Source organism: Vitis riparia, chromosome 17 (genome assembly GCF_004353265.1).
Source record: "Vitis riparia cultivar Riparia Gloire de Montpellier isolate 1030 chromosome 17, EGFV_Vit.rip_1.0, whole genome shotgun sequence".
Lineage (NCBI taxonomy): Eukaryota > Viridiplantae > Streptophyta > Magnoliopsida > Vitales > Vitaceae > Vitis > Vitis riparia.
In genome coordinates, this window is record NC_048447.1 from 17,607,850 (window position 1) to 17,851,668 (window position 243,819).

The following is a 243,819-nucleotide window of genomic DNA, read 5'->3' on the forward strand; positions in this document are numbered from 1 at the left end:
AAGCTGTTAAGTTTTCCTTTTGGGCTCTCTTGATTCTCAGAGCACATAGCAATAAGAATGATCATATACAACCAAAAAAAATAAAGGTGTTGGGTGGTTAGATTCTTAATATGGCAGAATTTGCTTAATTTTCATAGGAAACTTACAGATTGATTAGTCTAGTTGAAATTGAAATGAAGAGTCACTGTCTGCCAGGAACAAGCGTGGAAGCTAAGCCCTTTGATTTTTTGAGACATTTTCCACTAATTGGACTTCTCTCTTTTTTTCTTTATGTTTTTGTTTTTCATGTTGTTTAATATGTCATTTTTTGGATGAGGGTGGAATTTTGTTAAATCTAAATATTCTCTAACTTTTTTAGGATTTGAATCTCATTGATTGATGTGGATTCATTAGCATGATAGTTTTTGGACATGCTCCATGTGGTGGCTTCATTTTCCTGGTAATCAAGCTTGAATCCCGACTGACCAGAATAATAAGGCTGGCTATTTTCCTAGAAACGTCAATTTTGGCTGACCTACCTTGTTCAAAAGATGAAGTTAGAAAGAAATTAAGTTGCATCCGGAGAAGCTTATGGAAGTAACCAGATAGGAAATGAGACATTTACAAAACACTACGTAGCGCTGTAGTTTATTTTCAGCAGCAAGAGATTTAGTTTGAAATATGTAACAAGGTCTTAATTTATCTTCATTCAAATTATATCATGTTCACAAAGCCAACCTAAAAGAACAAAGGAAAAAATGTGAGACAATTTCCATCAGAACTATATTCTCAAATTCTCATAAGCTTCACAAATTTGAAGGGATGTGACATGATGTAAACAAAACAATTTGATTATCAAAAGTTTCCACGCAAAATAATTTATGTATCAACTTGTTTGATTGATAAAATAATGAGTACATACAATTGTAGGAATATATTATTGTGATAGTGTTGATTTAAAGGATGAACAGTCTTTTGGAAACCTTGGAGGAGAAGATGGGAAAGGCTTTGGTGGGATCTGCAAGGCTTCTATGATTTCTTCCAACATTTCAATCACCTTACTCATGCATGACCTATTCGCTGGATCTGTTTGTATGCACCACAAACCCACTAGTATAATTTTCCTTGTACTTTCATTTTCCCCTTTGTTTTCAATGCCCTCTAGTCCTAGATCTTCTTGTTGCTCGAGATTCTTATAAATCCAATGTGAAAAATATGTGTCGTTGGTGTGATCAATTGTACCATTGGGGTTTTGTCTTCCTCCAACCATTTCTAGAACCATCATTCCATAGCTATAGACGTCTGATTTGTGTGAGACTCGGCCAAAATTTCTAGAGAATACTTCTGGAGCGACATACCCAATAGTTCCTCTAGCTATTGACATTGATACAGTACTCTCTTTTGGTGAGCATAATTTAGCAAACCCAAAATCATAGATTTTGGGGCAAAAGTCTTGGTCTAGAAGGATGTTGTGAGGTTTCACATCAAAATGCAATATCCTTATTCTGCACCCACATTGCAAGTACTCAAGTCCTCTAGCTATCCCAATTGTGATTTGGTACAACTTCTCCCATCCCAAGTTTTTATTGGCTTTCAAAGGACTTTCACTACATAAGAAGTTTTCAAGAGACCCATTGCTCATAAATTCATATATGAGAGCTTTTTTGCCACCCTCAAAACAAAACCCCAAAAGGTTGACAATATTGACATGAGAAGTCCTACTAATGCTTGCAACTTCATTAATGAAATCCTCTCCATTCCCTTTGGATGTGTTGAGGATTTTGACTGCAACAGGTTGGCCATCACTTAACTTTCCTTTGTAAACGCCACCATAGCCTCCTTGGCCTAATTTATCCTTGAATGAATTAGTCATTTTCTTAACATCTGAATAACTGTACCTCTTTGGAGCATGAGATCCATAATTCCTAACAAATTCCTCAATGTTTTGATCAACATCAGATCTCTTTCTCCAAATGAACATTGGTATATGTTTTGATAGTTTTCTTTTGAAGTAGAAGATTATAAGAATGCTAGCAAATAATGTCCCAGCTCCTCCTGCAGCAATGACTGTAATTAAGATGAGAAAAGAGGTCAAACAATTTAGAAAATATAGTAACTAGAATAACTCGCAACACAGAATTTTCTTTGAATTTTTGGTACATAAATAGAGGAATAAACAAGAAAGTACATAGGAAGAAAAGATTACCGATTATGATTTTCTTTAAGATGGTCTCGGATGCTGCAACAAAAATCCATGCATTAGATAAACTTACCTAAGATGAAAAGAAAATATAGTAAAGGATCTTAAAGTGAGAGTAAGTAATATTTCTAGTCTCTTATTCATAAGTTAATAGTTTCTTTCTCTTCATTTAATTTTATGTTTTAATATTCAGATTTTGACAAGTGCAGCCAGGTGTTTAATTATAAAACCAGAACTCACGTGTAGATTAAAAATCTTAATAAAATAATTTGGAAAATGAGAGGAAAGCGGCAAGAGGATAAGAAATTTGTCATAGAAGCAGTTGACTTGACTTGTATATGGATGTCTAGCAGGTCCATCGTCCATAGCTTTACAAGTATTTGGGGAAAGCGGCAAGAGGATAAGAAATTTGCCATAGAAGCAGTTGACTTGACTTGTACATGGACGTTCCATAGCTTTACAAGTAATTGGGTTTTTCTTATTATTGGAGTTTGAAAAACAATACAATATTTTAAAATCTTCCTAAAATTATTGAAATTGAATATTTGACTTGGAAAATCATTGCTGCGTATCCAAATAACTATGAATAATCTCATCGCCGCAAATGTATTGATCTAATAAAAGCAGTGCAGAAAGAACGGAGTTAGAAATATATATTGAGGAGAAAAGGGATACATACTTGACTTAAGCGAATTCAAAGCAGTTGGAAACTTGGAGTTGGTGCAATTGGTGGAAGCGCCTTTAGGGTTGGAATTAGGACAATAACAACTAGGTTGGCCCAAACTCGAATTATATCCACATCTACCTCCAGACTCAGCACAACTTTCACATTGTCCCTCTTCTACTGTCCATTTCACCTCAAACCCTTCATTCAGAACTTGATAAAAAGCTAATGAATGATTCATAAAGCCCTGAGCAGCAGTTGCAAGGACCGGAACGACCACACCAGCCCCGCATACGCTTACGAGTTCAGTGGCCAGAGACGTATTTACCACAAAAAAAGCATGCTCTGGAGCACCGTATTTCAAACAGAAAAAGTCCGAAGTTGCGGGATATTCAAACCCTGAGGGACACTTGTAGAACAAGGTGGCGTTCTGGGTGTTGGAAGTGTATTTGAAGAGGGTGGAATCCATGATTGTATTCGGTTCAGGACAACAAATATCTTTAAAGAAGAATTCATTGACTACTGCAACCATCAGGATTTGAGCCTCATAATTGATGTTAATTGTGGGGTCCTCACTAAAAAGTGCCACGTGGCTCCCTCTCCCTTGACCACTGATTGGAGCCAAAATATGTGCTCTAATGGCACATATTCGATATGATTTGTGCACCAAAGGACATTCAAATCACCCAACTTGACCTAAATCAATGCTAAGGCCTAGCCATGAGTTTAATCTATACTTTGGAGATTTATCTCAGGTTCAAGGGAAGAAAATTGTGCAAATTGAATGACTTTAGATTTTGAAAGATCAAGAAAGGGCTAAATGAGGAAATAAGTGAGTCAAGACTCATTGAACGTAAGGAAAGGCAAAACAAGGATATCATGAGGTTGGAGGATGATAAATGACCATTATGGAGTAAGAAAGAAGGCAAGAAAGCATGGGAAATGAGGCATGAAGCAAGATTCAGCTGCATGGAAATTTAGAACTCAAAAATCTGATGGCATTATATACTCTGACTTTGAGGATAAATTTGGAGCACTTTCTGGAGTCCATTATATACATACTATATATCGTTTCGAAACTCGGGAAGTCAGGAGTCCAACGCTTCAAGCAGTTTTCAAATCGGAGCTGAAATGAAGAAGTTATGGCCATTTGAAGACAATTGCACCAAGCTGGAGGGTCATTTCGAAATGATTTCGAAATTCGACTTATGATTTCGAAATTCAACTTATGAATTCGAAATCCACTTCGAAATGACACCAATTTCGAATTCACCCACTGCCACTTTGATGTTCCGCCTCCTCTACCTCGGGAATTGCATCTAAAGCACTCCATCCACCCTAGGTGGACCCCACACGACTAGAACTCACCATTTTATTATTTTTTAGGAAATTATTTTGTAATAAGTGGCCAATGAGAGTGTGTCACATGTTAGGTAATTGAGGATATTATATAAACTCTTTCAATTCTAGGTTTTAGGAATCTTGGATTTTTTTCTGGAGAGTTTGACATTGAAAGTGGAAGAAGACGAGAACTTTGGTTTGTTTTCTTTTTCTTCTTTATTGAATATATTGTTTTTAGTTTCTTTTGATTCAAATTATGGACTTTTACCCTATTATGGATTTTGAATGTGACATCACCCCCATGAGAGGCTAAGAGCCAACTTGGGGCTTGAAGCATGAAAACCTAAGGGCTAGGAAATCTATAGGGACAATGGGTAAATTACTATAACAATGAGATTAATTATTGGTTGGATGACAATTTATTATTATTTTTATCCTATCCTTGTGAGTTCGTTTAGGGAATAATACAGTAGGTTATTACTCGATACTAGTGATTCTTGGTAATTCTTGATCATTTGTTTTCCTCGTCTTACCAGCCGTTATTTGCCCCTAAACAAAGCTATAAGGAGTAGGAAGGGTTAAAAAGCCAAATCTTAAATTGATAATCAATCTCATTATTTGATGGTTTTAGGAATCTGTTTTAAAAAGGAAAAATTAGGTTTCGGATGCAATTTTGAGTTATAGAACCCAACTTGATCGCGAGTGGCCAAGGATCCCAAAAACCTAAGATCATATTACTTAAAATACCCTTGTTTTCTATAATTTCTATACCCTAGGTTGGATTGTGGAAAACCCCAAACTTGAATCAATTGAATTTAAAATCAATATTCATTTTCTCTTATTAATTGAATTTCTTTACTTGGTTTCACATTATTCACATATTGTTTTTCACTTAAGGATTTAAACAAAAACAATTCATTTATTCTAGTATTGACAATTTTCATAAGCCAGTCCTTGAGAACGATACCCGGAATACTACAAAACCCGTAGTGACTCTTTCTCTAGTTTTTCTTGACCAGAGTTACTACGTAAAAAGGCAAAGTATTTTGGTACAATAGAGAATTTTCGGTCAAGAAATTGGCGCCGCTGCCGGGGACTGGCAATCGTCATAACTAGGATATAGTGAATTACTTTGTTTTAGTTCTTTTATTTTTTATCTTTATACATATTTTTCTTCTATTTTATGCTTGGTTGGGAAAGAGATCTTTCAGGTAGACTTCAAAGAACAACTAAGGAATCTCAACCAAATATGGAGGACACTGAAGAATTCAACAGTAATAACAATAGGCCACAACCACCTGTGCAGGGCCAAAGAACTATGAGAGAGCTTTTAAATCCTCCCAAGTTAAGCACACCATCGTGTTTTATGCTACCTCAAAATCATGATCATGTTACCATTCGGCCTCAAGTGGTGTCTCAACTACCCATTTTTAGGGGGATAGAAAATGAAAATCCGTACTCTCACATCAAGGAATTTGAGGACATCGTTTCAATTTTTCGAGAAGCCAACACTCCTTTGGAGATCTTTCGCATGAAGTTATTCCCCTTGTCATTGAAGGATAAAGCTAAGAATTGGTTAAATAGTCTTAGACCCTATAGTATCAGAAATTGGGGTGATCTACAATCAGTGTTTTTGCAGAAATTCTTTCCAACACATAGAACCTGTGCATTGAAAAAGGAGATCTCGAATTTCAAGGCTATGGAGGATGAGAAATTTTTTGCATGTTGGGAAAGATTCAGGGAGATTGTTGCAGCATGCCCCCATCACGGATTTGACAACTGGATGCTAGTTTCGTATTTCTATGAAGGCATGGCACCACCAATGAAACAACTTCTCGAGACTATGTGTGAAGGAGATTTCATGAATAAAAACCCCAATGAAGCATTTCAATTCCTTGATTATGTTGCTGAGGTATCTAGAAGTTGGGATGAACCAATCGTCAAGGAACCATCTAGAGATAGAACAATGAACAGAGCAAGAGCTAGTGGAGTGTATACCTTACCAGAGGGTTTAGATGTCCAAGCAAAGTTAGCAACCGTTATGAGAAGGTTGGATGATTTGGAATCCAAGGGAGTTCAAGAGGTACAAATAGTCAATGATGGGGTAACTCAACTGTGCTTGATATGTAAGTCTACGGAACATGGTGTGCAATCTTGTCCCACTCTACCTGCAGTGCAAGACATGTTTACGGAGCAAGCCAATGCCTTAGGGACATACAAGCAATATTCTAGCAATTCTCCATATTCCAACACTTATAATCCGGGTTGGAGGAATCATCCAAATCTATCATGGAGGGGAGGTAACAATGGCCAGTTTCAACAGCAAGGAAACCAATTTCAGGGTAATCAGACTAATGGGCAGCAAGGTTTTCAACCACAAGGAATGCCATCTCAGAATTTTCAACAGCAACATCAAACCTCATCATCTAACTCAAGCTTGGAAGACATGATGAGAGAGTTTATACAGAAGCAAGACAAGCATAATGAAGATCAAAATAGGATAAATGCTCAAACATCTCAAGAACTAGTAGATATTCGAACCACTTTGAGCCAACTTGCTGCAAGTTTATCTCAAGAGAAAGGAAAATTCCCAGCTCAACCACAGAAAAATCCGAGAGGAGTAAATGAAATTTCTGAAGTGCAAAAGGAAGATTGCAATGCAGTTATCACACTCAGAAATGGGAAAGAATATGAAGGGCCCAAGTTACCTGTAAGTGAAGATATTCCTGCTAGAGATGAACCAACTGTGGAGAAAAATGTTAGAAATGAGAAAGCGTCTGAAAAATATGAGGAAGTCATTGTGAGCAAAAATAAAATGAGTGTTTCCAATCATTTGCCTTTCCCTTCAGCTATGCAGAGACACAAAGTGGGGGATAAGACTTTAGAGATTTTGGAAGTTTTGAAGCAAGTGAAGATCAACATTCCACTCCTTGATATGATCAAACAAGTTCCTGCTTATGCAAAGTTCCTCAAAGACTTATGCACTGTGAAGAGAAGGATTAAATTAAGCAAGAAAGCATTCCTCACCAAGCAAGTCAGTGCCATCATTGAGAATAAGGCAATGGTGAAGTACAAAAATCCAGGTTGTCCTACCATTTCAGTCCAGATTGGAAATTCATTCGTGGAAAGGGCTTTGTTAGATTTGGGAGCTAGTGTGAATTTGCTTCCATATTCAATCTATAAGCAATTGGGATTGGGAGAGCTTAAGGCTACTACCATTACACTCTCTTTAGCAGACCGTTCGATTAAAGTACCCAGAGGAGTAGTCGAAGATGTTTTGGTGCTAGTTGAAAAGTTCTACTACCCAGTGGACTTTGTGGTGTTAGATACAGAACCATTGAAAAAGGGTATGAATTCTGTTCCAATTATTCTTGGGAGACCTTTCCTTGCTACAGCCAATGCTCTCATTAACTATCGAAATGGATTGATGCAATTATCTTTTGGGAACATGATAGTGGAAATGAATGTCTTCAATTTATGCAAGCAACCAATGGACCATGATGATGTGGAAAATGAGGAAGCATGCCTTATAGAGGCCTTGGTGCAAGAACACACAGAAAAGTTAATGGAAGAAAATATAGATGAATTTTTCTCTACAATCGTTAAGGAAGAATGTGTTCAAGTTGCTACAGAATGGAAAGAAAAATATACGATTCAATCTTTGAACAGTGTTGAGAATGATGAAGAAAGCAAAAAGGAAGAGGTGGAGATCAGCAAACCAGAGTTAAAGCCCCTACCACATGGTTTAAAGTATGCTTATTTAGAGGCAAATGAAGAAAAACCTGTGGTAATTTCAACTACATTAACTGAAGAGCAAGAAATTAAACTTTTGAAGGTGCTTAAGGAGAATAAAGGAGTGATTGGTTGGTCAATTTCAGATTTGAAAGGGATAAATCCCTTGATTTGCACGCATCATATTTATTTGGAAGAGAATGCAAAACCAGTAAGGCAGCCACAAAGAAGGCTAAATCCCCTTATGCAAGATGTAGTCAGAAATGAGGTATTGAAGCTTTTAGATGTAGGTATTATTTATCCTATATCTGACAGTAGTTGGGTGAGCCCCACTCAAGTAGTACCTAAGAAAAGTGGGATAACTGTGATGAAGAATGATGAAGGAGAGCTCATTCCTACAAGGTTGACTACAGGTTGGCGAGTATGCATTGATTTTAGAAAGTTGAATGCAGTCACCAAGAAAGATCATTTTCCATTACCTTTCTTAGATCAGGTTTTGGAGAGGGTAGCTGGTCATGACTATTATTGCTTCTTGGATGGCTATTCAGGCTATTTTCAAATTGCCATTGCATTGGAGGATCAGGAGAAAACCACATTCACATGCCCATTTGGCACTTATTCTTATAGGTGCATGCCTTTTGGTCTTTGTAATGCACCGGCCACATTTCAAAGGTGTATGCTTAGTATTTTCAGTGACATGGTAGAGAGAATCATGGAAGTTTTCATGGATGATCTAACTGTTTATGGGAAGACCTTTGATGATTGTCTCTTAAATTTGAAAAAAGTTTTGAAAAGGTGCATTGAGAAGGATTTGGTCCTTAATTGGGAGAAGTGTCACTTCATGGCAACCTCAGGGGTAGTACTTGGTCATATCATCTCTAAAGAGGGCATTCAGGTAGATCCAGCAAAAATTGAGCTCATCTCAAAGCTACCTTCGCCTACTACTATTAAAGAGGTGAGACAATTTTTGGGACATGCAGGTTTTTATAGAAGGTTCATACAAGACTTCTCAAAAATCGCTCAACCTCTTTGTGCTTTACTACTTAAGGATGCAGAATTCATATGGACTAAAGCATGGCAAGAAGCTTTTAAGAGGCTAAAGTCACTCCTCACTACTGCACCAATTGTGAGATCTCCAAATTGGTCTCTCCCATTTGAGTTGATGTGTGATGCTAGTGACTATGCAGTGGGAGCCGTACTAGGTCAAAGGGAGGATGGAAAACCATATGTGGTGTACTATGCTAGTAAAACCCTCAATGATGCTCAGAAGAACTACACAACTACTGAAAAAGAGCTCCTTGCAGTGGTGTTCACACTTGATAAATTCAGGAACTACCTTTTGGGAACTTCAATAGTAATTTTTACTGATCATTCGGCCTTGAAATATCTACTCAACAAAAAGGATGCCAAAGCAAGACTTATCAGATGGATCCTTCTCCTTCAAGAATTTAACATTCAAATTAAGGATAAGCAAGGGGTAGAGAATGTGGTTGCTGATCATCTTTCCCGAGTTAAAGTAGAGTCACATTTCGAGGAAGAACAAATTAATGATGAGTTTCCTGATGATGCACTTTGTGCAGTGGAGAAGTTGCCTTGGTTCGCAAATATAGTCAATTACTTGGCAACCGGAGAGCTTCCATCAGAATGGAACATGGAAACAAAGAAGTATTTTCTTTCGAGGGCAAAACACTATGCTTGGGATGATCCATATTTGTATAAGTTTTGCCCGGATCAAATTATGTGAAGATGTGTTCCAGAGGATGAACAACAAGACATATTGCGAATGTGCCATGAAGGAGCTTGTGGAGGTCATTTTGCTTCAAGGAAGACTTCAGCAAAAATTCTATAGAGTGGATTCTATTGGCCAACTATGTTCAAGGATTGTAACACTCACTGCAAAAGTTGTCCACAATGTCAACAACTGGGGAAAATCAACACAAGGTATCAAATGCCTCAAAATCATATTTGTGTTGTTGAGGTCTTTGATTGTTGGGGCCTAGACTTTATGGGACCATTCCCTCCTTCTTTTGGTAATCTCTATATTTTGGTGGGAGTGGATTATGTCTCTAAATGGGTAGAAGCAGTGGCATGCAAGAGCAATGATCACAAAGTGGTGCTCAAATTTTTAAAGGAGAATATTTTCTCTAGGTTTGGCATTCCGAGAGCAATCATTAGTGATGGAGGTTTACACTTTTGTAATAAGCCATTTTCCACTCTTTTGCAGAAATATGGAGTGAGGCATAAAGTGTCCACCCCATATCACCCTCAAACGAATGGGCAAGCTAAGCTAGCAAATCAGGAAATTAAGAGAATCCTCACCAAAGTAGTCAATACTACAAGAAAAGATTGGTCTACCAAGTTGAGTGATGCACTTTGGGCATATAGGACAACCTATAAGACTATCATTGGCATGTCACCGTACCGAATTGTTTATGGTAAAGCCTGTTATTTGCCTGTAGAACTCGAACATCGTGCATATTGGGCTGTAAAGAAGATGAACTTTGATTCAGATCAAGCTGGAGCTAAAAGGAAATATGATTTGAATGAACTTGAGGCATATCGAAATGAGAGTTATGAATGCTTACGTAATGCAAGGGAAAAACACAAATTCTACCATGACAAGCTTATTTTACGAAGGGAGTTCAAGCAAGGTGAAAAGGTGTTGTTGTATGACTCCAAGCTTCACATTTTTCCAGGAAAGCTTAGGTCAAGGTGGAATGGCCCTTATATGGTAAAAGAAGTCTTCCCTTATGGCACCGTGACCATTCAAAATCCGAGGACAGGTAATGAATTCAAAGTTAATGGTCAGCGCCTAAAGCATTTCATTGAAAGATTTGAGACACAAGAGGAGAATCTCCATTTTCTTGATGGGGATGTTCAAAAGGGTTGAAGCATTTTCTGAAAATCCAGTAGGTAAAAATTAGATTTAGGTACAACTTTTATTCATTTAATTTCTCTTTTATTTTGTTTTATTTTATTTTTTTATTTATTTTCTTTTATTTAGTTTTGCATTTTCAATTAGTCATTAGCAATATGGTTAGCGTTTTTTATTTTTTTTTATTTTTGTTTTTAACTTACTAATGAGTTTATGAGTTGTAGTAACTTAGCTTGCAAACATCCGAGTGATATAGGTAAATGCGAACTTCAAGGGAGTGAAAAGGTAAGCCTCACATGTGTTCAAGGTGACAAAGCTCCTACAGTTTATATGAAGTCCACATAACAAACTTCTCACTTGATGATCTTGAGGTAACATATTCATTTTTCCTTTCTTTTGACCCATTATCCTACACATTGGGGACAATGTGTAATTTAGGTTGAGGGGGGAAGGCCTATTAGCCTATTAGCCCTAATTTTTTTTCAAAAGTTTGCATGTCATCTTTGGTTAGCTAATGAGATTCTTGATTTGCCTTGGTAACTCATGGTTTATTTGGCATGAGAATGCTTTAAGTAGTATTATTTCTTTAGAATTTGAGAAAAAATGCAGTTAGAGTAAGAGTATTAGTTCACGTACCTTATCTTTATATACCTTTAAGTGCAAAAATAGTTAGGTTGAATCCTTGGAATACCTTCAATTTTTCTTTGATGGTTATTTTCTATTTAAGACTCAAAACACACACAAAGCACGTGTACCCTTATGGTATCTTGATTAAGATAATTTCTTTAACTTAAAAAGAGTTGTTCTTAAGTAATAAAATGAGGAAATGAAAAAAAAAATTGAAAATGACTGATTTAAGCTTGAGCAATTATCTGATGGGGTAATGGCCTTGTGTCTTCAAGCCCTGGTGCCCGAAACCAACTGGTTAGGAGTCATCGGTATCTTGCTCGTTACATAAGCTAAACTCAGTTTTGAAAAAAAAAAAAAAAAAAAGATAAATGAAAAAAAAAATGTTTGGGAAATTCGACCTTGTTCTACCTTGAGCTAGGGTGATACCTGAGGGGTAAGTGGCCTATAAAGGTCCTCAATACCTGGTACCTTGGGTGAAAACTCGAGAGTTTCCGGTGGATCCCTATTAAGCCATATAGAAGGAGATTTCCTAAACTAAGAAAGAAAAATCAAAATAAATTTTCCTCCTCTTTAACTTAAAGAATGATGAAATTTGAGTTTAAGAAAAAGTCTTAAGAAAAATACTATGAGGGGACACCAAAATTAAGAACATGAGGTTTAGGTGGAAAGAACCAATCAAGGGAAAATCAAGAGACACTAAAGGGAATGCTAAACATGGATGCACATTTATGTATATGAAGATAAGGTGAGAAAACTAAGAAATTGCATATCTTGTGTCATCTTGCTCAATTCTAGGAAATTTGTCTACTTGGGTATCTTGTGTGTGAAACATGTTATGTTGAGTTAATATGGTTTCATGAATCTCATTACATGTTTTTCATTCTTTTTTACTCTTTTCATTTGCTAGGGACTAGCAAAGTTTAGGTTGAGGGGGATGATTGGAGCCAAAATATGTGCTATAATGGCACATATTCGATATGATTTGTGCACCAAAGGACATTCAAATCACCCAACTTGACCTAAATCAATGCTAAGGCCTAGCCATGAGTTTAATCTATACTTTGGAGATTTATCTTAGGTTCAAGGGAAGAAAATTGTGCAAATTGAATGACTTTAGATTTTGAAAGATCAAGAAAGGGCTAAATGAGGAAATAAGTGAGTCAAGACTCATTGAACGTAAGGAAAGGCAAAACAAGGATATCATGAGGTTGGAGGATGATAAATGACCATTATGGAGTAAGAAAGAAGGCAAGAAAGCATGGGAAATGAGGCATGAAGCAAGATTCAGCTGCATGGAAATTTAGAACTCAAAAATCTGATGGCATTATATACTCTGACTTTGAGGATAAATTTGGAGCACTTTCTGGAGTCCATTATATACATACTATATATTGTTTCGAAACTCGGGAAGTCAGGAGTCCAACACTTCAAGCAGTTTTCAAATCGGAGCTGAAATGAAGAAGTTATGGCCATTTGAAGACAACTGCACCAAGCTGGAGGGTCATTTCGAAATGATTTCGAAATTCGACTTATGATTTCGAAATTCAACTTATGAATTCGAAATCCACTTCGAAATGACACTAATTTCGAATTCACCCACTGCCACTTTGATGTTCCGCCTCCTCTACCCCGGGAATTGCATCTATTCAACTTATGAATTCGAAATCCACTTCGAAATGACACTAATTTCGAATTCACCCACTGCCACTTTGATGTTCCGCCTCCTCTACCTCGGGAATTGCATCTAAAGCACTCCATCCACCCTAGGTGGACCCCACACGACTAGAACTCACCATTTTATTATTTTTTAATCATTTTTAGGAAATTATTTTGTAATAAGTGGCCAATGAGAGTGTGTCACATGTTAGGTAATTGAGGATATTATATAAACTCTTTCAATTCTAGGTTTTAGGAATCTTGGATTTTTTTCTGGAGAGTTTGACATTGAAGGTGGAAGAAGACAAGAACTTTGGTTTGTTTTCTTTTTCTTCTTTATTGAATATATTGTTTTTAGTTTCTTTTGATTCAAATTATGGACTTTTACCCTATTATGGATTGTGAATGTGACATCACCCCCATGAGAGGCTAAGAGCCAACTTGGGGCTTGAAGCATGAAAACCTAAGGGCTAGGAAATCTATAGGGACAATGGGTAAATTACTATAACAATGAGATTAATTATTGGTTGGATGACAATTTATTATTATTTTTATCCTATCCTTGTGAGTTCGTTTAGGGAATAATACGGTAGGTTATTACTCGATACTAGTGATTCTTGGTAATTCTTGATCATTTGTTTTCCTCGTCTTACCAGCCGTTATTTGCCCCTAAACAAAGCTATAAGGAGTAGGAAGGGTTAAAAAGCCAAATCTTAAATTGATAATCAATCTCATTATTTGATGGTTTTAGGAATCTGTTTTAAAAAGGAAAAATTAGGTTTCGGATGCAATTTTGAGTTATAGAACCCAACTTGATCGCGAGTGGCCAAGGATCCCAAAAACCTAAGATCATATTACTTAAAATACCCTTGTTTTCTATAATTTCTATACCCTAGGTTGGATTGTGGAAAACCCCAAACTTGAATCAATTGAATTTAAAATCAATATTCATTTTCTCTTATTAATTGAATTTCTTTTACTTGGTTTCACATTATTCACATATTGTTTTTCACTTAAGGATTTAAACAAAAACAATTCATTTATTCTAGTATTGACAATTTTCATAAGCCAGTCCTTGAGAACGATACCCGGAATACTACAAAACCCGTAGTGACTCTTTCTTTAGTTTTTCTTGACCAGAGTTACTACGTAAAAAGGCAAAGTATTTTGGTACAATAGAGAATTTTCGGTCAACCACGCGGACGGTTCCCCTTGCGACGCATGGCACAACTCATTCCACTCGGACGGGAATCATCGCTCATTCCACCCGGATGTCTCACAGCCGCCATTATATCCGACCGACATTCCACCTCAGCCGGATATCTCATATCCGGATTCGGTCGACATTCCACCTTCTCCGGATATTTCACATCCAGCGTCTTCCACCGAATGGGAAAGGAGGACGATTCAACTTCCCCGGACAGACATGTCCGGCTACTCTAGTGACAGCATACCTAGGCAGCTTAGCTCGTCGGACATTCGCGATTCGCCGAATCCACCTCCACTCGCAATAAAAAAGATAACTCTGACAACACTGACGACCAAGTCTCCTGAACTGTCACTCATCATTAATGCAAGATACATTCGATAAGACATTCCCAAGTCTTCTCAGGTTTCCTGACACATCCCCGATATTTAAAAGTCATAAATTACGGTGACGTCCACCGCCTAAATACCTTCCTGACAACCGCCACCTGCCACCAGAAATGTCATGATTGCTTTGCCGCCCTATGAGCCGCAATCATGACGATGGGACCCGCTAGCAAAGTGGTGCCATACTTTCTTACACTGTATAAAAGAGGCTTCACACAAAGAGGAAGGTAAGGCTAACGATCCCTAAAAAAATGCCTGATAGCTTGATCTCTTGAGCAATGGCTAACAGAATCATCGGAGGGTGTATCCGGACATCCTGTCCGGATATCTTTTTGCAGGAGGAAGGAGGAATTACTACTACGCGTTGACCGAGATTCCGTTGCTGTTGACGATTACTATAGCAGGGGAATTTTGCCATCAACACTAGCGCCGTCTGTGGGAACGCTTCTTCTCTTCTCAGTAAATCCTATACCTTCCAACTGTAAAGATGACTTCACCCTCAAGGAGTCGTGCTTCAACCAGAGGTGTCGAAAGTCACTCCAAGTGGCGGGACACCATGGAAAGACGATAGCGAGAGAACGAACGGCAGATGCAAATTCTGCTCCAAGAAACAAGGAAACTCAGGGAAGAAAACAATGTCTTGAGGATCCGAAGCTCTCCTCAATCTCAGCATTATCAGCAGAGACAGGACCCTTGTCACAGCCAGAGAGCTCCATTCCCCCTCAAGGCGAGCCCAACCCTCAAGGCGCATGAAGTATGGCCTATCGAAACCCCGGTGCACGCCCACCGTGTCCGATGAGATGAAAGCTCAGGCTCCACTTGAGTCTCATCCAAACTACGACGTGAGAAAATGCCCCAAATATCTAACGCCATGTACGTGCGTTTGGGACCCCAAACATCCTACAAAAACAGGCCTCATGCCACCATATCACTGGGTGCACACTCCGAGCCCTCGAGCTCGCTTACTTTACAGGGACATGTCGCCCGCCCCCCAGTGGAGGGGGTTGGAAAAAATTCCTCGCACATAGCCCCTCCGGGCTCTATCAGCAAGTGTCTAGACGACATGCTCTCCACGCCTTTTAGCTCTCGTATCATTAAATATGAACCCCCGCAGGGTTCATCGTCCCAAAATTCTCCACATATGATGGATCCAGCGATCCCTTTGATCACATAATGCATTATCGGCAGCTCATGACCCTTGACATGGGGAATGATATGCTGTTGTGTAAAGTTTTCCCAGCCAGTCTGTAAGGCCAGGCTTTTTCATGGTTTCACCGACTGCCCGCGAACTCGATTGACAATTTCCGGGATTTGTCCGAGGTCTTTGTGGGGCAATACTTATGCACAGCCAGACATAAGCAAAATATCAGCACCTTGCAGAACCTCAAAATGCAAGAAAATGAAACTTTGAGAGAGTTCGTGAAGCGCTTCGAACAAGCTATCCTACAAGTCGAATCGTACAGCATGGACGCAATCCTCCAAATTTTTAAGCGGAGCATATGCCTAGGGACCCCCTTCTTCGAGTCCCTCGCCAAAAAAACCTCCTACAACCATGAACAAATTATTTCGGCGTGCGAGTAAATACTCCATGCTAGAGGATGACATCCGTGCCGCTGCACAGCAGGTCCTAGTAACTGGCCAAGCTGCTAAAAGTGAAGCCACCAGAAGCTTCAAATCACCTAACCATCCTGGGTCATCCAACATGGGGCAAGATGAGCAGCGCCCGCTACTCATTCAAACACCTCTCACCAAGTCGTACGAAAAACTGCTTCCTATAATCCGCAATCTGTCCGGATTTAGATGGCCAGTACCAATAAGATCGAACCCCTCAGAAAGGGACCGCAACAAAAAATGTGATTACCATAAAGATCATAGGCACACGACTGAAGCGTGCATAAGCCTCCGTTACATGGTGGAGGATCTCCTAAAGGCAGGACACTTGAAGCAGTACGTCCGAACAGTGCCTAAAGGTGAAGAATCTCCCCATAGTCGAGGCCCACGCGCCCTAGCAACTCCTGTTAGGGCAATGATCAACTACATATACGGAGGACCCTTGGATGACAAGTACAGTTCCAAAAGGAAAAGACAGAGACTGCTGCGAGCAGTTACGGTTCGGGAACACGTGAGCTCCATCCGGCCAGGATTAGCCAATAGGAGCATCCATCCCATAGATGGGACCATTGTCTTCCCCACTCTAGATCCATCCCGAGGGCTGCAGCCGCACCGAGATGCTCTCATCCTAACAATAGGAGTGGGAGACTACGACGTAAAAAGAATCTTGATCGACCCAGGTAGTTCCACAGACCTATTGCAGGTGGCGGTCATCAAACGAATGGGTTTCGAACCCTCCAGCCTGGAAAATCCCGGAAGAACCCTATCCGGATTCAATGGTTCTTCCACAACCTCACTTGGGGATGTAATACTGTCGGTTCATGCCGGGCCAGTCATCCTAAACATTTTGTTTTCTGTGGTTGAGGATTTATCCCCTTTCAATGCCATCTTAGGACGCACGTGGTTACACGGAATGAAGGCCATTCCATCCACATATCATCAAAAGGTCAGCTTTATCACCCAAGATGGGCAAATTAATCTTTACGGAAGCCAGCCCGCTGCTCGACAATGTTATCAGATCTCTTGCGAGGCCGAACCCAGTGCCGACCGCGAGCATTCCTCCAAAGAAGCAAATGCTTCTGACCAATAGCAGTTACAGCATCCGAGAGACAAAAATCCCCCGGCAGCAGATCCGCTGAAAGCTGTCCAGATATCAAAGGAAGGTGAACGCTTCACGTACGTTAGTACCCTCCTACCGCCAGCCGAGAGATTCGAGCTTCAAAAAGTGCTCCAACAAAATCGAGATATCTTTACTTGGGCCCACTCGGACATGCCTGGAATACTTCCGAGAGTCGCCTCCCACCGGCTCAACGTATTAGCCACCTCCAAGCCAGTTCGACAAAAAATCCGACGATTCCATCCGGACAGGCAAAAAGTCATTCAGGAAGAAATGGAAAAATTATTGGAGGCCGGATTTATAAGGGAGGTGGAGTATTCGGAATGGTTGGCAAACGTAGTAGTGGTCCCTAAGAAAGGAGGAAAATGGCGGGTGTACGTAGACTACACCAATCTTAATGACGCCTGCCCCAAAGACAGTTTCCCACTACCGCGAATAGATCAGATAGTAGATGCAACCTCCGGGCATGAAATGCTATCCTTTTTGGATGCTTTCTCCGGGTATCACCAAATTCCCATGGCTTTGGATGACGAAGAAAAAACCTCCTTCACAACTCCTCACGGGCTCTACTGTTATAGAGTCATGCCATTCGGACTCAAGAACGCTGGGGCTACGTATTAGAGGTTAATGACCAAGATTTTCAAGCCGCTGATTGGCGACATTATTGAGGTGTACATTGACGATGTGGTAGTCAAAAGCAAAACCCGAGGCGAACACACCCAGCATTTGCAGAAAGTTTTTCATTTATTGAGAAAATATGGCATGAAGCTTAACCCAGCCAAATGCGCATTCGGGGTAAGCTCGGGGAAGTTCCTAGGGTTCATGGTTACCCAAAGAGGAATCGAAATCAATCCAGATCAGGTGAAAGCAGTTGCCAACATGCTTGCACCAACAAACAAGAAGCAGTTGCAATGCCTCACTGGCAAACTCGTCACTCTCAGACGGTTCATAGCTCGATTCACAGACAAGATGAAGCCTTTCTTCCTGGCACTTAGAGATATCAATAAATCTGGATGGACGCAAAACTGCCAAAATGCATTTGAAGAAATCAAACGGTATCTTTCTCAACCCCCCATTCTAAGCAGTCTGCAACCTGGTGAAAGACTATACCTGTATCTAGCAGTTACCGATTGGGCTGTTAGCGTGGTCCTGCTCCGTTCCTTGTTGCCCCAAGAGCAAAGACCCGTATATTTCATCAGCAAAGCGCTTGCCGATGCAGAGACAAGATATTCAAGGATGGAACAGACTGCCCTGGTGTTGCGCACGGCCGTTCAGAAATTGCGTCCCTATTTCCAAGCTCACCCTATAACCGTACTCACCAATCAACCTCTCATAAATGTCCTACATAAACCAGACATAACAGGAATGATGCTACGATGGGCGATAGAGCTGAGCGAATATGGGATAAGTTATCAACCCAGACTGTCCCTGAAGGGACAGGTCATGGCAGACTTTATAGCAAAGTTGCCTGAAGCGTGCACCCCGGACAAAGAATCGACTCCGGATGATTGGTGGTCTCTGCATGTTGATGGAGCCTCCCATTCGTCCGGATCAGGAGTCGGACTCCTCCTCAAAGCACCAACCGAAGAACGACTGGAGCAATCCATCCGTCTAGATTTTCCCACTTCAAACAATGAGGCTGAATATGAGGCCATCCTATCCAGATTGGACCTTGCAACCACTTTCAACGCATCAAAAGTCAAAATCCACAGCGACTCCCAGCTCGTCGTGGGGCAAATACTAAAAGAGTACGAGGCCAAGGACGAGCGTATGGCCAAATACTCATTAAAAGTACAAGAATCACTCAACCGGCTAGAAGAATGGATCATTGAAAAAATCCTAAGGGGAGATAATGTGCAGACCGACGCTTTGGCAGGAATAGCCGCATCATTTCCCGTGAAAGAGTCAACAATGCTACCGGTATACGTTCAAGCCACTCCCGCCATTGCTGAATCACACGTTTGCAATGTGAGCCCAAAGGAAGATGACTAGGCGGTCGACATCAGAGTCTATTTACAAGCGGGGGCATTGCCTGAAAATCCCAAGCATGCCCACAAAGTTCAGGTACAAGCATCCCACTTTACCCTAATCGGAGGTGATCTCTACAGGCGATCCTTCGGAGGTCTATACCTCAGATGCTTGATCCAGTCGGAAATCCAATATGTTCTATCCGAACTTCATGAAGGTGTTTGCGGCAACCACTCAGGGGGCATTCGCAAGGATATTATTAGCCTACAATGAGGTAGGACGTAGAGATCCATGTCAAGAAATGCAACAAATGCCAAAAATACGCACCAATCCCGCATATGCCCGCTGAGGCATTAAACTCAGTAACAAGCCCCTGGCCTTTCGCACAATGGGGGGTGGATATCGTGGAACTCTTTCCCACTGCAGCCGCTCAGAAGAAGTTTCTGCTCATTGCTACCGATTATTTCAGCAAGTGGGTAGAAGCTGAAGCTTATGCAAGCATCAATGACAAGGACGTCAAAATGTTCGTCTGGAAAAATATAGTGTGTCGATTTGGAATCCCTCAGGCGATCATAACCGACAACGGCCCACAGTTTGATAGCTCTGCCTTTAAAGGTTTTTGCGCGGAACTTCACATCAAAAATCTGTATTCCACGCCGCGGTACCCTCAGAGCAACGGTCAAGCGGAAGCAACCAATAAAACCTTACTAAATGCGTTGAAAAAATGGTTCGAAAAAGCCAAAGGAAAGTGGGTAGAAGAGCTACCCGGAGTCCTATGGGCCTACCGTACCACACCCGGAAGGCCAACAGGAAATACCCCGTTTGCCCTTGCGTACGGAACAGATGTCATCATCCCAACTGAAGTGGGTATGCCTACAGCCCAAACTGTTGTCCAAGGTCAAAGAAATGAAGACGACGAGCTTGCAAGACACTTGGATTAGGTGGATGAGGCTAGAGAGGCAGCATCCATCCGGATGGCCGCATATCAACAAAAGGCGACTGCATACTACAACAGGAAGGTTCGACCTCGGATTTTCAAGAAAGGGTCATTGGTGGTTAGAAAAGTCTTTGAAGACACGATTGAGAAAGGAGTCGGAAAATTTCAGGCCAATTGGGAAGATCCTTATATGGTGTCAAAAGCTAACGAAAATGGATCATACCATTTGCAAACCTTAAATGGAACCCCTCTACTCTGCCCTTGGAATGCAGCCAATTTGAAGCAATACTACCAATGAAAGAAAGATGGGAGAACAATGTGAATAAGTATGTTTTATTAATAATTGTGAAATTGTATACAAAAGACATCCGGACTATGGATACAGAGAGAAATAGCGGTAAAAGTTACAAAAAGAAAAGCTTTCATTGTGAAAGCTTGCAGCGCAACTTTTCCTCCTCACCCGGGGGAATCGAAAGGACGTCCCGCTTGATACCATGCTTCTTCATGCAGCAACGGTAGCCGAAGAAGTACATCTCGTCTACCTGCTTCTGGTAAGCCGTCTCAAGTATCCCCTTTTGCGCAGCAAACTCAGCCTCCAACTCTTCTTTTTTGCGCTGATAAACACAACTGTAAGTCCTCTCTCTGTTTTTTTCTCAATTGACACCTCTATCCGGAGTTGTCTCACTTCCCCCATTAGCTGGGCCGCCTCATCCTCCGCCTCGTGCAGGCGGGCGTCCATAGATTCCTCCCGACTCTTCGCCTCTGCTAGCTCTATTCGGAGAGCCTCGTTGTCCTCCTAGGACTTCTTCAAAGCTTCAGCACTCTCTTCAGAGGCTCTCCGGGCAACGGATAAGCTGGCTTCGGCTTGCTCCAATCTCAAGCACAGTTCCTCTTTACCGTTCATGCACTGGGAGACGAAGGCCTTCATATAATCGGCAGTCCGCAGCAAGACTGAAAAAAGATCGCGTTGTTGAACCATGCCGCGAATACCGCTCACCAGCTGCAGAAAAACCCACAACAACAAGTTCAATTTTTAGTCATGTGAAAAACACACCAATATAGCAAGAAAAATCAAGGGGAATAAGCTATACCATTTCCGCCGTTTCAAACATTTTCGCTGAAGGCACAGCAACATCTGAGCCGGGTGGAATCCGTTTCAACATTTCTCCCAACTCCGCATAGCTGAAAGGACTAGTGGAGATGCAAGCAGCATCATCAACGAGACTCCCCTCTAACAAGGCAGTATGGTTTGACTCCTCCTCTGGATCCGGGCCTCCATCATTCACGACCGATTGGGTCTCTGCGGGCGAACCCTCATTTGGAACCGGCACCGGGTCGGTTAGATTCTCTTTTGCCATCACCGTCTCACTGTCCTCCGGATGAACCTCCTGGGCGGATGAGCAGCTGACTTCGATGGTTTCCCGAAGACGATTTTGAAGCCTCTCGCTGATGCCAGACTTCAAATCGCGAGCCGGATGAAACCTTCCCGCGGATGCCTTTTTCATTGGCACAAGGGCAAGGGGACTCGGTTCACAAGGGGACAAACCCTGACTTTCAGGGCCCGTTTCTTCCATTGAAGGCATCGTAGGAGGCAACTTTTCACCATAAGAGGCCGCGGCTGCATCCTCGTCCGGATGGGGAGAGCCGAGCCGACAAACGGAGGTTGCTTCCTCAGCCAGAAGAGCCATCTGTGCAGCCGTTGGAATTGAAGGCTTCAATCCGTTTAGACACGCGATACGTCCGGAGCCGCTTGAAACAGAGGGCAAGTCGGAGGGAGCTGGAGATCTTATTATTACTCCCTTTATGGGAGTTGGAGAATTTATTACAACTTCCTTTGGGGGAGTTGGAAGTTTTATTGTTTTTCCCTTTTTGAGAACCTTCTTCTTCTTTTTCGCTAGGGCGCCAGCAGGAGGAAAGGGCACGGGACTTTTATCACCAGGAGCCTTCCGCAAAGTTCCTTCTTGCTTTCTTTCCTCCTGATCGCTAAGAAGTGCTTGGCGTGCCTGGGCGTCTGCCTCGCGCGCCTCCGCATAGACGGAAAGATCTTTGAGAACAAAATGTTCTTCGGCCACCACTTTTTTGGGCAGCCGCCTCGGTTATGTTGAGAACATACGGCTGAGGCTCTTGGGTAACCGATCGGAGATTCTGCGCGGAGAGAAGCGTTTGACAGCTCCTCTCATCCGCCGCAATCTCAAACAGCCTGTTCAACCGGTCGAACGAGGCTTTCTCCACCCACTTTACCAGCTTCCCCCTTCTATCCTTGCCTGCACCCAAGAGAACAAAGCATGTTAGCCACCTTATGATGCTGATCTAACTCGCAACCGCAGAAGGACAGAGGGCAACTTATTCATACCTAGGATCTTCAATAACTGGTTGGGAGCGAACTGCTTGTCCGGATGCGCCGCCAAGCCCGCCCATGCGCCCTTGACCAGCACGTGTCCTCTGGCTGCCCTCTTTGTCCAGTCAGGAAGGTTGGTCACCAGTTGAAGTGATGGAATACTGGCAACAAAACTGTGGATATCATTCTTCCCCTTCTTGACGGAGTAGACGAATAGGACCTCCAGCAAGAATAGGTCCAGGTTAAACAGCATGTCCAGGACGCCACAACCCATCAGTACCCGGACAATGTTGGGGTGGATCAGAGCCGGTGGAATCTGGGTGTAGTGGAGGAATTGCTTAAAAAGTGAGAAAAGCGGAAGGCGAAGTCTCGTATTGAACTGCTCCTTGGAGAAACAAATGGAGTTGTCCCCCGACTTGGCGATTGACACGGCATCACCCTCCTGCAGACGAATGGACACTCCGTTGGGGATGCCGAAGCAATCTCGGAACTCCTTCTCGTTTAGGAGCTCAGTACGGTTGACTCGCCCGCCCGAACCGCCTTGCTCGGCCGCGCCAGTCGCCACGTTTCCCTTCTTCAAAGACATCATAGATTGCGCAAAACCTGCGTTACAAGAAAGCACCGGTCAAAACGCATGCGAAGCACATCGTATTGTAAAAACCCTAAACCCATGAACCCTAACTCGAAGATTATAGTAACACCACACAGACCCACCAGAAAAACCATTCTCTCAGCAACCTCACATTCAAAGAAACCTATGAAAACCCTCAAAATACATCAGAAACCCCTTATCAGTCCCCAATACATCCTGGCCTCTTCAAGGCTCGAACTCTGACAAAAACTACCTGTATCGTTCACTCCTACCAACCCAATCCGTCTCCTCAAGGGCAAACAAAATACATCGCAAGCAGCAAAGTGAGAGAGAAAGGAAGAGAGAAATGGCAAACCTTGCAAAAATTTCTAGGAAAAGTTGAAAACCAGTCGCCGCGCTTTAGAACTTTTTCTGAAGAGTTTCTAGAAGCACTTGGGAGGTTGGAAGCAGAATGAAAAGTATCAACAAAGGGCCCTGGGCCCCTACTTATAAGAGCAAAGCCCCGAGAAATCCCCAAAAAGACAGGAGACTTAATTGCGCCAAATTCCGAAACGACACACCATCTGGCACAGTTTTCAAAGACGACGCACCTCACTAGCTCCCGCAACGAGAAAGCGCCACGTGCCATTGTTGTCCGAATGAAAGAGAAATTGTGTAAAGGTAACATTTTTTTCCCGCCTTTTCTGACTAAGCCAGACAGGCGATATAAAAGGGGGCAGTGTGGGGTCCTCACTAAAAAGTGCCACGTGGCTCCCTCTCCCTTGACCATGCGGACGGCTCCCCTTGCGACGCATGACACAACTCATTCCACCCGGACGGGAATCATCGCTCATTCCACCCGGATGTTTCACAGCCGCCATTATATTCGACCGACATTCCACCTTAGCCGGATATCTCATATCCGGATTCGATCGACGTTCCACCTTCTTCGGATATTTCACATCCGGCGTCTTCCGCCGGATGGGAAAGAAGGGCGATTCAACTTCCCCGGACAAACATGTCTGACTACTCTAGTGACAGCATACCCGAGTAGCTTAGCTCGTTGGACATTCGTGATTCGTCGGATCCACCTCTGCCCGCAATAAAAAAGATAACTCTGACAATACTGATGACCAAGTCTCCTGAACTGTCACTCATCATTAATGCAAGATACATTCGATAAGACATTCCCAAGTCTTCTCAGGTTTCTTGACACATCCCCGATATTCAAAAGTCATAAATTGCGGCGACGTCCACCGCCTAAATACTTTCTTGACAATCGCCACCTGCCACCAGAAATGTCAATATTGCTTTGCCGCCCTATGAGCCGCAATCATGACGATGGGACCCGCTAGCAAAGCGGTGCCATACTTTCTGACATTGTATAAAAGAGGTTTCACACAAAGAGGAAGGTAAGGCTAATGATCCCTAAAAAAATGCCTGATAGCTTGATCTCTTGAGCAATGGCTAACAGAATCATCGGAGGGTGTATCCGGACATCTTGTCCGGATATCTTTTTGTAGAAGGAAGGAGGAATTACTACTACGCGTTGACCGAGATTCCGTTGCTGTTGACGATTACTGTAGCAGGGGAATTTCGCCATCAACACTAATGACATCATATTTTCGGCACATTATCTCTATAGTGGCCTTAAATCCCATGCAGTCAAGCTTGAACGCCGGATGACCACAGTAATCAGGTCGATACCCATCTACCCAGAAAAGGTACTCAATTTTGCGCACTTCATCATTACATTGGACCTGAAAATTGCATTTCACATATGGAGAATCTTCACACCGGATCGATATTGGGAAGTGATGGGAGAGGAGGAAGATGGGGATTGAGATGAAGTGGGTAGATGAGAAGAACTTGGGATGCATCTTGAGGAGATATAGCTCATGGGAAGTGAATTAATGGAGGGGAAGTGAGCAGAGATATGAGTAGAGTGATGAGAGGGATATATACAGTAAATGGAAAAATGCCTACACAGCATAATGACTGGTCTCATTCAATCCCCACTAGACGTTATGGATTGACTTGGTAAACGCCTCATAAGTCTTTCTGTGTATAATGCAAAATGATTGAGAATGATGTTTATGGATTGACTGAATACTAAAATTAATATTTCCTCTTATTAGAATTTGCAGGGAAAGCTCTTAAATTCATTGTCATAAGTTTTTGTAGTTTTTTCAAAAACAAGGATGAAGAAAAAACAGAAAGATATTGCAGAAGAAAAACAAACTAGAATGGCAACAATTCATTAATCATCAAAAATTTTAAAATAAAAAATAAAAAATAAAAAATAAAAAAAACTTAATCAACAACTACCCACTATAAACGTGGACAAATGATTAAGGCATGAACAAAACATGCAAAAACCCAAAAACAACCAACACCTAAAAACTAGCAACAATAACTTTGAAACATTCAACAGTCTTGAGCACTGTCTTCAACACTTCTTCTTGCTTCTTGAACTACAAACACCAAGTTTTGTCCTTAGAATTTCAAATTTGCTAACTTGCAGTGGCTTGGTGAAAACATCCGCAACCTGATATTCTGTTTTGCAATAGAGAAGAATCACATCTCCATCTTTTTGAACTTCTCTTAAGAAGAATAACTTAATATTAAAATGCTTAGTTTTCCCATGAAACACAGGATTATAGCAATGACAGCTTGGTTGTCAATAAGTATCTTCGTGCTTTCCTTTTGCTCCATGTTAAGATCATTTAAAATCTTCCTTAGCCAAATAGCTTGATTTACCATAGCTGTAACAACAATAAACTCTACTTCAACTATAGATTGAGCTACAATTTATTGTTTTTTCGAGCACTAATAGAAAAAACCAAAACCAAAAGTGAAATAGTAGCCAGAAATACTCCTCATATCATCAATGGAGCCTCCGCAATCACTATATGCAAAACCAACCAGCCCGAACTCTTTGCTTCTCGTAAATTTGATACCAAAATCACAGGTGCCTTTAACATATCTAATCACCCTCTTTGCTCCCTTGAGATGCATTTCACTTGCACAATGTATAAACCAAAACAAAATGCTTACAACATTCAAGATATCAGGCCTTGTTGTAGCGAGATACATCAAGCAACCAATCATGCTTCTGAAGTGTGCCTGGTCAATCCTGTCAGTTCCATCATCTTTACTGAGTTTCTCCTTTTGATTCATAAGAGTTCTTATCTCCTTGCATTCATCTAATTTGAACTTCTTGAGTATCTCTTTGGCGTATTTCTTCTGAAAAATAAAAACTTCATGTTCACTTTGTTTGATTTCCATTCCAAGGAAAACAGTCATCAAACCTAGATCTTTCATCTCAAAAACTTCCATCATCTCTAGCTTAAACTTCTCCACAAGACTTGTGTGGTTCCCAATCACAAGCAGATCATCCACATATAGTGAGATGATAAGAATGCCAACTCCATTGTCCTTGACATACAATGTTGATTCAGATAAGCTTCTAGCAAATCCTAAATTCAACAAATGTTCATATCGATTATGTTGTACCAAGCTCTTTGAGCTTGTTTCAGGCCATAAAGAGCCTTCTTGAGAAGATAAACCTTGTCTTCTTCTCCTTCTTTCACATAACCCTTAGGTTGCTCAACATAGATTTCTTCATGCAAGTAACCGTTTAAGAAGGCTGATTTGATATCGAGTTGAAACACTCTCCAATCATTTTGAGCAGCTACAACAAGCAGCAACCTAATGGTATCTAACCGAGCAACTGGAGCAAACGTATCTGAGTAGTCCACACCAAAAATTTGATTATAACATTTCACAACAAGTCTTGATTTGTTTTTGTTAATAGAACCATCAGCATTAAGCTTAGTTCTATACACCCATTTAACTCTAATCACCTTCTTGTCTCTAGGTCTTTCAACAAGAATCCATGTTTTGTTTTTCTCTATCATTGATAGCTCCACCTTCATTACAATCATCCAATTCTGATTCTTCATTGCTTTTTCATAGTCTACAGGTTCACATACAGCAATATTGCATCTTTGATATGCATCAAAAAGCAATCTCGTGTCTTTGATCGGAACATCATCTACCATGTCATTCTGCCAATCTCCATTATTCTGTTTTGCATCTTCCTAGTTCCATTTTTCATTTTCCACAAAGTGCACATCCCTGCTTATAACAATATTTCCAGTTTGTGGCTGAAAAACTTTATAAGCTTTCATAATCGAGCTGTAGCCAATGAAGATGCCCGGAAGTGCTCTTTTATCCAGTTTATCTCTCTTGATCTATGGAATGTGAGTGAAGCACAAACAACCAAATATTTTAAGAAAGTGCAATAATGGTTTATAGTGATAACACGCCTCAAAGGGTGTTTGATCCTTCACTGCTCTTGTGAGAAGCATGTTTTGCAAGAAAACAACCGTGTACTACTTTTGCCCAAAACTGCTTAGGTAGATTCTTCTCATGTAACATACATCTTGTCATCTCCAAAATGTATCTGTTTCATCTCTCACTTACTCCATTTTGTTGCAAAGTATATGGAGCGGTAAATTGATGTTGAATGTCTGCCTTCTCGTAGAATCAATTGAATGATTCAGATGTGTATTCCTTGTCATTGTTTGATCTAAAAGTTTGAACTCTACAACCACTCTCATTTTCAACTTTGACTTTAAATTTCCAGAAGACTTGTGCTACCTCAGATTTGTGCTTTAAAAAGAAAATCCAACACATCCAAGTAAAATCATCAATAAATACAACATAATAAAGACTACCTTTTAAAGAATGTGTTCTTTGAGGGCCTGCAATGTCTAAATGAATCAATTGCAGCTTTTTTGATACTCTCCATGTCGCATTGGGGAATGGTTTTTTGTTTTGCTTACCAAACAGACATGCTTTGCAATTTGGAATGTGATCATCAAAGTCTGGAAGATTATTCGCCATTATCTTGGATTTCATCTATAATAGTCCCTAATGATGATGGTGCCCAAGCCTTTTGTGCCACACCTCTGTGAAATTTTCTTTGATTGGAAAAACAATTTGTTCCTCCTCCAATGGATTTAGAGCAAAGTTTTTCTCTTTCATTTTTACCCTGAAAATATCTTGGTCAACCGCATCTTTAATCAAGCAAGTTTTGTCTTCAAACACAACTTTATAATCCTTTTCAATTAGTTTTCTAACACCTAACAAATTTTGATCTATTTCAGGGACATACAACACATCAGAAATGAGTTTTGTACTTAAACAGCTTGAAATTGCAATTGTTCACTTTCCTTCCACGGTAATGTACTGCCCATTTCCAATTCGAACATTGGACATGTTTGTGCTTCTTAGTTCCCTGAATAGATCTTTGTTATGTGTCATGTGGTGAGTGCAACCACTATCAATGAGCCAACTCTCACTTGATTCCATGCCAGAGAAACATGTAGCCACGAATAGTTGATCCTCCTCTTGATCAGCAACTTGTGCCTCTTCACCATGTTGCTGATTTTTGTTTTTGCAGATGACAGCTTCATGCCCCATCTGGTTGCATTTGGTGCACTTGGCGTCAAGTCTTCTCCAACATTTGAAATATAGATGAGATTTTCACCACAATGCTGACAGGGAGGATGGGGTTCCTTTTTGTTTCCAGTTTTGCTCTTGTTGTTGTTGGTTGCATATTCTCCATTTGCGCCTTGATGTTTTTTACCCTTCTTGTTCTTGTTATTTCTTGCATTCACATGATGTTTGACTGGTAAAGCACCCTCGATAGCACTGTCCTACCTCATAACTCTTTTTTGCTTCTGTGTTTGCAGTGCATTTAAAACCTCTGTGAGTGTGATCATTGACAAGTCCTTAGTGTTTTCTAAGGCTGTAATGGATGCCTCAAATCTTTTAGGCATCGTCACAAGGATTTTTTTAACTATCCTTGAGTCTGGCAAGGAAGAACCAAGTAATCTAACTCGGTTTGCAATGTTAAGCCGCCTATCAAAATACTTTTTGATGGATTTTGTCTCCTTCATCTTCTGCAACTCAAAGTCCCAAATCATATTCAAAACTTGCATTCCTCTTATTCTTTCATCTACCTCGTATTCCGTCTTGGGATAATCCCAGATCACCTTTGTTGATCTTAATGACATGATGTGAGTGAAGATTATGGAAGAAACGGCAGCATACAAGCAGGCTTTTTCCTTGGACTTCTTTGTTTTTCTTTCCTTGTGATGTTTAATTTGAGCCATCGTCGGATTGTTCAGAAGAGGAATGATTTCATAATCCTCTTCCATAGCTTCCCAAAGGTCCATAGCATCAAGGTACATCTCCATCATAACGGCCCAGAATTGATAATTGTCACCATCGAAGACTGGAGGGGTGATTGAAGAAAATCTTGATTCGACTTCCATGGCGTCTTTGAGAACTTAACCTAAACACCACTAATCCCTTAAGAGTAGGAGCTCCGATACCAATTGTAGTTTTTTCAAAAACAAGGATGAAGAAAAAACAAAAAGATATTGTAGAAGAAAAACAAACTAGAACAACAACAATTCATTAATCATAAGAAATTATAAATAAAAAAAACTTAATCAACAACTACCCACTATAAACGTGGACAAAGGATTACGTCATGAACAAAACATGCAAAAAAACGGAAAAACAACCAACACCTAAAAACTAGCAACAACGACTTTAAAACATTTAGCAGTCCTAAGCACGTCTTCAACAGTTTTTTATAATTCAATTTTATAGAAGTCTTTATGGCAGGTAAACGTTTGAAGTCAGAAGGCAGAAACAGGAACGAATCTTGGATACTAACAAAGAATATCTTCATCCCCTTCCCTCCACTATTCTTAAATGTTATTCCAATACCAATATATTGTTTCAAAATCTTCTAGCTATGGTTCAGTCTTTGACATCTGACCATATCGAGTATGGGGTCCAATTTTATTTGAACATGTTTAAACTATTGATTAGACTCAAATATTATCATAAAGAATTTAAAGAATGTTATTAAAGATAAAAAATGATATCAAATATAAAATTATGATCAAGATAATAGAGTGTGGAAAATGATAGAATATAAAAAACATTTTTTCCTCTCACTAATGCTTATGGAATGGACTGTTGACTCAAATTTAATGACATGAAGATAAGTATAATGGTATAAGGAAAAGCAAGGTTCAAAACCTAAAAGGATTTATGAGCACCGTAAATACCAAACAACCAAATGCAGCATAGTGCCTATTCTCATAGTTGGGTCAACACATCTAATGGGCCAAACCCATGTTGATTTCACCCAATCATTGGGCTCCCAAAACCATATGAAGCAAAAAGGGTCAACCACAAAATAGCCCACCAGACCATGCGATTGAACCAGCCACAAGTCCTCAAAACCAACGGCTACAAAATCACATCGTCATTATCTTTAAATTTTAATTAGTAAAAGGTAAAAGAAGAACATACCTTTACAATTATCCCTATGTGGACCCCGCATTTCGTGCTCATGCGTTTTCCACTCGATGGCGAGCTCGATTTTTATTTGAAAAATTGATTTTATTTGTTGTTTGAAAATGACTTAGAGTCGCCACTTATTTTTGTTTTATTTTTTAAAGGGTAAACAAAATAAGAAAGAAAAACCCTAAGTGTGACTCCTTATTTTGGAAAAGGTGGTCTGTGAAAAACCGGATCGGGTTTGGGGGTCAGGTTACTTATCAGGAAGGTTCGGTAAAGATCGTAGCACCCTTCTAAGTCCCTAAGGTCGGGTCTCTACTAATAAAATGAAGGTGACATGGCAATCAATGAGAAAATCAATGAATACTCGAATCAATCATGCACATATGAGAGTCAGAACATGCATAGACATAGATCAGAGTGAATGAATGCGTACCTGGGCAGCAAACAGCAACGCACTATCATGGAATGGGGTTAGTGAATAAACACAGAATGACTATATGTATATCAAGGAACAGAATAAATTAATCACACATGGCAGACAAGTCAACTAACCAGTCAATCAGTCATGAAATCATATATGTGGGGCCCCCACCAAAGCCCATTTATTTTAGCATGAATTAATTCCGTAAATTCCATCACTCGGAATTACAGAATTTAAATTCATGTTTATTTTAAAACGTTTTAAAATCATGAAAAATTTGAAAGTGGCTCTCCAAAAGGAAAATGGAGGCCAAATTTTATTGAAAATAGGACTTTTGGAACTTAAAAATTCTAAGGACAAAATAAAAATAAAAAGGAAAGTGGAGTTGGAATTACTTAAAAACCTAAATCTGAAAAATTATCTTGAAGAAAAGAGATTTGAAAAGTTATTCAGAGAGAAAGAACATGAGAATTATTTTTCAAAATAAATGGTAATAGAGGGGGGGGATGGCAAATGTCCTAAGATAAAAAATGGTTATGCAAACGAGAAACTTGTAGCGTGGGCCCATGGAAGAATCATGCTGGATGTGGGCTCCATCTCTCAAATTAGATCTTTCCTTTTTTACCCTCTGTATATGTCACCACTACTGTTACCAAACCACAGGCATTCTAGTCACATTTTGACTCCACTGTAGACTGAGATAGAGTTGTATCACTTTCCTCATTCTCTTCAAAATTTTACCGGTTTCCCATTGATTCGCTTCTTTTGAGAGATCATATTCTCTTCTGATAATGCCCTTTATAATTTCTCCTCGAACGGGGTTACATGCCAACTCAAATCTGCCAGCGGCTTCAACTCTGAGGACATCCAGTGTTCCTTATACGTCAGAAACTCTCCCAGTCGACACCAAACCAGCAGCTAGCTTTATCTCTAATGACTCAAACTTGGATTTCTGAAGCTTCTGATAAATGTCAATTCAAGCACCCATGATGCGTCATCACACTCCAACTGCAAATTAAATCAAGTAAAACCTTTCATGGAAGCATCTCTGACAACTAAATGAGACCCTGTCAAACCTTGAATTATCTGGGATTCATCAAATGCTCTTTATTCAAAGCGTCCAACTCAGCCACAGCTTCATCAGGATCAGGCGCCTCAAAAAGCCAACGACCCAATTGAGTCTACTCGTGCTATGGAGGGCACTTGCTCCGTGGTATCAAAAGCATGAACTATATTTTGCCCGCAGTTTCTTCACTCCCTGGGAAAATATTGCTTCTGCCGTGACGATCAAATCTATATAGCATGCCTCGGTTGATATAACAAGAATGACCTCCAGCTTTCTGGAAGTATGATGCACTTTGAGCCCTCGTTTTACTCTTGCTGCTACCAAAGGAGAATGTAGCCTTCATCCCAGTTGAGGTATCAATGCCTTCGCTACCAATGCAATTGGGGATACCAAGGATCGTTAGTTTCCCGACTGAGATAACGTGTAACTCAACGGCAGCTGGCTCCATACCAGAAAAACAGTGATAACAACCCCACGGTCATCGTATTCGGATGCGTCTTGATGAACAGGTCAGTAGCAAACTCCTTCTTAGGCATCGGAAAAGCTACAACCTAGACTCGCTCCGCTTGAGATCACGAAAAACACCATTGTTAACGAGAGGAGCAAAGCCAGTTAGAATTCAGATCCCTTCCCTGTACTTGCGTCTCTGAATTGGGTACATCACCACCATTTCTACTATTATGCCAAACGCAATGGAGTATACACAGAAGTTCCCAATGACAGTCAACACCTTTTGGAAGTGGCTCTGATGGTTGGTGTTGTCAACAAGGTGAGCAGCCTTACCAAAGAAGGTGTGCACTTAATGGCGGAATGGATGAGTGATAGAAGGTAATGAGGGGAGTATCGGCCATGAGCAGTGGGTTTATGGGTATTAACAGAGTAGTGGCATGCATGGGAAGGTTTAGAGAGTGGAATGGGCAGAGAACACGGGTATGGATGGTGTCTAATAGGATATAGGTGGCTACGATCACGTGAATATGGAGAAGTTGGGTAGATGTGAGGATATAGATGATGATAGATTCAAGTGGTTTTGGGTGGGGTTATGGATAGTTTGAAAGATGGGTATGAGTAGGTTTTAGAGTGAGAAAATGGTGAGAGACATGTGAGGAGGGGTAGACTTGGTAGTGGGGACAATGGGAATGGAGTGTAATGGTACAATAGGAACGCAGTACAAGTCAATGACCATATGCATAGGAATGAAGGTAGAGATTATGTAGTGATATATGTACTGGCTGTGGGCATGAGGATAGGAATTATGAAGTGGGTGTGAGGATTTTCATGCACGAGGAAAAATAAGAATTTGGGCAGAGACTAACAAATAGGGTATGAGGGAATGAAGTATGATGTAGGGATGTGATGATGGACGTTGATGATGGGCATGGTGGATAGGGACGGTGGTTTTGGAATTGATGGTATGTATGGATATGAAATAATGAAGGTGGGGTGGTGAGGAAAAGAATGGGTATGAAGACGAGGCATGGTTATGCATGTGGTTGAGATTTTCTTCTCTTCTCCCTTTATCTTTACTGAGCACAATGCAAAGCCAAATTTGTGCAGTTCACGTACATTGGAAGGGAGCTGCAGAGATGATACTAGCCATGTGTTCACACTATTATGACAGAAGAGGGATAGTAAAAGTAATGGATGAGATTCCTCCACATGACATTAGTTATGAGTGGCTTGGATCGACCCACAGGTGGCTTCATCAATAGATCATTAGTGGGTTGCTCAGTGGCCAAGGCTAAAGCTCCAAAGGCATCCTGTATCAGGTTCACCCACAACAGCTGGACAGCAGTAAGAGGAACTTTCCCAGAAGCAACTGCAGCAACAAAATTGATGCCTAGGGCAGCAACATTGATTGTGAGTTGAAACTGGATGAACTTTTGAAGGTTATTATATACACATCTTCCCCATTTCATAACTGTCACCACAGAAGTGAAGTTGTCATCCAGGATGACAATGTCTGAGCTCTCTTTTGCAACTTCTGTGCCTTGAATTCCCATGGAGAGCCCAATGTCTGCTTCTTTTAGAGCAGGGGCATCATTGGTGCCATCACATGTGACTGCTACCACATGGCCTTTCTTCTTCAAGCTCTGCACCATCAAAAGCTTGTCAAATGGGGATGATCTGGCCATTACTCGGATGATATCAATCTTATCCATCCTCTCTCTGTGAGAGTAATTTCTGAATGTTACACCTTCCTCTATGATCAATTTCTGCATCAAAGCCTGAATAAACTCGAGGAAGAACCAAGCAGTAAATTGAGAGTTGCGTCCTTCATGTATCCCACCAAAAAGCATCTTGTTCTTCTACAGTACCAAAAGAAACCTTTGGTAACATGACTGTGCTTACTTCATTTCCTGAAATTCTCTCAAACTCATCACTTGGCACTCTAACTTCTGCACCCTCAATACCCGATATCTCAAAGAACCCGGAAGCTGATTCAAGTGGGAACAAACCTAATCATCCGATGTCAAACGCAACAATACCTCATAACATCATAAAATCTTCTCGAGAAGAAGAGAAGTCCATCACCATTGCCAGCCAGAAGCAGGAGAAAATAAAAGGGAGGGGAAAACAAAGGAAAAAAAAAAACTAAAACAAATTTAATTAAAAAAACTTAGTCCAAGTTTCATCTCATGGACGATCAATGAACTTGAAAGAAAATGAGTGGGTTAGACAAGAGGTATAATTCAGATATGAGTGGGTAACGCGACTGCAAACATCGAGGAAGAACGAAGTCAAGACTAGTTCCCAACAGAACCCAAATGAAGAATGAACACATTAAAGCACTATAAAAGCAACTTAGAGATCACTCAAGAGAAAACATGTGATTCTCTATACTTTCTCACAATCAACATAATGCTGAAAAACAATCAATGACAAACTGAGGAAAACAAAGAATAATGAGGAATCAGAGGATTGCAGAATACGTACCTGGTTTCCTCAAGTGAAGGTAATACCACTTGCTTTCTGCTCACTCTTTTCAGACCTCTGGTTTTCTCGTCCTCCTAGCCACCCACAGTTTGCTGCTCCTCTGCTAAACGAATACTCTCTTTGAAGCTCCAGGACCTCCTCTGTTTTCTCTTCCCTCAAGCTCTCACTCAAAAACCTCCTCTGTTTCTCTTTCCTCAAGCTCTCACTCAAAACCTCCCCGTAACTGCTCTGCTCCCTCTCTAAAAAAAAAATCCAGACCAGAAGCTTCCCCAAAAAAAATATCTCTCAGACCAGCCTCAGTGAGCTCTCTCCAGTCTCCTCTCTCACCTCCCTGTAACTTCTTCCAGCAACCCAACAAAAGCTCCCCCTCACCCCAAAAGCTCTCTCTGTCTGGTAGCCTCCTCTATAACAGAAACCCTGCCTCCACTCTCTCTGCAAACACGTCCAAAAAAGCAACCTCCTTCAACTGCAGGAGACGCTCCCCTCATAACAGACTCTGAATGTCCTCTGCATCTCCTCCTCCAGGTGTCGCCTCCTGATAGCTCTTCAAAAAGCAATATCTGATTCCACAATGACCAACCAGGAGGCAGCATTTGGCTCATAGAGAACTCTCCACTTGTCATCTTAAGAGCCTTACACCTGTCAAAAAGAGTAACCTGCAGAAACACAAAAGAAAAAAAAAAGTCCCAAATGGGGGTCTACACCCTACTTATGGAGCCATCCTTGCAAAAGCACAAGCCCTCCCCTTGAGCATTATTATACCCACACAACCCATCATATGCCTCACACTCTCCACAATCTCTAACACTTCGCCAATCAAGTATAAAGCTCTTCTTCATGGCCCCACCAAACCCACCACTCAAGTTCACAATACTGATTTCCTCCTCCATCACCGTCGCCACTACCTTCTCCTCGCAATTTTCCAACCAATCAAAGTCGTCCGTCTCCTCTTCCACTATAAAAACATAAGACTTCATCGCATAGGATGCTAAGGACTGTATATGTTGTAAAATGGAAGGGGTGGAAGTGCAATTAAAATAAAAAGTAAGGTTCAAATCCAAAGTAGAGTAATACAACGGAAGTGTGGCATCGATAGTAAGGTTGTGAGACTTCCTGGGGCACGGTTGGTCCAAAATGTCAATATCCACCACGGTGAGGGTATATTCTTCATAATTAATATTTTTGACGTAGTATGAATCACTGGGTAGACTCAATATGGGCTCACCGGAGTCGAAGCAAGTGAAACTGAAGTCACGGTACCCACAAAATTCGGTAAAGGTGGTGTTGTCTAGACACCAGAAAGGGTACCTTATCTGTACATCGTTACCACAGCCAGTTGTCAGACAGTATGATGACGATAAGCTTGCGGCGGTGCCGAAGGCGGTGGGGAAGATGGAGAGAACCAGGAAGAAGAGGGGGTGTGCCATGGCAGTGAAGTTCATGAAAGAAATAAATTAATTTGTGGGAGCACTACTGGCTTAATACCATAGATTTGGTTTCCCTTAGCTGTTATGAAGCATGGTTGCTTATATATTAATACTAGGAATCAGTAATGGCCTTGGACCATATGTGCAAAGGAATCTTTTGATACGACTTCTAATTTAACTCATTAACATTGACGCATTGACTGAATAAACGTCTCCTAAGTCTCTGTATCTTCAATGAAAAATCGTGCGGGACGACTAGTCAGAGAACTCAGAGGAACCTGTAGAGAGTATTTGCCATATGAAAACTCAGCATGCTTTGCCATAAAAGTCATTTTTATTAATGTATTTTTCTTACAAAATATATAAACAAAAGCTTATGATTTAATTTAATATACAAAATATTTGAGTTCCTAAACTTTCTTGATTTTTAAAAACTCAAATATTTTAATATAAAATAATTAAATTAAATCATAAGCACAAACAATATAAATTATCATTTTATTTTAATATTTTGTATTAATTATTTTATTTTCAAATTTCATTTAACCAATTATTAACAATATAAAATCATTATCATAATGTTTTTAAAAACTCTTTTTTATATTTTATATACTAATTAAATATAACAAAAATATAAATTTGAAAATAAAATTATAAATATTTTTTAAAAATCATACATATATCATCATTTCTTTTGTATATTTGAATGTCACAAATTATATTATATGTATTATTTTTTTGAAAAAAATAATATATTAGTTTTTGTTTTATTATTTTATTGAAGTTTTTTTACGATATTTTTATGAATTAGCTATATCTACACTTATAAAAATAATTATTGTATGTATGCTTATTTCATATAATTAAAATAAAGATACTAGAACACTAATAATTAGAAGAATAATAGTAATTTAGCATATTTTTAAACATCTTCAAAAAAATTTAAGCTTTCATTTAATATAATTAAGATAAAATATTTGAAAATTAATAAATTTAAAAATAATAACTTAGAATATTTTCAAATATCTCAAAATACTAAAATTTATCATAATTATAAAGGGTTTACAATGTTTAATTACTTATTAGATGGGAAATTGGTAATCCATGATAATTAAGGTGCCACAATAATAAAAGTTAAGAGTGCTTTGGTCCTTTCATTGATTTCAATATTGATAGAATTAGTATGGGATAGATATAAGCATCCTTGATTTGCTTTTATGGAGGCATAAGAATTGCTTAATCAATCTAGTAACAAGAAATATAGAATTACTCTATCATAATCTTCTCTAGATACGAGTTTGATTGACCAAAAACATGGTATGTTTATTCCAGAAATACATTATATATCCATCAGGGCAGAAATGGAAGAATCTGTTGGTGATCTTGAACGGGAAGATAGGAAAGGCTTGAGAGGGATTTGCAGGGCTTCCATGCTTCCTTCCAACATGTCAATTATCTTACTCATGGATGGTCTATGTGATGGGTCTGTCTGTATGCACCACAAACCCACTAGTATCATCTTTCTCCCAATTTCATTTTCTTCTTTGCTCACAATTCCCTGCAATCCTAGATCTTCAGTCAGCCCAAGACGCTTATAAACCCAATGTGGAAAGTATATCTTGCTGGTGTGACTGGCCGCAACATTGATGTTTTTTCTTCCCCCAACCATCTCCAGAATCATCATTCCGTAGCTATAGACATCTGATTTGCTGGAGACTTCTCCAAAATTTCTGTTGAACACTTCTGAAGCCACGTACCCCATCGTCCGTCTAGCATCCCACATCGATACCACACCATCTTTTCTATGGCAAAGTTTAGCAAGGCCAAAATGAGAGATTTTGGGACAAAAATCTTCATCTAGGAGGATGTTGAGTACCAACAACTTTGACAGCAACAAGACCACCATCAACTAGCTCCCCTTTGTACACACTACCATAACCTCCTTGACCTAATTGATCCTTAAATGATTTCGTCATTTTCTTGACATCTGAATAACTAATGCCTTTTGGGGGCCAGGATCCATGATTCTTAACAAACGCCTCGATGCTTTGATCTCCATCGTCAGAATTTTCCCCTAGAGCAGAAGACTATGAGAGAGCAAGTGAACAAAACCCCGGTTCCTGCTGTTGCAATGGCTGTAATCAAGAAGAGAAGGGCAAAAGACAGGGGGTCAGGAACCTTAGAAAATATAGCAACAAGCAGAGTACCACAAGAGCACTTCTCTTTGAATTTTCTGTCCATATATGGAGGAACAAATTAGTACATATGAACAGAGAATTACCAACTGCAAGATTCCTCAAACTGATCTTTGACCCTGCAACAAGAGAAACAATCTTATATATAAGCTGGATTTCTTATTTATAGTTCCAAATATCATAAATGTTCTTTTTTTCTTCATTTTCTGTTATGTTATAATACTCTGTTCTAGCATGTCTTGAGATGGAAAAACATAAAGTCATATATTACAGAAATGTTGTGACTGAAGAGGTGCCTTACCAACATGAAAAAGAGCACGAGAACAGGATTCATCCAGTGACTTTGGGTTCTACCCTTGAATTGAACCTTGTGGTCTTGGATCAGTATGGTGTTTTCTTCTAGATTGACTAAGACCACATATTCAAACCCCATATTCAAAGCTTCCTCCAGTTCCTCTTTACTAATAGTTTCATTCATCCTCCTGTTCCGATTGAGTTCTTCAAACGCTGCTCCAAGAACTCGAAGCGTAACATTGATTATGCATGTCCTTCTGATTGGATTCTCAACTCCTGCAAACGATTCATCCAAGTAGAAAGCAGCACTGCCATTGATACCCTCTATCTGGCATGTAAAAGTGTTGCTAGAAGTCCAGTTATCCGGGAGTTGGAACAGGAACTCGTCAGAGCAACCGTAGAACAAACTCAGGTTCCTATTGGTATCAGCGTAATCGGGCAAACTGTGATTGAGAGTGGAGGAAGTGGTGGTGAAATTTTTAGGACAAGACTCACCCCAGAAATCCATTCTTGCAATCCTCGTCATATGACTGGACGGATTGATATCAAGAATGCGGAATTCCAAAGAGCCAGTATCTATAACAGGGTAAAGATCATCTTCGCACTCAAGCTCGAACCCTTGACGGCCTCAGAACTCGGGTCGATCATGTCCCCAGAAAGGATAGCCAATGTTTTTTATGTCTCCGCACTTGCACTGCAGTCCATGAATTGCTGATCATCGCTGCAACAACATGTGGGGAAGGCAATGGAGAAGAGATGATGGAGAACTGCTGGAAGCTCTTGGCATCCATTTGAGAACGGTTTGTCATCAGAAGAAAATTTGCAGAGGATAGGGGGTCACTTCCCCGTTTTTGGGCAAATCAAAAGAAGATGCATAATTTTCAAAAAATCTTCCCAACGTCAAGCTTTCGTCAGACTGCGTTCCATGTTTCTAAGTGACGCCAGTTTTAAATTAAAAGTCTATTCGTTCAATATCTTTATTCTCGATCATTTTAAGAATACGTAGTCACCATCCTTAAATTAAAATCACTTCAAAGATCGAATTTGACAATTATTTATATATTTTTTGTATAAATCGTGTCACAAAAAATTATTCCTGTATTTCTATTAATATAATTTTGATTTTATCTATTATTTTTTTCTGTTTAATTTTTGTGTATAAGATTTGAGTTCTCAATTATTAGCAAGATTTAAAACATTGATTTTCTGCTATCATAATATTTTATATTTCCAATTTTTCTTAACAAATTTATAAAAGGGAAATTGAGAAATTGAGTTCTCAATTTTTGTTAACATAGATACACCAATCAGTTAAAAAAATTAAACAATTTTCAAAAACAGAAGTGCATATAAAGGACACCAAAAATTTACCCTTTTCTTTGAGAAATTTGAGAAGCTGATTTTGGTAAGGAATAAAAGAGAGAAAGCTGAGGAGAACAGGGAAGAGAAAGAAAATGTTGGGAATGGCCGGTAGGAAGGCGAGCAGAGAGAAATTTTCTGTGCAGCTATGACTGGGCAGTTTAGCAGTTGATGTGATTTGGTGTCTATGAGTGGGCTGGTGATCCTCGTAATGATTAAACAAAGGCAGCTCAATCCAATCATTCCTGTTTGAACTCTTTTCAAGCTTACACCAACTAAGCTCCTCCATCAACCGAGCTTACAAAGCACACATACAGTAGTGATTCAAACCAATCTTTATATCCATCAGTACTCTAAAAATCCCTTTTCAGCATCAGAACAAAACAAACAGCGCTATCACATCTGTTGCAAGAAATATTGAGATTCTCATCCAATACTAGTGGTTGTCCAAATTGCAGATTCAGGACCCATTACCAACTTTTTGGTTGAAGTTTGAAATTTATTACAGATCTTATAAAGTTATAGTTCTGAAATTTCGTTAGGTAGTGAACGGGTCAACATCGTTGTTATTTATTTATTTACTTATTTATATTTATTAAATTTAAAGGTTATATTTTCTGTGTTCATAAATTTTTCAACCTTGAGGCAAGGGAGAATCGAAGTTGATATTTACTTGAAGCGCAAGTTGGGTTCCCCCGGCCAAGCAAGCCTTTTCAAACTCCAATTATAAGCCAAAACAAAACAGGGGTAAAACTTATGACTTAAAAGACAAAGATACAAGAAGTCAAGCCAACTCCATTGAAATTGTCTTCAAATGCTTCCCTCCAACTCCCCACATTTCTTCCTCTTCTCTGTTTTCCTCTGTTCTTTCTCTCTATTCCTCTCCAAATGGATGCCCAAAACATCTTCATATCGAAAAGCACCTTCACTATAATTGTAGTCATTATCATCTTCACCAGCTTTGTTATAGAAACCCTATCTGCTGATCCAAAGTTTGAGGTCTGCAAGCCTCACAACTGTGGGACAGGTCCAAATATAAGCTACCCCTTTTGGATTCCTAAAGAACAAGAATCCTATTGTGGTTTCCCAAATTTCTCAATCACTTGCAATGATGAAAAACCAGGGCTTACTATTTCTGATGATTATTATGTCATTAGAGAGATCTTTTACACCAACCACTCGTTTCTCATGTCTAATTCTGCTGTCTATGATGGTGATTCATGCCCAACTCCTCTGTATAACTTTAGTCTTGATCAGACTCCATTCAATTACAGTCCTTCTCATTATGATCTCTTGGTGTTCTACAACTGCACTTCTGTTCCTGTTGAGACCTTAACAATTCCAATTGATTGCATGAGCAATGCTACTCTTCACTCCTTTGCTAGCTTTCATGAGGAAGCTTTGGAGTACATGAATTTTTCTACAGAGTCATGCCAATCTATGGTTAATGTGCCTGTCGATATTGATGGTGAAGAGGGTTTTGGAAATTTGTTAAACTGGAATTTCACAGAGATTTTGAGGGAGGGGTTTGTTTTGAGTTGGACTGCAAATAATTGTAGCTCTTGTGAGAGAAGTGGTGGGCGTTGTGGATTTGAAAACAATGAATTCTTCTGTTTTTGCCAGGATCGCCCACATCTCAGAACTTGCCATGATGGTAATTCTATCTGATACTATCTGTTTCAATCATCATTTAATTGTTTCATTGTTAGATGATTTGAATTCTGGTCCTAAATTATTTAAAACCCCTAGAAAGCAAGATGTTCTTTGCAGTTTTGTGTTGGTTTTTCTTTGATTTCTTTTAGGCCATTTTGTACAATGATTGCTGAGAGAGCAAGGAAAAGTTGCTGCTTTCTCAACATGTTTAGGTTTTGGTTATATCCAAGGTTTCATTCACATCCTTTCTGCTACCATTAGGAGACAATCCAGTTAATCAAAGGTCATGTTTTTGTTTTTGTGTTTTTTTTCTCCTTTTTTCTTTTTAGTCTGGTCTTGGAGATGACATGATTAGGATCAGCAATAGATAAGCCTATTTGCTTTCACCCAAGTCAAATGTGTGCTTTAGGAGGAACTTCTAAGAGAGTTAATGATTATATAAGCTTGAAAGGAGTTCTGGTAAACCTTAGGCCTTACCATCACAAGAAGAAACATATTTAGTTCTCTGTGGACTCCTTTTCATGGACGATTAGATATTTTTCTGCTGCATTTTTTTCTTTTAAGGGCAAGTTAATTTAATATAAATTTGCATGAATGTTTTCGCCTTGGCACATGTATTGATTCAACAGTCAAGCTATGAGGCAAAATGGAACCACAGATCATGCCAATTGGATGTTGAAAATTGCTACTGTTCCAGCTTTTCTATCCTCTGTAAATGTTTCTAGACTCTAGACACCCCCACTTTCTTCCTCTTAGAGAAACACCCTCAATGCTAATTAACATCTCTTCATGTAAAGTCCTGGATACATCGTGTGGACCAATCACCACAGCATCCTTTCAGGTTTTAGTATGGGCGAGAACCCTAACATGGCTACCCCAAACATCCGTAATCAAAATCATAAATATGATGATTTTATGGCTCTGTTTCATTCTCCTACGATCTTGTCTTCAATCAACATAGCTCAGCCTTTTCCCCCCTTCCTAAACCCTTTAATGGATAAGTGGAATACCAAGAACATGAAAATGTGAAAGTGAAACATATAGAAAATTTGGAACTGCAGGTCCTATCGGTTGTGTATGAGGATACAATGTTCATAAAGCTTGTCATTAATGCGTATATTGGTATGTGATTAGTTATCAATGTTTAAACTAACACTTCTTTTGTATTTCGTTATTGCTATCACAGAGGAACCAAAATATCTCAAGAAGGTTATTATAGGTAATATGCCCCCAAATTGAAAATTTCTTTTGTCAACTTAATTACTTGACCAGATACAGCGAGATTTCTTCCGGGCCCAATCCTCACACTGCTTCTATGCCTCCCTGTTTATTTCCCCGCTCCAGGTGTTTGTGCTGGATTAGGTGCTCTCCTTATTTCAAGCATTTTTTTCCTCATGTATCTACGCCGCTACAAGAAGCGCTATCCTCCACCTTTTCTCCCTCGAATTATCTCTTCTGATCCCTCTTCGAAGACAATTTTTGAGAGCCAGGGCAGCTTACACGGTGTCCATATATTCACTTACGAAGAACTTGAAGAAGCCACTAACAATTTTGATTCCAGCAAAGAACTAGGAGATGGAGGTTTTGGCACCGTATATCATGGTAAGAGGAGTTACTCTCTTGTAGTTGGAATTTGCCTATTTGCACCATTTAATGGAATATTCCTGTGTTCTTGTATGATCTTATCAGGCAAACTCCGTGATGGTCGTGTTGTTGCTGTGAAGCGCTTATATGAAAACAATTACAAGAGGGTTGAGCAGTTCATGAATGAAGTTGAGATCCTCCAACTTTTGCGCCACCGAAACCTAGTCTCCCTATATGGGTGCACCTCTCGCCACAGCAGAGAGCTCCTCCTTGTATATGAATACGTTCCTAACGGTACTGTTGCTGATCATCTTCACGGTGAACAAGCTAAACCTGGATCACTCACATGGCCAACTCGAATGAAAATTGCCATAGAGACTGCAAGTGCATTGAAATATCTCCATGCTTCTGATATCATCCACCGTGATGTCAAAACCAACAATATTCTCCTTGACAACAACTTCTCTGTGAAAGTTGCAGATTTTGGGCTGTCCCGTCTCTTCCCAACAGATGTTACCCATGTTTCAACTGCTCCACAAGGAACTCCTGGATATGTTGATCCCGATTATCACCAATGCTACCAGCTTACAAGCAAGAGTGACGTCTATAGCTTTGGGGTGGTCCTGATTGAGCTTATATCATCAATGCCTGCTGTTGATATCACTAGGCACCGGCATGAGATTAACTTGTCTAACATGGCTATCAACAAGATCCAAAACCATGCATTGCATGAACTTGTTGACTGTTCCCTTGGGTTTGATTCAGACCAGAACATAAGGAGGATGATAATGGCAGTGGCAGAGTTGGCATTTCAGTGTTTGCAAAATGAGAAGGAAATGAGACCTGCTATGGATGAAGTGCTTGAGGTTCTAATGGGCATTGAGAGTGAGGGTTGCAATATAGTAAAGACAGAGGAGGTGGAGATTCCAGCAGACAGTGTTGGGTTGTTGAAGAGTAAGCAACCACCAGCTTCACCGGATTCTGTGACTACAAATTGGACTAGTTGGCCCTCAACTACTAATGGCAGCAGCTGAGTTTTCCTTCTGGGCTCACTGAATTCTCAAAGCACATGGCAATAAGAATGATGATCATATACTAGAAAAAAGAGAAAAAAAGGGTGGTAATGCCATTTTCTTCTCATCTACTCAATTTTGATGTCTTGAATGAGATGTAAATATTAAGTAGGAGTCATCATTGGTAAACCAAAGTTCTTGGTTAGGGTAGTGAAATTTTTTTATTGGTATTTGCCTTCTACTAATTAAGAATGATGTTCAATATTTGTTTTGCATTACTATTTTGATTCTACATTGGCAATGTGTTCCGCTAAGATGCCTTCACCCTTTGTATGCTGTGCATGAAAAGTGTGGTGCAACCCATCATCCTAGGTATATGTATAAAGACAGAAGACCTGTTCCACTGAAGCTTCAGTTTTCTGTAAAGGCAAATGGAATACAAGGATGATGACTGTTTGATCCCAATCTCTATAGCCGCTATATACCCTTTTCCATCTCTAAAAAAAATAAAAATTCCAGACAGTACCATTACACATAAGGATCAAAATCTGGAGCCACCCAAATCTCACCAACTCCCTCAAAACACACTCTGTAAACTCAAATCTTTGCAGAAGTCAAGTTTCAATTAGAATTGGGAAAAACTTGTAAAGGCCAAATGACTTGGTTATTAGTATATAATGTTATCTTTGTGAATGAGGAAGTAATTAGACAAACATAGTTGTCGGCTACTAATTTGGCTGACTTTTGTTCCATCTGGAAAAACAGAGCAATGCCCTTTAATTTGTGGTGTTGGATACCCTAATTTTTTCTTTTGATCTTCATGACCTATTCCCTTCTTCCTCAAAATGCATTCTACCAATTGAGTAGCCTTATTAGTAGCTACTCAATTTCTAAATTTCTGGGTCCTTTATAATTGTATTTAGACATATATTTAGTCAAACATAATACAGATATGTTGGAAAAAGGGAAAAAAAAAGGAAAAAGGAAAAAGTTGTGTATCTACCTTGTCAAGAGTGACATATTTAAGTGGAAGACAAACGGGTGATATCTAAACTCTCTGCAAGTTTAGTATTCTAGTACAACAAATCGCATAATGTTGAAATTTGATTATCATCTAGAAGTCTTCACGTAGAATAATTTTACGTACTAATTTGTCTGATGGATAAAACAATAGAGTACATATAAATGTAGGAACATATTATTGTGATAGTGTTGATTTGAAGGATGAAGAATCTATCAGAAACCTTGGAGGAGAAGATAAGAAAGGCTTTGGTGGGATCTGTAAGGCTTCTATGCTTCCTTCCAACATTTCAATCACCTTACTCATGCATGGCCTGTGTGATGGATTTGTTTGTATGCACCATAAACCCACTACTATCATCTTCCTTGTAATTTCATTTTCCTCTTTGTTCTCAATGCCTTCTAGTCCCAGATCTTCTTGCCGCTCAAGATGCTTATAAATCCAATGCGGAAAATATGTCTCGCTGGTGTGATCCACTGTGCCATTGACGTTTTGTCTTCCTCCAACCATTTCTAGAACCATCATTCCATAGCTATAGACGTCGGATTTGTGTGAGACTTGGCCAAAATTTCTACAAAACACTTCTGGAGCAACATACCCAATAGTTCCTCTAGCCGCTGACATTGATATAATACTCTCTTTTGGTGGGCATAATTTAGCAAGCCCAAAATCAGAGATTTTGGGGGAAAAGTCTTGGTCTAGAAGGATGTTGTGTGGTTTCACATCAAAATGCAATATCTTTGTTCTGCAGCCACAATGCAAGTACTCAAGTCCTCTCGCTATCCCAACTGCAATTTGATACAACTTCTCCCATCCCAAGTGTTTACTGACTTTCAATGGATTTTCACTACCTAAGAAGTTTTCAAGAGACCCATTGCTCATAAATTCATATATAAGAGCTTTTTTGCCACCCTCAAAACAAAAGCCCAAAAGTCTGACAATATTGACATGAGAAGTCCGACTAATGCTTGCAACTTCATTAATGAATTCATCTCCATTTCCTTTGGATGTGTTGAGGACTTTGACTGCGACAAGCTGACCATCACCTAACTTTCCTTTGTAAACACCTCCATAGCCTCCTTGGCCTAGTTTATCCTTGAATGAATTAGTCATTTTCTTAACATTTGAATAACTATACCTCTTAGGAGCTTGAGATCCATAATTCCTAACAAATTCTTCAATGTTTTGATCAGCATCAGATCTCTTTCTCCAAATGAACATTAGTCTATGTTTTGATATTTTTCTTTTGAAGCAAAAGATTATAAGAATGCTGGCGAATAATGTCCCAACTCCTGCTGCAACAACGGCTGTAATTAACAAGAGAGGAGGTCAGACAGTTTAGAAAATATAGCAACTAGAATAACTCGAAACACAAACACTTTGCTTTGAATTTTTGGTACATATATATAGAGGAATAAACAAGCAAGTAGATAGGAAGCAAGAATTACCCATCATGATTGTATTTGAAATGTTTGCAGACTCTGCAACAAAAATCCATGCATTAGAGAAGCTTAACTAAGATGAAAAGAAAATTTCCTAAAATATCTTAATGTGAGCGAAGTAATATATCCATTTAAATTGAGAAATAGACAAAAATATATGTGATTTTTATAATTTATCCCATACAAATATGGGATTTCATGAACAAATGGTTTAACCAATGATGAAAATGTTAAGGAAAGTCAACATATAGTTGGTTGACCGACACAACAAATGCAGTCCCAAACCTGACTCCTTTATGTGCAAGGTTGAGCTTTGTTCGTGGAGCAACTTTTTACTTGTGATAAAAACAAAATACAAAAAAATAAAATAAAATTTAATATATATATATATATATATATATATATATATATATATATATATATATATATATACTTAAATATTTAATATTTTTATGAAAAAAATAAAATTTTAATTAATTAATTAATTTAATTATCTTATTTTCAAATTTCATTTATTTTGTTATTAAAATACAAAAATCATAAGTCAAATTAATTATAAAGTATAAATTTGTAAATAAAATTATAAATATTTTTAAATAGAAAAAATAATCACATAAATTATCTTTCAATACAAAGTAAATCATTTAAATATATTTTCAAATTGTACATAATATTTCAAATATCATGCATTATATATCTTCAACAAAGCAACTGCAATATGTATATTATTTTTCTTTTTATATCATTTTTTTTAATTTTTCTAATATTTTTATGAGTTTTGATTAGTTTTCATCTCATCAATATTTTTGTCAAAATTTCCTTCGATATTTCTTGATACATTTGTATAATTTAAGTACCAAAATAGTCATATATTATTGATATGTGACAATAGAGTCAAGTTGTCTTTGAATGTATTTAACATTATATGAACGATAATTCAATGAAACCTATGTGTGACAATGTTAGGTGATAATTAGTTGAAAAATTAATTAGACGAGATGACTAGTTGAGATATTTATAAACCCAAAAGATCTTTCCTAAGAATGATATATTAAAGTGTTATAATGTGTTAACAATATTTTTACTCACAGTATTTTTAATAGAAGTGTTTATAAGAGAATTATCTCCTAAGTGTTTTTTTAAATATTATAAATAATTTTTTAATACTATAAATAATTTTTCACTATTATAAGTGATTTTTCAATGTTATAAGTGATTTTTTAAAATTTTAAAAATAATTTCTAAATTTTATTAAATATATACTTTTTCTATAAAAATAGTTAAAGATATTTTTAAAAAATACTATTGCTATATCACTAAAAAAATCTCTATATAGGAAATGGCTCCAATTCATGACTGAAGATTGGGACATGCGACCTACCCTCAATGGTGGAAGAATAATAAAAAGATTCCCTATTACAAACAAAGAAGGTTCGTGTTGGTTGTGACTCAAACCTTTATGTTCTCAATAACACAAACACCTGTGTTATCCAGGTGGATCGGACACCTATTTCATCCATTTCATCTATCACATGAACTTTTAATCACTTAAAGAAATGGTAATAAGGAAAAAATGTTAAATAGAACATGTTATTTTCCTCATCACTCACCTCTTTTTGTTTTGCTTTTACTTTTTCTTTTCTTTTCTTTTTAAATTCAGATAAGATGACTAGAAAGCTTTGATCTAGTCTGCATTTCCAACTCTTATAGTTTGGGACATTTACACACTTATCAATAAGCCTGCCTGCCAGCTTCATGGCTAGATTTATTCACTGAATTCACACGAGAGTTGAAGGTTTACTAGCCATAAGTTGACTGATGGCCTTGGCAAGAATTAATCAAAGAAAAGTTGCAGATGGACTTATTGAACAGGAATAGTAGGAGGCATATGGCACGGAATAATCTTCATTCCAATTGTATGGGAAGATTTGGTAAGATAAAATTTGTCTCCAGGCTCCAGCTAGCTAGATGAGATGGGGGATTCCTAGGATGATGTTTGAATTGGAATTTGAATCAGTTTATTACCACTAAAAACTAGAACAAGAAAGAGGGTCTGACCCTCCCAAAACCCACAAGCAAATGGGCTGGCTTTTGATGGACCAAAAGTTATTCTGCCATAAGCCCATGAACCCTAGCAAGCCTCACAGTTTGATGGATGCAGAGCAATCTGATGGGAAACATACCTGATTTTTGACACGAGTATGGATAAGATTTATCACGGCAAAGGCAGCTAAATTGAGACGTGCTGGATGATCCGCATATTCCACCGGACTTATTACAGTGCACACACAACCCTGTGACTACGCTATAATCCACATCAAATCCCATATTCAAAGCCTTTTCCAGTCTCTCTCCGTTACTAACTTCGCCCCCTGTCCTATTGGCATCGAGTTCATCAATAGAGGCTCCTAGAACGGGAAGCGTGACGTTGATTTTGCAAGTCCTTAGGATTGCAAGGTGCTGATCAAGCCCCAGAAACGCTTCATCCGCGTAGAAAGCAGTGGTATCATTTATATCTTCAACTGAGCATGTAAAATTATTACTAATATTCCAGGTAGCCGGGAGTTGGGACAACACCTCATCGGGGCAACCGTAAAATAAGGTGAGGTTTCGATCGGTACCAGCATAATCAAACAACGTGTAATTGAGAGTCGTGGATTGGAATTCTTTAGGACAAGTTTGATCCCAGAAATCCTCTCGGGCTATTCTCATAGCATAAGTGGAATTACTGATACTGAGTACTCGGAATTCCAAAGAACCAATATCTATAAGAGGGTAATCATCATCCTGGCACTTAAGCTCGAACCCTTGTTGCCCACAGAATTTAGGTCGACCATCTCCCCAGAAAGGATACCCTATGCCTTTCATGTCTCCGCACTCGTACAGACGATTTGTGCACTCCTCATATTGTTGGTTATCAACGCAGAAGCACATAGGAATGGCGATGAAGATGAAGAAGAAGGTGGTGATGGGGGAGTGTAGGATGACTGATTGAAAAAGCTTGGAACCCATTTGGCCGAACTCATGGAGAAAAAGCATCGCAATGGATTTAAAGATTGAGCATAGTACTCAAATCAAAGATATAGAAGATGTGTATGCTAGTTCAATGTAGACGGATACTTTGGAATTTTATGACTGGGTCGAGGTAATAAAAAAAAAGGAAAAAAAAAAGGAAGGGAAAAAAAAAGACCATATCTGAAGTCGTGTTCAGGACTGAGTCCACAGTGTTTGGCACCGCAGAAATTGTTGTCTAAGTCCGTAAACCCCATGAGGGGGAGGCAGCCGAGAAACGTGGAGAGGAGAGTTAGCCTAATCATCAATAACAGAAACACAGAAAGCACTGTTTTTTCATCATTGCAAGTGATTGTAAATTCAGGTAGTCACTATAGGATTCTTGTTCTTTAGGAATCCAGAAAGGGGTAACGTATATTTGGACCAGTCCCACTGTTCTGAGGCCCGCAGGCCTTAATTTCTGGGTCTGATAGGATGGAGTTTTATAACCTAAAATGCCCAAGATAATAACAATAATAAATAAAAGCAAAGTGTTTCTGAAAATGAAGATGTTTTGGGCATCCACTCGAAGGAAGTGAAATTCAGAGGAAAAGAATAAGAAATTTGCCATGGGAGCAGTCTAGTTGACTTGGATATGAACGTCTTGAAGGCCAATAGCATTACAAGTATTTGGGCTTTCTTATTATTGGAGTTTGAAAGCACTTGCTAAGACATGTTGTAGTTCAAATGACCATGAAGTAGCAAAATATATTAAACAAAAAATTTTCATCGACACTAATTTGATTGACCAATGTTTTCAGATCAAATTTATCATTAAATCGAAAAAATTACTAATTCACGATTCGTTAATTGGACCAATGGTTAAATCACAATTGAATTGTTGATATAATAAATATGTGATTATATATTATTAAAATTAAAAATAATTATAATTTTTTTGAAAAATATATAAATAAATTAAAAATCAGTAGTATTTAATTTTTATTTTATACATAAATATGAATGTATTAATATTTTAAATTTTATTAAATGAGATATGCATAATATTTAAATGCGAATATATTGAAAATGAAAAAAAAAATTATTTAATTTTAACTAATTTTATAATTTTAAAAAATATTATATTATTTTTATTTAATATTATAATTTTTTAGCAAAAAAATATATTTCTTTTGTTTGCTATACGAAACAAGAAGTTGATTTAGCCGAGTGATGTCTTAATTTTGAGGTCCAGATTTGAAAATTTTTAATGGAAATCGTTTAATTGGGCCTGACCCTTTTAATGATAAAAAGGGAGGGGGCAGTTGGGCTTTAGTGATAAAAAGGAAGGAGGGAGGCGGGCCAGACCACTTTGAATTGAATAAAAGGTGGGGAAAGAAGCGGGCTGGGCCTGTTTGAATTGAACAAAATGGGGCGGCATTGAACAGTTCATCAAGGACCGGCCCGTGACCATATTTTACAATTATGTTAATAGTTAATCCTACTTCTAGTTTTAAATACATTAGATATTTTTATTAATTTCAATAACATAATACTATTCATTTAAAGGGTTCCTTTGTGACTAAAAAAAATGAGAAGGTGGTATTAAAACTATTGATTAAAATGATAAATCAGGGAAACATATAGAAAAGATTCCACATATTTATTTCAATAATGTAACATGCATAATTAGAATTTGAATTTCTCGAACTACACCTAAGAAGTAAAATAAAAAATAAAAAAATAAAAAAACAGACCAAGAGGTGATGTGTTCATGCTTACCTTTACTTTCTTATGCATCAGCTTAGACTAATAAAATACAAAAGAAAAAGAAAAATAATATCCAATTCAAATAAATTATGTGAACCAAAATAATCTTCCAAAAAAAATGGAGGAAAGTTGGTCAATCTTTCAAATGGCACGAAACAAGGGGTTAATAGAAGTTTACTTGTCCAGATAAATCATGTTCCATGTTTAGACAATATTTTTTTCAACAATAAATATATATAATTAAAACTACCATATCTAGTTAATTAAGATAATCAAAATAGAAGGCCCCATCCATTTGATAAAGTCTGAGCAAGTGAGGTGGAAAGTATAAATGACAGACATGAATGGAAGATGGGCCCTTTATAAAGCAAAGTGGTAGAAAAGAAGTATGATGTATTAAGGAGTACTTGAGAAAAGGGTTGCGGAATTGAACTACTATGGCCATCCAAATAATTGAATGGATGATTGAGTAGAAAAAAACATGAATTAGGTGTATTGCTGCAGATGTTTTGATGTAATAGTAGAAGAAGCAACAAAGGAAGCAACTAAGATAGAAATCATCGAAAGAAGAAGGATACATACTTGATGAACGTGAACAGCTTTCTGGATAAGGCTGGTCACGACAAAAACAAGAAGGTGTGTTCGAATTCCGGTCATACCCACACCTACCGCCAGACTCCATGCACCCTTCGCACTGTGTCTCGTTTGCTGTCCATTTGACCTCAAACCCTTTGCTCAAAGCCTTTTCCACATCTAATGAACCATTCATAAGGCCTTCTACAGCACTTCCGAGAACAGGAAGAAGAGCACTATACCCACATCTGCTTCTAAATCTATTTGCCAAAGATGTATTTGCCACAAAGTAACTGTGGATTTGCTTCTTGTTTACTACCACACAAGGATACTCATAAGATGATAAACCTTCGATCCGAGGACAATTGTGCAAGAAAGTGATAAATTCAACATCGGAAGAATAGCTGAAGGAAGTTGACTTTATGCTTGCGTTGAAGACCGGACAAAAAAGTTTCCCCGTCGAGGGCTCATGGATTCTGGCAATCTTCAGGGTTTGAGTCCTATTATCCATGTCGATGACATGAAAAAGTTCAGCCCAGATCCACATGGTGGCCTCGTCTTTGTGACAGGACAGACCGAACGAGGGATGACCACAATACCGAGGTTGGGAGCCGTTTACCCAGAAAGGGTAGTGAATTTTTCCCAGTCTACCACATTCTACTGAAGAATTGCAGGTTGCATAGCGAAAATCGATTCCGCAGACATATTTTGGGAAGGCATGGGAGAGGATGGAGATGAAGAGGGAGATGACAAGGGAAGAAGGGAAGAAATCTTTGAGATGCATGGAAGTGAAGAGGAGGAAAAAATGAGAAAGAGTGATGAGTGGATGGATATATTAGGCCATGGAAGGATAAAACTAAACAAAAACTTCACTCACTCAATGCCCCCTACCATTCATCATTGACTTGGTAAATGGCCCACACTACACGTTTCAGGAAAAATAAATGAGAACACTGGACACAAAATAAATGAGAACAGGACTGCTATGGAGAACAATTCGTTTTAATAAATATATAATTTAACATATCAGGGAGGAAAAACACGGGTTGGGCTTTCAATTGGCTTTTCCCTCCAATAGACATACAAGATGACAATCAAACAACTGTTTTTGAAATGAGGTAAAAAAACCAAAAGAAAAAAAAAACACGAAGTACAAGTTACAATAATCAAATGATAAAATGTCGGGAATTTTAGGTTTGGATTCAAAGTGGCTCTAACCATACAAATACACATTAAGGGCCCATTTTGAAATTAATATTAATTCAAATTGATTTCTTTCTCTAATATGTTTCTTTTACTTTTAAGCTATACGTTGAAATCTTGATTTTAGTATAAATTTAAAAATTATTTTTCAAAATTATAATTTTAGCATGCATTTTGAAACTATATATTAAAATTATAATTTTAATTCTTTAGAAACCATATTTTTAAAATATAATTTTAAACTAATCTAAGAGAGAGACTAAAAGGCTAATCTTACCCAAAATTCTCAAACTTATAATGGAATGGAGGAAGGGTAAATCAAATTTGGTCACATAAGAGTGGTTGTGTAAAGTCCCAAATATAAAGAAATCACTACTCTTAGGGGTTGCTTTGTGACAAAAAAACTATTAGAAGATAGTATTCAAGCTATTGGTTAAGATGATAAATTAGAGAAACTTATAGAAATTTTTCTATAATTTATTTCAATATAGTGCCTTAGAAATACACAAAAGGATACTTGTTCCTTAGGAATCCAAAAAGGATAGCTTATATTTTGACTTGTCCCATAATTTTGAGGTTTGCAAGCCTTAAATTGGATCAACATATCAAGTTTCGACAACAAAGTTAGTAATGATGATAATGTCTACAATTATATGGAATGTGTTTTTCCATGTCAAGATGATTTGGGCATACATTAGAGGAGAAATAGGGAGGAAAAGAGGGGGGAAAGAGGATAAGAAATTTGTCATAGAAGTAGTCTACTTGACTTATAAATGGATTGTCTTGTAGGTCAATGGCTTTACCGGTTTTTGAAATTTTCTTATTATTTGGGTGTGAAAGCACTTGGTAGGACAAGAAGTAGTTTAAGTGACCATAAATAACAAAATATATTAAACAAAAAATTGATGAATACACAAAAGTGAAAAACTAAATTTTGGAAGCATTACTACATTTTCTCCCTTTTTTGTTCTTTTCATATGTTAATAATTTTTTAATATCAATGCTTTTTGTGAAAAAAAATATTTTTTTATAAATATAAATATAATCAATACATGATTTTTTATAGATAGATGAAATTGAATCTAAGAAAATTATGAATGTAGATAAAAAAAATTAAATAAATTTAAAATTATATTTCAAAAAGGGTCTTCCAAGGAAATATGACTAAAATAAAGGGAAAAAAAATATTTTATACAAGTTCTATAAAATTCAGTTTTGGGTGAAAATCATGGGCCTTTTCTTTTTTTTTCCTCTAGAAATTATTGAATAGAAAGTTGCTCCAAGCTAGAATTCTTCTTAATACCATGCTAACTAATAATTCAAAACTAAATGGTGAGGGGAAAAACAGATAGAAAATTGAAAGAAGAAATCATGGTAAAGACTCGTCCCACCAAAACCGTATGGGTCAGCAATTTAATCTCACAGAAGAACCAACATAAAAATGCTGAGAAGAGAAAAGCAGAGGGATACATACTTGAACATTTATTTGGATAAGGTTTGTCGCGACAAAAGCAGCTTGATTGGTTCGACGTCGTGTCGTATCCACACCTTCCTCCAGAGCGAACGCATTCTTTGCATATTGCGTTGTCTGCTGTCCATTGAACCTCAAATCCTTCTCTCAGAACCTCCTCCACATCATTTGATGAACCATTCAGCAGCCCTTCTAACTCCGGCACAAGAACTGGAAATTTAGGAATAATAACACCAGTTTCGCATCTGCTTCGAAGTTCCTTTGCCACAGATAAGTTTGTTGCTAGGTAAGCCTCGTGAAGACGGTTATTCATCGTGCAAGAGAAGCGGTAAGCTCCAGGATGATAACCAATGGAGGTACAACTGTAAGTCAGAGTCACAGCCACCATTTCAACATACGGAGTATAGTTGAAGGGAGTTGAATCCATGAGCCGCGATTGAGGACAAACAATATGCTCTTTGGGCAATACATCCATTGTAACAATCTGTAGGATTTGAGATTCAGGATTGATGTTAAGGACTTCGTATTTTCGGGACTTGATCTCCATGATGGCATGTTCGCCTTCGCAGTAGAGCTTGAACAAAGGATGACCACAATACTCAGCTTGATGACCATACACCCAGAAAGGGTACTCAATTTTGCCCAATTCATACCCGCACTCAAACTCAAACGGAGAAGTGCAGTTTGAATAGTGAAAATCGTCAAGGCATAGAGAGCATGGGAAGTGATGGGAGAGGAGGAAGAGGATGAGGGAGAAGAGAAGGGAAGATTGGGAAAAATTGGGATGCATTGGGAGGAAGTATGAAGTTGAACTGGTGGGAAAATCACACATACCATGAGCAAATCAATGAATGAGAGGGGATATATAGACACAAAGAAAAAAAAAATTGAAAGTGAAATGCGGCCCCATATTCTTCTTTCATTCAAATTTCCGTTACTCTATAGAATATATGCATTGAGTCATTGACTGGGTAAACAAATACCCCGTAAGTCTATACACCTTTAATCCATGATTACACTTCCTTAATGGAAGACTTGACTTAAAGACTTTTCATCTCCAACCCTAATCAGTGTGTTCATTTGGCAGTTTCTCGTATTTGCAAAATGTGAAAGGAAATGAGACCTCCTATGGATGAAGTGCTCAGAGTTAGAATTTCAATATAATAAAAACAGAGGAGATGAACTCCTAGCAGAGAGTGTTGGCTTGATGAAGAGTCACCATCATCTTCACCGGGTTCTGTGACTATAAATTGGATTAGTTGATCCACAACGCCTAATGGAAGCTGTTGAGTTTTCCTTCTGGGCTCACTTGATTCTCATAGCACATAGCAATAAGAATGATCCTATACAACCAAAAAAAATAAAGGTGTTTGGTGGTTAGATTCTTAATATGGCAGAATTTGCTTAATTTTCATAGGAAACTTACAGATTGATTCGTCTAGCTGAAATTGAAATGAAGAGTCACTGTCTGCCAGGAACAAGCGTGGAAACTAAGCCCTTTGATTTTTTGAGACATTTTCCACTAATTGGACTTCTCTCTTCTTTTCTTTCTGTTTTTGTTTTTCATGTTGTTTAGTATGTCATTTTTTGGATGAGGGTGGAATTTGGTTAAATCTAAATATTCTCTAACTTTTTTAGGATTTGAATCTCATTGATTGATGTGGATTCATTAGCATGATAGTTTTTGGACATGCTCCATGTGGTGGCTTCATTTTCCTGGTAATCAAGCTTGAATCCCGACTGACCAGAATAATAAGGCTGGCTATTTTCCCAGAAACGTCAATTTTGGCTGACCTACCTTGTTCAAAAGATGAAGTTAGAAAGAAATTAAGTTGCATCCGGAGAAGCTTATGGAAGTAACCAGATAGGAAATGAGACATTTACAAAACACTACGTAGCGCTGCAGTTTATTTTCAGCAACAAGAGATTTAGTTTGGAATATGTAACAAGGTCTTAATTTATCTTCATTCAAATTATATCATGTTCACAAAGCCAACCTAAAAGAACAAAGGAAAAAATGTGAGACAATTTCCATCAGAACTATATTCTCAAATTCTCATAAGCTTCACAAATTTGAAGGGATGTGACATAATGTAGACAAAACAATTTGATTATCAAAAGTTTCCACGCAAAATAATTTATGTATCGACTTGTTTGATTGATAAAATAATGAGTACATACAATTGTAGGAACGTATTATTGTGATAGTGTTGATTTAAAGGATGAACAGTCTTTTGGAAACCTTGGAGGAGAAGATAGGAAAGGCTTTGGTGGGATCTGCAAGGCTTCTGTGCTTCCTTCCAACATTTCAATCACCTTACTCATGCAAGGCCTGTTCGCTGGATTTGTTTGTATGCACCACAAACCCACTAGTATCATCTTCCTTGTAATTTCATTTTCCTCTTTGTTCTCAATGTCCTCTAATCCTAGATCTTCTTGTCGCTCGAGATTCTTATAAATCCAATGTGGAAAATATGTGTCGCTGGTGTGATCAACTGTACCATTGGGGTTTTGTCTTCCTCCAACCATTTCTAGAACCATCATTCCATAGCTATAGACGTCTGATTTGTGTGAGACTCGGCCAAAATTTCTAGAGAATACTTCTGGAGCGACATACCCAATAGTTCCTCTAGCTACTGACATTGATACAGTACTCTCTTTTGGTGAGCATAATTTAGCAAGCCCAAAATCAGAGATTTTGGGGCAAAAGTCTTGGTCTAGAAGGATGTTGTGAGGTTTCACATCAAAATGCAATATCCTTGTTCTGCATCCACAGTGCAAGTACTCAAGTCCTCTAGCTATCCCAATTGTGATTTGGTACAACTTCTCCCATCCCAAGTTTTTATTGGCTTTCAAAGGACTTTCACTACATAAGAAGTTTTCAAGAGACCCATTGCTCATAAATTCATATATGAGAGCTTTTTTGCCACCCTCAAAACAAAACCCCAAAAGGTTGACAATATTGACATGAGAAGTCCTACTAATGCTTGCAACTTCGTTAATGAAATCCTCTCCATTCCCTTTAGATGTGTTGAGGATTTTGACTGCAACAGGTTGGCCATCACCTAACTTTCCTTTGTAAACGCCACCATAGCCTCCTTGGCCTAATTTATCCTTGAATGAATTAGTCATTTTCTTAACATCTGAATAATTGTACCTCTTTGGAGCATGAGATCCATAATTCCTAACAAATTCCTCAATGTTTTGATCAGCATTAGATCTCTTTCTCCAAATGAACATTAGTATATGTTTTGATAGTTTTCTTTTGAAGTAGAAGATTATCAGAATGCTAGCGAATAATGTCCCAGCTCCTCCTGCAGCAATGACTGTAATTAAGACGAGAAAAGAGGTCAAACAACTTAGAAAATATAGTAACAAGAATAACTCGCAACACAGAATTTTCTTTGAATTTTTGGTACATAAATAGAGGAATAAACAAGAAAGTACATAGGAAGAAAGGATTACCGATTATGATTTTCTTTGAGATGGTCTCAGACGCTGCAACAAAAATCCATCCATTAGATAAACTTACCTAAGATGAAAAGAAAATATCGTAAAGGATCTTAATGTGAGAGTTAGTAATATTTCTAGTTTCTTATTCATAACTTAATAGTTTCTTTCTCTTCATTTAATTTTATGTTTTAATATTCAAATTTTGATAAGTGCTGCCAGGTGTTTAAATAGAAAACCAGAACTCACGTGTAGATTAAAAACTTGGCACTCCTAAAAAAATAAAAAATCTTAATAAAATATTCTTTAAAAAAATTCTTTGTTTAAAAAAACATATTTATTTTTAAAAAACAAAACTCAAATATCATTCTTAATTATATTAAAAAAGCAAGATTTTTAATAATTTAAAAATTAAAACTAAACCTGTTAAACACTTTTTTTTTCAAAAATAAAAATATTGGTGGAAACATACTAGTTGTTATTGCAACGACTCGCTCCCAACCGTGTAGATATTATCCGCTTTGAACCCAAAGAGACCCTCACGGTTTTAAAACGCGTCTACTAGGTTACGAGGAGTCTATACTTATATAGCGCCAAGAACTTTTCCTCATATCCAATGTGGGATGTCAGAAACACCTTCCCATGCAAACACAACGTCCTCATTATGTCTCACGAGATTGTAGGGTCAAACAAACAAACACCCTAATGGGGTTAAACAAACTCCACATCGAGGTCGGGGATCGACTCTGATATCATTTGTAACAACCCGCTTCCAACCATGTAGATATTGTCCACTTTGGACCCAAAGGAGCCCTCACGGCTTTAAAATGTATCTACTTGGTTAAAAGGAGTCTCTACATATATAGCGTCAGGAACTTTCTCCCCTATTCGATGTGAAACATTACAAACACCCCCCATGCAAACACAACGTCCTCGTTGTGTCCCATGGGATTGTGGGGTCAAATAGACAAATACCCTTTATGGGGCCAAACAAACCCTCACACCGGGGTCGGGGATCGACTCTCATACCATTTGTAACGACCCGCTCCCAACCGTGTAGATATTATCCGCTTTGAACCCAAAAGGGCCCTCACTTTTTTAAAACGCGTCTACTGGGTTACAAGGAGTTCGTACTTATATAGCGCTAGAAACTTTCCCTTTCTATCCAATGTGGATGTCACAGTTATTATTATTAAAACTTTTATGTTGTATGAGGTTTCCCTTCCTTACTTTATATTATAATTAGTTAAGATATTACCTTAGTATAGTGGTTATTTATCATGCCTGTCAATTTTGCATATAACAAGAAATAAATTTATCCAAACTTCCATCAAGGTTTCATAAATTTCACTCACCTCAAGTGAGCTTTGGGTTAAATACACTTATCATGTTTGAAAGTATTTCCATAAAACACCAATGTTTTCATAAACATATCGATCATCGAATTGGAAAAATTATTGGTTCACAGTTCACTGGTCGAATCGACGATCGAACTGCGGTCGAACTAGTGATATCATAAATATATATTTTATGTATTATTAAAATTAAAAAAATAATAATAAATAAAAATAATAAATTCTATCTAAATTTTGACAATATTTATTATGTTTGTTGAGTTTTTTTACAAAATTTTTTACTTGTAAATGTCAATCAACCCAATATTTTTAATAATTTCAATAAATTAAAATTTCAATGAGCAATAAATATAAATAAATAAATATTAAACATATCACTATAATTATAATTAATAAAAATTAAGAAATTAAATATAAAACCTCAAAATTAAATTTTAAAAAACAAAAAATTGGAAGGCAAGGCTCTTTGGGAGTCAGGAAGACAGGAAGAGCTTTCTAGTGCGTCACCGAGGGTGGAGGGTGACGGGGCTTTGCAAGCGGGGGGTTGGCGATTAGGATTTGCAATGTTTTGAGAGCCAGGTTGGGAGGTTTCCAATGAGCGACGCAGGGGGATGAGGGGGCTTTCCAGTACGCGGCGAGAGGGAGGCGGGGTTCCCAGTGCCGGAGAGGTGCTGCCAACGAGATGATGGGATTTGCAACATTTTGGGGGTGCGGTTGGAGAGCTTTTCAGCACGTGGCGGGGTTTCTAGGGTCAAGGGGTGTTGTCGACAAGATGACGCTCCAGGTGATAGTGGAGGTACCATTGCTAGCAGGACGACGCTCCAGGCGACAGTGGAGATACCAGCCACACGAGGAAAGGAGAAGGAAAATGAGTTGTTGGGTCCGGAGCGAACCAATCGGTTCGTCCGATTCACTGGTCAAACTGTCGGTTCAAACAATCCAATTCCGATTCGATCGTTTTCTGGTCCAATTGGTCAAACCGGACCAGAACCGTGACCAGTCGACAGTTGGACCGATCGATCTGGTCCAGTTTTAAAAACCATGTGAAACACTTCTAGTATAAAAAACTTTTTTGAAAAAAAATAATGAAATAGTTGACAAAATTTAGAAAACATTTTTAAAATGCTTAAAAATTACTTATAGTATTTCATTGATACTCCAAAAACACTTCTAAAGAAAATATTTCCCCTACAAGCACTTCAAGTAAAATCATTATCAATCACTATAAGTTTGAAATTTCATCAAATACTTCTCTTATTTTGGGTCAATGAGATAATAAATGAAAAAGATCAGAGATGTATAATAAAATTTCAAACTAATGATTGTTAGATGTATTTAATCCAAATATTAGGGGAAGTGACTAAATTTAACCTTTGGTCTAAAAATAATTATTTTATAAAACTCTAATTCAACATGTTGATAGTGGTGTTGGTATATAAATATAAAGAGATCTCTCTTTTATTTAAACTTTTAGGTTTCATTATAAAGGAACAAATAAGTATTTATGAAGGAAAAATTATTGATTACAACTTTTCTTAAAATGCCTTCAAACTTTGCAACATGATCTAAGTATTAGAGAAACAAACCTAAGGTATTGTTTACTTTTTTTTACTTTTTACCTTTTTTTTACTTTTTACTGAAAGCAATTTAATTTCAAATTTTGGATCATTCGTTTTTTTAACTTTTTGTTAACTTATTACTTAATTTTAAAAAAAAATTAAAACATTTGGCTTTTTCTAAATGCTAAAAGTAATCTATTGATTTTTTATTTTATTTTTTGACTTCTTAATACTTAAAAGAAATAAAATGCTAAAAAAAATACTTCTTGATACTTATCACTATTAAACACTATTTAATTTTAAATTCTACTTAGAATTAAATAAAAATAAATAAACAACACCTAAAGTTGAAAATAACATCTTATGTATATACATATACTAACTCAAAGAGACCACAATCATTTTCAATAGCTGGTTTGGGGGTGATTTTGAAAGAATCTATAATGCTTGGAAGTGGTTATTATATTTGACAAACTTTTGAAAATTGTTTTTAAAAATCTAACAAATCATTTACAGTAGCTTTAAAGCTTGTTTGACAATAATTCTAAAAAACTTTTATAAATTTTTTAGCACATGAAAGCAAATAAATTTTGAAATCTTTTTCAAAAATCTAATCACTTATATTCTTTCAAAAAATCACTTTTGAAAAATATTATAAACTAAAAACACTTTAATCAAAATTACTCTCAAATAAGCTGTAAGTTTTCTATAATAAAATTTAACTTTTTAGAGCAAGTGTTTGATAGAGTGGCATTGGTTTGAAAAAGGTTTATAGATAGAATAATTAAGATTATGCTTGTTTTTCAAAAAATACTAATAAAAAGAAGAAAAATATTAAGAAAAATGATTTTTTAAATATTCACTTTACCATACAAAATATGAAATAAAATAAAATATAATTTAAGTTAATTAGAAATTAATATGCTGTTGAGTTATTTAATTTTCATATAGAAAAACAAAAACATATTAAATAAATTTTAAAATTTATATAAAATTAATTTATTAATTTTAAATCTATTTTTTATTTCTTTTTACTTTTTCTTTTATTTTACTTTTTACTTTTTATTTTATTTCCTCATATTTTCGTTCTATTTATTAGAACATTTGGTGGCCTGACGGTAAGTGTATGACAGCTCAACACAAACAAATAACATACCGGCATTTATCATGAGGGGACGGGACCACAAATTCAAGAGCAAGAAATAATAATTTTTCTATATAAAAAATAAGGAGCATGTTTAACGGAGGATTTAAAAACATAAGTCGACGCTTTGCTAAGAGTATATGGTAAAATATAGACTTAAAATCCCGAAAGGCCAAACGTAGAGACACCACAACCATAATTGACCAATTAAATATGTTTGTGTACGGAACAATACTATAGTGGGAAGATGAGAGAGGAAATTCTACTAGAAAAGAAGAAAGGGGAACACAATGAACACTCGTTCCACTAAAATGCATGGTTCAAAATTATTGATGTAAATTAGAGATGAATGATTGTTGATGGATGTGGCATAAAGATGGAAGATGTGTCAGGGTAAAGCAATTGGTAGAAAAGAATCTAATTAAAGTATTGGAGATAAAAGGTTACAAAATTGAAGTGATTTGGACGCCCGTGGGTAGGTGTTCAAATAATTCAGGGCATTCCAACTCTCCTAGCTCAAAAAAGTATAAGGTGATGCAGAAAAAGGAAAAGGAAAAGAAAAAACGAAAATATTCGGAAGATTCATCCTACCAAAGACCCATGAATCAGCTAATAGCCCAATTATGCCTGTCCGTATTTTTGAATCCAACAGAAGAACCAACACAGAGAACAGAGACTTGATATAAAAACGATGGGAATAGAAGAGGAGAAGAGGGATACATACTTGAACATTTATTTGGATAAGGTTTGTCGCGACAAAAGCAGCATGATTTTTTCGACGTAGTGTTGTATCCACACCTTCCCCCAGAGCGAAGGCATTCTTTGCATATTGCGTTGTCTGCTGTCCATTGAACCTCAAATCCTTCTCTCAGAACCTCCTCCACATCATCTGATGAACCATTCAGCAGCCCTTCTAACTCCGGCACAAGAACTGGAAATTGAGGAATAATAACACCAGATTCGCATCTGCTTCGAAGTTCCTTTGCCACAGATAAGTTTGTTGCTAGGTAAGCCTCGTGAAGACGGTTATTCATCGTGCAAGAGAAGTGGTAAGCTCCAGGATGATCACCAATGGAGGAACAACTGTAAGTCAGAGTCACAGCCACCATTTCAACATACGGAGTATAGTTGAAGGGAGTTGAATCCATGAGCCGCGATTGAGGACAAACAATATGCTCTTTGGGCAATACATCCATTGTAACAATCTGTAGGATTTGAGATTCAGGATTGATTTTAAGGACTTTGTATTTTCGGGACTTGATCTCTATGATGGCATGTTCGTCTTCGCAGTAGAGCTTGAACAAAGGATGACCACAATAGTCAGCTTGATGACCATACACCCAGAAAGGGTACTCAATTTTGCCCAATTCATGCCCGCACTCAAACTCAAACGGAGAATTGCAGTTTGAATAGTGAAAATCGTCAAGGCATAGAGAGCATGGAAAGTGATGGGAGAGGAGGAAGAGGATGAGGAAGAAGAGAAGGGAAGATTGGGAAAAATTGGGATGCATTGGGAGGAAGGATGAAGTTGAACTGGTGGGAAAATCACACATACCATGAGCAAATCAATGAATGAGAGGGGATATATAGACACAAAGAGAGGAAAAAAAGATTGAAAGTGAAATGCGGCCCCATATTCTTCTTTCATTCAAATTTCCGTTACTCTATAGAATATATGCAATGAGTCATTGACTGGGTAAACAAATACCCCGAAGTCTATACACGTTTAATCGATGATTACACTTTCCTCATGGAAGACTTGACTTAAACAAAGACTTTTCATTCCCTCTCCAATCACTGTTGCTTATCCAAACTTTCTACCGACCACCTTTCTTAACCTACTCTCTCAAATGGTTCCAGGTTTAGAATTTAAGAATCTCAGCATTCACACTCTTCACTCTGCCGAAAAGTACAAAACACATGAACAGAAAAAAAAAATGCAAAAACGATAGACTTAGAGAGTAATATTGTGAAATATATAAATGTAAAATTCCTAAGGGGCTAAACTTTAGAAATACCACAACCCTAATGAGTCTTATACAATCAGGTAGTCTAACTATTTGGGTGTGTTTTCAGAGTGATGCTACTAGTTTGCAAGGAAGACATGGACTGAACAATTAGGCATTTAAAATTTATAACCTATGATATAATCATATAGTTTGATGGTGACGCTGCGGTATAGCTACGTTATATTAATGGGACAACCAAAACCATTTGTATTATATCAAAATTATTTTAATAGAAAAGAAGGAAATGAATAACAGTCCAAATTCCAAAAAGGATAAGTAGAAAGGAAAAAGGAAAACAACCAAAGATTTGTTTATTTCTTAAAAAAGACCATGAAAAAATAGAGAAAAATAAAATAAAATGGAGGCTTAACTTAATAAAATTTCAACCAAGAGGATAAAATGCATAAAACCAAAACCTGGTCTAAATTTCAAATACTATGAACAAAGGATTCTTTAAGTTTATACCTATAATCAACTCAAATATCTGAACTTGAACCAGTCGTCCCCAAATTCTGACTACCCAATCACATTCCAACGCACCAAGAAGGAAGAAATTGACATAGAAATCATGGGGAGAAGGAGGATACATGCTTGAATCTTGATCTGGACAGCTTGTTGAGTAAGGTTTGTCCCGGCAATAACAAATAGGTATGTTCAAGTTCCAATCCTATCCACATCCACCTCCAGATTCAACGCATTCTCCGCATTCTTCTTCCTCCTCTACTTCCCATTCAACCTCAAACCCTTCTCTTAAAAGTCCATCCACACCTAATGAATGATTCAGAAGGGTTTGAGCAGCAGTTCCCAAAACAGGGATGACAACTCTCTCCCCACATTTGCTTCCAAGCTCATTTGCCAGAGATGTGTTTACAACAAAGTAGGATGGGAGTTGAAGATCATCCATCTCACAAGTGAACCCGTAAGATCCGGGATGATCTTCATACTGCCAACAATCGAATAAGAAGGTGGCGTTCTCAACCTTTGAAGTGTAGCTCATGAGAGATGGGTCAATGGTTGCGTTGGGATGAGGACAAGCCCCTTTCGACCCATTATTGATTGTACCAATCTTTAGGACTTGGGCGTTGTAATCGATGTCGATGACGCGGTACTGATCCCAATGGTGGCCTCGCCATTCCGGCAATGCAGGCTGATCCCCGGACGCCCACCGTGACGGGGCTGGTGGCCATCTAGCCAGAAAAGGGTACTCGATTTTGCCCAGTCCACCGCATTGGAACGAAGGGTTGCAGTTTGAGAATTGAACATCGTCGGTGGACACGGATTTTGGGAAGCGATGGGAGAGGAAGAAGATGAAAACTGAGAAGATGAGATGCATCTGGAGAGGGTGATGGAAGTGGTTTGGTGAGGAAGATGCTAGAATTAAAATTAATGCACCCAAATGAATTAGAAGTGAGTTATCATAGAATCGCCTTTGATGGAAACCATAGGCAGAACAACAACAACAACAAATTGAAACTTCACAATCTGGATTCTAGCATTTAATCAAAACCTTCAATGGTGACACATATATGGAAAATACGAGCTTGGATGAGCTTTTTTTTCTCTAATTTATAGAGTGTGCATCCATGGGCTGATTGTTTCTCGATAAGAAAGGAAAGAGGGAGAAAAAGAAGAGTGATAGAATGTCCAAAGTTGGAAACAGGGTGAAATTTTCATTGTACCTTTGATGCCCAAAAGAACTTCAAATATGACTATTAGCTTTATATTGTAGTATAAGATTTATAGACTTCTATTTGTGTTTATTATGTTAAGAGTTAATTTCTTATTACTAGAAGTAGAAACTCATCTAAATAAAAGCACACTAACTAAAAAGAATAATCAAATTAGATCACCCTAATCATCTAACTAAATCTAAGAAAATGTTACCACGATTGCAACCAATGATGAGCAAATGAGGATGGATTTAGTATTGTAGCATAAGGGTGGAAGATGGTTCCCCGAAGAAATTGAAGTGGTGGGAAATCATAATGGGTGTAATCTACATAAAGTAGTTAGTTGAGATGGGGGTTCTTGAATTTAATTTTAATTGGATAAAATAATGAAATAGATGATTAGGAATACTCCATTTCTCCTAGCTCAAAAGAAAAATAAAAACACCGGAACAAGAATCTTCCCGCCAAAAGCACATGAATCAGGCAACAGTCAAAGAATTATAAAAGTAGAAATCATGAGATGAAGAGGGGCACATACTTGATTCAGCAAAATTTGAAGCAGGTGGAAGCTCCGGTGGATTTGGACAACTGGTAGGGTAAGCTTGGCCACGGAACTCACCACAAAGACAAAAATGCTTCTGTAAAGTCGAGTTATATCTACAAATACCACCAGACTCAACACATGCTATGCATTGTGTTTCGTCTATAATCCACTCAACCTCAAACCCTTGACCCAAAACATCGTTTGTATGTAAAGAATGATCCGCAAGGCCTTGAGCAGCAGCAGTCGCAAGAACTGGAACAACTACACTAAACTCACATCTGCTTGCAAGTTGATTAGCCAGATTTGTATCTGTGACAAAAGAAGCATGCTCCTGCTTTCCATATTTCACACACAAAAGATCACAAGTTTGAGGAGGTTCAGACTCAAGTTCACATTCGTAGAACAAAGTGGCATTTTGATCGTTGGAAGTATATCTGAAGAAATCGGAATCCATTGTTGCATTGGATTCAGGGCAAACAATATTCCCATCGAACAAGTCAAGGAGTCTGGCAATCTTTAGGATTTGAGTCTCATGATGGATGTCGAGGACATGATATTTCTGGGACTTGATCTCTATGGTGGGCTCACCTCTCTCGCAACGGAGTTCGAACTTGGGATGCCCACAGTAATAAGGTCGGCCATTTCCCCAGAAAGGGTACCCGATATCTCGCAATCTGCCGCACTCAAATAAGGATTTGCAGTTTGAATAGGAGAAATCTTCTGCGCATGCAGTTTCTGGGAAGTTAAGAGAGAGGAGGAAGATGATGACGACGACTGAGATGATAAGTGGAGATGGAAAGAAATTGATGAGATACATCCTGAGAAGCTAAGCGCATGGGAGTGGATTGAAGGAGAGTTAGGAGTGGAAATCAGAATGGAAATATAAACAACAGGATGACTTCATTCCTTCATCGGTCACTGGACTTGAGTAATTGATTCATTGACTTGGTAAACGCCTAATTCTGCGGAAAAATCATGAATCACAACAGCGCACAAAACTCACGGCACTTTCATACTACTTGCTGTATGAAAAAACGTGGATGCCTTGGCCCAAACATAACTTCTGTTAAAGTAGCTTTTCATAGAACCACAAAATTGGAAACCTAAAAAAAGGCTTCTTCCTTTTTGGCCCCCCACGAAAAGACACCTTACCCCTCATTTCACAAGCACTACTTTTAAGCCTTACAGCCTGTGTGTGTGAACAGAGAAAAACAACTTGGTGGTTCAGTGCAAGTTATATATAGTCACTCTTGAATTCTTAGAATTAATTGTTTTACCAAACAATCCTTAATTTAAAGTTTATTTAAATCCATTTGTTAGGCGTCACCATCAAATATTAAAACTTACAACATCGTACAGTAGATGATAAAATTCCCATGTCTTATTATGTTTTGAGTCTTGACCAGTTTTGAGCTCCCTATTTTAGCAACTCAAACTTTACCAATAATAAAATATAAATAAAAAAAAAGCATGCAATCATTTTCTTTTTAACTTATATTATTATCTTTTAAAATATAAATCAATATATATAGGTCATAAATTATGGCATTTTTTTAATAAGCCCTGATTATGACTTTATAAATAATAAATAAAATAATTATATTATTGTAATTATAATATTTGGAGTGATCCCAAACACAATCTCTCTTTTAATAATTTGAAGGATGGATAAGCATGGTTAGAAGATTAAAGGATTTGGGAGATATGTAATTGCTAACAACCAAACACGGCCCCATTCATTGTTGATTTCACTGGATCAACCTTACGAGGCAAAAAAGACAACTAAAAAATAGTCTATCATTAAATCATGCACCTGCTACACCTGATCATGAACCGGGACCCTCCAATCAAATATTAGTACTCACAAACAACGGATCGAGACTTGTATTTGGGATGGGAGACAAAGCCCAGTTGGAGGCGGGACCTATTCCCCGCTCCTTTTCTATCCCAATTATATTATTATTATTATTATGGGACAATTGTGTTTTGCACCCAACTGGATCCAAAAATTAAGATTTGATCCATAAAAATTGTATAATTGATGGGAATGATATAAAATATGAATAGACCAATATACCCTTCAAAACTATTTTAAGTATTTTCTACCACAATATTTGACAAATTTTTTTAATCTTAATTTTTTTTTTTTAATAATCATTCTAAAAATTTATAATTTTTAGAAAATTTTTTAAAATATATATATATTATTTTAAAAAATAATTTTAACATATTTTTAGTCATTTTTTACATACATAATTTAAAATACATATATTTTCTAAGATGTTTGATTTTTAAATAATAATAGTAATAATAATTTATTTTTATTTTTTTGGAAAACAGTGTATTTTTTGACAAATTGCTAAATTAAATTAAATTTTATTGAGGTTTACAAAAAAAAAAAATTAATATTTTTTTACTTTTTTTTTCATAGTCAATAAAGGTCATTTTTGGAAAGATAAAAAATTCATATCCTTTTTCTCGATTTTCACACTTCCTCTAGGTCTTAGGCTTAAATAGTGAACTTATATGGACCAAAGCTTAAAGTTTAGGTCCAACTAGGTCTAAAACACAATTCTCCCTATTATTATTATTAATTGAAGTAACGAATGTCACCACATTAATTATAATAAATGTTAATTAAGTATTATTTATGACTTCCATTAATACTTATTAATAAAACCATTAATGTTATTTATGAGTTCTATTAATATTTATTAATGGGGATATTAATGGAAGCCGTTTAGAAAGCCTATAAAAGAGTTTCTTATCTCTGTAATATGCATCCCTAAGCAAGAAAGAAATTTCTTACTTTATCTCATTCTCTCTGTTTTTCATTCTCTCAATTTTCTCAACTTTCTTTTCTGATTTCTTCTTCCCTATTATATATTATTATCAAAATAAGATATATTTCATTTCTACTACTTTGATTTGCATTGTATTTGTCCTCGCTTTACAACACGTTATCAGCACGAATTACTCTAAAAGTAATTCTCGTATCTTAAACTTGAAGTTGTTTAGATAAAATAAAATTTTACATATTTATATTATTATTGATTTTGTTTTGTTATATATTATTAAAAGTTATAAACAAATTATTTGATTTTGTTTATAATCAAAGTTATACTAATGCTATCAATTTATTACAACTGATTCTAATAATATTGTTTTGTCATATATATGAAGTCATTTGACAATGTTGAATCTCATAAAACTCGAATTTGTGGTACTTGACATTTCAGGAAAGAATTATCTATCTTGAATCCTTGATGTTGAAATACATTTTGATGTAATGAATCTTGGAGCTATGATCAAAGAAGGAAATCAAGCATCCCTGCAAGATTGCCCAAAAACACTTATTTTCCTTCGTCATCATCTCCATAAAAGTTTAAAAATAAATAAATAAAAAGAACTTTTGATGAAAAATCACTAGTCTCGTCCAACTAGATTTGAATCATTCTCTGAAGTGAATGCAATATTGTCTCAAACTCGTAGACGTGGACAAGAACGAGAACGTGATCGTGGTCGTGGAAGAAATCTTTGATACCATGATTTTTATGGTAATAACTCATCAAATTCTCAGAAAAGGAAAGTCTCACTATACCACCAGAGGTGGAACAATACTGAGACAAAATAAGAAAATAGGAAGTGTTTACAAGATAAACCTCCTAAGAACCATGAGAATAATTGTTATAGATGTGGTATGAAGGGGCATTGGTCGCGTACCTGTTGTACGTCCAAACATTTGGTCGACCTCTACCAAGCATCAACAAAAGCAAAAGAAAAAGATATAGAGATGAGTTTTACCGATTGTGATGGATTGGATCTAACCTATTATGACATTGATTTCTTTAGAGATCTCAGTGAAAAAATAGACCATTTAATAAATGATGAGAAAATTAACATTGATTAATATTACTTTATATATCAAATAATATAGTATTATGTCTTATATTTACATCTGATTTTCTTTTGTTATTTAAATTATGTCTTGTTTTTTTAATATTATTTATATCTAAAATCCATATGTTATTTGGTCTTAAGATGAATGGGCATGATGTATGTCTTACAGACTGTGCAGCCACGCACACAATTCTTCGAGATAAAAGATATTTCCTCGAATTGACATTAATAAAAGCTAATGTAAGTACCATATCCGGTAATACAAACTTAGTTGAAGGCTCTGGAAGAATAAACATAACGTTACCAAATGGAACTACGTTCCATTTTTAATATAAATGATGTTTTATATTCTAGCAAATCCAAAAGAAATTTGCTCGGTTTTAAAGATATCCGCAAAAATGGATATCATATTGAAACTATGAATGAAGATAATGTAGAATATCTTTGCATTACTTCCATTATATCTGGCCACAAGCTTATAATGGAAAAACTCTCAACTTTCTCCTCTGGGTTGTATCATACAACTATAAAGCCTGTTGAATCATATGTTGTCGTGAACCGAAAGTTCAACGACCCAAAAAATTTTGTCCTTTAGCATGACAGGCTAGGTCACCCGAGGTCTTCAATGATGCGTTGAATAATTGAACACTCACATGGGCATCCACTAAAGAACCAAAAGATTCTTTCTCCCAATGAATACTCATGTGTTGTCTGCTCACAATGGAGAGAAAAGTCGATTCCTGAAAAACAACAAGAAATTAGTTGGAAGACATCTATTATGACCCATCTTAATCCTCGTACAAATCAATGTAAACTAGAAATTCAAAGGATCATTCATTTGAAAAATCTTGCAAATCAATTACCAGATGTATTCATTGATACAAAGAAAATGACAAAGTCATCTATCCCGGTTCCAAATTCTCTAGCATAGATTGATGTCCATATAGGACAATTAACAAATGAATTTAAGATACGCTTGAAACATGGTGGACCTGTTGGCTCGAAGGACATAACTCCTCGGAAGAGAAGAACCCAAAAAAAACTTGGCACTCTAAAAGAGACCATCAAAACGACTTATCAGTTTAAAATTGATAAATTTATAGCCCCAAAAAAGGCACAAGTAATGTAGAAAGCCCTTTGATTACTACTCAAAAAGAGCATATTTTAGACAATAATTCTCATGAGTTTCACGTCTTTTGAGTAGTAATTATGCCTAAAACACTCAATTAACATGTTGTTGCCCTTGCAAGAGTTACTAACAAGTTTTATGAAGTTTTGGAGTCATTTCAAGGTATGTTTTTGATAAATTGGTGACAAAAGAGATGAATCAAATTGAAAAAAATAAATAAATAAAGTTGATGATGATCCAAATGCATAATGAAAGAAGCAATGCAATCGGTTTGGATCGGAATTTGGAGTTGATTTGGAGGTAGTTGAAGTGGAATCAAGAGAAAGAAATAGGAGAAATTGCAAATAGGAGTCAAAAAAACATGTTTTTCGATTTTGCATGACCATGCGAAATTTTTGCATAGTCATGCGAAATGAAACGGAATGGGTGTTGGCTGCAGCATACTAAGGGAAAAGTGAGAAGCAATTTCGCATGACCATGCGAAATTTTCACACAGTCATGCAAAACACTCCAGAAAGACGAAAATGAAGCTGATGGACTTTCCACTTGGCACCATCATGCGAGATTGCTAGGGGCTCGTGCGAAAATGCATTTTCTCCAGATTCCTTGATGAAGAAGCCTCCGGAAGACCTCTTAGATGATGCCAAGTGTCCACTTGACCTTGGCCTATAAATAGAAACGTGATTGACTCATTTGAAGTCTTTTGATACATTTTCTAATTGTAGAACTTTTCAGATTTCTTTTCTCTATATAATTCTCTACTTTCCTTCATTTTTCTCTCATTTTCTCAGTAGCCAAACATGTCTTGTGAGATCAAATCTCCAAGCATGAGTGGCTAAATCTCGTTTTTCTCGGAGGAAGGAAGATCTAGAGGCAAGATCTATGGTGAATTAGATAATTGAACTTGAATTACAAAGGTAATTTGATCCAATTGATTGATTAATTGAAATTTGGGGATTTTTCTCTTCAAATTGTGTTGGATGATTACTTCAATGCACGCTAGGTAGATTCATCAAATTCTTAATGCTAGATTTGATGAGATTAAATAGTTGCATTGTGTGAATCATTGGAAGATAATTTAAGATGAATTGAATATATGATTTGAATTGATCTCTTGGATTAAATTATCTAATTTGAAGAGAAATTAGATCTGGACCTAAAGCTAAATCAAAAATCGGTTTAGATGAAAATTTAGGTTTTCAATATAACTTGATGAAAATTAGATCTCAACATCTATTCACCATGGAAATTGTTTTCTAAAAAATCCTAACTCCGAGAATCTCACATCTTATTAACTTTCTTCTCTTTTACACTTCATTTTCCTCTCAATTTGAATACATTGTTATTTTCGAATTTTATCATGCAATTTCAAGTCAATTTCACTTGATCACAATCAATTCTTATCATCTCATTCAAGCCTTAATTACCGAGAATAATTCATCCTTGTAGACGATACCTAAATATCACTATACTACAATAGTTTGTACTAAAACCACTTTTTGATCGGGTACAAATTGCTATAGAATAGTGAATTAAGTTATAAATTTTGTTTTGATCCAACAAACAACAAAATCCGAGAGATCACCCTTGAAGAGGCACATGTTGAACAAAAAGTCCCTGAAGAGACACATATTGAACGAGAAACCCCTAAAGAGGTACAAGTACCTGAAAATTGTGAGATCTCAGTAAGTTATGTACACATAGGAGAAAAATGGGATGGAAATAATATTGTTATTAACAATATTTTCGCTTTCCAAGTGGCCTCCGATATCATAAGAAATGATGAAGATCTTGAACCACAAAATGTGAAAGAATGTCAACATAAAAATGATTGGCCAAAATGGAAAGAAGTTATACAGGCAGAGTTAAACTCATTAACAAAACGAAAAGTTTTTGGACCTGTAGTCCAAACACCTAAAGATGTAAAGCCTGTTGGGTACAAATGGGTATTTGTACGAAAGCGCAATGAAAATAATGAGATCATAAGATATAAAGCGCAATTAGTAGCACAAGGTTTCTCGTAGAGACCTGGTATTGACTACGAGGAAACATATTCTCCCATCATGGACTCAATCACATTTCGTTTCTTAATTAATTTGGCAGTCTCAGAAGAACTAGATATGCGTCTCATGGATGTTATTACAACATATTTATACAGATCCATGGATAATGATATATACATGAAAATCCCTGAAGGATTTAAATTGCCTGAAGCAAATAGTACAAAGCCTCGTAGCATGTACTCAATCAAGTTACAATAATCCTTGTATGGATTAAAGCAATCTGGACGCATGTGGTACAATCGCCTTAGCGAATACTTGCTAAAAGAAGGGTATATGTGAATAACCCTATATGTCCATGCATCTTCATTAAGAAATCAGAAATCGGATTTGCAATTATTGCAGTGTATGATGATGACTTAAATCTTATTGAAAATCCTGAAGAGCTCACAAGAACAATAAATTACTTGAAAAAAGAATTTGAGATGAAAGATCTTGGAAAAACAAAATTTTGTCTCGGCCTGCAGATCAAGCATTTTCCAAATGGAGTTTTAGTACATCAATCAACATACATTAAGAAAGTTTTGAAGCATTTTTATATGGATAAAGCGCATCATTTAAGTTCTACTATGGTTGTCCGATCACTTGATATGAAAAATGACTCATTTCGTCCTTGTGAAAAAAATGAAGAATTACTTGGTCCTGAAGTACTATATCTTAGTGTTATTTGTGCACTAATGTATCTTGCCAATTGTACACGTCCAGACATTGCTTTTTCTGTCAATTTATTAGCAAGATACAGTTCCGCTCCAACTCGAAGACATTGGAATGGTATCAAACATATATTGCGTTATCTTCATGGAACTACTGATATGGGTTTATTTTACTCAAGGGAATCAAAGCAACAAAAATTTCTTGGATATGCAAATGCAGGATATCTTTCAGATCCACATAAAGGTAGGTCACAAATAAGGTATGTGTTTAATTGCAATGGTACTGCTATTTCATGGAGATCTATCAAACAAACAATGGTGGCCACATCATCAAATCATTTAGAAATACTAGCAATTCTTGAAGCAAGTCGTGAATGTATATGGTTAAGATTTATGATCTAGCATATTCGGGAATCATGTGGACTCTCCTCTATCAAAAGTGACATAATATTATTTGAAGATAATGTTGCATGCATTGCACAGATAACATGGGGTTATATTAAAGGAGATATAACTAAACAAATTTCACCAAAATTCTTTTATACACATGAACTCCAGAAGAGTGGTGAAATTGATATGCAACAAATACGCTCAAGTGATAATATAGCAGATGTATTCACAAAATCATTGTCAACCGCAACATTCAAGAAGTTAATACACAGAATTGGAATACATCAACTCAAGGATATCGACATGAGGGGGAGTATGCATGTAAAAGGGTGTTAGTGTACTGTACTCTTTTTCCCTTCGACCAGGTTTTGTCCTACTGGGTTTTACTGGCAAGGTTTTTAATGAAACAATCCTAACATACTAAAAGCAATTTAATGAATTATAAGAATATTGTACTCTTTTTCCTTCGCTAGATTTTTCCCATAAGGTTTTTTACTAGCAAGGTTTTAATGAGGCATATTTTTCAATGTGGTGGACATCCAAAGGGGAGTGTTATAACTAAAATAATGAATGTCACCACATTAATTATAATAAATGTTAATTAAGTATTATTTATGACTTTCATTAATACTCATTAATGGAAATATTAATGGAAGTCATTTGGAAAGCCTATAAAATGGCTTCCCATCCCCTATAATATGCATCCCTAAGTAAGAAAGAAATTTCTTATTTTCTTTCATTCTCTCTGTTTTTCATTTTCTCAACTTTCTCAACTTTCTTCTCTGATTTCTTCTTTCCTATTATATCTTATTATCAAAGTAAGATATATTTTATCTCTACTACTTTGATTTGCATTGTATTTGTCCTTGTTTTACAATATATTATTATTATTATTATTATTATTATTATTATTATTATTATTATTATTATTATAGATATATAATTTTGCGTTTATCAAATTCTAAAAATAAATATGTATATTAAATATATGCAAAAATTTAAAAGCTAAATATAAAACTATAGAACTTAAAAATCGAGAGAATGCACTTTGATGAGATCCTCACAGACATAAAAAGATTGCAATCATTTTGATAATGATCTAATGACATTGGTTTTATGACCCAAACCAAGGAATCTCTTAGATATCATGTAAAATGGATCATATTCTATTGTTGATCAAAGATTTCAATAGAAAAAAAAAATGAATACGAGTTCAAATTCCACAAGGGTAAGAAAAAGGAAAACAACAAAGATTTGTTTATTCCTTAAAAAAAGACAATGAAAAAATAGAGAATTTTGAGAGAAGAATAAAATAAAATGGAGGCTTAATTTAATAAAATTTCAACAAAAGCAAATTATATGGATAAAAAGAGGATAATTTGCATAGAACCAAAACCTGGTCTAAATTCAAATGCTGTGAACAAAGGATTCTTTAAGTTTATATGGAAAATCAACTCAAATATCTGAACTTAAATCAGCCGTCCCCAAATTCTAACTTACCTAATCACATTCCAACGCACCAAGAAAGAAGAAATTGACATAGAAATCATGGGAAGGAGGATACATACTTGAATCTTGATCTGGACAGCTTGTTGAGTGAGGTTTGTCCCGGCAATAACAAATAGGTATGTTCAAGTTCCAATCCTATCCACATCCACCTCCAGATTCAACACATTCTCCGCATTCTTCTTCCTCCTCTACTTCCCATTCAACCTCAAACCCTTCTCTTCAAAGTCCATCCACATCTAATGAATGATTCAGAAGGGCTTGAGCAGCAGTCCCCAAAACAGGGATGACAACTCTCTCCCCACATTTGCTTCCAAGCTCATTTGACAGAGATATGTTTACAACAAAGTAGGACGGACGCTGAAGGTCATCCATCTCACAGGTGAACTCGTAAGATCCGGATGATCTTCATACAGCTAACAATCGAATAAGAAGGTGGCGTTCTCAACCTTTGAAGTGTAGCTCATGAAAAATGGGTCAATGGTTGCGTTGGGATGAGGACAAGCCCCTTTCGACCCATTATTGATTGTACCAATCTTTAGGACTTCGACGTTGTACTTACGGTGCATGATCCCAATGGTGACCTCGCCATTCTGGCAATGCAGCCTGATCCCCGGAAGCCCACAGTAATGGGGCTGGTGGCCATCTAGCCAGAAAGGGTACTCGATTTTGTCCAGTCCACCGCATTGGAATGAAGGGTTGAAGTTTGAGAATTGAACATGGTCGGCAGACACAGATTTTGGGAAGTGATGGGAGAAGAAGAAGATGAAAACTGAGAAGAGAAGAGGTGGGGGAAAATTCAGATGCATCTGGGGGGGTGATGGAAGTCGTTTGATGAGGAAGATGCTAGAATTAAACTTAATGCACCCAAATGAATTAGAAGTGAGTTATCATAGAATCGAAAAATAGGAGTGTTCAATTGCAATGCAGTAGACTTACCCAATTTTATTATGATATGTTGTAGTTTAAGATTTAGACTTCCATTTGTGTTTATTATGTTAAGAGTTAAGTTCTTAGTACCAGAAGTAGAAACTCATCCAAATAAAAGCACACTAACTAAAAAGAAGAATCAGATTAGACCACCCTATTGGTATCAGCATAATCGGACAAACTGTGATTGAGAGTGGTGGTAGTGGTGGTGAAATTTTTAGGACAAGACTCACCCCAGAAATCCATTCTTGCAATCTTCATCATATGACTGGACGGATTGATATCAAGAATGCGGAATTCCAAAGAGCCAGTATCTATAACAGGGTAAAGATCATCTTGGCACTCAAGCTCGAACCCTTGACGGCCTCAGAACTCTGGTCGATCATGTCCCCAGAAAGGATAGCCAATGTTTTTTATGTGTCCGCACTTGCACTGCAGTCCATGAATTGCTGATCATCGCTGCAACATGTGGGGAAGGCAATGGAGAAGACGATGATTGAGAACTGGAAGCGCTTGGCATCCATTTGAGAACAGTTTGTCATCAGAAGAAAATTTGCAGAGGATGGGGGGTCACTTCCCCATTTTTGGGCAAATCAAAAGAAGACGCATAATTTTCAAAGAATCTTCCCAACGTCAAGCTTTCGTCAGACTGCGTTCCATGTTTCTAAGTGACGCCAGTTTTAAATTAGAAGTCTATTCGTTGAATTTCTTTATTCTCGATCATTTTAAGAACACGTAGTCACCATCCTTAAATTAAAATCACTTCAAAGATCGAATTTGATAATTGTTTATATATTTTTAGTATAAATCGTGTCACAAAAAATTATACCTGTAGGAAGGGGAGCAGAGAGATTTTCTGTGCAGCTATTATGACTGAGCAGTTTAACAGTTGATGTGATTTGGTGTTTGTGAGTGGGCTGGTGATCCTCGTAATGATTAAACAAAGGCAGCTCAATCCAATCATTCCTGTTTGAACTCTTTTCAAGCTTACACCAACTAAGCTCCTCAATTAACTGAGCTTAGAAAGCATACATACATTAGTGATTCAAGCCAATCTTATTACCCATCAGTACTCTAAAAATCCCTTTTCTGCATCAGAACAAAACAAACAGCTCTATCACATCTGTAGCAAGAAATATTGAGATTCTCATCCAATACCACTGTGAAGGAAGATCCTCTGTCAAGAGACAATTGGTGTGACCAACAAATTTAAGAATACGACTAATTAAAACCAATCCCACATTAGAATATGGAATCCAAAAAAAAAGGACACATAATCAACCATAAATGGAAAAATGAAAATGCATATTCTCATGGGAAACCCCATTCAATCATTCTAGCATTATGGTTCAAACAGAGCGCACGGGTTGACCACCCAAAGATTTCACTATCGTGGGCATCTTTAAGACAGTTTAATCCTCTCTTTTTCTAATAAAATAACTTTCTCATAACCCACAGAACAAAAATGACAGGAAATGTAGCCCCAACACTAAATCGAGTCCCCAACAAATCATTTCTTATGCACATTTCCAATAAAAAAGGAAAAAAAAGTTTGTGAGATCAATAACAATTTTGCTTTCCCTTTATAACTCACTTGCTGTCAGTGAAATCTGCATCAATCACATCACCATCCGGTCCCTTTCCTGATGACTCTGATGGCCCAGCCTCACTTCCAGGTGCAGGTCCGGCACCAGGAGCATCTGGCTGGTTATAAAGGGACTGACCCAGCTGCATAACTTCCTGGTTCAGGGCAGCCATGGCATCCTTCATGACCTGGGTAGACCCTCCTGAGATTGCATCCTTCAGCTCCCCAAGTTTTGCCTCAACCTTCTCTTTAACTTGGGCAGGAACCTTATCTCCCAGCTCCTTCAGCTGTTTTTCTGTCTGGTAGACCACAGAATCAGCTTGATTCTTTGTATCTATGGCATCTCTCTTCTCCTTGTCCTCCTTTGCAAACCTCTCTGCTTCGCTAACCATCCTCTCCACCTGCATATTTCCCACAACACATTTTCTGTCAGAGCTGTCCCATTATAGGTGCAAATTAGAAGTTGAGTAAGAACTATGTTGACTCCCCAAGAAACCCTAAGCAAACAAGTAATGGGCTCATAGCTTTTGCTTGATGTTACCAAACAAAAGGGGTTAGGGGGTGGTGGTTGGTGTGTGAAGCAATTCACTCTAAGCCAAAGCATGAGTTGTTCTGGCAGTTGAGTATCTAGGAAAACATACCTCATCAGTGGGCAAGGTGCTAGCACCTGTAATGGTGATGTCTTGTTTCTTCCCTGTGCCTTTGTCAATAGCAGTGACAGAAAGAATGCCGTTGGCATCAATGTCAAATTTGACTTCAATCTGAGGAACTCCCCGCGGTGCAGGAGGGATACCATCCAGTCGGAAGCTGCCTAGAGACTTATTGTCTCTTACAAACTCTCTCTCACCTTGAAGTACATTGATCTCAACACTTGTCTGTCCATCTGCTGCTGTTGAGAACACCTCTGATTTGGAGGTGGGCAATGTTGTGTTTCTTGGGATGATTTTTGTCATTACACCACCCAATGTCTCTAGACCCAGAGACAATGGTGACACATCCAAGAGCACAATGTCACTGACATCTCCAGCCAAAACACCAGCCTGCACAGCATCAACCGGAAAACACATAGACGATTAGTTCACAGTGAGGTTCTGTACATCATACCATTTCTCCAGAAACTACCCAAAAACTACATTTACAACACAGTCATTCAGCATGAACTTCACAAGGACCACCTCAAAAGATGATGCCAATGAAAGTCACAGAGCAACATGCAGACTACAGAGAAATGCTCCCTGCAAAACAACAACCTGCACAGCAGCCCCTAGGGCGACAACTTCATCCGGATTGACTGTGACATTGGGGTCCTTTCCTGTCAGTTTCTTTACAAGCTCCTGGACAGCAGGGATACGTGTTGATCCACCAACAAGGATCACCTCATCAAGATCTTTGAAGGACAGTTTTGCATCCCTCAAAGAATTTTCAACTGGTGTTTTAAGCCTGAAAAAATAATTCTCTGACATGAGACATAAAACTTTAAAACCAACACAGTCACAACAGTGTAAGGACCACAAGGAAAATAACAACTTCAAGTTTTGTGCCTGGAGTAAACAACCACTAATTGTATAGCACCAACCAGTTTAATAACATGAAGCAGCTAGTGAGAAGCATGGTTGGAACAAAATTCTTTACCTATCAAGTAAGTCAGAACATAATTCCTCAAATTTGGCCCTTGTAAGGGTAGTCTCGATGTGTTTGGGTCCATCTGCAGTGGCAGTAATGAACGGCAAGCTGGAAAAACAGACATTTCTATCAGTTAAAATAGGTATGAGAAAGAGTTTTATCATCAATAGGCAGTAGACAGACAATCAACATACCTAATATTTGTCTGTGTCAAGGATGATAGCTCCATTTTTGCCTTCTCAGCTGTCTCTGTTAGACGCTGAAGAGCTTGTTTGTCCTTGAGAAGATCTATACCCTCATCTTTCTTAAAACTTGCAGCCAACCAATCCACAACTCTCTGTTTGAATGGTAAGACAAATGATAAATGATTTGCTCTAACTAATCAAAACCTAATATTAGATGTGGATAGAGAGAAAGAGAGAGAATTAAAGAAGACAAAATGTGACATAACATTGTTCATTGCAGGCTATTCAAATATTCTTAACCTTGTCAAAGTCGTCACCACCCAAATGTGTATCTCCTGAAGTGGAAAGCACCTCGAACACTCCGTCGCCAACCTCGAGAACTAGAGGGGAAAAAAAAGAAAAGAAATAAGATTAAATGCAAAGCTTCAATCATCTTTCACCAGCAAGCATAATGCCATTGGCTTCTGTCATCATAAAGCATTTTCCTACAAATTAAAATGAAAAAGAAGCCAAACATGTCACCACATTCCAACTCTGTTTTCTGCCATTTGCTGATTAAATACATGCTATGTTTAACACCGATCTTAAAAGGAGGAAGATGCATGTGGGAATGCAACATTGTGAACTAATGATGCATGCACATTGCCCATCAATATGTACATGCATTTATGATCGTGTATAATTACAAAAAACAGTATAAAATAGTAAAATGAAGACAACAATATAGTCAGACAACAGTGCCACATATTGCCTAGGGAAGAAGTGCCACAATGCATGATCATCAACTGCAAAAAAATAGCAAAGGGATTCCAAATAGTAAAAGGTTGAGAAATGGAAAGGATTATGAAACATGTCAAACTCATAATGGCAAGTTTAGAATCTAAAATGAGTTCTAAAACAATCTTGGTACCTGAGACATCAAAAGTACCACCCCCAAGGTCAAATACCAGAATGGTTTCATTGTTTTTCTTTTCAAACCCATATGCCAGTGAAGCAGCAGTAGGTTCATTGATGATCCTAAGAACTTCTAATCCAGCAATGCGACCAGCATCCTTTGTTGCTGTCCTCTGGGAGTCATTGAAGTACGCAGGCACTGTGACCACAGCTTTTGTGACTTTATCATTCAGAAACTTTGAGGCATCATCAACAAGCTTTCTTAGTACCTAATACGAAACAGAGACCAATTATTAGCTAACTCAAAATGAAAAACATTGTATAATCAGCCAAACTTTTCAATCACTAAAAATGTGGAGGCACGAAGAGAATCAAGAATCTTACAACACAACAACTAGTTATAGATGTCAAAATTTTCACTCTTTTTTTAGAGGGCGGGGGGAAGGGGGTGGAAGGAATTTGTGCTCCTTGGGATTTGTTGAGCAAAAGAAACTTCAATGTAATTTGAAATTGTCTCGTTCTTTCATCAATTATTGTTTCTCATTAAACGTAACGCAATAAACGCATCAGAAATAAAAACAGTGTCCAATTCAAGATATTGTTGGCAACAGGCAACTAATTGCTGGAATACAGCCATGAACTCAATCTGAATTTCCGTTAATTCTCCCAGGTAATCAATATAGATATAACATTTTGGATTAGCATTCAGTTAAAAACAAATCTTCCCTTTAGTTTCTCGTCCTTTTTTTTATTTCAAAATGCCCCCAAATACCCTCACACACAAATAACATCAAATATGTACCAATTATATTTACATATGTCTGCAACCAAAAGAATTATATAATTCAACTGCAACAAACCAAAGAAACTCATTACCTGGGCCGAAATTTCTTCGGCCGCGAACTGCTTCCCGATCGCTGGGCACTCGAGTTTGACATTCCCATTTTCATCTCTTACCACCCGATACGACACCTGCTTGGATTCTTCATCGACCTCCGACATTTTCCTCCCAATGAATCGCTTCACGGAGAAGAAGGTGTTCTCGGGATTAACCACGGCCTGCCTTTTAGCAATCTGACCAACAAGCCTATCGCCGTTCTTGGTGTAAGCCACCACCGACGGCGTTGTTCGCTGCCCCTCGGCATTCGTCACTATCGTCGGCTTCCCTCCCTCCATAGCCGCCACCGCCGAGTTCGTGGTGCCAAGATCAATTCCCACCACTTTCTCATTTACCACACGAACAGGTCCCGTCGAGTAGTCTCGTCTCGAGTTCCTTTTCAGCTTCAAGAACGCGGTCTTCGGTAGACCAAAAGACGCTGTACTAGGGCTCAATCTCTGCCCAAAGAACACCGTTCTAGATGATGTACGCTTTGGCTTCGCTGACGATGAGGCGAACCCAGTAGTTCCAAGACCGTGAATCTGAGCCGTCGATGAAGCCATTTTCCTAGGGTTTAACGATTCGAATCCGAAGACTGAACACAAAGCCCTGACCCCAACCCTAGAAATTTAGGGTCCCAGAGGTGTGAGAGTTTGAGAGAAAAACCCTAAACCTAGAATTCAGGAACGAAGACCCGCAAGTAAGAGGAGTAGAAGATAAGAGAAGGGTTTAGAAAGAGAGTGAGGGTTAGGTGTTGACACGTGGAGAGTTCTAGAAAGATCTGCAAATCCTTGCCCGTTTGATTACGGGCAGCCTTTCGTGGCCATTTGATCGAGTTCTCGGGCTGCCCATTTGTGAAAATCGAGGAGCTTCTGTGATTTGGCTGCACTGCATTCTGATTAATGGGCTTTGTGGGCTTGCAAATGTAGCAATGATTAATGGGCCGCTGAGGATTGAGTTCGTAACTTCGTATATTACTATATATAGATTGTGATATAAATCATATAATCCTAATTACTAATAACTAATTACTCTCAATTATGATATAAAATTGAAATAATAATTAAATTATATGATTTTAGGAAACCTTATTGTCTCTTCGTTATTGTCATTAGTAATTCAATAACTGTAGAATTTTTTACGGATATCCACTTGAATGCTTAAAAAATTTCAATAATTTTACACAACATTAAATTTTTCTTTTTCTTATGTTTTTTAAAAAAAAATGGTAAAAATAATTTATACTTGTTCTCTAAAACCGATTTTCTTTTATTTTTAAAAACTTTTTCTAGCAAACAACAATCAAATAGTATTATAAAATTTTTAAAATAATTTTTTGTTCTTAAAAACAAAACATCAATTTTTAATCTTACAATCAAACAAAATTTTATTGTTTGGTTTAAAAAATCTAAAAAAATTAAATAAAAATTTGTTTCAAATTATGTGTACAATATTACTGTCTTTTTTTTTTTGTTCTCTTTGTCATTCTCACTATTATTAATATTTAAATGAAAATAAATAATCATTTTAATCTCACATTCCTAGATGCATCCAAATACAAAAACTAGAATCATTAAATTTATTTACAAAATTCAAATATAAAAATTGAAATCACCAAATTCATTCCTCAAAAATAAAAAGCAACAAAAACAAAATATTTTTTTTATCATCTATTCCACTGTCCAAATCATGGCCTCAAGGGAATGTGAAAATAAATGACACATACTCAAATTTAGAATACAAACTATTAACCTTGGTTGCAGCTATTGTGGGACGCTCATCACCACCTATCATAAGCCCCAAGCATCATCAAGCACAAAGCATGTGTAGCACAAGATCCATGTAGCATTATCCGTCTACACCAAGGTATAGACGAACATAAAACGGTCTAATACTATGGATTGTCGATTGTCAAGCATTAACTGCAATGAGCATTCAATACATTGATTAACACAACTGTTATAAAAATGAAACACTAGACTTCAAGGCACAATAGTCGTTATGAGTCGGCAATCATTAGCATTAAAGATGGTAACGTGCAATCAAAGTACAATTAAGGCACCTGAGAAAACATTACATTTGGGTAAGGATAAATAGCCATTATCCATCATAAGGAAAGTATGTTGTCATTTTTTCCTAAAAACCTATCTTACTCAAGTCTTCCATCTTTGACTTAGCTTTGAAGGGGTGTACTAGGAAAACCCATCCAGACATTCCTTTGTGCGGATATAATCACCGTCTACATCACAAGGATGCTAGTCGGGCTTTTTTTGTTGGTCGTGTAATCTAGAGAGACAAGGTGTGAGCCAATAAGTTAAACTACTCCTTGGGGCTCATTTTGATGGTGTAGACAAAGAGGATCTCTAAGAGTGAAAGATCCAATTGGTACAATGTATCCAAGACGTTGCACCCCATGAGGATCTAAATGATGTTTGGATGGATAAAAGTGGGTGGAATTTCAAAAAAATGCAAGAATTGTTTAAGGAGAGATGGAATTGGAAGATGAAGACCAACTAAGAACTGTTCCTTCATGAAATAGATCATATCATAGGGAAGCTTGTCTGTCGACAAAGCCTCTTCGTTTGACAATTGGATATAAATGGAGTCGGGGATATGAAAATGAGCCCGAAACTTATGTTCGAACAACTCATCCACAAGGTTATCCATCCTGGAGCACTCAAATCTAGAAGCTTTTGTCCCACCATGTTGTGACTTTCCACTTATGAAAGCAACCCCTCTTTTGTCCATGACACCTATGCAGCTAAAGCGCAAACTGATCAACACGAGGACACACTAGCCGGACAAATTATTAGGGAGGCATTTCCCCATAATAGAAAATCATATAACTTAGACGGACTACAACCAATAGAGACTTGTTGGGCAAGTTATCTGAAAAACCACCCAAAAGTTCCCTACTAGAAACCTAAGGAAGATTCAGGCATCGAAAATCTAACCTATACATGCTATAATCTCTACACACACAACATTAACCACAATCAAGCATACTAAAAAATGCAGAAATTGAAAGCAAAATGCAACGAACAAAAAGTGAAGCAAAAGGAACAAACCAATAACAGTTGTTTGCTAATATAAAGAGGAACTAACCTGACAAGGAGAAGCAACGACCAGTGAGAATATTGTAGAGAATCGTCGACAACAATGACCAATAGAACCAAGAGTACCACCGACGGTAATGGCGAAGCATCGTAGCGATAATGACGATGAATAGGAACTCAAAAGGAAATGAGAAATGAAACCCAAAAAGTAGTCTCCTATATAAGGTAACGGCACGTACATCAAGGCATCTAAGGGGACACGTCACCTAACAAGTCATCTTAAGTGATGTGACCTCTCGTGACGCGTACAAAGAACACATGTCTTACGGCTCTAAAAATTCAAAATGCATGAGCAATAGAAATTCTTCCACTTGTCCGTCTGAGATCTAGTCGGACCCAACTACAAGAATTAGAGGGTAGTGTGGGACGCTCATCGTCGCCTATCATGAGCCGTAAGCGTCGTGTAACGCAAAACATGTGTAACACCATATCCATGTAGCATTATTCGTCTACCCCAAGGTATAGATGGAAACAAAACAACCGAACACTGTGGATTGCCACTTGCCACACATCAATTGCAGCGAGCATTCAATGCATTGATTAACATAACAACGTTACGAAGATGAAACATCAAACTTCAAAGCACAATAACTGTTATGAGCCAACAATCATTAGCATTAAAGATGGTAACGTGCAATCAAAACACAATTAAGACACTTGAAAAGACGTTACTTTTAGGTAAGGATAAGTAGTCTTTCTCCATCACAAGGAAGGTATGTTGCCATTTTTTCTAAAAACCTATCTTGCTCAAGTTTTCCATCTTTAATTTAAGCTTCAGAAGGGTGTGCTTGAAAAACTCATCCGGACATTCCTTTGTGCAAGTCTAATCATCATTTGCATCACACAGAGGCTAACCGAATCCTTCTTTGTTGGTCGTGTACCAACTGCGACATAAAGCTTAGGGATAACAATGGGATAAGTTTTTTTGGATACCCGCCCTATCCTGCTCCCAATGTAAATAAATGAGTTTAAGACGGATTTGAGATTTTCTTTTATAAGGGTAGATTCAAGTATTATCTTGTCCCAACCCCCCTCTGTTCGGATTATATATAAAATTAATTTTAAAATTTAATTTAATTTAATTTTTTATTTTCTCATTTTTAATATATATATATATATATATATATATATAATAATATACTTTTCATTAAAATAAGTTATAAAAATTATAATTTTTTAATTATTTATAAAATATATTTATTTTAATATAATTAAAAAAATTAAAAAATTTTCCAAAAAAACTAAACGGGCGTTTTGAGGAATTCACATACCATTTACACCTCATTTAATTTTTCTTAACAAGATAGAGATGAGAATTATTTTCAATAAATTGGTTGAGATGGGCAACCTATTCCGAACCGTCCACCGCCATCCCTAGTCAAACTAGAAGAACCGCATATCCCATCTCGGGGATGCTCCAGAGTACCTTCTCTATGCTCTATTTTCCGCGTCAAACCCCATATTCAAAGCCTTCTGCAGTGGAGAAGTATCCCTAGTCAAGTTAGAAGAGCCGCATATCCCACCTGGGGATGTGGATGCTCCACAGTACCTTCCCTATGCTATATTTTCCGCGTCGAACCCCATATTCAAAGCTTTCTGCAGTGTAGATGTCTTAAGTTTGAGTTCTCCAAGAGCAGCTCCAAGAACCTGAAGGATGGTATCGATTCTGCATATCTCTAGGATTGGAAGCAATCCCCTACAAACGATTCATCATTGAGTATGAATGCATGATGGCTACAGAATTTGGGTCGACCATCTCCCCCCAAAGGATATCCTAATTCCTATGCCTTTTATGTTTCTGCATTTCCTGTATTCTTGATCATCTTTGCAGTAACACCTTGATATTGCAGTGAACATGCAGAAGGTGATAAGTAATTCAGGAATCATTTATTTTTCAGTAAAGTTTCTACTGGGAAAAATTATAAGTTGCAAGATATTCAAAGCCACAAGTTCCAGGATAAGAGTACAACTGATGGGAGAGAGTGGAATCAATGATTTTATTAATGATGAAGTATGGTCAAACGATATCCTCCATGAAGATTAGTGTATTCTCAGGAGGCTTTGGTATTTGAGTCCCATTATTGATGTTGATAAGGTGATGTTCAATCCAGACATGATCTTGATCTGCATGGAGACCTTACTTTCCAGGCAATTGAATTTGAATCCCTATTGCCCAATCCACCAATGGAGAATTGCAGTTTGAATAGTGATCAATTCCAGGCAACTGAGTGCCTTGCTAATGAAAAATAAGTCCCACATAAAAAGCCTTGTAATTTTCCCACTTCTTGGTTGGGTTAGGTTGGGTTGGGAAGATGAGTGGCTCTGAACCCAAAGCTCTAACAAACTCTGGCTTTTCATTTATGAAATGGTATTGGCACCCAAATGCATATACCAATTTTAGGTCATGGAACAGAGAAAAAGGGACAAGAGAGCTCAGCGCAGCCCAGCATCTGAGCCCCACAAGATAACATTATCACACAATTGCCTAAAAGCTTTAACCCAAACCCCACCATCATTGTCCTTTTTGGTTCTCCACTGACAGCCCCTCCCTTTTGACCCAAACCCCCACAACCCCCTCTCCAACTTTCCACAGCATGTGTGAAGGAGAATTTTTCATAAAATGGTTTTGGGAATATAATGTTTGGATGGCCATGGATGAAGATGATGTATTATTGATGTTACCCTCTAGAAAAAGGAGTTCTCTGGGTCCAACCAACTCCTTTATCTTTGGCCAACCCACCTGTCTGCATTCCAACTCCATATCTATCCCTTCACCATCAAATCTATTTTCCCTTTTTTTTCTGTCCTAAAATAGTTATAAGCTATGAAAAATGGGTGGCCCACCAAACTCACTGATGTGAAACCCCATTTGATAGATGGCTCATCTCCATGTCCACACCTTATGGACAACTTCCTAATCCTTCTCCTAATCTCACCTTCATTTGTCTTTTTAAAACCATAAAAAATGATATTTCTTTCAACATTTTCTAAAGCAACCCATTTACAAAAAGAAATAAAAATTGTTTCAAAAGTATTTTTTATTTTTTTTCTTAAAATTGTAAATTATTATCAATTTTTCTAAGTTTCTCTGCTTATTGAAATGACCTCATGTTGAGAAGGTGATTTGACTTGTGTGGTAGGTAACTCCATGAATGAATATATGCCCAAAAACAAACCATTTGGTAAGGATATTAGTGGGACTTCTATTGAATAGGACTCCAAACCCTAGGCAATGTATTCATACATGGTTAGATAGTTTAATTGATAGACACTTGATGCATGACATTACTTGGTGTACAGGTTGGTGGAATAGTGTTTGCCTCTTTGGATAAGGTCCAAATTTCAAGGATTTTTAATGATTTAATTAAATAACATTAAAGTGATGTTGGGTGTTTTTTTTTTTTTTTTACAAAAATATTTTTGATTAATATTCATTATGGAGGATTTTCATGCATGAGGGCCTCTGATTTATATTATAACAAAGACAAATTCTAGGATTGGCTATTGGGGAGACTTTCCTAAAAATGTATCTATATAAGACAAACTCAAACTGTCTAATGATAAATATTAAGGCTTTATTTATGTAGACCCCTTTCTGTTTTCATTTTTTTTAAAATAAAAATTGGATTTAAAAATTTATTTGGATATTATTTTATCATTTCTATTTTTTGGAAATTGATTTTTAAAAATGAAAATTATGAATACAAATATTAGAAATATAAAAATATTCATATCAATAAAAAATTATTTTTGAAGTATCATATAAATATTTTGCTTATTTATTGGACAATGAGTTATTACAAGTAGATATAATTTTACAGTAGAAATTAATTCATAGGTTGAATTAGTTATAAGCATATTAGAATATACCATTTTAAAATAAAAATAAGTTTAATAATAATAATAATAATGTCTCATATAATATAATGTAAGATAATAATAAATAAATAAATATATATGAATTTAATACACTTTACCACCTCAATTTATCTTATGTTTTGCACATTGCCTCCTCATGTTTAAAATTGAACACATTGTATTCTATATGTTGTCTACATGACTAACTAATTAAGAATATATTTGTAAATTTTCAAACCCAAAAAGCCCCAAAGAGCTCTCTTCAAGGTGGTCATATGCATAGCATGTGACATTTCTATCCATTAAAACTAAAATCTTCCAATGAAAAGGGCAAAATATTGGTATTGAACAAATTTGAAATGCAATGTGTTTGATTTTAAACTTGATGGGATAATGTGCAAAAAACAAGATAGATTGAGGGAAAAAGTATATTAAACCCTGTTGATTTTCATGCAACAATTTCTAGTGAAAAATTAGAGAAAAACGAAAAGAAAAAACACATAAATTTAACGTGGTTCGATAGATTGTCTACATCCATTGGAACAAGAATAAGACTTTTACTATATTACAAATTAGGGTTACATAAAAAGGTATCTATACTAACTCTCATATAACGAAATTCCAAAAATACCCTTGAACCATACTGCGGGGCACCCCTAACTTATCATTTACTCTCAACAATAAAAATACAAACTTGAATGACAAATGTCAAAACGGAGCAACGACATTTGTTCATTTTTCTCCATATATCTTTCACTTAATTTGAGTTACATACATACTACAATAAACCCAACACATACATACATATATATATAATTTTTTTACCTTTTTTTACAATTTTTAAAACTAAATAAGATTTTGCATTTTTACTTACTAAATCGAAAAAAAAAAATCAAAATTTAATTATTAAATTCATAATAGTCAAGATGAAATGATACTACTAAAGTCATATCTTCTAGAAATTATTCTAAAAAAGGGAAATTAATTACCAATTTATCAATTTCCTATGGATTCATGGAAAGGGATCATGTCATGCATCCCCTCGTGAATATTTTTAATACAAATATGGTAAAACCCACTTTAATTACCAATATATATATGATCAGATGATAAGCATAAAAGGGTGCGGCCTTTAGGTCCACTTGCCTTAAAGTTTATGGGCTGCCAACCAAAGGTTCAGTGCGGTCGGCCGCCATGGTCAAGTCGGTTTAGTTGTACTTAATTAACAACAATTTTTTGTCTTATTTTATTCTATAATTATATTAATTACTTGTTGTAACAACTACTTGGCATTACTAAAAAAGAATAATTTGCAACATATTATATGATCGCCCATCGCAACGCTTCATTGTCAACCAGCCCCAATCAACTTTGACAAGCAATATTTGCCAACTATGGGGTCCATTATTCATTTAGACACATCCTAATTCACACATTAGATGTGGCCAACTAACCCCAAAAAAATTATTCTTATTTTATTCCATCATATAGATCATATGATTAATCCCCATCACCCAATTACTTATCACCATTGTTGTTGTGTTATATTAGTTTCAGACTCAAATTTAAATCGAGTAATTAAAAAGAATTTTGTTAGTTTCTTCTATCAAATTTTCTTGGGGTGAATTCCTTGATAAAATATGATTAATAATATTTTAAATTTGAGAAAACACTTTTAAAAACAATTCTAAAAAACTCTAAGAAATAATTCTCAAATATTTTAAAGAACAAAATTTTGTTTAGAAATAAAATATGAAAAACAGTTTTGACGCTCTCATTCTTGGTAAAGATGCAATATATTTATACATAATGCCAAAAAAAAAAAAATCATATTTTCAATTATAGTTGGAAATGTTCTATAAACAAAAGTTTTGTGAATTATAAAATTGTTTTTTGTTATAAAAAATAAAAAACTCTTTTAAAGAATGGTTTTCGAATGGGCTTAAACACATGGTGATAACAATTTTTAATTAAAAAAATTTGTGATTTTTTTTTTTTTTTTGACCCTAGTGGATTTGGATCATATGGGGCCTAATCTAAGCATAAATATCTTATCAGATTTAGATTTATGAACTTATTAAATTGGGTAGGTTGGGAGGTCAAATCTAGTTTGCTAAAATAAAAGACTATTCGGTGATGAACATAAAGATGTTCAATTAATAAACATTTTGCCTGCAAATATTATAATTATTTTGGTTGGATGGTAATTTGGTCATCACACTATCAAGGTGGGTTCAACCTTACTTTATAGTAACATTATTAATAGTATCATTCCCATTCTCTGACTAAGATGTGGCCCCAAAATGGGCATTATTCAATAGGAAAAAAAAATAAAAATCAATGGTCACAAAATTGAAACCCAAGTGCTAATAATAGCATTTGAGTGGAAATTGGGGTCCAACATGTGTACAATGCTCATAATACACCACTTTTTTTAAAGGTAAACATCATATTCAACCAAACTTTTACTCCATCCCCAATTAATAACTAACCATAGAAATTGTATTGTTTATAGTAATAAATGGTCACAAAAAAAAAAAAAAAAAGATGGGCTATGGCTCAAAAGGTTGGTGGTGGGTGTCCAAGTGAAAGATGCGAAGAAATGTAATTGGATCCAAATTAAGTTCAATCATCTTATTGATCTTCTTTCCACGTAGATAACCATAATCTTGTGTTTGGTTTTATGACCAAATCACCACTTGTAGCTATAGTTTGCACAAAAAGCTACTTGACCAAATTTCAAAGGGGAAATTTTCTATGGTATTCACCTAAAAGCTTGACCAATCTATTTTATTTAATTTTTATCAAGGTGGAAAATAAATAATCTCAATTTTATATATAGTTATATAATGTGTGAGAGATGGTTGAATGAAATATTTTGGGAAGTAGCCTAAACAAAACGCTATTGACTCATAACTCGCAAGTCAAAATTGAATTTTCAATTTTGTATTCACTCATCCATGAAAAACGCACTTATTAAAATGAAATATGATTTGATTATTTTTTTTTTGTATTTTTTTTATTGTATATTTGATAATATTTTTACTTAAAGCGTTTTTAGTGGAAGCATTTTTAAGATGCTGTTATTATTTATGTAGAAAATACTATAATTGTTATTTTTAATATTATAAGTATTTTTTTTAAGTATTTTTTAAATTTTGTCAAACCTTTTTTTTTATTTAAAAAAATATTTTATAAACTAAAAATATTATAGAACAAATTCTTAAAACCCGTTTGACAGTAATTCTAATAAAAGCTTCTAACCCTTTTAATACTTAAATTTTTCTATCATTCAGGTATTAAAAAAATTAAAAATATTTTCTAAAATCAATACTAAACCGACTCTTAATTTATGTGTCAAAGTAAAATTAAATGGATATATTAAAAGTATTTTTTGATACCATAAACTCCTCAAAGGTTTATCATTTTTTTCTTGAGAAAAAAAAAAGATTATGTATAAAACAAATATTAATTAAATTTAATGTCATAGCATCTAAAAAATATTAATTCTATAATAAGACCCTTTAAACTTCACGTCCTAGTAGGCCCAATCCAACTCATGTCTAAAATTTGATTATAATATTCTAAAAAAAAATAATTGTTCAAAAAACTATTGCGAGAAAGAGAATAAAAGATATTAATAAATGGTCTAATGTTTTCCTTCATCTAAAGAAAAGGATATATCAACATTAATGTACAAGATTTAATTTATTTATTAAATAAATGTAATTGCACACATGTCATTATCTCATTCGCCACAATAGTCATTATTCCCTGACAAATAATAAAAAGGAATATTTTAATCACTACATTTTTTTTTTCATAATTTGAAATGTCGTAATTATTACAGCCTTTTATTACACTTTTAACAAATTTGCGACCTTTTATGATACTTTTAGAAAAATTGCGTGATATTATTATTAGTGTAATATTTTCATCCCATGTAGAGAGGATTTTTTATTTCTAAAAAAGGAAAAAAAAAATCTTACATTAATAAAAATAAAATAAAAAAAATAGTGATTTAATTCTTCCTCTTCCATTTATAATACTCTCTGCTTCAAGTTTTCTTCTCCTCTGCTCCACTGCTCTTTTTCTCCTTCCTGCGGTTTAGATCTCTGCATTTCTCGCAAATTACTGTACCTGTTCTTTCTTTGATCTGATCACTGGCTACATATCTTCGATTCTGCTTGCTTGGTCACTGAGAAACCTCCCAGAAAAGAAAAGAAACTCAAAATTTTGAATTTTTTTTAATAGATTTGGAGGACTATGAGAAACTGAAATCTTAGCTCAACCGCGAGTGATAGTGAATAGAGGTATTATTATTATTTTTTAAATTTTGGGAGCCAGAATTTTCTGTTCTTCTCCTCCGTTTCCTGCCGAAAGGGTTTTGTGGCTGTGGAGATGTTGGGGACTAGTTTGCAGCTTCGGCGGGTTCATGGTGAGGATCGGTTCTACATTCCCGGGAAAACGAGGAAGAATCTGATTCAACAAAGGCAACAGCTTCAGAAAGCTAAGAGTGATGTGACTGAGAAAACCGCTTCATCTGCAAAGAGCAAAACTGCGATTTCTGAGAATAGAAACCCTGAGGCATCCTCATGTTCGATTGCTAAGCCTTCTTCCGAGCCGTCCACAGCTCCTTCTAACCTTGATCGGTTCTTGGAATCAACGACTCCTTCGGTGCCGGCGCAGCACTTCTCTAAGGTTTAGATAATCTGGATACTTGTATGCCCTGTTTGGTTACTGGGAAAATGTAGAAAAAATGAAAGAAAATCAAAATTTTAAATGTTAGGTTTTCTATTATCGGGACCTGTTTGGCTTAGTGGGATTTAGGTAGTTTTTTTTTTTTTTTTTTTTTAATAATTTTTTTAATTTTCCTCCTTTATCTTGACAACCAAACGGGCAGGTGATTGGTGATTTTTGCCAGTTTGTTATGTTCTGAAAAAATTGTGATTTTGTTATTTTGCAGACTACATTGAGGACTTGTGACATTGAGTTTCAACATTACTTCACATTGGGTGATTTGTGGGAATCTTTTATGGAATGGAGTGCGTATGGGGCAGGAGTGCCTTTGGTATTGGATGGGAGTGATCCTGTTGTTCAATACTATGTCCCATATTTATCAGGCATACAATTATATGTTGAATCTACAACTTCGAATGCTAAATCAAGGTATTAGTTTACCTGTATGGATTTGTGTTATGGAATGCTGAATCAAGGGATTAATTTTACCTGTGCGGATTTGTATATGGGTGTGTAAGCTTTTAATATCTGTGATTATGTGAGTACAGGTTTTTTGAGTTGAATATCATATGTTTTATTGCATTTTCCTTTCCATATGATCATGGTTCTTTCTTTGTTTGCTTTAAGATTTTAGTTGAAGCAATGTAAGTTGGTTCTGTAATAAGTACCATTCTCTGTTCTTACCCAATTTTCCATTTGATTTTTTTTTTCTTTTCTTTTAGAAGTTTAACTATCCTTTTTGGTTAGTTTTCAGTTTGATTTTTTTTTTGAAGTGTTTAGTTCCTTTATTCATAATCCTGAGCATCTGTAGCTGTTGAATTGATTTATCTGGGTTGAAGGGGATTCATGATAGCTGCTTCTCCGTGGTGGGTATGGGAAATGATTGTCCCCATAAGCTTAATTTGTTTTTTTGGTGGCTAATCAAATTAGAAAATTGCTTCTTTCTTTCATTGTTGGGCATAGTGCATTTGGAACTAGAAACTTGAATGTTCTTTGGTATATCTACTCGAAGAATTAAGGGATTCATGTAGAAACTTTGATGGATCATATTCCGGTTTTCAGTCAGTGATATAACTATGGATTGGACACCAATATGCTGTATCCATTATGGCAAGAGGAGTCTTCTTCTTACACATATTATTCAATATGAATGTTCCTGTGCAAAAGAAATGAGGGTATGTTCATTGATTGTATCCTCTTGATGTGCATGAGAGTCCACCAAGTTTTGGGATTTGATCATGGATCTCATGACTCAATTGTTAAGGTTTTGTGAAGAGCAAGTTTGAACGACAACTGTAAGTGTTTTGTGGATTCATCAATTGCTAAAGAATGGAAATACTTAATTGGGCATTTATGATATACTGGTATACTAAATAATAACAATAATAATATTAATAATCATAATCATAATGTTGTTATCAATAGTGATGCTGAGGATTATGAAATACTGACTAAAATCATCTCAAATATCAAGAAAATTTTCCTTAAAAGTGTGTCTCATCTTTCTTCTGTAAATCTTTCTTTCTTATTTATTTTATTCTTGGTTTCTTGTGTAAGAAAACAACTAGATGATATGGATTGAAGCAAGTTCAGGAATCAAATAAACAAGCCTTATCAGAAAACAACTATTTTATGTTGGTTCTGGGGTTCCTGTGATGTTTCAGGCACAATTTTATAAATCAAACTTCCTCCCTATAAGGATTGAATTTCTGATAATGCAAGAGCTATTACGTTCAAGGAAAAGGGGAGATTATTATTATGTGTCTAACTATTAACACATTGAGGTTGTATATACCCTGTGTGTTGTGCCTAATTTTTGGTAAAGGTTGTCTACACCATATCTTTTCATCTACTTTTTTATCACTTGATAGTGTCATGAAGGATTTGTGTTTTGCTTTTTGAAGGTTTTTTGGTGCCACATTGAGATTAACAGTCATGTTGAGCCTACAGACCTTCTTTGACTTAATATACTGGAGATCTTGGTCTCTGTTGATTTGGCTGCAATCTTTCCTTTTGCTTTTTCACTAATCTGCAGTGTTTTGATTCCATTTTTATGATATTTTAATATCTTAATGATTTTCTTTTGGAAGGTTCACCACCTCTGTGTTCGCATGGTTCTTTATGCAATACCTGTTGGTGTCTGATATAGTTTCACTTTTCATATGGATAGGCAAGCTGGCGAGGACAGTGACAGTGACTATTACAGGGACTCAAGTAGTGATGGAAGTAATGATTACGAATTTGAAAAAGGGATGAAGTTTTCTAGGGAGCAGCAGGCTTGTCACTGTCCAGCAAGTGATGTCCCTATTCAAATGGGCAGGTTGTCTTTAAGGGAAAAACACAATACAGTTCAAGAAGGCTTTTCTAGTGATGATAGTGAGGCTAGCAATTCTCATGGTCACCTGATTTTTGAGTATCTTGAGCACAATCCTCCTTATGGTCGAGAACCGTTCGCCGACAAGGTTAGTAGTTGTTTCTTATAACATGGACTTTAGTAAACTTTCGGTCTTAAATGCTCTGAATCGACTGCCCTATGTCATTTGCTGTATTATTGTTACAGATACTAGATCTCGCACGTGAGTATCCTGAGCTGAAAACACTAAGAAGTTGTGACCTGCTGCCTGTCAGTTGGATGTCTGTGGCATGGTAATGTCAATATGATCTATAAATCAGAATGGTTTGTGTCTGATACACATCAGTGATTCTTTTTCTCTAATGGAATTATTGTAGGTATCCCATATACCGAATACCCATGGGACAGACATTAAGGGATTTGGATGCTTGCTTTCTAACTTACCATTCTCTTTCTACACCCATGAAAGGTAATTATGAATTTTCAGTAGTCTGGATAACTGTATTTTATTACTCTTAACTTAACATTCTCAATCAACAAACTCTTAAGAGAAATTCCTTCTTATTTGTAGTTTGATATATAACTGTTAATTTTTTTTTTTGTCAATTGAATAGTTGTACAAACTCTTCTCGTCATTTATGTCATTTACCTGAATATGGATGATTTATCTTTATATAAAACTTTAAGCAAAGGTACCTAATTGATTATTTCATTAGTAGCTGATGAGTTCCTATATTGCAATTGCATTTAAAAAAATATCAGAGGAAGGAATTTTTGTTTTTCTATAATTCCTTTCTTTTGTGAAAAGCTTAAGCAAATCTAAATATTATATTAGCTTAAATTGATCGGGATTAGAATCATAATTGACCTTGATTTTAGGTTGAGTTCTTTTCCCTCAACCATATTACATGGGTTTGGGTACAGGTGTTAGGTGCGGTTATTTATGTAGGTGTTAGATCCTTTGCATCCCAAAATCTTAGGACATAGGGATTTGGTTGAAAAGGGTCTTAATTATGGGTGTAGGTACTTGGCTATGATATTAAATACCATATGTTTATTTTAATCGAATGTCAGCACATTATATATTTTCTATTTATCTTTAGATTTTTAATATATTAATTTTGATTTTTTATTATATTAATTATTATATTTATCTTAAATTTTTTATTTTAATAGGATGTTTAGGAGAAGTTTTAGGAAATTAAATGAGAACATATTAAATATTTACCATAAATGTTAAGAACTTTTAGGAAAATATATGGTTGATTTTGAGTGAACATCTATTAGTTGAAAACTTCCAAAATTTATATTTTTAATTATTTAATTTGAAGTTAATTTATTTTTAAATTTTATAGGACTTAAGTTTTTTAATTTTAACATTGATATAGCTTAACTATGTCGTATTGGACAAGGATCTCACACCCACACCTGTGTTATATCGTATTAACATGGGTGTTTTAGTTGAAATTAAAGTATTGGTGTATCATAGCCCCTGAGTTAAAACTTCAGTTCATGAATAGATTTAATAACTAAGAAAAAATAATATATTTATAAATTAAAATTATATACCAAGGTACATAGGTTGTATACAAAGGATATCAAAAGGCATAGCTCAAAGGAAGGAAAATACAAAAAACTGCCCCCTCCATCTAGATCCCACCTAATCTACAAAATAGATTAAAGGTATTGATCCTTCTACAATATACATCCTAACCCATGTCCATAAGCATATAACAAAGGAGATCTTTAACAATTGAATTGATAGCTTTGCATTTTCAAATGCTTTTCAATTCGTTTCTTCCCGCAATGTTCAAAAAGTACACAACAGGCAACTCTCCATACCTTCATGTGTTTTCTTCCCACAAAGGAGCCATGTTGACTTAAGAGAGTCTCCCTAACCAAAGAAGGAAGGACCCATCTAACTCCAAATAAAGAGAACAATAGCTGCAACAACACCCTTACTTTAGTATGCTGAAGGAAGATGTGATTAATAGATTCCACTTTACTTTTACAAAGGTAGCATTTTGTTTTCCAATGACCATCCTCTCTAAAGTTGATCTAAGGTCAATACCCTTCTCCAACTAGCTTCCAAAGAAAAAAAAAAGCTCAATTTATTCGGGACCCATGAATTCCAAATAATGTCTTCTTGAAAAAGGATTGTGCACCCTAGCTTTAGAATATAATAAAGAGTTTTGTCTGAAAAGACACCATTCCTTGAGTCCACCCACACCACCTTGTTTTTCTCTTACCTTTCCATAAATTTCCCTTGCAACCTTCGGAAAAAAGTCTTTAGACTGTGTAACTCCCAATTGGTGAAGTGTCTAGCAAAATAAGGATTAGTGTCTAGCAAAATAAGGATTTTTGTCTAGCAAAATAAGGATTCTAGTGTCTTTCCTCCCCTCGTTCTTCCCATACATCTCCAATGAAACATACAAAGAGGGAAAAGACACGCATATTGGTTCCTTCTCACACCATCTATCTTTCCAAAACTTCACCTTTCTCCCATATCCACCTCAAAGGATGCTTTATTGTTGAAAATGTTCTACCTCTTTCTAATAGAGTTCCATAACCCGGCTTTATACCTGTTTTTTACCATGTATGACATGTAACCCCCTTCTTCCTCTCCATACTTACCTTAAATAACTTGTTTCCAAAAAGCTGCTCCTTTAGAGGTTTATCTCCAACCCCCCTTACCAAGAAGTGTCTTATTTAGGGAAGAAAGACATTTAATGCCTAACCCTCCCTTACTCTTTTTTTTGTAGATGATCAATCATTTCGCTAAATGCAACTTTTTTCCAAAGCACTACCTCCCTGTAGGAGATTTCTTTAAATCTTCTCAAGCCTCAGTTTGACCTTTCAAGGAATGCTAAACAAGGACATAAAGTAGATAGATATATTGGATAAGGTACTGTGAATCAAAGTAAGCTTGCCTCTTTTAACAATATATTGCCTTTTCCACATCGATACCTTCCAATGAAACTCTGCCATTCTATCCCACACTATTTTTTCCTTGAATAGAGCTCCTAAAGGGAGACTTAAGTAAGTTGACAAAAGGTCTTCCACCCTATACCCTAACCATTTTTTATTTATTTATTTATTTATTTATTTTTTATAGATAAAAAGGAAGATATATTAGAAAGGGCTGCCAAAAAAGCAGCCCAAGGTATACAAAAAGTATATAGCTACCACCAGCCTCCACCACAAAAAAACCAAGATACACCCTATACCCTAACTTTGAAGCTAAATCCTCTACATTGGCAACCTCACCACTAGTGATTAATTCGCTTTTCTCAAGATTAATTTTCAAACCCAACATGGCTTCAAACTACATAAGGAGCTAACTTAAATGGATCATTTGATCTAGTGAAGCCTCACAAAAGACAAGGGTATCTCGTTCATTAATAGTTAAATTATAGTAAGTGATTTTTTTCTCATTTTCTTCCTTTTTCGCTTTTTTTTATTCTTCCATTTTGATAGTGGGAGGAGGGGTGGTACCAAGAGTATTGAAGTCCTCAATAAAGGCTCTATATTTTGACTACAGAGAAGAGAAGTTGTCATGAGTTGCATATAATGTGTAGGTATTGTTTGCTTTGGGTTCACTGTCTTCACTCCATATGGATGCCATTTCTTCTTCCCAGATGATGTGGGACGTCACAACTTACCTCCCATACAAACTTGATGTCTTCTTCGGCCCATGACTCGTGAGGTGCTTGATTTTGCATAGTATTCACCACTCCTTATGAAATGTGAGGAACTTCTCCTCCCTAAGTGACGTGGGATGTCACAATGGTAGTGGAGAAATATGGGGAATGACAATTGTGGACTTAAGAGAAGGTGACTATCTACCATGAAATTAGTTTTTGGAAATGAATTGAAAAGTATTTTGTCATTATGTATTATTTAATATAAATATGAGAGAAATCTTGGTCATATAAAGGCTTGTAAGGTAACTGATCTACTTCACACTCTTTGGATATTGGTTATATGGTTGGTATGGTAGGCTAATTTGTGCATGCAATTGAGAGAGGTGCCCATGTCAGTTGTGTGAAGAAGTATGAGAAAGTGGAATTCAACTTTGACAAAGGGTTTCTTGTATGGTGAAGAAGCATATCTGAAAAGTAGAGCCATGCACAAAACATTAATGCAGGCTGTGCGGGGCTCTCTCTTGTACAAGGTCTACTCATGACTATTGTCCTGTTGTTGGAGAAAATCTAGAACTAGACAAAGCAATAGGTGGATTGTTGCTTACAATGCATGGTAACAGAGCTTGAAGTAACACGGTGTGTGTGAGATGCTTTAGTCTAGGATTTTGTTGGGCAAACTGGATTGCTTCACTAAAGTGCCTATGAGGTTGCATTATGGTTGTAAAGTTGCCATAAACATTTTGCATGGTCTAGGTAAATGTTGGCTTGTTTTTCACTCCTATGTTTGATCTATGCAGATTAACTTGTGGATATCTTATCTGAAGGGGTACAATCACAAATTTTCATACTATTCTTGGCTAGCTAGGTTCATGGCATATATGCACTGGCTTGAGGAGGAGAGTGGTTGCTATTTATTATCAGTTTTAGTCTTCTTTGTTGTCTGATACGGTATGAAAGCATTTTTATCATTTTTGTTTTTAGTATAAGAGGCGGTGGTGTAACCCTAACCTATTGCAATCTTTTGTTCCCTTTTTCAACTCTCTCTCTCTCTCTCTCTCTCTCACACACACACACACACACACACAACTTACACACAAAACCACAAAAATTAGAAAATTGACTTTAGGGAAGGAAGAGAGGGGGGTGGGGGGGTGTTTGTGAGGGCTTGTGGTGTGTTTAACTTTGGTTAGATGTGTAATGCGAGGCTGAATCACCTTTTCTGGATTTATACTAGGCATGGGTGGGTTTTAAGTTCCATTCAATGTAATGAAAAAGAAAACTACCTATAAAAAAGGTGTGGGTAATGGATTATAGAGGTGGGAAGGGAGAGTTTTTTCTTTTAATCCATTGGTTATTAAAGGTGTTTCAAGATGGGTAGATGGCAATGGTGCATAGATTCTGGGATATGTTGTGTGGTATGAGGATGAAAGGGTGGGTTTGGGTAGGGATTGATTGGAGAAAGACTAGACATGAGTGTTTTTTCATTGAAGTCCTTCAATGATGGTTTAATAAGGGAGGGAGGTCAGAGTTGAAAGGTTTCCTTGAAGAGAGATTTGGTACAGTGGGGTTCTTGCAAGGGTCTCTATGCATGGGTGGATCCTTTAGGCAAAATCTTTACCAATAATCTATTTAGTATTTTAGTTTTGTAGTGGAGTGTTCTTCCAATTTAGTATCATTTGTATAAAATGGTTCAGAAATTGTAGATCACTTTTTGATTCAATCTAAGGTAGCATTGCAACTTAGGTGGGTTGGATGGGTCAGAAGATTAACTTGTGTCAAACCTATGTCAAACTCGCACATCAATATAGATATGCTCCTGAACCTGGCAATGGTTTGGGTGGGATGGGGAGGTCCCTGGTTCTCTTCCATGTAAAACAAAGTTATCCATCAAAAACTGTGTATATATAAATATAGAGACATGAAATTGTTGTTTACAGCCATGTCATCTGTCTTGATTTTGACAAGTCACTTGAAGATATTTAGTATGGTAATTATATATGGTCATGTTCTCATGTCTTGATTTTGAGGGGTTTCTCTGTGCATGTTGATACCCAACATCTGTGTCCTTTTCTGCAAAACGCAGGGTTCTGAATTTCTTACTTCTCATTTTGACCTCAGTTGTGTTAAATGCTTTCAGTTCTATTTCCATTTTTTCTTGTCTTGCTTCTATCTATCTGAACATCATTTTGGTTTTGCTCATTTGGTGCATACTTTGTTTCTTGACTTCTAAGCATTCTTAATTCTTTATCCAGTATGATTGGTACTCCATGAATCATACCACACTTCAAAATCAATTGTGCTTCCTAGATATGTGTAACATTTATTTTCCTTTTACGCTTTCTCAGTTTTAGTGCATTTACCACATCCATGATGGGTGGGGAAAAATAACGTGATACACTGTAAGAGGTGTGACAACTATAGTTAAAGCCACATCATACACTGTTATTAACATGCCAGACGTTATGCAAGTAGTTTTGTCTCATGATATATAGGATGTTTTTCTTTTTTCTTTTTAACCGTTATTATTATTTTTATATCCATTCATCTCTTAGATTTGATGCAATATAATTTCTGCAGATGGTGGAAGCACACAAGCTGCAGTAGAGGTCTATCCCAGTGAGATGGAGGGTGTCCCAAAGATTTCATTACCTGTTTTTGGCATGGCTTCCTATAAGTTCAAGGGTTCCATATGGATGCAAAATGGGACATGTGAGCATCAACTGGTGAATTCTCTCGTGCAGGATGCAGGTAACCGGTTAAGACTGCTGGAGGTCAATCACCCAGATTTCCAGTTCTTTGTTTCACATGGTATGTACCGCAGGTGAATTCGAGAGATTATTCACCCTCCAAATGGTCCTCTTGTCCATGCTGCAAACATGGCCTGAAAGAACGACATTTCTTGCATGTTCAAGCTGAGGTTAAAAATGTCTTTGTTATGGAGATTATAGTGGCATGCTGTGCAAGGGAGCTTTATCTGATTTGGATTTCCTGTTACTTGACAAAGAAAAAGAAAAAAAGAGAAAGAAGGAAAAAGGCAAAAACCACATGATTAAAAAAAGGGAACAAAAGAGAAAAAGATAAAGCTTCCATGGAATAGGACGAAGCAGAATAAGGCCGAAGACGAGTGGCAAAAACAAAAAATAAAGGCAAATACAATATGAACATGGAGATTTATATATATGAGATTAAGCTAAATTGTCCTGATAGATGGTTCTGGGTACTGCTAGCGGGCATAAGTTCCTTTTGGTTGCAAGATTTCTTTTATATATATTTATGTCCTGATAAAGAGAATATTTGGTACTTCTATATGTTTCTGTCGGGATTTTGATTTGAATGATGTATAATAGGGCTTTAAATAGAGCCTCCCCTCTGGGACACTAACTCATGTGTTGTTTGATTAGTAGGAAAAGCAAAAAGAAGTGTTTAAATTATATAACTGTTTCAAATAGTTCTTCAATTGCATCAAGAGACTCTACTGGTAGGCCTGCTTGCATGTTTTGCATTTTTTATTTTATTTTATTTTGTTTTATTTTGTTTTATTTTATGGTTGCTTGAGAGGCATTCTACTTCAAAATGTGAAATATGATGTAAACTTTGATGGGGGAAAAGGCAATATATTGGTTCTGTAAACTGTGTATACATGTTTTAGGCAATAAGCATGACACTATGCCCCAAGATCGTTGTCTGAGTAACCTCGCTAATTAATAGGAAATTTTTTCCAAACCGTTGGTGTGGGAATCCGGCCGGTACAAGGATGAGATTTGATTTGAAATGGTGGACAATTGTTTTCATGGTTGCAAGTTAAAATGGAGACTGGAAAGGAGGGAGATGATGTTATTTGGAATGGCAAATGGGAGTATGAATTGAGCCTTGGAATGGAAATGATGGTAGTAGTAATTGACAGGCTGGAACCTGGGAGCCAATTCTTAATCATTTTCACAGGGGCCCCATTGGCCGGAGCTTGAGGGCCTCTTCTCCCGTCCTAAGTCAACTACTTGTTGAGTTCCTGGCAAGCCCTGCTGGCATGGCTAATACCAATTACTGGTAACGGCTTCAACCCTAATTTCAGATTTAATGCTCCTATTTGGATTATTTCTTTTTTTTTTTTTAATAAAAAATAGAAAATAGTAGTAAGTTCTTCATAAAATAAAATAACTGTTATATAAAGAAATTTAAAATTACTTTTAAATTTTGTAAAATTTAAATTAATAATTTTTTTTAATATCTCAGTTTTTTAAAACATTTTTTTAAATATAAATTTTAATAATTTTTTTTTACATTTTATATAAAAGTTAGTATGCGTTCCTATTTTTAAAAAGTAAATATTTGAACTACACTTAATATTATATTAAAAAATAAAATATAATGTTATTTTATTTTTAAAGTAAAACCTAATATTTATTACTTATTGATTTAAATTAATTTAAAATTAAATTATTCTTTAACTTATTGACTTAAAACTTATTACTTATTTTTTTTTTTTACTTTATGTATTAAAAATGTTTCTTAAATTTAACTTAAAATTTATTTCAAGTTATTAAATATTCATATTTAAGATATCCTGGATATATAAAAAAGTCTTAAAATATTTACTATAAAAAATAACTTATAAATATGAAATTATGGTTGTTAAAATATATTATCATTAAAAAATATTTGAAATAAAAAATAATTTAATTATTTTAATTACTTAAAGTTAAAAAGATAAACATATTTAATCATCTTAATAATTTGAATTAAATTATTAAATATCTTTTAAGTCATTGAGCTGATTTACTAAACACCATCAAAATTTAAAATTTATTCTTAATTTAAATATGTCTTTCTCTTATTTGTAAGATAGATTTTCGGACATATCTGCTCTATCATATTAAATACAGTTATAATAATTTATTTGTTGTCATTTTTAAGGACATAGTTAAATTTATTAAATTAACTAAATTTGATTTTTTAAATTGATTATTCAATTATCAATCTTTCAATGGGGCAATCTGTGTATTTATTCAAGACAATTGGGTAATAAAATAAATTTTCCAGAAAATGAGTGCCACTAATACATTTATCCAAAACTCAAGGGGTACCTAATCAATTTTACCGTTTCCATTTTTGTCATTTTGTCGGGAGAATTTATTATTAAATAATGAATAAATTAATAATAAAATTGTTTTAAACTTGAAATGCGGCACCGCTTTGAAGTATAAGATTGAATGCGAGAAAATGACGATAAATTAGGAAACGAAAAGGTGGCTGAGAAAATAGAACTAGCCGTTGGGGCCAGTGAATTCAAAATGATTGGTCACAGACAGACACACACCATCAACACTCAATAGCCGTTGAGAGCCTCAGAGTTCAAAATCCATTTCTCCCAAACCTAGATTTCCAGAGAAAAGCTCTCTCTCTAAACTCTCCGTCGTCTCTCTACATTCTTCTTCGTCTAAGCTTCTCTTCTTGTGTTCGGATCTGAGTGTCGTTGAGGGCTCGCGCAGTTTCTCAATCGGCTCTGATTTGAAGTTCTGTGAGTATTCCATCTCTCTCTTGGTTTTTTTTTTTTGGAATTGTTTCGTGTTTTTTAGAATTAGATTTTTAACTTTCAGGTGGAATTCTGTTTTTGTTAAGTTTCGGTTCCAGATTTGGTGAATTTTGTCTAATTTTTGTGATTCCTTTTTCTGATCCAACACAGAAGGAAATTGTTTTTTTCATGGTCCGGATTTTTAGGTTTTCTTTAACAAATTATATTGTGATAATTTAAATGGAAGATATTAGAGCTCCTTTTGGTTGTTGAGAAAATGTTGAGAAAGAAAGAGAATAAATTTGAAACTCTATCAAAAGCTTTTTCACTTTTTATTATTTTAATTTTTCAAATTTACATTTTAAGATTCAGGTAGAATTTGTTGTTCAAGATGTCTAGAAAGTCATTGATATTCTATATTTGTTCAGTTTCCATACAAATTTTGATAGAGTTCCTTGGTTTTTCTGGTTTTTTCAGTATTGATAAATTAAAAACAAGCAACCATTTTCATTTCCTTGATTGAGTCTGGAATTTTATGCTTTTTGAAATGTGAAAAATCCTAAAGCCTTTTTTGATGCTCAAAAGAGAGAGAGAGAGAGAGAGAGAGAGAGAGAAAGAGGAAGGAAACAATAAGAAAAGAAATTTAAGATCTTGTTTCAAACATTCTCCAGCATACTGTTCTTTTACTACAATTGAGTAACAAAAAATCATATCAGTTCTTTCAACATTTAATCAGATTATCTATTTTCTTCTGACTTCTTTCAACATAAGAATGGAAACTTTTTATTCTCTTCAATTCAAATGCTGATTTTAGGCCAAAAATAAAAAGAATTGATGAATTGTGTGAAGTAGCACACACATAAGGAGGATTAGGAAATTTTGACATGTTGGGCTGATATCCCTGCAAGACATGAAGAGATAGAAATGCTATTAACTTGGAAATTCCTGACCTGGAAAGATGAAAGATATTAAACCCTTTGGTGTCTTTTCCTTATATCTTGTAAGCTGCAAGCCTGCCGTTAGGGAGATGGGAATGCTTGCAAAGAATATTGTGGAGAAGAAATTATTTTCTGTGACCTGACTTGCAGAGACTTGAGAACCAAAATTTTAATTTATTTTCCTTCATTTCCCTATAACTTGAATGGAAACCGATAACTTAATGCTTTGAGCCCCAAGGTTTCTTTGCTTGGCTTTCACTGTTTCAGGTCTTCATGGATGTATATGCATATATAGTATTTCCATTTGTTAATGTCAAAGTCAATTAAAGTTGTAATTTCAGTTTGTTTTATGCAGATCTGTGACGGTTTTGACAGATATATATCTTTGTATCCTACATCTATTTAAACCGAACATAACCCATCAGCCTCTCGTGGGAGGAGAGGCTCAGACCATACTTTTATTTGGTCGATCTTTTCTTAATTGGTTTATCAAGGACAAAAGTAGATTTAAATATGACTGTTCGGACACCGAGCACACCAGCTTCAAAGACAGACAGAACACCAGTATCAACCCCTGGAGGGTCCAAAGTCAGAGAAGAGAAGATTGTGGTGACAGTACGATTAAGGCCTTTAAGTAAAAAAGAGCAGTCAGCTAAAGACCAAGTCGCATGGGATTGCATTGATGATCACACGATTGTGTTCAAGCCACCACCTCAGGAGCGTTCACCTCAACTAGCCTCATTTACATTTGGTATATTGCTAACATTTTTATCATTTTCTCGTCATTTAATTTTCCTGAAATGCTCATCTTGTATGTTTTTAGATTCTGTAAAAACTAAGTGTGGGGGATTGATGTTACAGATAAAGTCTTTGGTCCTGCTTCTTTGACTGAGACGGTATATGAGGAAGGCGTCAAGAACGTTGCTTTGTCTGCTTTGATGGGCATAAATGGTAGTGAACATCTGTATATTATCTGTCTGTTAATATCTCTTTAATAGTTTATTCAATTATAAGCATATATCCAGGCTAAATCTACTTTTATCCCTTATTTTTACAGCAACTATATTTGCATATGGGCAAACCAGCAGTGGGAAGACTTACACAATGAGAGGAATAACAGAGAAAGCTGTTAATGATATCTATAAGCATATAATGAATGTAAGCTTTATCTGAACCTAGAATTAATTTTGCCAAGTAATTCAGTTGGTTGGCAGTGTTGGATGTAGACTTAGATTGAGAGTCTACACTCAGAAACAACTCTGAGTGAAAAAAAGACCATTGAATTTGTTTAAAATTTTTTGTTGACCAAATTGGATGAATTGCAGATTCTAACATGGATTTTTGTTCTTTTGATACAATCACAGAGTCCTGAGAGAGATTTTACAATAAAGATTTCTGGACTAGAAATTTATAACGAGAATGTCAAGGACCTATTGAATTCTGAATCGGGTCGTAACCTTAAGCTGTTAGATGATCCAGAGGTATATAATTGACTGTTCAAAGTTTGATATTAAAGTTCTGGTGTTGACTGTTTTTGTTTCTGCATATGCCTTTTTCCCTGCACTCATTGAGTTCTTCATATTTCCTTTTCCTGCATGCAGAAAGGAACTGTGGTTGAGAAGCTAGTGGAGGAGACTGCAAATAATGACCAGCATTTAAGACATTTGATCAGCATTTGTGAAGGTAAATAAGTGGAACTGTTGATATGAGTTGACTTCAACTATGTAGGGATTGGTATTGAGCTTTTAATGGATTTTCTTACATATTGTATAGCTCAAAGGCAAGTGGGTGAAACTGCCCTCAATGACAACAGCTCTCGATCACACCAGATAATAAGGCTGGTTAGTTTCATGGCCAATAATTTCACTTGATGCTTGTCAAACCAAATATTGCTATTGCGAGCTCATGGTAACTATTTTTTGGATGACAAATGCAGACAATAGAAAGTACTCTCCGAGAAAATTCAGGTTGCGTCAAGTCTTTTGTTGCTAGCCTGGTAAACCTAAAAGAGAATTTTTTTTATTTTTATTTTTTATCATTTGGTCATTTTCATGAACCATTGCTTTTGTGGGTGTAACTCTTTCAATGTCCTGCAGAACTTTGTAGATCTAGCTGGAAGTGAAAGAGCCTCACAGACACATGCAGATGGTGCAAGGCTCAGGGAAGGCTGTCACATTAACCTTAGCTTGATGACTCTCACAACTGTAATCAGAAAACTCAGGTCAGAAATGTTTCAGTGGCATACTTTTCTATGTTGAGATTAAGAAACTCAATTTTTCAGCAGCACACTTTCTGCTTTTGTTTAATTATTGAGTAGCAGGTGGTTATATTTTCGCTCTACCCTGTTTATCTACTGCACATCCTTTGTATTTATGCAGGGTGCACATTTTGCATGCTATGAAGTAGTTATATTATAAGCAAAAGGTGGAGTGGAAATAGATCCCCTTAATAATATATTAGCATTTATGGTTTAGGATTGAAACTCTTAGTACCAGTTAAACAAAAAGTGGAGTTTAAAGGAACTCCACCTTTGATATTCTATGAAGCTCTTCCTTCCATTTCAGTTTTACATGTCATAAAGGAACTCCAGGATGGGTTCAATATCCATTTTAACATTGCAATGACATACAAAAAACAGGAGAAAGAATCTCACAAAAAAATTTCCGAATTTGTGTTAGAAGTCTTAAGGGGTATGCTATGTGCTGAACTCAGGTATATGTCTACCTGAATGAGACCAGATACATATGCTCATTTCAACAGCATAACCTATGTAGTTGCACTTCTAATTCTAGGTTTTGTGTCCTTTGATTCTATGGAAAATGTGTTCGGCCTGAAATTGTTTCTCCTTAAGAAAAGTTCTTGGGATAATTGTGTCTGACAATTAATTAATTTTCTTCTTGTTCCTTGTTGACTGTTTTTGCTTGCAGTGTCGGGAAAAGAAGCGGTCATATACCCTACCGAGACTCAAAACTCACTCGCATATTGCAGCACTCACTTGGTGGGAATGCTCGTACTGCAATCATCTGCACTTTGAGTCCAGCTTTGACACATGTTGAACAATCTCGGAATACACTCTTCTTTGCCACCCGAGCAAAGGAAGTGACAAATAATGCTCAAGTCAATATGGTGATGACTCTTAAGTTCCTCCCTTGGTCAAGTCAATAGTGCTTGTGCAAAAGCACTTCTATTACTGACAACCACACATGTTGAAGCTTTATTTTTGTTTGAAACATTTAACTAGGTTGTTTCAGACAAGCAGTTGGTGAAACATTTGCAGAAGGAAGTAGCCAGGCTGGAAGCAGAGCTGCGCACCCCAGATCCATCAAAGGAAAAAGATATGAAAATCCAGCAGGTAGTCAACCATATAAGTCTAGCTTTATTCTGGCTCCAGTTAGAAGGGAAATAAATCCCTAATAATTATATTTTATTGTATTTGACTATGCTTAGATGGAGATGGAAATTGAAGAGCTAAGGCGCCAAAGAGATCTTGCACAATCCCAGGTGGACGAGTTACGGAAAAAAATTCAGGACGACCCACAGGTCTGTCTCCTCTCATTCTCTTCATAATGTATAGACATCTATCTTGTCTTTCTTTCTTGTAATTTATTTCCAATTCACCTTTATCTTTGCTTGTTTCCAGCCTCAGAGTTCAAATCCATTTGACTCACCCCGTCCAGTGAAGAAGTGTCTCTCTTTCTCTGGTGGATTATCTCCAAAACTTGATGGCAAGGAACCAGGCCATGGTGATAGAATAAGGAATACAATGGGGAGGCAGACAATGAGGCAATCATCAACTGCTCCTTTCACATTAATGCATGAAATTCGCAAACTTGAACACCTTCAGGAGCAGCTTGGAGAAGAAGCTAATAGAGCTCTGGAAGTACTACAGAAGGAGGTGGCTTGTCATAGACTAGGTAACCAAGATGCAGCTGAGACTATTGCCAAGTTGCAAGCAGAAATAAGGGAAATGCAAGCTGTTCGATCAGTGCCAAAAGAAGTTGAAGTTGGCAGTGTTGTTGCTACTAACAAAAGTGTCAGTGCCAACCTCAAAGAAGAAATAACAAAACTTCATTCACAGGGCAGCACCATTGCAGATCTTGAGGAACAGCTTGAAAATGTTCAGAAGTCCATAGACAAATTGGTATTGTCTCTTCCAAGCAATAATCAGCAGTCTAACAATGAATCAATTGTGAAGACCAAGAGTCAATCGAAAAAGAAAAAGTTGATTCCCCTAGCTTCGAGTAATGGTGCCAACAGGCAAAATTTCATAAGATCTCCCTGTTCACCTCTATCATCTAGGCAAACATTGGAGGCAGATGTTGAAAATAGAGCTCCAGAGAATGATGACATTGTGTACAGTGAGATAGTGCTGGAGTCTGAGAAGGAGACTCCTACAAAGAGTGAAGAAGGTGGAGATGTCTCATCAAAGGAGGGAACTCCTGGCTACCAACGTTCAAGTTCAGTAAACATGAGGAAAATGCAGAAAATGTTTCAGAATGCAGCAGAGGAGAATGTGAGAAACATAAGAGCATATGTGACGGAATTGAAAGAACGTGTGGCCAAGCTACAATACCAAAAGCAGCTACTTGTTTGCCAGGTAGAATAGAGACTTCCTTCCTATCAGATGGTTTATATTTTCTTTGAAGGCATTTCCATTTTAAATGCATCCAACTTCAACTTACAATCTTGGGAACTTTGTTTCTTTTGCACTTGTTATGGCACCAGGTGCTTGAGATGGAAGCAAATGAAGCAGCCGGATATAATTTAGAGGAAGAGAACACAGCTGAGCCAGAGGAGCCCCCAGTTTCTTGGCATGTCACTTTTAGGGAGCAAAGACAGCAAATCATTGAGTTATGGGATTTGTGCTTTGTTTCCATTATTCACAGGACACAGTTCTATTTGTTATTTAAGGGGGACCCAGCTGATCAGATATACATGGAAGTGGAGCTTAGACGGCTGACTTGGTTGCAGCAGCACTTGGCAGAGCTCGGAAATGCAAGTCCAGCTCGAGTAGGAGATGAGCCCACAATTTCTCTATCATCAAGGTTCTGCCTTATCTCTTGTTACACTACTTTGTGAGTGCCTTCTGTTTCTTTGTCATTCAAGACACTGACAATTTGGATTTTAACATACAGCATTAGAGCATTGAAGCGCGAGAAAGAGTTCCTGGCAAAGAGATTAACTACTCGTTTGACCCTTGAAGAGAGAGAGCTGTTGTACCTGAAGTGGGATGTTCCACTAGAAGGGAAGCAGAGGAAGATGCAGTTTGTGAACAAGCTTTGGACGGATCCCCATGATGCCAAGCATGTACAGGAGAGCGCTGAGGTTGTGGCAAAGCTGGTAGGGTTCTGCGAAAGCAGCAATATGTCAAAGGAGATGTTTGAGCTCAATTTTGTGCTTCCAGCAGATAAGAGGCCATGGATTACGGGCTGGAACCAAATATCAAACCTTCTTCATCTGTGAGAAACTTTACATTTCTTTTGTAAGTACTTTACACCATTACATTCTTGTGTAAATGAATTTTGGAGTTTCCCCTCCGAGATGTTTTTAATTATTTCATTATGGTGTGACTGCTTGAGCGCACTATGAATGATGATCAGTTTGAGGCACATCAACTGTTTTTGTAATTCTCATTTCCAATAAAAGAGTTTGATTCATTTGGCTTCCATTTGTGTGTTGATCTTTCAATTTCTCTCACTTTATGAAGTTCTTAGACATTATCACAATGCATTACAAAAAACAAACACATTGTTTTTGGTCACAAATGTAATTGCTGAGTTCTAAACTGACACAAAATACAGATTAGCTTTTACATACAACCATTAGTTGTGCAGCGAACATCCGGGGAGCTGTCAAATATTTTTCTATAACAAGTTTTGTAGAAACTCTGTTCTACAGGTACAAGGTTGGTGAGGTGATGTCTTTGGATGGACATGATTTCCTCTACCAAAAGCATCTCAAGGTTTCGGGCAAAGCAGTTGAGTGTGAGCAACTGAAGGAAACATTCACACAGATATTGTAGCTGAGATGGGGATGAGTTGAGGTGAAATAGTATGAAGGACAATTATAATAGGTATAATGAGTCCAATTGAAATCTTCAGGGACAGAGATGAAGCAAGATGATTAATTGGAGCTTTTGAGATACCATTCTTGGGGTAGAACTTGAAAAATTAAGTTGGTTAGTTTGATCTTGGACCATTTAACTGTCCCTTAGCAGACTTCCTTTTTTTTTTTTTTTTTGGATTTTTAGGTATCTTGCATCTCTGTTTTGAAAATGGGAATGCACTGACCTTTGATCGTACAGAAGAATTGTGAGCAATTGAAACTCTACATTCAATCTCCATGTGCGCTTGTCTGTATACTGGGTGGGTTAGGTAAAGAAATAACGAAAAATTCCACTTAACGTTGAAAAACTAGTGTTAGTACTGATAAGCCCCAAAACAACAGTAGTTGGTGATTGCAAACTGACAAATGGCTAAGGTTGCTCGAAAAGTAGACTACCTTGAATAGAATTGTGAGCAATTGAAACTCTACATTCAATCTCCATGTGCGCTCGTCTGTATACTGGGTTAGTTAGGTAAAGAAATAAGGAAAAAGTCCACTTAACGTTGAAAAACTAGTCTTAGTACTTATAAGCCCCAAAACAACAGTAGTTAGTGATTTGCAAACTGACAAATGGCTAAGGTTGCTGGAAAAGTAGACTACCTTGAATAACAATTACAGAGTCCCCCTTCTCCAGCATTTCCCACTAAATCCTTCTTGCTTGAAGATCCATTATTTCATTACCAAACTAAAGAAAACTATTTACTAATCCAAATTTGAGCATAATCCATGTTTTATGTGCTGAAGTATTGTAGATTCTATAGGGTTCATGTAAAAGATTTCATTTTAGTCCAGACTCCAATATCCATTTCAACCTCAGTAAGCAAAGCTACATTAGGAAAAAGAACAACAGACAGAGAGTGAAAGATTTATTTGATAATTCCATATTCAAACCTTCATTACAACTAGTAACCAAAGGCCATGAGAAAAGAAGAACAAGAGAGACAGAGCAAAAGTAAAATCAGCCAGGGACATGTAGCCATGATCCCAACATTATTTCCACTATAGCTACTAGCCTCCTGCAACAACCAGTATGTGGTAGACCACACCAGATAAATGATACCTTTTTCTCTCCCTAGTCTCTCTACCTATCCATGAAACTATATAGAAAGATGCATGCAGAGGATATTTATATATATATATATATATATATATATATATATATATATATCTAGAAAGAGAGACAGAGAGAAGAAAAAAAGAGTGCCTTAAAATCTAGTTATCTAGCACTTAGGGATGGGAGTCCCACAAGTGCTAGCAACCTTCCTGGCATTGGGGGAGTTGACAAACTTCTTGAGGTTGGGGTTCTTGAGGTACTGGCAAAGGCAAGGCTTCTGTTCCTTGATCTTGCTACAGCATAGTTTAGACGGTGGAGTTGATGATGTGATTGCACCAACGCAAGAGCTCAGTTCCGTGGGGCTGCATGTTACTGCCACTGTGATGTGTGCTTCAGCAAGGAGTAGCACCAGTACGGCACAAACTGTAATATATGATACCTTCATTTTTGCTCTCACAGATATGGTTGAAACAGAGAGAGAGAGAGAGAGAGAGAGAGAGGATGAGTTGATGGTTCATTTGGCTTGGGAAGCTTCTCAATTTATAGAGACTGATGAGACTGATGAGAGAGCCCCACAAGGAACGAGCTAAAACCCCACAAGAAACAGGCTAAGGGGAGAAATTTAATTTCCATCAAGTAAATTCCAAGAACCCAATCGCTGCTCGCTATGTCAATAAATAAAGCAGGCTTGAAGCAATTATTAATGCTTCCCATTGGGGTAGATTTAGTAAGTTCCATCTACCAAAAGTACATGAGGCTCGGTTCAAGGGGTAAACGGTTGAGTTGCAGTAGATCTAGGGGCATGGGTACCTGATGTCCTTGTTGTGGGCCAAAATTTTTTTATATATAAAACATGCTTTTCTACAAACCTCTAGAGAAAGCTTTCTAGCCAAAGTGGGAGGAATTTATATATGATTATTAGGCCTGAACATCTTTGCAGCTAAGAATCAAGATATGAGAGGCCATTAGTCCTCAAATCAGTAAAATGAGACAGATTCACATCAGGTTTGTACTATACATTAAATCAAGATAAGTAGGACTTAGGATACAAGATTGGGAGACTGAAGATATTATCTGTATAATTTGAATGAGATCAAGGAATTAAACAAGGGATTGTGTGGTGTTTTATACTGGGCATTACCAAATAAAAGCACACGTCTTGTATAATGATCCCAAGTTCAGGATATTTTGGTTGAAGAGCCTGGGAGGTAGCATGTTAATGCTAAAGTGAGTTCAACATAAACTAGGATTAGGTATATTTCCAAGAACTTAAGGTAAGTACGATGAATGTTTAATCTGTACTAGAAAAGTAGGGGGTGAAAAACCAGATAAAATCAAGGAACATGAGTTGAGACAACAAGAGATGATACGACAAAGATGTCACTTCAACATAGTTGACGGCGAAGATTCATCCCCAGAAAAGCCTAAGTAATCGGGATTTGGCTTTATGATCTGGTTATTTATCCCCCATCCCAAGTAATGGATCATAAAAGACTATTGAAATGGAAACATGTGAACTCTTTACAGTAAAATCAAACAAAGAGAAACTAAGAAATCAAAGTCCTACATGAGCAATGATGATGGAAATGACAGAGAAATGAATGCTAAACGAGGCTAATAAGCAGGCTTGCTACAACAGTGATCAAATTCAAAGCAGAAACCAACTTTTCATAATGACATCTGTACTTCATCCAAATAGAGCTTTGCCTCAACCTTGATCTAACTTCAACCAAGTTGAGCTTTTTTAATTACCTTTTGTTTTGGGGCGTGATTTTAGAAAAGAAATTAAGCAAATAGTGAAGAATCCAATCTTCTTTTGATTTTGGAAGAGAAAAGAAAATGGAAAAGAAAAAGCACACAACAAAACACTCTCTCAATCAGCTAGTTTTCATCTCAAAAAAGTTGAATTTACCATTTGTCCTTATCTTTTGAGTGCTGCCTTAATTTTGGTTTGAAATGGGACCTCACAGGAAAACATCAGTCTCATCATACTATGTGCTGTCATTAGTCAAAGTACTAATAATCAAGAAAAAAAGAAAAAGAAAAAACATCTGTCCATATCTTCAGCTGATTTCCCTCAAATATCACATTAAATTTCTTATTAATTAATAGCAAATTAATATTTAAAATGAAACAATCAAAACTTTCTCATGATAAAAGCCGGTTTGGTGGCAAAACAAGACCTTATCTAAATTAGCCTTTCAAGGGGCCAAAGACCCTTTAAGAATCATAAAAGCTTTTCACATTTGGCCAATTTGAAAAGAAAAAAGAGCTTTTAACTTGGAAAAATGGCTTAACTTTAACTTCTAAGCTAGCTCAAGACTTTAAACAAAATATAGTCTAGAGACATGCTCTAAACTATCTAGAAATACTTGTGGCAAATGATTTATTTTTGAAAAGAATATATGTGAATATTAGAAGGCAAACATGATTTACATTTTACTTTCAAAGGAACCCATCAATAGAAGAACTCATTGTACATGCCTGCCCAGAGAAAAACAAATTGAAGAGATATAGAGGAAAGAAATTGTAGAAAGCATGGAAAGCAGAGGAAAGGCCACATCTCTATCATACAAGTACGTGAGAAGATGGTTGCAATAGCATGGGGGAAAGGAAAGAAAGAATATACCGACCATTTTACTCACGAGACTTGTAATAATGAAGGGGATTTTGATTACTACCCATGCCTCAAGCGTGGGTGTGTGTGAGAGAGAGAGATAGAGGGGCCACCACAGCTGTGGCTTTCGGTGGCGGTGGTGGTGGTGATGTGAATGAGTCACTCCCTGTATATGGCACACGCACATGCTGTCATCATTCATTTCATCCTCACACCCACCATTTCTTTTTTTTGTGTCATCATTTTTTTTAACCTCACTAATAATCACCCTCATCATTATTATCACTACCCTGCATATCATTCTCATTCCGCCTTTTCTTTCCCACTTTTGCCATGTCTACTGCCACAAGTTTTGACTGATGGAATGTGGCAAGACGAAGGACCAATTTGTCTTAATGTTCTTGACTTAACCCCTTTCTGATTTGGGTAATGGCTTTACATTTCAACAACAAATGGAAGGGATTCATCAATCTATTAAATCCACACCATTTTTTACTGTTTAAGTGACTGGTTGTTGAGCTTTCATTGTTTGAATGTGTAGGTGGAAGACAAAGCAAATCTTTCCAATTTCTAAAGACTAGCTTCAATCTCTCCTTTTGACACACAGTGCCTCCTGGTTTGCCACTTTACTCCACTGTTTGCACCTATACTTTCCAGTTGATGGTCACAATTCACAGCAATTAAATATATTATATAATTAATGAAAAATAAGGAAAACTCTTGCTCCCAAAAGAGAACTCAAATCAATCCCAACCTGTCAACAAAATCTAATGGAGAGAGGCTCAGATCTTCCAACATACTTCTAACAAAGAATGGATCACTCAACTTTTGAACCGACAGCTCTATCTCTTAAAGAAATTAAATCATATGTTTGCTCTAATCCCTTCATGCCTTAATGCTACAGTCTCATTACTTCCAAAAGTGCTCCAAATCAACAGTAGCTTTAGATTAAAGCAGAACAATTTTATACAACAGCTCAAGGGTTGGTTATTTACTCACCGCCTGCTTCTCTACATTCTATCAATGGTTAAATAACAGTTATAGTTGCTGTATATCTAGTGGCTTGACCATGTGGATGATGCTCAAGGAATATTGAAAAGCAGAGCTCACAGATGGAACAAGAATAGATTAAAGACGACCTTCAAGTGAACCAATAATGACCTTGTCACAGTATTCAGCATCACCTCACATTCACATTCAAGTGTGGAATAAATTGTCTATGTTTCAAAAGGAAAAAGATAACAGATCCGCGTGAACAAATCACTATCAGTCTGATTGGCATCAATAGTAGGTCCATTCAAAGTCAAAATCAGAGTGCTTGATAATTGAATTTGCTGTGGTGGGGCCTGACTATTATGGTACATCACCTTTTTAATCTTCCTAGTTGCCTGTATAGTGATGTTCATATTATTGGTAACTCATGAAGGGTTTCTTTTTAATAGTGGCATTGTAATGATTAGTTCACTACCACAAACTCCACTACCATACTTTACTTTCCCACCTACCATTAGCATCTCACACTCACAAACCATCACAAGAAATACAGAAAAACTGAGACACAATATTAGGGAGAGATGTCCTGCATGCTAATACAGGAAACACAAGATTACCCAGATCACCCTGGCTAAGACCAAAAGATTAGGAACCCAGAATGAGCAGTAACTTTCTTAGAGGCCCGAAAAGACAGCACCTCATTGCAGGAAAAATCAAGCTATCATAATTTGTCTATGAAATTCATCGAGGGTTTTTTTTTTTTTCCCTTTCTTCATAGGCTATGTTTGCATTGATGAAAGACAGAACAGGAAATCAAAAAAACCCAACTCAAGACTGATCACCATGTACAGTTTTGTTCTCTTCTTAACTTTCTTCTCTTTCAAGTTTTGGAATACTCAAAACAGTTTAAAATTGTGATGATGAAGCTTAAAATTGTATCATATCAAACAGTCATATTTAATCATATCAGATCGAGCTATCACATTGTTTGCCTTCTATATTCCAGAACCAAAATCAGCAAGCCTTTATGAATTGCTGATTTCTGGATTAAAAAAATGATTTCCACCCTACTGTCTGATATAACACTTTATGAATTGATAAAAGTTTCCTGGTAGGCCTGATCTTTGCTGAGACTATTAGAATGAAAACAATTACACAGATTACAAACAAAGAGTGGCCTTCCAATCAATGTTGACAATAGTTGTATCAGTTACTGGTGCCTCTTTAGCTCTTACGGATCTCTGTCATTTCAAGAGATCCTTAACAAGAAACCCCACCTCTTTTCTAAACCATAAATTTTTTCAGTGGAACTGAGTGTTGTATTATCTTCCTGAGATTCTTAAAGGTGTTTGAATCTCTTATGCTAGGTTCTGGAGGTCAAATTCTTAAATCAAGTTAATTCTCTTGAAAATCTGGTGTGCAGTTAGTACCAAAAATGATAGCTTCTTTCTCTTTGCCATGTCCAAAGCAAATTCAGAGCCATGGCAAGGTCAGGTCAAACAGTGAATACGAATGGTATGCCCCATGTCTGAAGACTCTTCAAAGACTAATATTTAACATTTTATTTTATTTTATTTATATATAATTAAGAGAAGTATTGTATTACGGGAAGGCTCTAAAATAGCGACTCTAAATGTACAGAAAAGAAATGGAAATACTCACCTCCTAATAAGAGAAACTAATATTTAATATTGTGTTATATGCAGAAAGAACAACAGAATAACATATCTTCTTTTTGTTCATTGCTGGATTTCTTACAGTCTTTGGCAGCAATTATTGGGATTGGCAGGTCTTGGTGGCCTTAAGTCCAAATTCAATTGAATTTTGAGATGTATGACTGGGGCCTTGCAGGTTCATGGTAATGATGTCTCTTGCTTGTTTATCTGTAGATTGTAATTTAGCACACAACTCCTAAGCCTGTGGTACACTCATTACTTGTTCTCTATGAAAGAATCCTGACCAACTGACTCTTAAAAGACTGGAATTTTGAAAGCCACCCATATAAATTTTGAAAGACGCTTAACCCTCATCCTTGGATCTAGTAATTGACTAATATCAAAGCAAATTTTCTGGCAAAGAAACTGTCATTTCTTGATCTCTAATGGAGCAACTTGAGCTTGATTTTATTTGTTTTTCTTTCCTTGCCTTGGTCATTGATCCTCTAAGGGGCATCTTCTCAACATTGTATTTTTTCCCATAAAGAAGGGCTTTTGGGAAAGAATCAAGGACTATGATTAAATTGTAAAAAGACATCAGAATTATAACGGTATTTGAAAAGGATAATTGAAAATATATAGTACAGAGAATTAAAATCATTCATAACCATTGATCTAGACACAATGACTGGCTAACAAGGAAGAATTAGAAAAAATTGAGTTCAGACTGCTCCTAATAACATGGTGAAGACAAAGCCTCTAATTGTGTACATGACCCAAGGAAATTCCATCTTATGAATGTCACAATCACTGCTACCGAACATCTCACCTGGAAGCATACTTACCCAAGCAGGCACCACTTCTCTGTTTCTCCATTTGTAAACCCAAGGCCTACCTCAAAGTCTTATTAAAAAAAGGAAGCATAATTGACAACTAAGAGGATCTAATAAGATCTGCTGTTGCTCAGAGTTTTGAAGTTGTGGAAGCAACCAAAGTTTAATTTCTGCAAGTAATTTGACATAGTTAGCATGGAAGAAATTGAAATAACTCAGATTTTAGTAAACTATTTATAAGTAGAATTCAGAATAGAAACAACACATTGATGTAACATAATTTCAGCAATCTTACCTAAGACACGAGCTCAACATTCAACAGCTAAAGTCATCATAAATACTAGTCATTATACAAATAATATTTTATCCATGATTGCTTCTTATCTCTGCTTTCATGCCAGTGTATGATCTAGTGTGATTAGTTTTATATTGCTCCATGGTACTTAATCATTCATTAGTTTTATCTTTACATCTAAAAAGGCTGTGTTTTATGTGTCCAAGCAATGCCAAACATTTCCAAATTTATAAATTGTTTCCACTGTTTCCAAAATGTTTCTGAGACTTTCCTTCTCTGTGCTGCTCAAAATGACACCCCAAATAGAACTTAATCATCCTAAAAGAAAAGCAAAAAAATATTTGAAGTCATTCACACACCATCATATGGATTCCAACCCAACTGCTCATCTCTAAGACCTTGATTTCAACAAATAGGCTGCATGGTGTTAAGAAAATAAATTATGCACATACAAATTTGCATAGAAAATGTGTTCCCCAAATTTTTTAGTGTAAGATACCCCTTTTGGTAAAAAAAATTAGCCCCTTGATGGCATTCCAAAGAGTGCGCCCCAAGCCTATCTACATTGGAGAAGATATATGCAAAATTTCCCTAGTAAAGTAGGAGACACTCCAAGATCCATTATTGCCAAATCATATAATATTCTAGGAGTCAAAACATATATAAAATCTATTATTTCTGCCAGAAGAATGAAAAACTAGAAGCATACAGTAAAATCATCACTCACTAGGCAATATTATCCCAATGAAGGAAACCACCATGGCCTCTGGCATTTGTGAACTTGTAAACAGCACCCGAGACTAACCACAGAAAATGTTTAGTGTCATCTTAAGGTACCAAATTGCCAGAGTATGTACTAATATAATCTTAAGGTACCAAATTGCTATGGAATTCTAAAATGGAAATTAAACATTATTAACTATGATGTCTAAAAGTGATACTCAAGTTACCATCATATCCCTCCTGAACGGGATCTTCTGACAGCAAAAGAGGTGTATCTAGGTCAATGAATCTGGAAAAAGAAGAATTTGCAATTACATTATTAACATAGAATCTATAGAGAAGAAAATGATTATAATGTATGCAAATACACAAAAGGAAAAGATTATGGAGGTTACTTGAAACACCCAAGGCCAGCAGCAAGATGGCCAGCAAAGCCCATCGCTAATCTAGTTTCAACCATGCCACCTATCATTAGATCAAGCCCCGCTGCTCTTGCTGCATCAATAATTTCAAGGGCCCCAAGGACCCCAACTTTTGCTAGTTTAATATTAATGACATTTGCAAGGTTTCCTTCCACTATTTTCTTAACATCAAGTAAACTCCGGCAGCTCTCATCAGCGGCAACAGATACCCCATATTTGTCTCTTGCAACATTACTAACATGACCAAGACCTTCCCAATCATCCCTATGAACAGGTTGTTCAAATAGAACAGGAGTCACTCCCATTTCTGCAACAAAATAATATATTAATGATTTTTCACTAGTCATGAAGCCTAAATAATTAGAGTCAAATGGGAAAGGGCCATACGTTGAGGGAGAGAGACCTTTCATTTTAGATCATGCACAAGAAAATAGTTCTCTGGTCTATGATCAGTTAATTGTCTAAAATGGGTAAGCACAACAAGTGCATTATGTTTGGAAAACATCTTTTTTTTTCCCTTTTGGTACCATCCTTTAAAACAACCTTTACCATGTAGCTTTTCAAGAACTTCAATGGCTTCCTTTGGAGTGTATCCTTCATTAGCATCCAAGATAAATAAGCAATCAGGGTGTGCCACACGAATGGCTTGAAGAACTTCTATGTCTGCATTCAGATTCTTTCCCACCTTAAGCTTCAAGGTCTTGAATCCTTGTTTGCGATACTTTGTAGCCAATTCAGCAGCATCAGCAGGGGAAACAATTGGAATCTGCACATACGAAGATGGCTGAGATTAATTTTCATGTATAAAGTTTTTGTAGTCTTGTTGATTCAGGTTAGTTCTTTATATTTACTATCTATAAACCAGTATTAGTCAATGCCAAGCCCCTTATTTCACTATGTAGGTTAATGAAAGGTAAGAGGAAAAAAAAAAAAACAACAACTAAGAACTTAGAGATATAGTCTTCAGTGAGATATAATCACCAAGGCAGGAACTAAACTGTTATATCAGTAGTTATGGCATTTGACACTCCACCAAATAGTCTCCACAAAGGGATGCCCATGCTATTAGCAACTGCATCAATCAATGCCATCTCAACTCCCGCCCTAACCTTCAATTGCAGATACATTTTTATGAGAGCCACAAAAACATTAGAATTTTATTGATAAGAGGATATGAAGATACCCTAATAAGAAAAATCAATATGCTAAACAAAAAATAAATACGTAAGTTATATCAGCTTCCATGTCTGTGTTTATATTTCTTCGTTACTGCTAATAAGAGGTATAGCTGTAAACACAAAACAAACAGGTATTTATTTCTGTGAACCACAAATGTCCTTCAACAGCAAGGAGTAGGATTTTAGTGGCAAAATAAATAAAAACAGGGATATTAAAATAAAGGAGCCACAAAAGATATGCTCACAGCAAGGCTCAACACAGCAACCAAAATTCCTCAGAGCCCACTCTCACAAGAACTGTCTCAAAAGTCACCCCAAACACTTGGAGAGAGTCTGCTCTCAGAATAGAAATACCAAACCCCTAAGTTCATGGCATATGCTATGAAAGCCTCAGCAGACTTGGGTACCATAAATTTTCAAACACTTGCCTCTTTGCATAGTCCATATCAAGACATTACTTTAGCAACTCATACTTCCACCAGAAACCCAAAGGAAGCTTTCTCAAAACAACTCTATAAAATTATTAGAATCAGAGCAAAATTAATAATTTCCAGGTTAGAAGTCCCCATCCACCCGAGAAGAGATAAATTCAACAATGCAGATCTCATTTCTTTATATACGTATGTTGAACACTGCAATATAGCTACTTCCCCACCTGGGGAGTTTCAAATGATATACTGTAGTACAAGTACCGTGGTACTAAACTGAAAAGTGGGTGTGGAGCGGCTAAATGATTACTGAAAAATGATATTTCCTTACAAAAGCAAAGTGCATATTGGCTACTTAATTGAAGAATTAGCATTCAAATCAGAAAAATTAAGCAGCTAAATGTTCAAATCCAAACATCAAACAGATCAAATAATCAGCCAATACTGCAATTAGTCGATTACAATAAAATACAGAATTAATTATTCTGAATCCTATAAACTAGAAGAAAATCAAGAAAATTAAAAACAGATGAAAATACTCACAGAAGCAAATTCATGACCAGGAACAGCCTCACCAATCTCACCCAACAACATACCCAGAGTCATCGCCGGTCTCCGCCGCAGAACCTCGCAAACCTCCGCCGCCTTAGCCATCGCTGTCGCCTGATTCTCCGCAGTCACAAACGGCAGAATCGGGCCCTCACCCCACCCCACACACCCATTCTTCAACTCAATTCTAATCGCCACGTTCTCCACCCTCTCCAGCCTCGACGATGCAATAGTAAAAGGGGCGATCAAGGGCACATTCAAGGGCCTCCCCTCCGCTCTCTGCACATCCACCGTGAACGTCTCTATCAAATTCTTGAACCCAAAGGTCGTGGGTGTCGCCACCGCCATTTTCACCACGGCGGAGCCCGACGGCGAGCTGGGTCTGATTCTTCTGGGCTTTGAGGTCCTGGGGTTGGAGCAGAGAAATTGTGAGTGAAGTGAGAACCCAATCAAGGCCATATGCTGAGCTGGGTTTCGGAGTATTGGGAAGCTTTGGAATTGGACTTTCTAATTAGGCCGTGATTCGTGAGAATGATGTGAATATGTGACATCGATGGATGGTGAGGTTGTCGATGTTATTGTGCTCTTCCACAGAGAGTGACAATGGTGTACTTATTATATTGAAATACGTATTTTACTATTTTATATAGGGAAAAGGCATGCATATTCCAGTGTGATTCCATAGATTCTGAGCCATGGAGCTGCGGCTTTGTTCATTTGCTGCATGCCCAATTCCCCATGCTTTCCAGGGCCGCATGCTTCTTCCACAGTTCTACTTGTACTCTTTCTCCAGTTTTGGTTCAAGAATCATAGTAGGAAAATAATAAAGACATATTCCATATAAAAACAAATTAGACCATTTTATAAGTATAAATTCCTATTAATTTTATATATATGATTTAAAATTGTTTTTAAGTTCAAAGTGAGAATATCTACACGATTGAAATTAATAAATCTTTTTTCTTCCAAAAAAATTTGGATAATTGTTTTATTATTAAAGAAAACTCTTTATAAAAGAATGTATATAAAAATATAAAAAAAAAAGATATTTTTTTATGTAGAAAAAGTCTACATCATCACTTGCTAATCTTTCATAAAGTTCTTCTGAAAAGCCAATTTAAGATCATAGTTAATTCAAATTTTCTATAAATTAATTACTGAATTTTGACCAACCTGGAATCAAACTCCTCAATGATGGCTAGAAAGATCATATTTTATGTTGAAATTAGCTGTCCCTTTGATATTCCCTAGGGCTGGATCATACTAACCCTTTTGGGTGCTTGGTCCCTTGTGTGCAGGAGGAGTCACATTAACTTGATAATTAAACCAAAATTAAGAGAATAATGATGGTTAGATGCTGTGTCATATACCCTTTTTTGTGGATTACGAGTGTAAAGAAGGTTTATAGTCCATTAATTTAACTCAACTAACACCCACTTTGCAATGAACGCTAGTTGGTCTCCAATTATGATAATGGTACAACTTCAAATAATTTATGAATAAATTTTATTGTTACATATTTTAAACAACTCTTTTGTTAGTGCAACAGACAAACACTGTCCCATATTAAAATTGCAACCTAGGGGTCATAAAAAAAAAAAAAAATGGTATTAGCCCTTTTTATTTTAAGGTGGGAGTAAAATAATGAAAGGACCCTACCAAAACGGGCAAAAATGTAAGTTTTAGCATATGTTAAAGACAACCAATAAAAAAAAAATGCATGTGCACCTTGTGCTTGCACAATTTATTTAATGAAAATGTCGATAGTATTTTCAATAAGTATAAAAATATTATAGTGACTCGCTCTTAATTATTTGTTCTAAACCTAAAGGATTCTTATGGTTTTAAATTTATCTATAAAGTTAAGAAAAGTTCATATATGAATAGCATCAAGAATTTTTTTCTTATATCTAATATGAAATATCATAATTATCTCGTACAGACGTAACATTTTCATTACATTTTACAAGATTATAGAGTCAAACATATAAACATTCTTTATGGAGCCAAACAAATTCTTAAATTAAAGTCAAGAATTCACTCTGATACTATTTATAATCACCTTTTCTAAATTATGTGGATATTGTTCCCATTGAATTCAATAAGTTATCATTACTTTAAAACACGTATACACAATTAAAAAGAGTATATATATTTAACACGATAAACTTTTGATTAGCTTAATTACCATTTGAGATAGGTCTTACGATTAACATGTTGCCAATTATTGATTACTTTTATATCAAACATTTGGGTCTCACATGTGAAATGATGGTAGTATCTTGACCTTCATGTTTGGATAGTTACAAATGATATTAGAATCAATTTTAGACCTAATGTAAGGGTTTGTTTAGTTACGTTTGTTTATTTGGTCTTATGAAATTGACACAACAAACATATTATCTCTACCTGAGAGGTGATTGTGATATATGGTATTAGAAGGTAAGGCATCATTAAATCAGTTATATTGAAAAGTAAGTTAAAGAGAGGAGTAAGAGACACCGTGGTCACAAGTAAAACAAGCCACTCCTCGATTAGATCACAACCTTTATAGAGGGGCTTGAGACATGGCCTCACTTTGCGTTCGGGCTCGAGACATCATCTTTAATGGGTATGTGAATTTAGAGGTAATCATATGATGTTGAGGAAATTGCTTCCATCGAGGACTAACTGATCATTGAGTGGTGGGTTTGCATTTGCTTCCTTTAGTGATTGGTGAGAGTCTGTCGTTTTGGCTGTGGGCTGGGCCCGATAGAGGGAAAAGGAGGAGACCCCACGTTCTCTGAGATCCCCTGGTTGATTTTGGACGGTTCTGAAGTATACCCTCCCTTGTGAGTTTTTAATCAAAGTAATATGTTTGAAAGAAAAAAAAAAAAAATCCACAAAATCAACTTCCTCCCAAATTAATTTTCAACCTAATCCATCCTAACATCCACGTGACCTAAGATTTTGTTTTTTACTTTTTTTTTTCTCATAAAATCATAATACGACTTTGAATTTTTTTTTTAATGATTATGATTTTAAATAAGTTTAAATTTAAAATCATAATTATTAATTATAATTATAACTTATAATACCAAAATTAGATACGTATCACCTAAATACCCTTGAAAGAAAGCAGCTTAACCCGACATTATAATTAGAAGAGTGAAACTCTCCCGGTACCACCTATCAAGAGGTGTCTCTTTACGCTTTATAGTTCTTTGCATCATCACTTGATCATCGATAAAGTCATGTTGATAGAATTGTATTCCTCATTTGGCATTTAGAAAAAAAAAAGCCTATGAAAAACATCTCGCGGTCATCCTAAAATTTATGTATAATATTCTTGTATATAAGACCAACACGCCTATTGTAACAATCCAAGGAAAAAAGTTCAAGAATATTAAAAAAATATTATTTTTAATGATCATTTAAAAAATAAAAATTTAAAATCATAATCACCAATTGAGGTTTTGTGATGTGGATACACACAGTAAAAATTATTTTGATAAAGGTTTATTTTATGGATTATTTTTGGGCAAAACTCCTTTTTTTTTTTTCCTACTAGCATTTGATCTTTTCTAAGACATTAATAGCTGAATTGGGGAATAAAACAATTATTTTGCCCAAAAAAAGACAAAAGTAGGTTTGACTCTAAATAATCCACAATGTAATGCCCTTTCTGCATTTGAATGGCCGTATGGATAAAGTTTAATTTTCAATATTATTATGATAGTCCGTGTCTTTAAAGATGACTCAATGATTGCATCTTATTCTTATCTCATGGCTGAGCTTATGATTATGCTTTTGGAATTATTTCAAACATGGTAATTATGAAGTATGTTCCTATTTTTCAAACGTGAAAAAGGTGGGCTAAATGGAACTTTTTTATTCAACATCATATTGATAGCTTTATAGTGCTTCCTATGTAAATCCTTCCTATATAAACCTCCTTTTTCTTTTTCTTCTTTTTTTTTTTTTTTTAGGCTTTCTCTTTCTCTTTTTTAAACTCATTCTAAAATAATTTTTTGTTCCAATAAAAGCTTTTTTTTTTCTTAAAAATTTATAAATAAAAAAAAAAAACAACTTGTTTCAAAGTTTTAAATTGAGTGTTTTCTTCTATTGACTTAATTTATCCTTTTACTTATTTTCAAGTTAAAAAATGAGAAATTAATATTTATACTCATTGTTAGTGGATTATGTTATTTTTAATTGAGTTAATGTTGGCATCACTTATGATCATAAAAATTATCAAAATTTATAGAAAAATGTAATTAGTTAATGTATTCTTTATTTTTTAATTTTATATATTATAAAAAATTAAAAAAATCATTTATTCAAACAACACATCATTAAGATGTAAAGCTACTTGTATTTGCTTGGTTTGGGAAGAAGAAAAGCCCTCTTGGGTTGATTTTTATAGTGATGAGGAGCCTCAAAGTTGATCAAAACTATTGACAGATCCGGAATAATATTCAAAGATAATCAACCAGAAAACTCAAGAAAAGAATAAGAAGTTGATAGAAACCATCATAGTGAGGAAAAATACAAGAAAAAAAAAAGGAAAAATAGAAAAAAATAGTGAAAAAAATAAAAATTATATTTAAAGTTAATAAATTATTTTAAAAAATTTATTTTACTTATTTTTTTTTCATTATATAAAATTTAAATAATTTAAATTATATTTTATTTTATTTTATATTTTTCAAAGTGAAACAAAATATGAAAATTTTATTTTTCTTCGCATTCTTTATTCTTTTCTTAGTACCATCCAAAAATTAAATATGATATTAGTGTCTTTTTATTTTTTTAAACAAATGTAGAAAACAAGTGAAAACAACTTACACTATTTTCTAAAAACACTTATTTGAGATCACGGAGTAAAGATACATGTTTTTGAATGTTTTATTTTCTATGTTGATCGAAAATACTTTCCAAACAAAACCTTAACCTCTCCCTCAAAGGTATATACCTCTCATTCTTTGGGTTATCTTATGAGTGTTACTACATCCACATCCCTCTTTGATAAGGTTATGAGGCACAACCAGAAAACCCAATACTTTAACTTTAAGGTTGGTCTCTAGTTTCCTTTGTCTGCATTGTTGAGACATTATTTGGTCCATGTCGAGGCCCACTTGAAGGAGATAAGTGCAGAACAAAGCTGAAAATTTTATGAAAATTAGAAAATAATAAATTCAAATTTTAAACATAAATCAAAAGTTTGAGTCCAAAACAATAATCAAGACATAAATGAAAAAAAAAAATCTAAAAAATAAAATAAAAATAAATGGACTAAATGGAACTTGTGATGTAGGTAAACAAGAAGTACGTCCAGTAGAAATTGGTGACATGGAAAGTCCAATGTATTGACGGTGCGTAAAGTAAGCACACGTTCAGAAGATAAGCTGAATATTTATAGTGGCGGCCATGCAAAGCAACCTTTTATTCAAGCCATGCCCCAACAATTGAGAAATCCTTTATTCCTCATTCCACATTTCTTGGTTTCCAAGCTTAGAACCCTACCTTTGTTTACATATACATCTCTGAATGCCAAAACCCACAACACATATTTTGTAAGAGTAGTTCCTGACTTCCTGTTTCCCCTATAATCATGCAAGATCCGACACCGCCGGTAAAGCTCTTTGGTCGTCAAAGGTCCATACATGAAGTTCTAGGAGGAGGAACAGGTACCAGCTAGTTATATACATTTGGTAAATGTCCCATTAAAAAAGAAAAAACATGGGCAGTTTGTATTATTTAATTTGATTACTTTTCTTTTGATTATATAGTGAATGTATGCACCTTCATTTGCATAGCTAATATTAAAATGACAACATTTCATTACACTTTTTTTTTTTTTTAATAGAAAATAAGGTTTCGGGTTATCTTCTAAAATGTTTAAGAATCTTGATTTGGTTGTTTTCATTGACAAACTCTTTAGTGTACAAGAATCTTGACCTTTATTTTCATAAACAAAAAAAAAAGAGAAAAAGCAAAAAAAGAAAACGGTAACACTTTCTATGACACAAAAGCATTTAGGTTTTTTTAGGGAATAGTTATAGTGATTGCTCTTTTTAAAATGATGTTTATCAGAATGTGAGATGAAACCTAGGAAATGTTTTTAAAATAGTTTTGAAAAATAGTCTTTCTTCTAATAGTTTTTAAAAACTATTTTTTGTAGTCTATTTAGGAACTTAAAATATTTTTCACTTTTTTTTCTACTTTTTTAATATGTTTTATAAATATCATGTAGTGTTTTATTTTTAATTATTCTACATGTTTATATATTATTTTTTAAAACAACATTAGTGAAAATAATTGAAAACAACTAAATTTTTTTTTTCTATTTTTAAAAACAAAAACTATTTTCTATTTTCTTATTGATAAGCTTATTTTTCTATTTCTTTGGAGAATAAAAATACTATTAAAAATAATCACCGATGGACTTAATCTCTCTGTGTGGATACCAATTGATTTTTAGATGAAATGATTAAAATCCGAGACAAAAAGTGGCATCAAAGCAGTTGAGTTTGAGTTACCATGGTGGTTGATGTAGAATGCCATAAAAATATTTAACCTCTTCATTGGATATTTGTTAGTTTTCAGAGGTTTTTGACATTAGGAAATTGAATTTGCAGTTGCAGATGTGCTGCTATGGAGGAACAAAATAGCATCGGCTGCACTTCTGATTGGGAGTGAAGTCTTGTGGTTTCTTTTCGAGGTTGTTGAGTACAGTTTTGTGTCCCTTCTTTGTCACATTCTCATCACAGCAATGCTTGTGCTATTCATATGGAGCACTCTTGCTGAACATTTCAAATGGTAGCATCTTCAATCACAGATTATTCTTTACATCTAGTGCCATTAAATTTCCCATCTAAATCAATCAAATGGAGAACATATATACTTTCTATTAACTAACGGTATTGCATTCTTCATGGAACATTTTATTACCCTTTAATTTTGGAAAAGAATGTTAACTTAGAGTTGATCTTCAGGCCTCCTTTTGAGATCCCTGAAATCATTTTAGATGAGTACGCATTCCACTCAGCTGCTTCAATCCTCCATGAAAGATTGAACCAGTTCTTGTCGATCATCGTCGACATCTCATGTGGAAAAGACCTACCACTCTTCTTTTTGGTTTGTAATCAGCCAAGCTTGCTTGATCTCCTTACTGAACTCCAAATCTTCATTCATGACTTCAATTTTATGTTCTTCACTTCTTCTGTATTGATTTCAGACCCTTGTTTCTCTATGGATTCTGTCTGTGATGGGAAACTATTGCAGCTTCTGCAAACTTCTGTTCGTTGGTAAGGACTTGTCACCTTGGACTTCCCCGATCTTTCTGTGATACCAATGTTGAGCTTGTGGCTAAGTTGGTCCTTGTTGATTATGCATGAAGGCGTGCTCTTCTTGGAAACATTGCCATTTCTGTACGAGCGGTATGAGGAAGATGTTGATCACCATGCTATCATAATGCATCAACAGATAAAGAAAATGCTCAGCGAGGTCAATTCAAGTTTGCTCAACAAGGTTCCAAGAGGACCAGCGAAAGAGAAGAAGACCACATAAAACAGAATGGCCCCTGTTGTGGTGGAAGCTCTGCTGCTAATTAATCAGGGATGAATATCTTCAGTGAAGTTACATGTAAAGAACACTGTAAATATGACTGCAAAACTGAAAACAAAAGTCACAGGATTTGAAATCAATCAAAGTATGAAAATAAACTCTGATAAACCTTACACAAATCTGTTTCAAACAATGTTACTGGGGTTTAAAAAGGAGGATGCTTGGACTCACTTGAGAGCCAAATATATCAGTTGGTTTACTGCAGATTGTTCACTTCTTCTCTCCAAGATTAACAGAATATATCTTGGTCTGACTTACAAGAAATTTCAGAGGCTTAGAAGGGTGCAATCAAGGCTCTGAACGAGGTCGATGTTTGGTACAAAATGGTGGTATCCATCCATCTTCAAACCACTCAATCCACTGAAACACGACAGCACTTTAGCTAAAGGATTGGTCTAATCTATCAACGTTGAGATTAAGATTGACTGTCATTAGATTCTTCTTTGGCTAAAGGGGGAGCTTAATTGTAGATATTGTCACCAACTTCTTATACTAAATCTAACTAATTTCTGAATACTAGTTACCCTTCAAGCAAAAAGCAATAAAGAAGTGATAACTTACTTTTCTAAAGAAGTTCGACAAAGTCTTTTCCAGTATTTCCAAAAGGTGTTCAAATGATTCTTATAGAACTTTCAAAAGTTTAATCCAACTTTGAAAGCAGAGTTCTGGAGAAGTGGGGTTTCCCACCAAAAATCAAGTTTTCCGGCGCTTATAATCCCATCCTTTGTGATTCCTTTGTTCTTTGAGTAGATATGTGAAAATTTTTTAAGAATCCTCTAGAGGAGGAAGAAAGAATGGAAGAAAAAAGGAAGTAGAGAATCTTAAACTCATAGACCAGAACTAAATTTTGAATACCGGTTATCAAAATTAACAGTTGAATAGTCCCTTTATCTTTGCTGAAATAATTATTAGAAAATTGTGAAAGAGGAGTTCTTTTCCCAACAAATCCTGTAGTTCTTAAGATCAGTAGAGTATGTATACGGCAACTCCAACCCAAGAAGTCGTTACATAATGGAAAAGATATTCATCGAGAGGCAAACTTTATGTTAGTCAAAAGCATAGATGCCTGCATGTGAGTGTTGTATGCCTTTATAAATTGATTTTGAAAGGGAGAAACATTGACAACTAATAAAGGACTTTGAATGGAGATTTTCTGGGATAATGCTAACAAAGTCAACACTTCATGAATTGAATGCAGTACAGAACAGAGAAGGATTATTGCTTGCTTCTACCCTAAGGGAAAGCCCCCTTTTCTATAGTGAAATCACTGTATCAACGACTTGTTAGTATGGTAGAATGAGAAATGTAAAAATGACATCAATGACATTAGTCACGGTGGAGACATAGGACCCCAGGAGGGGTTCAGGATAGGGTTGAGTTCCCACATGCTTTGGTCCATCCATTGCGAAATTTCATTTAGTTTGAACACTTTCTTTTGATACGTGTCAAGCTCAAATGGAAGCACTGAGATAAGTGAAACAATTATGTAAGAAAATCCAACTGAAATCAGTAAGATCCAACACTCTGGGGCTGTCCCACAATGGCAAAAACCTCATTCCTAATTGCCCCCCACAACCAAACTCATTTGTGGCACCCCTTTATCCAAGTTAAATTAATGTTTTTTCTGCTGAGTAGCCTGGCTTTAAGAGGAATCCACTCAATGCAAAACACTGCATTTTAAACCTTTTATGGGCAATAATACAAAGTGTGACATAGTACCAGTTCTTGCCTCCCCAAGTCAACCTTGAAAAAGATAGTGGTAAGCAATTGTGTTCTGAAGAAAGATCTAAGCCAATTGATGGTTGTATAGTGCTGACCACCAAAAAATTTCAGCATCAGAGCAACTAAACAAACGATCATGATTTGGCTGTATGTCACTAGAATGAATTTTCAACTGTTATGGTAGCTTTGTCCTGCATAAATATCAATTTTTATGACAAGGAAGAGTGGTCTGCACACACACCTTTCACACATATTTTATAGTGCGTTATTGACCCACTCATGTTCTTCATGTCAAAACTCCATAGTATTGCCTGCCAATTCTAATGCAAGAGAGGAGAATCACATAAAGTTCTAAAGTAGAGAGGACTAGACTTAAAGTGAATTTCGACTTTTTGGAGGAAGCCCAGAATAAGAAGCCTCTGTGCCCTGTTGGGGTCGTTCACTTCACAAACAAAGACTACTAATTCTGTAAGAGAGAAAGGGAGTTAGATGGTGAGGCCATGGAAAGGGGTGGTCACTGGAGGTGGGGGTGGCGGCAGTGATGGCCTTGGTGGTGCTTATCTAGTCTTCTGGCTAGCTTTGGTTGCTCTCTCCTTAATCTCTGCTGTAATCTTCTCTTGTGCTGATGGTGCATCCAAAGACAAAGCTTCTGCATCCGACACGGGGGTCTACGGTGCAGGATGTACCGCTGGGTGTGGAGCAGCCTGCGGTGCATGACCTTACACTCATCACTCCTTAACACAAACCCAAAAAGGAGAGTTCCCAATCCAATTCATCCATTCCCAAAGCTAAAAGCCTCATTCTAACCTTGTTCCTTTCCTTTCAGCAGCGACATATGTATGATGCTTAACTAGAAAAGCACCATGAATTCAGAGAAACTCAGGATGTAGTACTGACTATCTGTCATGGAAATATAAGCATTTCTGCTATGACTGTTTGTCTGATTCTTAGGTAGTTTGATCTCATAACTTTGGAAACTACTATTTTCTATAGAAACATGCTCTTGAGGTCCCAGAAAGATAAAGACCCCATTCAATCATGCAGTGAATTTTGTTCTTGTAACAACTCTAATCTCTCGTTTTTCTTCTCCTTGATTTCAAATTTGTCCAAAACTTGAACATGGGTCCTCTGCATCTTGGCCTGTTTTTAGCTAATTTGCAGTAATTAATCACAGCATCCCACCACTCTCAGCTTGAAAATGTGTTGCCAATCTTACATTGAAACAGTCCTAAAGAAAATGGCCAGACACGCCAAGTTTTAATATTAACAATGTTAATTCAAGAATACAAAGATAAAACAATTTATATAAAGTTACGACAAAGTTTCAATGAGGTGCGACCCATTTTATCTACACCCACAAATAAGAGAGAATCATTTAAAATGAATATTTTAGATAAGAGTTCGAACTAATTGGGCCTCGCAAAATTTTATAAAAAGTGCACCCTTTGAAATGATGCGTTTCCCCACTATTCATTCCAATTCCTAACTGAAATCGTATTGATTGAAAGCATAGATTCAAAAGTATCTATAGACCCTAACATTACCAGGGATTTGGCTTCCAGAGAGCTTCCCAAGGCAACCAAACTATCATTAGGATCAGAATGAATGAGAAAAGATTTCCCAGGCAAGAAAAGAAATGGTGGACGGTTGTGGCCATTGGACTGTCACAAGGATTGGAAGTTTGATGTGGGATATTTAGTGGTACACTAAATGACTGAAAAACAAAAAAAAACAAAAAAAGGGGATGTAGACATATGGTAGGTTCACCACCAATAGAATGGAATCAGACCCATTAAATGCAATCCAAAATCGGATTGCAGTTGGAAATATGGTGACTGGGGTTCACAAAAAGGAGGTTCATAGTAGAGGGGTGGCCGTCCCATGAATCCTGTCCACCAATTTGATGCATTTATCCTAGTCCTAATTCGGATTCCAAGGTTGGTACCACTCTTTCATTGCCTAAATTATGATGCAATATCACCATGACGTGTCCTAGTATTATTGAAACCATGTCTGCCTACTTTAAAGGGTTCTCTTATAAGTTGTACTTATCACAATGTAAGACTCATGATGACCCACTACATCATATAATTTAATCTTATTATATTTTTGCATCCAACCTCTCTTCTCTTTCATTGTCTTGTGATTTTATTTATTTATTTATTATTTATATATATAATCATTTTTTGCATTTTAATCTTACAAGAGGTGAAATTATAATTTTAGTAAAAATTGAATTAATATCCTGAAATTTTCTTAATATAGATATTATAAAGTTCTTTCCATATATATATATATTAAAATAGATATGAAAGAAAATAAGTATGAAAAAAAAATTGAAGAAAAGTACATTCAATAAATTTATATATATATATATTTATAAACACTTAATCTTTAAAAAGAAATTTTAATCTTTAAATAAATCTTACTTCGCTACGATAATTATCAAAGTCAAGATGGCCGAGTTGGTCTAAGGCGCCAGTTTCAGGTACTGGTCCGAAAGGGCATGGGTTCGAATCCCATTCTTGACAAAAGAGATTTTACTTTTTCTAAAAATTCCAAAAAAACAAATGAAGGAAACCATGCTTTGTAACATATAGAGCTAAATAAATGTAGTAAGCTACAGGGAGATGATAAACTAAGTTTTTACTTTGAAATCCAGCTTCCCGCCGAGCTACCCCTCTGCTGCGTGCTGTTCCTCGGAGAATCGATGTCTGAAAACGAAGAATATGCTGATAAAATCCTCTTCTCTGATGAGAAACAAGCCCCATGGCTTACGCGCTTTGCAGCCCTCCATGCAATGGTGCATGGCAGCTTGATGCAGCACCACACAATGGATAGCGGACAAGAAACGCACAGTATGCATGCACTGCAGGGCAACTCTAAGGCTTTGTTGCAGCATTTTGAGTTTTGCCCAGGACAAGAGGAGGAGAAGCATGAGGGCATCGCTTCCGTAGTAGTGTTCCGTTTACTACCTTGACTTCTTGCTTTCATTTCAGTGGGCTGTGAGGCAGTTTAGACTACAGTGTTCAAATGGGGTTTCTAGACTTTCTTCAGGGGAAGGATTCTTGAGTACTCTCTTTGAAAACCTTATCACCACAGCGCCCAAGTTGTTTTCTTTCCCTTTCTCCCAATTTCCCTGTGAAGTAGAAGGAATGAGATTCAATAGCCTAAAAGGTAGAACAGAGACAAGACACTTTGGCAAATAGTTTGCCTTACTTTGTTATGGATGGTATGGCAAGAAAGAAATAAAAGGATCTTTGAGGATAAGGGGAGATCGGAAGAGATGTTATGGGACTTGATTCTGTTATTTTCCTCTTTTTGGGTCTCGTGTACTGTAGCTTTTAGAGGAGCTCCTCTAAATGTTTTACAATTCAATTGGATTGCGGTATGCGCTTCAAAAGTTTGAGAGTGTACTGTGTTTTTAGTTTTCTTTAATCGGGTGTTTTCTCTTTTGTTCAATTTTTTGTTTTGTGAGAAGGACCTCTCACCCTTCTTTTATTTTCTTATCTTTCTTCTGTATCTTTTCCTCTATTAATATACTTTTCTTCATTTCTTATCAAAAAAAAAAAAAAGGTAGGAAAGGTAGGATAGAGAAGTCACATTTAGCTTTGGAATGTGACCTTCATACACCATGTGGGCCGTGGATACATAAAGAAAAATATCTGTAGACTTCACTCCGAGGTCTTTGTCAATGCCATAGAACCAAATTCAGGGTGCTTTAGAGTTGAAAACCTAGAGCCAACCAATCCTTTCAAGTTTTAACAGCCCAAAAGTATCATATGAGCATGCCCCAGTTTATTTATGGGCTTCAGTGATGGCCCTTTTGGTGGGCGGGCTTAATTTTGAGGAGACCTCCTGGAAGCAGAAGAATCCCAATCAGCAGAGCAAAGGTTGAAAGCCCCACCAGGGATGATGGTTTTCTAGCTGCAACTAGACAATGGAAAATAACCAAAATTGCTCCTTCTAAGAGCTGCATATAACTTCAAATCAACCAGATTAATCTTCAGAAAAAAAAAAAAAAACAAAAGCTGTCTGGGTCGTTAAACTTGCTGCAAGAAATTAATGTACTAGACCAGCTACTAGTAAGGCATATTCATGTCTGCATAGAATGAGAGACATGTTTTAACCCATTTTTAACCCACTTCTGGGCAGGTGACTGCTTGCAACCCCGGATTTGGGGTCCCGAACATGAATTTTATTTTTGAGCAAACCATATAAAAAACTAATCTCAAGCAGCTGCAGAATTAGATCCCTGCAATCTCATGGTCTTAGCTCGCAACCTCTCCATGAACATAGGATTCGCTCTGAGTCTATCCTTGACATATGAAGCTCGAGCATCCTCTGCCAACTTATTAGCTTTTCCAGCCTCCTCAATGAGTGAAAATAAAGTCCTAAGACAATCCTTTCTGTTCTCCTCACGGTGTTCAAACCTGAAAGAAGAAATGTAAAAAACATATTAATCCTGTTAAAAGAATGTACATAATGCATGCTAGAACATATCATAAAAAGGTGTGACTCCTGTGAGGAGCTACATTATCATATTTTAAACTATCCAAACACCACATCCAAAAACAATCAAGACTAGCAATAATGGAATGAAGACGGTGCAAAGAGCTTATACTAACAACTTGTTAATCATACAAGAGCCATATTCAACTTTAAAATAGTCACATGTATTGTAAAGGAATGGAGGGTTGTCAGCAAGTGAGAGAGCCTAGAGAAGTTATGTGCAAAAGAAGTTTAGTAAATTGGCAGAGAAAATCAATTGGTGATTGAGAACAAGGGCTCTCTAATAAATGGGGATTAAAACAATTTTTTTTTTTTCTGTAGGGTGGCAAATGTGCACCGTAGGAATAATCATATGAGAAGCACAAAGTGGGCAATTCAGTTCTTTTTTGAAGCATTATTTAGATGAAGTCTGGTGGAGAGCCAGATTGGAGACTGGACCTTGAATGCTTAGATTGGGTGCATTTCACAAAAGGAAAGCAACATAATTAAGAACACAAGGGAAAACTATAAAATTGATTTTTTTTTTTTTTTGGATGGCAATTTTAAGTAATTAACCCACTAAGGGTGTCAAAAAGGTTGCCTTGAGGCCTGGCTCAAGTGGTAAAGGGATAGGGAGGGTTTGTGGAGGTTCCAAGTTTAAGTCCCAGTGGGGACAAAAATTTACCTATAAAAAAAGGGGTTATCTTATGAATCAGAAAATAAACAGTAAGTAATTAAATGGACATTACCTCTCACTGGTGATTGTAAGCTCATCTCTCCCTGGATGATACCGTTTTCCAACTAATTCTCTCAACCGACGAAATTGATGTTTCGACAGACCAAGCTCTTTCACAGTAACTGCCATTTTGACCTTTCTGTTTTTGGGATGCCATGCATCACCACCAGGAGCAAAAACTACACGTGTTTGCCACCTAAGGATTGGCCCCTCACCTGGTGGATCGTCTAAACGCAATTTTTTGTCTGGCTCTGGTGTCTCATCAAACTGCGGGGGTCCCTCGGCCTCCATCAACTGTGCACATTCCATGACCATCTTATCCTCAAACTCCTTGAACAGCTCATAAGCCTTTTCAGGTTCAAGCTCCCCTCTTTCACACATATCCCCCAGCTCGTTGAACTTCTGTTCAACCTTTTGCTTTATCTCATCTATAAAAATCATATTAGAGAAAATTCAGCATATGCTTACCTAGGGTGAAATGTTAACCACCAAATTTCACAGATCAGAAAAACATTGGATACAAATTATACTGTAAAAACAACAATGTTGGTAACCATGTATTGGGTGCTACCAAAATTGTAGTTAATTGTGGTAAAGGAATTTCTGGAAAATATGGTGATATTTGTGCTATTGAGCAAAGTGAAAAAAGGTTTGAAAGACAACATCTGGGGAGTTAAAGCAATCAGTAAGAAACAATATTGAAGGTTAGACCTATAAAATATCCTGCATCCTTGTAAAGGACACAGTCTGTATAACTGAGATTAAGCTTGTATATACATAGAATAGCATTACATTTTTTTATTTTTTATTTTTGGTAAGTATAGAATAGCATTACATATAAAAAAGACGGTTTTCTTCAATCTACCAAATCAACATATGAAGTGAACCATGCATCTTAGATCCTACAGAGATTCAGTCAAAAGTCTAAACCCCCAACTTAGTACCAACTCCAATGAACTATGCCAAACTTTTCTATAAATATTAGGCAAATAAAATTCTTCATTTTCAGCAAAATTTCATCTGAAAATTAACATCTTATCCAAATTTTCAGCCAAATTATACAAAACTATTAGAAGGCCCAATTTTGTAAATACCAAATTTAAGTTGTTTCTATTCTGGCCAAAAATTCAAATTTATTCCTGAATTATTTCTATTTCCTCCTAACAAAGTTTGTTGTCCAAATCCAAAATTTTAATTTTATTGCATTGTTGTGAATATTCAGAAAATTTTTAACCAATGCTATATTAAGCTTGGTGTTATCAAAAGGTTCACATGCCAACTTACTTTTCAACTAAGCAAGTGGGCTCAATATTGGCCGAACAATTACAATAACGGGTCCATATAAAGCACAATAATAATTTGAATATTAGTATTACTGTTCTTATAATTAAATACTTAGTATTAAAAAAAAGGAGAAAATATAAAATCAAAACAAAGCTTGTAACACAAGATGAATAGAATCGGTTCTCTTCCAGTTAGTAACCATTTTGTAATATAATATGTTGTCAATCTCACAAATATTTTTTTCCAACACAAGATAACTATGACCAGTTAAGAATAATTTAAGGGATTGAGTTGCACATTCTAGAGTGTAGCTCATGATTGATAATTACACCTAGTTTGTTACACCATAATTAACACTTCAAGGAGTATGTACCAAGGCAATATGGGAAGCAGCAAACACCACCTCAATAGACATAAGAAAAATAATACAAGGTACGAGTTAAAATCTTAATGGATCAAAACCTCAGAGTTCACTCACTTTTAAGCAGGCCCTTTCAGGAACAAGTCCCATTGCAATATTATTCAGAAAAAGCAGGAAATGCATTCACTCTAGGAAAAAGAATTTCATGGAAAATAGGATAACATAATATTGTTTTAAGATTTTCATCAATTTTTTTATGATTTTAGAACTCATGCCCATTTCCCCATCCATATTGTTTGAGTTGGTTACTTAAAGAACTACACTGAAAGGCAACTTACAGTTAACAAAATTTATGATAGTTACATTTTAGGTTATGCTAGACAACTGCTCAAGGACACAGGTTATGGGCAAAACAACTGCCTAGCTGACACATAGACCTTCTTACCGCTTTGACAACTACAGTATGAGACAATCAGTTACACATGCCAGAAGCATCTAATAGCAAAGGCAGCATAACATCCATATAGGAATACATTAGTCCATGGCATCAACTACAACTACAGATAGAAGGATTCTAAAACCACTTTTTATCAAAACCCGGAGACCTCAAAACCACGGTGGAAAGTATTTAGATTGTAAGATGTAAAGCAGCCATAGCTCATACAAACATCAACCAAAGAAGTTGGTCAGCTACAATTCAGTCACCATTTATTTTCATAATGTTCTTGTCAGACTAACCCAATAAGACACACAAATTGGCATACCTGGAAGAAGTTTATCCCAGCTAAGCATATCCTCTAGAATCCGCTCACATTCTCCAGTATCCTTAAGAAACCCTTTCTCAGTTGCCTCTTTAATCATGTCATCCCACTTTCGGTCATCCATGTTGAAGTACTCATCATGCGCCATTCTCTTCATCACAATATCCCTTGCATTGTACAAATCATCAATCTCTTCATCAGTTTCATAGATTTCCTCAAAATCTGATTCAAAATCTTTGTCTTTAACATCATCTAGTGGCTGGAGGCGAAGTTCATCCATCAACTCATCATCCGTGTCCTCGTGCTTCCCAGCCAACTTCCTTGCCATTATTGCTTCAAGAATTGAAGGAAGTGCCTCCTCATCACCTTTGAAGTATTTCTCTATTCGCATTTTCAGCTCTGCAACCAAACAAGTTATGGATTAAATGTAAATAATTCAATTTCAAAAACAAAAGAAATTAAGGCATGTTCCAATAACGTACACCTACTTCAAACCCAGCAATTTTTTCCAAATATTTTCAAATTAAATCAAACTAGTTATGACCTAGAAATCCAAGAAACAAACTAATTTAAAATTTTTTACAACTAGATTAAGTAAGAGTTGCTAATCATACGATATTCAGAGGCCCCAAAACGAACAAATTTAGTATTTTTCAAAAAATAATTAAAGATTAATTCCAAAGCAATTAAACATCAATTCTGAACAATCAGATCCAAAACCCCAGAACCAAACAAATTCATTTTTTTTTTTCTTACTGAAGGTAGTTCCAACGTTCTGCAGCAGAATTAACTGGACAAATTCATGCACAAAAAAAAATAATAATAAAACTCTAGAAACGTGGTTTGGTTAATGAGAAAATATAGGAAAAGATAAATGAATGAAAATTTTAAAATATCGGGATTTTCATCAACAACTGAGCTTAACAGAACAATACAGCATTATTATTTTTTTTTTCACTTCCCAGAAACCAAAACAAGACAGAGTACATCATTCAAATTCTAATTTCTATTTATCTGCTTTTCCCTCATTTCCTCGGGAGCCAAAAAGAGATTAAGCTAGAAAATTTTACCCTTATTGCTGACATCGGGAACATCGATGGAGACTTCCTTCTTCTGGGGTTGGGCCAAGCTGGTTTCTTCAAGGGGTTTGGGATTTTCTGTTGATGAGTCATTTTCGGATGAGAAAAATCGGAACTTGAAAGCAGATGAAGCCGAAGCTGAAGACGAAATGGGAGTTGGAGAAGCGCTTGGCTTGGAGGAGGAAGGAGAGAGAAGAGTCCGAGTGCAGAGGGAGACGTTTCTCAGCAAGGTTCTTCTCATGGCTTCTTCTAGGGTTTTAGATTTGGGCTTCACACAACGATTTCTCTTAGGCCATTTGTGCCCTGTGTGTGTTCCCTATTCCCCCTCTCCTTTTTTTTCCCTTCTAGCCAGTTGTCGCAAAAATTAAATGACCCGGGTGGCAAAAATGTAATTAAAATATGATATTATGTTATAGATTGGTAAAAATTAAGATGGATTTGAATAAAGTAACAGAAGAAATCATTTCGAAACTTAATTATTTTTATATATTATTTTATTTATACTTTTGAAAAATATTTAAAACAAAGTACTGGCTGGATGCACTTGTTGAAAAAAATATTTGATATCTTTAAATTTTAAAATTTTATTATTAAATAAAATGTAAATAAATAAAAAATAAAAAAATAAAAACTAGTTGTTCTATTCATGCTTAAACTTCATTTACATTTGAATAATTTGAGAAAAGAATTAGAAAAATTAATGAAAAATGAAAAAAATTAAATTTGAATTCTTATTGTTAAAAACATAAAAGACTATTATTTTATTTTTATTTCTTTCTATTTTTATAAACAAATTTAAAGAATTTAAAATTAGACAAATTTATTATTTATTTGTCCCTTTCAATCCATATTTAACAATTCATATTTTACCATATACTTCTAATTACGTAAATTCAAATTTTGGCGAGAATCGGATATTTTAATATTTTCTTTTATTTTAAACCATACTAAAATGACTAATCCTTAACCATATAATCTTTTGGACTGATCCATAATTCACTTTGAAATCTATCTAAAAATATATTTGATAATGATTTTAAGAAATATTTCTAATAGTTAAACTTTCAAGTATTAAAAAAACTAAATGCACTTTCAAAAATTACTATCAAATAATTATTGGGAAATAGAAAAGACATACAAAAAACACTAAAAACACTTTCAAAAATTACTATCAAACAGTTATCGGGAAAATAGAAGAGCCATCCACTCAAACACATGGTTAAACAAGCAAATGAAAATGTAGATTTTCATTTGTATGGAATTAGAACTTCTTCAACAAGTCATCTACATCAACAGAAATAATGGAATCAAATACCATTCAGCAGAAAAATGGTCCATGCCAAAACATAAAAGTAAGCTCTGGTTTTCCCTGATACACAATCCCCGGATGAGCAGTGTAAGTAGAGAGGCCAGAAGACTCGTCAATTAGAGCATTCTGTTTATTCACTAGTACCATTCTTTCAAAAAGAAAAGACGGGCCCAAAGGCTCGCCTATCAGAGCATTCTGTTTATTCAGTGGTACCATTCTCCAAATAAGAGTGGTTCTTCTCATAGTCCTGCAAGCAAGTTATGTTTGGGTTCTCATCTGGACTGGTAAGTATCTCTGAGATCATCTTTATCAAAGAGCAGAGCCCACCCAAGAAGTTATGGTCAATCACACCTTCCCCTTCCACAACATGTGCGAAATCGATGAGCTTGATTTCTGCACCAGAACTCATTCCTTTCAATATCGCCTCCTTATCATACATCATAAGAATCGAACAAGAAAAGAAATGGAAAATGGTTTGATCCTCAAACCACGCTTTGAGCTCCAGCAGTTGTGCCAAAATCCCAGTAGAACCACCATACACAGCTGATGCAAATGAACAATCCAGCTCTGAATCTGAATCTGTGGGGGAGTTAGAAGAAACAAACTTCCTAAGAACTACCCTAACGTCATCTGCTGTAAAGCCTAGGACAAGCTTTTTCTCTGGCCTCCAGAATCCAGACTCTTTGCTGTCATATATCTGCAATCCAGATATCCGAAAACCCAATGATAGGGTTGTGGTTTCTCTATCCTTCTTAAGGGATCTTTGGATATAATCCTCAGATGCTTGCAGATACCATGTTCTGGAGCCAATCTTAACGTCTATGATGCATGGGTTGTGGCGACCTGAAACAACATCTTGCAAAACAAGGTGGGGATGCAAGCCTGATCCATCGGATGCCTCTAAAAGCTGAGTGCCATAAAAGATGGGGAAGAATCTATGGATGTGATCTGGAATCCTAGCATTGGAAGAGAATGATGTGTAGAAGGCCACCTCTTTGGAGCCACGTTCATCACCCTGGAGAGGCTTGTAGAAGCGCCCTGAATCATCTATGAGTGGACCAAGCTTTCCATCACGGGCATGATGGCCTGCAACCTGATGATCCGGGACCTTAAGCATGGTATGGAGAATCTGAGGAGCCTCACAATACTTTTTCTTGATCTTTCTCTTTGTCTACATGTATATTTATATACTTTTCAGGTAAGTCTATCAAATTTAACGAAATACCAGAGAATGAAGTCTCACATGCAGATGAAAGCAGAAATCCCCTTCTTATATTAAACTTTCACAACTAGATGTTGGTGAAAACTGCAATATGAAGGAAAATAGTCCATGAAAAGAAATCAGTGGAAAAAATATATATATGAAATCAACAAACAAAGCTTACTAAGATGTTTACAGACAAACAGAGATATCAACAGGATAAGTAAACAAATATTTGCCTTCAGAGAAATAATTAAGAAAGCTTAAAATATTATAAGGGTGTCAAAAGAGAGAGCATACACCCACTCTAGCTCAGACGTGCATATGATATTTTTATTTTTTCATTTTTAAGGAATAGGAATAAAGGAGCTCCATCCACCAGTGGGAATCAATAATCCTTTAAACAATCCAATTTAAAAATTGTTGACATTTTGTGAGGGAGAGAGAGAGAGACTACAGCACCATCTATGAAGAACCTAAATCCAAAGCACAGGATTATTTAATAACAGAGCAATATCCAACACCCTAAATCAAATCGCCTCAAAGCCTAGTCCAACCAATTAACTTTTTGATCTAGCAATCCATACAATATCCGGTCCAAATAACTCCTGCTAATCCATTCATAACTTGATACAATAAATTGGCTCATTATTAATATCACTTTGTAAGAAAAAGAACCCCCAACACCCCACACCTCCGTGCTCCACCCCTCCCCCCAACCTTCCCCTCCTTTCTTGGCTAGGCAAATAATAAGATTTGCCATTAAAAGAAAACCTAAAAACCTAAAACATTAATGCTCCTTAGAACAACAAACCATTGAAGCCTTTGCCATTAAATAAACATTCCCACACACTAACAAAATTTAACCACCAATCCTAAAAATTTCACACATTAAACCATTAAACATAAAAAAAAAAAAATCCATATTGCACTTCTTAGATATGCAGTATCTAGATTAGGCATGCATGGGAACTTACAAACACGTGAAAATTGGTAAGTGTGACTATTGGTAGAGCATCAATAGTGTTTCATAGAACTCTTATAAGAGAACACGTAAATCCTGAACATGAAGTTTTGAATAAACTATACCAAACACCACTCAACCATAGGGCTGCTGAGACTTTGCTCCTAAAACTATATAATAGCAATGAAAGAAAAATCATAACTATTTAGGGGGTAATTGTGTTAACAAAAATATTAAAGTTACACATTTACCATTTTTCTCAATTTTTTTCTATCTCAACACCCATCATCAACACTTTAAGATTGGCACGGATTTTCCTCATTCCCTATTTTTCTCATTCTCTATTAATCACCCACTTTCAAAAGATAATCCTCATTTCAAAGATAATCACCTCTCTCCCCTACAAACTACCCAACTAAAGACCTAACCTCAGTACTAAAGGAGCCAAATTCTCAACTTTTCAAAGAAATCCTTTAGCTACCCTAAGATGTAAATTCTTGAACAAACACTCAAAACATTTGAATCTTGGTAATTGCTAGGGAAATGAAACAAAATTAGCTAGAATCAGAATTTCTCACATGAAGTTCCGATAGAAGATATAACTGAAAATAGAATAAAGTGAAAATTATTCAAAATTCTATACATCTTCATAATTCATCAATTACATAAAAAAAGATCAAATTAGCATGCTAGAAAAGTTTTTGAGCACAAACCCAGTTTTCATTTTCTCAATTTTCCTTTCCCTCCGCTATCCTTTACCTCACACTCCACTGGGTTATATGGTACCTGGACTATTCCATTTCACTAAATGTACTGGTGTTGAAATGACTGATAAGATTGCAGCCTTGTCCTTGCCCAGATCACTGAAGAGATAAAGAACAGAGAGAAGAAGAAGACGAATTGGGTTTTCATAGAAATCTAAACAGCGAGTGGTTTCTAGGGAAACTGGAATCTGCAGGATATTTATCCCATGTCTGGTTCAGGAAAGTATTGATAAAAGATTTTTTTTTTTTTTTTTTTTTAAGTCTGGATAAATCTAATAAAGAAAATTATGTATTTTTATATTTAAAAAGAAAATTTAAATGAGATGAATTCCAAGAATCATGAACTTTAAATCTATCTTTTATTTTCTTTCCTTCTATTTTGTCCAAACATTACATTTAGATTTGATGCCATATGAGCATCCATTTTTTTTCTTTGGAATTTTTTGTGCGTCGAGGGGATAAATGAAACCTTCAAGTCAAGAAAACCTGCAACATGATGATGATTTTTTTTTAAATGATTTAAAAGCATTTACAGACAAATAAATAAAAAGATAAAAGTTGGGCATGAAACCACCTTTCAGGAATTTCTTCAAACACATGGTAAGCGAAGTTTATAAGCCATATGGGCAATACCCAAAACCAATTCATAAGTAAGATATATCCGAAGAAGAAAATCGATGAAGGATGAAGAACTCACGGGATCAAGAATTCACCTGACGTTGCCCTGGAAGCAGGATGGAGATTTTGGATCAATAGGACCGATGCTCCTAGACACTTATATTTGCTAACCAGACTGGTAAGATTCGAGAATATAGCAATTTGCAGTCTTTTCTTAAAAAGGACTGATAGCCAATAAATGAAATTTTGACAAAAATAAATAAATGATAGAAACTGTAAGAAAATTAACGGAAAGCAATATTAAAATTCCAAAAAAAAAAAAAAAAACAACCTGGAAATAAAATATAAGAAATAATAGAAATTCATTATATCCAGAATTCACCTCTGTTTCCGATCCTCTTGGGAAATTGAAGAAGCCGCTAAGCTCTGAAGATCTGGACCCAAGGGTTTGAATCTTGGTTCGAGTTTAGAGAAATTAAAGATCAGATTAGAAAATGGGTTGAAAATTGAGTGAGAACGGAGAAGCGGAGAAGAAGGACAGCCGACGGGAAGGAAAATGGGATACCGGAGCGGTGCGGCTAAATCAGTAAAACCCCAAGTTTGCCATGTGCTCGGCTCGGCTAGGATGAAACCTGGCTCAACGGCCGGATTTTTGTGGTCAACAACTATTTATCCTTTTGGAAGAGGAAAAATCGATTAAAAGAAACAAATTATTCGCATTCTGAAAGCAGAATCCTGGTATCTGTCTTCGATCCTCGTAAATATTCTAGAGCAAAGCAGCTTCATCGAGTGTTTTGACTTTTAAACACAAGATAATCTAATGTATATTAATTTATTTAATAAGAAAATTCAATGTATTGCACTGCAGGACACCTCATCATGTTGAAATCAAAGTGCTGCTTGTGGTGTTTTCTGGAAGTATTCTTCCTCAATCCCAATATAGAAAAACATTTGGCAGATGATATAAAATACTATAATGAGACAGTTTTAAATAATATTTTAAAAACTTGATCCATTGAATAAGAAAAGTTACCATTCAGGATTCAATAATCAAACCAGTGGTTCAAGATTGAGGATGATATCATAAATATATAATTTATATTTTATTAAAATTTAATTTAATTTTTTAAAATTTAAAAATATAATTAATATTTTTAATAATATAATTAATATTTTTAATAATATTTTATATATAATATTTAAATATGAAGGTATATTTAAAATGAAAAAAAAATTGTAATGTTTAAGTTTATATTATATATTTTATTATTTTAAAATTATTAACTTAATTAATTATAAAAATAAACTTGAATGTAAATAATTAAATATATATTTTTACTTAAATGTTTTATAGTATAAAATTACAAAAGGGTAATAATATGTAAATATTATTATGTTATACATCTTACTATGTTATGCATTAATGGAGTGGTATACTATAGTGTAGAGATGACAACGAGACGGGCTCGAATAGGTCCCCTATATCCCACTCTCGTTCCGTTTATTTAAAATAATTCTCATCTCTATCTTATTTAAAAAATTAAACAATGTAGGACGGATATGAAAAATTCTCATACTTGTCCCATCACAACCCGTTTAACTTTTTCTGAATTTTTTAAAAATTACTTTTAAAAATTTTAATTATATTAAAATAAATATATTTTATAAATAATTAAATTATTGTATTTTTTATAACTTATTTTATTAAAAATATTTTATTATTATCTATGTATTAAAAGAAAATTAAATTATTTTAATTTTATATATAATTGGGATTGGACAGTTTCGCTTGGTGGGGCCGAGAATGCCCAACTCTGCATATTTTGACCAATTCAGGTAAGACAGAATAATCATAAACAATATAGAGTGGCACCAGACAATACCTAAAGGCTAAATCCATTCCAAGTTTAAAAAAAAAAAAAAATTGAATTCATTCCAAATCTATTTAATTGAAATTAAAACCCATCCCCGGCGGGACGGCTACCTAAAAAACCCGCCCGGTTCCGGTTCTCTTTTCTCTTTTCGTCAACCGCGAGTCTCCATGGTTCGAATCCATACATCTAATCCCACGGTAGCTGACTGATGGTGATGGGCTTGGGCGTAACTTCTGGCCACATGGTGGGAAAGTGCATCAGTGTTTTGGTCAAATGATAGCTGAGTTGTTCATATGGTTGATTTGATTGATTGATTGGAGCCACCTACATTTTCAAAACATCGATCTTAAGACTCCACCTAAGGGCAGAGGCCTTCAGAATAACATGTAGGAGCTGTTATCACAACTCATTTACCTATTTTATGTTAGTTCGTTAGTAAGGAAACAAAATGAAAGTAAATAGTGTTACTTTGGAACATCAAGAAAGAAAGTATTGGTTCTCACAAAGTCAAAACGTGTGAGCATACATGTATTATGCTTTGAGAACAAAATTGGGGGTCTTACAATGTAATTGCACCTTCTGTTCGAATGATTTTATGGGGACATGATTAACATCCATCAAGATATCCCAGTAGGCTATAACCTAAGAGAAAGACATGAAATTTTTGGTTATGGTCCAAGCAAAATTGAATGCAATCTTTCTCTGCACCTTCTTCCATTATTCTCTGAAAATTCCTACTTTTTCAACCATGAAACAGGAAAACAAACATGAGAAGCCGCCCTACATGCAAGAGGAAAATGGGTTTTCCAAGGCCAAGCCAAGGAGAAACAGAGTCGTTGTTGGTTAAGCAGAAGCCCTGGAGTCAATGAACACCATTAATTATTCCAAGCTCCGTCAGGGGTATGTGGGAACAAGACAAAGAAGAACGTTTCAATGTACCCCAAGAAACATGCATTCCTGGATTCTAGTCTTTGGAAATTTCTGTTAGACCCACCATATTCACACTTCAATTCATCATGTCAAAGCTCCGAGTTACACTCGAAACTGCCTGGAAAAAATTGGTGGAAAGAAGACTGATTTTTGAATGCCTAAAACCAAAAAAAAAACAGTAAAAGACAAACCATTCATGGCGATCATATATACAAATACTTTGAGCTCCTAGTCTGCCATTCTCACCAGATGCCCATGGCTATGACCCCTTTCAGACTGTGTTCACTGGTTCTATTTTTATCATGTGCTTTAGTTGCAGAATCAAAGTTCATGGTCTACAAAACTGGGCAGAGCGTTGTTCCCGGGAAGCTCAATGTTCATTTGGTTCCTCACACGCACAATGATGTGGGATGGAGGAAGACTGTCGATCAGTACTACGTGGGTTCAAACTATACTGCTGATGAAGGGTGTGTTGAGAATATACTGGATTCTTTGATTCCAGCACTTCTGGCTGATAAGAACCGGAGATTCATCTATGTTGAACAGGCACCCATTTCTTTCTCTTTTCTCCTCTTCATCTTTTTCCGTTTTCTTGCAGAAAATTGGATTGAAATTTAAGCTAATTTGTATATATCATTGGTTCATTGCCTAACACTATAAGATTGTACTGATCATACAGGCATTCGAACTGAGGATTTAGTTTTCCCTTTCATTTCAGACTTGGAAATTGACATGTGTTCTACTGATCATACAGGCATTTTTCCAGCGTTGGTGGAGAGACCAGAGCAAGATAGTCCAGAATATAGTCAAGCAGCTTGTCAGCTCGGGTCAACTAGAGTTCATGTAGGAGATAATACAAACTCTTTGTTCTATTTAATTACTGAGAATACTAAAATCAAATATTGGGTATTACAAGGAACTATTCGAGTTGGTGATCTTGAATTTAAGCTTTAAATTTTTGCCATTTTTTCTTTAGTATGGATTGGTTTGTGAAAAGGGAAATTGAGATTTTATATTGTGTTCGTCATTTGGGTTGTGATTTTCAAATTCTGGGGGTGCAGAAATGGGGGTATGTGCATGCATGATGAGGCTGCCACAAATTACATTGACATGATTGATCAGACAACCCTTGGGCATCGGTTTATCAAAGATGAGTTCGGTGTGACTCCCAGAATTGGTTGGCAAATTGATCCCTTTGGCCATTCTGCAGTGCAGGCTTATCTGTTGGGAGCAGAGGTATGGCTTCTCACCTATTTTCACTCCTGAATGAATCCGCATATTCATCCTTTTTTCTTCGTCTGTCAGTGGATGATTAATGAGGAGAATTTGCCTCAAGAGAATCTGAGTACTAATTTTAGACTGCTTTCTTAGGCACATTTGTCCAAAAGTAATGTGAAAACAAGCCTGTTTTCTGGTGTAGGTTGGATTTGATTCTCTTTTCTTTTGGCGAATCGACTACCAAGATGTAGCTAAACGGAAAAAAGAGAAGAGTCTTGAGGTTGTCTGGCAGGGCTCTAAGAGTTTTGGTTCATCAGCACAGGTGATGGATTCAAGTGGTTTGTAATTGTTTAGGATTTTGTAATGGGAAGTAACAATGGATTGTTCTAAAAGAGTTATTTTAGCACCCAATGTCTAGAACATTAAATAATATAACCTTTTTGCAGATCTTTGCTAGTGTGTTCCCAAATAGCTATGCACCTCCAACTGGTTTCAACTTTGAAATTAACTATGGCTCCCCTATTGTCCAGGTAAATCCTTAATCAAATACCAGTAAAAGGCTCTTCCACATTTCCTACTGCCTAAATGGAATTTAATGTTTCTGTTCTTAATCGAAGGATGACATCAACTTATTTGACTACAATGTCCAAGAGCGTGTTAACGACTTTGTATCTGCTGCAATCTCACAAGTAAGTAGAGTGCTATTGTTTTACAGGCTATGTGTATCAGTGTATGATGAAGGTATTTGGTTCTGATTTAAGGGAAGCCAAATAACTACTAAGCTTTTCTTACCTTTATCTAAATCATGAATATCCTAAATGCTGCTCCAAATGTAAATTCAAAATTAAGATCTTGATGAATTTGAAAAAGGGCTGCCTTGTTTGAGTTTTAAGTCTTTTTTTTTATTCTACTCTAGTGTGATTAGCTTGGATTTTATTTGCAAAGAAGAATCTATCTATTGAGGCTTACCGGAAATTTTCTTTATTGTCTGCTTTTCAGGCCAACATAACTCGCACAAATCATATAATGTGGACCATGGGGATGGATTTCATGTATCAATATGCAACCACATGGTTCCGGCAAATGGACAAGCTTATCCATTATGTTAATCAAGTTAGTGCTCTTTTAAGCCAATGTAAATGCTTTCTAGCATGTAGCTAAATCCAATCATTTTAGAGCATCTCCTTTTAATTTCAATTTGGCTATCCATATAAGCATGAATCTGCTTATGATCTTATCTCATTTTATTCAATTTTCTATGCAATTTGTAGTTTTCCCTGTTGATGGAAATGTGAATTTGGAATCCTTGCAGGATGGAAGAGTCAATGCCTTGTACTCAACCCCATCAATTTACACTGATGCAAAATATGCAGCAAATGAGTCCTGGCCGCTCAAAACTGATGATTTCTTTCCGTAAGTTGGAAAACTTTAAAACTGAAAATTGGTATCAGAATCATTCCCCTTTGACCTATGCTTGTGACTTGTTTTATTCATATATCAGATATGCAAATACTCTCAACACTTACTGGACAGGATATTTCACGAGTCGACCAGCCCTCAAAGGCTATATAAGAATGTTAAGTGGATACCATTTGGTATGTCTCATATGAATGCCTTCTGCTTTTATGGATAGCAGAATTTCAAATCTGTTGATGCTCATTACACTAATATATAATCAGGCAGCAAGGCAATTGGAATTTTTCAAGGGGAGGAGTAAAACAGGTCCAAAGACCGACACTCTAGCTGATGCTTTGGCAATTGCTCAGCATCATGATGCGGTTACTGGCACAGAGCAGCAGCATGTGGCTGATGATTACGCAAAACGACTGTCAATAGGCTACAAGGAGGTCTTGATTTGATATGGATGTTCCAATATGTTGTTACTAGTTTCTTTCCTTGTTCCAAAATCAAAATGTTTCCATTGATTTAATATCTGCTGCAGGCTGAAGAGTTAGTTGCAACTTCACTTGCTTGCATGGTAGAGTCTGCATCAAAAACTGGATGCAGGAACCCCGCGACTAAGTTTCAACAGGCAAAAGATAACACAGTTGTTTATACTTTATATTTCAAGTAACCTGCATGCCCATACATCTATCATCCATGAGAAAAGGGTCAATTTTGTCCTGAGTAGTAGAAGTCATGGCCATTGTTCTTGGCATTAGCTAGCTTTTTTTTTCTGATAAAATCTGGAATGCTGATTCTTTATTTGTTTTTAACCCCTTTTTCCTTTTCTTGTCCTGTATTATTTTTCAGTGTCCACTCATGAATATAAGTTACTGTCCCCCATCAGAAATAGATCTGTCTCGAGGGAAAAACCTGGTAGGTACAAAAGAAACTCCTCTTGTTTTTTTCGCATTAATTTAGGAATAGCAGTTTTATTCCACTCAAAATAGATCTCCTTACGCTGTGTTCTCTATGCAGGTTGTTGTTGTGTACAATTCTCTGGGATGGAAAAGAGATGATGTAATTAGAATTCCTGTGAGTACTTCTAATACTTGGTTGCTGTCATCTTTTAGCTAATGCACTATCACTTAAAAAAAAAAGAAAAATCATTGAGATATATGCGCCTTTGAAGCAACTCAATGGTCTCAGATAACCTACAGGAAGCAATATGTGTGCCTTAAAATTAAATCATATATATGTAACCTTGTTTCTTGTGAATTTTCGTACATCATCTGACTTTATCAAACTTGATACAGGTGATCAATGGGAATGTCACTGTTAAGGACCCTAGTGGAAAAGAAATAGAGTCACAGCTTCTACCTATAGCCAATGCTTCTCTTGGCATAAGAAGCTTTTCTACTATGGCTTATCTGGGCAAATCCCCAAGTGTGGCCCCCAAGTATTGGCTTGCATTTTCAGCATCTGTACCACCTCTTGGCTTCAGCACTTACATTGTCTTAGGCGCAAAATCATCAGGTTAATCATATTACTTTTCCATAGCTCGAAAACACTCATGGACAGTAGAAAAACCATCAAGTTTGATCCCTCCTCTGGGGTATTGACACAAAGTTGTATGTTCTTTTTGTGCTCCTTTCTGGCTGCAGCTTCTGCTTCAGTCAGGCAAACATTTTACAGGTCAGAGAGGAGCCAAAATAAAACAATTGAAGTAGGGCCGGGAAATTTGAAACTTAATTACTCTGGAAATGAAGGAAAGCTTACTAATTATGCTAATAGTAGAAACTCGGTATGTTATTTTGTTTGTACTTCATCTATTTCCAATTTATGATGTCTTTATATCTCTTTACAAGTTTCTTCATATCAATCTGCATACTTCTGATAAGTAATTTTCCTGAAAATGTTTAGTCATATTACTTTCTTTTCCATCTATAGGCTCAATATATTATGTGAATCTAACTTGATATAAGTTTGCAATTTAAGATTAAAGCATACTTGGAGCAATCATACAGTTTTTACTCTGCAAATGATGGAACTGAGCCTTTCATTTCTCCCACTGATGGAACTGAAGTTTTTCAGGTAACTAAACCTTTTCTCCAGATGTTTTTTGTTGTATCTGTTTGCTTCATCTCTCAGGCCTGGCTTTCTTTTAGTGCATTCTTTTTACTGATGCAAAAAAACGCATTTTTATATAATGCGGCAGCCCTCTGGAGCATACATCTTCCGTCCTAATGGTACACATCCCATAAAATCTGAAGGGCAGGTACATAGCCTTCTGAGTTACATAACTTACATATAACTTATGCATGATTTGAAACTAATGATATTGGAAATTAAAGAGGTGTTACTAGAAATTTCAGGTTTCTTTTACTGTTCTTCGAGGATCATTATTGGATGAAGTACATCACAGAATCAATTCATGGATATATCAGGTGATTTGCCTTTTTGCATGAACACTGAAATCCTTCATTTATTTTTTACTGTTTATTATAAGAGGACTTTATCATTCAAGCTTAGGCCATATCTCAAAAATAAAGTTAAAACTTATGCCTATTAAGTCCTGAAAATATAAAATCTCTGTTCTGTCATTTACGAATGAACCATGCTTTTGGTTGCCATTGTATTCATGAACAGATCACCAGACTATACAGGGATAAAGAGCATGCTGAAGTTGAGTTTACTGTAAGTTCATTACATCTAGCCCCTTGTGAACATATAGCAGCAAGAATAGTTAGCAGAATATTTAAGAGTTTATTTATCAATAAAATTTCAGGTTGGATCTATTCCTATTGATGATATGATAGGCAAAGAGGTTGTAACTAGGATTACAACAACCATGAAGAGCAACAAAACATTTTATACAGATTCTAATGGACGTGATTTCATTAAAAGGGTATGTTACACGATTTCAATGTATTGCTAGAAACATGTAAAATCAGTTTGTATGCCACATTATAAAGAAATTACTGTATTGACAGATTCGAGATTATAGAAGTGACTGGGACCTTGAAGTGAATCAACCTGTTGCAGGAAATTATTACCCGGTATATTCCCTTCTCAATCACAATTATTGGATGTTGTTCTTTTAAACATTTGATTCTTCTCTTTTTATTTTAAATCTATATTGTTGAAATCAGTCTCTATGGACGTAATATTTCAAAATCTAGTTCATTTTTCTTTCAGATTAATCTGGGAATTTACACGAAAGACAACAGGACAGAGATGTCAGTCTTGGTTGATCGACCTGTGGGAGGATCCAGCATTGCAGATGGGCAGTTGGAGCTAATGCTCCATAGGTTTGTTTCTCCCTCTTCACTGCTTGTCTTTTTTAACTTTATCTGAATTATCATATTCTTTATTTCCTTCATATCAAATGATTTTGGGATAAATAATATGGATTTCCTCTGTTGTATAGGAGGCTGGTTACGGAGGATGACAAAGGAGTTAGAGAGGGACTAGATGAGACAGTGTGTGTTGTTGATAAATGTGAAGGACTAACCGTAAGCATATATCAGATGACTCTTTATTCACCAACTGGGATTTTGATTCTAATTATTGCATAAAAACTGTACTTTTGTGCATCCTTCTCTGTTAGCCCATTTCACATTTGGGATATAACTCTTTTCATTCTTAGTCCCCATGAAGCAAGCATTTTTCAGCACCCACATCTGACTTGCTTAACAACATACTCTTCACAGATTCAGGGAAAGTATTATCTCAGAATTGATCCTTTAGGAGAAGGTGCTAAATGGCGTCGATCATATGGCCAAGAGATATATTCTCCTCTCCTATTAGCCTTCTCTGAGCAGGTGAAGCAGAAACCTTAAAGTATATTTATTACTGGTGAAAGTGAACCCACAACTCAGAGGTGATTGACTGCCTTTTTGCAGGATGGAGATAATTGGGCAAACTCTCATTTACCCTCCTTTTCGGGGATGGATCCCTCCTATATGTTACCAGATAATGTAGCAATGATAACCCTTCAGGTATTTATCTCTCAGCCTTGTTAAAGAAGTGTTTATCTGTTGCATCTTGTATGCCTTCTTTCATTAAAAAGAAAAGGGGATTGAAAATACCAGCTGCCCTTGTGAAGCTAAACTCTTCACTCTCAAATGGAGACTGTTATTGGAAGGATTCTATATGCAGATCTTTACTTCTTTGTAATATTCCAAAGAAGTGCCTAATGAAGATGGAGGGACTTCTGCTTCCTACTTAGATTTTTGTTTTGAAATTTGCAGGAATTGGATGAAGGAAAAGTTCTCCTCAGGTTGGCACACTTATACGAGGTATTTGGTTTGTTTCTTGAATTTTTCCTTGAAAAATTTTGTTGCCCTTCTCGAGTTAACCTGCTTTGAAGTATCGTTCAATCCCTCTCTCAGATAAATGTCTTCCAGTTGCACTACATTTTTTCTGATATGAAATATTTTCAAGCTCTTTTTTGTACATTTTTCTGAAACCCATTTTTCTTAGTAAATTTGCTTTCATGTCAAGGAACTTCTCAACCATCATGGGATCAAATTTTTCTGACTAAATTACTTTCAAAGTCACTGAAACAAGACATTGTCTATATGCTTACTGGATACATGAAAAACACAATTCCAACCATATTTTTCTGAAACTCTTACTTCTGTTTGGTGTTTGAAATACAAGATTGGGGAGGACAAGGATCTCTCAGTCATGGCAAGTGTAGAACTGAAAAAAGTTTTCCCAGAAAAGAAGGTATGTAAAAGCAGTAAGTGCAGAACAATAGTTCAGTCTCTTTACAATAAACCATCCAATTGTTCTTATAGTGTCTGACTTTCATGCATTCAGATAATCAAAATAACAGAGATGTCCTTATCTGCTAACCAAGAAAAGGCAGAAATGGAGAAGAAGAGACTGGTTTGGAAAGTGGAAGGCTCTGCTGAAAAAAAATCCAGAGTGTTGAGGGGAGGACCTGTCCACCCAGAAAAGCTAGTGGTAGAACTTGCTCCAATGGAAATTCGCACCTTCGTTATCAACTTCAGTTACAAACAGGTCCATCATTGAAAGGTAGCAGAGCCACCTAGAGTTCTTTTCTCAATTCCAGAGAGGATTAGCTTGTTGCCATGAACATTATTTTTTGTTGGGTGAGTTTGATGACTCTCGTTTATGTTCAGTATGCTCTGTTTCTGATTCTAGGCATACCTCACTTTTACCTTTTGTTCTCTCGCTTAAGCTCTCACCTATCAAGAAAAATCAATTTGATTTCAACTTAAATATAAAAATCATCTGTCTTAGGTGATGTTTGTTTTTTTGGCTTTTTGCTGAAAACCATTTAGTTTTAGAATTTAGGTTGTTTGCTTTTTACTTTTTCATGACTTGTTATAAACTTTTTACTAAATAGAAAAAGCCAAAAAATGTGGCTTTTTCTAAATAGAAAAAATAATACAATGGTTTTTTCTACTTTTTAATACTTAATAGAAATAAAATACTATAAAAACAAACAACCTAATATTTAATACTATTAAGTATTAAGGTTCTATTTAGAATTAAGTAAAAAAACAAACACCACCTTAGTCCAATCCAATCTGATTTATCCTATTCAGTTTGCAATAAACTTCAAATCAGTTGAACTATTAGACTAATTGAACACAGTAGAAATGGGGTTGGGGTGAATATTTTGGTGTTAGCTCAAGCCAAATTACAAACTAAGGCCCTCTTTTGGTAATCGATTTCGAAATCAGTTCTAAATAACAGATTTTTAGAGCAATTTTTTGAAATCGTTTTGAACAAATGTTTGTTTAGGAACTTAAAATATTTTTAATCTGTTTATTATGTTTTTAAATATATTTAAAAATAACTTTTATATATCATTTTTTATTTTTAGTCATTCTTCATATTTATATAATTATTTTTTAAAATAGTATTAAGAAAATAATTGAAAACAATTAAAAGATATTTTTTTGAAAATATCAAATTTTGTGTTTTTAAGAATAAAAATAGAAAATAATTTTCCAAACTTGTTTTTTTGTTATGGAAAACAAAAAATTGTTTTTGAAAACGGTTAACCTTTAATCTCCAAAGACTTTCTACTAATTAGATTGAGCAGGCTCCAAGCCCAATTTGGAATTATATCAACTTTGGTGCAGATTTTGAATGCTTTACCTGAGCAGAGGATAAACTACACAAAAAAATTAAAATAAAATAAAATTCAACTACTTTATACAACCAGAAAAATTTAGGGACTGTTTGTTAACTATTTTAAAAAATAATTCTGATAAATATTTTTTGAAAATTATTTTATGATTTTTATATAACAAAAGTCTACTTAGAAACCTAAAATATTTTTAACCCGTTTTTAATATTTTTAAATATGTTTTAAAATTAATTTTTATATTTAATGTTTTATTTTTAATTATTTTACATTTTTTATAATTATTTTTTAAAACAACCCTCAAAAAACAAATGAAAATAATATAAAACAATTAAAAGATGTTGTCAAAAAATAAAAAATTGTTTTCAATTGTCAAACATGTTTTTTGTATTTTTTTGTTATAAAGAACCCGAACAAGCCTTATAATTTTGGTGAATTTTCAACCAATTCGTCTAAACAATTAAAACTTTGTAGACATTTATCTAATTTAATTATATACTGGAAAATTACAAAAAAAAATTCCCAAAACTTTTTTCCACTTTTTTTTATAAAAAAAAAAGGAAAAAAAAAGTTCTTTTAACATTTTCTTGTCTTTATTTCTTAAGCTATGTTTGGTTTTTGAAAAAAGGAAAATAGAAAAAATTAAAAAAAAAAATGGAGAAAAATTACAAATATATTTAAACGCAATAAATTATTGTTATACACAGCTTCAAATTCATTTCTTTTATTTTATTTCTTTTATACAAATATTAAATATTTTAAAAATAAATAATTTTATAATTAATTTTAACTGTATTTAGTTTTCTTCATATTTTTGGGCATCAGCCCACTTGCGGCCCAATAGTTCAACAATCAGGCCTTATCACCTTTCTAATAGTAAGCTGATTCTGTACACCCTTGGGGCTTACGTCCAGCGCACAAGAAGCCCCGATCTCCGTCTACCCAAAAGCATTCGATCTCTGAGTTCAAGGTACTGCTCCAGTCTCTCTTCTCAATTCAATCAGTCGACTTCTAGGTTAGATACAATCGTTTGGATGCTGGGACAAAAAAAATTTGAAACAATACATTAAAAAGCGCCCAAAGAAGGGTGCACAAAGAGCACAAGATGCACACGAGCGCTAAGAGGCAAATTTTACCATGGAAACATAAATGGGTATTTGATGAAAGTGATTACTGTTAGGATTAGTTTAAAGTGGCTAAGATGAATATGATGCCCATTGATTCTTTAAGGCCTAGAGTAGGGCCTGATTGAATTACACACCAAATGTTTGAAGATCCGATTCTGAAAATTATTTGTTTTTTGCTTTTCAATCACTCTTCTTGTTTGGTTTTTTTTCCCTGTTCTTTTTTTTCCCATGAAATATGAAAGATGTTTGATTATGTTTTGTCCTGTGTTGATTGTTTAGGGTGACAGAGAAATTTCAATGAGCATGTCTACACCGCCAAAGACTTGCCCTTCTCAATTGGTTGTTTTAAACAAGGCATTCAAATTGGTAAATTCTCACACCAGCACCCCGCCAACCCCCCTTTTTTCTCTTAGAATATTCAAAGTTATGTTTAGCAACAAAGTCTTGGGTTGACTGGAAAATTTGCTGAAATGGGATATTTTCAGGAGACCTGTCAATGGTGTTTCCTATAATATAAAAAAATGAGTCATTTTAACAACTGAAAGTAAGAATCCCCATGTATGAGAGATAAGGGGAAGATTCCTTGAAGTTAGAAGATGCTAAAACCTGATAAGTTACAAGTGAATTTGATTTTTCAATGGACATCTTTTATAATTCTTTATACCTCTATTCTCTGCTAGCATCTACCTTGGGTGCCCCACTAAAACTTGGAAAAGAGAAACCGAACTAGGAGGAAATATCTGAAGGTGTGGATCAATTGGTATTAGCCAATATAAAGAAGTGAGACTGGGTGCGTCTCTAATGACAGGGGAAGACATTGGTTGATTGCACATCATATGAATCAGAAGGATATCACTTTGTGTATGTGCGTTATTTGTGTGTCTATCTATCTCTATGGAGGTGTTGTCTCCATGCTCAAACAATGCAAAGCAACCTGTTAATATCATTATGCAGAAGAGGATTAATCCCTTTGAGAGAGTCCCTCAGCATAAAACTGAGGTTCTGCTTTGCCAACCAATCTCTGCAAGATTGGACCTCCCTGAGCTTGCACTGCTATGAGAATCATAATTCGAACAATTCTTGGATTAAAGGCCTAAAGTATGTTATTACATCTATTTTCTAAGGTTGTTATCCAGCCAATGTGATATAATAGTGGCTTATGTTGATGACTGTGGTAACAATGAAAGGGAGATAGAGGAAGGCCTATCTTAAAATTTTGGTGTTCTAACTGAAATTGCTTTGAGCACTAATTTACTTTGCTCCATTTATGACTGCTTTATGTCTTTCAGACTCTTTCTATCAATTTGTTATGCATTTTGTACTCTCTCTCATACGCATACCCTTGTAGGCATACTCCCACATGTGTGCATGTGTGTATATGTGTGTGTGAGTGTGTGTTTTTTTAAATTAAAATTACTCTAGTTACTCTTTTTTGATAAGCAAGCAATTGTATTGAAAAAGAGGCAATAAACCTCAAAGCATACAGGAAGTATACGAGGCTACAACCCCAAGCAAAAAACAAACAACCCAACCCCTACTTGGAAGCTAACCACTCCAAGAAGCCTATAAGGGAGTTCGACTCCATATCAATATACACTTTAGCCCAACCCCACAAAAAATACACAAACGAAGTTTTTAACTTCTGAAAAGCTAACACTCCCCCCTTAAAAGCAAGCCTATTCCTCTCCTTCCAAACTGTCCAAAAAATAAAAAGCGGGATGGCTTTCCACACTTTTTTCCTTTTTCTCCCCACAAAAGAGCCTTTCCAACTTCTAAGGACCTCCTTTACAGTATAAGGAAAAACCCACTGTACACCGCACAACGCAAGTATGATATCCCACAATCCTTTTGTCACTGTACAATGAATTAATAAATGATTGATTGTTTCCTCTTCACACCCACACAAGAAACACCGGTTAGGGAATTGCCATCCTCTTCTTTGCAACCTATCCAATGTGAGAACCTTCCCCCAAGTAGCTTCCCAAGCAAAAAAAGCAATTTTGGTTGGCACTTTGCCCACCCATACATTGCTATGAGGGAAATCCGCACCATCAGCATTATCCAACACCCTATACGCTTTCTTTACTTTAAACAGCCCGTCCGCTCCTTCCTTCCAAAAAACCACGTCTTCCTCCAAGGTTACTTTATGGTTCCTCAACTCTACTAATAGATTACCCGCCAACCCCAACTCCCAGTCATTGAAGTCTCTTAACAGCCTCAAATTCCACCCTCCTTGACCCAAATTCTGATCCCAATAATCCTCCACAGTGACGTTCCTTTGGGCAGCCATGGAAAATAGGTCCGGGAATCCTTGGGACAGCACACTGTTTCCACACCAAGGATCTAACCAAAACCTAATTTTATTGCCTTTTCCCACCTTGAACACCATGTTCTCCCAACACCAATCGGACTCCTTCAATATTTCCTTCCAAACCCCAACTCCAAAAACCCCATTTGCCTTCTTGGTCCTCCACCCAAACTCCTCTTGCCCGTACTTAGCCTCAAGCACTTTTTTCCAAAACTCCTCCTTTGCCCGCGCGAATCTCCAAATCCATTTGCCTAGAAGTGCTTTGTTCAAACAAACAAGCTTCCTTATCCCCAACCCTCCCTTTTCTTTGTCCGCGCACACCGCCTCCCATTTGAAATTACTCTAGTTACTCTTTAAAGGCATATTAGATGCCTCAATTGTACCAGTATTGACTACCAACTTCTTTTCCCCCTACTTATTAGGTTTAAAGTGTGCTTTGTGCATGATTATATGCTGTGTATGTACAGGCTGAGCAATGGGTTAAGAATATGTCCACACCTTTAGTGGATGAACCAACTGATGTTAAGTTAGAAGCCCGACCTTCTAGGTGAGTTGTCTGCCTTTAGTAAGTGCACATTGGATATTATTTTGGTTCTCTATTATTTTTCAAAAAAATATATTTAACATATTTCTACAGGCTTGGACTGGGTGCTAAAGTTTCACGTCAATCCAAAATTGGGCCTTCAAATGATCCCATTGAAAGAAAATTACATGCTAAGTTGGATGCTGGGAAAAGAAAATCTACCAAAAGTATCAAGGAGTCTACACTATCTGCAAGAAGTGGAAGTGACAATAGTGATGATAGTGATGAGGATTTAGAGAGCAGAACCAAATCATTTAGCAAGAAGCGTGTAGTTCCTCCAACCTCATCTCTACAGAGAAACAAGAAACCAAAGTAACTTGCCACCTTACGAAATAGTATGTACTATTTTTCTCAGCCTTGTTAAAGCAGAGTTTATCTGTTGCATCCTGTATGTCTTCTTTCATTAAGAAGGAAAGGGCAGTGAAAACACCAGCTGCCCTTGTGAAGCTAAACTCTTCACTCTTAAATGGAAACTGTTTTTGGAAGGATTCTATATGTAGATCTTTTCTTGTTTATAATATTCCAAGGAAGTAGCTAAAGATAGAGAGGCGACTTCCACTTCCTAGTTAGATTTTTGTTTTGATATTTGCAGGAAATGGGTGAAGGAAAAGTTCTCCTCAGGTTGGCACACTTATTCGGGGTATTTGATGTATAAGGTATTTGGTTTGTTTCTTGAATTTTTCCTCGAAAAAATTTGTCACCCTTCTTGAGTTTACCTGCTTTAAAGTTTTGTTCAATCCCTCTCTCATGTTATAAAGTTCACTGGTAAAGTAGAACATATGAAATATCTTGCTTTCTGATATGAAATATTTTCAAGCTCTTTTTGGTACATTTGTCTGAAAACTACTTTCCTTTCTTTTTCATTTTTCTTAGTAAATTTGCTTTCATGTGAAGGAACTTCTCAATCATCATGGGATTAAATTTTTCCTACTAAATTGCTTTCAAAGTAACTGAAACAAGACATTATGGTCTACATCCTTTGCTAAAATATTATAGAATCTGGATGCTCCTATGACATTGGATGAAAGGCTGAGGCATCATCACCAACTGGCTTTAAGTTCTCCATTCACACACAATTCTAACCCATCCATATTTTTCTAAAATTCTTATTTTGGTTTGGTGCTTCAAATAAAAGATTGGGGAGGACACGGATCTCGTAGTCATGGTAAGCATAGAGCTGAAATCCCAGATAAGAAGGCATGTAGAAGCAACAGTTCAGTCTCCTTACAATATACTATCCAATTGTTCTTATAGTATCTGCTTTGCCATGCCATTTAGATAATCAAAATAACAGGGATGTCCTTATCTGCTAACCAAGATCGACCAGAGATGGAGAAGAAGAGACTGGTTTGGAAAGTAGAAGGCTCTGCTCAAAAAATAAAATAAAATAAATCCAGTGTGTTGAGGACAGGACCTGTCCATCCAGAAAAGCTGGTGGTGGAACTTGCTCCGATGGAAATTCACACCTTCATTATCAACTTCGGTTACAAACAGGTCCATCCCTGAAAGTTAACAGAACCAATATGTTTTATTGTTTTTGTATTCTTCTTTATTTGTTGTCTTTTTTTTTTCTTTTTCTTTTTTGGGTGGGTTGATTTCATTTGTTTGTATTTGCTATGCTGTGTTCTTGGCTTTAGGCCTACTTCATTTTGACCTTTTTGTTCTTTTGCAAGCTCTTATTTATTAGAAAGAAACTTTTTCCCATCATAGAATTCCATTTTTACTCCTATCCTCCAGGATCAGCTCCTAGGAATGGCTTATGGTAAATCAAGAAAAATCAACCTAAATGTAAAAAACATCTGTCTCAGTCCAATCCAATCTGATTTATCCCATTCAATTTGCAATAAACTTCAAATTAGTTGAGTTATTAGACTAATTGGACATGCTAGCAATGGGGTTGGAGTGAATGTTTTGGTGTCAGCTTAAGCCGAGTTACAAATTAAAATCTCCAAAAGCTTTGTACAAGTAGGATTGAGCCGGCCCAAGATCCAAGCCCAATTTGGAATTATATCCACGTTCTTGCAGATTTTCAATGCTTTACCTGGAGCAGAGGATAAACTACAAAAAAAAAAAAAAAAATCTACTACTCTGAAGCAACATCTGATCCAGAAAAATTCAAATTTAGGTGAATTTTCAACTTGTTCATCTAAACAATTAAATACAGGAAAATTAAAGAAAATTTTTTTTCTAAACTTTTTTCCAATTTTTTAAAAAGAAAATGGAAAAAAAAAATTCTTTTAACATTTTCTTGTCTTTATTTATTAAGTTATATTTGGTTTTTGAAAAATGTAAGAAAAAGAAAATAAAAAAAAAAAATTTAAAAATGGAGAAAATTTGCAAAAATACTTAAAACTTATTAAATTAGTGTTGGACATCATTTTAAACTCATTTCATTTATATAAAAATTAAATAATTTAAAAATATATAAATTTCTAACCAATTTAACTTTTATATATATATATTATCATTTATTTTTTCTTTTTCTAGAATAAAAATTCCCCCACCCCACTCCCTTGTCCCTTTAACATAAAATTCTTTATATTTTTTGTCACATCTTTCTATGAAAAGGACTATTCATCAACCAAAGGCTGACCCAATATTTAATTGGCTGAGGATGTTGTTGATTTGGACCCAAAAATCTGGTGAATGTTATTCCATGGGATTTGGGTTCAGTTATTGTTGAATTAACTGCTGAAGATAGTGCAAAGGTTCTTCCCTCTATTATAATTATGCCTTTGGAATCAACATTTATTTTGGGTTTAGTATATTCCTTTGCCTATTAAAAAAATATTATTATTATTATTAAAGACTTTGGTCCCACTGTTTCCCAATTCCCCATTCTTAAAAAGCTCACAGGAGTGATGGTATATTTTTCTTATATCTTGACTTTACTTTTCTCATAAATGAAGGACATGAATGCTTGAATCCTGTGAAATGTCATACAATAATATATCATTCAATGATCAGAAACATTGATTTTGAAGAAAGAAAATGAAAAACCAAAACATTTTTCAAGCCCATTTGTGAGTCCACGGTATAAAAAGCTCTTTCACTTTTTAAATTTAAAGGGAAAATAAAATGAAAAATAATAAGTCTAACCCGACATACAACTCTCCGTTTTACTGCACTCTCTAACTTGTTCCACCCATCTTTCTTATTAGAAAGGTGGTTTTTGTTGTTTTTGCTCAATTTTAAATAAAAATTTAATGTTTAATATTGTTAAAATTTAGGTTGTTTGTTTTTGTAATATTTTATTTCTATTAAGTATTAAAAAGTAAAAAAAAATTTGATATATTATTTTTTTTATTTAAAAAAAATTAAATATTTTGATTTTTTTTATTTAGTAAAAATTTTATAATAAATCATGAAAAAATAGAAAAATAAACAACTTAAATTATGAAAACAAATTATCTTCAACAAAAAGTCAAAAAAACAACGTCATCTAAGTAAAAAAAAGACCCTTTCTCGACCCAAGTCTAAATACTCTAAGATCCCTTTTCAAATTTGTTGTTGTTTCGATCTCAAGGAAAAAATAAAATAAAACACCTAATAACGCATCTTCTAAAATGAAGAACTACGAGATGCTTCTTTTATTATTTTTCGAGTTGAGTCATACTATACTTGAATTAAATACCTCGCGCATGAAGTAAATCATTGCGTGTTTTTTTAATTCTTTATAAAATAATTAAAATGGTGATTTGCAATAGAAAATAAAAAAAAATAAAAAAGGTTGTCAGACTTATAAACTACTATAAGCAATCTTGATTCTTCTGCATAAACTAGGTTAGAAATATTTAAAATATTAAATACCTTTCTTATGAAAAAGGGTTTAAATTTTTAAGTGTTAACTTAATTCCAAAGCTATGCGCAAAACCCAGAGTGACAGAATAATAATATAAACTGTCTTCGGGAAAAAACAAACAGTTCAAAGGTAGAGAAGGGAGGGGGGATGAGTAAAAGCAAAGAAAAATAAAGTCAAAAGTAGTAATCAGCTTTTTCTTTTTTTTAATAATAATTCACTCATTTCCATAAACCCTGTTTGGTCGTCTTCAACCTTGGAGGCTACTGGGCTACTACTACTCTCTTGGGAAAAGCGCAAAAACTGCTTTGGCGGGTCAAAGAACTGTACTTTTCTCAGAAGACTCCGACTCGCACATTGGTTTCATTTCATACTTTGAATGGAATGCTGCATGGCATAAGAAAATGTTGGCGCTCAAGTTCTTGAATTGGGTTGTATTCAGGTTGAAAGACATGTTGGAGATTAGCACCAACCCTTGATGTAATGAATACTTATTGGTGAGGAATGTGGATAAAGTGGCCTTTCAATATGAAAAATTTGTCAAGGGTTAGAACAGAAGTTTTAACTTTATGAATGTGAATGGAAACAGGCTTGGAAGGAAGTAGAAGAAATTATTCACCTAATATGGTAACAAAGGACATGATGATGAAGTCATTTTCTGCCACCTCCAACCCATGTGATATGCTAGTTGACAGATGCCTAATTTCATTCCTTTGATTTAAGCAAAGTTAAATTCCAAGTCCTTATCTCCTACCTTTTTTTTATTATTATTATTATTATTGTTTTTATTCTTTAAGAAAGTCAACATACCAAAATTACACATGCCTTATGGAGATGTCTTTAAAGACTAATTTTTTCTGCTGCCTTTTAACCAGAAAAAAAAAAAAAAATTACAAAGGGTAGTAGAGAAGGAATTTCCCATGATTTGTAAATTTTTTAATGCCTTTTGGAAATGATTTATATTATTAATAATTTTAAAATTATGTTACTTTATAATTGTTAGATATTTTTTTATTTAAATTAATGGAAATTAGGGGCATTTATTGGGGGAAAAGTAGAACTTTGGCCCATCTCTTATCACCAACACTAAAAGTCCAAAAGATGATGATAATGGGATAACTCAAATCCCATATTTTGATATGAACATATCCATCCAACAGTGGTTGGTTGGTGAATATTATTTTATTCACAAGTCATTCAGTGGTTGGATTTCTCTCCAATCAACCCCTGTTTTTTCACTAAGCCAATGGTCAATGAAATGATAAAAATATCTTTCATGTCAGCAAAAATATAATAATCAGGACCCCACAAATAATGGGTTATGCTTTTCAAATGTACTGTAAATATAATCTTAACGAAAAGCTGTCACCCATTTTTCCTTTTTGTTAAAATAAGAAAATGTAAATATTTAATAAGAAAATTAATAAAAAGGGTTTAATTAAATATATTTAATTTTTATTGATTAAAAATTTTATCATATGTTTCTTTTATTATTTTCTTTTAATATCTTTATGGTATTTAATAGATTTTTTAATCAATGAAAACTAATTGTATTTAGTTTAAACTTTAAGGAAGATAGAGTTAAATTATCCTATTAGAAAAAAATAAAAAGTAATAATTGTTTTTAATGATTTTATACTTTAACATAATTATTCTTATTTTGAATTGACTTGATCCGATTCAATAAAATAATAAATGAATGAAAATCCTTTTTCTACGAGAAAAAATATAATTTATGTTTTTTCACGATTACTCAAAAAGTGCATTTTTATTTTTAGTAAAAATAGTTTACCTTAAACATAAAACTAATGAATGAAATAGTAAAAAATATTTATTTTTGTCTTTTATTTTTTTAAATAAATTAAATCGAAATAATTTTAATCCATTTGACAATTCGAAGTTGAATTTGAATACCTATCTGACTCCTCTTTCGTTTTCTTGCTTGTATTCCATTTTTTTTCGATACTAGGTGGCAAGATTTTCTTGTTCCATGAGCCAAACTCTAAGCACGCGCCTTAGAATGGGGAGAATATCCCTAGGAAAACTGCCATCCCATTGAGACTTTTGATGCTATTCCTTAACAACTCTCAGTGGGAATTGTAGGTGCATTTTTGTGTTGTCTTCACATGATATTGTTTTTTCACCAATACCCCCCCTATTGTTCTTTACAAGATTCAACCCACTGATTGATAGATAGATTGATTGATTGATGCTTTTCAGCACATTTTTCTCTATTTGTAAAAAAAAATTTCCCCCTTCCCTTGGATGATGATTGATCCTATGGCAATGGCATCATCCACACCCGTGAGCCATTTGACCATATTTAGGTTTCATTTACTAGATGTTCATGATTAATAAAAAACATACCATAATCTAAGTCACAAGTATCTTATTTAAAAGGGATTTCATGACCAAGATCTGTTGGGTGTCCCAATGTTGATTGGAACCTCTGCAAAGAGATTATTCATTGTATTGACCAAGGATTGAATGTATTTGGCTCAAATGGACACCTAATAAGTTATGATAATTTAATGTAAATTGAATAAAATTTATATTAAAAATTTTATAATATGTTGTCTTTTGTGAACCAGGAAATGGGATTATGAGTCTGTGACCATAAATAGAACCTAAAATAAAAATGTGAAGCATAGGCCCCACAATTAGGATGTTTTGCACTTAAGACACATTTTAGGTCAAAATTAGACTTCTTCACATGATTACAACTATTTACCAGTAAGGGAAGAGTTGCTAGAAGCTGAGAAGATGATAGTTGTAATCCCAAGACACCCCATTTCTAAATGGGACCATTTGAAATAGTGTCCACCAATACCCACCCATTGCTTTCCATGAAACCAATCCTTTCGCTTTAGCCATGAGCTTGCTTCCAAATACATACAAAAGTTAGAGCAAAGTCCATTGATGGTTTTTGAAATGTATTCATTGGTTTGAAATTATTTTAATTTGGAAACTGTTGAAGGCACTGTAGCAGACTTTGTTGGAAGAGTGGGCATCAATTTAGCATAAAAAGCAAACAGAAAAAAGCAAAAGTTAGTAAATTTGAAGATGCCAGAAGTCTCAGACTGCTGTTTCATGGCTATTCACACAAATCCAACAAGAAGACAAACCTGACCCCACCAAACCCAACACCAAGTAAATAAAAGAAAAAATAAAGGGGGAAAGAAAATAATCAAAGGAAAAGCCCAAACCCCACCAGCAAGCTCTGCCATTAAAGCTAATCAAAATCCGTTCTCTCCACTAGCTTTACAGAATCGCATTCCGTAAATCTCTTTGTTATATTTGATTTCTGTTTCCCTCTGGGTCTCAGCTCTCAAGTCTATTCTTTTTTCGCAGAGAGAAATTGTGTTTTTAGTGTTCAATCATGCCTGTTGTTGCAGAGGGCTCAACAGTGGCAGAGCACATTAGATTGAGAAGACCCAGAAGCCAACCCATCCCAGACACAGATCCAAACCCACAAATTCCTTCTATAATTCAATCTACTCGTTGCAAATCCTCTATTTCTTCTCTGCTTTTGTCAACATTCTCCAACACCAACGCCAACACCAATGAGGGCAGCAATAACACTAGTGGTGGTAGGAAGAAGAACTTCGCATCTGCCAAGTTCAGGGGACTGGGCTGCGCGGCGTCGTCGCAGGTGTCGGTGCCGGCGGTGATACGGACGTCGGCAGATTGGCAGGCGAAGAAGGTGAGGAAGAAGAAGCAGAGGAGTTTGCAGCAGCAGCAGAAGAAGAGCGGCAACAAGGGGGTGAATGCGGTGGCGCCGAACCCACCTGCGGCTTCTGTTGAGTGCGTTGTTCCTGATGTTTGGTGCGCTCCTGGAATTGGGTTCTCTGCGGATGCTGCGTCTGTTGACTGTGTTGTAGCCAGAAGGCCTGCTTCAGGAAGAGGGAAAGTTGATGGAGACAAGATCAACCAGAGGGAGGTCTCTTTCTCTCTCTTTTTCTCTCATACTATATGAATGTGGTGGAGGCCAAGCTCATCTTCATTTCTAGAACATGGGTTTGTTCTTCCATTGATTTTCTTGTGTATCTCTCTGATATTGTTGGTGGATTCTAGAAATATATCTCCTTGTTTGGAATATGGAGTTTGGTTTTCCTTCTAGATTTTCTTGCATATGGGTTAATTTCCTATTCTGGTGGGTGATCTGGATTACCCACATAAATGGTGGCTTTGGTCAGTTGCTTAATTGAAATCAGATGAAGTACTTTGTTGTTATTTTGCTGCTGCTGCTGTTGTTTTAATTTAATTATTTGTTATCTGAACTGTTCTAGCTTTCTTTTGTATTTATTTCTTGGTAAGGACTGATTGGTTATTTGGGGAAATTTTAGGGTTTTGTTAGATTGATGCCATCTTTCTTAATTTTCATCGAGTGACTTTGGATTTACCTTTGTGTATTATTATTATTTTTTTGAAATCAACCACTTCAGTTAGGCTTTCTGAAATCTTGATAGAGATACTTTTTTTTTCTTTTTTTTTTCTTTTAGTTTTGTCCCAATCTGGGTTTGTAGTTTCCTTACAATTTCAAGGTTTCATTCCGTTTTTTTAAACCAGGAGTGGCTCATTCTTTATCACTCATCATTGAATTTGATTCATATTCTAGACCTTTTAGCTGATTATCCTTGTGTTTGGTGCTCTGATTTTCTGGTGTCTATGGATTGCTTTAATAAGAAATTGATAACCAGCATTTTTGTTGTCAATGATCTATGAGACTTTGTTACCTTATTCTGAAGTTTCCTTATTGGTGTTGCCTTTGCAGCGAGCTTCTTGCCCTACAAGGCGAGCAACAAACTCTGAGCACATCTCTTTTCATGATTCTGACCCTACCATTGGAATGATGCGCCCGGGATCAGATGTGTTTGGGCCTAGATATTACCGTCATGTTCGACATCGCTCACCTGAAGGGCTTGCAGAGGTATGGCTATATTCATCTTCTTAATATTTTATTTGCAACATTTAGACATTTCTTATTCTCAATTACAATTTAGTTTTTCAGACTCTCTTATCTTCCATAATTTGATACAATTCCCTTTTAGATCCCTCAGTTCAATTATGTTTATCTTAGTTTTCCATAAAGTTCAGAAAACAAGTTTATGACAGCTGTTTAGCACACGGTCTCCTGATTTTCGATTTTGCTTTATTTGGTAAACCATACAGCTTTTCTGTATGAATAATGTCCTGTTTTGGAAGAATGAAATATATCCATAGTAATGCTAGTGGTATAATTGCACACCATCTTTTCTAGGGCATACTTGCTGTTAAAGCACAAAGTACCTATATTTGAGTTGAAGTTGTGTTAGCCATGCTTCCCTTCGAGACAAATGATTAAAAGCTCCTTCTTCCTGTTAACATTTTCTGAATATAATATTGTCTGCAGAGAATGCCTTCTGAATGACCTATTGGATCCTTGCTTGTTGGTGTGATCCCTTGGACATGTATCCAAATTTCACTGTTTTGGAGTGTAATTTCAGTGCTGTTGTTATGAAGATGCATGCTTGTTAGGATACCCTAAATACTAATCCAAATTGCTTATGAATCCCAATAACCAATAATTGGCTATTGACATGGTAAGGAACTCATCGAATACATGGAATCTCTCTGAAAGCTTCTCTCTCTCTCTCCAACCCCCCCTCCCAAACCTTTTCTCTCTCTCTCTCTTTTGCGCACACATAGGCATCCCTACTTGTTTGTTTGAAGCTTTGCTAGGAGGGTTTTAGTGATTGACTCTTTGAGCCACACAAGCATATATGTTTTGGAACCACTATGATTAAGTGATTGTGTTGTTTGAAATCAGATGTCTTTCTTCATGGCATGTTGTTGAGATCTTGTGCAAGTACTTATCTACTGCATGAGGGGAGGAGGAGAAGTGCAGCAACCAAAGGAAGAGAATCATGTTATAAATGTGGCATTTTTTCTGGCTTGTAACTAATCTCCTTCACCAATGATATTTAGTTTTCAATGATCTATTTTATCAATGTGAGATTGTAGGAAAAGAAATGGAACCCTAAAATTGTAGGGCAGTTTAGGGTGGTATAGCTGTTTTAAAATTCCAAATTTTCCTTTCCTATTGATTTCCTGGCAACCAAATGGACCATACTCCATAGTAGAAAATTGCTAAAACAATTCAACTTATACTTTCATGGACGCTTTTAACAATTCTCTCAATCATTATAGCATTTGAGACAAAAAGTTTGTAGGACATTGATGGGACAAAAGACCGCAAAGATAGTAGGTGTATGTTGTGAGAAATTACACCAATTAACAATATGCTAGCAGATTTTGCCTTGGATCAATCAGAATGGTGAAAGGGATTTGTGTAGCTGTACCTAGGAAGTAAGGACAAGTCTTTGTTGAGACACCTGGAGTTGAGTCGGATTAACAGTAATACTACTTAGGATCTAGCATACTAGATGCAGTTTCACTGTACCTAAACCCCTTGGAATTTGTATTGGGATACTTACTCCAACAAGAATAGAAAGAAGAATCTGTAACTGTGAGATAAACAGATCATTCTATAGTTGTGTGGAAACAATTGTAGCAATTCAAGCATATGAAGGCTTTTCATTTGCTGGCTTTTAGAGGGCTTGACACTGAGCATTCCCAGGTCATAAACGAGATACTAATCTCTTGCATGAACAAAATATTGAGGGATTCTCTGTATATAGTGTGACAATTTTTTTATTGTGGTGCAAATTATAGGGGTGTGCATTAGGTTATTCTTATCAATTCCTTTGTAGCATCTTGAAACATTTCCTAGTCATCAATATGTGAAATAGAAAGCTAATAAACTCATGTATTAGTTGCATATATGCTGCCGAAAGGGAAATGGCTTTATCTATTAGAATTTGGATGGATCTTTAAACATCGGCTTGCTGAAGCTCCCCTTCTTGGTCCTTTTAACTTTGACAAGGAAAGAATGAAGGAAAGAAAGGAAGAGAGAACTTACATAGGTAAGTTCACTGCTTTACTCTAGTTATGCTTTTCATGAGGGGTGTGCTGTTTGATGCCTGAAGTACTTTCAGATTTAGGATTAAATTGGGAAAAAAAAAAAGAGTCAGGAAACACTGGCTAGAACGAAATTCTGTTGGAAGTGTGGAAATAGGTTTGGAAAACAATAAATTTGAGTGATGCAATATTCAAGAAAAGATGAAGCATGTCTTGGAAATATTCAGGAACGATGCACTTTCTTTGGCAACTGTTTGTCAATTTTGTGAGGTTTAATTACGGACCTATACACGATTGCACACGATGGAGTAAGGTTAGATCTATTTGATTGAAAATTTACCTCTAATTTAAAAAATATTAGAATAATTAGATAACATTTTTTGTAATGCTGAAAACTGATTAATGCATTTTCTGAATAGTGGTACATGAACTTAGCTATGATGTGACATGATGTGATTGAAAATGCAACTATTGACTTGATTTGGACTCGTGGAGCTTTAGTTAAATAAGGGAACTCTAATCTTTGGTACATGTAGTTGGCATTTAATGTATCCAATATAGACTTTGGTTTCAGATGCAAATCAAGGGCTTGCAACATTTAATATCTAGGTAAGTGTTGGCTATGTGCTATCCAATAACATTGGGAATCTTGCATAGGCTATCTTTAGAGCTATGAGATAGTCATAAATAGCTTGATGTGTGACTACAGCCTACAAACATTTATGATTATTATTTTTCTTTTTATTTTTTTCACATAAATACTTGTTTCCTCTTAGAGGACTTACATATAAATAAACATCTTTTTCCACTTACAAGATGTAATTGTCATGTGGCTATAGCACAAATGACAAAGAACCCTGCTTCCTACCTTGGAGGACTGGGAAAATCCAAAAGAGAAGATCATAGTATTATTAGTTCTGACTTAACGAAAAGGGATTTTCCAAGGCCAACAACCAAATGCACCGAAGTGTTTCTGATAGCTGATTAAAAGTTAGGTCAAAATTAAGATACCGTTTAGTGAGTTTTTAGCTTATCCACCTTCCTATAGAAGCTTCTATCACTTGTTTCTTGTCCATTAAGCTTTTCATTAGGCATTTTATTCTGAAGTTAATTTGGCTCCCTATGAAAAAAAAAAATAAAAAAATAGGGAGGCTAATTTGGGATTCTTAATGGATTAACAATATGAAGGAATTCTTAACTTATATCTGAGTTCATATGGGATTTTATACACATTTTAAATCAGTACTGGCTGGGTGCAGATTGTGTTGTTTGAAAGCAACTTCTTGATGGGAGGAAGATCAAATGGACATGACCGATACAGGGACTGGAGACTAGATGTTGACAATATGTCATATGAGGTATGTAGTTTTCCCTCAGAACTACATCTTCCCTCGTTCTAATTAGTTGCATGCATATGTTGATACAATTCTCCTATTCATGGTGGGGCAAACAGGAACTGCTTGAGCTTGGTGATCGAATCGGGTATGTGAGTACAGGACTGCAAGAAGATGAGATTGGTCGCTGCCTCAGGAAAAGCAAACTCTCAATTTTGGACGAATTGTCAGCACACTTACCTACAGAATTGGATTGGAAGTGTAGCATTTGTCAGGTGGGTTTACAACATATCGGTCTCTCACCCTGAGTTCATTTTCTTCTTATTTGGGTCTGCATTCCTGTTATTTAGTTATTTTTAGTTAACTTGCTTCCGCTACATTTTAATTATAAATACAGGAGGAATATGAAGCAGATGATGAGATGGGAAAGCTGGAGTGCGGACACGGCTATCACATAGACTGCATAAAGCAATGGCTGGGGCAGAAAAATAGTTGCCCTGTCTGCAAGGCTACAGCAGCTGCCCAATGCTAATTGCTAAGCTAAGACTCCCCTCTGGTTTCTGGGTTCACCTCCACTTTGTGTATAGATAACAACTTTAAGTATAAGCAAGAGAATTCATTCTTTGGTGTGAAGCTTCCTCTTCTTTATTCTTTTCCCTTTTTCTGCTGCTTTGAAATGATGAGCATTTTGTGGGTGCCAGTTCCATGTGATTGCCTAAATTTATGGTTCTGGAAATGAACGAGGATGATTACAATCATTTACAATTTTTTTTTACTATTAAATAACATTACTTTGCATATGCAATCCCCTGCACTTTGATATTGCAATCATTCTCAATTCAGTGATTTGCTTCTCCTAGAATTGGGTTTCCCTAATGTCAAACAGGGCATGAGGGTTTTCTCTGTCCCCTCACCATCTCTCTTCCCAACTAATGATGCCATCAGGCCAAATTTTCCTTCTCTGGTTTTCTTGCAAAATAGATGGTTGACAAAATTTCATCAGTGTAAATTTTTTCTAGAAGACTAAAAAAAAAGTTTAAAAAATCATGTGGGCATTAATTTTTCTATATTACATCGTCCATTTTATAGAGAGGACACTACAAAATGAAAATCATTATTCTTATAAAATCATAAAAAGAAAAGTATTGAATATTTTGCTCCTCAATATAGTCCCAACAAATGATGAAAATATTGGGATATGTGGACGATATATGTGTGCATCGGAGAAGGTAGATACGATATATAAGTAAGATATATTGTCTGACGGAAATATCGATAAATATCGATGATATATCGGTAATCACGGATATATCGGTGATATAAGCAAAATATCGGCCATGGAAAAAATCGTTGAAATTTCAAAGATATATTAGATGTATAGGAGATATATCAGTGAAAAATTGGTAAAAAAATTAAATTATTATAAATAAGTTAATTTTAATTATCTTATAATTTATTTTGTATACTAATTAAATATAAAACAAATATAAAATCATAAATAAAATTATCAATATTTTTAAATAAAAATATTTTGTATCAAAATATACCAATATTTTTAAATAAAAATCATAAATATATTTAAATAACATAATTAGTACATTTGCAATAATTTAGTTTTAAATTAATAATTTTATTTTATTTTGATATTCAAGTGTAATGATAGTATATTGAGCATAAATTAACTAAGTACATTTTTAAATTAGTATAACATTGAATTTAAATTAGTACATTTTTACAATTAATTAATATATTTTCAATATAGATAAGTAAATTAACTTAACATAGTAATATATTTAAATAACATAATTAGTATATTTATAATAATTTAACTTCGTAATGAGTTTACACGTACAAAATTCACATATCTTATCAATCAATACTATATAATTAAATTTAATTTCATATCAATCAACACCATATAATTAAATTTAATATCGTAAATCATATCATACATATATTAATTTCTTCAACAAAATAACTTTAAAATATCTATTATGCTTCTAATTTTATTTTTAAGAATTTTTTCTTACATTTTCATAAATTTTGATGAATTTTTGGTCTATCGATATTTTGTGTCAAAATATTCGTCGATATATCTCCGATATTTCTATAAAATTCAAATACCGATATATCAATGATTAATGATATTTTCATTCTTAGTCTGAACAATTACTGATTGCTTATTCTTTTCTTACATTGCTTTATTTATGAATTTTATTTATTTATAATTTGATTAAATTTTTTTAAAATTGAAAATTCTAAAATAAATAAATAGGTAGGAGGGGGTGGGTAGGTATAGGAAAAATTTATTGAAAAACACAAGTCTTCCAGCGGAATTGTGTTTTTTACTTTTCTATATTGATATATGATATTGTCTTTACAAGTGATGAATAGAACTAGATACAACAGCAACATACTTACAGCACATGTACAAATCTCCACATTTTTCTTGCATCACAAACTGATCAGGGATTTTGGAGTGCCCTCTTTCCCTTGGGATTTTGCAAGCAGGAAGCTTCTTTTTTCATTGACAAAAGAATTCAGTGTTAATGAGAGTTTGGGTATAGAAAAAATAGGCGATGCAGAATATAAGCCTCCATAATCAATCAGGCCATATCATGATGGATGAGAAATTTAGATAAACATGGATGCACTTGATCAGCTGCCTGCAATAGGAAAATAGAAAAATGAAGCCATTATGCAAACCGTCAAGGAAACCAAAAAATACGAGACCATTGTCAAACCATCAATGAAACAAGCATATTATATTTCATATGCAGAAATATCTTCACCCCAGAAAAAGGACAAACAAAATAGCATACATACCGAAGGACCTCCTACTAAGTCATAGTGACCATAATGTGGACCATCTGGTTCTCCAAAAACTTTGTAAGTAACTAAATTCCCAGGAATGTGCTTGACTGTCTCTGCCTCATTGAAGACATCAAATACAGGAAAAGAAACAAATAAAATGTTACTTGACAATTTAGAGATTGAAGATGCAGAGACTATGTCAATTATTATTCTACCATATACAGCTTCAGGTGGACAGACTCCATCTCGGTCTCCTGCAATTGCTAGAATAGGAACATTGCTTTTACGCAGATGATGCTTATAAAAGAAAGTTCCATTTCTGTCGCGTAGTCCACCCTCTTGGAAAGCTGTTGTTAGCTGCAAGAGGAGCTTAGAGGGTACTGTACCTGCAAATTGTAATCCGATTGTCAAAGGATAAGAAAACTAAAAGGTTTGATCAGAAATTTGAGAGTAGAAATTCTGATTTAATAATGATGGTCTTTTTAAACTAGTCCATTAATCAATTCGTCCAATAGAATGCATTCAAATAATGAGATCAGTGGATATGGGTCATGAAACAGATGCTCGCTTGATTGGATGGTCACATCCACAAAATGTTGTTAAAGACACACATTGAAACATACGAGTGTAAGCCCAAAGATGCCCCAAACTTGGGACTTCAAAATTTTCTCCAACATTGCATTAATTGTTCTAAATTCTCTTCAAGGCTAAATTTTAACTTCTAATCATAAAACAAATATAATATGATAACTCATTTATTCATTCAGTATGTGTAACAGAAGCCTCCAATATCAGATCTCTTCCCAATCATAATCCAATTTGCATGGGTGCTAAGATGACGAACTTTGCTATATGATGGAAGCACAATTTAGGTAGATCTGATGCACTCTTAATTACATGGGACGGTACAAGAAGACCCATTACCAAACTATTAAGGCTATTCCATAAACCCAAGATACAGAATGAATATCAGAGTTTTCATCATTATGCCTTGTTATCATACAAGGTTAAATGAGTTTCCCAGTAGTTTCCTTTTAATTCAATTTCAATTGTTAAATTGTATTCCACTTTGTATCATCATAATTTTAAAGCTCAATGGGTTTCCTACTTACCAAAGTTGTTCAAGACAAGTTTTTCAAGTGACACAGGAGGGATCTTCTGTGCAGAAACCAGAGAAGTTAACCAAGACAATACATAAGGAGGACGAGACATAAGAGGATGAGCAGCTGCCAACAATGCCCCTAATGGAATAACAGGTACATTTAGAGCTTGTGCAGGATCAACCTGTGTGCCATGGTGAATTAACATAAGTTTCTTATCACATTTGTGTAGAGCCAGATGGTTTCTCAAGATGAAACAGTTAAACTTGGTTCAAAGGAATGTCTTTCATTTCACTTGCCAGGGGTAAGAGCAATTTCAGTGATGATTTTGAAGATGTGAAGTCAAGTGATGATGCCAATGTAATGACTGATGCCAGCCCAGAATCCCTTCCTTCAGAACCTTGTAAGTCAACAAATTTTAGCACACAAATAAAAACATTGTCAGCCAATTTCACAACAGAACCAAAATTGCAAATATTCATAACTTATGTTATTCTAAACCTTGTAAGTTGACACACTAGTATTATTAAATAACAATATAGAATCTGAAACTGGATAAATAACCAATATACCTCACCATATAACCTGATTAGCAAATGTTTTATTTAATTCTGAAATTGTCAGCCTGCAAAACTAAATCCAAGATCTTAAGATGGTCCACGTCTAATACAATTTTCCACCTTGTTGACATTGCTATGGAAACTATTTTAAAGGTTAACTTTTCCCTCATTTTGACAGGAAAATCAGAGATTATATTGTAAATATTGTCTTTCAGAAACAACAAAATGTAATTCGTTCTTTGCCAACATCAGCTTTATGGTGCCAGTGGCCGATGCCATTACAAAGCATAACACCACTGGAGGTGTCCCTTTATCCTATAATTACTGGTCAGCTTTAATCTTTTATTGCATGAACATAGATATAGAACATGGACAATAATTCAACTTTTTATGCCTGCTAAATTCTTACAAATACCAGTCCGATACTTTTCCCCTTCCCTTTTCTCCTAAATACAAGAAATAGCTCATTTATATCCAGACAATTACAATCTGTTTCCCAGCCTGTCCAATTTGTGGTCCTTAGAAATTTAAGCTTCTAAAAGTTGCCCCTTCAAAAGTACCCATTATACTGAAAAAGGATGAACAAAGAAAAATATAGAAAAAAAAACATTTTAAAAAGAAACTTCATTAACAAGTTTGTACAGAAAAATGCAGAGGTATGGCCTGGATAAGGGAAACAAATCTAGATGATGAACTTCCAATGTGAAAAGATAGCAACTAATTAACAATATCAGAAAGGAAATGCTCACAAAATATTCTACTAACATTTCATACTTCAAAAGTGTGGAATCAATGTACGCCACAGGTGTTGGAAGCAATTGAAAGGTCAAGTTATACAAACCATCTCACCAGATTGTGAAAGCATTGCATACAGCAATATACCCCCCATGGAGTGACCAATTGCAAGCAACTTGCCATCCTTTGGTTTGCATAGAGTCCTTATATACTCCATCTACACTGACAGAACTACATATTGTAATAAACATTCAAGGAGAATAGATTTATATAGGATTGGTTCTAGAATGAGATTCCAATCACATATATCAAATATGGAGAGCACAAAACAAAACGGAATGTCATCAACCAAAGTCAATATCATGAAAAAATGTCACCTCACCGCTGCAGGCACATCCTCTTTCATATGGTGATCAAAGTCCCAGTTGTACTTTAAAATCAGGTCAAGTTGCTTTTGGAAATCATCTAGTAGTGTTAAAAAAACCTCCTTCAAGTCAAACAAGGGTGGTGAAATCGTCCATTGACCTTCTTTAATAATGTTTACATGCCTTCCACTCATATCCCTGATCTGACTAGCAATAGAGAAGTTTTGCCTTTCTTCAAATACACCTGAAAGTTTGAGCCTACTATCATTGAAGGATTCATATAACTGAGCATCTTCCATGAATATTGATATTTTATAAAAATAACTTAGCAGGCATATTCCTTGATTTGACCTTCATTTAGAAACCTAGAGAGCTTTTGATATAAGTGAGTAGAAGTTTCTGACAACTTTGACACCGATTGTGCGTCATCAGATTCAACCACCATTCTTTTTCCTTTGACAGAAGGGATAAAAGTTTCCACAAGAGTGCCAGAAATTACGGTTGATGGTGCTTCTGCAGGAAGAACACCATTTGTTCCTACCCGATCAGACATAGCCTTGAAAGGCTTCTTAACTTCCCTGGATTCCCCTACTAATGTGCTCAACCCAGCACCTCGAAGTTCAAGAATCCATGTATCAAATCCTTGGTTGGACAAGTAACGTGCCAAAGAAGACTGCAAACAGTTCACACGCATCAGCTAAGCAGTAAGGACAATAGAACAAGGTTGAATGACAGAACAATAACTATAAGTTTGAACTTTTCCTCTTAACATATATAACAGAGATCAATGCATAATCACATTTGATATTCATAACAACTTATGGAAGCAGAGCATGGCATAATTCTACTTAGATCAAAATAATTAACAGGAAGACAATTATGAAGGCGCAATTGATAGTTAGTAAATACTTAAACCTGTATCTGAAGAATCTGGAGAACTAGAGAGTAATAGGCTAAATTAACCAAAACTGGCCTTAGTATTTATAATTTTATTGTCAACTGAAGTGAAAGAGCGAGAAAAATCTCCTGTAATTGGGAGTACAGCATCGAGAACACCAAGCCAAAGAAAAACCACTTTAACACTTCCTTTGTAAGTAGGAAAGTGCATAAAGACAAGATATGGGTGTCATTTGACTGATCAGACTCCTAATTGCTTGCATTTAGCATTAAATGGGCCATGTGAACAAGACTGATTCTAGGCCTCAGATGGGCAATCAATCTCTATATGCATGCAGTGTCAATTGGGTAGGCAATAAAGCCATGTGGTAATAAAGAGTTAGGTGCTTGCAGTAGACTCAATAATTCATGGGAGCCAGAGCATCAGCTTTTCAGTTGGACTATTAATATGTTTGGTCCAAATATATAAATGAATAAAATCAAGAGTATCCACAAATACGTTTATTCTCCAAAACAAAACAAAAATACAGAAATAAAAAAATTAAACCAAAATATTGAGAGATAAACATTGAACAGACCTCAGGAGCAAGATCAAATCCAATAGCATTGGTTCCAATGCCAGACAACAGCAACAGCGGGTGATTCCTCCGCTCCGCCTATCAAGCATCCACTCCACAACGCCCGATTAATACATGCATATACAGAGAGAAAGAGAAAGAGAAAGAAAAAGAAAAAGAGAAAGAGAACGAGAAAGAACCTTCGGAGAAGGTGTGTACCGCCACAGAGCGAGGCTCCAGTCGGAGTCGGCGACAGCCACGCGGTGAAGCTCATCCGCAGTACAAACAGAAGGCTTGTTCACATGCGCTTCCCTCGCCGCCGCCACCAATACCGCCGGCGGCCTCAACCTCGGGACCGACGAGCCGGCCCTCGAGACTCGAAGTTGTCGTCTGGACCGGAACCGGGCCGGGCAGAAATGGGAGAAGCATATGGGTTCCGAATGCCGAAGCGCCATTTTCTCAGGAAATATCGTCGTGCGTTTGATTTGAAAATGAAGTCATAGGCTTATAGCCTCCCAAGTTGTGGTGATTCTTATTCACGCATAGAAACAGTTATTTTGTTGAAGGGATGATTTGACTTTGTGGTTGTGGAGGGTGGGAGTCGTGGGACGGTTGGGCAAGTTTGGTTACTTCAAATGATTTTTTGGCTGGAAATGGTTGATTCATAATAGGGACAAAGTTCCACGGAGGACACGTATCCAATCCACGTCTACTTTTTCTACTCTCAATCCTTCAAAGAAGCTCACATTCTGCGGAGATCTCTTTGTTGCCTATGTTATTTTATAGCCATTCTTCACGTGAAGGAGTAGTTTTTTTTTTTTTTTTTTTGTCTTTTTTTTTCCCTGTGCCGTCACAGCCTTCTGCAACCATTTGTCTTCATGCTACAAATTGTCAAAAGTCAATAGAAGAATTTTTCTCCAGAGGTAGGAAAGGATTACACTCTTATCATATACATATATTTCCAGTGAAATATTAAAATATAATACCTTGTTTATATGTAATTTATAAAAAATAACAAATAAAATAAAAATACTTTGTATTTCGGTATTTAATATTAATTTAAAATATAGATTAAATTGTATCATAACATTTGTCATTTTATTTGTACACGTGATGATATATAAGGTAAGTCACCATCCATAGGGCTTTTAACTTTTAATTTTACATATTGAAAACTTAGAGAAACAAAAATGTTAAGACCCACGTTGAAAACTTCTACCCAAGCCTTCTTAAAAGTTGATTTGATCTCCCCATGCTCAGTCTTCCTAACAAGGCTTAAGGATTAAACTTGGTGTTAGCATAAGGCTGCGTAACAGTAAATTTGCTTAGCTCTGAATATGGTGTGCCAGAGATTTCTAATTTCGCCCTCATCGTCCTACCGTTGTTCTTTTTCTTGCTCCCATAGCCGTTTCAATAGTACGGGCTTTTGTGCTCCTCTCATGTGCCCAACAGATAAGAAAGAAATAGAGGCCTTCAGCAAAACAGATGGAGAGGCTTTTAATCCATACAAATATAGTCCTTGCATTGGGAATAGAAATTGAAGGACAAAAACCGTCAAGTAATTTCTGGTAGATTAACTGATGGCAGTAGTAGTTGTACCTGGATAGAACTCCTGGGAAAGACTGCAACATAATCCTGCTGGGTGTTTGGGAGCCCATGGCTGAGCCGAAAGTGTTTTTGAGAGAGATGTTCGATGAACTACAAAGTGCTTTAACCAAGTGCGGTTCCCACATTGAACCAATCAACCCATCATAAACACCCAGTGAATCTTATTTGTTTACATAAAAAAGATCTACTTCTATAATGTCTTGGCGTATCACTCGCGGACAATTGCATGGCCTCAACTTCTGTGGAGCTTCTGGCTTTTCAGTGGAATGTCATTGCTTTGAGGAAACATGAAAGTGAATACCAAAAGCAGTATTTACAGACAGGTCTGTTCTCAAGTGGCAAATTCCTTAACTTCGATGTGTCACTTCTTGGCTCTTGACATCTTGGCTAGAGAGATAATATGATGTGCAATCTCTGCAGAAGCATGGGGCTTTGCAACCTTTAGAGCCCGCTCACACATGTCTGCCATGAGACTTGGATCATCTGTTAAACACAAGGATCAATACCAAGACATTCAAGGACACATCAGCGTCATGAATAGAAAAAAATTGGATGAATGACAAAAATCACCAGTAACATATAAATAGACTTATTTATTCCCTTGAAGTGTTTTGAATCCTAAATAGCTATCCTAAGAAGTGAAGCACCTTTCCTAGCAGAAATCTAATTCCATGGAAGCTATGGTGCTAACATGAACTTCCACTAGAGAACTGGTACCTGGTACCCCAATTGCCCTGATAAATGGATAGAAGAAAGTATGGTATCAATTGAGTATTAGTTTAGAAATGTCATCTGTTAAAGTGAAGTGTAACATACATTTATCTGTATATTTATCTATATATATTGTTGAATTGTGCTGATGGAAAAGAAACGATTATCCTAAAAGATTCCGGCTTCCAGTCATCCAAATAACAACTAATGGTATCCATCTAAAATTCCTAGGACATAAGAGCATGTATCAATCACCACAAAATTAGTGTATATGATTTTGTTGCTTGAATTAGGTCCATAATCTTCCAATACCTAAACATCATGTTCTTTTGCCAAGATTCCATGTAAAATTAACTTAATTCATAAGGGTATGGCATGAGATAATATACTTTCAGGACATAGACCAAAAGTTTTGGATTGGTTTGCAAGTCAGCAAATTGATGTCAGCACCAACATATTACTATTTTATCACAAATTCCTATATTGGCAAGTGTTTTTGGTTGTTGGTAATTCCTGTCCAAACATTTGAATGATTTACTCATACCTCTTTGTATCTACACAAGTGATTCATCATTGAGAAAAGTTTGTTTCTTGCTTTGGATTGCAAATTTCATCACAATTGAGAGGTAAGTTCAGGTGTATCATTATGTGAATGATCATCATAGGGCAATGAAAGATATAAAAGACTCACGGAATATGATAGTTGGATTTTACAGAAATATCAAATATATATGACATAGGTGGAACAAACTGATAAAAATGTTGAAAAAAAACTCTAAAAAATGATAAAATAAAACATATACAGTATAATGTGAAGGTAAAAATTTGTTAAACTAGTTTTTTATTTTATTTATTAATATATGTATAACAAAATTTGTGGGTTTGGCTGAAACAAAATGTGTGCTGAAGACAAATTTGAATTTAAAAAGTGGATAATGTATACTAATGTGAAGATAAAAATTTTATTTCATTGAATTACATTATTTGAAAACATTTTCAATGTTTAAAATAGTTTATATTCTATCTGAAATATATATATATAGTCTTAAAAGTAAATAACTTTAAATTAATTAAAATTACTCACAGTCCTATTAATCAATCTATATTTATTTAACTTTCTACTAAAATGATCTTAAATTCATTTCAATCCAATTATAATTATTTATTTGAAAAAGAATTAAAACATGTCAATGAATTTATTAATTTTATCGAAAGATTTTTATTTACATTTTGAATAAAAAACTAAATCATTCAACAATTTTAAATAAGATTTTAATCATATATTTCATGTGAATTCTTTTTAAAAGTCTCTTTAAAAAATTTCTCCCACAATTTTTATTGTTAGTTTATTTAAATTATTAAAGTTATTGAAAGTTGTATTTATAATTTATCTTATCAAATTAATTTTTATTCAAAACTTATATTTTTGTAAAATATTCAAAAGCTCATTTTTTATTAATTTTTTTGATATTTTAGTTGTTTGCAATTTACCTATTCACCCCAACTCTTAAGGTAGCATCATTTTGCAAGAACAAACTTTTTCAATCACAACATCTGTCAGCACAGACCACAGATTCCACATACCTAGAATCTCCTCAATTGCAATTCTAAGAGTAGTTGAATCAAGTTCATCTTCAGTTATAACTCTTGAACCTGCTAAATCTGCCATTAAAATGGCATTTTTGAATTGATGTCCTTCAGCAACATTTGGTGATGGTATCTGCACATGTAAAGACAAGAAATTATTTCCTCAATCCAGATATGAAATTAAATATTTAATAGAACTAAATAAAAAATTGGATGAGATGTTAATTTGACATGTTGGTGGTCCCATAAAGAGAGAAAAAGCTATTTCTTTAAGCATGCAATCGTCAATGCTATGCAAAGGACATGATAAAACTGGAAAAAAATAGTCAAGATTTGTCTTTGGCATGAAGGTAATCTCCATTAATATGAAAAGACAAGCAAGAAAACTAAATTAACTGAATCTCCTGACGCTAGATGCCAACTTCAAGCAGTAATATCACCACAGAAAGTACTACCATTATGTATTTAGAACTTTATCTAAGGTCAGTTTTTGTAATTTGTTTCAAGTCCTTGATGTCACCACCAATGCCAATGCCACCACCGTCATTGTTTAGCAGTCCTATGCTGACTCAGAAGAATCCTACTCCACACATTCAGACCATACTAATAATTTTCGTCATGAGTTCTTTTTTATTTTTTAAATAAGCAAACAGAGAATCTATTGAAAGAGCAGCAATGAAACCCTAAGTATACATTTTTGTTATGAGTTATAGTCAGCTTTCCTTTTCTCCAGCCATGTTCAATTTTTTAGTGAGCTTTCGTTTTCCTGACTTTAGGGTTCTAGGGTGTCCTGTCCTCCTCTCTGGTCCCTTAATAAATTATTTTATTAAAGAGAAATAAAATAAAATATAATATAATAAAAATAAACAACCACATGAAAGAGCAAATGCAAATTACAAAGCCCATTTTTTTTTATGCTGATGTAAAACAATCTTTTAGGTTCAATATTTTGGAACTTCATAGGGCATGAACCTCTTTAAACATGGTAAAAATTTGTAAATATTAATTTTTGGGAATTATCTTGAGTTTATGCTTGCTCCCAACCCGAAAGATAATCACTAAGGCGGCCTGCTGCAAGCTATAAACAGAATGTTGGAGATTTGATAAGCATCTTCCAACTTGAGTGCAACCCCAGTTTCTAGCAGAGCCTCTGTTTATAAATCTGAAATGGAACTTCTAGCAGGCTCTGCATCAGGATTTAATTCTAAATGGAAGATAATGTACAGCTTTTTGTTTCAATTAATACCCTACGCTTGGGTTAAGTCTCTTTTCAGAGAGTGATGTGGTCAATGAACAATGTGGCTTGTAAAAACAGTAAGCTCTTATGAATCTCCATGTATATAAGAAAACATACTATAGTGAGCTCTTATGAATCTCCATGTACATAAGAAAACAAACACTATTCTTTTTCTTTTCTTCTCATGAAATGCCATGTAAAATCCTTGTGGATTTTACTACTGGAAAATGTCCTATGTTTGGTTTAAGTTGGTTTGATTTCAGGTATGGTCTAAAGCTGTCTGGAACATTTAAAACAAATATTTCTAAAAAGGTAAACATAAAAAAAAAAAAAAATTTAATATTCACAACTTAGTGGGATTGAACTAAAATTAGCCAACCAACCCAAACAATTTAAACAAAAAATTCTAATTTTTTTAACCATATTAAAGAGTGCATTACAAGGAAATAAAATAAGGAAAAAATGTATTTTGTATTTATTTACATGAATCAAGATAGAGTGGTCATGGAGAGAGCAACAATGAAAGAAACATATATGAGAAAGCAAACATAAATTGAACAAAAAGATTGTCCATTTCTTAAAATAAGGAAAAAAAATATATTTTGTATTTATTTACATGAATCAAGATAGGGTGTCATGGAGAGAACAACAATGAAAGAAACATAGATGAGAAATCAAACATAAATTGAACAAAAAGATTGTCCATTTCACAATATTATCATCTCATGCATGATTCAGATTAACACATCATAATTATTAGCTGTTATTTCATGTTTATCTCAAAGAAAACTTATGATTAGAATGCCAACTACCAGAATAGAAGGTTTCCCAGTGGCCAAGATCTCAGTGCAAGTCATTGCACCAGCTCTAGAAACAACAAGATCTGCAGCTGCATATGCTAAATCCATATTGTGCAAGAACCTTCAGGGTTTCAGAGCTACATCAGGTTCAAGGAAAATATAAACAAGAATGTACAGACTAAAATAAATACACGAGAAATAAATTTGAGCCTCATTCGTTAGAAAAAATAAAAAAGAAATAGGGCAATTAGCACATAATTTTTGAAGTTGAACTTCAGAAAGATAAAGAAACTATCACCAGAATGTCAGGTAGGAGTTCACATGAATATAAACTAGGGTTAACAAAATTAAAGCAAGAAGCCCCAAAGTACTTGGATTGTACGATGTGTGCTTCACAGCCACAATATTCATCTCAATCAATAAGTGACTCTCTTCAAACAGTTAAAGTAGTAGTTGATGTAATTCATTCTGGAAGCTTTGGGCTTACTACTTGGGTCGATAACATATGGTTTAAAGCCAAATCATAATCATTAATTTTTCATGGAAGTAAAACTTGAACTATTATAAAGATTCAATGAACTGGAAATGGTTGCTTAAAAAATGCACAGTGCAGCTATTATTAGGAGGAAAGGGTTACCAGGAAATAGGCCATTTTGGCAGAGCAACATAAGCATCATCCTAAACGTCTGCTGTGGAGAGTTGTAGTGTATGCATTTGTGTGCATGAACCTATGTCTTGCTAGCCCTGCTTTGCAGGACTGGGAAAATGTATCAAGTAAGTCCAGGAACTGAACCTTGGAGCTCACATTCTGAGAGTGAGAACCTGCCCATAGAGCATGTTAGTATATATGAACTGATATGGTTAAAACTTAAAAGCACCTGCTTCTATCATTTTCAGGGTGGTGGTACCTTGTGAACTTCAATGTTAAAAGGACCTTGATTTAAGCATTTTAACATTTTCAGGGCTACCAGTTCATAGTTGTTAAAGGTACACTTAAAGCGTGTCTAAGCTCAAGGTGCAACCATTTGCTAGCTATAGCACCTCACCTACTAAGGTACACACCTTGATGGAGAGGTGTGTCTCATATATTCTCTCTTTTTTAAAAAAAAAAACAATATGTTAAAACTTTATATAATTTCATTAGTTTTTTATTGGATGATTCTTTCAAAGGTTTGAAATCATGAATTTTCTGTTTGTTTAGTTAAATTATGATCATATTTTACACAATTGACATGTATCCTATAGGTTGTGTTTCACTTCATTTAGGCATGTGCCTTGTGTTGCACTAAGTGTTGAAGACTTTTGCGCCTTTTAAAACTATGTGCCAGTTTCTTGATTAGTTTCACCCAGCAATGATGCAGAGGAATCAGACTTCATTTAATATCTATTGGCATAAAAAAAGGCAAAAATATTATATAATGTGGGGCCCATATAGATAGCATTGCTCCTTAAGAAGACCACTTTACCAGGTCTGGAATACATGGGACATCAATTCAGAATTCTAGTTTCGTAGAAATATCTTCGCATGGGCAGTCATTTAGCCTATCATATAGTTATGAGAGGGTAAAGAGCCATCAAATATTAAGCTTAGGAGCGTTGAATCCTAGGACCAATTAGACAGGCCTTATGATTACCTGTAAATCCTAAGAATGCATTGAAGCACTCAAAGAAATACACTCTTTGAAGATAGGAATCTTAAGGATGTGCAAGTTCACTAAAGTGATCAAACACTTCTATTTCTTTTAGTGTAAGTCCAGAAAGCTCCAAGCCATCCTTAAAAGGGTTTGCTTGTATTCATTTTTTTTTTGATAAGTAAGCACAGAATATATTGATAAGAGACCAAAAAGCCACACGTATACAGGGGGTATACAAATTAGCTAAGCCTCTCCACCAAAAAACAACAGAAAACCCACCATCCCTTAATTGGAGGCTATCCACTCCAACGAGCCTATAAGAGACATCGACCTCTCTCCACTATACATTCTCGCCCAACACCATAAATTACAGACAAAAGAATTTTTAAGTTTCTGAATATCTATCATCCCTCCCCTAAAAGCAAGCCTATTTCTTTCCTTCCAAAGGGTCCAAAAAATGTACAACGGTATAGACTTCCATATCTTTTTCCTTTTTTTCCCTACAAAAGGGCCCCTCCAGCTTAACAAGACCTCCTTTACAGTTTCTGGAAAGACCCACTGAACACCAACCAAAGCACATATCATATCCCATAGGACTTTTGCCACTATACAATGTATGAGGATGTGATTTACAGTCTCCTCTTCGCAACCACACAAGAAGCACCGATTAGGGAGGTGCCACCCTCTTTTCTGAAGCCTATCAAGCGTAAGCACCTTACCCCAAGTAGCTTCCCAAGCAAAAAACAGAATTTTTGTTGGGACTTTATCCACCCAAATGTTGTTCTTCGGGAAATTATTAGCCACGGTATTTACCACCAAGTTGTATGCTTCTTTTACTTTAAACTGTCCGTTTCTCCCCCCTTTCCAAAAAACAGCATCCTCTTCTAAAGTAGGCTTGAACCCCCTCAAAAAATGGAGCATATTACCTACCATTTCCAGCTCCCAATCATTGAAACCCCTCACAAATCTTAAATCCCAATCACCATGGCCCACATTCTGGTCCCACAAATCTGCTACTGTGCCATTCCTATTAGCAGCCATCTCATAAAGGTGAGGAAACCTTTGGGACAGCACTGTACAACCGCACCAAGAGTCATTCCAAAAGCTGATTTTGGAACCATTCCCCATATTAAACGCCATGTTTTCCCAACACCAATCTTTTTCCTTCATAATTTCCTTCCAAACCCCTACTCCAAACGCCCCATTAGCCTTTTTGGTCACCCAACCAAGACCCTCTTGCCCGTATTTCGCCAAAAGCACTTGCTTCCACAGATTTTCCTTTTCACAAGCAAACCTCCAAATCCATTTTCCCAACAAAGCCTTGTTTAGCGGGGTTAGCTTCCTTAAACCAAGCCCCCCCTTTTCCTTCTCCGTACACACAACCTCCCACTTAACAAGGTGCACTTTCCTTTCCAAGTTTCCTCCTCCCCAAAGAAAATCCCTTTGCACTTTTTCAAGCCTTCTCGCAACCGACTTTGGCATACGGAAAAGAGACATTTGATACAATGGTATACTAGCCATTGTGCTCTTAATAAGAATAAGTCTCCCGCCTTTGGAGATATATTGACGCTTCCAATGCGCAAGTCTTCTTCTCATCTTCTCTTCCACCCCATCCCACACGGCAACGCTCTTGTTAGGAGCCCCCAAAGGCAACCCTAGATACACCGAAGGCAAAGAGCCCACCTTGCAGCCCAATTCCGCAGCCATCTCCTCCATCTCTTCCACCTCTCCAACCGGGAATATTTCACTTTTATCCAGATTTATCCTTAATCCTGAGGCGGCTTCAAACCAAAATAGAATCCAACCCAAATAAGTTAGGCACTCCTTCTTGGCTTCACAAAAAACTATAGTATCATCCGCAAAAAGTAGATGGGAAACATGCACAGGCTGCCCTCCTCCTCCTTGGATCCTACATCCCGACAAAAACCCCCCTTCAACAGCCCTCCTAATCAGATTGCTCAACACCTCCATCCCCATCACAAAAAGGTAAGGGGAAAGGGGATCTCCTTGCCTCAACCCCTTAGAACTAGGAAAGAACCCAGCCGACACACCATTCACCAACACCGAAAACTTGGCTGTGGATATGCAACTCCACATCCAACCCATCCACTTTGGACCGAACCCCATCTTTCTCATGACTTTCATCAAAAATTGCCAATTTAAACTGTCGTAGGCTTTCTCTATGTCCAGCTTACAGATAAGACCTCTCTCTCCCCTTTTTTGCCATGCATCAATTACTTCATTTGCAATTAAGGAGGCATCAAGGATCTGCCTCCCCATTACAAAAGCATTCTGATCAGTTGATACCACTCTCCCTATCACTTTTTTGAGTCTATTGGCTAACACCTTGGCCAAGAGTTTGTACAGCCCCCCCAAGAGACTGATTGGCCTAAAATCCGCAAGATCCTCTGCCCCCCCCTTCTTGGGAATCAAAACCAGAAACGAATTGTTGATGCTCTTGATGAAGGCCCCTTGCTCATAGAACTCTTTGAAAAATTCCAGCACCTCCTCTTTAACCAGGCCCCAGCATCTTTGCCAAAAAGCCATAGTAAAGCCGTCCGGTCCCGGGGCTTTGTCCCCATTCATCTCCAACAGGGCACTATGGATTTCCACCTCTGAGAAGGGGTACTCCAAGTTCTCTGCCTCTTGCTGATTTAGATGCTCTAACTGAAGCATTTCAATATCCGCCTTCCAATCTGAGTTTTCCATAAGTAAATGTTGGAAAGCATTCACAACCCCTTCTCTCACATCCTTCTCCTCAGTCATCCATACCCCATTTATCTTAATTCTGTCCATATGATTGAATCTACGATGGGCAGCCACCATACGATGGAAGTAGCCTGTATTTTTGTCCCCTTCCCTTAGCCATAATTCTCTGGAATGCTGCCTCCAGTGAGTTTCCTCCAATGAGACCCACTTAGCAAAACTGTCCTTTGCTTCCTTTTTTGATATTGTTTCCTCCTCTGATAGTCTTCTCTCACATTCCACCTTGTCCCAATGATCCACTAATTGAAGGGCAGCAGCTTTATTATCTTCCAATCTCCCAAACACTTCCCTATTCCACACTTTAAGCTTTTGCTTCACTGCCTTCATTTTTGTAGCCAGCCTATAACTGGCACTGCCTCTCACCTCCACTCCCTGCCACCAGCTATGGATTAACTCTTGAAACCCTTCAACATTAAGCCACATGTTCTCGAATCTGAACGGAGAAGGCCCTCTTCTCACAGTTCCACCCTCCAGCACCACCGGAAAATGGTCCGACACAGGCCTAGACAACCTTTTTTGAGTCACGCTACTGAATTGATCTAGCCAACTAGAAGAAACCAAGAATCTATCCAACCTGGCCCAATACAGATTATTAGGCCCCCCACTCCACGTATAATCTCCTCCTTGCATCGGGAGATCGATCAGCCCTAGCTCATCTATAACCTGAGCAAATTTCCTCATTGCTGCAGAAATTCTCCCTTGTCTATTCCTCTCATTTTGAGAAAGAATAACGTTAAAGTCCCCCCCTACACACCAGGGTTCTTCCCATAATCCTCTAATAGCCCCTAACTCATCCCACATACAGTCCCTTTCATTTTTGGTAAAGGGACCATACACCCCCGTGAACACCCAGACAACTCCATCATCCACCTTCCTAAAACGACAAGAGATAGAGAATTGTCCCTCCTCCCACTCCAACAGCTCCAGCAGCCTTTTATCCCAACAGACCAGAATGCCTCCTGCCGAACCACACGCATCCAAAGCCCTCCAATCCAAGAATCTCCCCACTCCTATACTTCTAACCACCCACTCAGTCATCAATTGAATTTTCGTTTCCTGTAAACAGAATAAATCTACTTTCTGACTTTTCACAACGGCTTTAATTAATTTCCTTTTAGAGCTATCATTAGCTCCCCTCACATTCCAACACATAATTTTAAGCTTCATTTACTTCTACAATTTGACACCCTCTGTCCTGTGAAGGACTACTCTGCTTGCTCCCTCCCTCATAATTTATTGAGCATTCCAGCCTTTTCAACTCCCTTTCAAATTTTGTCTTCTCTAAAACACCTCTACTGTATATCTTTTCTCTTCTTTTTCTAATTTTTGCCAGGAAATTCAAGATCTCCTTCTCCAACCCTTCTGTCGAGAAGCCCAAAAACTGGCTAAATTTGGCCAGATTGCAATCCTCCCATCCATTCTCCCTTTCCTCTCTAGCTTCTTGAGTCACAGCCAACTGTGATCCTCTCTCCCACTCCTTGTCGTTATTATTCACAATGTTGACTTCGATCAAATCCCAGCTCCCACCTCCATTATCCACAGATTTACCCCTACTCAGCGGGGTATCATTTTGAATCTCCTCACAAGCAACCCCAGAATGATCGTAAAACTCCCCCTCCGGAGCCCGATCAAAAGGAAGAGAGGAAAAAGAAGAATACCCCGAGGCCCTAACCCCCCTTTGAATCTGAATAGACCCATACCTCGATTCCTCTTCAATTAAAGCCCGATCAGTCATTGAATGAGACGGTGCCATTTGCTGCTTCCCTCCGTCTTCCATCTCCCTTACTTTGACAAAATCATCTTCTCTATTTCTTCCCTCACTGTACTCGTCCCGCGCCCATAGAGAAGCCCTCTCTAACTTACCATTTCTGCTCTCAGGCTGGGACGGGCTTAAATAATCCCCCACCAGACCATTATTTCCAGCCATATCTGGGTTTACATCAGCCCACCAACCTGGCTTAGAATAGGATGGCCCAATCCCAGGCCCATCCTTCTCAATCACCACCCCTTTTAGCTTTAGCCCTTTTAGATGGCTCACTATCATTTTTTCCCCTCCTTGGGCCTTAGGAAATAGCGGACCCTCATCAGGCCCAGCCCCATCAGACGCCACCCCATGCCGATTTGGAAGAGGGCTGAACCCATTGGACTCCTTCCTGCCCACAGACGGGCCTGACTGAAGAAGCCCATCCTCCTGACCCAGATCCGCAGGAGACGGGGCTCCAGACCCTACTCTGGCCCGCTTGCCAGTCCTATCCCCACCCACTCCTCTGACTTGCCCATCAGTCGCGTCAGCAGGCAGCAGCAGCGTCTCGGGCCTTGCACTGTCCAACTCACCAACGCGCGGGGTAGCGCGTGCCGCAGCTTCACCCCTGACCTCCTCGCTGTGTTTTCCTTTCATACGGCTGCCCGACATCACCTTCCTCATCTCCGGCCTCACTTCCCACCAGAGAATAAGGGAATAACACACCTCCTCCACCATTATGTCTAATCTGCTCGGCAAGCTTCCATTCCTTCTCTTGACACGGATGCGAGCCCATTCCAGTTCCGCCATCTTCTCCGTCTTGGAATCCATTGCTACGAAACCTCCACACTCGTCCCCCACTTTCCGCAAGATGGACGGAACCCATAATGAAACTGGAAGCCCTAGGATCTTTACCCATACTTCCTTCCTGCTCCCACCTTCATCCTCACATCCACACCTAGGACTCCATCGTTCCAGCCCTAACTGAACACCTCCCACCCGCCTGCTTCCAGAGGACAGAACACGATCGGCTTCCCCCTCAAACTGGAACTCCAAGAGAATCCTGCCCTTTTCCATCCTTGCCAGCCCTAGCTTGCCCTGCAACCCCCAGGACCTCGCCATCACCCATCCTAGTCTCTCCATGTCCATTCCATTCTCTGAGTTAGAATTCCAGCTACCTACAAGGCAATGTTCCAGTTTACGCAGATTCCCCCTAATCTCTTCTTCTCTGACTTCCACTCTTATCACTTCCCCCTCCCTGCCATTCGCCCCCTTTACCATATCTGCAAACGACTGCCCCATACTCGCTTTCAACATGCCCCTTTCCTCCTGCTTGTTCTCCTTTTTGCCATTGCTTCCTACCACCTTCTTTAACATCTCCGCCATAAGGTTCCACCCCCCTCTCTCGCCTCTCCCTTTTGGAATAAAGATATTGAAGCTTCTCTTTTCCTGTTCAACCACCCCTAATTTAATGAAAGCCCCTGCTTTGTTCTCATCCCGCACCATGGAATAGGCTCTCCCATTCTCCCTCCAACCTCTTTCCCATTTTCCTTTATCCTCTGCCTTAATACACTGGTTCAAGCTGTCCAGTAGTATTTCTACACTCAACAGCCCCAAACGGACCCATGAAGAAACCCCTCCCTTGCTTTCCTCAATAACGATTTGGGTTTTGCCCTGTTTCTCCTCCACCCCGATCTCGAAAGTCTTTGACTCCACCCCAAAACTCCCCTCTTTCCTTCTTCTCCTTCTTCGCTTTCCTTCGCGAAACCCTCCCTCATCGCCCTCGCTCTCTCGCTCGCTCTCTCGCTCCATCCACTTTTAGAGCTTAACCAGTTTTTGTACTACTATAATTACATGACTGGGTTTGCTTGTATTCATTATGAAGTAATCCCACTTATATGTTCTCAGGCGTTTTAAGAGTAAATTCCTTCAAGATTTGGATCAAACCTTCATAGAAGGGGTCATGTATGCATGTGAAAATTGAAAGTAAGAGGAAAGAATTAAGTGATTCCTCTTCTATAAACAGTATTCTCTGATATTTGAAGCTGTGAATTACTTCCAAAAATTTATGAACACATCTTCATTTAAGGTCTGTCCCAAGATGTTGATTCTTCCCATGCTTCGATTTCATCCAAATCAATCCACCCAAACCTTCCCTAATCCATTTCTTTCCCTAGGAAAATCTCAAAATATCCATTCTTCCAACTGTAATAGACTCATTATTCTTGAAACTATTTTTTTTCATATTTGTACGTAATCTAGGTGCATTTCGCCTTGGCAAACAAATTTGGGTGAAAGATCCCACTCAGCTCTTTCAGAAAGTTAGCAAAGGGTTATTTAGCAAGCTAAAACCACAGTGACAGACAGGAACAGAACAGAAAGAGCATCAAAATCAACTTTAGCTTCCTTAAAGGTTTTCAAGAAGAGCAAGATTCTCGCCTTTAACAGCATTTCCTACTCTAGATGTGAATTCATATTTCCCCATCAATAAGAACAGTTAGCGTATTTTCTTTTGTCACTGTTCCAGAAGTTATATAGTGAAAAGAATTCAATTGAAACAAAAACATAGACAAAGATTTCATACAAACAAAACGAAATACAACTATATAGATCCCCCAAAATATACAACAGCTCTGATCGATGCTTTGAATTTAACTTACAGCCAACATGACAAGTAGCAAATCATTACTCATGTCAACCAGGTGTAATTGTGTAAACCAATAGATGCATAATTTGAAAGTAATTCAATGTCTATATGGTACATAAAGGAAAAATAGATTTTTATGTTCATTATACTATGGAATCTTCAATAAGCTGGTCCACTATTAACTACACTAGCCTCTGATTAAAGTATATTCAATGAGAGAGAACACTCCTATGCATATGTCCTCTGTTAACTACATCAGTCACAGATTGGAAGAGATACTACAGTATAAAGAACATAAACAAACATTTTCATTTGTCAATCAATTGATACATACAAGAAGGATAAGCAATCCTTTAAAGATGTACAAAGGTTGGTAGAAAGTAGCCAAGAACTAGAACCACAAAATCAATTGATACACACAAGAAGGATAAGTAATCCTTCAAAGATGTACAAAGGTTGGTAGTAAGTAACCAAGAACTAAAACCACAAAAAACTAGCCTAACCAAAAAAATAAAATAAATAAAAACACATACATATAGGAGAAAAAACTCAAGGGGGAAGGAAATCTCCAACAAAGGAGACAATTTGCTTTGCTCCTTGTTTGGCTAACTGATCAGTGACTTGGTTAGCTGAATGAGGAATCCAAGAGAAGGAACAACCCAACTCATTTGCAATACCAATGGTTTTATGCATCCAATTGTAAAACTTCCATTAATTTCTTTCCTTATAGCCACTCAAGATATTACAGTGGTAAATATCTCCCTCAACAATTAGATTGGATAGTGAAATCAGAAAAGTCGTTCAAGACTTGAAAAATGGCTTTCCAGAGGCAACGTTGTGACCACCAAATCATAGTATTGGCATCCCAACCATTGGACTCCAAGCCATATATACTTAGAATGACCTTATGTTAAAAAAGGTCGCTCTCTCTGGGAAACCTCCAAAACCACTTACTTAGAAAGGATTTAATCCTCAAAGAGATCTTCCCTAACCCTATTAGCTTTATTCCCCAATCATTGCCAAAAAGCATTGCTTTATTCCTCAAGGGCCGTATATAATAAACTGAATTTGAGTTTATGAATACCAAAAATGATTTGAAGTTAGAGCATACTAACTCTCAAGTCTTATATAAAGGTATACTCAACCTGTATGATTTATAGGTAAAGTGATCATCTGCATGCATTTATCTGATTTTTTATAGACAAAATTAAAAACCAAAGTAAACTCTCTTCTACTTTTCAAAAGGGAGTTGATGTTGGATGACTTAAGTGCTAGGTTTCTCCTCTTTTCCTTCACTGTTCATGGCCTCATTTGTTTTGCAGACGCTTTTACTAATTATCTTCAAACATTCTCCATTAGTTTTGTTTTATCACCAGTTTGGCTATGCCAGAGCTTCCCAAATAGGATCACAATAATTTTATCCTTTCTGCTGCCACTCAAACATCTTAACATTTTCATTTCTTTCATGCCCAACCTTAATGAGGAATCATTTCAAGGAAGCTCAAAAATAGTTCCAAAAAGAATTGGTGGTCCATTACATGCAACAGCATTTCTCCTTCAGTGTGCTTTCAATGCAAAGTTGACAGAATGTTATAAGCATATCTCCATGCAATCCTATCCTCCATCTATTCTATCTCATGATTTCATACTTCCTGATAAACAATCTTGGAAATTCTTCAACATGGGCAAACGTATGGCTTATGCTATGCTTTGATCTTTTTTCCACGTATTAAAACGAAAATTCAAACCCATACGAAAATAAATTTCCACAGGACAAACGAAACATGTGAACATAGTTCAAACTGAGAGCATAAGAGAATGGAAAACTGATAATGAAAGAAGACTCACGGGGACAAAACCAAATGTGGATGATTCTTAACAAGGCTTTCCATCTCATCAAAAGCCTCGATACCTGTCTGCCAAATGATAAACAAGTTCTTGTGCTCCAACAGCATTTGATAGTACAAATTCAACATTGCAATGTTGATAGCATTGGCTCCTAAAGAACCTCCAAGAACCAACACTACCTTCGCCTCCAAATTCCCTGAATTCACATAACTTGGAAAGAAATGCAACCTTGCTGCCGCCTTCGAAACATAGCGCCTCACCGATAACCTCACCGGATTGCCACTTACAATACACTTGTGCTTTGGGAAGTAGTCAATAGATGAATTGAAGGCAACAAAAACCTGATCAGCGAACCACGAAAGCACCCAATTCGCGATCCCGGGCACCGAGTTCTGCTCCTGGATCACCAATTTCAATCCTTTCAGCGCAGCCGCCAGACAAACCGGGAACGAGACGTAGCCGCCGGTGCCGACCACAATATCGGGGTCGAAGTCACGCAAACGGCGGTAACATTGGACCATCGATTTGATCAGACGGTAAGGGAGGAGGACGTTTTGGGGGGAGAAGATCGGCCGGGCCAGTGGGACGGCAGGAATGGAATCGAAATCGTAGCCGGCGGAAGGAACGGCCGTGCTCTCCATACCGTGACCGGTGCCGAGGAAGAGGATTTGAGCGTTAGGGTTAATGATCTTGATCTCATCCGCGATGGCGACGGCTGGGTAAATGTGGCCGCCGGTACCACCACTGGCGAACACCACACGAAGATCAGCTGAGGGTTCGACATTGGCTGAGCAATTTTGTTGATGATCTAATGCTAAGCAACAGAAGACCCTGAGCTTCCTGAAAGAACACCAAAAAAAAATAAAAAATAAAAAATGAAGATGAGTACTGAGAAGCAATAAAAATAAAATAAAATAAAATAATAGAGGTTTTTTTTAATGTTAAAGAGATAGAAAGGTGCCTGGATTTGGTTGGAAAAGAGAGAGGAGAAGGAAAGAGGGGGGAGTATTTTGGAAAAATGGGGAGTTTGGGGGAAATGGAGATGGGGGAGGAGATGGAAGCCATGGGAGGTGGAGGGAGTTGTTGGGAAATATGCATGTGGGAGAATACAGTGACGAGTTGGTAAAGTGGAGTGGCAAACTGTACGGGAGACACTAGAGTTGACGGCAGTTTCAGTGGGACAGTGGCCCACTTTCAGATCCCTTTTGTCGTGTAAGGAGGTTGGAGGGTGGAACAATCACCCATCGGATGTGGCCTAGGAATCGGATTCCCTTTGGAAATGCGTCACTTCTGTGGTCCAGGGCCCCTGTTCCTTGACAGGAATGAGACGCACGCACGAGCAGGGGGTTTTCTCTTTCATTTTAAAACTCACAAAAAGAAAAGAAAATTTAGGTCAAAGTTTTTGAAAAGAAAATTCTGGATCAAGTATTAGATTTCTTATGATTTTGTTAGGTAAGCGTTTTTCTTCTACTTTTGAGTAAAGTCATGTGTTCTTGTTTCGTGAAAGTATGACTTTGGGTTTTACCAGAAAACCTTTTACAAATTGATGAAGTGTCTCTTTTGGTTTGGGAATTGGGAATCTCCTTTTGATTTTTTCATCTCAATTCCACCCCCCAAGCCCCTACCCCTATCAAATGTGAAATTTGAAAGTGGGGTCTTTTTCGGACTTTTGACAAGAGTATTTTTAAATTATCGTAGCAGAAAAAGTTATTCCAAATGTATGATAATTTTTGCCAAGTAGAAGAAAGGGGCACCGATAAAAATTTTTTAAAAGTCAAATCGTCTTTTGAGAAGACGATTTAAAAAAAAAAATTAATGGAAATCCAAAAAAAAAAAAATTCAAAGGGAAATCGTCTCTTCATTGAAGAGATGATTTCCCATTAAAAAAAAATTTAATATTACAAAAAATTGGAATTCCAAACTATTTTAAAAAAAAAAAAATTCAAAAGGGAAATCGTCTCTTGAAGAGATGATTTCTCATTAAAAAAAAATTAATATTACAAAAAATAAATTAAAAAAAATCCCAAATTAAATGAAAAAAATTAATATTACAAAAAATTGGAAATCCAAACTAAATTATTTAACACTATTATTAAATTTAAAGCATATATAAGATCAATTAATAATTTTGGATAATGTTGTATTTCACTATTTCTATTTTTTAAATTTTAATATTTTTTTAAATCATATATTATGCAAAATATTTAGAAATATAATTATTGTATTATTATTATTTTTAATTCTCATTTTATTAATATTTTATTTTATTTTATTTTTAAATTTAAATTTTAATATTTTATAAAACGTGTTATTTGATTGATTTGATTGATAAACATATGCAATAATCCAATTTAATATTAATTAAATAAAATAATAATATTTTTATTTTTTATTTATTTAATTCATTTATCTTTATAGAATGATAATTTACAATAAATAATATTCTAACAAAATTACCATAAATCAAATAAATTAAAAAAATACATGTAATAACAAATATCTAATATTTATCATGCATTACACAATAAATATGAAGTAAAGACAAAAATATTAACTACGAATAAAATAATACATCTTTTTGTAGACCCCTTTTGGGCATTTCTTTTTTTAAACAAAAGGGGGGGACCAACTGCAGAGGAGAAGGAGGAGTAGGGATGGCCATAATTTGAGAGGCCATGCCTGCTGATGAGGACACAGGAGAGTGGGTGAGAGAGAGAGGAGGGTTTTGAGGTTAGGAAGGAAGCTGGGAGGTGTGGGAAGCGGGCTAGTTGGAGGCAACCTGAAGGAGAAAGGGAAGGTATGACTGCTATGAATGCTTGGGTTTTTCTTCATTGGAGGATAATCTCTCTTTGTTTTTCTGGATTTTTTTTTTTTTGTGCGTGGATCGTTTGGCTCTATGTTTAGTTTTATGGTCTATGCTTGGTTGCTATCCCCTTCATTTTTCCATGGGATGCATGTTTGATTTAACTCACCCTCATCTAAACCCACTGTTTCAAACATGTAATATGGTTCGTTTTATCCTTTCCCATTGTGCTCTGTTTGCTGTTTTCCCATGTTCTCGATGTCCTACCATGGTGAATACCATAGTTCTCCATTCTGTCGGAGATTTTATACCGGAGAGCACCCACAATCGTGGCCTCAGGTGCAGTTGGTGCTGGTGCTGGCTGGCGTCGCCGCTGCCGCCGCGGGGAGGTGGTGATCTTGCTGAAGCCAGGCACGGAGGGAGAGGCAAGCTAGAAGAAAAGGGAAGTCTTGGGCTTGGGCTTGGGCTTGAGCTGGGGCATTAGGCCCAATCCTATATTGGCTTTGGTTTTGGGTTTAAGTTGGAGCCCAAGCCCAAGGTTGCTGATGGAAGGCCCAATTGCTCCTTATGCTAGCCACTCTCATGGCCCAAGTCCATGATGAGTGAGCCCATTTAGTTATTTCATATCCTAAAAAGTTTTAAGTCTTTAATTTTAATAAATTATTAGCTTATTCATGCATTGTCATTTTACTTATTTTATTTTATTTTATTTTTTTATCTTCACCAATTTAGTTAGCTTAAACTTAAAGACAAATTATTAATTATATTTTTATTTCGAAATTTATACTATTCGATTTCACTAGCTTAAACATTATGATTATTAATTATTATTATTATTTCGTATGAATCTATTTATCACCTTTTAAAAATCTCATTCGCTAAAACTTAATTCTAATCCTTCAAACACTCCATATTTTTAATTTAATTTTTCAATCCTAATTTAATCTTTCACTAATTCGTTTAAATTTTATTTTCATCAATTAGAATTATTATCACATATTTATCTAGTTATTTAAAGTTTAATCCTGCAAAAATTCCATGTTTTAATTTAATCTTTCAAATCCTAAAAACTCTACAATTCAACTCAATCTTATTTTCATCACTTAAAGTTACAATCCCGTATTTATTTAGTTATTTAAAGTCTAATCCTTCGAACATTTCATATTTTAATTTAATTTTCCAATCCTAAGAATTCCACAATTCGTTTAAATTTCCTTTTTATCAATTAGAACCATCATCCCATATTTATTTAAAGTCCGATATTTCAAAAGCCTCAATTTAACTTTCAACCTTAGAAATTGTATTAATCGCCTAAATGTTATTTTCGTTAACTAGAATTCTTATCCCCTGTGTTTTTTTTATTATTCATTTAAGGTCCAACTCTTCAAAAACCTAATGTCCTGACTTAATTCTCAGACCCCTAAAAATTCCAAATTCCTTTTATTCGGTTTAAATGATTATTTGCGTTAATTAGTATTATCATCCTATATTAGTTTATTTATCCAAAATCCGCCCCTTTAAAAAGATCCAATGTCATAATTTAATTCTCAATCCTAAAATCCCACTATTTGTCTAAATGTTATTTTCTTTAATTAGAATTAGTATCCTATATACATTTACTTATTTAAAGTCTAATCCTTCGAAAATCTCATGCCTTAACCTAAATTTTCAATAATTCGTTTAAACCTTATTTTCATCTATTAGGATCATTATCCCATATTTATTTTAGTAATTTAATCTTTTAATAATCCGTTTAAATCTTGTGTTCCTCAATTGGAATCATTATCCTATATTCATCCATCTATTTAGTCTAATCCTCCAAAAATCCCACGTTTTAATTTAATTCTTCAAAATATTTGTTTAAATCATATTTTCGTAAGCCGAATCTATATCCTGTATTTATTAGTTATTCAAAGTCTAATCCATCAAGAAAATCCCATGCTTTAATTTAATCTTTCAATAATCCGTTTAAATCTTATGTCCATCAATTGGAATTGTTATCCTATATTCATCCATCTATCTAGTCTAATCCTTAAAAAATCTCATGCTTTAATTTAATTCTTCAAATATTCGTTTAAATCTTATTTTCATTGATCAGGATTATTATCCCATATTCATCTATTTATGTAAAAACTAGTTCTTCAAAAATCTCATGTTTTAATTTAATTTTTCAATCCTAAAAATTCTACAATTCGTCTAAATTTTATCCTCACCCATTAGAATCATTATTTCATATTTATTCAAAGTCCAATATTTCGAAAACCCTCCTGTCTTAATTGAACTTTCGATCCCAGAAATTCCATTATTCGTCTAAATTTTATTAATTAGGATTCATGTTCCACATCTATCTATTTATATAGGATCCAATTCTTCAAAAATCCAATTTCTGAATTAAAACTTCAATCCCAAAAATTTTACTACCTATCTTTATTCGCCTAAATATTATTCTCGTTAATTAGTATTATAATCTCATACCTACCTATTTATTCAAAGACTAATCCTTTAAAAATCCAACACCCTAATTCAAATTTTCAATTAGAAAAATTCCACTATTTTATTTATTTATTTATTTTATTCGTTTAAACATTATTTTTGTTAATAAGTATCATTATTCCATATTTGTTCATTTATTTATTTCAATCATTAAAATTCAACTCTTCAAAACCGGCTTTCCAAATTTAACCTTTATACTAAAAAAATTTCACCATCCACTTTTATTCATTTAAATATCATCTTTGTTATCATTATTATAAATTCCACGTTTACTTGTTTCTTTCTTCTAAAAATCCCAATAATTAGAGTTCAATTATTCAAAAGCCCGACTTTCAAAATCCCACTATTCACTTTCATCCGTTCAAATATCACTTTCGTCAAAATCTGATTTTCCAATTTAATCTTTAATCTCACAAATCTCACTATTCACTATTCATCCGTCCAAATATCGTTTTGATTAATTAGTAACATTACTCCATACTTACCCATTTATTTCTCTTAAGAATTTCAATCATTAAAGTTTAATTCTTCAAAACACCGATTCCTAAATTTAGTTATTTGAAATTCCAATTGTCCTATCTCCGAACTTAATTTTCAGTTTCCCATGCTCCAATTCCCGTATTTATCCCGCTACTTATTCATTATCATTATCCTTATCATCTTATTCATTATTTCTATAAATTCTGCCTTCGAATGATTTATAAGATTTCCAATTTTTATACATCAACTTTCATAATTTCTACGCCTCAAATAACTTACGATTCAGATCCCTTTTGAAATTTAACTCCCATAATCCCAATTTTCGTAACTTAATTTCTCTTAAAAATCCCGAACTTTCAAATAATTCTTCAAAATCCCGATTTTCTTTCAAATTTAATTTCTAAAAGTTCTCATTCTTACATTTAATTCCTAAAAATCCAATTTTCAAATAATCTCTAAAACTCCATTTTTTCAATTAAATTTCAAAAATCTAGTTTTTCTTCAAACAATTTTAATCCCTGCGTAGTGATACATGTGATATGTTTTGTACTTTATATGGTGTACTAACCCTTTCTATCGATAACGCATGGTGGCTCGTTGCCCAGGTATATACCCATTTTCCCTCTAATCGTTGTATATCCATGTCTCGATTCTTATGTGTGCATGATCATTCAGGATATTCATTGATTTACTTATCAATTGCCACACCAACTTCATTTTATTAGTAGAGACCCGACTTTAGGGACTTGGAGGGGTGCTATGGTCTTTACCGTACTTTCCCGATAAGTAACCTGACCCCCGAACCCGATCCGGTTTTTCGTAGATCACCTTTTTCAAAATAAGGAGTCGCACTTAGGGTTTTCTTTCTTATTTTGTTTACCCTTTAAAAAATAAAACAAAAATAAGTGGCGACTCTTAGTCACTTTCTTAATCAATAAAATATTCATTTTCAAAGTAAAGTCGAGCTTGCCATCGAGTGAAAATGCATGAGCCGAAGTGCGGGGTCCACACTTTTATTATTTTTTTAATGATTTAATCTATTTAAAATAAAATTTTCCAATAAATATTATTCAAACAAATATTATATAATCAAAATAAATTTAAAAACTGATATAATAATAAAAACTATACATCATAAAATAACTTCAAATACAAATAAAACAAAAATATTACCTTATAAGCAACAACGTGAGTGTCGAACAAAAGAGAGAAGATAAAATATGCTCAAATTCTAACAAAGATGAAATGTGAAAAATTTTCAAGCGGGGAAGATGGACAAAACGTGAGTGAAGAAATTTGAAGGTGAAAATGAGAAGGAAGAATGTAATTTATAGTGTATGAGAAGTTGAAATTGGTGGAGTGTAGTAAATTGGAGTATTAAATGGATGAATATGACAATACATGAATAGGTATGGAATAGGTAAGAGTGTAGTGTATACGATAAGTACATGAATAGGTAAGAGTATTATAGTCTATAGGATAAGTGGTTGAAGTTTGAATTTCGTATTAAATGAATAGGAAATTGTCTCTTCAAGAGATGATTTCCCTTTGGGATTTTTTTATTTTATTTTTTTATGGGAAATTTACCTTTGAATATATTTTTTAAAAAATTAGTTTGGATTTCCAATTTTTTGTAATATTAATTTTTTTTTTTAATGGGAACGATTTTTTTTAATCGGAAATCGTCTCTTCAAGACACGATTTCCTTTTTGAATTTTTTTTTAAAATTAGTTTGGATTTCCAATTTTTTGTAATATTAATTTTTTTTTTTAATGGGAAATCGTCTCTTGAAGAGACGATTTCCCTTTTGATTTTTTTTTAAAAATTAATTTGGATTTTTAATTTTTTGGTAATATTAATTTTTTTTTAATAGGAAATCGTCTTTTCAAGAAATGATTTCCTTTTTGAATTTTTTTTTTTTGGATTTCTAATTGAAATCGTCTCTTAGACGATTTCCATTTATTTTTTTTTAGATCGTCTTTTTAAAAGATGATTTTGCTTAAAAAAATTTTTATCCGCGGACCCTCGGACTCCTACCTGGCAAAAATTACCATACATTTGGAATAACTTTTTCTGCTACGGTAATTTAAGAATAATTTTTTAAAATTACGGTACTCTTGTCAAAAGTCCTCCATTTTTGTCGCAATAGATGTTTTGTTCGGGAAGAGTTCACATACATTAAACCATATCAGTCACCGACATTATTTTTAGTTTTTGGAGCAGAGGAGGGCTCTGTGCTTTAAACTTTGATCAATTCTCACAAGCCAACAACATAGAGGAAAGAAGACAACTCAATCCATTATTGTGTCATAAATATTGGGAAATAGGTAGCACATCCATTTTTGCCTAATTCAGTCATGGTGGTTTTGTGAGGTTCTGATCTGCTGCATGGTGTTGTCTATCGGCAACTGTGCTGAGGCTTCGGATAATGCCACTGCTGCGGTTGAGGTCAACGTTTGGTACTGGGGAGGCAATGGAGCAACTGAATGGTGAGTGTAGTATGCCTGGTCTTGTGCAGGATGGGCGTATTCAAAGGCATAATTAGGAGCGGCAGCAGCAATGGACTGTGGTGGGTGATGCAACTGACTGAACCCCACATACTGTTGTTGCTGATGAAATTGATTGGAAGGAACTTGGACGAGAGGTGGAGTTGCAGTGCCAACTGTTCTATACACACTTGCAGCCATTTCTGGTTTCGCAGGGTAGATTGGTGGAGTACTTATTTCTTTGTAAACCCCGGAAGGTGTGAGTGCCCGGCCGGGAGCCACAGCAGTAGAGTCAGTTGCAACATTGGACTGCAGTGGCAAGTTGTAAGTTTGTGGCTGTGTGATGGGCAACAAGTACACAGGATATTGCTGATCCATCTGGTGATGAAGCTGCTGCTGATTTTGTGGTGTTGGAGCATACATTGGGTAGTATGATGAGATTGGCACTGCAGGACCTGTTGGTGGGTGGTGGATGTAATGCATGCTGGCGTGGACTACTGGTTGCTGCTGCTGCAGATCCGCGGCTTGTGAAGGCAATATGTAGCTGGAATCCTGAACTTGTTGCTGCTGGATTTGAGAGCTCATGTCTGGAGTATCCTTCTTCGGATCAATTGGAATAGGAGGCTTGTTGTCTTTGGTTGTGACATGAACCAGGTCTTGATAGGCTATGGATTTTGAGAAAGATGTTGCAGACGCAATGCTACTATCACTGTGAAGGTAAATCAGTGAAGATCACATCTCAGAGTTAGAACAGAATCCCAAAGTTTAAGAGAATTATGGTTGCTCTCTTAAGGCTTCATGTGCTCAAATGGAAGACAATGCATAAGAAGATGCAGACAGAAGAAACTATAGTGACGGCAATCTAATTTTGTTGCTGGACATTCGGTTGCAAAGACAATTTTTCCTTTGGTTTCTGAGAAAACAGGGGAGAAAACAGAGACTATAATAAATTTGATCAAATACATGTTTTACCTTGTTTCAAAATTTGATCAATTATCAGGACCCAAACAGAATGTCATATAAAGAACAGGAAAGGAATAATCTATACAAGTTGAGGGTACCTTGCTACTGAATCTGGGGATGGAAAATTTAATCCCCCACCATGTTTCGAATCTGGGGAAGGCAAATTGAAACCATCATCGAGCCTTCGTTGCACTGGCTGCAGTGGCAATGGAGGTTTTCTGAAGCGAATCCTCACCCCTTGATCGGATCTCTCATCATCGGAGAAACCTCGGCTCGGGTTCTCACCAGATTCTGCAGCAGCTGCAGCAGCTGCAGCCGCAGTTCCACCAACAATAGCAGAACTGGGAAGTGGGGGCGGAGCAGACAGCACAACAAACCCCTCATCTTGTTTCTGCACCACAGTTTGAGGATTAGTACTCATATATGCAAACTCCTCCTCCAAACCAACCTTGTGATCATGCAGTCTAAGCCCACCGTCCTCAGCCCGCACCCGAATAGGCGGCAGGTTGGCCATGGAGGGCGAAGATGAAGATGAGCCAAAGGACGAAGCAGTCTCTACCATAGGTGAGCTAGGCACCGAGTGCACCTCCTGCCCACTCTTCCCATGCTTGGTGTTGCATAGAGAGTCGGTTTGCGCCTCCACATGTGTACAAGAATCGCCACTAGCATCTCTATCAAGAAAGCAATCAATGGCCGCAGAATCAGAAAGTCCTCTGGGAAGCAGCCCAGCGCCATTGAGTGCATCAACAAACCAAGTTTCAGACTTGGCATCATCAAGTAGAGACCCCATGGAAGCGGCAGTTTCAGGCTTCGCAAGGAAGATAAATAGCCGGAGGCGAGAGGATTTCAAAGGGGAAGCTGACGTGATTCTATCATGCTCTTCTATCATGTTATCAAGATCTTCATTGGTCGTGACTGAAATGAGATTGTCCAGGTCCTCATTGGGGAGTTGGTACTTGAGGGTAAAACCGCGGCCATTGAGTAGAGTCCGGGAGATGCGAGAGGAAAGGTCAGCCAAGGAAGAGCTGCGGTCGACCACGATCATGCGGGTCTCACCGCCCATATAGCAGAGAGTTTTGTCATGTGGGCGGGGGATAATGTGGCCGCCGAAGCTGCACATAAGACGCAGTCTGGCACCTGGGACCGGCGGAAGAGGCTCTTCCCAGGTATCCGCCTTCTTGGGAGAAGAGTCTGCGGATTCGGGATAGTTGAGCTGCATAGTGGTGATGGTGATGGGATGGGGAGGAAGAGGCGGTGGTGATGGATCCATTGGCAGTGGGTTCTAATGAGTTGAATCGGAGCCTTTTGGGGAGGAAGATAGAGAAAAAGGTTTGCAATGGGGTTGGTCTTCTTTACTTTTATCTTATCATTATTTCTTCAACTTGAAGGACAACCTTAAGCGAGGCTCGTTAATTACATACCAAGTAAAGACAGACTTCAATGGATCCACGTTTGGGCCTTTTAGCACCCAACAACTAGATTCATGATTCACATTCAAAATCTCCTTCAATGGTCAACAATTAACAAATCATACAATATTTCAATAGGAGGGATTACATTAGTGAAATGTATTCAACAAATTAGATAATGTTATATATATAATTTAAGTTCTATACTTTATACTAAGTCTTAGCACGCAACTTTTTTTATCGCATTTGTTTATACCTTAATTATATAGACTCGTATTTTTATTCAACAATATAAATTTCATTATATACTTTCATTCAAAATTTGATAAGTATCGATCCAACAGCTTAAAATTTTCTAGATGATAGATCTATCATAGGGAATCTAAGTCGATATTTCTTGTGAGACCAATTTCATTGCTTGTTAGTTTAAAAATGTAATTGAATCTGTAATGAGACGATTGATGGTTGGACTGAGTGATAAGTTCAATGTGTTGAGTGTTGTTTTCAAAATGGTATGGTTTATAGACGAGATCCAAAAGTGGGTAAGAACTTAAAGGTGGAGTGAAGACGAAGAGTGAAGAGGGCTAACATGCAAGTTCCCCATCCCAATGAGGCGGTGCGTGTTCATCTAGCTGGTTACAAAGCCAATTCTCACTTTTCAAAGCTTTCTGTAATAGAAAAAGGGAACCCTACAGCGCAAATAGAGGAGAGCAGTGTGTGCAAATGTTCTTTTTTCTTCTCGTTCTTCTCTTTCACGTCCATTTTCTTCGTCCTTTTTCTCTTAACTTTTTTCTTCGCAAAAACAAATTAGAAGAGGAAATTTCTTTTAGGGTTTATTATTTAGATAAATTTTGACAATAAACTTGTTATAAAAATAATTAAGAAAAATAATGAAAAAAATATAATAGAAAAAAAAAAACCCTCATTCAATGTTATCTAGCAGACCTAAAAGACTGAAAACCTTGCAAATGTACAAGTGTAGTGTATCGAACATTGAGGAGGAGTTCGAACTTGGAAGGTTAGACACTCTAGATCCAAACACCGTATAAACATTGGGTCTTAATGTGTGAGAAATATATATATATATCTCTTTTGATTATTTTATTAATGAGCATTTTTATTTTAAATTTTATTATAATTCATATGAATACAAAGAAAAATTGGATGGATTCAAATATGATTTCTCTCTAATATATACTATTTTATAATAGTGTTTAATACACTTTATTTCCCCAACTTATAGTGTATTTTATTGGGTAGTGTTATTTTCAGTAGATGAAAAATATCACATGCTATGCACATGATTAAATAAGAAGTAAATTTGTAAATTCAATCACCCAAAAACCCTATATAGAGCTTTTCTTGATTCTTTATTTTTGTCTTTCGTCCCGAATTCTAACCCTCCCCAACACAGACATTGAAGGTTGAGAGTTTGATTGAAATAGATAATAATAAATATTTTATAATATAATACAATGTAATATTTATTTATTATGTATAATATTAAATATTTTTATAGCAAATATTATAAAAAAATAAAAACAAATTATCAATTATTTACTAATATTAACTTTAATACTCAATGGCTAGGCATTTCAGAAAGGGATTTTAGCTATGTATTTTGCATGGATCATCCATAATGGAGCCTACAAGTCACATGTGGTCCACACCTCATTTGTCCAGCATGTCTCATTTTAAACTACAAATTGACTTCATAGCACAAATTGGTGATCCAATCATTAACTCATCAGTTTATTTTTATTTCATTCCATTCCCTAAATTTAATTGCTGATCATGGAAACCCTCCTCAGATGGTCCAATTGACTTCATATGCTTGGCACACCTCTAATTGACAAGCCTTACTCAACACGACCCTTAATACACAGAGCCCTCCAGTGGAAGCCTCCATTTTCATTGGTTATCTGTCTATTTATTTGGCAGGTCCCAAAGAAATTTGCAGTTCAAATTGGAGATTGGAGGCCCTAAATGACAAAATGAGGCCTAGACTTTTGGTTTCAATACATATGTGGATAACTAATATTGGGAGAGAAATTCCTATATAATATTTTTAAGTGCCATGATTTATTGCATTCATATATATATATATATATATATATATATATACTTGCAAGAATTCAACTATGGTTTAGAACACACTACTTAAAAAAAAAATTAATAATTAATAAAATTTTAACACAATTTAGAAGTTTGATAAAATAATTTATATTTTATTTTATTTTATTTCTAAATAAAATTATAATAAACATTTAAAATAAGGTAAAATTCTTTTTAAGAAGATTAAGAGCATGTTAAAAATTACTTTTAATAGAAGTATTTTTAGTAAAAATGTTTTATTTAGAAATACTTTTTGGAGAATTAGATCTTTAGTGTTTTTCTAAAAAAATGATGTTTTTTTTTTTTTTTTTTTTTTTTTATGATATTTAGTGATTTTTTAAAATTTTAAAAGTATTTATTGAATTTTAGGAATAACCATCAAATGATCCCCACTTTGGAAAACTAAGCCTTTCTCATTTTTTTAATCTAAAAAATACCTTAATCTTTACTTTTAAAATATACATGTAAATAATGAAAATGTAAAGGATATTTATGTAAAAAATGGGTTACTCTTCAAGTTTAAAAATGAGAGAGATTAATTTTACAAATTTGAGATTCTTTCATCATTTTTTTAAAAATTAATCCTAAATTTTATCAGAAATCTAATTTTTTTCTTCAAAAACATTTTTTAAACTAAAAATACTACTAGAGAGCTTTTCTCATGTATGGGTAAAAATTAATTTCTAGCAAAATAATATATATATAAAAAATAAGGAGACAAATTCTTAAAAATATAAACTTCCAAAATTAAATTAAATTAATTCAGGTCCAAAACATAATGATTACACTAAATATTATATTATCAATAGCCACCCCAACCAAAAAAATAAAATAAAAATAAAAATCACATGATTAAACAATTTAAAAATATTAAACCATTTTCCTTTTTTTTTCTTTTTTCTTTTTTTCTAAAAAGGGAATCTACCACAAATTACTTAAAAAACAAATTCCTTATAAATAAATAAAAAATTGGAAGCTTAACCATACATCAAATCCAAAATTTGTGGGTCCAATCATAACCCCAATTTCATACTTTAAGATGTTTCCAAGACCCAAAAAAAAAATAAAAAATCCAAAAGACAAAGCATTTGGCCTGCAATGTGTTGCCATCCCGCTAGACTTTGGTGGTTATTTCATAGAGAAAGCTGTCATTTTCTCGTACTCATTTAACATTATATTCAGTTTTGCAACTGCAATCTTCTCATTCTGGGTTTAACGCCTGATGCCTACGTTTTAAAAATCTTCCCAAGCCAATTACAGAACCTCCTCCACTTTGCATTGATCTTCAAACTTCTCTCAAATCACTCTAACTGGTATGACCCTTTTCTCGTTTTATATGTTATTGCATTTCTGAATAAATTCTCGACGGTTTATGAAATGAGACAATCTCATTTGGTAGTGTGTTATTCTCCATTGATGAATTCTATATTTTCTTCAACCTTGATGCTCATGCATGTACCTGTATGTATGCATACATGTACACATGTACACATGTGTGTTCCCCTATTTGAATCTTTGGAAAATGGGAAGGAAAAGAAAAGGGAGAATACCAAAGTTTGTTGTTTGGTTGTAGAGAAAAATGGGGAGAAAAAGAAACTATGATGGGCATTTGTATATTTAGGATTTCTTCAATTTTTATATGATGGAGTAAAGAAATTGGGGAAAAGAGATGAAATGCAATCTACTAGGTTCAACTTCTATTTGATTTTCTTTCCTTCTCCTTTTCCTTTTCTTTTCCCTCACAATTTTTAGAACCAGTAGGGGTATTTGTTTCAGATGGAAATTGAAATCTGAAATCTGTTGTTTTTGGTTAATAATTGTGTCCATGACTTCTGTAAGAGTTAAAATTCTGGATGGGGTTTTTTTTTTATGATTGGTGATCTTGTCAATATCCCAAAAATGATCATAGATTCTATGCCAGTACTTAGACTTATGAAAGCAATCCCAGATTTCTGCAATGATCCAAATGAAGAATCATGTTAATTACTTCGCGAAATTGTGTCTGAATGCCTTATGTTTTGTGGCAATAAATTTCTTGTTAGCAATTTGTTTTGCCCTATTAGGGATCAATTTTATTATAATATATAGGCTGTGTATTTTCGGTATTTTTTATGTTGTGTCTCATTGGGTTCCTAGTGCATAGAGGTGATGTCAGAGAGAAATTATATAATCTCATGCCTCAACCATGAATTACTGGATCACATGAATTTTCCCGTCTCTGTCTCCTTTGCTTTATTTCTTTATGGCTTCTGCAGTTCAAAAAAATCCGTCTCAATTTCTTAAATTTAGTTTTGAAAAACTTTGCACTTATTCAAAGGAAGAGGAAAGGGAGGGAAAAGGGAGACAAACACAAGATGGAATATCAAATGAAATTGCTCGTTAGTTGTTCTTTTTCCCTTAAAATATTTTAAGAACCAGGAAGCTAAACAGCAAAATTGTAATAGAATCTCAAGGGTTTCCTAATCATGGGTCAGATGTCTCTTGTTGGAGATGTGAATTTTATTTGTCATTCTTTTTTTTCTTTTTCTTTTTTTATCTGCAATAGCTTTAAATTTTCATGCTTATTATTGAAAAAAGGTTGAAAAGTTAGTGCCATTATCATTTATTGTTCTTGTTGTTCTTTTTAATTGGTAAGAAAAGAAAACTTTCACTTTTGAAAAATCGGTTTCAGTGATTGAACATTTATCTTTTGTAGTCTAGGTGGTTCAAATGCAAGAGAATCAGATGGGAGGTCATACTATAAAATCTCATGGAGCCAAGGTGGCAAGGATACATATGCATGACTGGCTGATTCTGATACTTCTTATTGTTATAGATGTTATTTTAAATCTCATTGAGCCCTTTCATCGCTTTGTTGGGGAAGAGATGATGATAGATCTGAAATACCCAATGAAAGACAATACTGTACCTGTTTGGGCTGTTCCAGTATGTATTCAGTTCCAATCATTATGCATTTACTAGCTTAATTGAACACTCTGATGCCTACTAATTATATTGATTTCTCTTCAATGAGAAAAAAGGAGCTGATTTTTCTTTTCCTTCTTTTTTTGGGGATTTCCCACAACAGATTATTGCAATATTGTTGCCTTTTGCAGCTATTCTTGCAAATTACTTTTACAGAAGGAATGTTTACGATCTACACCATGCAACATTAGGTATTTTTTCTGTCCTTTTCGGGTTTTGGTAAAGCAGATGGTGTTGTTTATAGCTCATGATTTTATACTGATAATACCACCTATGGGATATCAGGCCTCCTCTATTCTGTTCTAATAACTGGAGTTATAACGGATGCAATTAAAGATGCTGTTGGTCGGCCACGACCGAACTTCTTCTGGCGGTGTTTCCCCAATGGAGCTGCAGTGTGTTCTCAATTTAATTCATTTTCAATATTTAATTCCCTACACATAACCTTCTTTTCTCTCTTATCAATTTTTGCTTGCTAAGATCTTGCCTGCTGCTGCTCGCATGTGTGCAGTTGTTTGATCCTCTAACAAAGAATGTCATCTGTCATGGAGACAAGGGTGTTATAAAGGAAGGACACAAAAGTTTCCCTAGTGGGCACACTTCATGTAAGTAGAACATCTACCACAGATGATCGGATAACATGACTATGCTTATCAGATGGTTGATTGACCATGGCATCATTTACTTGGAGAGTGTTGGGCATATTTCTTATCCCACTATGACAAGCTTTAAATCATTACATCTAGAATTGATTTCATCATCATGTTCAAAACACTGGTCTTAAAGGTGTTTTCAACAGCTGGAGAGGGTGTTATGTATTGGCTTTTGATTAGTCATTGGCAGTCATTTCTCTCAAATTGTTTGTTCTCTTTCTCACATGGTCAGAGTATGAGCTTACTTGGACTGTGGCTATCCATATGCAGGGTGCTTTGCAGGTCTGAGTTTCCTCTCTTGGTATTTATCAGGGAAAATTAGAGCATTTGATCGCAAGGGCCATATAGCAAAACTCGCTATTGTATTGCTTCCATTGCTTATGGCAGCTCTTGTTGGAGTTTCTCGTGTGGATGACTATTGGCATCATTGGCAGGATGTTTTTGTTGGAGGTCTCATAGGTATGTACTCCATAAATGAATTATTACGGGTCAATTCCTTATTAATCAGATGAATGCTATATGTTATGGCTTTATATTCTAAGTGCAAAACAATGCCAAGTCCCACCTGGAAATGAGATTAACATGATTGATTGGACATGTTGCATTGATGCAGGAATGACTGTAGCTTCATTTTGCTACCTGCAATGCTTTCCTTTCCCACATGTTAAGGATGGTATGTCTGTTTATTTTTGACCAGCTTACTCTACTATAATCGACATAAATTTCTCTTGGAATATTTCTTTTAACTCATGAGGCTGCTAGGAACCTTAAAAGTATGTTTAATTTTTGAGCAAATTTTATCTTACCTGATCCATAATTTTATAGAAGTTATACAAGAAATTTGTATGCTAGGCTAGAATCAAATCAAGATCCCCTGAATCCAAAATGAGTCGTTCTTTCCTTTAAGATGGTGGCATTTGCATACTGTGCCTTAGGGTATATGTTTTCCCTTTTCTGATATAGTTTGATAAATGAGTATCCCTCAAAATTTATTCATGGAATATTTGTCTTGCAAATAATTTTTGTTTATGGATCAACATGTCTAAATCAATTCAGCCACTCTTCATCCAATGGATAAATGGGTCTAGTAATTTATTTATTTTTTTATTTCTTCTTCTTTTCATCCTTTACTTAATTGTCCAAAGCAAGTAAATGTATTTTTCAGTGGTTGGCCGGAAATTTACTTTTATTGCTGTGGACCATCAAGTTGGCCGGAAATTCAAATTGTTTGACCAATGAACCCATAGGATCTATAGTTTTTGGTTGAAATTCTGTTTCAGTTCCTGCCAAACATTAATCCCATCTCTGTTTTAGAACCCTGTCTGTTAAGTCCATTTTCTGAGGACAATTATAGCCAAGGTAAGACACCAAGTTGCTTTGCGTTTTTCTTATCTCACTCAACAGTATGATACCTCTATTTGCTAGTTAACTAATTATTTTCAGTCCACAAAGTTCAAAGCTTACCTGAATGCAAGGACTTATATGCTTCAAATCCCAACTGATGGCATGCTTTTCTTTCATCAGTCTTGATATCCTTGTTTTGGGAGTTTTATTTTTTTTTCACTCTTTGCACTCTTCCCATTTTTGCGCCCGCAGGTTGGGCACCACATGCCTATTTTCAAGTTTTGGCAGAGGGGAACCATGTTCAGTCCTCATCCACAAGAATTCCCTCTCTTAGATTAAGGCAGCCAGAGATTGAGACCGCATATATGCAACCTGGATTTAGCAGAGAAAGCACAGGAAACGATTGTCATTCTACAAGCCCGATTCTTGATGCAATGGAAAATGGGAGGAGATTTTGATTTCTGAGTGGTGTGTTGAATGGAAACAATTTTATAGGTTATACTTGAGTGCATTCAGGTTAGTCACGAAAACATCCTGCCTGGATTCTTCAGTATGCCCACTCCAGGAAAACTTTCTGGTTAATATAGAACAATTCATTTGAATGCTGCCTTCCAGTAAACTCTGGCAATATATTACTAGCGAGGCAACTCATTTGGTGATTTAGGATCGACTTCCATGTAAATTTACCCAATCAACCGAACATGTTTATGTTGTAATCATTGCCTGGAATGTAATACAGAAAGTTAGAAATCTGGTTTGGGTTGTGCTGGTTTGGTAAAGGGTTGAAAGGTTCAGCTGCATTGAGTCACCTACCAGGCTAAATGCATGAGTTTGAGCCCTTGGGTGAACTTGAATAAGAAAATTTACCAAGAAATTGCTGATTTATCATCTGGTCTCTGACTATTGCCTTGCATAAACCTTAGTCTGTGACAGGTTAGGAGTTAACAAATCTTAATATATGTATGCAGAATCACAGATTGAAGCCTTGAATTACAGTTTCAACAGGGTTCCAAAATGGGCATTCAGTTGATGAATCATTCAATTTTTCTTAGGAGTCATGAGGTTTAATCAGAGTGAAATTTCTGTACCAGATGTAGCACCTATGGCCTGATGATAAGCTTAATTTTTTTGACACTCAGAAAAATTATCATTCTGGCATGGTAATTAGATCCCAAGTTTGATGAACTTCTTCCCTTGTTCATTTCCTCATTGTATACGCTAGGTTCTTATTGATGTGGTTGAATTTCACTGCAAAGAAAAAAAAAGGGGGGCCAAAATTAATGAGTTACATTAAGAACCTAACTCCACTTTCAGGAAACCGTTGGCAGGTCATTTAATAGCTGCATGCTGACTTTAGTCCATCCAATTTAAGCCTCCCTCACCTGTATTCTTCACTCCTCATCTCCCTCTCTTCATCCTCTCTTGACTCCATGGACTCACTCACTACTCAGTTTTCCGGAAGCCTGAAGATGTACAGGAAGAGAAGACGATACCAGCGGCTAAAGCATGTGGTGACTGCCAAGAAGAGAGTGAAGGTCTTAAGGTTTCATGGGGGTGGTGCAAAGCCATGGAAGATGAGGCTGATGCCAAAACTTCGACATTTCAGGATCATATCGCCCATGAAGATCTTGGAAAGGCTTAGAGATGCTTATGTTGAGATGATGCTGTGCTTGGCTGGAAATGTAGCACAGCTTAACAATGGCAATGTTTCCTTGTTTAGGAGGATTCACAGGGCTCCAGAGATTTCAGGTTGAGTTATGGTGGGGGGTTTGATCTCTATTTCTTGTAAGCTGATCATGGGTTGCCACAATCATCTTCTTATTGTCACCTTTGATTTATCTTTAGATCTGATTTTATTGGATCTCTAACTCATTCACTGGATTTCATGTGATTCTTGGTGTTTTAAATGTAAGGCAAATGGGTGTAAGTTAAGGTGTGTTTGGGACATGGAATAGAAATAAAATAAGTTTATTAGAAATAAAGTTAATTATTATAACACTATGTGAAAAAAGATAAATCAAAATTAAAAGATAAGAATTTTAATTTTCATAACAATAATTTTTTTTTAATTTTTTTTATTTCTAATAAATAATAAAAATAATAATACATAAAATATGGAATGAGTTTCCCATTTCCACTTTGGACTTCATTCTAAACCATTGTAACCCATAGATCTCTCCATTTTCAAGATTTCTTTTTGTTACTATGTCTAATTTGTTTAATTGTGTACTAAATATGAGAGATTTAGGTTATATTTGGTTCAAAGAAAATACTAAAGAAAGCAAAAAAAAAAAAAAATGTTAAAGAAAAATAATTTTCTTATGTTTAGTTATCTTATAAAAAATTCAATATATATATAATTAAAATTAGTTAGAAATTTATGCATTTAAAAATAATTTAATATTTATATTGATGGATTAAAATAAATAAAATGAGTTTAAAGTAATTAATAAAAATAATTTTTTGACTTTAATTCTATTTTTTATTTTTCTTTATTTTTTCTTTCCTTTTACTTTTTTTCTTTATTTTATTTTCCTTACATTTTTTTGTCAAACTTTTTGTGAACAAAACATAACCTTAAAATTTAAGCTTTTACTAGGATGCTTTTCTCAAAATGCTTGTAAAGAAAGAACTCGAGTTTGAAAATTTCACCTATTAAATTAATAGAAAATTGATTCATTTTCCTATTTGTTTTAACAAATTTTTTTCGGATTTAGTAGTGTAAATTTTTTAATTAGTGAATCGGATATTCGACCCAAGTATTGATACAGTTAAATAATAAATGAATGTTTGATAAATTAATAATATCAAAATATTTTGGTCTCGACTTGGGTCAATATACTAAATTAATTGCCTCACTAAACGTATAAAATAATAATATTTTAAAAAAAATCCTTAAAAACCCAAATAAATATAAATTAATAATAGTTGAAAAGCAAAGAAATATATATATATATATTTGAAACCTTTTTATCTTTTAGGATATTAAATTTTGATACCTATCATTTTTTTTTAAAGTCTTCTTATAATTTATAATTAATAATTATCTTTTATTTTTTTAAGAATATCCAAGACTTCCATGTGTTAAGTTTCAACTACATCCATCAATCTTAGATTTATAAGTCATACATATGAAAATTAGAAATATAATTTTTTTATTTTATAAATTAATAAATTATTCATTTATCGATCGGTCAATAACCTAATAGCAAATTTTCTTGATCCCGAAAGTATTATTTTATAAGTGTTTTACCCTATTAATTTCCTTTGGGCCCTCTTTATTGCTAACAATTATAATATGGTGTAGTCTTAATTCTATCATTTAATTTTCTTAGCTGCTTTCTTGCACTTTTTTTTATGTGAATTTAATATCAATACCGTGTGATTTAACCTTCTTTGATCTTCCTTCATTTGGGGGAAATAAAAGAAAGAAAAAATGACAATTTCATTTTTCATATATTATTTATTTAATATTTATATTAATTTTTCTTACCACCTTTCATAGAGAAACAAAATTCCTTTGTCTTTATGGCAACGAAAGCTCGTGTATGATCCTAAACTCCCCTTAGTTATTAACTGTCACTTTTATTATTGGTTTTGATCGGTTAATTTCGGTTAAGAGTCATAAAGTTTTATATGATTTACTTGCATGACCCGAATCCAATACATTTTTCTTTTTTTATAGATTCGAGTTGAATATAATTATATTTAGATTAAATTCATATTGACCTGGATAACTAGTTTAATAAAGAAGTATTTTAATCTAAACCATCTATTTAATAACATGAATTTGATTTGAATCAACCCATTTAATAATTAAGTTGATTAACCTAATTATAAATCTAAATTATATAACTCACATTTCACTCATTTTAAATTTATTTTTAAATAAATAGGTTAATTAAGTTATAAACATATTTGATTGAAATATTAATCATATAGACTTATATATTATCGAACTTGACCTAATTATCAAATATGATAACCTAATTATTAAATAAGTTAAATGAGTTAAATCGTGTTTAATAATTAGATCGTATGTGGGTTTATGTTTTTAACCCAATTATCATTCATGTGTTACGGTTTCATTGATATGAACACAACCATTAATACGAATCGTAGTTGTAGGTCTAATTCCCACTCATTACCATATTTTTGAGGAAAATTCATGTGCTTTGTTTATTAGAATAATTAAGGACATCACACACAAGTTTGGTGAGTTTTTGTTTGAATTAATCGGCATTGACAATTATGAGTACAAGATTAGGTGTCATCCCACCAACGATTGGAAAAACCAGTGAGAAAACAGGAAGTTGCTGCAGGGCTCTGAAAATGGAGCAGCTGTGGACTTTGAAATGGTCAATATACATACAACACGCTTCATTTCCAATGAAGATCACCAGGAAGGAGGACTGAAGACCTCATAATTTTATGCAGAAGAAGATGAATCTCTCCTCCCTTTTCCGTTCCTTGCTGGTGGTTTGCTTCATCGTTGCTTTCTTTGCCTTGCAGCTGGATTTGGTCACTGCAGGTTAATTAGTTTGCTATGATGCGCCGAGTGATTAAACCAGAAGAGTTTTAGGGGTTAACTTTTTGTTCTTTTTATCATTTTGTAGGTCCTGTGAGGAAGCTGAAAGAAAGAGAAGTTCTCACTCCGCCACCGCCAATTGCCAACCAGGGGAGCCCATAGCCGGCCATGGATGAAACCATGGAGGAGGCCTTTGGCAGGAGAGTCTGTTAAGGTCAAATTTTAATTTATTAATGGTAATTACGTATTGGAAGTAATACATGTATGGCTTAATTTGGTGTGCTGGGCTTCTGTGTTCTTGTAATGGCAAAAGGGGTGCTTATGATTCTTAGAAATAATGGACCGACAAGAGATTGATTAGTAATATCTTATGGAATTTTGATTTATTTCCTGATGTTATAACTTGGGTATATGGAAAGAAATTTGGATTTACTAATATTTTGCGAATATTCAATAGAAATTAATGTATTTCTACAAGAAAACCAAACAGACCTTAGTTTCATGCTGTGTTCAAACTCCTGGACTTCAACTCTCTTCAAAACCGACTGTTCTACAACCTTGGGAAAAATGATATTTGCTTAGAACTCCCCATCTTGATGGTTTTAAAATCTCATGAACTGCAAAGACTTTGGAAAAATTACAAAATTCCATTCTGAAATCCCCAAACTATAAATAGTAGGGTTTTTAGGGTGTTGGAAATGGTGCAAATTTGAGAGGAGTCGGCCATATCTCAACCCCAACCCATTTATCCTAAGTAATTCTCATCTGTGCAAAAAATAAAAAATTTAAATATGATGGGTGGGATGGAACAGGTATGATAATTTTTTACCCCACCCACTTGATTCATTTATTATTTAAATTAATTTTTATTTTTTAAAAATATTAGGTTTAATTTTTTAATTATATTAAAAATAAATATATCTCATTAGTAAATAAAGTATTATAACTTTATATAAATATAATTGAGACAAGGTAACATTTAAACCCGAGTTTCAAAAAAAATTTCAAACCCATTTGACTTATAAAACTTTCATCTTACAAAAAGGAAAGAGAGTGAAAATGAGAAATTTCATAAAAAACCCACAAAGAAAACTCTGAAAATACATTTTTCCATTGAAGTTTACGTCAGCTAACAGAATCTAACCCTTCTCTTATATCATCCATAATATATTCTTTTTAATAAAACGGTATATTCAAAGGATGATAATTCTTTTCCCATTACTCTAGTGACTCATTGAGTTATATAAAAGGAAATTTAGTAGACATAAACAATTTTTTTATTACCTTCAATCTGTGTTTAGTGGTGTTTTGATTTTTTCTATTTGCTCAAAAAATAAATATTGACTTGTCTTAACCTCAACGAATTTAGAAAGGAAATTTTAAGACAACTAACCTAAGAAATACTTGCAAGTGGATTTTTCTTCCCATATGTCAAACTATACGCTAATCTAATGCAACAATCAACAATGAAACCAAAGTTTCTTGGAAAAAAACATAATATACTTTGAGTGGATTGAATATAAAATTGGCAGGATGTTAGAAGATGTAGTGCAATAATCCAATGTGAATACAAGAAGTTGCCATTGAAAATGAAGCAACGATAAAGTTTGAAGTGGTCAACACGAAGCCCTGCCCCTCAATTTCAACAAGTCCTTGTCATGACTTCCCGCACCTCACGGCTTCAAACCCGTGTGACCAGCAATCCCTAAAAGAGGTGCGGTTGGATGACCTATGTTGACTATTTAATTCATAGACACTTGACTAAAACATAATAGGGTATTTTTTTAATATATATTATTCAAAATATAATATTTTAAAAATTAATTCTAAATTTATGACCGTTGAAATTAATTTAATTGCTGAATTACTTCAAACTTTAGAATTATTTCATGTAGCCATCTATAAAATATGAATAATTTGGTGTCAGTTTTTTGACCAATAACCATGTTTGTAATTTCTGCAATATCTAAAACCATATAGATATTATCCGTTTTAGACTCAAAAGGGTTTTCATGGCTTTAAAACGTGTCTGTAGGGTTAAAATGAATTTATACTTATATAGCGTTAAAAATTTTCCTCTTTATTCGATGTGAAATGTCACAAACACCCCATTTGAGTTCAAAGCGGATAATATTTACACGATTGAGAACGGATGATTATAGTGACTGTTCAATTTTATGTGAATTTCAGTAGTGGGAATGGGGTGGAAGTAGGCCAAAAAAGCTTGATGCAGTAGACTATGAAACTAGAATGTGTAGTCAAATATAGCGTCACATATTATAAGAAGCATGGGTCATTACTTGGAAGATTGGTAATGCCCGTAATGATTTCTTTCTTAATTTTTCTTCCAAGAAAGTTATCATACGTCACTTAATGTCTCCTGTTCAGAAAGACATTATAAGCCCTTGAACATTGTGAACAAAAGCATCACTAACAGCTATATAATCAGATGAAGCTGCAGATCATGAGTAAGAGGAGGGGATTGGATTCAAGAGTCAATATGGGTGTAGCTTCCTTCTTTCGTTGGATGATTCTAGTCATCTTCATTGCTTCGATCTTCACTATTCATATGGCTGAGGGACTTTCAGGTTGGTACCAAACTTCTTCTGAGTAGTTGCACGGCTAGATTAATGCTTCTTGCCAATTACTTTGATTGCCCATTTCATATTCTTTTGTCTTTTGTTGAGTTAATTTCATGGAAAAAAAGTTCATAATTCAACCTTTTCAGACTCTGTTTGGGATCACAGAAACAAGATGAAAAAGGAAAGAATGGGCTTTTGAGAATTGGATGTAATTAAATTCCACGCATGTTATTGTATACCTAACATTATTTATAATTATTGATATCTCAACCTTTCTTCTAGCTTTGGCAGATCCCATCCGAAAGACAATTCGCAGAGAGATGGCAAGCCCTCCCCCACCTCCCATTCCAGGCAAATTAAAGAATCAGAACCCACCTGAGAGTCCAGCTCCTACACCTGGATTGTTTTAAGACCATAGAAGGAAGTAATAAAAGTTCTACAAGTACTAGTAGTCTGTTGGGAGGTTAATTCCCTTAACTAGCTAGTTTGCCATAAAAATGACTGATTGATGCCTCGTGCTCTTTCTTTCCATTGATTTATGTATCAACTATTTCCATCTGCAACATGTTGACATGGTTATGTTTATTGATTTTCTCCATTTTCAAAAATTATTGGACATTAAGGACTCAGTCCACTATCCCATTTTTGCTTAAAGCCTCTCTGAATCCCCATCTCCCCCTTTGCTCATTCTTTGAACAGGTGGTTTATGGGCCTCAGGCCCAATTTTCTAGTTCTGCAAGGTCAAGGTCACATGAGCATGAGCTCTTGATGGCCCTTTTTTTCAAGTTTGGATATGGGTCTGAAAGAAATTCTGTCCATCCTTCATAGTGATTGACTGGGAAGACCGAGGTCCTCCAATCTGGGGATGGGGTTTGGGTTTTGCTCAGAGAAGAGAACATGTCATTGATCTAATCCAAGGGTCTCCAGCAAGGGACAACTCTCCAACCTAATAATAATGCTGTTGGAAACTCTTTCAAAGCTAAATAAATAAATAAACCAACAAAGGGTCTCTAGCAAGGCTTTTTCCTCATACCTAATCTTGTATTGAAAACCTAGATGAATGAGATGTTTTGTTATTTCACATGTGAGGCTCTTGATTCTATATAAGAAGGAGTGAATATGTATTGTGAAATTTAGAACATCGAATAAGAGTATAAGAGTATAAGATAATGAAATCAAGCTATAAATGTATAAACAAATGCGATTAAAATATAAACAATGAAACTTGAAAAATGTATATATAAAAAAGTATATAGATGAAATCTTTATCAATGAAATATATATTAAATATCATTTGATCGATGAAATCTTTTCGATAGATATCAAAAAAGTATATTTCTATATTGTAATTGAACCCGAGAAACAATCTAAAAAAAATTGTTATGTGTTACAAACTAATTATTATATATGAAGATAGAATCATATGATAAGCAAAAGAAAGCTAATCCCTTAATTTCATTTCATGGTAAACACACAAACTAATCAATTCTAAAAAAAGCCTAACTCAATAAGTCAAATAAAATCTCAATAAAACTAAATCAAATAACGTTTTTTTACTTTATATACCTTTTTGGGAAAATTGCATTGACGTCCCCTAACTTATGACCCCTAATTAGTATTTGACAAAATTACCAAATGAGGAAAATAACCACACATTCCATTACCATATATATATATATATATATATATATATATATATATATATATATATATATATATATATATATATATATATATAAGTCATTAATAAATTAAACATTCCCATAAGATTTTGGTAAAAGATAAATTAATTTGTTTGATAAAATAATTTAATATCATAATTTAAAGTTAAAAATATATTTAAGTATTAAATCAAAATAATTTACTTATTTTTAATTTTTAATATCTTTTACCTCATATGCTCATGTTTAGTGAAATTATTTCACAATCATGACTTCACGTTCACAACCCATTTTAAATATTATTTAATTATTTTATACATTTAGTGTACATGTTTACCAAATAAATTTATTATTTAAGATTAGTAAAATTATAAATATTAATTAAAATTAATAAAGATAAATATGTTTGATGTGATGATTTAAAATAATTTTTAAATTAATTTTATCAAACAAAGAATAGTATGAAAACTTTATTTGTATTTTAATTTCATTTAGTAAATATGAGTGTACTGCATTAAATATTTGCTCCACTCAATTTTTTTAAAAATTGATTTCCCTTGTAAATTGAAGTATAAAAAATAGATTTAGAAATATTATTTACTGATAATTATGAAGTTTTGACGTTGAAGATTATTTTTCTTATTTATTTAATTTTCCTTTCAAACCAAATAGGGAAAAAAATATAGAATTTATTTTTTTCCCCTCAATCTTTCCATTGACAGCCAACAAGCAAATTAATGAGACAAAATTTCTGTTTCTCTTTTCTTCCTTATGAGTATTTCAGGAGAAACAAACATATCCCAAATGATTTCTTTCCTAATTTTTCTTAAACTTATCCATACTTGGTCACTTAATGGCTCATGTTCAAAAAAGGCATTACAAGCCCGTGACCATTGTCAACAAAAGCATCACTAACAGCTATATAATCAGACGAAGCAGATCAGTCAGAGGCAATTCGATTCAAGAGTCAACATGGGTCTAGCTTCTTTCTTTCGTTGGATGATTCGAGTCATCTTGATTGCTTCAGTCTTCACAATTCATATGGCCCAGGGCATGTCAGGTTGGTATCATTTTTCTCATATATATGTTAATATCTAGCAGCTTACTGCATGCCTAAACTTTTGATCTCTCAACCTTTCTTCTAGCTTTTGCAGATATCCATGGAAGGAGAATTTTCAGAGAGATGCAGAGCCCTCCCCCGCCTCCCATTGCTAACAAACCACCTCCGCGTGAGAGACCATCTTCTACACCAAGAAAGTAATCAAAGCTCTACAAATAATGGAATTGGCTAACTAGTTGGGTTGCCATAAATTAAAATGAAGGTTAGAGGGCAATGCATGGGCTCCATGTTATGTATGATTGATACCCTCATGCTCTTTCTTTCTTTCTCATTGACCCTCCATTGATTTATGTATCAACTACTTGCATCTTCAACATGTTGGCATGGCTGTGGTTGGGTTATGTTTATTTGTCATCTCCATTTGCAAAATTTATTGGACACCACCTTCATTGAAACCCTAGTTTCCAATATTAAGGACTGAGTCCACTATCCCATTTTTGCTTGAAGCCTCTCTGAATCTCCCTCACCCCCTTTGCCCATTTTTCTTAGCAGGTTGTGTTATGGGCCTCAAGCCCAATTTCCCAGTAGCCCCTGAAAGCAATTTTTTTTTCTTTAAACAAGTTATGATATGGGTCTCAAGTCAATTCTGACCATTTGGGCATGTGGGGGTGGGTGTGGGGGGGCGCGGCCGTGGGTTCTGGTTTTTGCATAGAGAAGAGAATATGTCATTGGTCTAATCCAAGGGCCTGCAGCAAGGGACAATTCTCCCTCCCGTGGGACCTAATAATAATGCTGTTAGAAACCCTTCCAAAGCTAAATAAACAAATAAACCAACAAAGGGTCTCTAGGAAGGCTTTTTCCTCTCACAAATTTTAATGTTTCTACGTACTTATATTATTTTTTACATATCATTTCGGAGTCTGTCACACCTCGAATTGAAAACCAGGATGAGCGACAAGGGGACACAGATGGCTGTCATTTCACATGTGAACCTCCTGACTCAATATGAGAAACAACCTCCAAATAAATGTGATGTGCCATAAACTAATTAACATACATGAATATACAATCATTCTATACAACACTTATATGTGGTAATAAATAAAATTAAAATGCAAATAATGAGACATAAAAATACATGCGAAATCACCATATTTTCGATAAATATCGAAAAAATATATTTTCTAACTAAATTGATAATCATACCGAAAATGATAACATTTTATTCTTTCTTTTTTCTAATATTAATTCATGTTTTTTTCCTTGTTTGCTTTCAATTCATTTTTTCCCCATCTCCTCTTTGTATTTTTTTTTCTTTTTTATTCTATTTATTTCTTTTCTTTTAATTCATGTTTTGTTTTTTCTCTTTAAAAACCGACATGGGTCGATAGGTCATTTCTAGGTTGTGGCCTAATTTATAGGCTACCCTTCTATTTTCTTAAATTATATTGACCTTATATGTTACATTGTGTCCACTAATTGTCATTTGACAACATTTCGAAATGACAAGAATATCCAACTTATCATTTTCACATCCTTTTTCCATTGAGATCCTCTACCCAGAGAAAACCCCAAGTTAATTTTTAAGAAACCTAATTCATCTTCAAAATAACAATTTAAAAAATATGGTTATTTCTCAAAAAAAATTTACCCATTCCTCGCGTACAAACTCTAAATCCAAATCCTGAAACAAAATCTAATCTAATTGATCTCGAAAAACAAATTTTAAGAATGAAATCATTCAAATAGCCAAAAATCTAGAATGAACCATTTGAAGGGAAAACAATAGAAAAAGGGTTATTCATTATTATCTTTGTGGACTTTAATTGTGGTAGTATAACTTTGGTTAATATGGTTAGAAACTATGATATATATATATATATATATATATATATTGAGTTTAAATTATAGAAACTTTCTTATAAACTTAAATTTTAAGGAAATTGATAATTTAATATGATATTAGAGTTTGGTTTGATGAGAGATTTTAAATTTGATCATAATTCAATCTCTATTGGATATGAATCCAAATTTTGTCTATCTTTCTATTTATACTTCAATAAAGTATTAGGTTAAAAAGGAATAAACCTAATATTTTCAAATCTTTAAATATTATTGGGGTAATTTGAGAAAAAAAAAACTAAAATTTTATTTACTGGTCAACGTTTTAAACCAATGAGAACGAACCAAATGTACATGTATTTTCTTCAAAATTCCTCTGTTAACCCACTATGACAATACCACTAACTAGTGAATACTTGACCCACTTTTAAGTGGATAGATTTGTATGGTATTAAACAGTAAAAAAAAAAAAAACTCAAAAATAATGAACAAAGAAAGGAAAGAAAATTCTTGAGCTCATAGGCCCTTCACTTATTAATTTTTAAGAGATTGTTTGCCCATATGATTTAAAAATAATTTTTTGTTTTTAAAAATAGAAAACCATTTTTAAAAATTTATAATATTATTTAACAGGTATTCTCTAAATACAATTTTTAAAAACAAAATGAAATATAAAACATTTTTTAGAGAATAAGGAGGAACTGTTTTTACCGACTCGTTTGACCATGTTCTGAAACTTGTTTTTAAAAATTGTTTTTAAGTTAAATAATAAAAAATAATTTTTAAAAACAAATTTAAGAAAACATGAGCAAATGAACCTTAAATTTCTCATTCTTATTTTTTAGTATAGTGTCACAAAATTGATTATTTGGATTTTATGACAACAAATATGGAAAAAAAAAATTATATTTTGACCCAATTCAAATTAATCAAACCAAACCAATCCAACAATTTCGTAGTTTGGTTTTAGTCAATAAGTAAATTGGTTCTAATTGAGTTGGTTAAAAACTAACATAATCAAACTATGCCCACCCGTTTTTAGCAATAGTAGTCTACTTGGTGTTAAAGAATATGGTTCCATTTACATAGGTGGGTGTCTTAGGCTCAATGAGATTCTTTATGTTTGAAAGATTGAAGCCAATTTAATCAAAATTTGTCAAATTTATGATAATGTTAAACTTTCATCCTTATAAAGTTTTAGAAAAGAAAAAAAAAATATACAAAGAAAAGAGGAAAAGATGAGGATTACGATGGTAATAGAATATTCCTTTTAAATGATAAAGATAAGAATGATAAATGACTTTAGGATATTAGGTAGGATTTAGGAGGAACAAAAAAACAAGTTGATGAGACTCAAAGCAATAGTAATAATAAGATAAACATGATAAAGAAGATAATGAAGGACAAAAACAAAAAACGAATCTTGACACCATACTAATCCTAACATTGTAACCGTAACATGGTAACAATGCAACAAAATTTTGTTGATTATTGTGACTCGCCTTTCAATAGAATTTGTAGGTATTATACTTCGTAGTCTATTTTCATCAAGAAAAAAAGACATCGTAATAATATAGTAGTTATGTAGTTATACATATTGTTAATTGCAACAAATATGATTTTAAGAATTTCAAGTTCAGCTATGAGGTTTAACATTAATCATGAAGTTGGGTAAACATTTTTTATTTATTCAAATTTCTATCATTTATTTATTTTTTTCCTATATTAAACTCATTTCTTTAGTTATACTAATTTACTCACTTTTGTAAATGATCATATCGATCTCCTCTTTCTTCTACATGTTTTTTTACAATATAATTTCTCAAAATTATTATCAAATAAATAAAGAAGTAAAATGCATTATCCAAAATACTAAATCAAGAAAGTAAAATTGGCATGAGAACATTGACGGAATGAAGTTTTTGAGAGGAACTCTTAAGAAACGGTAATTTTTAATGATCACTCTCCTTATAATAAATAAAATTTATTATTTTCATATTTAAAAACTAGAAAATTATTCATATTTTTTTTTTAAAAAAAATTGTTTCATTATATTGTACCTTTATCCTAGTTTTCTCTAATAAAATAAAAATAAAAATACCATATATATATTAAAAGAATTTGGTTTTCCTAATTCTCTTTCATGGTTTTGCTATAACTATTAACTTAAAGATTTGATTTACGTTAAAATTGTGTTTTGTAAAGTCTTTTTTTTTCCTTTACTTTTTCTAAAATTGATTAGTTATTTATAAAAATACTATACATATTAAACCATTAATGATGCAAATTAGGTTAGATCCTATGAAAATAAAATTTCCACTAGCACATTTTCTATATGTATATAGAGGTTTCATCAAGGTCAACATTGACTATCTTACCAATTCCTTAACTTGAGCTCAATTGTAAAAGTACTCATTCTTTTAAACTATTTTAATTTTTCTTCTTGTAATCAACCATTTTATTTGTATTCAAAGTTTTTGTAATTCATATCCATCCAAAATCCCTTGGCTCAAGTTCAAGATAGACCTATTCAAATCATTTGTTAATTAAAATTTTCAACTTTATATAAATATCGGGATTCTAAATATAATTATATAAAGAATACAATTAAATGCAAATGATATGACTAGGGAAGTAGTAATATAATTGTATCATTATTAATACTAATATTTTATTAAGAGAGTGTCTCCTTCATGACACAATTATAATGTAATAACTTTATGAATCATATATTATTGAACTAACTTGATCTTAATATTTTATTTGTACTCAAGTTTTTTCTCGATTATCTTACATTATTCATCTTTTCTACGTATTTTTTAACTTCTTATTATAATCACTTCTTCACTCCTAAAACTTTCGGCTTAATATTTTATAACTTAAATAATGGGAATCTGGATACGATTCTAAGCGAAGAATAAATCGTTCAAACCCCATAAAATTACATTCAATGAATTCGAATATAACTCCGTAATGGATTCTAAGGATCCAATTAAGTGCCAGACATGTCTCTCTCGAAATGACAATATAGCTTTGTGGAGACCCTTATCCAAGAAGCCAATAAGAGAGAGCAAGCGTTGTGTTGAAACAAGCCAATAAGAACCTTCCCCACTTCCAAAGATGCCTGAAAAACACCACACAACCCTCTCACCCAAATCACGCAATTATCCCAAAAGGGGAAAGCACAAACTTCTAAAAACAAATCTATTCCCCAAAACCGGTAGGAGTGCCATTATGGGCCCCACCCACGGCCCAGAGTCCCTGGTCAAAAAACGGCGCCAAAAAATGGTCAAGCAGGATGCGAGCTGGCCAGGCTTTTTTTTCCATTATTGCCCATCACCTCATTCATTATCAATTTATCATGGCCCCACAAAGGGAAAGGAGGGGTTGGGGTGTAGACACGTGCAGGGGCGGTTTTGGAATATAGCAAATCCCCACCGCCCCATTTCGGGTTCTTTATGTGACCTGTTACTGTGAGAGACCCAAAATAATGGGATAAGGAATGTGTGTTGGGGGATGCTTTGGTGCTGCTTTTTCTCCCTCTCTTCTGCATGCTCCTTGGCAAGTTGCTATATGGGTTATGTGCCCTGGCCCCTTGATGCCTTCTTCCCCAAAGCATCATAAAAAATCTGTGGAAATGAGGCCATCAATGCTCATCCGACATGACTCCTTTTATAGGGCAGCTGCCCTGGAATTGTGGGGATGGGCTTTGGTGTGGGTGAAAATCGCATGGCACAGTGGGCGATGTGGGTCTGCAAGTGGAGGTGCAAGTGGGTTGCCATATTTGATCATCATCCATGGGAATAGGATAAGAAAAAGGGAAAGTTCCTGCCCTTTCACTGTTCTTCTTGGGTGGTTTGTGGTATGCCTTCAACCACGGCGAACCATAATATTTCTTTGAGTTTTCTTATCACTTTCACTTTTTTGGGTTTGGTTTACATCACACTTTAATACCATATATTATCATTACTGTCGTTTTATGATGATTATCGCATTGCAGACATCATTGTTATGTTATTACTATCATTGCCATATCCACATTTACTCCCATCATTATTAACACATTCGTTGCAGACGTCATTATAACTTCAGTCTTACGGTCTTTACCACACATTCCTTTCTCAACCAAGTTGATCATTTTCACCAATTAAGGGGAATTGGCTATCTTTTCACACTACATGAAAACACATGGGCCCTAAGTTTGAAAAACTCTTTTCCCAATAACAAGTCGATGCTTCTCCATCATTTCTGAAGCTTGTGATCATTTTGCATTACGAAATGCAGTGTGTAAGGGAAAATGACAAGATGAGCATGGCCCTCTCTTTCCTGCATACAGTCGAACAAATTTGGGACCATGCTATAGTACTCTCTACCCATCATTGGGCAGCAAGTTATTCCATCTATTTCCAAGTCAACATCCATATGTTATATATGGTTAGCTTCTGGGTTTGAACCCAAACTGCATAAATAAGGAAATTAATGGTTGGTTTCATGCAGCATAGGATATATATCAAACTCAACATCTACTTTGTCCTTGGATGATTACCAAGTGGCATGGTATATAGAAAAACCCTAGTTGATTACACTTTATAAATGATTGACTCTAATTCCCTCATAGGCTGGATTGACTATTTACTTAATTTGTCTGTTAGTACTTCTAATAATGAGATTAACAAATTGACACCTATCCCATAGAATCAATACAGGTATGATACATGTCTCTTTCTAATCATGAGATTGAGATTAAATGTTATATTGACACGTATTTGATAGAAATCAATACAGGTAATTAATTGTTACAGTATCTTTGAAAAGACAAACTAGTCTCTATAGTATCATTACGTGAGTATCTTAACCACTTGAGAGTTTATCTCTTATCCTGACCCCACATCTTAATGATTTTTGAAATTTATAGAATGAGTCAATACTCTCACACACAAGTGATAAATGGGAGAATGAATCATAACAAACAACCTACTTTTGATTTCTTTGTATCATCTGGATTTTTCACAATCAAAAAGTTATAACTAAATGATCTTCAAAAATCACACAAATCCAACTGCACATGACATACCAGAAAAAGCTGCTGCAATATCAGTGGGAATGGAACCTTTATGAGCACACAGAAATTACAGTAGGTGGAGATTTTTTGAATCATTCAAAGTCCACAAAAAGTCATGCATGTTTGTGGTGCACAACACCTGGGGCACAAGGACCATATGATTGCATGAAGATTGGGAGATATCAGACGGTCACTGTTGGTAAAGAGTGTGTGCATGGTTTACAAGGAAAAGCTAGGGTTGTTAGGAAGTTCATAGGGGGTGTCCTTTCATTCTGTATCATCTCGCGAGAAACGGTTACAAGTTGTGGGTACATGGGACAGGCACTATGGTACAATTTAAAGCAGTCGACTACCCCCTTTATCCCTTTATCATTCTCTTTTTAGGGGAGGTGTCCTTGTTGTTTTTCCTTATAAATAGAGGCTATTGCAAGTCTGTGATAGGTCATCCCCAAGTTCCTTCTCAGCACTGAAAGACTTCATATCTCTTTCTCTCTCTCTTGCTCCCTCTTTAAAGTAACTTTCTTTTTCGGATTTCACTCTAGGGGGGGTTGTAGGGACTACGGAAAGAGGAAGGCACTGGTGATGTTGTTGACAGAAGATAGAGAGCACAGATGATGATGTGCATGGAGTTTGCATCTCACTCCTTTGTGCTCTCTAGACTTCTGTCATCACCTCAGCCCCTCTTCCTCCCTCCCTCCCTCCCTATTCTCTCTATTCTTTTTTCTTTTGTTTTTTTCTTCTTCCTTAGGGCTTCCTCCTATATCTTTCTTTCTCAGAGTCATGCTAATCACCACTACCCATATGAATTTTTGGCTTTGGTTTTGGTATTCTAATGCATTATTTGCATTTCATGCCTTGCAGTTCGAATTGGGGGAGGAGGAAGAAGTGGGGTTGATTTTGTCTGCTTTCTGTTGATTTTTTTTTTTCCATTTTGTTTCATGTTTTGCAGTTCAAATTGGGCTAGCAGAGGGAAGCTGTTTTGGGATCATGCTCTTAGTTGTTCTTGATGAAGTCAAGAAGTGGTACGGTTTGGGATTATGCTTGGACCTCTGGCTATCTAAACTAGGTGTTAATTGGTTGATGAACAGTTCAATGGGATCCATCCATGTGTAATTCAGTTCTTCTCATTCGAAGCATAGGCTAGTTTTGAAATGTAATCCTGTCAAAGGAGACTGAAGTTTTAATTCAATTTTTCAATTCATAATTCTCATTTTCATAGTTGAGATCATCCATTTTTTTTTATACAATTTCTTCTTGTGTATATATGTATGTGCTAACAGTTGCTCTGTGGGTTGTGTTGGTTAGAAACTCTGGGATAGCTCTGCAACATGTTAATTTCAAAAAGTGTAAGGTATGGGACTATTTTTTATTTTTTCATTTTCAAGAGGATGAAGACTTGCAAAATTCTGATGCTATTCAGCCTATTACTGTTAAAAGTGATTCCCAGAGAAGTTGGTACCACTTGGTTTGTGGGAGAAAATAAAAGTGCCATTTTTGGGAATTGAAAAAACAAGGGACTCATTTGGTAGAAGCTATAAAGCCTAGCTACTAAGTATATTCCCACACCCTTTTAAGGGTTGCCCAGCCATTCCAAAGTTGATAAAGGAGACTACTTTGGGATCGAAATTGACCTTGATAAGGCTCATCAATGGGGATATTTATCAGCCCATTGCTCTCAAGATTATTATGAATTTTAACTAGATACAGGATTTTCATTACAACCAAGAAAGAAACCAAAATAATTCTCCAAAGGGGGCAAAACTAAAACTAAATGTTTTCAGTAATTCCAACATAGAGAGCACATATGGTTAAGTCTACAAGGTAAGGTTCATGAAATTTCTCACCTTAGTTTAGTTCAAACCTATCAAGTTGGGCTAATCATCTTCATTTAGGCATTGAAACAAGTCTAACCTTGAAACTGTCTCCCCTTGTAAGTCTAATTATCTAGGAGCAGAAGAGGATTGAGATGTCTGGCCTTTTGAAACAGCACAATTAGAACATATGCCCTTGAGTTAGCTGATATGTATGTATATATGTATACTCGACAAGGGAACTAACACCCACTGTAAGACCCTTCTAGGATGCTCCATTAAACTTCTACAACTCACAATTCAAGCAACTTAATTTACAAATTAACTCAGAAAATTGGAAGTTTTTGGCTTTTGAACTAGTAATGGAGTAATGGCATGAGCTCCTAATGAATTTGCCTTCATCTTCTAATGTGAATTTTCCAAATATCTTCCCATAAAACATATCATGAATCAATTGTTGGAGTTTCTAAAATGTATTAAACTTCCCTTTTGTTACAATTTCATGTGGCATTTAGTGATAGAATTGCTAGAAGCAATGTTATATATATTTGATACAGCTGCTGCAGTGTAACTTGCATCGATTGAGGCTTACTACAAACAAAGTTCAATTGCATTGCCGTGACAAGTACTGAGCTGGGTATGCAATTAAGTTGGCAGAAAATGTAATGTTTTTTAAAGCACTCGGAAGAAGGCATGCATGGGGCTTTTCCTGATTTTAACCTTCCTATAAAAAAGGAGGACAACCTTTGTGTACTTGTGGCTCATTGTTTTTAATCACCAAAACATGATTCTTATGAGTTACTCATATGAGGAGCTGGCGGTTGAAAGGATCTTTAATTTTGGATCGTGGATGAAGGTTGAAAGGATCTTTAATTTTGGATCGTGGATGAAGATTCTTGCTAGCTAGAAAGTTGATTGAGATAAGTCATATGTCTTTGGTGCCATGAGGGCTCACAATATAAAAAAGTGGGGTACCTCCATTATCCTAGAATGGATCCAACAACTATTGTTTAGGATTGACTTAAACCAATTTGCTGTATTGTCGCGTAAGTGATCTTGAGATTTCCATCTACTTTATTCTTTTAATGTTTGACCAGATTAGAATATTAGGGTTTTGTAATTTTTGAGAACAAAAGTAATTATTCTTCTTAAATTTCATCAAATATGAGTACATAGATATATAGCATAGCAGAACTAGTTACTAGCCCAATAATCAATTCAGTTATAAAATAGGAAAATGTAACTACTTCATAAAAATAGAAACCCCCTAACTACAATCTCAATTATTGACTTCACATTTTATTTAACAGAAAAATAAAATATCCTAATTACTTCCTAAAACTTCGACACCCCTCCCCTCTCCCCCCACCTCAAGTTGGCGAGTTAGGATTGAACAATCCTTCGGTGAGGATATTAGCTATTTGTTGCGTTGTTGGAACAAATGACATACAAATAACTCCATTGTCGATCTTCTCTTTTATATAGTGTCTATCAATTTCAACATGTTTTGTGCGATCATGTTGCACTGGGTTTTGTGCAATGTTAATTGGCACCTTCAACTCTTCTAGTACCTTCTTCAGCCATTACATCTCACAGACTCCATGAGCCATAACTCAATATTATGTTTTGACACTGCTTCTTGCAACCACATTTTGTTTCTTGCTTCGCCACGTGACCAAGTTACCCTAAACATATGTGCAATATCCTGATGTAGAATTCTTATCAATAATTGAACCTACACAGTTTGCATCAATGTAGACCTCAATGTTTTGATGTGTAGTCTTCTAGAAGCGTAGACCTTTGCTTGGTGTACTTTTTAAATACCTCAAGATTCGATATAATGCCTCAAGATGTTTCTCATTGGGCGAGTGCATGAATTGACTTACCATGCTCACGACAAATGCAATATCTGGTTGTGTATGTGGTAAGTAAATCAACTTCCCTACTAGTCTTTGATATCGAGATGTATCCACTAGATTGCTTTCTTTGTCATCTCCAAGTTTTTGGTTCGGGTCAATTGGAATGTCTATTAGCTTGCAACCACTAATTCCAGTTTCTTTAAGGAGATCAAGAACATATTTTTGTGTTGTGAGACAACTATTCCTTTCTTTGACCAAGCAACCTCCATTCCAAGAAAATATCTTAAGGACCCTAAATTCTTGATCTTGAACTCTGATGAGAAAGACTGCTTCAACCAGTTCATCTCAAGCAAGTCATTCTCGGTGAGAATAATGTCATCTGCATACACAATTAACACAACTATCTTCCCATCTTGTGAGTGTCTTACAGACATAGTATGACCAGCTTGTCCTTGAGTGTACCCTTAACTTTTAACAAACTAAGTGAACTTCTCGAACCAAGCCCTTGGTGACTGTTTCAACCCATATAAAGATTTCTTCAATTTACATACCTTTGAACCAAACCTTTCATCAAAGCTTGGATCTGCATCCATATATACCTCTTTCTCCAAGTCTCTATTAAGGAAAACATTTTTCACATCTAATTGTTATAGAGGTCAATCGAGATTTGTTGCAAGTGATAAGAGAACTCTCATAGTATTTAGCTTTGCTACAGGTGCAAAGGTCTTTAGGTAGTAAATGTCATAGGTCTAAGTGAATCCTTTGGCGACCAACCTAACTTTATACTTTTCAAGTGATCCATCTGACCTGTATTTAATTGTAAATACCCATTTTACACCCCATAGTTGTCTTCCCTATAGGCAAATCCACCATCTCCCATGTCTTGTTTTTTTCAAGAGCCTTCATTTTCTAAAAAAACAACCTCCTTCCACTCAGGAATCTTTAGAGCATCTTGCACACTTTTTGGAGTCTCCATACAAGACACTTGTGAGGTAAAAACATGAAAATTGGGTAAGAGATTTTTGTATGACACTTAGTTAGACAATGTGTGTTTGGTACATGACCTTACATCTTTACAGACAACAATGGGAATATTAGAATTGGTAGACTTACTAGACTTGGACCTAGAACTCATAGACTTGGGATTAAGACCTGAAATAGACTGAATAGGTTGTGTAGGCTCAAGAAAAGTGTTACCTAGAAGGTTTGTGGACTCATGGTAGTGCAAGAGATCAACCGACTCTTTCCTTTGAGTTGTATTCTTTCACGCGTAGACAATGTTGGGTATTAACCCTGTGTTCTTGGTACTATTTCTTTTCCATTCGTTATTTTGGAGTCATGATGTTTATGAAACAACACTAAGGATGAATTTGCATTTTCATTATTGAAAGAACTTGATTCGCTCACATCTGGTACAATAATATTTGGACTCTCAAATTGAACTAAGGGTGTGGGAGAATAAACAACTAGTGAGTCCTCAAGTTGAAAATGTTTTAATTGATCTGAATCTTCATTTTTTCTTCCCTTCCCTGAAGATCAATAGTGAAAAATGGTGTTAATTAGAAAAATATGACATCCATGGTGACAAACATTTTTTAGAAACCAAGTCAAAACATTTGTATCCCTTTTTATTGGAAGCATAACCAACAAACACACATTTTTGAGCTCGGGGTTTAAGTTTTCCTCGATTGTGATCATGAATGTGAACAAAAGCGGTACACCCAAATATTTTTAAAGGCAAAGTTGATGAACACTTATTCATAGGATATAACTTATGAAAAATATTTAAAGAAGTCTTAAAGTTTAAAACCTTACTAGGCATTCGATTTATAAGGTCTATTGTAGTAAGGATGACTATGTCCCAAAGATATTTAGGTACCTTAGTTGTAAAAAGTAACACCCGAGCTATTTCTAATAGGTGTTTGTTTTTTTTCTTTCAGCTAACCCATTTTGTTGAGGAGTATCATTGCAAGAGCTTTGATGAACAATTCTTATTTCCAAGAAAAAAACTTCCCAAAATTTTATTAAAATACACATTTCCATTATCACTCCTAAAAATTTGAATTTTCTTGTGAAATTGTGTTTGTACCATGGTGTAAAAAATTTTGAAAATTGTTTCCACTTTGGATTTTTCTTTCATCAAATAAACCCAAGTTAATCGAGTATGATCATCAATAAATGTAACAAACCATTTTTTTTTTCAAAACTTGTAGAAACTCGACAAGGTCCCTAAACATCCCTATGAATCATAGTGAATGGTTTGGAGGCCTTGTAAGGTTGTGGAGAAAAAGATGCATGATGATGTTTAGATAATTGACAAATTTCGCATTGAAAGAAAAATGACCTTTTATTCTGAAAAAAAGAAAAAGAAAAATTGGAAACACGTACTTCAAACACTGAAAACTTGGATGGCCTAACCTATAATGTCATATCATTATTTCACTATCCTCTAAAACAGAAACAAAATTGAAACATGTACGTTGGTTCAGTCTACTTAAGTTGGTTCTATCTTCAAAAAAGTAGAGTCTGTCATACTTTCTAGCACTATCAATCGTCCTCCCTAAACTCAATTCTTGAAACTCACAATATGAAGGATAAAAACTAGCACGACACTTATGATCAAAAGTTATTTTATTGATTGGATAGTAAATTGCAAGATATGTTAGGAACATAAAGCACATTATGAATTAAGGAAGGAGATAGTTGGATTGATCTGGTTCCGGCTATGGTAGAAAGGGAACCAACTGCAATTTTGACATTTTTATAACCCGCACAAGGATTGTAAGAGAAAAATAGTTTCGAGCAACCTGTCATGTGATCAGTCGCTCTAGAATCGATGATCTAAGGATTTACTGAATTTGGGATGACACTAAAAGAGGTAATAGTGAAATAATTACCTTTTTGAGCCAAAGAACAAGACGAGTTTATAGATAATTTTGGAGAATGAAAAGGTTTGTATAAGTGCTCTAATTTCTCATTCGTGAACGAGACTGTTTTTGAATTGATTTGGTGTTCCAGAGACTCCTCGGTTATGGCTTGAAAAACACATCCATCTTCACTAGATTTTCTCTTCCAATTTAGTGGTTTACCATGAAGTTTCTAGTAAGTCTCGTTTGTATGCCATGGTTTTTTTATAGTGCTTACACCATGGCTTTTTCTGCTTATCTGCCTCAAAGTTAAGCCTTCTTTATACAAGGGTTGAGCCCACAAGTTCCTAGCTCGAACTAGACTCTAGATTTTGCAGCATAATTCTCATCTGGGACTCCTCATGCCTAACTTTAGAGAAAACTTCACGAATGGAGGGCAGTGGATTTTAGCCCAAAATCCGTCCTTTAACTTCATCCAAATTTCGATTAAGACCAGTGAAGAACATGTAGACTCGATCATTCTCTTCCTTCTTCTTATGAGGAGCACAATCATTGGAATTTTCCTTAACATTATCATAACACTAGTTCAGTTCTTGCCATAAAGTCACCATCTCATTGTAATAGGTAGTAATGTCATGTTCACCCTGTTTGGATTGCCAAAGTTGGTCTTCAAATCAAATTTGAGACGAATTCTCCAAATCAGAATAACAACCTCGCACAACCTCCCAAACATCATTAGCTGTTGGTAAAAAAAGATGAGGTTTCCCAATCGTTGGCTCCATAGAATTGATGAGCCATGCAATGACAAGAGAATTTTCAGATTGCCATTTTTTCAAGGATAGATCATTTGCTATAGGTTGTGTCACTTCGCCTGTCAAATACCTTAATTTCCCTTTTCCATCAATCGTTAATTTCATGGATTGTGCCCACTTGAGATAGTTTTTCATGTTGAGTTTGTGAACCGTGAGTTGCAGGTTGAAATTCTAGGAAAAAGAGTCATCATTTGATGTCGAAGGAGCAGATTGGATGCTCTCAAATGAATTTGCAGAAGTTGTAGAGTTTTTTGTTGCGCCGATCATTGCCATTTTTGTCATGAGAAAAAATGTATCAAAAGTAAAAGACTCTAATACCATGTAATTTTTGAGAAGAAAAAGTAATTGTTCTTCTTAAATTTCATAAAGTATGAGTACATAGATATATAACATAAACTAGTTACTACCCTTATAATCCCCTAACTACAATATGAATTATGAATTATTGACTTCAGATTTTATTTAACAAAAAAATAAAATATCCTAAGTACTTAGAATAATGATGAGATTCAAAATATTAAAAGATAAACATGACGAAGAAGTTCTAGATCACACAAGAAGATATAGTTATTAGTGGTATTAATAATTGGATCTCGTATTGCAAATCATATGTAACACATACATAGTTGATTTTAGATAATTGCTATACTTAACGCATTATAATGATAAGGTTTCGAATGTTACAAAAAAACATAAATTAGAGTAATTTTAATTGAAAGTGATATTAATAGTTTTCTCTTTAATATTAATAGATTATACAAAAAAAAATGTAAAATTAAAAATATTATATAACGCATTTATTTAATGGCTAAAACAGAGTGTTAAAGGGTACGCATGGGGAAAAATAAGAAAATGAAATATGTAAAAGGAAAAAATTAAGAAAATGAAATGAAAATACATAAAGGGAAAGATAAGAAAATAGATTAGAAAGAAGGAAAGGACTCTAGATTGCAAAAGAAGATTGTAAATAGAGCAAATTAAAGTAATTTTTGTTCAAAGTAATATATGTATATATATATTGCAATTCTTTACCAAAAATAGATTAGTTAAGAAATGGAGATGGACTAAGTTATATCTATTCAAGGAGAAACAAGGAAGAGATGAAAAATAAGGTACATCCGAAAATTAGTTTGTTTCCCATCTATTACACTAAAGAAAGTTATTAATGCCACCATCTAAAGAGATGGTTTAATGGAATGGTTTTAGATTCTTTTTATTGTGGGTGGGTATCAAAATTAGATAACGGAATTTAGGCATGAAAGATGAACCACAACCTTAGATTTGGTGGGTGAGTGGATATGAACTTTGAAGTTTGAAGAAGAGACCCTTTGCCTCGAACGCAAAAGGAAAGGGGAAAGTAAAAAGGAAAGATTCCGCTTGGACTGCGGTCAGCTTGTCAACTACACCCAGGACAAAACTACCTTTCCAAGAGACTCTAGATGACTTCTTTTGACTATCATGGAGGAGATAACGTTTACTGCTCCTCCATTTTCTTTCCTTTTTCTCTTTACCACTTCAAAAGGAAGAAGAAAGGTGTAGAACAAGAGGCTATTTTCAGACATAAATGTAGGTAAACTCCACCAATCTTCATTCCAATGCAACTATTTTGAACCCTTTTTAATTATTGAGCAACAAATAAAAAGGAAGAAGAACATTGCAAAAACACTGGTATTCTCTTTTTCTTTGAGTTGATCACGTATGGTGCAATTATTGATTCAATTACCAAGCATGATAAAGATTAGTGCTTGTCCCTAAACCATCCCTTTGGGGGAGAAAAGGCATGCCATTTCACATGAATGGACAAATATAACGTCAGGCAGGAAATGCCTTCAGTTCCTTTAGCAAAATCTAATTAGCAATGATTCCGACGGTATATCAAACAAACAATCAAAAGATGGGATAGCATTTAGCGATTTTTCATCCATTACAATTGACTTATGACCAAAAAGTTCTCTCGGAATTTAGATCCTTTCAGCTAGTGGCCAGCAATTTTTTGTGGCCACTAATCATATATTGTCTCAAGACTTTTCCTGGGTGACAATACGGATGCATGCTTGGTTCATGAATTTCACACATAAGGCATCGAATCAGTTCAACTTTGACATGGCCACGATTATTGAGTATCCAGTCGACGAACATGCCCAAATTCATTCGGGAGACCCCATGACCACTAGTTGGAGCATTTTGAGTTCTGTATTTGTTGACTACAATGGCAATAATGCAACACTTTTTTGAAAATTTTTGAGCTATATATTCAACCATGCTCACATTATTATACTTACTTTTGAAAAGATTGTTTCGACATCAGATCAGAACTCTAGAAAATCTAGAAAAGGAGGTGAATGTGGGATTTGATCTTTGATCTTAGATAGATATATAGTCGTGGTACAACTAGTAATTAGCACTTAGTACCTTCAGTTCCAACCAGAAAGCTTTCCAGCTTTCCAACCATTGGTATATATGTATTCACTGCCCATGGACTTGAGGGGACTATATATGACATGCATGAGTCCCATCTTTCTAAACCTAACTAATGATGGAAGGGATGACCAGCTCCATGGTGGCTTGGGAAATTCATACAAATAGATACTGCAGTTTGAGTCTTGAGTATGATATGATGTGATAAGTGGGAATGCAAGTTGAATCTTTGATGGCATACAAGGACCTACCAAAATTGTTCAGTTTTTTGGCATCTTCACATGACTCTTTTAACATATTTAAGATGAAGCAGGGTGTATCAAGTACTGGGCACTAGTAGTGATCGGGGGACCTTGCGGTCCCATATATGGGAAGGACCACCCACTGGGGGAGGTGATACGTGCGCAGGTGGTCCAACCCATCTTTATACATACATCGTCAAAAAATCTATCATCTGTCTGAATCAGTGGGGGCGACAACAAGCGACTTTCTCTCAATGCTAAGCGCAAGACACCAAGAAATAGCCTCCATTCCCTCCTGTTTCCTCCCTCCAAAAAAATGTCTTGCTTTTGCACCAAAAATTCATTTGAAAGCTGCGAAGGGAACAACTTGCATGTGAACCACCTCGAAGCACATGACCCTGCATGTGAAATGTTTGTATGTGATAGAGAAATTTGGACATACTGGTATGGCCCCTACTTGCATCGCTTGAAGCCTCGAACCCCCTTCTCTCACAATTATTTTCACTCTGCCCCCCTTTACCTACATATCTATCATTCACAACATATTTTCTACTGTCTATGTGGAGTGGATGAATGCATGGAAGATATGTATAAACTTAATGCAAATGGATTCAATCATTTTTTTTTTTCTCTTTCACTGAATTTAACTTCTATTATCAGTCATGTTCATATATACTAAATGGTTAAAATTTTATAATTCAAGAATTTTGCCTATGGTGCTTCTAGAACTACCATATATACCGACATCCAGAACCTCCATAGCTAATTATTTTTCAATAATTAGGGTTCATTTTGAAATATTCTAGAATAAAATAAAAGTCAATCTTTCAGACCCATGACAAGACGGGATAAATCATTAGAAATTGGATAGAGATGAAATGTTGACCCCGCTTTTTATTATTATTTTAAATATTTAAAAATTTTATAATATTTTTAATATCATCTTAAACATATTAGTTTATATATAATTTTTATATTTAATAATTAAAAAAATAGATATAAAATTATGAAATGGGATTCCCAAAGAATTCCCCGTCCCGCCCCATTTACATCCGTATTGGGTGAGGCATCCTGACATGTTGGTCAGAGGCATGGAAAGCTTTTTAAGGGGCTGTGCCTCTACTTCCCCACCCTTACCAAGATTGGGAATTATTGTTTCACAACACACTTACCACTCGGCATAATATCTCTAGTGGACCTTCTTTGAAACAAAGTATTGTTATCCCTTTATTCATTCATTAAAGCACTCTATCCTCAGCTTCACTCTTTTGGCTTCAGATGTCCCACTTTAATTGGCTTTTACTTTTAATTATTCCAGAGAGTACAACCAGATCCCATCTTGTCCAACCAAATCTTCTACTGATTAGTCTCTTTCCAAAGATGCATAAGGAAGGAGGTTATTATGCAATATGCTTAAAATTTCAAATTTTCGAACTTCAAAATTACGTGTTACCCATGTACTATCAAACGTAGATTATAAGCTAAAAGTACAACTGAATGAGATTAAGATATAAAAATATAAACAAATTAAATTATGATTTAATCATATGTGACAAAAGGTGGGTACCGAAAAAAGTACTGTTGGGTACCTTAGATAGATTCATATTTTTAATGAGTAATTTTATGAAATTCTTGTGACAGTGGAAAAGATATTGAAGACTTTTTCTGAAGAATTGGGACACTTGCATGCTTTCTAATTAAGTCATGGCATGTC

The 243,819-nt window shown here is 35.6% G+C and overlaps 23 protein-coding genes, 2 long non-coding RNA genes, 1 other non-coding gene and 2 pseudogenes across 40 annotated transcripts; 13 read left to right on the plus strand and 15 right to left on the minus strand.

Moving 5' to 3' along the window:
• Positions 1–826: 826 nt before the first annotated feature.
• LOC117905117 (LEAF RUST 10 DISEASE-RESISTANCE LOCUS RECEPTOR-LIKE PROTEIN KINASE-like 2.1) lies at positions 827–3,359 on the minus strand. The gene is made up of 3 exons (XM_034818023.1): positions 2,859–3,359; positions 2,186–2,218; positions 827–2,046 (listed from the first exon to the last, which is right to left on the minus strand). The coding sequence occupies exons 1-3, from the start codon at positions 3,310–3,312 to the stop codon at positions 917–919; spliced, it is 1,617 nt and encodes a 538-aa protein (XP_034673914.1). The 5' UTR covers positions 3,313–3,359; the 3' UTR covers positions 827–916.
• Positions 3,360–5,433: 2,074 nt separating this feature from the next.
• On the plus strand, positions 5,434–10,806 carry LOC117904178 (annotated as a pseudogene).
• Positions 10,807–16,222: 5,416 nt separating this feature from the next.
• Positions 16,223–17,371, plus strand: LOC117904180. The gene has a single exon (XM_034816691.1). It carries the CDS (start codon positions 16,223–16,225, stop codon positions 17,369–17,371), a length of 1,149 nt encoding a protein of 382 aa, XP_034672582.1.
• A 3,728-nt stretch (positions 17,372–21,099) lies between these two features.
• On the minus strand, positions 21,100–21,991 carry LOC117904181. Its single transcript, XM_034816692.1, has 2 exons — positions 21,395–21,991; positions 21,100–21,303 (listed from the first exon to the last, which is right to left on the minus strand). Exons 1-2 carry the CDS (start codon positions 21,989–21,991, stop codon positions 21,100–21,102), a joined length of 801 nt encoding a protein of 266 aa, XP_034672583.1.
• A 6,453-nt stretch (positions 21,992–28,444) lies between these two features.
• On the minus strand, positions 28,445–29,559 carry LOC117904182. Its single transcript, XM_034816694.1, has 2 exons — positions 28,943–29,559; positions 28,445–28,733 (listed from the first exon to the last, which is right to left on the minus strand). Exons 1-2 carry the CDS (start codon positions 29,557–29,559, stop codon positions 28,445–28,447), a joined length of 906 nt encoding a protein of 301 aa, XP_034672585.1.
• An 8,238-nt stretch (positions 29,560–37,797) lies between these two features.
• LOC117904183 (LEAF RUST 10 DISEASE-RESISTANCE LOCUS RECEPTOR-LIKE PROTEIN KINASE-like 2.1) lies at positions 37,798–38,364 on the minus strand. Its single transcript, XM_034816695.1, has one exon. It carries the CDS (start codon positions 38,362–38,364, stop codon positions 37,798–37,800), a length of 567 nt encoding a protein of 188 aa, XP_034672586.1.
• A 2,830-nt stretch (positions 38,365–41,194) lies between these two features.
• Positions 41,195–44,848, plus strand: LOC117904184 (LEAF RUST 10 DISEASE-RESISTANCE LOCUS RECEPTOR-LIKE PROTEIN KINASE-like 1.2). Its single transcript, XM_034816696.1, has 4 exons — positions 41,195–41,971; positions 43,021–43,081; positions 43,232–43,561; positions 43,649–44,848. The coding sequence occupies exons 1-4, from the start codon at positions 41,195–41,197 to the stop codon at positions 44,575–44,577; spliced, it is 2,097 nt and encodes a 698-aa protein (XP_034672587.1). The 3' UTR covers positions 44,578–44,848.
• Positions 44,849–45,583: 735 nt separating this feature from the next.
• On the minus strand, positions 45,584–65,344 carry LOC117904185. The gene is made up of 9 exons (XM_034816697.1): positions 65,010–65,344; positions 63,260–64,434; positions 58,493–58,525; positions 57,225–58,353; positions 55,031–55,839; positions 52,363–53,124; positions 49,203–50,090; positions 47,026–47,058; positions 45,584–46,884 (listed from the first exon to the last, which is right to left on the minus strand). Exons 2-9 carry the CDS (start codon positions 64,086–64,088, stop codon positions 45,755–45,757), a joined length of 5,613 nt encoding a protein of 1,870 aa, XP_034672588.1. The 5' UTR covers positions 64,089–64,434; positions 65,010–65,344; the 3' UTR covers positions 45,584–45,754.
• LOC117905118 (LEAF RUST 10 DISEASE-RESISTANCE LOCUS RECEPTOR-LIKE PROTEIN KINASE-like 2.1) lies at positions 51,555–53,229 on the minus strand. The gene is made up of 2 exons (XM_034818024.1): positions 52,363–53,229; positions 51,555–51,592 (listed from the first exon to the last, which is right to left on the minus strand). Exons 1-2 carry the CDS (start codon positions 53,135–53,137, stop codon positions 51,570–51,572), a joined length of 798 nt encoding a protein of 265 aa, XP_034673915.1. The 5' UTR covers positions 53,138–53,229; the 3' UTR covers positions 51,555–51,569.
• LOC117904186 (LEAF RUST 10 DISEASE-RESISTANCE LOCUS RECEPTOR-LIKE PROTEIN KINASE-like 2.7) lies at positions 65,212–67,575 on the minus strand. Its single transcript, XM_034816698.1, has 2 exons — positions 66,753–67,575; positions 65,212–65,915 (listed from the first exon to the last, which is right to left on the minus strand). The coding sequence occupies exons 1-2, from the start codon at positions 67,573–67,575 to the stop codon at positions 65,212–65,214; spliced, it is 1,527 nt and encodes a 508-aa protein (XP_034672589.1).
• Positions 67,576–78,610: 11,035 nt separating this feature from the next.
• Positions 78,611–83,191, minus strand: LOC117904492 (stromal 70 kDa heat shock-related protein, chloroplastic). The gene is made up of 8 exons (XM_034817120.1): positions 82,490–83,191; positions 81,630–81,882; positions 81,020–81,099; positions 80,729–80,871; positions 80,544–80,642; positions 80,162–80,351; positions 79,553–79,951; positions 78,611–79,312 (listed from the first exon to the last, which is right to left on the minus strand). Exons 1-8 carry the CDS (start codon positions 83,051–83,053, stop codon positions 78,917–78,919), a joined length of 2,124 nt encoding a protein of 707 aa, XP_034673011.1. The 5' UTR covers positions 83,054–83,191; the 3' UTR covers positions 78,611–78,916.
• A 10,325-nt stretch (positions 83,192–93,516) lies between these two features.
• On the plus strand, positions 93,517–103,667 carry LOC117934434. Of its 2 annotated transcripts, XR_004654489.1 has the most exons (7): positions 93,517–94,165; positions 94,431–94,633; positions 96,375–96,666; positions 96,765–96,850; positions 96,935–97,026; positions 100,999–101,149; positions 102,779–102,860. XR_004654489.1 is itself a non-coding variant. In XM_034856113.1 (6 exons), the coding sequence occupies exons 1-6, from the start codon at positions 93,866–93,868 to the stop codon at positions 103,024–103,026; spliced, it is 1,221 nt and encodes a 406-aa protein (XP_034712004.1). In that variant the 5' UTR covers positions 93,519–93,865; the 3' UTR covers positions 103,027–103,667. The 2 variants fall into 2 exon arrangements, 1 of the variants encoding a protein (XP_034712004.1); XM_034856113.1 differs by lacking the exon at positions 100,999–101,149 and having other exon boundaries at positions 93,519–94,165; positions 102,779–103,667.
• Positions 103,668–105,514: 1,847 nt separating this feature from the next.
• Positions 105,515–112,316, plus strand: LOC117934433 (kinesin-like protein NACK1). 2 transcript variants are annotated; one of them, XM_034856112.1, is made up of 15 exons: positions 105,515–105,716; positions 106,990–107,399; positions 107,510–107,599; positions 107,706–107,806; positions 108,013–108,129; positions 108,250–108,331; positions 108,422–108,489; positions 108,585–108,644; positions 108,745–108,869; positions 109,576–109,774; positions 109,890–110,000; positions 110,096–110,188; positions 110,289–111,245; positions 111,374–111,693; positions 111,784–112,316. In XM_034856112.1, exons 2-15 carry the CDS (start codon positions 107,162–107,164, stop codon positions 112,109–112,111), a joined length of 2,889 nt encoding a protein of 962 aa, XP_034712003.1. In that variant the 5' UTR covers positions 105,515–105,716; positions 106,990–107,161; the 3' UTR covers positions 112,112–112,316. The 2 variants fall into 2 exon arrangements, with proteins under 2 accessions (XP_034712003.1, XP_034712002.1); XM_034856111.1 differs by having other exon boundaries at positions 107,004–107,399.
• A 1,286-nt stretch (positions 112,317–113,602) lies between these two features.
• Positions 113,603–114,311, minus strand: LOC117934435 (non-specific lipid-transfer protein 2-like). Its single transcript, XM_034856114.1, has one exon. The coding sequence runs from the start codon at positions 114,250–114,252 to the stop codon at positions 113,974–113,976; it is 279 nt and encodes a 92-aa protein (XP_034712005.1). The 5' UTR covers positions 114,253–114,311; the 3' UTR covers positions 113,603–113,973.
• A 5,358-nt stretch (positions 114,312–119,669) lies between these two features.
• On the minus strand, positions 119,670–124,238 carry LOC117905093 (L-Ala-D/L-amino acid epimerase). Of its 3 annotated transcripts, none has more exons than XM_034817994.1 (7): positions 123,495–124,238; positions 122,344–122,454; positions 121,889–122,111; positions 121,319–121,652; positions 121,151–121,212; positions 120,928–121,000; positions 119,670–120,075 (listed from the first exon to the last, which is right to left on the minus strand). In XM_034817994.1, coding segments are annotated over exons 1-7 (1,269 nt in total). In that variant the 5' UTR covers positions 123,960–124,238; the 3' UTR covers positions 119,670–120,074. The 3 variants fall into 3 exon arrangements, with proteins under 3 accessions (XP_034673885.1, XP_034673886.1, XP_034673887.1); XM_034817995.1 differs by having other exon boundaries at positions 121,895–122,111; positions 123,495–124,236; XM_034817996.1 differs by lacking the exon at positions 119,670–120,075 and having other exon boundaries at positions 120,927–121,000; positions 121,895–122,111; positions 123,495–124,237.
• A 4,790-nt stretch (positions 124,239–129,028) lies between these two features.
• Positions 129,029–131,365, plus strand: LOC117904924 (reticulon-like protein B9). The gene is made up of 5 exons (XM_034817745.1): positions 129,029–129,169; positions 130,121–130,301; positions 130,478–130,619; positions 130,720–130,789; positions 130,882–131,365. Exons 1-5 carry the CDS (start codon positions 129,094–129,096, stop codon positions 131,049–131,051), a joined length of 639 nt encoding a protein of 212 aa, XP_034673636.1. The 5' UTR covers positions 129,029–129,093; the 3' UTR covers positions 131,052–131,365.
• A 3,915-nt stretch (positions 131,366–135,280) lies between these two features.
• On the plus strand, positions 135,281–135,361 carry TRNAL-CAG. The gene has a single exon. It is a non-coding gene; the product is annotated as a tRNA-Leu (tRNA).
• A 1,417-nt stretch (positions 135,362–136,778) lies between these two features.
• On the minus strand, positions 136,779–141,868 carry LOC117905114. The gene is made up of 4 exons (XM_034818021.1): positions 141,534–141,868; positions 140,467–140,862; positions 138,071–138,485; positions 136,779–137,263 (listed from the first exon to the last, which is right to left on the minus strand). The coding sequence occupies exons 1-4, from the start codon at positions 141,781–141,783 to the stop codon at positions 137,062–137,064; spliced, it is 1,263 nt and encodes a 420-aa protein (XP_034673912.1). The 5' UTR covers positions 141,784–141,868; the 3' UTR covers positions 136,779–137,061.
• An 890-nt stretch (positions 141,869–142,758) lies between these two features.
• Positions 142,759–147,209, minus strand: LOC117904528 (inositol polyphosphate multikinase beta-like). Of its 9 annotated transcripts, none has more exons than XM_034817177.1 (4): positions 146,781–147,209; positions 146,494–146,622; positions 144,095–144,157; positions 142,759–144,022 (listed from the first exon to the last, which is right to left on the minus strand). In XM_034817177.1, the coding sequence occupies exon 4, from the start codon at positions 143,966–143,968 to the stop codon at positions 143,051–143,053; it is 918 nt and encodes a 305-aa protein (XP_034673068.1). In that variant the 5' UTR covers positions 143,969–144,022; positions 144,095–144,157; positions 146,494–146,622; positions 146,781–147,209; the 3' UTR covers positions 142,759–143,050. The 9 variants fall into 9 exon arrangements, with proteins under 9 accessions (XP_034673068.1, XP_034673071.1, XP_034673070.1 ...); XM_034817180.1 differs by having other exon boundaries at positions 146,478–146,622; XM_034817179.1 differs by lacking the exon at positions 146,494–146,622.
• Positions 147,210–149,398: 2,189 nt separating this feature from the next.
• LOC117904527 (probable alpha-mannosidase At5g13980) lies at positions 149,399–157,077 on the plus strand. Of its 2 annotated transcripts, XM_034817173.1 has the most exons (28): positions 149,400–149,748; positions 149,957–150,045; positions 150,264–150,438; positions 150,623–150,742; positions 150,867–150,950; positions 151,038–151,109; positions 151,420–151,533; positions 151,733–151,833; positions 151,922–152,015; positions 152,100–152,267; positions 152,363–152,452; positions 152,674–152,739; positions 152,842–152,898; positions 153,120–153,339; positions 153,468–153,607; positions 153,802–153,897; positions 154,022–154,081; positions 154,179–154,250; positions 154,453–154,500; positions 154,592–154,711; positions 154,797–154,862; positions 155,002–155,114; positions 155,234–155,318; positions 155,517–155,627; positions 155,709–155,804; positions 156,057–156,104; positions 156,469–156,537; positions 156,631–157,077. In XM_034817173.1, exons 1-28 carry the CDS (start codon positions 149,452–149,454, stop codon positions 156,844–156,846), a joined length of 3,087 nt encoding a protein of 1,028 aa, XP_034673064.1. In that variant the 5' UTR covers positions 149,400–149,451; the 3' UTR covers positions 156,847–157,077. The 2 variants fall into 2 exon arrangements, with proteins under 2 accessions (XP_034673065.1, XP_034673064.1); XM_034817174.1 differs by lacking the exon at positions 150,867–150,950 and having other exon boundaries at positions 149,399–149,748; positions 156,631–156,846.
• Positions 157,078–158,842: 1,765 nt separating this feature from the next.
• LOC117934486 lies at positions 158,843–163,658 on the plus strand. The gene is made up of 5 exons (XM_034856190.1): positions 158,843–158,903; positions 159,340–159,426; positions 161,836–161,915; positions 162,006–162,286; positions 162,544–163,658. The coding sequence occupies exons 2-4, from the start codon at positions 159,358–159,360 to the stop codon at positions 162,265–162,267; spliced, it is 411 nt and encodes a 136-aa protein (XP_034712081.1). The 5' UTR covers positions 158,843–158,903; positions 159,340–159,357; the 3' UTR covers positions 162,268–162,286; positions 162,544–163,658.
• Positions 163,659–168,940: 5,282 nt separating this feature from the next.
• Positions 168,941–174,845, plus strand: LOC117905006. The gene is made up of 5 exons (XM_034817860.1): positions 168,941–169,690; positions 170,525–170,680; positions 173,970–174,068; positions 174,164–174,319; positions 174,442–174,845. Exons 1-5 carry the CDS (start codon positions 169,130–169,132, stop codon positions 174,574–174,576), a joined length of 1,107 nt encoding a protein of 368 aa, XP_034673751.1. The 5' UTR covers positions 168,941–169,129; the 3' UTR covers positions 174,577–174,845.
• Positions 174,846–176,349: 1,504 nt separating this feature from the next.
• Positions 176,350–181,821, minus strand: LOC117903972 (annotated as a pseudogene).
• Positions 181,822–182,567: 746 nt separating this feature from the next.
• Positions 182,568–198,777, minus strand: LOC117903973 (UDP-N-acetylglucosamine--N-acetylmuramyl-(pentapeptide) pyrophosphoryl-undecaprenol N-acetylglucosamine transferase). Its single transcript, XM_034816499.1, has 5 exons — positions 198,613–198,777; positions 197,652–198,491; positions 187,028–187,136; positions 184,976–185,111; positions 182,568–183,163 (listed from the first exon to the last, which is right to left on the minus strand). The coding sequence occupies exons 1-5, from the start codon at positions 198,747–198,749 to the stop codon at positions 183,042–183,044; spliced, it is 1,344 nt and encodes a 447-aa protein (XP_034672390.1). The 5' UTR covers positions 198,750–198,777; the 3' UTR covers positions 182,568–183,041.
• A 6,928-nt stretch (positions 198,778–205,705) lies between these two features.
• On the minus strand, positions 205,706–208,186 carry LOC117904399. The gene is made up of 2 exons (XM_034816986.1): positions 206,975–208,186; positions 205,706–206,622 (listed from the first exon to the last, which is right to left on the minus strand). The coding sequence occupies exons 1-2, from the start codon at positions 208,144–208,146 to the stop codon at positions 205,779–205,781; spliced, it is 2,016 nt and encodes a 671-aa protein (XP_034672877.1). The 5' UTR covers positions 208,147–208,186; the 3' UTR covers positions 205,706–205,778.
• Positions 208,187–211,534: 3,348 nt separating this feature from the next.
• LOC117904986 (lipid phosphate phosphatase 2-like) lies at positions 211,535–216,111 on the plus strand. 2 transcript variants are annotated; one of them, XM_034817833.1, is made up of 8 exons: positions 211,535–211,713; positions 213,096–213,325; positions 213,468–213,555; positions 213,650–213,759; positions 213,876–213,969; positions 214,288–214,476; positions 214,631–214,690; positions 215,614–216,111. In XM_034817833.1, the coding sequence occupies exons 2-8, from the start codon at positions 213,110–213,112 to the stop codon at positions 215,817–215,819; spliced, it is 963 nt and encodes a 320-aa protein (XP_034673724.1). In that variant the 5' UTR covers positions 211,535–211,713; positions 213,096–213,109; the 3' UTR covers positions 215,820–216,111. The 2 variants fall into 2 exon arrangements, with proteins under 2 accessions (XP_034673724.1, XP_034673725.1); XM_034817834.1 differs by having other exon boundaries at positions 213,101–213,325.
• Positions 216,112–219,685: 3,574 nt separating this feature from the next.
• LOC117905026 lies at positions 219,686–220,325 on the plus strand. The gene is made up of 2 exons (XR_004649648.1): positions 219,686–219,892; positions 219,978–220,325. It is a non-coding gene; the product is annotated as an uncharacterized LOC117905026 (long non-coding RNA).
• Positions 220,326–222,266: 1,941 nt separating this feature from the next.
• Positions 222,267–223,056, plus strand: LOC117905095. The gene is made up of 2 exons (XR_004649654.1): positions 222,267–222,477; positions 222,754–223,056. It is a non-coding gene; the product is annotated as an uncharacterized LOC117905095 (long non-coding RNA).
• The last annotated feature ends 20,763 nt before the right edge of the window (positions 223,057–243,819 follow it).

Coding starts and splice junctions, on each gene's coding strand:
- LOC117904183 (XM_034816695.1), bottom strand. CDS start 38,364: ATGGTGGTCTTGTTGCTGTCAAAGTTGTTGGTACTCAACATCCTCCTA.
- LOC117904184 (XM_034816696.1), top strand. CDS start 41,195: ATGGATGCCCAAAACATCTTCATATCGAAAAGCACCTTCACTATAATT. Junction 43,082..43,231: donor TGTCATTAATGCGTATATTG/GTATGTGATTAG, acceptor TTACTTGACCAG/ATACAGCGAGATTTCTTCCG. Junction 43,562..43,648: donor TTTTGGCACCGTATATCATG/GTAAGAGGAGTT, acceptor TGATCTTATCAG/GCAAACTCCGTGATGGTCGT.
- LOC117934435 (XM_034856114.1), bottom strand. CDS start 114,252: ATGAAGGTATCATATATTACAGTTTGTGCCGTACTGGTGCTACTCCTT.
- LOC117904528 (XM_034817184.1), bottom strand. CDS start 143,968: ATGCTTAAGGTCCCGGATCATCAGGTTGCAGGCCATCATGCCCGTGAT.
- LOC117904182 (XM_034816694.1), bottom strand. CDS start 29,559: ATGGAAGTCGAATCAAGATTTTCTTCAATCACCCCTCCAGTCTTCGAT. Junction 28,734..28,942: donor AAGCAAAAAAGAGTTATGAG/GTAGGACAGTGC, acceptor ATGTTGGAGAAG/ACTTGACGCCAAGTGCACCA.
- LOC117904924 (XM_034817745.1), top strand. CDS start 129,094: ATGCAAGATCCGACACCGCCGGTAAAGCTCTTTGGTCGTCAAAGGTCC. Junction 130,620..130,719: donor ACCTACCACTCTTCTTTTTG/GTTTGTAATCAG, acceptor TATTGATTTCAG/ACCCTTGTTTCTCTATGGAT. Junction 130,790..130,881: donor CTGCAAACTTCTGTTCGTTG/GTAAGGACTTGT, acceptor TTATGCATGAAG/GCGTGCTCTTCTTGGAAACA.
- LOC117905114 (XM_034818021.1), bottom strand. CDS start 141,783: ATGAGAAGAACCTTGCTGAGAAACGTCTCCCTCTGCACTCGGACTCTT. Junction 138,486..140,466: donor CTGGGATAAACTTCTTCCAG/GTATGCCAATTT, acceptor TGATTTTTATAG/ATGAGATAAAGCAAAAGGTT. Junction 137,264..138,070: donor CTTACAATCACCAGTGAGAG/GTAATGTCCATT, acceptor TTCTTCTTTCAG/GTTTGAACACCGTGAGGAGA.
- LOC117904492 (XM_034817120.1), bottom strand. CDS start 83,053: ATGGCTTCATCGACGGCTCAGATTCACGGTCTTGGAACTACTGGGTTC. Junction 80,872..81,019: donor GTGGTGACGACTTTGACAAG/GTTAAGAATATT, acceptor CCATTCAAACAG/AGAGTTGTGGATTGGTTGGC. Junction 79,952..80,161: donor CCCTAGGGGCTGCTGTGCAG/GTTGTTGTTTTG, acceptor GATGCTGTGCAG/GCTGGTGTTTTGGCTGGAGA.
- LOC117904399 (XM_034816986.1), bottom strand. CDS start 208,146: ATGGATCCATCACCACCGCCTCTTCCTCCCCATCCCATCACCATCACC. Junction 206,623..206,974: donor TCCCCAGATTCAGTAGCAAG/GTACCCTCAACT, acceptor TTACCTTCACAG/TGATAGTAGCATTGCGTCTG.
- LOC117934434 (XM_034856113.1), top strand. CDS start 93,866: ATGTTGGGGACTAGTTTGCAGCTTCGGCGGGTTCATGGTGAGGATCGG. Junction 94,166..94,430: donor CGGCGCAGCACTTCTCTAAG/GTTTAGATAATC, acceptor GTTATTTTGCAG/ACTACATTGAGGACTTGTGA. Junction 97,027..102,778: donor TCTTTCTACACCCATGAAAG/GTAATTATGAAT, acceptor TAATTTCTGCAG/ATGGTGGAAGCACACAAGCT.
- LOC117904185 (XM_034816697.1), bottom strand. CDS start 64,088: ATGTGTGATTTTCCCACCAGTTCAACTTCATCCTTCCTCCCAATGCAT. Junction 50,091..52,362: donor AAGCTGTTCACGTTCATCAA/GTATGTATCCTT, acceptor TATCTTTGATTT/GAGTACTATGCTCAATCTTT. Junction 47,059..49,202: donor ATACTCGTGTCAAAAATCAG/GTATGTTTCCCA, acceptor TTTTTGTTGCAG/AGTCTGCAAACATTTCAAAT.
- LOC117904186 (XM_034816698.1), bottom strand. CDS start 67,575: ATGTATCTCATCAATTTCTTTCCATCTCCACTTATCATCTCAGTCGTC. Junction 65,916..66,752: donor TTCAAATTTTGCTGAATCAA/GTATGTGCCCCT, acceptor TTTTAATTCTAG/CATCTTCCTCACCAAACCAC.
- LOC117905006 (XM_034817860.1), top strand. CDS start 169,130: ATGCCTGTTGTTGCAGAGGGCTCAACAGTGGCAGAGCACATTAGATTG. Junction 170,681..173,969: donor CACCTGAAGGGCTTGCAGAG/GTATGGCTATAT, acceptor GGCTGGGTGCAG/ATTGTGTTGTTTGAAAGCAA. Junction 174,069..174,163: donor TTGACAATATGTCATATGAG/GTATGTAGTTTT, acceptor TGGGGCAAACAG/GAACTGCTTGAGCTTGGTGA.
- LOC117934433 (XM_034856112.1), top strand. CDS start 107,162: ATGACTGTTCGGACACCGAGCACACCAGCTTCAAAGACAGACAGAACA. Junction 108,130..108,249: donor AGCTGTTAGATGATCCAGAG/GTATATAATTGA, acceptor TCCTGCATGCAG/AAAGGAACTGTGGTTGAGAA. Junction 110,189..110,288: donor AAATTCAGGACGACCCACAG/GTCTGTCTCCTC, acceptor GCTTGTTTCCAG/CCTCAGAGTTCAAATCCATT.
- LOC117904180 (XM_034816691.1), top strand. CDS start 16,223: ATGAACAAATTATTTCGGCGTGCGAGTAAATACTCCATGCTAGAGGAT.
- LOC117905093 (XM_034817994.1), bottom strand. CDS start 123,959: ATGGCCTTGATTGGGTTCTCACTTCACTCACAATTTCTCTGCTCCAAC. Junction 122,455..123,494: donor CTGGTCATGAATTTGCTTCT/GTGAGTATTTTC, acceptor CTGCAATTGAAG/GTTAGGGCGGGAGTTGAGAT. Junction 121,213..121,318: donor GCTGGCCTTGGGTGTTTCAA/GTAACCTCCATA, acceptor TTCTTTTTCCAG/ATTCATTGACCTAGATACAC.
- LOC117903973 (XM_034816499.1), bottom strand. CDS start 198,749: ATGCATATTTCCCAACAACTCCCTCCACCTCCCATGGCTTCCATCTCC. Junction 198,492..198,612: donor TCTTTTCCAACCAAATCCAG/GCACCTTTCTAT, acceptor GTGTTCTTTCAG/GAAGCTCAGGGTCTTCTGTT. Junction 185,112..187,027: donor CTGGGAAACCTTCTATTCTG/GTAGTTGGCATT, acceptor TTACATGTGCAG/ATACCATCACCAAATGTTGC.
- LOC117905117 (XM_034818023.1), bottom strand. CDS start 3,312: ATGGATTCCACCCTCTTCAAATACACTTCCAACACCCAGAACGCCACC. Junction 2,219..2,858: donor TTTGAATTCGCTTAAGTCAA/GTATGTATCCCT, acceptor TTTTTGTTGCAG/CATCCGAGACCATCTTAAAG. Junction 2,047..2,185: donor CTTAAAGAAAATCATAATCG/GTAATCTTTTCT, acceptor TCTTAATTACAG/TCATTGCTGCAGGAGGAGCT.
- LOC117934486 (XM_034856190.1), top strand. CDS start 159,358: ATGAGCATGTCTACACCGCCAAAGACTTGCCCTTCTCAATTGGTTGTT. Junction 159,427..161,835: donor TAAACAAGGCATTCAAATTG/GTAAATTCTCAC, acceptor GTGTATGTACAG/GCTGAGCAATGGGTTAAGAA. Junction 161,916..162,005: donor TTAGAAGCCCGACCTTCTAG/GTGAGTTGTCTG, acceptor ATATTTCTACAG/GCTTGGACTGGGTGCTAAAG.
- LOC117904181 (XM_034816692.1), bottom strand. CDS start 21,991: ATGGCTCTTCTGGCTGAGGAAGCAACCTCCGTTTGTCGGCTCGGCTCT. Junction 21,304..21,394: donor TGTTTGAAACGGCGGAAATG/GTATAGCTTATT, acceptor GTTTTTCTGCAG/CTGGTGAGCGGTATTCGCGG.
- LOC117904527 (XM_034817173.1), top strand. CDS start 149,452: ATGCCCATGGCTATGACCCCTTTCAGACTGTGTTCACTGGTTCTATTT. Junction 152,453..152,673: donor CCGCGACTAAGTTTCAACAG/GCAAAAGATAAC, acceptor ATTATTTTTCAG/TGTCCACTCATGAATATAAG. Junction 156,105..156,468: donor GGTTGGCACACTTATACGAG/GTATTTGGTTTG, acceptor TTGAAATACAAG/ATTGGGGAGGACAAGGATCT.
- LOC117905118 (XM_034818024.1), bottom strand. CDS start 53,137: ATGCATCTCAAAGATTTCTTCCCTTCTTCCCTTGTCATCTCCCTCTTC. Junction 51,593..52,362: donor AAGCTGTTCACGTTCATCAA/GTATGTATCCTT, acceptor CATTTTTTTTAG/TCACAAAGGAACCCTTTAAA.
- LOC117904986 (XM_034817833.1), top strand. CDS start 213,110: ATGCAAGAGAATCAGATGGGAGGTCATACTATAAAATCTCATGGAGCC. Junction 213,556..213,649: donor TCTACACCATGCAACATTAG/GTATTTTTTCTG, acceptor ATGGGATATCAG/GCCTCCTCTATTCTGTTCTA. Junction 214,691..215,613: donor TTTCCCACATGTTAAGGATG/GTATGTCTGTTT, acceptor TTGCGCCCGCAG/GTTGGGCACCACATGCCTAT.